General features: G+C 37.2%; 2 protein-coding genes across 2 annotated transcripts; both read left to right on the forward strand.

Annotated features, from left to right (window-relative positions):
• The first annotated feature begins 22,318 nt into the window (after window positions 1-22,318).
• LOC131856345 (multisubstrate pseudouridine synthase 7-like) lies at window positions 22,319-166,949 on the forward strand. Its single transcript, XM_059208040.1, has 21 exons — window positions 22,319-22,456; window positions 22,602-22,736; window positions 40,961-41,039; window positions 41,146-41,382; window positions 41,528-41,823; window positions 55,966-56,038; window positions 56,287-56,343; window positions 58,015-58,094; window positions 58,221-58,283; window positions 58,422-58,509; window positions 58,673-58,775; window positions 58,946-59,049; window positions 66,693-66,766; window positions 114,497-114,561; window positions 125,622-125,800; window positions 161,622-161,689; window positions 161,821-161,881; window positions 164,040-164,077; window positions 164,309-164,377; window positions 165,989-166,328; window positions 166,479-166,949. The coding sequence occupies exons 2-21, from the start codon at window positions 22,660-22,662 to the stop codon at window positions 166,506-166,508; spliced, it is 2,181 nt and encodes a 726-aa protein (XP_059064023.1). The 5' UTR covers window positions 22,319-22,456; window positions 22,602-22,659; the 3' UTR covers window positions 166,509-166,949.
• A 67,036-nt stretch (window positions 166,950-233,985) lies between these two features.
• LOC131078256 (uncharacterized) lies at window positions 233,986-266,323 on the forward strand. Its single transcript, XM_058015919.2, has 9 exons — window positions 233,986-234,485; window positions 236,746-236,810; window positions 239,581-239,629; window positions 240,186-240,280; window positions 249,537-249,622; window positions 249,718-249,777; window positions 250,062-250,143; window positions 265,483-265,596; window positions 265,814-266,323. Exons 1-9 carry the CDS (start codon window positions 234,299-234,301, stop codon window positions 265,985-265,987), a joined length of 912 nt encoding a protein of 303 aa, XP_057871902.2. The 5' UTR covers window positions 233,986-234,298; the 3' UTR covers window positions 265,988-266,323.
• Window positions 266,324-288,358: the final 22,035 nt, after the last annotated feature.

Consider the following 288,358-nt stretch of genomic DNA (forward strand, 5'->3'; position numbering starts at 1 on the left):
TCCAAGGTGATTGAAGAGAAAACCAGTGCATCCAAAACAATTGAATTGAGTCCTAAAACTAGTAAGTTACTTGCAAAACCATATATTTTCATTTTGTAAGTCATGTCTTGTTATTTGGGAGGGTTTTTAGAAGAAAACTTTTGTTAATTTCCCTAGTTATGTGAAGGTCTTGTCTGTTTGAATTGTGTTTTTCTTTCTTCAAAAGCATTAAAATGGCGTCCTCCTTTGAAAGCACTCCCACCTCATTTGCTGCAAGACACAACCTGTAAGGACAAGCTCTTATGTCCTTGAAATCACCCATGCTACCTCGCTCACCAGAGTCCACCCCCTACTAGAGATTGTGAATGCACCTGCTATTAACCCTACCTTGCCTGATATTACCAATTTAGCCCCTGAAACTGAACCTAGTGCTCTGCCCAAGGAAAACCCTCATAAACCAAAAAGAAAGAGGGTAACCAAAATAATTGTGGTTTCTACTGAATAATAGTCATCAGATGAGCCTATCCCTCCTCCAAAAGCTAGGAATCCCACTCAAAAGAGGAGGAGAGTAGCCACAAAACCCTCTACCCAAAAGCCATCTACAAAAGCTTCATCTACTGATAATCCTCCCACTGAAGAGCAAAATCCACAAGGGGAGGCCTCAGAGCCTAAGAAGGGAAAAGCCCTTGCAAAGAAAGCCACACCTCAGGCTCCTAAGAAAACAAAGCAAACTCTTGCAGAAGGGGAGCAAGCTCCCACTCAATCTGAGCAATCTGCATAAGCTTCAGTCCCATTGGCTCCATCAAAGACTGCTAAGGAAATTTCAAAAGAAGTAGAGGAGAAAATTGAATAAATTGAGAAAAGAAAGAAGAGGGAAGGAAGGAGCCTCCGTCAGGACCTCCCTGAATTGTTTCATGGCTCAACCATGTAGGAGGGCATGAAGGCTGCATTTGGTGACCATGAATCTGTATGTAGAGATGCCCATACCAATGACAAGGGATGGGATATATTTTATTATTTTTATGGAAATAGAGATAAGTCTATCCCAATATCAAACCCACAGAGGCTCAATCTGGGGAAATTGGTGGTCCCCAATGTATTTGTGGAGCCAATTCTGATTAGAGAATTGGCTAAAAACTATCATCATCAGAGTATGGTAGTCAAAACAGTCACAGGTCATGTATTAGTTGATATATCAAAAGATGCTATAGTAGAGTGCTTCAATTTGGATAGGAGTGCTCTTAAAAGGATAAATAAGGAGAGGTTAAAGAAGGAATACCATGCCAAGAGGGACTTCTATAGACATAAGATTTTCCTCTATTTTTGAAGAGATTGTACAAAGCAGGAAAGAACTACCTCATGGACTCAGAGAAAGAACCACTTGATTTGACCCTTTTTGAGGATTATTTCACAATAACTTACTATGCTCTTTGCTAGATTTTGGGAGAAGATTGCAAACTGACAGTAATGCCAGTGGATTATATGATGATGGCAATAAAAATCCAACATGCAGATACAAATGAATTATATGATTTTGCGGATAGTATTTAGGAGTAATTGCATGAGGGATTGATCAAGGCAAGGAACCTCAAAGAAGGTTTAAAATTCAAGCACTATTCATTGTTATGCCCCCTAATTCTTTACCAGAATAGGACAAGTTGGGAGGAATCCTTGAAGGTGAATCTTTTTGAGACAAACACACATAGGAGATGGCCAATACAGAGATGGACCCAAGTGTGCGACAAGGGGTCCAAATATTCAGATTACTGCACATTCTTTAATTGCTTTGTCATGAGAATTTTGACGATGATGGGAGTCAAATTAACCAGGCTCCCAAAGGACATAGTACAGGTTTTAAGGGTCAGAAGTGTCAAAGCCGACAATGTAGAATATCTTGAGTGTGCCTTCACCCATAATTTTAGTGATTTCTTCTTTTACTCCAACTGTACATTAATAAGGGGTGTATGGATGAAATCAAGCACCTCATATGTTGCCCATCACAGTCACACCTAGGCTCACATTCATTGAATTCATCTGGAAAATATTGTGGTAAGAAAAGGACCAAATAAGAACATAAAAGAAGGGGCAACACCTTCCCCGAATGGTAAGATACAATGAATTCAATGTAGGGCGTGACACCCTTGATAAGGTACAAGAATTCCTTGTCAATAATTACGGACTCAAAGTGGGTCAAGAAAAACATTATGACCCTGAGGGCTATATAAATGATGTTAGAACAAATAAGTTGAGGGTGAGGGGTTTCAATCACCATTTTGATGAGGGGGGATATTTAATTAGAAATGCATACCCCTTTGAGGCCCTGTAAAGGAGGAAGTGGAACTATTTGAGTAAATTGGAGAGGGAGGGGAAAGAAGAGGACCCTGAACTCTAGGAATTTTTTGCTAACATTCTCAATGAATTTGCTAGGATGTCTTGAAAGGTCAGAAGTTTTGATAAATTGATTGAAGATGAGTTGGCCCGGAGGTAGGCCAAAAAACCTGGTATGGTGGAAGAGGATAGACCTACATTTGAACCTTCAATATAATACAAGGTGAAAGAAGTTTTGATAGGTGAATCCTCTCAAGGTACACCTCAACAAGAAACTCAAGGAGATGGACAACCAGGTCCCAAGATAATAAGGAAGGTGGAGAAAGGAAAAGCAAATATTTATGACTTTGTCGATATCATTGTTGAAGAAATTGACACTAGTGTGCCACCACCTTCCCTCATGATGCATTCAGAGAGGATGAGGTTGTTGAAGTATTGATAGACTTGGACAAGGAAATCATCCCAAGTGTGTTCCCTAAAGATGAAGTTATAGATGAGAGTGTCATTGCCTCTTTTTTTTTTTTTGTCTTATGACAATTTTGTTAATTCGGATGAATTAAAATATTTTTGGTTAAGGGAGAAGCTTAAATATTTATCTAAAGAAGAATTTTTATTTTTTTATAAGAATAGCATTAGGTGCACTCCCAAGGAAGGAAGGGAGCTAGTTAAGAAGAGTGGCATTCTCTTAGTGCCAAGATGGGACCTTGAGAAGATTTTTGTTCTTGAACAAATAATGAGGCAAGAAGACCCCATATATGGATAGGAATTCAGAGAGCATGGGTCTGGAGTCAACCCAAGAATAAAAATCTTTGTTGTGTGGTCTAAGGCTCCCAACATAGACAAGGCTTTGATTTTTAGGGGGATGGAGCATAAAACAAGTGATGTAGTGGTAAGGACTCTTGCTAATACAATTGCATCAAAGGCAACCACTGTGTCTATGCATGTTGCACATTTTGCCAAGATGGTCGTAGAAGAGCAGGAGAAGCAACACGAGAGGCTTAAGGCCTTACATGTGGCTCAGAATGTTGATCATAGAGGACTCTTCATTGAGAATGCAAAGTTGAAAAATGACTTGGCTTAGTGTGACTCAGCGTTTGCAGTGGGTCCCAATCTTAAGGAGCTTGAGAAGATGAAAGAAGAATTGCAAAAGGAAAAGGAAGAGGCTAAAAAGAAACATTTGGACATAAAGGAAATCTACAATATTGTAGATTTCAAATAGGGTCCTAGGCTACTTGGATGAGGTCTATGCCTCTTATTCTTTCGTATCACAATTATGTGATTAGGTCAACAACATTCTTTCATTTTTTCAACCAATTGGGAGTGTTTGGTTTCCTAAGGGTCAACAATTGAAAGAAATTCTTTTAACAATAAAAAATGACCCCAAGGTACCACAAATTATGGGGACCGCATGGAAGAATATCAATTTATTGATTAAAGAACTCCCCTATGTGGAGGAAGAAAATAAGGCTCCGATAGATAAGATTGAATCATTCAAAGGCTTGTAGAAATGGGACATTCCCCTAATTTTGACAGAGGAAGGATAAATGAAAGATCTCCCCAGATGGAGAGAAGATTTATAGTTGTAGGTAATAAGGTTCTAGATGCATTATCTAGGGAACCTAACCAAGAGAATGCCTACCACATGATTATTGATAAAATTATTGATGTAGATTCTCTCTATCATAAATTTTCATTGGAGATTTAAACCATGCCCTCTCCAAGGGTAAAAGAAGAAATGAATAAATTACAGGGTCTGAGATCTTTTTCTTGGCCAACAAATGATGTTGACATCTGGAAAAAATATTTCTCCCTAGAAGAATGCGTGCTTGAGGAAGAGGAGTAGGCGGGATTGTATCTCTTTTGGTATTTTCCTTTTTGTTTCTCCCCTTGCAGGTTGGTATTTTTGGCGAGATGATATAAATGTCCAACCACTTCCTACAAATCAAGGTGGATTAGATTCAACTTTGAGATCTTGATCATTAATGTAGTCAGTGCAAGTGCAAAACTTGTTACCTGATAGATTTCATCAGAGGTGCAGCTCCAGGCTCCACTTGACATCCTTGCAGAAAGCTGAAATAAATGAAGTCTGAAGATCTATATGTAAAAGATTTTGAGCTACTTGATAGCATTTTTTTGTAAATGGAATAGCTAGGATTTTGACAAGTGTCACAATCGACCTGAAGATTGATTTGCTCCCTTAGTGTTATAAAAGGGAATTTGGGGCCATTGTGACGAGGTTCTGATTCAAAGAATTTTATGAAGTAGTATGTAATAGGCCAGAATTAATACAGAGAAGGGTGAACATTTCCTTACTAGAGATGTCCATTTGAAATGTAAACTTGTATTTTGAAAGATTAATGAATGAAGATCATTTTCTGGTTGCCTCATATTTTATGTCCATATGTTGCATGAGCTTTTATATTAATGATATTCAAGTTTGTCTTCCTCAAATAGGAATGTGTAATCTGAATGTGGGTCTCTTTTAATGAAGGAGTTAAAGTCTGTATTTAGATTACTACAACTTGTGTTTAATAGAAAATATTAGTCTAACTGTTATGGTTTTCAAAACAAATTGTGCAAGTCATAATATGTTTGTGTGCTTAATGAGTACGTTTCATTCCAAGTGTTGATATTATTGGACTTTGTTCACCCTAGGCAGACACTGATCAAGCTAAGATCTCATAACCATTCTTATTTCACCTTTCATATCTCTTTTTTTCTTTAACATTCTTATTTCACCTTTTATATTTTTGCAATAGGAGTAGTTTTATCTTAGATAGTCAATCTCAATGCAAGCATGTAATGTATAAATCAAGTTTGTAGCCAAAGATGGAGGTTTATCTTTCTTTCCTTGATATATTTTCATTGAGATATCTAATTTATATAACAATGTCAACCCATGAGTAGGTTTGAAAATCATTAGGCACTATTAAGGTCTACTTGCCTTGGTCTTGCAGAGCCAAAAGTGTAGAAGATTGTGTAGACGTATAAAAATGACCACATTCCTAAGTGAATATTTAATATTCATTTTAACCTCATTCCTCTATTTAATTAAATTCTTTATATTCATCTATTTGATTAAATGAATTATTTAATTTATTTAATTAAGTTCACCTAAGCCTTTCATAGCCTTTAATTAAATAAATCACTTTATTTAATTAATTCCCCTTCCTCTCCTTTTAATTAAATTTACATTTAATTAAATTAATCCTTACAAGTAAATAAATCTTGTATACACCTAAAAATGGTCTAAAGATAATTAATTGAATAAGCAATTATTTAATTAATCCTTCTTCCCAATTTAATTGAATTCGTTAACAATTTGATTAAATTCTCCCACTCATCTACTTATTAATAAATCTAAGGAATTATTTAATAGGTTCATTTCAATAGTTCCCTTTAATTAATTAATTCAAATTAATTAATTCCTCCTCATCAAATTCATTTCTTCTAAATCCCCTAATTAATTAAAACAAATCAATTTATGAGTTGTTGAAAGTTAATTAGCCTTTTCCTATTATTTGAATTTTTAAATTCAAATTCCTCACATGCCTCCTAACTTCTAACCACCTAACCTAACCACTCTTAAACCTAACCCATTCCATCTAACCCCGGGTTTAATTAACCCCTTCTTAGCTTGCACATCCTAACCTCCTTATCCTAACCTCCCATGGTGTGGATACTCTCCCCTTGAGACACATGTCATTCTTGGGCCACATGTCTCCCCTCTTGGACACTTGCCCTCTCATGAGCAAAGCTCCTTGACAATTGTCACCATAGAGATGACAAGTGTCCCCTTTCCTCCAACCTCTTCTCCAACCACCTCCAATTGTCCCCTTTAATCCAACCTCTTCTCCAACCACCTCCAATTTTACCCTTGATATCTTCAGATTCAATCTTGACCGCTGATTCCTGCCACCTCACCCTTGGCCTTGAAAATCCTATAAATATCTCCCATGTTGGAGCACAAATCATCCCATCTCATTTTCATCTTAGGCATTGTTACTATAGGCATATTGATCTTAGCAGTATCATTTAAGCATTGTTATTATAGGCAATTGTATTTTAGATCTAGCTTAATTTGCTTGTTTTCTAGCATAATTGTTGAATCATATAGCTTAATCATCATCATTTATAGCTTAAATGCATCATTATAATCTCAAATCCTCTTTCTAGGTGTAGTCAAGTCACTGGAATTTGCTTATCTAGATCTGAGAGCAAATCTACACTCACATCTCTTAGGAGGCGATAGATCGATTTGTCATGGTTTTATATTTCTTTATTTTAAATTTGTTAACCATGCTTGTAATGATCTATTGAGTGTTTGTGTTGTAGTTGCCGGTATCACACTTCACAGGCATAACATTTTGGCGCCTACCGTGGGGCCGAAATGATCATTTTTGGCCTCTCAAGCTTCATCAAACCTTCCTCTCTGACCGGGTCTGAATCAAAATCTCGTACGAGTTCATTTCCAGCTTTGTACGAGCTCCTTTTCATGCTTGGACGATAATAATTTTTGACTTGTATGACCTTATGAATTTTTGTACGAGCTTGTTCCTGCACTTGCACGAGCTCAGAAGGATTGTCGTACGACCTGGCAAAATCGTGTCGTACGACTTGCTGCTTCTGTGATTTTAAAATAGACTGCATTTTAGGGTTTTCATGCTTAAATTCGATTACTACTAATGCTAGCCTTGGTCTGTTTGTGATCTTTTTGGCAGCCTAACTAGTTTTTGCAAGACATTGTCGAAGATTATGCTTGTCAAAGACTCATTGCATAAAAACACATCATGACTACTAATGAATTTGTTTTGCAGGTTGCTTAGGAAGCCTCAACTAAACTTTTTGTCTTCTTTAAACTTTCTAGGAACACTTGTTTTTGATAAGGAAATGAACAATCATGTATTTTGTGTTGTGATGATAGGCGATTATGCTCTCACCTTTCTTAGGTGATTGGAAAGCAAGACTCATCCTTTGCTTTTATTAGTGCATATCTTTAGCGGGCCTGCCCTCCCGAGGAGCTAATAACTCTTATTCATTAAGGTCGGTGAGAGGAGAACAACCTAAGTGGAAATGACTAATGTCAAGTAATCCAACCCACTATAAAATAAACGTGATTTGATGAAAATCAATTCAACGGCAGTGCTCGGGAATAGCTCTCCTTCGTACCTTTGGGTATATCAAACCTTGGTTTTCAAGGCTAGGATACCTCTTAATTGAGTTTATACCTTGACACACCGAATGAATCCCTTACTAGTTCCAAATTAAAATTAGAAGCTACTCGATTCACCTCTAAAAGGGGGATAATCTTTGTACAAGAGAAATAGTAACTCTCCCAAGACACTTGCCATATCGTGCCCCCATTAGCATTTGGATTCGGATAATACGACGTTGAGAATCCATTGTGTGAGACTCAGCGGCCGTATTCTGATTAGCTATTGGGTGTATACCTAAGTTTGCAAGCAAAGGTTTTCTCTCTCAGCCAACTTCCTTAGGGTTTAGCATGCTTGTGGTCACTTATCATATCACGTGTTTGTTGTGTATTCATCCCTAAATCGAAAAATCGAACATCTAAAATTGGAAAAAACATAAGCAAAACATCAAACTTCATTGATCAAAATTCGACCAAACAAACATATTTGTCTCTAAACTATTCTCGGTCGTACGAGGCATTTATCCTGTCGTATGGCTTAGTAAAGTTTGTCGTACAAGCGGGTTATTTGTCGTATGACATTCATCTTTTGTCTTATGGCTTAATAGGTTTTGGCATACGAGCTTGTGCTTTTTCATATGAATTTCCTAGTTTGTCGTATGGTCTTGTATGTATTGTCATTTGGGGCTGTATAGTCTATCGTACGAATCTCTGTATCTGTCAGTCCAAAACTATCTTTTTGCATGCCCTTTTCAGATTTGTCATTCTTGCTTGATCAATTTACACTGAGCATAAACACATGTTATCTGTTGCTTGTGCTTAGATTGTCTTCTTGGTTCGCTTGGTCAAGTTATCATCTGTCAAATCAGATTCTGGAAATAGACACCTCAAGATTTTCAAGTAATCCCCCTCAACAAGTTCAAGATCTAAACATCTCAAAGTGCATTATCACCCTCTTTGGTAAACTGATCACTCAAACATAGTTTCTCATTAGGATCTATCATCCTCTATCACAAAACTACAACGTTTGGTCGAGATAATCTTATCCCGCATCATAGGATATATCGTTCCTATTGGACTTGGATTTTACCAAAATCATCGTTGCACTCCAAAAACTGAAGATCGAAAAACTTGCAAACTTTTAAACACTTGAATCCTCTTTTCGTGTCATATCACTCTATCATATCTACCTTGACAGTTGATCACTTATGAAAATGACTTTTAGACAATCGAATCCTGGCACAATATCAAATGCACGTGCATGCTCATTTTAACTAGGGCTTAGAGATGAAAAATTGTAGAAACAGAAAGAGAAACATTTGAAATAATTGAAGATCATAGAAACATGGAACACAAAGATGAAATACAAGTTGAAGAGGAAATAACGGAACAACATGTCTAAGACATCAAAAAGGATTCTCAATTTGATAAATTTATGAAGAAAATATTGGAGGAAGAAAAAGAAAGATATTTCCTAATGTTAGCAAAATCTGGTGCTACACTCCCCAAAGATTTTGATGTGAACAAATTGACATAAAAGAAAAGTGACCCCCCCTTAATAATGAACAATATGAGGATATTTTTGGTCTCAAAAATAATGACACGTCAATTCCTAATGACACTAGAACCAATGAGGAAACTTGCACTCCCAAAAGAGATGACATAGAAACTCTAAATAACATTCCATCCAATGAGGACAAAAGAAGGGATAGAGATGATATAGGAAGAGATCAAGACCCTCCTAGAAGGCAAAAACATGGTTATACAAGAACAAATCATGTTGATAATCCTATCACAACTCTCACACAACAAATACAAACACTGCAAACACAAATTCAAGCTATGCAGCGAGGAAATGTTAGAAGATACTGACTTCAAGAAATTTGTCCTTATCCATTCGATAGGAATCTAAACATGATACAATTTCCTATAGGTTTTGAAACTCCTAGATATGAAAAATATGATGGAAGCATTGATCCCCAATATCATATACAAGAATTTTGCACAATGAGTATGGAGTTTGCACATGAGGATACCTACTTGATGAGATTATTTCCAAAAAGCTTAACTAGACTAGCTATGGAATGGTTCTCCAAACTTCCCCGCGGAATCAGATCATTCTCAGAATTGGTGGATAAGTTTGTTTCACAATACTCTTACAACATACAACATGAAATAACAATGTTAGACCTATGTAACGCCAAACAAAAGAGTGGAGAACCATTCATAACATTTTTACAAAGATGGAGACGGTTAGCTTCACTTTATCCTCGTACAGTGCCAAAATATGAAAAAATGGATATATTCATCGACAACTTAAATGATAAAATGAGTTACCATCTGAAAATGAAAGAAAATAAAAGTTTTGGAAAAATGATTGATAATGGAATCAGAATGGAGGAAGCCATGATAAAGAAGGGTGAGTTAAAAATATTCAAAGAAGGAATTCATCCTGCTAACAACACTAACAACAATAACAATGATAAGCCAAAGTTTTGGAATAGAAATCGAAATATCGTCAATGATGGGATAGTAGATAACAACAATATAAAACCAAAACAACCAGTTTTCAATTTATCCACTCACTCAACAACGGCTCAGCAAAACAACAATCACCAAAAATCAACAATCAAAAATTTCTTTCGAAGACAATTTACCAACATTGGTGAACCCCTTGGATCCGCATTAAAAACACTTCTCGCAAACAAATTAATTACATTGCCAGAAGCAAGAAACTAAAAAACTCAAGTGAAACCCGCTTGGTGGAACGACAACCATTATTGCGATTTTCATCAAAACAAAGGACATCACACAAATAATTGTCAACGGTTGAAACATGTCATCCAAGATTTGATTGATAGTGGAATAATAACTGTAGATGGACTTATGACAAATGAATCTCATACAACTTTTAAAACTTCGCTTCCAAACTATGAGAAGGGTGAATCATCAACAACACATAATGGTAAGGGTAAAGCAAAGGTAAACTACACTCATACATATGATAATGTGGTAAATGTGATTGTAGTTAAAGAAAAGCAACATCAAGAACCTGCTCGTGCTATCACAAGAAGCAAAGTTAAAGTTGTTTTGTCAGGCCCTACCCCTAACATGTCATCCACTAAAAAACAATATAGTCTAGTGGATCAATTACAGAAAATGCTCGCGCAAATATCCATCTTAGAACTTTTAAAGCTTTCACTTGCACACAAAGAAATTCTTGAATGAGCATTAGTCGATACGACAGTGTCTAAAGACCTTGATATAGATCAATTCCAAACTATGGTGGGACACCTCACAACCCCTCACTACTTATCCTTCACTAAAGAAGACGACTTGTCCTTGCAACATCCCCATAATGCTCCCTTGCATATCAAAGTACTCATTCATAAGACACGAGTTAAATGTGTCCTAATAGATGGAGGAGTTGGCTTAAACATTTGCTCATTGAGTCTTGTTTATGCTCTAGGTTATTCAAAAATTGTAGTTGATTCCCGAAAAAATATTACCATCAAAGCATATGATGAAGAAGAACGTTCCTATAAAGGAGTGGTGATATTACCCATTAGAGTGGGACCTTTGCAGAAAGATACAACATGCCAAGTTCTATACTTGGACTTATCATACAACATACTCTTGGGAAGACCCTGGATTCATGGCATACAAGTTGTACCATCAATATATCATCAGTGCCTAAAATTTCCCTACAATGGGCAGGAAATCACGATCTCAGCAGTTTCAAATCCATTTTAGTACTGCAGTAACCTCAAACCAGCTCAAGAGGTCATTGTTCCTCATAACAGGGAGGCATCATCTTAAAAAACACAATCCAAAGAAAAATCATTTGCCTCAATTTTGTCAAGTATGGAAAAACAAATGCAGCTAAGAGATCGAGGGAACAAATAATATTCAATATCCCAATTACCACTATCTCCTAAATCCTATGGAAAACCGTCAAAATCTAAACAACAACCAATTGTGAGACATCTGCCAATATTTGATGGAGCATTTGTTAGTGCTAGGACCTTGTCAGAGGAAACAAAAGACAAAGATGTGCTACAGTGGCTATACAAAGATGAAGATGTCCAACAAAAGAGCAACAATGTCAGAATACCTATAATACAATATGGAAAAGGATTTAACATTCTTCAAAAAATGGGATACACTGGAACAGGTTCTATAGGAAAACGAAAAGAAGGTATCTCAGAACCTATTCAACCTCACACTCAACAAGCTACAAAGAAAGTGGGCTTAGGGTATGTACAAGCTATTCTACCAGAAGACACATCTTCTAGCCAACCAAAAAAAGAATATGAAAACAAACAAGAACAACTTGTAATTGAAAGGAAGCAACAAGCACAAACAATGAAATGGCAAAAGAAGTAGGCTTCAAATCAACAAGAGAAACAAACCAATGATATCTCCCAAGCAACATTAATTCTGAATCAAAACAAGACAGGAGCTAATACAAGTCAAGCAAAGCTCATAGCAAGGTTGACATAACTCAATCTTAGTCCAAAAGAAGTTGAATATGAAAGAAGAAAAGGTATAGCAAGAAAAGCAGAAGAAACAAATCACATATTGTATGAACAAATTTGTAGATTACAAGATACAAGTGAGACTGATTCTAATGAATGGGAATGGGATTCCTATCACTCTGAAGAATCAGCTGAAGAAAATTGCTTTGAAGAAGATATAGGAGTCGATGTAGTTCACATTTACGTAGGACAAATGTCAGGAACTAGCCCACTTGAATTAGAATCACATTCGGTTGACTTGGACTTAATCGGGGATGATCAGGAGCTCCTTGCATGAGGTCATTCTGATGAGAGTATTGTACTAGACATTAACATACATATCGAAAACTTTGACACATCTATCATGACCCTTGATATCCTCGAACCATCTCAACCTGATGACCCCTTACCTCTACTCCACCTTGAACTTATTGATTGGAAAAATGAAAAACATACTACCATTGATACCTTTCCTAATGACCAGGCCATATCTGTATATCTTAATGCTATCGAACCAACAACAACTTTCATCAGGAATTTCAACAACGCATCTTCCAGTCATGTGGATGCCAAATCTCCTAGTCACAAAAGTGAAAATAAAGAAAAGAATATCAGGTCTGATGTTGAAATCCATTTATTGGCAACATTACATCAGGAAAAAGTAAAAATAAAGGACGCATCTAACGGTGAAAACCTCCTCGAGGCGCTAAAAGATGGGAGATTTGATACTTTACCTATGCACTATCAAGAAATGTCATCCATTTTGATCGAACCAACAGAAGCGGTTAACATTGGGACAACAGATCAACCAAAGATTGTTCATCCAACGACTTCTTTGTCTATGCAAGAAATGCAACAAGATATGAAATTCTTCAAACAAAGGCAAATCAATTTCGCCTGGTCCTATGCAGACATGCCAGGGTTGGATCTAGTGCTTATTATGCATCACCTAAATGTCAGTCTAGGAGCCAAACCAGTTAAACAAAAGTTAAGGAAGATGCATCCTTATATTGCTTTTCTAGTCAAAGTAGAACTAAAGAAATTACTAGATGTCGGATTCATTAGACCTGTTGCCTATCCTTAATGGGTATCAAACATTGTTCCTGTGTCCAAACCAAACAAAAGTATCAGAGTATGCACAGACTTTAGAGATCTTAATAATGCTTGTCCAAAGGATGATTTTCCTTTGTCTAACATTGACATCATTGTAGATTTAATTGCTGGACACTCCATGTTTTCTCTAATGAATGGTTTCTCCTGATACAATCAGATTAAAATAGCACCCAAAGATTAAGAAAAGACAACTTTCACATGTCCATGGGGTACTTTCTGCTGGAACATCATGCCTTTTGGATTAAATAATGTAGGTGCTACATATCAAAGAGCTATGACAACTATATTTCATGACATGATGCATACATTCATGGAAGACTATGTGGATGTCATATTGGCCAAATCCTACAATAGAGAAGAACATATAGGGATACTGGAAAAGATATTTGACCGGTTAGAACAATACAAGCTACAGCTAAACCCTAAGAAATGTGCCTTTGGTGTTACTTTCGATAAGCTATTGGGATATATTGTTTCAGCTAGAGGTATCAAAGTGGATCCATCTAAGGTCAAAGCAATCATGGAAATGGCATCTCCCCGGAATATCAGTCAACTCAGATCCCTCCAAGGAAAACTACAGCCAATCAGAAGATTTGTTGCTCAACTAGTTGATAAATGCCAACCATTTACTCATCTCTTACATAAAAAAGTTGATTTCAAGTGGGACCATCAATGTGAGGATGCATTCAACAAGATCAAGGCCTATCTCATGCAACCACCCGTCCTAATGTCACCAATTCTAGGAAAGCCATTGTTACTTTATGTATCAACCATCGAAGCATCATTATGAGTTCTTCTTGCACAACATGACAATGAAGGAAAAGAATGAGCCATCTACTACATCAACAAAACATTAGTAGGATACGAGATTACCTATTCACCAACAGAAAAAACATGCTTGGCAGTAGTTTTTGCTTCTCAAAAATTACGACACTATCTACTATCTCACTCCATCAAGTTGATTGCTAAAATCGATCCATTGAAGTATTTGCTCAACAAGGCAACATTAACAGGATGACTAGCAAAATGGATCATGATTCTAAGCGAGTTTGATATTGAGTATGTTGATAGAAAAGCTATAAAAGGGCAAGTCGTTGCAGACCAACTAGCAGAGGCATCGCTTCAAGATGATCATCCTTTACTCATTGAATTTCCCGATGTTGATATCCTAAAGATCACCACAAAAACATGGCAATTATACTTTGATGGTTCATATACACAACATGGGTCAGGAGCAGGCATTTTTTTAATCATACCACAAGGTCATACAATTCTGAAAGCATACAAATTAAGTTTTCCTTGTACCAACAATACAAAAAAATATGAAGCTTTGGTTACAGGGATCAAAATGGCTATGGAATGGAACATTACACAACTTCAAGTCTTTGGAGACTCTTAGCTCGTCATTAATCAAATTAATGGCGATTACCAAACAAAGGATGAAAAATTAATGCCTTATAAGAAGATAGTTGATGATGTCTAGAAATATTTTGTAGAAATAACTTTTCAGCAAATTCCAAGGAATGACAACAAAGCAGCAGATGCCATGGCAACACTTGCTTCTCTACTTCAGACACAAGAAAATCAAGAGCGTTACAAATTCTTGGTGGAAGAGTTGTTTTACCCTGCTTATAATTGTCCCGATTCCCAAACTATTTGTCACCTTGTTGGGCATGATTCCTCCCGCTATGGCCAAACTTACACATACCTGAAAGATAACACCCTACCTCCTGACATATTGAAGAAACAAAAGAGAAACTTTATTCGCCAATCCTCCCATTATACTCTCATTGTGGATACCCTATTTAAACGAGGTCAAGACGGTACTCTTTTAAGATGTCTCGAACAAGAAGAATCTGAGAAGGCCTTACATGAAGTCCATAATGGCATTTGTGGCACTCATTCAAGTGGTCTTACCCTTTCGAAAAAACTCATACACTTGGGCTATTATTGGCTAACTATGGAACGAGATTCTTTTCAAATAGCCAGAACATGCAAATAATATCAGATCCATGGAAACTTGATTCATGCACCAGCACAAGAACTTCATGCTTTAGCAACATCTTGGCCTTTCTGTCAATGAGGTCTTGATCTAGTAGGAAAGATAAATCCTTCTTCATCCAATGGTCACAAATTCATTCTTGTAGCTACAAAATATTTCACAAAATGGATTGAGGTAGTACCTCTCATCAATATCACAGGAAAACAAATTGTTGCATTTATCTTGAACTCTATCATCTGTCGCTATGGAATACCCATGACCATTATCACTGATAATGGGCGACTGTTCAAGAATCAGGATGTACAAGAGCTATGTGAGAAATTCAAGATCCAACATAGATTTTCCACACCCTACCATCCACAAGGAGATGGACAAGTCGAAGCATCAAACAAAACCATTCTGAAAATCCTCAAAAAGACAGTGAATGATGCTGGCAGAGATTGGCATGTTCAATTGAACCCTGCTCTATGGGCCTATCGTACTAGTATCCGCACACCAACAGGTGCCACACCTTTCTCTCTTGTTTATGGACCAGAAGCAATACTGCCAATCGAAGTAGAGATACCTTCTCTCCGAGTATCATTAAAAGGTCTTATCTCAGATGAAGAACAACGAGTATCTAGACTGCAAGAGTTAGAATTGATTCATGAACGAAGACAAAATGCCTTTGATCATTTAAAGGTATATCAACAAAGGATGTGTTGCAGTTACAATCATAAGGTCAAAACAAGAGCATTTCAAGTTGAAGAACTAGTACTCAAAGAAAATCCATGCAACCAAGCAAATCGAGAAAAGAAAGGGAAGTTTGAACCAAATTGGTTAGGACCATTTCTGGTCACAACAGTATTTGGGTCAGGAGCATATCAACTATCTACACAGGATAGGGATCAGCTCAAGGAACTAATCAATAGCATGCATTTGAAGAAGTTTTATGTCTGAAAAATCAGAAAAATCCAAAAACAGTGAAAAATTAGAAAAAACCCAAAACAGTGAATTTAAAAAAAAAAAAAAAAAATATGAGAAAAAGTGCAATAAAAACCGATGGTGAAAACCTGGCAAACAGGCACTATCTGTCCGCTAGCTCTTCCATCTATTAGTTCATGCATCTTTCGGCTTGCATTCATTTTCCATCATAAGCCTTTGTACATACGCGAACATCACAACTGATTTCTCGTCATGGTTTGGATCATTGGGTATATCACAATGACTTTGTTTCTAGGCTTGGGGCAAAATCCTACACCTAGCCAGGGGCAAAATTTACGATCATTTTGAGCTTAATCAAACAGGTAAACCAATAGTTAGACAACACTTGGCAAACGAAAACACTGAGACACATCCAACGTTGAACATGAGATCACATTGTTAACTATCAAGCTATCACATGTCAATCTAAGCAGATCTCACATTTTTTAATGGATGATATCTTTTGGATACTGCTTTCAGCACTTTGGTTCAACTTTACTAACTTGATTTTCGCTATCATGATTTCTGAGTACCTCCATGATGTCTTTGACTAGAGGAACAAGGAAGGAACATGATATTTTTCTTGTTTACTGTTTGTAAATTAATCATTAGTAGGTGCAAATTTGTCTCAGGACATGATCATCAGAGTATCATCAAAGATATTTTTGATTTGCATATACTAATGGTTAATACTGCCTATTTTACGTAAGCAACACTCAGGTCATCTTGGTTTAATTATACCTCGATGCTTGTACTAACTTGCAATATCAAAATCTAGGAAAGAAGTGCTCAAGTCATCATGGTTTGATTATACCATCAATGTTTGCACTCACTTCCCACATTTCCAAAAGCTCAATGATGACAAAAAGAAATACCCAGTGATTGGTCCAATCGTAGCTTTGCATTTCATTAGCATTCGCATTGGCATTTAGCTTGCATTTCATTCTTGCATGGGATCCCAAAGCTTATCTTATCCAAGGTCAAATCTATCGCAAAAATCATCAATGTATCATCATAGGTATATACACCATCAGAATAAAGACTCATCTCTCTCAAATATTGTCAACCCAACGCAAATCTTATGCTACCCCCCTCAAATGCACCAAAATCAGCATATCTAAATCATCCTGCAACCTGATATCAACAAAATGTCAGTTCTTTATCCAATCAACCTTATCCATCCTATCAATTGATCACATCTGATCTATTCTATCATGTCCTATACAGGATGTATCTTTCCTAGAGCCAGACATTCTGATGAAGTCTTATACAGGATATATCGTTCCTGAAACCAGATGCTTTTGATCATCCTTGTCTTATACATGAGGTATCTTTCCTAAAACTAGACTAAATCTAGATCTTATCAAACTAATTGAACCTGTTGAAATTTATCAAACTCCATCAATCATCAAGAACCACATGATCGTGATCAAAGAACACACACTTTCATCAATCAAGGTTGCAGAATCAAATCTTTTCTCATCAGGACATCAATTTCGCAATCATCCAATCACTCCAACAGTCAATTATCTCAATTGATCTCCCGAGGGGGCATCATTGTACCACAATTTATCAATCAATGTCTGGGGCATCCTATCAAACCAATATCAACATCAAAAGAAAAATTATTCTTTGAATCAATGTGTCATCACACCTCGCTTCAAAGAGGAGCAAAATGTATACACCTAAAAATGGTCTGAAGATAATTAATTGAATAAGCAATTATTTAATTAATCTTCCTTTCCAATTTAATTGAATTCATTAACAATTTGATTAAATTCTTCCACTCATCTGCTTATTAATAAATCTAAGGATTTATTTAATAGGTTCATTTCAATAGTCCCCTTTAATTAGTTAATTCAAATTAACTAATTCCCCCTCGTCAAATTCATTTCTTCTAAATCCCCTAATTAATTAAAACAAATCAATTTATGAGTTGTTGAAAGTTAATTAGCCTTTTCTTATTATTTGAATTTTTAAATTCAAATTCCCCATATGCCTCCTAACTTCTAACCACCTAACCTAACAACTCCTAAACCTAACCCATTCCATCTAACCCTGGGTTTAATTAACCCCATCTTAGCTTGCACATCCTAACCTCCTTATCCTAACTTCCTATGGTGTGTATACTCTTCCCTTGAGACACATGGCATTCTTGGGCCACATGTCTCCCCTCTTGGACACTTGCCCTCTCATGAGCAAAGCTCCTTGACACTTGTCACCACATAGATGACAAGTGTCCCCTTTCCTCCAACCTCTTCTCCAACCACCTCCAATTTCACCCTTGATATCTTCAAATTCAATCTTAACCATTGATTCTTGCCACCTCATCTCTGGCCTTGGAAATCCTATAAATATCCCCCATGTTGGAGCACAAATCATCCCATCTCATTTGCATCTTATGCATTGTTACTATAGGCATATTGATCATAGAAGTATCATTTAAGAATTATTATTATAGGCAATTGTATTTTAGATCTAGCTTAATTTGCTTATTTTCTAGCATAATTGTTGAATCATGTAGCTTAATCATCATCATTTCTAGCTTAAATGCATCATTATCATCTCAAATCCTCCATCTAGGTGTAGTCAAGTCACTGGAATTTGCTTATCCAAATCTGAGAGCAAATCCACACTCACATCTCTTAGGAGGCGATAGATCGATTTGTCATGGTTTTATATTTCTTTGTTTTAAATTTTCTTTGTTTTAAATTTTCTAAGCATGCTTGTAATGATCTATTGAGTGTTTGTGTTGCAGTTGTAGGTATCACACTTCACAGAAATGACAAATCTAATTTATTTATTTTAATCTCCCACTTGTATTTATGAAATTTACATCTATTTTTGTTGAAATAAAGTAATTTATTTTAATTAAAATTTCCCTCCATCTAATTGTAAAATCCTACATCTCCCACTTGCTCCTCTAAACCCCCTTCTAGATTCTTCTAATAACTTCTAATTTAGCCTAATCCATCTCCTAAATATTGTCACATCCCTAAGCAAAGGGAAGTCATTTCTCAAACCCTCAAAGTCTTTGAAAATCATTAAAGCTTTATGTCTTCAACAAGTTAACCCTCAAAGTCTTTCTAACCATTAATGATTAACTCAACCTTCTTGCATGATTAGAGACTTTCTCTCTAACTCAACCTTCATCTGACCCAAGGGTCTCATCAAGCATTCATTGCTTTGACCATGGTTATCCCTTTAACCCTTGCACAAGAGTTTATCCTTTGGGTAAAAGCTTTATCTAATGGATAACCCTAACCTAACCTCAACCCTTGCCTCCTAAGGTAACCATCATGTCTTCTCAAGAACTTAATGCTTCTTACATCTCCTCTCAAGCAACCTCTTGTTGACAATTGTCACCATTTCATTGGTGAGAATTGTAAACACGGATTGATAACTTTCAATCCCAGCCCTTGTTAAGATTATCCAATCTTGACCATCCATTGCCCTATTTTTCCTATAAATAGAGCTCCCATTCTTCATTTTCAATATCCAAGTCTTTAGTATCAAACTTATAGAAATTTTGCTAAATATATCCAAGTTTCATGCATATAATCTATAGTCATTTTAGTCAAGCATTTAGCCTCTCTTTGATAGAAATAATCTTAAATAGCATTTTAAGAAGCATTTCCATTATCATAGCACATTCATATTAGACTAATATATCATGCTAGGATAGGTTTTACTAATCCTTTATCTTATCATCATATCCATGCTAGTTTAAATCATATTAGATTTAATATCATGCATAACTAGGAATGCATTCATATTAAGTTGATCAAATATCACTCATTCTCGGAGTTGTCATTCCTAAGTCACTTTGCTCAGTGATCTGAGAGCAAAGGCATTGACTTGAGGGATCCTGTGAGATAGAGAAAAATGGAACATCCCTTGGGGAGTTGAGCTATTCAATATAGCTCCAAAACTTGCACCAAGAGTGCCATTGGTGTGTGGACCTTTTTGAAACCGAATTTCTCGTTTCATTGCACCACTTTTCCCGCACACAGATTGTAGTCATAGTGACTGAATCTTGTTCGTTGGCCAAATCCAACCTTGAACCTATTGATAAGAATGTGGCTAAATCCTTAGGGTTTGGGGATCTGTTGATTTGGGAACCAACAGGTACAACCTATGAGGTCTAATGACTACAAATGCACTGCATAGTTTTAATGTAATCCTCAAAGCGATCCAACCTTATCTTAGAGTTAAATAACTAGATGGATCATAAATTCTATTGTGCAGTTACAACAAAAGATTGATGGAATTGGACCCAAAGCTATTAAACCAAATATTTAAGTTAAATATAATGAGAATGATAGTACTCAAAGCACTTTGATTTTAAAGGAGGAAGAATAGGTCCACCTCAAACTTTGAGGAGCTCTACTCAAGAGGTATCTAGAAAGGTATAACCCACCTAATTTTAGATGGAATTTTTTTTCTTGAATGCTAACATTGATGAGCCTCAAACTATGAATTAGGCAATGAAAATAAGTAATTGTGAGCCTTGGGATTTAGCCATGGATGATGAGATAGTTGCCTTGAAAAATAATGACACTTGAGACTTGGCTCAATTATTGAAGAAGTTGGAAAACAATAGTTTAGATGGCAGTGTTGAGAAGTATAAGACGAGGTTGATTAAAAAGGGATATTCCTAGGTCGAGGGAACTCATTTTGATGATATTTCCTCTCGAGTTTCTACGATGTCATCCATTTAGTTTCTTCTATTTGTTATAATAAATTTTAATCTTGAGATTGAGTAGATGGATGTAAATAAAATGTTCCTATACGATGATCTAGAATAAGAAATCTTCATGACATAGCTTGAGCACAATATGATAAAAGATAAGGAGTCATTAGTTTCATAGTGAAGAAATATCTATATTGTCTAAAAAATTCTCTTAGAATGTGGTATACAAAATTGATTAATACATTTTGATGATGGGATTTTTAATGTCCAAACCAAATCATTCTACATATTAAGATGAGGGTTGAAGTTGGGGTTTAAAGTTGAGATTTTGGTTTTAAAAATACAAAGATTATACTACAAGAAATTCTTCATTGTAATGCACTTATTTTTATTAAATTCTATTACACAACTTCAAATTAATTTGGTTGCACAATATTATTCTAAAACTTTGAAATACTTAACTTTGGAGAGAGATTGGAGGATGCTTTTCAAATAGATACATTTTAAAAATTATGAATCCAAAACTCAACATACACACACATATACACATGCATATCTTCAAAACTAAAAGGCTCGTATGTGAATAGACTCATTCTTTACATATTGATTGAGATTAATAAAAACATAGATAGCCTTGTCTATAGTAATCGATAATGAGAATTGTGTGACGCGTATTATGAGAAAATGTCTAAGTGCCTTTTTGGCCCCCCATTAAGCCAACACAATTTGTCTTCCTCCATTTTGACAAGCCTTAACTAATAAATGTTTAATGATACACATGAAATGAGATTGAAATACCATAGTAACAAGACCAACAATTGTCGTGTTTAATATAAAAGAGAAATACACATAAAAAGGAACCATTTTCCTCTACATAATGACCATGTTGTACTAGTCAAGTCTCTTTATTTCTTCTTTTGCATGCCCTCAAGGTGTTGAAGCACACTTAGGCAAGCTCTCCACATTTCACGTGTCATGGCAGAGGAGAGGGTCCATGTCCTCTAACATGCCCCACCAATTATATAATAATAATTATTGTTCTTACTCTTTAACTTTATTCTTTTTCAGTTGTTGTCAATACTTGTGTTCTATTGCAGTCTCTTCATCAATATTTTCTTTAATGTTACCTATTTTAACTTTACCCTCCATAGACCAAGAGTCACAACAATTGTGGAAGACTAAGAGTCACAACTTTGAATTCCATATTAGATGTCCCTTTGGGATTTGAACTTTGATCTCCATAATAAGAACTCAATGCTTTAAGCAATAGAACACAACCCCTTGAACATTCTATGTGACATTTGATAACAGTAAACAAAACTCAACTCCATATAACCATTTGATGAGAGAAACAACCACCTTTAAAAGTGAATGAAAAAAAATCAAATCCTTTGATAATAAAATAAAAACAATCGCCTATTAATGATTTAATTTCAATTAGATCAACCTATAATTTATTTTTAACTCCTCTAAGCTTCTCCATTCACCCAAAACTACTTCTAGGTTTACAGGCATTCTATATATAAATTAGAATCCGCATACTATTGCACTTGAAGGTATCGTTGCGCTTAATCATGTGATTTTTATGTTTACTACTTTCAATTCGAATCTTCTAATACTGAACGTTGCTTCCGGCCCTTCAACCAGAGTCGACAACTTTCACATCCGTTTTTCAACACTTATTTTCAGTACTTCCGGCCACTTCGGTGGTAAAGTCACCAGTAATCCTCGTTTTTAACATAGGTTTTTGAAAGTATCTGTATTCGTTATCACTAAACCTAAACAAACTACCGTGTTTTGCAATTTTTAAGCTTTCTCAAAATTAAGGCCGTTGTTTGTATTGGTTATTTTAAGGTTGGTGTATTTGCAGCCGAGAAGCAAAAGGAAGGACAGCTGAGCAAACCCAATAACAATGCCAGAGGAAGCTGATGTGGGTATTCTGTACTATACTAGCAACCTTCCTGGATTCCGAGGAGTGCTTAAACAGAGGTCTGTTAAAAATCTGTACCTAATTATATTGAATATAAATGTCTCTATGCATGCTTGTGAATATAAATTTTACATTTAAGTACCAAGGTAGTGTCCAGAAGACTGCATTGTATTCCTTTATACTTCCACGTCATAAAAAAGATATCAGAGATTTGATTCCAGTATAAGATGCTTTGGTCAGAGTGGTGACTACTCTACTTCTTTGAGTGAGATGCATACCAGCAGCCTTTTATAATTTTGAGCTTGATATCGTGGGTTTTAAAAAGGAATGGTATTTTAAAGGTCTACAATACCTTACACATTGTGCAGCTAACTGTGCTTATATTTTTGAGCTTGGGATTGTGGGCTAAAACAGAAAATATACCTTTAAGGTTTAAGATACCTTACACACTTTGTACCTCACTGTGCTTATATGACATGGTAGCTTACAACATACAAGACTATTTAGCTCACCTGATCGTGCTTAGACTATGCATTGCCAATACCCTGCCCCCTCAGGATCTGAATCTCTTCCTCACTCACTCAAGCAAAAGGTCCTATGTGGGTCTTACACTGTGTTGTGCGTTGCACACGCCCCCTGTCGCCGACAGGGTCCCCCTTTCCATGGTTTGAGTTTTTTGATCGTCATCCCGAGAATCGAATCAGAGTTTCTCGTGTCTCCTCGAGCGAGTTCGTGATCAGTCCGTAAGCTGATCAACGTTGGAGTAATGAACCAATGAGCCCTTTTGACTGATCTGGCTTTCGGGCGTAAATACCGAGAGTTTGTTCCAAAATTTCAAAACTTAACGCAATACAAGCATCTTTTCGGACTTCAGGTCCGAACTTGGCGAAAGTCAAGATCAACAAAGTTAAGTTTTAAAACGTTGTGCACTCCCCCCTTTTTGGATGTAAGCATCCGAAGGTGAAAATTCAAAAAAATTTGAAAGCATAAGGTGGCAATCGCATTCCGGACCCTAGGTCCGAAATTTCCAAAAAATTAAAGTTTCAAAACATAACACTACCCAACAACGTTTTCGGACCTTAGGTCCGAATTTTAGTGAAGGTTAAGTTTAAAACACAGTGCAATAGTATACTTCGGACCCCCGTGTCCGAATAACACAAGCTGTTAAGTTCTAAAAAAAACATATCAAACAGCGTCTTCGGACCCTAGGCTCCGAAAAGAGACAAAGTTAAAGTTTTTTTTAGCAACGTCAAAAAACCACGTTTCGGACCCCCGCGTCCGAATATCGACCAAAGGCGAAGTTGAAGTTTTAAAAAGAAAAAAAAAAAAACGCACATCACCGCATTTCGGACCCTAAGCTCCGAAAAAGGCAAAGAGAAGTTTTAAAACATTGTGCGAACACCGCATTTCGGACCTTAAGCTCCGAACTTCAACAAAGTGAAGTTTTAAAAGTTAAAGCATTGTGCGAACATCGCATTTCGGACCTTAAGCTCCGAACTTCAACAAAGTGAAGTTTTAAAAGTTAAAGCATTGTGCGAACATCGCATTTCGGACCCTAAGCTCCGAAAAAGGGAAAGTGAAGTTTTAAAAGTTTTAAAACATTGTGCGAACACCGCATTTCGGACCCTAAGCTCCGAAAAAGGCAAAGAGAAGTTTTAAAACATTGTGCGAACACCGCATTTCGGACCTTAAGCTCCGAACTTCAACAAAGTGAAGTTTTAAAAGTTTTAAAACATTGTGCGAACACCGCATTTCGGACCCTAAGCTCCGAAAAAGGCAAAGAGAAGTTAAAGCATTGTGCGAACATCGCATTTCGGACCCTAAGCTCCGAAAAAGGGAAAGTGAAGTTTTAAAAGTTAAAGCATTGTGCGAACATCGCATTTCGGACCCTAAGCTCCGAAAGGGCAAAGTGAAAGTTTAAAAACGAAACAGGGCGCGATTATCGTTTTCGGACCCTAAGCCTCGAGCGCCGGCGAAAGTCGAGGAAATTAACACTGTGCGATCGCATTTCGGACTTTAGGTCCGAACCAAAACGAGGGCAAAGCCGAGTTTAAAATCCAACGCATCTCCTCTTCGGGCTAAAGATCCGAACTTTGGCACGCGAAGGCACAGTTTGTAACACAAGGCCAGGGCAAGCAGAAAACGCAGAAAACGAAGTCCTAAAAGAAAGCGAAGTTTTAGCGTAGAAGGCACAGTTTTGACAGCGCAAACCACACCCCTTACCCCAGGTCCGAAGTCCGCGAAGGCTAAATCAAGAAGCCTCCAATTTGTCAAAATTCAAAGAATGCGATTCAAAATTTGAAAGAACTCTTAAATCCGAAAACAAGGAGGTAAGACACCGCATCATCCTCCCATCAACCATTTAAAATTCAGGTTGCTAGGCACAGAACCATGTGAAATTGATAAATCCTCTTTCATCCTCCAAACCGCGAAAATTTAAACAGGAAGGATAACCGTTGGGATTCAAATTTTGCAGGATCATCCGCTCGCCCCGCGCAACAAGGTCGGGCAATCACCTATCATTCGCTCCAATCAGGTAAGTACGCCTTATCGCGTACGGTCATTTAAAATGTATGAATCAAATAAGCAAATACGCAAAATTTGAAATGCTTAGAGTCTGCATCTCCGTTATGCGAACATCCAAAATTTAGGACTTATTCCCGGAGTTTGGCCGAAAACTGCATCTCTTTTCAAAATTCTCATGTTTTGCCTTTGTTAAAATTAATCCAAAAAATTCGAGAGTAAGAATGCTTAGTCATAAATCTTCAGGAATATGATGCTGTAGAAGTTAATCAGATTGTTAGCCCAGAGTGATATTTAAACTAATCTCGGTCTGTTGAAACACTTCTGTTATTATCTAACCCGCATCGTCATTCTCGTGTCACCTTGTAATCCGTGTCTGGCTGTGCAGGATAAATGCCTAAATCAGCGGCAGAATCATCAAAAACACCCGTTGCAGCAGAAACCTCACGAGCATCCAAATCAGACATCCCACGGAAAGTTGAAAGAATGAAGTATCAGTATCAGAGGGGAGGGTTAAGAGAGTCAAAGGTCCAGAGTATCTGGGACAACATTGGTGACACCGACCTTGGCCACATTGATATTCAGGATTTCAGGGATCGGGTCTTCTCACCCAATGCATATGGCAGGCCTAGGCAAATGCTGGAAAGTGGCATCGCCCAAGCAGCAGGTTTTCCTCCAGCAATCCAGAACTATGAATTAGTAGTGGAAGCTGCTCGACATTACGAGCCAAAGTCCAGATTAGTGCTTCTGGAAGATATCACTATTGCCGACTTCTCCCCTGAGGCTATCGGCGATGCATTTGATATCCCCTTTCCAAATAATCCCATAGCTACAACAATGGACGAGGCACAGGGGGCGTATGATATGAACCCAGCTCGATGCAGGGCACTAATTAACGAAGAATGGTTCAAAGAAAAAAGGCCTTCAAGCACCAGGATTGTGAAAAAGACCCCCAGAAGTGACTTTCATAATGAACATGGCGATATGGTCACCTTACTTAGCCGAGTCATGGGACTCCCTAAGTCCAACTACTTTGAAGAATGGATGTTCTATTTTACAGAACAGGTCTTTGCCGGAAAGTCTAAGTTTGACTGGGCTCAGATCATAAGTGATAACATCCACGCTCAGCTGATTGAGCTTGAGACAAAGAAGTATTTCACCATGACCTCCTATTTGGTCTATATGTTCGCAAAGAACCAGCCACTGCCAGGATTAATAATGAAAGGTGAGATCGGGAATGGGCCTGGTCAGGTAAAGGTTTATGATTGCTACCCGCAGCTGCACTACCAGGATATAGCTCAAAGGGAAAAGAGCAGCCCGGCTTACGCGGTTGGACAGTACGAACGTGTCAACGACGCCTTCACAATGCGCCTAATCAGGCTAATGCAGGGAGGGTTACACATAAGGCTCTCGGAGCAAGCTACCATTTTAGTGCAGAGGTATGGGGCCTGGTTTATTCAGTTCCCAAGATTCTCCTACATCCGAATTGCTGGCTTCGAAGGTGCCCCCCTTCGACTTCCGCGGTACCCAACCGATAAAGTAGTCCTCATGGAAGTGGCAAGGCAATCACGCCCTGCCGGCATATTATTACGAGAAAGCAAGCAAGCTGGATTCGCATTTCCAATGATCATAGGCAACCATGATGTCCAATTGAGAACTCCCACCCTAGCAGAAGAGTCCCTTGCAGAGCTAGCCTCTTATGGCCTACAGGAACATTTCCCAAGAAAATGTTTTGATCATGACAATTTGGCAAAGAGAGCTTACGGTAGGCGCTACAGAGCAAAGGAGTCAATTGAAGATTACTGGAAAAATTGCTCCGATGACTACGAAGTCAGGCGACGGGAATATTCTAGATTGAGTGTGCAGCAAATGCGACTCTTTGAGTACCGTCGGGTCCCGGATCAGCTCACAGACTCGGGGAATTGTCTCCAAGTCCGGGAATTCGAAGCAGTGAGGCATCTCTTGCCAGGCGTTGATTGGTCTCAAGACCCAATCACGGATTTCGAAGCAGTCATGGCAGCCCCGACAAGATACACAGATCAATGGTTACAACACCAGATCGAGAGGCTAGTCCATGAAGGGGTCCAGTTTACTTACCATCTGATGGGCAATTTCGACTCTCAGTCTTCCGAAGATGAAAGGACATCAGCTGAAAAACCAGAGAAAAGGAAGAAAACTAAGGCTTGCAGAGGGACTCGGACGTCCAAGAGAACAAGGAGGGAGAAGATTCCCATAAGAAGGCCAGAGACCACTTCATCTTCAGACCCCAGTTCGCCCGATGGTGCCATAGATTTGGATTGCATACCTGCTCCGCCTTCCCAGAGCGACATAGAGGCATTCCAAGCCAATGATCCTCCTGCTCCAGATATGCCGGACACCGAGCAAAAGGGCCCCAATCCGACTAAGCCGGGTGACCAGATAGAGGAAGGAGAAATCCCATCCACCCAGGGGATCGAAGTGCATGAACCTACCCAGCAGAGCCGCCATGAATTACTACTCCTCCATGCAGCCAAGGACGACTCAACTGTCGAAGGGGAACAAAGAACAGACGAGATCCATGAGCTCGAGGGAACCAAGGAGCCACCATCACAGGAAGATATCAGACAATTATTCAGTGAGATAGGGGAGAACTCAGATGCAAACAAAGAGCTTCCTCCTTCTTCCACCCCTCCGATGGCGGGACAGCTGTTAATTTGTGATCAGCCAGTTGAAAGTATGGGAGCACAAGGTGCTAACTTAACCCTATCCTCAACCCAGACGGTGCCTCAAGAGTGGCTGATCGCCAGAGCTCAGCGTAGAGCCGCCACCAAGGCGCCCATCGATCTTGAAGACATCTTCTCACGAATGGATCAAACAAAAGCAAAAGGGAAGAAGAAACCGAGAACATACTCTAAGATAACCAAGGATGGGCAAAGGAACCGCACTCTTCATATTGCTACCCCGCCCGTAAACAAGCTAGCAGATCAAATAACCCTGGCAGATTATAGCATTACGACTGTCCCCATCGGACGAGCTACAAAAGAGCAAGAAAAGGAGGAATTTAAGGACTCGGTGCAAAACATACTCAGACAGCTCGAGGAAATCACGGCTGAAAAGGACATGTATCGAGCCCGTGCTGAACAAGCTGAGGGATACATCGATAAGCTCCTACGGCCACTACACAACCCCTCTGAATCCCATATTCCCCCAATGGCATTGGCGCAGAGGACCACAACTGAATTTGAAGGAATCCGGGATACCGCAAAGGCCGTTAAGGAATGGGTGCAAGACATCAAGAAAAAGGGAGAACGGATCCTCAAAGAAGTAAAGGAAATGGCTCTCCATCGAGAGCTCACTCTCGTCAGGTTGTTGGAAGTAAAGAGAGAATCCCTTCACATGCATGAAGTAGCGGCCTCTACCCTTCCCCTCCTAAGAGCTCTTTTCTGGACACATACACAAATTCCCACACTGCCTGACATCTTGAGTCCCCATAGCATCAGTGTTCTCAAGGAATGGTATTGGACCGTCACCATGAAGAACGATGCCCAGGAAATTATTGACAAAGAAAATGACCTGTCCGACAGTGTAATCCGGCCGGATTGGGAGGGAAGATTGGGAGCAGATAAGGCTTCTTATTCCATTGAAGACTTAAGTTTTGCTGGTCAGTTCCATTCAGACATATTATGCTTCGAGCGTAATCGCTCCAGCTGGAAGGACGGTTTAAGGCACGTGGACCAGTATCTCGAAGGCATGCAATACAAAATTCGCCACCCTCCCATGCCCCCTTTTAATCCCCTCTTCCAATTATGCATCGAGTTTCAGGAATATGTCCGCGAGGAACGAGCAGCAGGTCGTGATTTATGGCGAGAATACCTGCATGGCGAAGACCAGTTTCTGCAAAAGGAATGTGAAACCAGAATAGAGAAAGCAGTTTCTCAAAAATGCTTTTTTCCCTCCAAGTCTTAAAAAGTGCACTTTTGTCCCAAAAGGGTGACAGTTGACTTTTGGTCAACATATTGTAAAGTTTTTTGTGCACCTCCCCTTTTTGGATTATTTCAAAGTTGTAATTATCCTTTGGTAGTTATTGCTCCTTTTGAGTAGTTGTAGATATTTATCTCCCTATTTATGAGTGTGGGTCCCTCTTTTTGTAAGGATGAATCTGGGCCACTTGTTTAGATTAGATCTTGGCCATTCATCCATTTTTGGAAACCTATTTAAGGGGACTGGTTTTCCCTCATTTAAGAGGAAGTTCTTGAATTGTTGCGAAAGCTCTGAAGAAATTTTGCAGGAATTAATACAATGGATTGAAATTACCTTCAAATTTCCTTGTGAGTGCATGGTCTCCTTCTTCATTTAAATTAGAAAGCTTTTAATTATGTCTGTTCATTTTACACAGCAGTTCTTACCAAGCATCTGATAGAATCTCCACAGTCCATACCATTAGAGGATAGCTGATTGCTTTTCTTTCCTTTCTGCATGGTTAATCTGGGCTATTTTATGATTCAGTTCGATTATCAAAAGTACACATATCATGAATATAGAAGTTCTAATATTGTATTTGGTAATATGAAAATCTGGTTTCTCCTTTGAAGATTGCACTAAGTTTATGCAAACATTGTGTCTGAATGACTGATGATGCTTAACCTGGTTTCCTGGAGGTGTCTGTCTGCTTGGGTAAATCTGTTGTCCTAGTTAATATTTACTGTTCTCTCTCTCTACCCTTCCTTTCTTTTCCCCCAATTTTATCCCTTTTTTTTAGAAATCCAGTCTTGCTAAATCAGCTTCAAATAAATCAACATCACCTGAAAGAAAACCAAAAGAGGTCCTTGGGAATTCGCATATGAAATTACTAATCAAACGTAAGCCCCCTTGTGTTTCTAGCATAAACACATAAAGCCACTGAGAGATCCCGCAGTCAAGACCTGACAAAAGAAACCTTGAGGTAGTCTCCTTTGATCAAACTTAGAAAACAGCATTAGAGACTTCCTTATCTCAAGAGAGAGTAGGATAATCAGTCGGCTATTCTATTCTGCGTTGGCCGTATGGAGTTTGCAGCAATGCGATTTCAGACACGTCAACACACTGGCATGCCCAAACATTAACCAACTCTTATCATAACGTATTTGTTCAAATCTTGGCCGCAGAGACCTTTTTAGAGTAGTCTATACACACTGGTTACCAGATGCTGACAATCCTGGAAACATGGTGAGTACATCTAATCACAGGAGGAGTCATCTCATGCCCAGGAATAATAAAATCCCACCATTATTATTTCTAATTTTTCCTTTACAGACGCTACTCCATGTTTTTCATACACGGAGTTGGTATGCCCATTTAGGGCTCAGGCTGAGACTCGGTCAATGTTTTTTAAGCAAAACGTGGCAAATTAAATTCATCAAAAGTCAATCAAGATGCTATAAACGTGCTGTTCTTTTGCATTTTTTGCAGAAAAGAAGTTTAGATGTTAATATAGGGGAAAAAATCAGCAGCTTATCGCATATTATGGTTTTAGAAAAAATACCTATTCTTTTAGGTGATCCATAAACTAGGATGGATATGCCATTCTATAGCTTCACAAATTACAGACAAAATAGAATTGAAGTAATGTGACATTTTAAAACGAACAAGTGAGCATGAGGGAATAAGAACTAGCAATAAATGATTGGAAGACACAAGGATTACCTTGGAGAAACTTGATTTCCAGGGAAAAGCTATAGCAAGTGTGAGGTCTAATGGCCTTCTCATCCATTATCTCCAAATGATTGCAATATTAGGCCTCTTGGTTATACAACAAGAAAGAACATGCAGTGTCATGCTCCTAAGATCAGTCGTTAACTCTCACACTTCCCTCTTTGTTTTGCTACAGCCTAGTTATGGTCAGGATTTCTCACTCAAGGACCGATTTCTTCAATTTTTTATCACCTATACATCTCTTGGGATGCTTTGGATAGCTTATTTTCAAAGTTACCCCGAGTTTCCAGGACGGGGACGGCAGGGGACGGCGGGACGCGTTTCCGGGACAGCAAATTTGACGGCAAAGGGGACGGCAAAGGGGACGGCTATATAAAATATAGGAAAAATTTAAAATATATAGGAAAATTTCAAAATTCTAAATGTTCATATGAAAACATGGATAAAGCATGCATACATACATTATATTCATATGAAAACAATAAAACATGGATATAGCATGTGTATGATACTATGAAAAGTTGAAAACATTTTAGAATGTAAATTCTGAACATACAACATTGTTAATACTCAATAAACAATATGCAATTATGCATTCATAAATCAGAATTTCAATTCATTCACATTGTCAATATGCATATCAATAGACTCAGAGGTTAAATTTTTCCTACTTCTATCGATGCAGTTTCCCCCCATATTTTTCAACGGGGGTTTGGGGGCAGCGCCCCCAAGGTGGGGTCAAGGGGCAGCGCCCCTTGTGCGCTCCCTGTCGCGATACAGGGCGGGGTCGAGGGGCAGCGCCCCGTGAGGCCAAAATAACTTATTCTTTAATAAAGGCGTTGGGTGTTATTTTTCTATTGACTCGCCGAGTTTGGAGATTTTCTAATCTCTGTGTCAAAATGCCCAAAGGCTACACTGCTGCCATATAGTTTCATTGTCAAAATTATGAATTAAATTAATGTTATCTTTTAATTTTTTTTTAATTTTTAATAACAATTTGAATTAATAAGGGGCCTCTATTAGAAAATTAAAATTTAAATAAAAAATAAAAAATACAACTTTTTAAATTTTTTTAATATTTTTTAAGGGCCTTAGAATGGGGGACGTCTGGCCGTCCCCGGGACGGATTGGGGACGTCCCAGCCGTCCCCAGCCATCCCCGGGACGTACGGACGTCCCCCAGAGCTAGGGCAGGCGTCCCCCCGTTTCGGGGATGTCCCCTCAAAAAACAGGGCAATTTGGGGACGGGGGGAAATGTCCCCTGGCCGTCCCCAAGTCCCCTCGTGGCTTGAACAAAATTTGGAAACATCCAAAGAAAGGGACAACTGAAGAATTTGGAACACTGGCTTTTTTTTTTGTCATGGGATGAAATCACACTTTCATCAGACTGACAGTTGTGAAACTGCTGTTAAGAAATCACATCAGTGGTTGCGAAATTGCTTCCATGAAACCCCATTATGGTGAAACTACCACTACAAAACCTCTCCTTCAATTCTCTTTTTGTTCCCCATCTTTTGTAAGTTGTAACTTTTGCATATGAATTCAAAATGAAGTGTCTTTTTATGAATGTGCATACCTTTTTGGATAAGAATTTGAATATGTAACAATATTCAACTTTGGGCGCTACTAAAGTTCTTTTTGACATTCTTTATCATAGAGTCAGTGCGAAGATCTCACGTTTCAATCCAGTTATAGATCATTAGGTGTTTTATCATTGGATGGTGGGGTCTCTAATTTTGTATTTTGCATTGTGTGATCATCATTCATGCTCTCCCAGTCATAACAACAAAAGTTTGTCTTTCCAATTGTTCCAACCCTGGCTGTCCTGATATGGTAACATAGCATGCCAAGAAAGTCCCCATACTTTTATTGCAAAGACCACAGATAATCTTATTAGTAATTACAATTTCTGAGCTGTGACGATTCCAATGGCACAGTTCTGAATTGATTTGCTATGCTTAAATGGTGCTATTGTTAGTTTTTCTTCAATTGTATGCTAAACTTTTTCTATTCGTTCTTGTTCCCCATCTATCAATGTGTTTGGGAGAACCAGATATCTTCGCTCAGAAAGTCATCTCTTCATTTGGCCATTAGTGTTGGCCGTATTATGCATTCTAATCATATCTCAGGGACAGTATAGCCTGTTTGCAATTTTCCCACAAAGATCATTTGTTGTATTTGAGATGACATTCCTTTTGGTAATTTTTGGCTTTTGACTCTTTGCTTCCTGTTTTCTTTTTTCTTTTTTCTTCCTCCGACTCTTTGATTGACAGATTTTTTGTTGGAGAATTTTCCTTTTGTAATTTATTTTCCTTCTATTTTGCTGCTGGTGGTTCCAATTTCATCCAGCCAATGTTCTTTAATTCCTTATTTATGGCACCATTCTTTTGTATTGCATCTGTTTCTCCTCAAGCACATCTAGTTCTTCCTTCCTTTCAGTAAACAAATGTTTCTTTCCCCTTTACCCGAACCATATTGGCTGATTTTAGTTCGGGACATCCTTTTGTTTTTGTGCTCTCTAGGATCACACTTTGTGCATAATTTTTAAGTTTGCCTTTGTGGAGAGTCCTACACTTTACATTATGCAATAGGCTGCTCCTTTTGATCTCTTTGTATTGAGGATTGCGCGTTTCAGGTTTCTATTGCTATTATTCTTTTCATTGTTGGAGTGCTGGTTCCTTCAATCCTTATTACCTCCAATTTTTGTTTCTTCTTTAATCTTTCAATGGGTCAAGCATCATTCCACTTTTTAGCTGGTTGAGGGATTTGAGCCATTTGACCTTTAGTTTGAGATCCCGTTTGACTTGATCTTTAGGTTAAATGAACTATCCTATGTGTCATGAGTCTTGACATCACAAATAATGGAAATCTTTACAAGACATTCATGTTTTGTGTCGGTTTGTTCAACATTTTAAAATGATATGTTGCTAGTTTCTTTCTCAGTGTTTTTTCCAATACTTATTGAATATCTTGGCTATCAATTTCTTTTTTAAATAAAGTATTGGGGCTCTATGTACGGGGCTCCAATCCAACCACATACTAATTTTGCCTATAATTTTTAGTTCTAACCCAAGTTATTGGTCTTGGTATTGGTTTAGATTTGAGGGTTTGGTTTGTGGGTTTGGTCAATATTTTTTTTTGGGATTGGGTTCGTCCATACAAAAACATCTAAAAATCAGAAATATATACAAATTTGCAGTAGTAATCAAGTTCAAAATGTTGAAATGTAGCTAGGTCGAATCCCTAGCTTAATTAATTTTAATGTGGCCCTTGGCCTTAAAATTCATTATATTGATGTAATCATTTAATGTATAGGGCTGGGCCCAATTTGGATGCTTATGTAACTTGCATATTGATTAATTACATCATGTAATTGGGCTGGGCCCAAATGGAACTTAATGTAACTTCTGAACATTGAAAGGGTAGGCCCTATTTGGGCGCTCAATTTATGTGACTTGTAATGGTTATGGGGCAAGACCTATCCTTTCTGTAACTTGTAACTCAACAGGTCGGGCCCTATTGAACATGTAACTTGTAACTTGTAAATTAAATAGGTCAAGGCCTATTTGTAATGCATAGGAAATACATTTGAATTATTGTAACTTGGCAGCAAAATACACAAGGCCGACCAAGTATTATGTTATGCTTAATCTCCTATATGTAAGTAGACTTGAGGATCACAAACACAATCTAAGCAAGCGAACTTATGACTGCTGCTACACAAGGTCTGCTATCTAAGCGAACTAGGTCTGCTACATGATCAACATATGCAACATCAGCGAATCTACAAGTGTGATGAATTTATACAAGGGCTGCTGAAGTTGTTCAAGGGCTGAGTGAAGCAATTCATGTGCTGAGCGAAGGCATTTAAGAGCTGCCAAACTATCATATGAGGTTGGCGAACTATCTTCTAGGCTGGGCGAACATCATATAGGCTGAGCATACTTCCATTCAAGGCTGACAAATTCATATGAGGACCAGCGAATTTCACTCAGGGTCTGGGTCTGCACATAATATTCTGAATGATTTGATCATATTCAGATCTGAGACTTTGGTTGCTGGGTTTTTCCTCCAAGAGGGAGGTTTTCCCAGGGTATATTTGTGTTGTGTGCTTTGCATTACCGTGTATTTTGTTTCTGCTACCTATTTGTTAATCTGATCACTAAAAACTAACACAAAACACAACACACATGGCATCTTATATCTAAGTTACCTGTTTGGGTTCGAGGGTTTGAGCAATTTTTTTTTTTTTGGGTTGGGTTCATTTTAAGTTCGTCAATGCAAAAACATATTAAAATCAGAAATAACATACACAACCATACTAATATTCAAATAACATAGCAAAATACACCACCATATTAGTAGTCAAATATTAGTCAAACTCGACTATCATGATATATATTGAAGTTCAAAAATAATAATGTCAAGTGTCAACAATCAGCCATCATTGATCAAACATCATATGAGTCCTCAAAAATGTCATCCTCGTCCTTCATATGAGATGATATATATTGTGGTAAATTAGAAGAACCACAAATGGTGCCACTGGCATTTGCACTAGCATTGGCATTGACACTCTCATGCTCACTAGGTGGCTCATAGTCATCATCAACTTCAAGTGCAGCAAGGTGGGAAGTGGAAGCATCTAACTGAATATGCTCTGGCTCGATATCACACTTCTTTGTCTACCCTTCTTTGTAGGCACTTTCTTTGTGTGTAAGGAGCTGCAAGTTTGAATGCACAAACAGCAAGTCCTCCGCCTTTTTCGAGTGTAGCTAATTGCACTTTATTGAGTGGATGAAGGAGTATGTGCTCCAATTCCTCTTAGATGAAATGATATTTAACAAAGGAGATTCAATCTCCTTAAATAGAGAAATTACAAAGAAAATTTCTAATATAGAAACAAGTGATGAAAAGGAAACTACCTAAACAACTAAAACTAAGATGACCATTTTAGAAAGATTACAATATTATTTTAATATCCTTCTTTAACGGTCATCCTACTAATTACCCTACGAAAGACTTAACATAATCAGTAGGTCATTTGGCCATGAAAGCATAGAAGGCTACCCCCTTGTCTAAATAGAACTCTCTGCGACAGGAGCCTGCTGAGACCCTCTCTGGTTCTGCTGAACTTCTGAATATGACCAAGAACACCAAAATCCTTCCAATCTGATGTTGGGTAACAAAGCTATCCTTCCCGCTATCCAAAGACGCAAAAATCGAGATAAGCTTCTCAAAAAACTTAAGAGTTTTGAAGGAACATGATTTTGCCAAAAATCTCCAAAAGCAGCAACTCCCACAATTTTTTTTTAAAAATGGCAAAAACCTTTTGCAGAAGAACACCATTCGACCTAGAAACTTGAGGTTCGACCCAAAACAAGCTGCAAGAAATCACAATTTTATCCAAAAATCGTCAAAAAGAGCACTATGATTTTGTGGAAAAATTGGCAAAACCTCCACCATGATTGTTTTTGGGAAAAATCAGAAAACCCACCACCAGGATTTTTTTTGGAAAAAATCAGAAAATCCACTAGTAGTGAAAGAACCCATGCTTTTTCAAAAAATGTGCAAAACACTAGAAAACACAAGATCCTTGCATTATGGCCAAAGCCCTTCTAGTGTTTGACAATGAGCACATTCATCCAATCATTCATTGCCGATTGGAGAAGCTCAAACGTCGTTGTACATGGCTGCATTTACATTGAACTCAAAGAGGCATGTGCAAAGGTTGTGCAAAATTACTCCTATATATGATGTTGAGGTGAAGGTAGGGTTCCCGAGTTTACAAAATTTGCCTCCCTTGGGGATATTCAGAAGAGGTGAAGATGGATAAGAGGATCCAATTCTATGGTAGACTGAAATATCCCCTGCAGTAGTTTGACTGAGAATACAAGGAATATTTGCTAACAACTGACTTTCCAATCTGCATGTTATGCGGTTTATATTTTTGCATGTTATGCTGATGTGGTTGTCCCAGAATTTTCAGATTGGTATGGAGGTCATCGATCACATATTTCTCATGGAAGATCAACTATAAATGACGTCTAATTGATAAAACAATTACCAAAGATGCATATGCCACTAAATTATAGAGTTCTATGCCAATTTAGACACAAATATACACCTACAGCTTGCTGTCATTTTATCAAACAGTTGGCATGAAACCTCAGACAAATATGAAATCAGAATGTAACCTTATTCCTCCTTTATTTCAATAGATAATAATCAAACAATTCATACAAATATCGTCACCAATGACTAGACACTTATCATCTCATACTTCAGAATTTTTGAGGACAAAGGACAGCAATAGAATATTACAACTGTTGAAAAGAGTGTGCAGAATGTTGTCAAATGGAACCTGAAATAGATTGCCCAACTTGATTTGTGAAGAAGCAAGCAATATCACGCAATTTGATGCCTTCAAGCTGCCAAATCAACCTTATTCCAAAATCGCCCCTGCTGCAATATAGGTGGTCTGATAATAATTGATGAGCAGCAGCTTGCACACAATCTCTTCACCAAAATTAATTGCCTTATCTCCTTGAGTGTAGCGCTGTTCTTTTGGGTGCAATTTGGTGCCAAAATAGTAGTCAATAAGCAATCTTGTTGGGAGAAGCAGTCTGATATGATTTTGTTTCAGATTTGTCTTGTCGCTGAATTCATCTTCAAAGTTCCTTCAAAATACCTCCAAAGGTATCGCCTTTCTCCTCTAATGCTATCGCTATCTTTCTTTGTGTGATTCGATGCTTGAATGATGAAGAAAGAACAAAATCGAGGGTATGAGGGTGAAACCCTATTTTTGTTTCAGACCTGTAATTTTATCAGCTTTCACCAAATTAGCTCCTCCAATGATCTTAGATGAAGATCGCCTGCCCTCCTAAAAGAAATCGATGGTATTAGGACCTCCAATATGCTATTTTGAAATTACCATGAACTCCCTCCACCATGACAATGAAGCAATACTTCAATAAGCTCAATATGGAAGACTGAATTGTCTCCCACTCTCAATTGCAACCCCTCGGAAGATCTTTCACTTCCTCAGTTATGCTATCGATGGGAGTTTTCGTTCCCAAAGATGATGATCTGCAGAAACCCTTGGCTCCACAAGTCTACACAAGAAGAGATATCCAAAACAACTGATGATGAACAATGAACCAACCTCTTCTATTTATTCTTTTCACAGCCAATCAATTGGTTCCTTTTAGAAGATTCTTCTCTTATCCTGTAGTTACACTTTATTATTTTATTACACATTAATTAATGTAATTGCACTTAAAAATATTAGTACATTATAATTAAAGTGCACACGTTTCGCAATACATGTAATCTCCTTATTTCGCCATAAAATCAAGTAGACACAAAATGTGAAGCCGCAAATCACTGCCAACCGACCCCCTAATCAATCTCCTTGGCCTACGAGGGTCAAGTGATAGGCCAATCCCGTGAATCTCTGTGGACTAATGATGCCATTCATTTGTTTTCCCAAGTTCCTAGTTCATCTATTGTTGGGAGGAATTGGTCTACTTATAGTTTCATCCACTTTGTTAACAGGAACTGAGTTATCTCTTGGAGAGAGGAGAAGCTTGTAGTTGTACATAGCACCTTTCATGTTGTTGATTGCAACACACTTATGTACAAGGAGAGTCTAGCAACCCAATGGGATGTAGAGCTAGAGGAGCTAGTAGAGGTTGATGAAGATGTAGCACAAATAGTGTTGTTGGCATTCCTCTGGAGGATCTTGAGCTTGAAGTGACTAGTAGTTCAAGTGCGGTGGATTTCTGCATGTAATTTGGGGAGAGATGGTTTGAGGCCTTAGGCCATTGGCCAATTGTAGTTTTGAATGTAATCGTCATTTTCAATATAATATAAATATATCACTATGTAGTATTTTCATTGTTCATTCAATATAATATCAAATATATTTTGAGTATTTCAAAGTTTTATATGTTATTCTTTGTTTAACATTTTTTTAGGTACTATATATGTTTGCGTTGTTGTTCCCCTATTGTCCACAAATCTAGGCCCTTGGTCCCCTCATCCTTAAAACATGTCCCTACAATCCCCCATTTTGAGACTTCGTGAATCATAGCCTAAAACTATAAATAATATATGGGTTCAACTCATTGCATAAGGTTGCAACCTTTTGTCCCTATTTTTTGAATCTCTTTACCATCCATGATAAAAATCCGTCGGATATCAAGTTCTCAGCAAAGGAATATTAGAAGTGAGTCGATTGCTTATTATTGCTCATTGGTCAAGCTAAGATGATTTAAATTTTAAATATTAATATATAATTCCTCAAATTAATTAATTAATTTTATATATAATATATGATGTTAATCTATTATATATAATAAATCGATAATATATAAATATAAATAATTTTTTTTATAATAATATAGAAGCTTTGATTTTCTAGAGTCTTTCAATAATTTCTTATATATGTGGAGATATTTCTTTTGTTTCCTTTTTTCTATTGGCATTTGTATTGATAGACTACCTACTTCCATGTATTCATTGGATGCTCCTCCTTGAATTCTTCCTTAGAAGGAGACCATCACCAAAGCTACCAGAAGGATTTTCTACAAACACTACTTCTACTTCTAGGTCAGACCTCCCCTCGTATGCAAGCTTTCTTTATATGCTAAGTATTTTTTGTAGATGGAAGATGGTATAATATGTTGTCGTTGTCTCTAGCATTACTAGTCACATGGCTTGAAATTTTCCCTTGGCTAACTAAGGGCATGATCCCATTAGCTATGGTTTCAGATAGATCATCATATTCCTTGTCCAAATTGGATTTGCCATCTTTGCTCCATCTAAGAGGTAGAGACCAAGGAACATTTCATCTTCAAATGCCTCATTTACTACAAAATCTGGGGGAGATGTTACTGCCTCTATGATCTCTCTACTTTCTGTTGGTATCTAAACCAGTTGTACTTGGCCCTTTATCTTCGGGAGTTTGTCACCCTTCAATATAGATCTTTTCTTGGGATCTCTACGTATTTTAGAGCCCTCAAGTTGATTACCTCCTTCTAGCACGTCCAGGAGATTAACAACTCTAAATGACATTAGAATACCGCTAATTTTCACATGGATGTAGATGGATTGAGAATACAGTGTCTCTGACAACTTATACCCTAGCATGTTCTTGCTCAGTATTGTTGTTCTACTTCTTCTCGATAGCATGGTTTGGCTCCTTCTTGACATCATAGATCTATACCTCTTTGGCCATCCCCGAAGACAAATTGGCAAACACATTTCAACCTTTTTCACTATTATGGGAGTTACTTTGGCCTTGAATATTAGGTGTGATCCTAGGGGGCTTACCATGGTCAATCCTCTCAGACTTCGGCTCTCCCCGATGAGCATTATTAGATCAATAATTAGTCCCTTCATTGTGATCCATGATGATACCGATGATTTCACCATTTCTAAGCCAGATAATGATACTCAATGAGACTTAACTCTCTCCAGTCAGATTTTGCATTTTGGGGTTCTTGTTCCCTCTCTTGGCTATTTGTACAAGTTTCTTGACCATTTCTGTTGGTGGTCCCCTGCTATTTTGTATTTCTTTGTTTTTGTTCTTCCCCCTTGTGGGGCCTCTCTATTTTTCTGTTCTTATAACTTTCTATAGTAATCTGCTGTACTCTTGAATCCCATTGACCCACTTTTGGTCATCCGTGGACATTAATATAATTTTTTCTTTCCTCAGAATTCATACTATATGTAATGCTATTCTTTATGCTGGCTTTCCTCTCTTCTGAACATTCCTAGTTACTGCTGGCTAAGCACCTCTTTAATTAAGCTTTTGCTATCTTTCAAATAGCTTGAGACTGGTTCTGTTTTTGGTACACTCCTTTAAATACAATACTGTTTAACAGAAAATCTTTGTTTCTTTCATTCCCTTTCAGTGAGCTCAGATAGAGCTATTTATGCTTATCGTATTGTGTTCTTAGTATTATGGGACATTCATGTCCATTGTCAATTATCTTTAACCATCTCAGGCATTTAGTCTTGCTAACTGAGTCTTGAGAATTATCTGGGCAGGTAAATAAGGCTATTTGATTTAACATGAATTCCAGGTATACAGATTTTATTGTTAATGAAGTTGATTGCGATGGAAAAGTAATTCATCTGACAAGTTTAGATGCTCCAGTGGAGGTAAAAATCTACTTGTTTTGTTTTTATGGATAGCAATTTAAGTTTTTTTACTCCATTTCTCATTATTAAGAACAATGGGCACATAATATGGTGCTTCTTTTATCAGGAAAAAAAGGCAGTTCTAGACAGCTCGACAGTGACAAATGAAGTGGCTAATAAGGAATGTCAGACAAGCAATGTAAACAATTCAGATTACAGTAAACACATTGAAGCTTTTGAGAGTTTAGCTGGTAAAGTAGATGCAGAAAAATTGAAAGATTTGCTAGCTCACATTTCTGCAGGATCTACTGAGAATCTATCTCCTATTGTACTTTCTGCAGATCCTGACAAAGCACATCGAACGGCAAGTAATTCTTACATCTTATGGATGAAAATCGTCATTGACATTGTCAGTTGCCAGTTATTGTAATTGGAGGCATATAGAAATGATATTTCTTGCACATACCAATTCTATCTGTGTCCTAAATGTAGTAAATGGTTGTTTGCAGGCACTTCATAATTTCTTCAAGACCAATTTAAATTTTTTAGTGACAGATACTATTGAAGGAACTGATTCTAATTCAAAATGTGTCCGTGTGAGGTACTATCCTAACAAAAAAGGTGCACATGGAAGAGACAGGGATTGTCGACGACAAGGTGACAAAAAACGGAAAAATTGGGGAAGCAAGGAAGATAGAAATCCAAAGCGGGGAAAGTATGATGGAGGTTTATCAGGAGATCTTGACCAGGCTTTTGACAGCAGAGGAGCAGATGAATGGCCTGAGGATAGGGGAAAGTTTTTGCGGTGAAGTTTTATCTTTATAATCTCCTAAAGCAGATTGCTACTCATTTTGTTATTTGATTATTTTCCAGCACAACCTGATCAACTCTTTTTTCTTGTTAGGATAATTGTTTTGCATCTTGAAAGAAGTATTCTGCTTATGTCTATAAATAGGCATTGCTGAGGTCCAAGGATACTGATTTTTACTTATCATCTTTGTATGAGCTTTTGTGTGTGCGTGTGTTCTGTCCCACACAAAATGGAATATTTTGCACACATTGCTCTTAGCTACAGATTGAGGAATCTTAATGCCTCTTGCCTTGTCAATTGTTGTTGATTATCTGCAGGCCTTAGCATGGTTTTTTTCTTTCTGATTGTTTTAATTTATTTGTAATTACAGTGACAGAAAATTTCATTACCCAAAATTATTATGAATTGAAAATATTTAATTAATCACGGGAAGTAATGATACTTCCATGTTGCATAACCAAAAGACGTATAGTGCCATGATTACTTGCTTTTGAATATAAATAGAAACAAAATGGACAACTATAATCAATAGCCCATGCAAATGGATTTATTTATTTATTAATATGGATAATAATATAAGGGTTCTATTCAAGGGCCCCAGCCTAACAAGACATAGAGATACAAACACATAAAAAACTGCATCATCGACCCAAGAACAGGTGAAGCCGTTACTATTAGAATATTTAATTATATTTTGTCACCTATATTTAGTTCCTTGTTTAATGGTCATTTAGCTTTTTAGTTAATTAGCTTTTAAGCTTTATTTAGCATTTAGCTTTTTCTTTTTAGTTAATTAGCTTTTAGCTCTTTAATCTTTTACTTTAACGTTATGTTCTAATTATAGAACATCATCTTGTAACCTCTATATATACGTGTGTATATCATTCAATGTAATCATCCGATTATTGAATCATTCATTCAATTTATTTTTCAGTTACAAGTAATGCAAGCCAGCTAAGCATCTATATTGCCCATAGACAGGCTGATACTAAAACCATAGCACTATATTTAAAACTTTATAGAAAACTTCAACAGCCAGGAGACATATAGTGTACAAAAGCCAACCAATAACCAGAGATATTATTGGAGTTTAGACACTTCTCAATGCACCATACCTACACGTTTTGGTGAAGACTTCCACCTTTCAAATCTCCTGCTGTATAGTCCATTCCCAGCCACATTTCCTAGTTCTACTAGAAGTATCTGCAGACCTGCAGCATTCTACAGTACTTGAAGTTTGATGCCTTTCAGCACCTCTCCATGCCATTAAGCATGAATGATTTGTTATCCTTTAGAACAGTCATAGTATGGCTGCTGACCACTTCTAAAAATCCCTTATGATGTGAAACAATCATATATTTCATCACCAAAATGGTGTCATTGCAGAAAGCATGAGGGTGCAAACATTTTCCATTAATATGAAAACACTAGAATTCATCAACTATATATCAATACCCTCTGAGCCAGTAAATATTTTCTAAAGCTGCACCACTGTAGGGTAGGGCTGTTTCAAGTCCTCAAATTCCTTCTCATTGGATAGCTACGAAGCTTTCCCTTGCCTATGCATCTACCACAAAATCTTCACAAAATCATTCAATTTTTGTTGAATGTCTTCCATAATGGTTCCACAAGACCTTAGACTACTGTTATCAAACAGCCCATCAGACACTAAAATTGCCTTCACCACTCTGAGTAAACCCTTAGAAGAGCAGCTGTGTAATGTCCTCTAGTGGGACCTGTTCATGTGTTTTTTACGCACATGCAAACACAAAATAAAATACCCAAGAGTATCTTATCCTCTCTTGAACAAAATCTCTCGGATGCTGAAGATTAGCTTAAGGATCATTTGAGAAGACTCCAAGGTTCATGAATGTAGGGTCACTACGTGTGGATAAGCTCATTGGTTTGATGTGATTATGCTGGAATCACAAAGGGGACTTACATTTGAATGCTTGATTTGCTGGAACTTAGATCATTTGATGTTCAATATGGTGATGCTTTTTGATCCTAAACTAACTTGAATTGAAAAAAAAAAGGCAAAAGGAAAGGGTTGAGAGTCTAGTCTAAGACCTAGAATGTAAGAAGATAGATGAATGACTAGGTGGAATCCTACTGAGGGAGGTCTCCCATCAAACTGAACAATTTGACACAAGCTCAGTGCAATCTTCTAAGAATATTTAAAGATATTCAAATCATTACCATCGAACATTGATCACCATTCAAGTTAATGCATAAACAATGGACATATAATGATTCGAAGCTAAGCTCATATCATTCCAGTTGACCACACAAGGCGCACTTACAAGTAGCAAGAGGCTGGTGGAATGGATTAGGCGGATTCCACATGAGTACATTTAACAAATTCCTCTACTCGATTTAATTACATGAAAGCAAATTGAGAAGTAAAGACCATGCGAGTTGTCGAAACAACAAATCAAATTCACCATAACTTCAATGAAATCAATTGTTCTCTACAACAAGGTTTGACAACAATCTTTGCCTTCTCCTAATCTAACTTCTATTCTAATTGCTATTCTATTCACTATTCTACTCACTATTACCTATTAACCAACTATTAACCTTTACAAATGAAGATTTTGAGCTTTATATAAAGAGCTCATTTTCAATGAACGACCATGATTGATTCTCCATCAATGGCCAAGATTTTACAATGAAACCCTAATTAGGGTTTGTCACAACAAACTCAATTTGGCCAATGAAATGATTACAACGCTTTGGTATGACCAATAGATAACAAGGGTAGGTGCCTCGGAGTTTGTGCCATCACTGGTGAGTCAGGTTCATTGAATCAAAACGAATTGAGGTGACCTTTCTGACTGGAGGAATAGTGACTGGGATGATGACTGGGATGCGACCTCCAACTTGCACTTTGTGGACTTGATTTGATTCATCATCATGAAGGGATGTTGAGAGGTATCTCTTGATACTCAACATTATCCAGTTGCTCAATGTGATGATGATGATGAGAAGCAAACTTTGATTAACTCTTCTGAAACTATTTGCTTCTCGAATGCCTTGATTATGGAAGTGCAAGGTATAAATCTTAGTTTCAAAGTATTGATGAGCTTCTGATGTCACCATTGTCTCTCTCCTTTGGAATTTCAAACTCCTCTTGTGACTCTCTTCATGTCGTGAACGTTACTTGTGTGATCTCCTTATTTCTTTCTTTATTTCCTGCAAAACAAACAAGCGAGTATTAAATATACTTGATATATAGATTTAATTAAAGCATATAAAGAGAATTCGCTCTCATAAAGGGACAATTGAAGTTGCTCTTTGCTCGTGAAGAGGATCTCTTGAAGTCTACTCCTAAGCCCCTACTCATGAAATTCGCCTTGCTTCTCATAAAGTGATCTTTGAATTCTCATCTTTCATCCTTTCAACTTAAAATGATTCTTTCCAATCATCAAATCTTTTTCAATGTAGTGGTTTTGTAGTCAATTTTGCCAATTCACCCTCAATTAGGAACACATGAAGTAGAATTCACTCCGTAACGTTTACACTTGAATTTCACCCTTGAAGCTCGGAACATGAAGTTCGCTCCCCTCTGTCCATTCATGAAGTTCACTTTTATATGTTAGAAGGTAAAGTTCACTCTCCTCCTTGAATTCATGAAGTTTGCTCATGTTGTTGAGTTTGTGATATTTGCTCATTCATGCTAATTCATGAAGTTGACATTTGTTCATGTAGGTTTGAACATGAAGTGAAGATTCACTTATGCATTTTTGAAGATGAAGATTGTTCTAGGTGGCTTCTAAGTCATGAAGTTCATCTTTGTAGAAATTCGCTCCAAATCCTCAACTCCTGAAGTTTGCTCCAAACCTTGGATTCATGAAGTTTACCTTCGTAGGGAATTCACTCCATTTTCCCAAATCATGAAATTTGCCTTCAACCTCTAATTCATGAAGTGCATTTTGTATAAAGTTTGCTCCATTTTATTGATTCATGAAGTTCATTTGAATGGAATTCGCTCCCAATCATCAACTCATGAAGTAGACTTGTATGAACTTCGCTCCAAATGTCCCAAACATGAAATTCGCTCCAAGATGGCAACTCATGAAGTTGCAAAAATCCGCTCCAAAGTGGCAACTCACGAAGTTGCAAAATCCGCTCTAAGGTGGGTGCACATGAAGTCTTATCTCAGTCACCTTGCTTTGCTGAGCTTGCTTGTCATGAAATCCACTCCAAAACTCTCCAACTTGAAGTTTGCTCCAATACTTCAACTCATGAAGTTGTCTCAAACTTGAAGTTCACTCCAATACTTCAAACTCGAAGTTCACTCCAATACTTCAAACTCATGAAGTTGCTTCAAATGTGAAATTCGCTCCAAACCCTTCCAACTTGAAGTTGGCTCCATTACTCCAACTCATGAAGTTGCTTCAAACATGAAATCCACTCCAAAAGTCTCAAACTTGAAGTTCGCTCCATCACTCCAACTCATGAAGTTGTTTCAAACATGAAATCCGCTCCAAACTGTAAGATCATGAAGTAGGGATTTCGCTTGGGTTGCTCAATTCATGAATTATGTTTTTTTTGCTCCACTTGCTAAACTCACGAAGTATAAATTTCGCTCCAACTTGTGAAATCATGAAGTAGGAATTTCGCTCTTGCTGCTCAACTCATGAAGTAAGGATTTCACTCCACTTGCTCAGCTTATGAAGTAATGATTTCGCTCCACTATGCAAAGTCATGAAGTTCGCTTGCAATTTGCAACTCATGAAGTTCATGTTGTCTAATTTGCTTCATTCCTTTTTTTCCCATCTTTACCTATGAAGGCTTGAAGATGTAATTTGCTCCAATCTCTCTATTCATGAATTTCGGTCCTAAAGTCCAACTCATGAAGTTTGCTTCAAAATGGCAACTCATGAAGTTGTGAATTTCGCTTCAAAAGGTGAACTCATGAAGTTCAAGTTCACTCCAAGGGGTGAAATCATGAAGTTCGCTCCAAAACATGAAGTCATGAAGCTTGCTTGGTATCAAATCCATTCAAGGTGATCATCCTTCATTTCTTATTCAACTTCAGTCATGTAGGCTTGCTTGTGTATGCTTATTGATGAAATTCACTCCAAGGAGGCAAGTCATGAAGTTCGCTCCAAGAAGGCAAGTCATGAAGTTGTAAATTTCGCTCCAAAACATGAAGTCATGAAGTTCGCTTGCAACTACTTGAACAAGAAGTGAGTGATTCCAAATTTCCTTCATCTCCTTTCTTCATTTCGCTTGTGAAGCCTTGAAGGTAAAATTCACTCGAATACCCCAACTCATGAAGTTCGCTTGAGATCATCTACTCATGAAGTTAGGAATCCGCTCCAAAAGGTGAAGTCATGAAGTGTGAATTTCGCTCCAAGGAGGCAAGTCATGAAGTAGGAATTTTGATTCAAATGGTGAACTCATGAAGCTTGCTCTTGAGTGCTTGATCACGAAGTAGGCAATTTCCTTCATTCTTCCACTTCAAACATGAAGAAGCTTGCTCCAAATCTCCCAAGCCTGAAGTTCGCTCCAAAGTAGCAACTCATGAAGTTCACTTTGTGTAAAATTTGCTCCAATCCTCTCAAGCATGAAGTTCGCTCCAAAGTGGCAACTCATGAAGTTCGCTTGAGATCATCAAACCTGAAGTTCGCTTCAAACTGTGAAGTCATGAAGTAAAAAAGATTTAGAGATGAGGTAGATTACAAATGATCTTATCAAGACTTCAATTCTTGGAATAATTCATTCAAAAGCTCAAGCTCATACTTACACCAATTCTTAAGCAAAAGACTCAAGGGAAAATTAAAACAATTGGAGCTTACTTGCAACCTTGAACTCTTGGATTGATGCTATTAGCAATTTTATTCAACTCTTTAGCTAGACTATTGATTAACCTGCATGACATGCAAACCCTATAAACTTACTCACTTACTTCACATTTCACACAAGGCTATTCATCTCACTCCTGGCCATTTTAAGCGCCTATGCTTCTCTAATGCAAAGTCTAATAGAAAAAGACTCAAACACAACCTAGGAAGCAAGAAAAAAAGTAGGGGTCCCCATTTGCGATGGGGCGATGTGTGAATACCTCACAATAGGACCCTCTTATATTCTGACCTAGAATCACGATTTTAGTGCATACTAAATACAATAGAGGGACACCATTGTCAACTAAAGTTTAATTGGAATCTGCACAACAAGTTAGTCAACATTTCCATTATGTTACAATAGATTTTTCAACATTCTTTATATATTGCCCAGTTTATATGAAGGATTCAACAACCCTTTCTCTTCCTACACCTGTCCCCATTATGGAGCTCAAGGAGAATCACACAAGGTGCCTTGAGTCTCTCCCTCTCCAACAAGCCCAATGTAATGTCCCCATTTTTCCTTTGATCACTCAGTTGCATAGTTTTGCCTATTAGCCACCTCCGCAGGCAAATTAATTAGTTAGGAGGTGATATTTTCCATCTTTGGGGGCTTGTACTGAGTCATTTATTTGACTTGGATGGATAAATACATGTACTTTATAATATTTTATTATAAAGTAATGATAAAGTTACTTTTTCTTAAATTAGAGATAGGAGCAAATCAATGTGGAAAATTGCCCATTTACAGTGAAGTCTCCTGGGGGTTTCAAGGAAACAACAACAATTTGGTCAATATATGTTAGATTTGTTTTTGGTAATTATTTACTAGAGGAAATAAACTCATTGGAGCAGTTAGGACTCATTGATAGCTCCTGTAGCAGCACTTGGACTCATTTATGCTAATAAAGCAGCCCTCTAGGCAAGGCGTTAGACCCCTGGTAGGCCAATTTTGGCTTATCTTTGGTGAATTCCATTGTTTATTGGCTTTTCATAATTGCTGTTACAAATTCAGTCAATCTGAAATTTAATTTCAGTCATTAGCTTATGTTTATTATTGTCTTTCAATTGCATTACTTAAATTCCCAAGCATACATACTTTGCAAAAACACAAAAAAAGTGAAAAACCACAAAACAAACAAACAAAACCAATTTCCTTCTCGCTGGTCAAAGAATACAAAAATCAGAAAAGTAAGTCAGTTTGCTACATTCCTTAGTCAACATCTTTCATTGGTATCAGAGCATAATCCTGCCAGCTTGTGGGGTGGTAATTGCATTCACTTGGCATCGTGACAGGGTTATGTAAAAATAAACAAGCAGGGAGGGAATTTGATCAAACACTTTCAAAGAGTTCAAGACACTCTAGAGGTACAACTACATCTAAAAGTACAAGGAAGAGGCCCCATGTTAAAGCATTCAATGATACAATCATGAGCAACTATCATAAGTATTACTCCCTTCCAAAAAAGTTACAGGATCCAGATGAAGCTGAAGATGCTATGAATTCATATCAGCTGCAAAGAAAAGGAGAAGAACTGATTGACTCATCCATAAATGAGGTTTGTAAAAATCTCTATGAGGAATTTGATGAACATGTTACAAGGGATGAAGTGGTACCTATGAATGTTGAAAACATGTCACAAAGGTATGGCGACCATTCTGATTTTTATAACAGCAGTCCTTCATATGAACACAATGACGATTCAAAGGTCATGGCACATGAGGAGGAAGTTGTAGGAGGGATTCCTATAGTTGGCACAAAATATATGAGTGTTAAACAAGAAGTATGCAAGGGGAAAACAAGCCATAGCAGCCCTGACTTTTATCACAACAGTCTTTCTATTGAGCATAATCATGATCTAGATGCTTTGGTACATGAGGATGATGGTTGTGAGGGGTTATCTAATGCAAACACTCATTGTTTGGGTGTTACTGATGCTTTTGATATTGAAGATACATGTCATAATGAGTCTGATTTTGCAAATCAGACACTATAAGATGGCAACAAAACAGAAAATGTGCTTAATGGTGATGGTTCCAAGGAGAGTTTGACGGATGTGTGTGAGTCTATCTTGATAGTGGAGGTGTATGTTGAACTTGGCAAATCAGCCACCTCTAGCATGTCATTCGAGCCACCCCACGAGGTTCATAACAACAGTACACTAGAGAGTGTTTACCAAATGGATAGTGATGGTGACTCAGCTTCATACCATAATACATATGACAAACCAAGAAAATTGTATGGGGGTGATGAGTTTCATAATCCTCCTAATTTGGCAAGGCAACTGAAGGTGAATGAAGCCTTGATTGCTTCAGCCTTAGAACACTTTAATGTTGTTCAGCAGTTGGTGGCACATTGTTTGTGGACACCAGGTACATATGAGCACCGTGATGGTGGACTTTCCCTTGCAAAATTTCAGGCATTGAGAGAAGCAGTTGGGGTAATGAAGAGAAGTTATCTACAACTATTATTAGATAGAGATCATCTTCTCATTCTCGCTGGAATCTATCATGATGCTTTAGAGGGAAAGGAAGAGGAGGTTGATGAGCTCACATATGAGCTTGAGGTCGCCATGGACTCCTTGAAGAACACTCAGATAGCCCTTCAAGAGTCCTAGTTTCACATTGAGGAACTTTCCGTGGAGTTGAGGTTGGCACAGTATTCACCATCCATAGGTACAGTTCTGATTCCTATGACATATACTAATGATGAGCATACACCCACTAGTAGCAGTAGTGAGCACATGGAGGATGTGGCTACATTCATTACATCGATTGGAGTAGATGACATATATGGTTGAGTGCTTTAGTGGAGAGTAGCAGAGGGCCATCTGTTGCATCAGGTGATTTTGAGGATAGCCCTATTGTCGTGGTACATGATGATTTTGGCAGTGTCTCCTATTTGAGGATTGGGATCACTCCTTTTGACTCAATGGGTATTGAGGGTCACATGTTGTCAGATGCAGAATATGTAGTGGACTAGCTTCATGATGCTGGTAGTGGTCCTATTGATGTCTCTCTTAGTGGAGCTCTTACCCTAGAGAGGACTTTGCTGAGTAGGTATGACATACGTACTCCATTGGTCAGTTTATCATCCGATTCTCTTGACATAGCAACGATGTTCTTGCTGATTAGTGACTCCATGATCTTCGACACCTTATGGACAGGTAGTTGGCCAAGCCGGAGTCATATACCCTTCCCAGGTTTGGCATTGATTACATCAGTGTTTCAGCATGAGATTATTGAGGGGTATTCCTCTTGGGTATTCTTTGATAGGCATTGGTTGGATGACAAGTTTGCGATCATTCATGTTGCTGGTCAGAGTTATTACAGCGAGATAGGATGGCCATTGGCGTTGGGATTTGAGCATGCAGAATATCACACCCGCATAGTTTTGATGTCTTACATACACAGATGGTTATGTGCTAGTGATGGTGATGGTATGATACTCTTCTTCTACATCACATATACTAGGATATATATATTTATGTCGGACCCGGGTATAGATGTGTTTGGTACATCACTTCTCATGGACTTCCATATGTTGCTTCATGGTTTGAGATGTTTGATCAGTTTTGCCTAGATGGAGCAGATAGTTGTATGGTCGGGAATCACCGAGGCTTACATGCGATGTCTGAGCATGTTTCTTATTCTGTCATACCCGAGTTTATCAGGTTCTAGGATTGTTGCTATGGACTTCTTTGTGATGCTTGGGCAATATGTATTTACTTTAATGTTCAGAGGGGTACATCATATGCATGATGGATCTTTGCCGAGATTATCCTGGAATCCTAGTATTGAAATATATAGTACATTCATCCACTGGGCCTATGATGAGTGGTTACATCGAGGGGATACTGATGTTGATATCAGAGTGGCGTAGCGGTTGGATGGCTTTGCATTTCTCGCATTGTTATGGTATCCAGATGTTGGCTTGTTGGGTACTTTGTTCCTCATGGATCACTGCCTGTTATTGCATAACATTCATGTTAGACTAGAATAGCAAGAGCATTTAGTATTTTATGTACGACTTGTATGGGATGGTGGTGGTACATGGAGGCATTGCTTGTGGACAAACAATCTCCGGGAAGGGAGGACTGTAATGTCCCCATTTTTCCTGTGATCACTCAGTTGCATAGTTTTGCCTATTAGCCACCTCCGCAAGCAAATTAACTAGTTAGGAGGCGATATTTTCCATCTTTGGGGGCTTATACTTAGTCATTTATTTGACTTGGATGGATAAATACATGTACTTTATAATATTTTATTATAAAGTAATGATAAAGTTACTTTTTCTTTAATTAGAAAATTAAACTTATAAAGTAACTTTATAAAAGCACTTTATATTAAGTGTTTGCTTAAGTGAGCACTTGGGCCCACCTTGCAAGGCATATAACATTTTAAAATGTTTTAAGATTTCATAAAGTGCAAAGCCAAGGTTGGCGTGGCTTTTGGAAGAAAAGAAGATTCTTTTGGAATCTTAAAAGATGCCTTGGAAGAGTTCAATTAGGGTTGGAGGCTATTATATATTTGTTTTGGCTCTCATTTTTGGTATTCTTGGTTTATTTTCTTCATCTTTATAGCTGGAGCTTTTCTGCAAATTCAGATCTGCAGGTTTTGGAAAGGATTTGGGAACAAAATCTCCCATATTCTCATAGGTTGGACGTAGCCCCTACCTGATTTGGCACTATTTTCAGTAATTAAGGTCATTGGAGGACCAAATTGAGTGATTTATAGCTGAGGCAGCAAGGAAAGGGTTTGGATGCAAATATTGATCAGATTGGAAGGTTTTACAACAAGTTTTTCTCTCCTAAATGCCAGCCGTACCATTCTAGGGCCAGTCGTACCTTCCCTATTTGCCTGGAATCTATAAAAAATAAATTGAAGGGTTTTACTTGGGATTTTTTGTACAAATCTCATTGTTTCAAGCTTATGATGTCACTGGAGAGAGATAGGAGCAAATCAATGTGGAAAATTGCCCATTTACAGTGAAGTCTCCTGGGGGTTTGAAGGAAACAGCAATAGTTAGGTCAATTTATGTTAGATTTGTTTTTGGTAATTATTATTTACTAGAGGAAATAAACTCATTGGAGCAGTTAGGACTCATTGATAGCTCCTGTAGCAGCACCTAGACTCATTTAAGCTAATAAAACAGCTCTCTAGGTAAGGCATTGGACCCCTAGTAGGCCAATTTTGGCTTATCTTTGGCGAATTTCATTGTTTATTGGCTTTTCATAATTGCTGTTACAAATTCAGTCAATCTGAAATTTAATTTAGTCATTAGCTTATGTTTATTATTATCTTTCAATTGCATTACTTAAATTCCCAAGCATACATACTTTGCAAAAACACAAAAAAAGTGAAAAACCACAAAACAAACAAACAAAACCAATTTCCTTCTCGCTGGTCAAAGAATACAAAAATCAGAAAAGTAAGTCAGTTTGCTACATTCCTTAGTCAGCATGTTTTGTAAAATTCCTTACTGAGTCTGATTGCAAATAGATGTGTTTGTCTAGATTATACAGATATGTAGTAAAATGCCTATGGAATGATTTAACCCATACAATTCCAAATTAACTTTTAAGGTTTAATTGAGAACACAATGTTTATTAATAGTCATTATTCAACATTCAATCGGGTATCACACTGTGCACTTGTAATTTGCAAGGCTGTTGATGCCTATTCTCGTAGCTGAAGACTAACTGGAAGTCTTAATGCATTCTCCGTGAAACGCACAACAGATGGCCCTCCGTTAATGAATGCAATATGATTTTCGCTCCTTGGTATATGTTTACCCGCCTCCCTCACGACACCTGCTACTTGGCTTTGGTTAATCGTGTTTGCAGGAACACGCTTTGGGCACACCCATTGTCGGGTCTTTCTAGTTCACGCGAGCAAGAGGAAAACATCATAACCAGACCAAACCCGATATCGGGTTTCTGTGAATGATAGAAGTGCGTGCCGTTTCTTGAATGCGCGGCCAGGGTTGAAGTTCGCGTGTCATCTGACAAAGACCACACCCGATATCGGGTTTTTGCGGATGAAGGGAGTTGCGTGCCTTTCTGAATACGCAGAAAGGAATGCAGTTTGCACGCTGTTTGTACACCAAAAATGAGTGAAGTCTGCGTTAACCCTCCACCAAGCTCCGATAGGTTTCTCCGTATTACGCACAATATTCACGCCATTGGGTCATTCTGCAGACATTAATCACTTCGCAATTCCAATAGGCCAGTTGAGGCTGTCGAAAGGAATTATTCAACTCGTATTGCTATCACACGGATAGTCAATTTATCTTCTAAGCATTGTATTTAATAAATTTCCATTTATCCCCTCCTTGCCAAATTCTTATTTAAAAGACACAAATTCCCGTATGAAAACCAACTCCCGCAGGGATTAAAAATCAAATAATAGTTTAGGCAATATAATTAAGCAACTAATATTTAATTTTTAATCTTTATTGAAAAAGCCAATATTGAACTCTTATTATAATATATTAGTCATTATTTGAACTAATATAAAATAAGAAAAGTTCATTAATACCACCAAATGGTATTAATTTGATGGGGACATCACATCTTTCACCCAAAAACACCAAGGACCTTGCCAACTTGGCCTCTTGGCCCACACTTGGGGTTGGCATACCTGCTGGAGCCTAGTGCTCTTGCTTCCTTGTATTCTCTCTCCATAAGTGGATGGTGGAATTGAAAGGTATTACAAACTCCATCATATAATTTACTTAATTGTCATATGAACAGTTAGGGATAGAAAGGCATTATTATACTGTCATACATATTGCAGTCTATATTAATATTACTATTAAATTCTGCATAAGAAGATTATCATGCGTCATATGTTAGGCATACAAATTAAGCACATCCCCATGCATACCACCAAGAACAAGGATGTTATTGCCTGTAACTTGATAACAGTTTTGATCTGATCTGATCAATGGTGGTGTCACTAGAGGCTTTTGATTCCTTTCCTTTATATCTCTCAATGTGAGGGAGAGGTCACACCTCTTCATCATGTATGCCCTTTGGTAGGAGACACACCCTTTCACCATTAGCACCCTTTGAAAGAGTGCAATATTTCTGCCCTTTGAAAGGGACACAACCTTTCACAATCAGATCTGCACTTCTGATTCCCAAATTTTCCCTGCTCAATGAGGTTCTCTTCTCCCTTTTATATCTCATGTTTGAGGGAGTCACAACTTTTCATTTTATGTCTTTTGACCATTCATTAACCTAATTAAATTTTAATTATATCTGATTATATTTTTTAATATTTTAATTTTATTATTATTATTATTTGTCATTAAATTCTATTTCAAAGTGGGGACATTGCAAGCTGAATATCTTTTTAAAGGGAAGTCAGATTGGCATACTTCCTGGACAAAGCTAATCCCTACCACTGCCCTTATTTGCCATAAGAGCTTTTCCAAAGCACATAACAAGGACAAGGCACAGCCTGATTGGAATCACTCCAAAGTATTAGATGGCATAAACGCACATTTCAACTGCCATATACAAACCTTACAGTACTTTCCAGTCTCAAGCCACCTTCTGATATAATGAGTAATAAATGGAGCTACAACTTATACATGCAAGAAGGCAAATTACATTTCCAATATGCATTATAGAATTTTAATTTTACTTTATACAAAGATAAGCAAAAATATAGACTTTGTAGATGGATGTGGAATGGTTCCTTTATTTACCATGGAAGCAAATGTAATCACATTGAAACTTTTCAATATTGTTTCTGCTGTTTAAGATTTAACTGTTGACTGTAAACCTTTGTAGTGATCTCTCCTTGCTTCCTGTTCGTATCTTTCGGAGCTGTCTTCCATCTTGATTTTTATTCTGTTTACAAGAATAATCCATACCTGCATTACTAATTCTTGTAATCCTTTTATTACTTCCAATATTCTGCTTTGTGGCAGATCAGATCTATAAGCATGCCAATGTGAAGGTCGCTATAATTACTGTATAATTTAAAAGAGTTTCATCTTTTGGGACACGTGGATGGATACCTGAATCACACCTTCGATAAGAAATTACATCAATATTGGGTTCTGTGTAAGAAGAGACCAAATGCATATTTTACTGATTTTCATGTTTGATATGTGCTGCTGGAATTAGTCTGATATGAATCTTAAAAGTTTCAATAAATTTGTCTGTCAGATTTATCTGCATATGCATGTGTTTTTTGTTGCATTCTTTCACCTTTTGTCTGGATGTAAGAAGGATATGTTGATTAATTTCTATGTAGTTGATTTATTCAGATTTCATCTTTGTAAGGAGGATAAGGACACTCAAGAGGCTTTGATGGTGATTGGGAAGATGCTTGGAGTGCAGGTTTGCATTTTCTGTTAGTGCCTACATTCTTACTGCAATCAATGTTTGTTCTTTGTTAAGGATGTTTACTTGGTGTCTATTTGCATTTATCCTACAACATATGAAAACATCCAGGATTACCAAATTATCTCCAGGCTTTTTTTTTTAACTTGGGGCAAATTAAATATATTTGGAGACAATCTTAGGAAATCAAAGTCTTAATGCTTCTTTCATATTTGTTTGCTAATGTCTCTCTTATTTATTAATAGACCAGGTCATTTGGATTTGCTGGCACAAAAGATAAGCGAGCGGTTACAACACAAAGGGTAGATACGAAATAAATTAATTCTGCTTGTTTTTTATATGTTTGATATCTGGTAATTATTTCTTGTTGATGCTATGGTTTCATTTGATTTGCTTAAGGTATGGGAATAGTTATGCTCTACATTGTTTTTCAGTGATCCCACAATACTGAGTTACACTTTTTGGTACATCCTGATTTTTTCTGAAATCATACATGTTTTTAGAAAATATAATGATTTGAGCTTTAAGAGGTTCCATTTGAAGTAATTAATTGAGGAGAGTTAAATCAAAGATTCTTATATCAAAATTTCTTGGATAGAACCTCTCTACTTTTAAATCATACTTGCTATGGAGTCTTCTTCGCACCTATCAAAATGCTAATAAAAAACCACTTTTACATAAGCTTCTGGGGTCAAATGAATTTATTTGGAAGTTTTGGTTTTTTAAGTATTTAGTCCTTATTATAAGCTTTCCAAATAGTATAATCTTTAATATGTTTAATTTCATTAATATATTTATGTTTTATTTCTTATCAATGTAGTTTATTCATCGAACATTAAGGTTTGTGTTTCACACGTGGAAAAATTGAAAAATAGAGAAAAAATCGTAAAAAATATCTTTTCCCTAGGTATTGATATCCTCATTTCAACACAAAAATAAGTTAATTCAAATGCATACAAAAAAAATTTATGCATTACGGAATACACCTTTGTCCAAATTACAATTACTGTTTTAAAAAATTAACTAAATTAAATATATGTAACAAAAAATTGTGAAAAAATATCTATTCATTAGATATTGGTGTGACAATTTTATATTTCAAAAATTAGAATTTCTTTTTTGCTATAAAAAATGTTATGCATTACCAAATAAATGTCACTTCTGAAAAATGTTTTTTTTTTTTTGATCAGTAATAGGTCGAAGCCAATAAGATGTACATACCCTACCCCCTATGGGATTTGAACTTGTGACCTCTCTTTCAAGAGCACGAGTTCTCCACCACTAGGCCAACTCAAGCTGTACCACTTTTGAAAAATGTTGATTACTGTAAATATTGAGTTATTAAAAGTTACATAACAATATGGACAATTGATTTCTAATTATTTAAAAAAATACATATTTAGAATCTATATGAAAAATCTCACAAATTAGTACTTTACTTCTTCAAATTCCTAATGGTTTAGTTGCTATAGGTTTTACAAAGTAAAGATTTGATGCAAAATGCTGATTTCAGTGTCAAGTTTGGCCAAAAAGTGTAACCCAATATCATGATATATTAAAAAAGGGATCTCTCCCCCATATATAATGCATGTAAACCGGATGCACAAGTTTTGTAGGAGTCCAAATCAAATAATTTTTTTTTTTTTGAGTCAAATCCAGCAGTTAACAATGTTCACTATTAAAATTACTTAAATGATAGTTAACAATATTCAATATTAAAATTACTTGTTTGAACAAAGGTTGATAGCCTAAAGTAGTGCTCATGTCCAGGAAGTCTCAAACTACTGTTTATCGCTGTCCTTACTTTGAACAAGTTTTTAATATCAGTCATGGTGATGACGATCTCAGTGGTGGCACAAGCTCTAGACTACATTTCTGTATGATGATTCCACAGGATTTAGAGTACATAGGTGTGTAGTGAATCCATCAATTTTCATTTTAACTGATTTAGCCTAATGTTGTGATTGGATCAGGTTACCATCTTCAAACAGGAGGCTTCAAGATTAGCTGCATTGAACAAGAGATTATATGGTATCAAAGTAGGAGACTTCTGGTATGTTAAGATTTTGGCTTTTGTTATCCCAGATCCATAAAGATCCAATAATGTGACTGATTCAGCCTTCCGCATATTTTGATCGGTACTACTACTCTCTTTAATCCTAATATGTTACGAATGCAGTTATGTGAAGGATGGACTTGTGCTTGGGCAGCTTTCAGGAAATCGATTCACAATTACTTTACGGTAAACTACAAATACATTAATTGGGAATCATTATGATGGCCATATGAATGTCAACTTCGACTAGCCTTCAAACAGTCTCTCATAGGTTTCTGGCTTCTGTTATCACTACTGTTATTCTTATTGTGATCTGCATTTCAGTGGTGTTGTTGCAGGGAGACATGATATTATTAAGGAGGCAGCAGAAGGATTAGGAAAGAATGGCTTTATCAATTATTTTGGATTGCAGGTTCTGTTGATCTTGTAGAAATTTAGTTTTTCTGCCACTGCTTTCCAGTTTGTTCTATGTTGCTATTAATATGATCATATTGATACGGTCCATCTGATGGTTGTTTTATAGTCATGGTTATTTGTGAGACAGATGCTAAATATTCATATTTAATTTTTGATAGCGATTTGGAAGTGGTTCAGTGCCTACACATTCTATTGGAGCAGCATTGCTACGAGGTGAATGGAAGACTGCAGTAGACTTGATCCTTGATCCTCGAGATGGAGATATCCTAACTTATATTTTGATATTCAGTGACACACTTTGTTGCTTCTCTTTGTATATATTAATGTTTTTGATGTTTTAACATGAATGTTCAATGATCTGGGGCGTTTTAAGCTAAAGCTTATCCAGTATTCTGTTGATTTTATTTGTAACCTTTACATATGATATATACAGCGCAGAGATATAAAAGAAGCTAGAGAATATTATAAGAGCACTATGGATATTAATGGTACATTGAAGCAGATGCCTCGCTATTTGGTAGCTGAAAGGGCAATTGTAAGTGGCTTCCAGTTATGAGCATTACCTATTATTTAAAATATGTAAATGCACATCACTGTTAAAAATATTAAAGATAGTTATAAAGCTGTGCTAACAGATAGCTATCTCGTTTTGAGTATTTACTTCATTTCTTGGCAATGGTTTATAGCTCCAGTCTGCCAGTGCAGGATTTGAACTAGGATCTGGTTTGTTTGAGTGTGGAAGTGTAATGTCCCCATTTGGGATTAACGTGGAACATGCAATTTTTTGATTTTTTTTGATTTGTGAAACAAGAATGAAACAACAGAAGCAAACTGAAATTAAACTAGATGCTGATCACAACTTAAAATGGCTGGAAAATCACGAAAACAGCAGATCTAGCATGTAGATAACAGCTTACAACAAGTAAGCTTGCTGATCTAGGTTTGATTATTCATGAACAACAAGTTTGAAACCCTAGAACAACAATAGATGTCTGAAATTAATGCTGGTTAGCAATGTAGGATATTTGAAATTCTTGTCAAACAATTGTGCAACTCTTTACTGTGAATGTAAAGCTTTACAAGCTGATATATAATTTGGATGACACCTTCAAATGCAAATTAATGAAATATAATTGTGGATCTGAATTTTATATAGCAAAATCACAAGTATGTTAGCTGATCTACCACTGAATTTTCATTTTCATATCTGATTTGTAGTAGTTATATATAAGAATAACAATAAACCCTAGTCCATGTAGTTATGCCCTCAAGGACTATTATATCTTCTAATTAGCTGGCCAAAAATTTATTACCCAAATTACCTAACAAATTTGATTTTTATAAATTATCATCAGAAAATACTAAATTCTTATATATTATGATGATTTCCAAAATGATGTACAGCTGGACGTGCACCATATGGTACTCTTATAGTAGGATTGAAGTTACCAATATTCAACATGACAGCGATGGATATGGAAGATATTTACTCTTGCAGCACTGTAGCAGCTACATATAAACTTGAAACTTGGTTCAAAATGTTGATTTCATTGTAGGTACACTGTATTGATACTATAGCACATGTAAAATTGAAACTTGGCCAACTGATCGAGACATAGAATTGATAAAGACAAACTGGCTGATAATGAATGCAAATTCTGATCAAGAAAAACTGGCTGAAAGCAAGAATAATTGCATCAATGCCAAAATGACAGAATAATTCACTTGGTTCCAATACATGCCTAGATGGTGGAAACTGGAAAGTATTGAAAATAAAAATAGGATCCAACAAATAAACTGTCCAGGACTACAATCATTAATGTGGATATGGTGGTGAACCGTCTAGGAGCTTTCAATAACAATTATTGGCAGTAAACCATCTAGTTTACAATTATTAGAAGATAAGCAATTATTTCACTTAAATATTCACATATAAGATTATGTCAAATATTTATGCATCGCAATGCAAGGAGACATTTTGTCAAACAAATTGTAAGCAAATAGCAAAGATTTAAATTATTTGGGTTGGGCTAATATGCTTTGTAGGATGAATCAGTGTGGAAGCTGGATCCAAAAACCTGATGAACTGTTGATGAATTCAATCCCAAAACTATTGTCGAAATCATCCATTGGATTATAGACATCTATTTATATTCAATCATTCCCAAACTACTGCAAAAGTGAACTTGGATATGATATGGTCAGCAAGATTGAATTAATCCAGTCAACTTGTAGATGCCAAATTCTGAAAACAAACTCTGATAATAAAAAGACTATTTTTATAAGCTACCACTGATACCAACAGCAATATTACTTCCTTACAGCCAGTTATAATTACCCAAAACTGAACTATTTGAAATCCTTACTGAATATGTATTTGAATGTAAAGAATAATAAACGGTAAATGAACTTGCAGCAATACCAACACTTCCTTGTAGGGATTCACCTTGAAACAGGGGTGACAGCATAAAAAATACAGCTCTTTAATATTCAAGGAATCTACCAGATATTTTTTAACAACACCAAGCTGATTTCATTGTCAGAGATTGTCCCCAAAGGCTGTGTTCTCCCTTTGATTAGAATAAGGGTGGTGGGACCCACATGTCAGGGCCGTTGCCTTAAGGCAGCCATTCAAAAGCTACGCTACTGGGTTTGGCATCCGGAGCCTGGATGCAGGTCCAGATTCGTGCTGGGTCTAGGTGTGGGTTTGTTGTGGCACTGGGTTCGCCGCGGCAACAAAGGACTGCACTTCTAATGAAATTGAACAGCATGAAATGAAATTCATTGTGCCTTGACTCCATTTGCTCGTGCCCTGTGATGAAAATTAAGTCCCTTCCTCTAAAAATACTAGAACTTAATTATTTATAAATTAACAAATTAAAATTAAATTTTTGATATATCTTTCTTATAATATTCTCAAATTTAACAACATTGTTTTACTTTTTATACATCTTAATTTAATAAGTTTAAAATATTTATATTAATTCTAAATTTAATATAAAATAATTTTATTTTAATAAATGATACATTTGGCTATTTTATTTTGTACTATAATTTAATTTCATATGTATACATGTATCATGTATGCATGTATGTATCATTTATGTATATATATACATACATACATATATGTATATATATATTTGTATATATATTAATGTATATATACATACATACATATGTGTATATATATTTGTATATATATGTATATATACACACATATGTATACATACATATATATCTATCTATCTATATATATATATATATATATTAACCAACCCTAAATCCATTTTCAGAAATTTTGCTGAAGTGGTCAACCAAGTCCTCAAACTCAAATTTGAACCCAAACTAGCAACTTTGTTCAAAAGGAAAAGGGTATCACAAATCTTAGTAGGAGGCTGTGGTTAGATTATAGTCTCGCCCAAAAATCATAGATTGTAGTCTCGCCCAAAAATCGCTAGAACCCGGCAAACTCAGAAGTCCTAGAGCTCGTAGAGTCCAGTGGCCTTGTACAAGCGAGTCATGGCTTGGTGAGTCTAGACATGGACTCACTGAGTCCTGGGGAGGGACTCGTGCGAGTTTTGGAGTCGTACTCGCAAGTCCCGACGCACGACTCTTGCATGCCATACATACTCAAAATACAATAAAATGATTTCTTTTTAACTTTTTGCTCATTTCTTTGCTCTTGGTTGCCAAAAACAGTTCTGCACATCTAGATAGGGTTGGAAGAAGAGAAGAGGAGCATACGTGATCGAAATAGAGCCAAGTAAGTGATTTTCTTCTCTTTTTTTTTCGTTTTTTGATTGAAAATTTGGATTTTTTTGAAAAATATGTGGAAATGTTGGCAAAATTTTTTCCTTTTTCCTTTTTCCTTTTTCCTTTTTTACCTATTTTTTAATATTTTTAGCTTGTTTTTGAAATCTATTTTTTTCAAATGATTGATTATCATTTTTTTTTTTAACAAAAACCTACTGATTTTTCTTATGTTTAGATGTTCAAGCAGCAATGTCAACATCAAGGCCATATAGAAAAGACGCTGCATGGAAGTATGGGATACCGGGAAATAAGAAGGGTGAGGTCACTTGCACTTAATGCAATAAATGGATGACAGGGGTAATCAATAGATTAATATACCACATTGCCACTATAACTGGACATAATGTGGACATATGCCCTGCATCGACTCTGGAGATGGTTAGAGAGATGAAGGCCCTTCTGGGTAATTATGAATTGAAAAAAAGAGAAAGACAAAAGACTAAGGAAGCACTAGCAGCAACAATGAATTAGAATGTATCCATTTCTATACCATCGGATTCCCTTGGTAGCCCAAGTTCAGGCATCCATCAACCACATTCTTCTTTTGGTGAGTCTTGGGTTCTTTTTCTACTTTTAGTGCTAGCCAGATTCCTCCATTAGGACTGGATTAATTATTTTTTATGCAATGTTCTAGGAGCACAACCTTCACTTGAAGGTATGAGATGGTTTAAAGAAAAACATCATGAAGCTAGGATGAGAGCAGCAAATTTTTGGTACTATAATGATTTACCTTTCAATGTGGTGAACAACCCCATATTGGGAAGGTTTGGTGAATGTGTTGACAGTTACAAGGTGTTTAAGACTCTAACAGCTAGAGATTTGAGTAGGTCATTGCTGGAGGAAGCCGTAAAAATTACATGGCTTGTGGTTGATGACCAAAAAAAATTGTGGTAGAGAAAAGGTTGCAGCATCTTATCAAATGGATGGAATAAGACTGTCCTAAATTTTTTAGTGGCTTTTAATGGTGCATTGTTATTCCTCAAGTCCATATGAAGTCAAAATTGCTGAGACTTTGTGCAACTTATTAGCTGGGATGATCCAGGAGGTTGGTGGTGAGAATGTTGTCCAAGTTATCATGAACAACGCAACTACCTATGTAGTTGTAGGTAGTCTCCTTATTTAGAGGCATCCTACAATTTCATGGATTCCTTGTGTTGCACATTTCTTGGACTTGTTAGAGAACATTGGCAAGATTGGATGGATGTAAAGTGTGGTTGAAGATGCTAAAAATGTTACCAAATTTATCTACAACCGTATTTGGGTGCTTTTTTTGATGAGGAAACACACAAATGACAAGTACCTTGTGGGACCAGGAGTGACAATTTGCTAGCCACTTCCTTACATTGCAAAGCATTCTTGGTGTCACTCTTCATCTCAAACAAATGTTTCTGTCTAATGCTTGGTTGCAGTCTCCATTTTCTAAGAAAGCTAAATGGGAGAAGTTTGGAAGTATAGTTTTTGATGACACATTCAACAAAAAATGGAGGGGAGTTAATCAAGGTAATTAACAAACACAAACATAAAATTTATATAAGATTATCTATTTGCTGTTTTTATTTTTTATTTTGAGAGGTGAATTTTCTAATAATTTAAAACTTGTTTTCATTTTTTTAGTTGATTGAACCTTTGGTTAGGGTTCTTTGTAAGGTGGATGGAGAGGGTATGCCAATGGGTTTAATTTATTTAGGCCATAGATAGGGCCAAAGAGGCAATTTCACATTACTATGGTGGAAACAAAAAAACGAAATCATTTGGTGCATCATTGATTGTAGATGGACAAACCAACTCCACTAGCTAATTCATGCCTTGGCCTACTTCTTGAACCCAATATTTGACTTCTTTGATACATTTAAGGTTGATGAGGAGGTCATGGTAGGTGTTATTGCATGCATTGATAAAATGGCGCCTGATTGTGAGTTGAAAAACAAGGTTTTTGATGAGTTGGAGGTGAGATTTGATGTATCTTATTTATGAATTTGGCTATGTTGACTATTTAGAAACATCCATTTTACATACATAGTAATTAATTTTCTTTATTTGATCTAATTTTAATTTTCATCTATTCAAGGTCCACAAGGGTGGAAAGGAGAGACTCTTTTCTTTAACTCAAGCAATTGATAGGAGAGATAGACAACCAGGTAAAAAATTTAGTTCAATACTACAAGAAAAAATTAGAAATTTGATTCTTATATTTTTTACTTAATTCTTATATTTCTAAATGATTTTTTGTAGATTTATGGTGGGAGAATTATGGTGCTGGCATGCCTAATCTTAAAAAGATAGCCATTTGTATTTTGTCCTAGCCATGTAGTGCATCTGGGTGTGAACGCACTTGGAGTTTTTTTGAGAATATTCACACAAAGAAGAGAAATAGGTTGACCCAACAACACCTCAATGATCTTGTCTTCGTCTTGTACAATCTTCGCCTTCAAACTAGAAAGGTGGAGGGAGTTTCACATGAGTCCATAGACTTGGTTGATATTGATCCATATCGTGAATGGATTGTCAGTGAACAAAATGATGACGATGTCCCCCTTATTGAAGATCTTGTAGAATTGGAGAAAAGAGCAGCAAAAGAAGCAAACACAGTAGAATTGGATGCAATGGAGGAGGACGAAGACAATTTTGATTTTGAAGAACATCAAACACCTCTCGTAGCACCTTCTACTTTGAGGCCTCAAGAATTGGGTTACATTGGGGGAGGAAAGAGGAAGATGTAGATTTTATTTGGTTGTTTCTCTTATTTTGACATATCATTATATCTAAACATTTATAAACTTATGAATCTGTTATAAATTTGAAAGTTTGAAACTATGGGTATGATTATGAATTTATGATTCATGAATGATGAAATTTCAAATATTGAGTATTTGAAGATCATATGACACGTGTAATGTTTGAATTATGGCTCTGATGTTCTCTAAATGCATTAATTTGTTTTTGTTTTTTTGTAAAACTACGATTTTTTCTTTGTCGAGTCCTAGCCAAGTCCTAACCGATGTTTTTGCCAAGTCTCAAGTTTGAGTCCTATTTTGGGTTGCCGAGTTTGCATTGAAACCGAGTTCTAAAACTATGGTTTAAATTATCATTTCTCCTTCAAAATTGACCCCTCCCAACAAAACGAACATAAATTATTTCTTTCTTAGAGCTTGCCATTTTAAGCACCACCAAAAAGGTGTGATGGTAGATATTCCCTTTACACAACAATTAAAAAATGACATATCAACCCAATAAAAATTTTGATTACAATCTTTAGATGATTAGCATGGGTATAAGAAACTAATACAACAACCTTTTCCATTTCTAAAACATGAATTAATAATATAGACTTCTAAAGTGAATTGGCCTAGCAAGGTATGACCGTGAAGATTTTAGACCAGCAATTTAAAAGGGGAAAACCAATATTTTCGAAGTATTGGGCATGACTTAAAAAGATACAACTAGTACTTATAAATTTGCTATAAGAAAATATTACAGAACCTCACCAAAAGTCTCAAAGATCTGTAAATATTCAGGAATCACCAAAGCTAGAGAAATAACAATAATTGGAAAAAAACCACAAACCCATAACTGAAACAATAAACATGAAGCCAACAAAAGAAATAAGAAAAATTTCACAAAACAAAAAATCCTTAACACTAAACTGAAAACATAAAATCTGGAAATATTTATCTATTGGAGCACATTGACAATCCTTGAGTGGATCTACATTGAAAGCTTGAGGTTTATCATCCTTAGAGCTTCACAAATCTATAGGGCTTTTCATACTCGGGAAGATAATAATGCAAGCTTATTCTTGGGAAAATAAAATTGTTTCCAAAAGCATGAAGACCCTCTTTGAAGACATTCCTGCCTTTCATAACTTTTTGAGGAAATAGAATAATAATATCATTATTTTGATAATTATCTTTCCAAAGTTACAAAAAAACAATAAAGTTTTTTTTATATCACCTTTTTGCACCATGGGTCTAGTGACTGCCGACACTATTAAATCACCTAAAAACACCTTTATAAATAATTAATGCAAGTTATCTTTTAATATAAAGTTACATTTTTTGACAAAATATTAGATTATAATTAATCTCATAATTTCAAAAAAGGGACATAATTATGCAATTGATTCCCAACTAGGAGCATCTCTCATTTGAATAATGGAGCTATGCTTATCCAGCAAAATCGAGTGGAGTCTTTAATTCTGACTAGAATCTTGTTGTTTTACATCCTTGTGCGTAATGATGTTTGTATTCCTTATTGGAGTGGTCAATTTTGTGGCATAACAGTTTGTGTTATAAGTACATGTGATGATATCAAAATCAGATTATCAGTGTAATAATGATTATTTGAATGTTTTCTGTAATGCAGCTTACATGCCTGAAGAAGAATCCGAACAATTACCTTCAAGCCATTTGTAGTATTCCAAGAACACTGAGAATGATGTAAGTTATGTCCAATAGCATATGAATTCAATCCATTGCATGTTGCAATTTGTTAAATTACGTTTTCTCTCAAATACTATAATGAGTGTAATCTTTCTGTTTTATATTTCATGCTTAAATGTTAACGCCGATGGATCATTATATTTGGCTATGGTGTAAAAGTGGATATTCTTCAGCCCAATTCTGTATAATTCTTGTTGTGTGTTTGGTAGAAATTTGGCTTGGATGCAAAATATCATTCCCTTAAAAGTTTTGGTTAAAGGGCATTTTGTTAGAAATTACAAATTACGGTGTAATACTGTGTCTAACTTTCTATATTAGACTATTGTGTTAGAAATTTTGCCAACTCTGTCAGAAACCTCGTAAGACCCAAAAACCTCTTAGAAGCTAGTTCCTTTTCTATTGCACTTGCAATGTAATTTCCCCATTTTACGCAACATCGTTTTGTGAGCTATGGGCCAGTTTGTGAGTTTTCCCTTAAGCCTCTAGGTGAATTTGGGAGAATTAACAAACTTCTTGGAGGATATAGGTTCAATATTTTTTCGTTTTTGTGTGTGGCGTTGAGCTCAGTTGGTGTTATGGATCCTTATGACACTTAGACGATTGTTTTCGGACTCTTGGGGTGTTCTCCAAAGTTCTTGGAGAGTACATGTATTTAGTAATTCACTTGGTTGGCTCCGATCATCATACTTCATCTTTAATATCATCCCAATGTGATCAGAGTTTGAATCCGGTTCAGTTTCAATGCTTTTGCAACTTGGGGGAGTCATTGAATAATTGATTTATATTTCACTAATGTTGTCTAATGTTGAGAATAATAAAAAGACAACTTAGTCTAATAGCTCATTGGAAAGGTAATAAAGTGTTAATGTTGAACCCTTAGTGAAGGGGGCCTTTGTAATGCCCCCTCCTTAGCCAGTTTTGCTTACAAGGTTAGTCTATTAATGGTCCTTGTAGACTAACAGGCTGGATAGAGGACCCAGGCTGGTTGCTCTCCATTAAAAATATGTCAGGAGGTTTCTTTCTTGATTGGCTAGAGCATTTAAGCTAATCACTCTAGTTAAGCCTCATTGAATTTCATAATCTCTCCTTGGGTCACTAAAAAACACATTAATAATAGTAAGTTTTCATCTATCCTAAGTGTCTTATTCCTAGAGAGAGAGTGAAAGGGGAAGTGAGATATGAAAGAGTGACTTAAGTGGAAAAGGCATATAACATAAGGTGAGCGCTCGTAAAGGGAAGAATTGAAAAACTGATCATTAGTCTATTCATAAAATCTGATTTGGGGTGATAAGGTTTTAACCCTAACTAGGGTGTAACTCTGGAGAAGTATTAAAAAGGCAAACTTAGGGGCAAAGTTATTATGTTGGATAAAATTTTTTCTTTCTTGCCTCCCTTGAGGAGCTTGTGGTTTTGAGGACTTTGGAGATGGAAACCTCCATTGTTGTTGCACATCTACAGCTGCGAGAGATCAGCCAAGGGTGTGAGGAGGAACTCCAGCCATCAGCCAAGGGTTTGAAGAGGAACTCTAGCCATCAGGGGTTTCCATGGAGCTCAAAGTGAATTAGTTTGGTATACAAATCTGAGCCACCTACTTGCTTATGTGTGTGGCCGAATTGCCTTGATTGTGAAGGCTTTGGATACATTTTGAAGGATCTTTGCACAAGTGATAATTGGCACATAAGGATGATTTGTGTGAAGACTAGACAGCAATTTTGAAGAGTGTTTGGGACTGGTTATAGAGTTTTTGTCTACAGCTGTAGGGAGGTGGCTGCTTGCCAAGCCGACCCTCTTATCCAGCTCTTTGAATATCATTTCGGTGCAGGAGCACCTAGGCCAATTGACAGGAGCACCATGGCAATTGTGTAAATGTGGTTTTTTGTTTTTGTGTTTTGAGTCTTTTGCAATGTAATAAGGTCTTGTATGACAATTTCAAGTGTGTTTGAGTCATTTTATGGTCATATGTCAAATGTGGAAAAATTGTCAAAGGTTGACAAAAAGTTATCATTGCAACTTTCTTATAAAACTGCCATATTGAGCAAAATTGATTAGTTTGGGGTTAGTTAATGTTCAAAAGTCAGTTATGGATGTTTGAGGGTTGATCAAACCTATAAATTTCTTTGTTTCATCGACCATTGGGTTGGTGGTTGGGTGTATTGAAGAAAAATCAATAAAATTTTGAATTTCCCTGCATTTTTACTGTTTTTTCTGACGTTGCAGTCTGATTCCTTTCATTTTTCAGTATGAAATTCATCATGTTTTGATTGGAAACCAATTGGATGTGTTAGATTAGTGAACTACCTTCAATTTGGCTTTTGTGGCATTAAATTTCATTCAGATTTGAAGTAGTTACGATCATTTTATTAACTATAATTTCCAGATTTTTACAATAACAGTCCTGTTGCAGCATTTATTCTGAATTGGTAGGAAAGAATTAAGGCTCAAGACCAGACTCATTTGAAAGAGGGGTGAATTAACTTTCATTTGGCACTGGTTTCATGAATTTTGGTTAAGTTTAGTGCAAGTTATAGCAATTTTTTTGAAAACTGCCCGTGCAAAGCCATTAAAGGAGGGTTTGAAAGTCTAAAATGTAGTTTTTGACCATTTCACCCATTGTATGCCACTGTAACTCGGTGGAATGGTCTGAATGATGTTAATCAGATGTGTGTGAGTTTGGGAAGCAGAGGTGGTCATTTGGGATTCTTTTAATGTGATGCCCTAGTTGAATTTTTGTGCATTTTCAATGCAAATGAAGGTGTAGAAGTTGAGTTTCAGTCAATTGATGTTATGGATGGTCATGTGAAGGTTTTGTGAGCATGTGCAGGTCTAATGGAAAGTGTTCCAAGTGGTTTCAAGGGTGTGTGAGGTGTGGAGATGTCATTTTCATCAAATCCTCCTAATTGCAAGCAAAATGAGGGTTTCTTGTTTTGGGGTCTTAAATTGCATGACTAACCCAAGAGGCTGTTGATTTAGATGTTTTATGACATATTGATCTGCTGTTTTGAGGTTTTGAGTGAAGCTTACATGGTTGAAGGGTAGTTGCTTTGTAAATTCGATCAATTTAGGCCTAGTTCAAGAGGGGCCAGTCATAGAACAGCTATACTTTCTGAAATAGAACAGCTATACTTTTGGAAACAAGTGCTTAAGATCTTCTGATATGTTTGAATGGGTCTTAATGGGTATCCAAAAAGCATTTGGGATCATGGGTATGAGGTGTCTTTGAAAAGTTATGTCTATTTTTCAAGTTTAGAAGGTTGCTTGGCAATGAGGGTGAGTTGATGCTGGATAGGTTGAATAGGGTTTCATGGTCTGATCCATTGTTGATATTTGATCAATTTGAGTTGGTCTAGAGGTGTCACCCTGCTCTGCATCACATTTTTACCCCAAACTACTTTCTAATCAGCTACATGTTATAGTACTATCTTTTCCTACACAGCAAACAAGTTTGGAGAAGATTGCAGCAGTTAAAAGGGTATGAAAATCCATAAAACCAGACTACATCAGGCCGTATTGGTTGAAGATTTTGGAGTCCACAAACAATCCCAACTCAAGGGCGTCTATGCACTACAACACCATCACCTTCAGTAGATTACCTTGTGACAACAATTTGGAGAGGAAAGGATCAGATGTCTGATCTCTGTGAGTCTTTTTCTGAGTGAGCACCTTAGTTGTGTGCTACATCTAGAGTTCAACTTTTCCTCAAACTACTGGGTATGTTAGTAGTGGTTTTAAGGATTCCACTTGTTTGTAATAGAACTGTTATCAGAAGATTGATGTATTCATTTTCAGTAGAATACTGATATAAGTATTGAGCTTAATTGTGATTTCAAATCAGTTTTCAATCTACTTCTTGTTATTAAAAGAAGGCATTTATCTTCTTTCTTTCAAAACTTCAAACAAAATAAGAATTACATCTTCTGCAACTTTTATCTAGCTTTGAAAGATCGCATTCATAGAAAAGACATATAGTATTACTAGCACTTGCACCCTAAGGAGGTGCAAGGGTTACGCTGATAGGAAACAATAACTTATAATCATAGATGCTTATTTTGATATGTGATTTGTGCACAAAATAGTTTATTTTGAAAGATAAATAATCAAAGTATTTATATACAATCTTGTTCCAGACATAAAAAAACTATCTGACTTATATATTTGGATCTTGAAGATGACTTTTTGCCGTGGTTGGTATGAATGAGTTTGAGGTTAGCTTTGTTGTTTTTTCTTTGATTTTGTTTTGCACAGTGAAACAAGTAGTTAGTGTTTTTTTAGGAGGAATGCATGGATGGTTTTATATTGACGGTTTAGAAATATATAAATGTGGAAGTTTGCGAAGCAAAGAAAGGAAGCATTAAGCATTTGATGTAGCAATTTTGGAATAGCAACTAATAGTAAGTTTTTTTTTGCATAGAATATAAAATTGAAATTGCATACCTTTTACTCACTACAATGAGAGTTGTTGTAGTCGAGATTCCTCCTTATTCTTGATAATTGTGTATGGATTATTCTTCATTCTCGAATATCGATCCAAAGAGAGTGGTGGTTCTATACGGAGGTCCTTTATTGATTTAACCCTTGATATAGCTGTAAACGTTAACCCTTGTCTTTCTGTTTTACCTATATCAATTGTAGCTTTTGGTAATGTTAATCCTTGGGATTTATGTATGGTAATCGCCCAGGCCATGGATAGTGGAATTTGTCTATGATTACCTAGGGATATTGGTGTTATAGGTATACTTTTCGGGTCATCTTGATTCCAAGGTGGGCCATTGTAATTATCAAATCAGACAACTACATACAAAGGTAAATCTGGGGGCTTAGAACTAGTTGTGTATACAATATCTAGCACTTCTCCAAGTGATCCATTGACAAGGCCTGCTTGTATCCATAGGTTTGTTGTTAACATTGTTCGTTGGCCTCTACATAGCAGAAGTTTGTGGGGAAGTTGGTTAGCATCATTTTCGACATTTGGTTCTTTGTGCGTTTTGATTGCAACACTAAGTGCAACAGGAAGATTTAGTAGTTTAACCATTTTTTTGTTGTCCATTGTAACTAAATCATTAGTGGAGTATAGGTGCATTTCTTTGTCAATTTTTTTTTGTTCAGCAGTACATAGTAGTTTGTTTGTGTGGTCATTAGTAACTCCCAATCTTGTTCAGTTGGTTGTGCATCATGCATGTGTTGTAATATTCGACAGAAGTCAATTTGATCTTGAGAATCACCTTGTTGATGAAATATTGTTTGAAGTGTCATAATTGTAGTGAATTGGTCCCATAAAAACTTGGCAGTTGAGTGTGATGCATAGATAGGCTTGTCCATAACAGGTGGTAGTTGTGCTAGGTCACCAACAAGAATGATTGATGTCCCACCAAAGCACAAGTTTTGTTGGCGGGGGAAAGCTTCATGCAATCTGTTATCTATTTTCAATAGTAGCTTTGGTCCTATGAAGCTCATCTCATCAATAAGGAGGTATTTTATGTGTCTCATCTCTTCTTGAAATATTAATAGCGATTGGACCCTTAGTGGTTGCATTTCTTTTATTGGAATCTTAAGTGTAGAATGTATAGTTGAGGCATGTATTTTGAATGCGGCAATTCTTGTAGGAGCAACAACAAGGAGCGGGTTATAATGTTTTGATGCTAAACTCGAAAGTGCATGTCTAATGCAATGTATTAGGTAGGATTTGCTTGTCCTTGCTGTTCCTTGTATGATCATGTGCAAGGTTGGTTGAAGGAATTTTCATTATAATGTTCTTTAATAAAGCCAAGTGCAAGTTCTTGTTTGGATGATAGTAGATATGGTGGATCATTTAATTGTAACGTCGTTTCTTCATCTTGTTCGTACATCTTGTGTATGCTTATGAAATGTTCAGCAGTGTCATGTAAATGTGGCAAAATAGAACATTCACTCCATTTGTTCATATTGTCAAAGTCACGTCTACCAAGCATTTCAAGGACATTTTGATTTCCAGCACTACCAAGCCCCATTTGTGATAGCAACTCCCATTCATGTAGATTTATCTCATTGTCTGTGTCCTCATCCTGTTCATGGTTTTCCTCTATATCAACTACGCGATTGACATGCCACACATAATATTTATTTACATTCATTTGCTTCCAATTTGCAACAATGTCATCTTTGGTGAGATCTATTTCCACTGAAATGTTACGAAAATGCTTGTGTAGAAGTAGGTCACTCCAACAAAATGTTTCAAACTATTCAGAATGCTCATTTGTAATGGCATAGAATCAAGGAAAGACATTTGTTGTTGGGTAATTATGTCATATTGTAATTAGAAAGTTACGGGTGTTAAGGGTCGGTGGTTACGTGACGGTTGTCGGCAGTTGGCACCGGACAACCTACACCGACACCTATATATATGTACTTGGTTTCCTATTCCAGAGTGTAGATATTGTCGAAGAAAGTTATGTTCTGAATGTACTGGCATTTGACATTAATGAATACATACATCTGAGTTCTTCTGTTTACTTGCATTGCTGTATACTGTCATATTTCCTACATTCCTGTATTGTTATGCACTGTTGAACACACACACCCCTCGGGGGAAAACATCTGGCGCCATTGCCAAATTGAACTTGGAATGACGGGAACATACTACATGGCACGATGATAATGGGGCAACCAGTGAGCGAGGGGACCAACAACAATCCCGAGGAAGAACCGACGGAGTTGTTTGAAGGAGAGGGAGCACTAACAAGGGATTTCACCTGCATTCTCCAGGCATCCTTTGAAACTTACGTACAGAGGGAGGCCACGACCGAGGACGTCCCTGAGAGCGCAGTGTGGAGTGCCCTTGACGTAAGTCCGACTGTAAATCAGTTGATGAACAACTTGCCAAGCTTGTTGGCACAAGCGTTCCTTGCTCTCCAAACTCGTTGGGAAGAAACCTACCACGAGACTCGTTGACAACAAATTTTGCAGCAATTTGAAGAAAGGAGTCGACGAGAGGAGGAACGTGACGAAAGCCGTCGACGAACCTTCAACCCCACGGAAAGAAGGAATTGATGCCCGTGACGCTAAATAAGGATAGAAACCGTGTGCCGAGGGAGGAAGAAGATGCACACGAGGCAGCAGTGAGGACACTGAGGTTAGAACAACAAGCAGAACGTCGACGATGACTGAAGAAAGTTGCGGAGGAAAGCACAACTGGCAATGATGGCTCGAGTGCTGAGGGCCAAGTTTTTGTACTAATAGAAACCACCAGGAAGCGGTTGAGGGATCTTTCCCTGACATTGGAAGAGATTGGTGACGGGAGTACGGTAGAGCCATACATGCCACACAGAGGTGCCGAGACTAGGAGGGAGGAGACAGAGACGGAGAACAGAGAGGCAGAGGATACCAGAGCGATCGAAGGTGTCGGGAGGACACAAGGTCACGATAGTAGAAGCAATCTGTTCGGTGCAGGCTCATCACACCCTGGTAGTCAGAGCAACTTGGTGGGACCCAACTGACCAAATCTCGACGGAGTACCTTCGGGAGGACTAGTGTCTGGAGGAGGAGTTCCTGGAGGGTCAAGTTCGAGTTCCAGAGGGTAGATTGGGCCGCCACCAAGGAACGTGATGGCGAATCAGCAAAAATTGCCCAAGTTCAACAGAGATGGGAAAGAAGACCCGATACGACATTACTGTACATGTGAAACAGTCTGGTCGACCTATGGCGTGGCCGACAGGGCGAAATGGGTGGTGCAATTCCCCGCCACCCTACGAGGAGTAGCCATCGATTGGTACTCGGATGCTGATAAAACTAAGCTAACAACTTGGGATGAATTGCACAAAGCCATCGAAACAGACTTTTGACTCCTCAGAGATGATAATGAAATTGTGGCAGAAATCTTGAGCATCAAGCAAGGGAAAAGTGAGACCATCTGAGCATATAGCCGACGCTTGAAGGAATTACTGGGAAAAATGGACAACTTGCCCGACGATGGATTGAAGAAAAGGTGGTTTGTGGAGGGTTTAAAGTCGTCACTCAGAAGGAAAATGAAAATTGTACCCCCCACATCCTACGAAGATGCCTATAACCGGGCAATGGACTTGGAAAATGAAGGGAAGACATCCAGGAAGAAGAAAGACAGGTCTTCTGGAGAGGACTCCTCCGACGGAAGTAACAACGACGAAGGGTCGAGTAAAAGGGTGCAAGCCCTTCTGAAGGATATGCATCGCATGATGAAGGAATTCAAAAGCATGAAGGGAAGCACAAGCAAAAATGAGGAAGTGTGGTGCGCAGAATGTAAGGAGGAAGGTCACACAAAAGGCTCTCGTCCTAAAAAGGCCTTTTGCGACATTTGCCAAGTGTTGGGACACTCCACCAAAGAATGTCCCTACAACATGAAGACACGGGGAAATTAGGTGCTCTTCACCTAGGAGCAGTCGTCACCCTTCTCGACAGCAGGCACATCGCAGCCTCAAGCCAACACTACGACATCATCTGGCGGTTACAGAGGTAACCAAAGGGGAGGAAGAGGCGACAATAATAATAGCAATAACCGGAGTCGAATGCAGTATGATGCCAAAGGACGACCGATGATTTAGTGTCGGGCATTCAACCAGTGGGGACACTTTGCATGGGATCGCTAGAAAGAGGAGACACCGCATAACTTGTGCAGATGGTGTGGTCCTGGAGACCACGATGAGACAAATTGCCGCAAGCCAGGGGTTAATCTTCTCAATATCGAGAAGACTGGTGATAAAGAAGTACTGGCAATCACCCGTGCTCAGACCAAAAAGGCCACTTATCCCGACCCTCGTAAGGAGGAGAGATTACGGGAGGCAAAGGCCAACATTGAGCGCGAGATGACGACAGAATGACAGAACAATGCAGAGGTGGTGAGTACATCTCGTACTGAAGCCGAAAAGAACATAATTGGGCAAGTCTTGCAGATGGAGGTGCCGACAAGGGTGAAGGACCTTCTAGACACAATGCCACAACTGAGGACCGCCATTTCCGGTTCCGTACAAAGCACTGCACACACACCCTCAGGTGTGGCCCTGATGGAAGTGCCGGTTAGCCCCTCGGCTGATCCAATGTTGTTGGCCTTAAATAGTGGTCAACATCCTGCGGTAGTGGAAATGGGAATCCTACGGGCTATCCTCAAGGACACCATCGTGGATGGAGGTTCTGGGGTGAATGTGCTGCCAAAGGATACATGGAAGAAGCTCGGGAAGCCAACACTATGGCCACCCACATTCACTTTCGTGGGAGCAGACCAACACGACATCAAGCCACTCGACACCCTGATGGCCCAACCCATGACCATTGGCACACAACCCTTCCTACTGGATTTTGTGGTAATCCCACTTAAGAAGAAGTGGTATGACGCCATCTTAGGGAGAGGGTGGCCGGTTACAGCAAAGGTAAACCACAATTGGAAGAACATCCTTTCCTTGGTGAAAGGGGGGCGGAAGTACATCATTGACCCGAGGACCCAGGTTGTCGGCGAGGAGCTTGCATCATCCGACTCTGATTCAGAGGACTCAAATAGATGGGAGTGGGGTTCCTATGAAGGCAAAGACGAGATGGAACCAAACAATGAAGGAGTGCTTGAACTCGATGGCTGCTCAAAAGATGACATCTGCTCATTGAATGGACTCTTCCAATGGCAAATGGAAGATTATGAAGTGTTTCACCCTGCTTGTCACATGCTGCAAATTGAAGAAGAGCCAGGCGAGAAGGATAAGCCCCACCAGAATACAGGGAATATAAGGAGGGAGATGCCAAAGTTAATGATGTTCCGGCGTACGAATTTTCAAAGGATAGACCAATGAGGTACAAAGATCCCACTGTGAAGGAGACGAACTTAGGAGACACTACCATCCCTTGAAATATCCGGGTAGGAGACAATTGGAGCCCGGTGCTGAAGGCCGCATCATTCAAAATCTTCATGGAATACAAGGACGTGTTCACTTGGTCCTACAAGGATCTGAAGGGGGTCCCGCCAGAATTGTGCGTCCATCGGATCCCATTGGTCCTATGAGCCCAGTGGGTATGGAAGAGGCCTTACTGAATGAATAAGAACTATGCGGCCAAGGTGAACGAAGAGATTGAATGGATGCTCGAGGCCGACATCATATTTCGGGTGGAGACAAGTGAGTGGGTCTCACCGATTGTGATCTCATTGAAGGAGGCCAACCAGATCCGCATCTGCGTGGATTTTTGGTGCCTCAACATAGTCACCATCAAGGATCCGTTCCCTATACCTCTCACAGACAACATCTTGGAGGAGGTGGTTGGCCATGAAATGTACTCATTTTTGGATGGCTTTTCCAGATACAAAAAAATTTCGATAGCTGAGGAGGACAAGTTGAAGACTACCTTTGTGGTGGAGGACAAAGTCTATGCGTACAACCAGATGTCATTCGGGTTGTGCAGTGCTCCGGCAACCTTCCAAAGGATAGTCCTTCACATCTTCGGTAAGATGTCTGTGGGAAATTTAAAAGCCTTTTTGGACGACTGGTCGATTTTCAGTAGCGAAGACACTCACTTGCTGGCGCTGAGAGAGTACATGGAGAGATGTCGAAAGGCCAGGTTGGCCTTGAATCCGCGGAAATGCAGATTTATGGTACCACAAGGAAAGTTGCTGGGCCATATCGTTTGTAAAGTTGGACTGAAAACTGACCCGAATAAGGTACGGGTAATTGTAGAGGTGGAGTCGCCCATTGATGTGACGAGAGTCAAGTTGTTCTTGGGACATATAGGATACTACCTGAAGTTCATCAAGAACTTTGCCCAACTTTCATTCCCACTAGACAAACTGACAAGAAAGGGCGAACCGTACATATGGGGACCAGCACAAGGGGAAGCATTCGAGGAACTCAAGAGGAGACTAGTGGCAGCACCCATTCTGGCCTATCCAAATTGGGACCGAGAATTCCACATACATGTGGATGCCTCAAACTATGCCATTGGGGTACTCTAGCACAAGAAGGGGGACATGGGTTGGATCATCCCATCTATTTTGCTAGTCGGTTGATGTTGAAAGCCGAGAAGAACTACAGTACCACCAAGAGGGAAGCCCTCAGAATGGTCTATGTCGTACAAAAATTTCAGCACTACTTGCTGGCGACACCCTTCACCTTCTATGTGGATCACTAGGCGTTGATGTACCTGGTAAATAAATCCATTATCCAAGGCAGGATAAGTAGGTGGCTATTGCTCCTTCAGGAGTTCACTTTCACAATAATCGTACGGCCAAGCAAGAGCCATGTGATCGCCGATCAGTTGTATCGGATTAGGTCGGGGCGGGGGAGCCGTCGGACGAAGTCAATGACGATTTTCCTGACGCACATCTGTTCCAAATTGTGGTACTACTGCGTGGTATGTGAACATTGGGGAATATTTGTTTACCTCTCGGTTCCCAGGCGAAATGTTTTACCGAGCGAGAGAAGGAAGCTGGTCTTGAGAAGTAGGATATTTCAACTAATTAATGGGCTGCTGTATAAAATGGGCCCTGACCAAGTCCTCAGAAGGTGTGATGGAAGAAGGGATTCTGAGAGTGCTCCGGGACGCACACGAAGGGTCCGCAGGAGGTCACATGGGTCCAGACACCACCGTGCGCAAGGTATTGCTGGTAGGACTATGGTAGCCCACCCTGTATAATGATGCACGAGAATGGGTGGTGGGCTGTGATACGTTCCGGAGGGCAGGGAAACCATTAAAGCGGGAGTTTATGCCCTCAATCCATCCCATGCCTAAGAGTTGTTTGAATGCTGGGGTTTGGATTTCATTGGACCTCTGAAGGTCAGCCAAACGCGGAGATGTCATTACATTGTGGTGGCGACAAAATACCTTACGAAGAGGGTTGAGGCGCGAGCGCTGCAGGACAACTCAACTTTGAGTACAGGCAAGTTCATTTATGAACAGATTATTACAAGGTACAACATACCAATCCAACTAACAAGTGATTGCGGTGGGCACTTTGTGAATCATGTCGTCAAGCTGCTCATGACGAAATTCAAGATTTTTCATTCCTTTTCAAGCCCGTACTACCCGAGGGCCAACGGGCAGGCGGAGGCGACTAACAAAATACTGGTGTCGGTGATCTATAAGTCCTGCGGAGTTGAACAGGAAGACTGGGAGGAGAAGTTGTCGTAGGTACTATGGGCATACAAGACCACCTACAAAGTCACCACATGCCAGACACCCTTTCAACTAATGTACACGCAAGAGGCTATTGTGCCAACAAAATTCATGGTTTCGAGTTTAAAGACCGCGATCGAGAATCGCCTAGGAGATATGGAAAGCCTTCGGGAACGACTGTACGTGTTAGGCAAGTTGGATGAACGCATAATGATGGCTCAATGGGCCACTGAAGTAGCCCAACAAAGACGAAAATTTTGGCATGACAAGCACATCCGACGCATGGAATTTCGGCCAAGACAGTGGGTGTCGAAGTATAATGGGCGGAATGAGATTAAGCCTGGGAAATTTAAAGTCCGATGGCTGGGGCCATTTAAAATCTGCGAAGGAGCTGCAAATGGAGCAATTAAGTTGTCAACATTGGTTGACCAGCCGATAAAGGAGACAGTAAACGGGTCGAAGTTGAAGATTTACCACCACAGGCAATAGCGGAATGATCCAGTTTGTCTGGAGGCGGGGCCTAGCCGGACAAATTGAAGAGGTAATTATTTAATCTTCTGTTTTTTTTTAAATAAAAATGTATGATCGTACGACTGTACAGAAAAAAGAGCATCAATTTGTACAAGAGAGATAATCTGTACATCCACCAGACAATCATTAAAGAATTGGTACGGTTCAAGAAAAGAATAAAAAATCCGCACACCAGTGAGGTTGGAAATTCCGTACAACACGAGGAACAGAAGAATTTTGCACAAGTCACGCAAAATAACGGAATTCAAAAAGGTTTCTTTTAAGTGTTGGCACTGGCAATTAAAACAAATTGATGGAGTTGGGAAAATCAAGACTGGGAAAACTGGACAGGAGAAAATGGTTGCAACAGTTAAACCAATCGTCGAAGTCAAGGAAAATGGCATAAGGAAGCATGGTAGCCAAGGACAAGGGGAAGTGAGTGTTGTAGTCGAGAGTGAAAATTGCAGGGTCAGTGGATACAGGAAAAGCCAAGAAGAAGGCAATGTTGGAGAAAATCACACCTGACACTATTACATTTGAAGGATTGAGCGGAAATGTGTGCAGGCCCTGGTGGCTGGAAACCCCAGATAATTATGCAATTAAAGAATCTTTGAGGAAGGCATGGGTACATTGGGTAATTCAAATGCCCATCTTCACCATTAGAGATTTCGAATCATGTCTGCGGATGATGGTGGCTACAAATGACAGTGCGACCAGGGCATCTACTTTCTCGTACCAGCAGAGCATTGTGACTGTCTCCTTTGCACTCGACGGTTTTGTTTGGGTATTTGGCATCCCAGACGAGGGCAAGAAAATAGACAAGAATGCCACGAAGATGTCGCTAGAAAGGAAAGAACAACTGCTGCGGTTAATTTGCCGAAGTAATCTCTCAGACGGGGAATGGGGTGCGATCAAGGCACCCAAGGGCAGAGGGTTGAAGAAGTCCTAAATTGTTCCAGGAGATTGGCAGTGTCTGCTGGATGTTATGAAAAGCAGACTTACAGGAGCCAACAGGGCATCTGACACGGTGGTACCCATGATTGCACTGAACGGTCTGAGGAACGGGACGGTGTATAACTGGGCAACAGTTTTGTTTGATAGAATCCACGAATTCTTGATGCTGCGACACAAGGATTTCTAGATTCTGTTTCATGCCATAGGGTTGTTCCTCGACGCAGTACGCACACAGGTGTTGCCGAAGAAGCATGTTTGGAAACCTCGAGAGACGAGGGACCCTTCACAGCTATTCATTTTTTATTGGACCCACCTGGATACCATGGCAGGTAGCGGGGAGCCCCTTCTAGCAAGAAGCGACGGAGACCACTGCAGGTAAACACAAAACAGGAGACGGAGACAGTTGACGAGGATGTAGAAGAGGCTATCAGTAGTGCAGAGGAAGGGGACGATTCCGAGGACACTTCTTCTCGGAGCAGCCATAGTCATGACACATTCCGCCTTGCCAGTAGGAAAGAAGTAGAGAAAGCCCCGGGTACGGAGGAGAGTAGTGGCTATGGAGTGTCTTTTGGGCAATTGACGCGAGGAATTCGTGGATTACCGGTGGGTGGAGTGCGACCTGTGGGAGTAGGCCAACTAGTGTATGCACTAGTAGTATTGACTCAGGACGAAGGATTGACACCTCTCTAGACTTTGGGGGTGACTGTAGGAGCGATACCGACCGTACCCATCCCAGGATTTGGGCAGTTGAGACCTCGACCTTCAATGCCTACACCTTGTAGGGTCGCTACAACAGTTCCAGCGAAGGACGTTCCAACACTGTCATTGGTTTCTAGCGGACCTCCTTGCATTGGATCTACCGTACGGAAGGAACCCGTACGTACGGAGGTTTCGATAGTAGAGGGTACGGTGATTGAAGATGATGATGTCACCATGGATGCGTGGTTGGGTCGCTATGAGATGCCTCCCATGACACCACTGGGACCCCCGCCTACCTCACCTCAACCACGTCCTTTTTCGGAGATTGTGGACCTTGATTAGGGTAGTTCTCATCAAGAGGTCGGACAACAAGAGTTGGCGATGGATTTCCTGCAGGACACTGTTGGGTTTGAGGAAGAGATGGCAGAGATGCAACAGCAACAGGCCAGGATGGTAGCAGAGGTTGAGGCCAGCGCACGAAGATTGGCAGTCTCTATTCGGGAGCGGACCGTCGGGCAATCTGCCGTTGAGGGACTCCTCGCCTTTGCCACCGACGGGTGTGCTGAGGAGTTTGGGCGATGTTTTGAGGCCAGGGGCTGTGGAAACTTCTAAGATGTTGGCAGCTTGGAGGCGTGAGGAGACGATTGAGGTTGGTGGAGTACACTTGCTGCTACAACGGGTAGAGCAAGCTTCCAGGGATGGGTAGTACCAGCTCAGACGTACCCAGCATGGTGCCTCAACAAAAGAAACAGAGCGGGTGGCGGCCATCACAACTCGGGAGGAGCTAGCCTCTCACCTGCATACGGTGGAGATGGAGCTGGCACAACAGAGAGCCCGAGCGACCAGCCTAGAGGAGTTGGCTCATGCCAGGGCAGACTTGGCCTAGGAGACGGCGGGGCGTGCACATGAGGTAGCAGAATGGGCAGCCCTTGAGACCCGTCTCACATCTACTTTGGAGGCTTTGGATGGTAAACAGGAGCTGATGGAGGCAGTTTTTATGGTGAAACAATCCAGGGAAAGGCAGTTGGTAGCCGAGTGAGATCTCCAGCATAGGACACAATAGGTTCACTAGCTGAGGGAGCAGTTGGCAGCAACAACACCATCGGCCCCCTCTTCATCAGGGACGCCCTCTGTACCCCCTCAACTTTGATTTTCATGTTTGGTCTTCGTGTCATTTCCCATTTTGTTGTATATCGTCAGGAGACGACCTTCTTTTTTGGGGGGGATGATGTTGTCGAGTAATTATGTCATATTGTAATTAGAAAGTTACGGGTGTTAAGGGTCGGTGGTTACGTGACGGTTGTCGGCAGTTGGCACCAGACAACCTATACCGACACCTATATATATGTACTTGGTTTCCTATTTCAGAGTGTAGTTATTGTCGAAGAAAGTTATGTTCTGAATGTACTGGCATTTGACATTAATGAATACATACATCTGAGTTCTTTTGTTTACTTGCATTGCTGTATACTGTCATATTTCCTACATTCTTGTACTATTTTGCACTGTTGAACACACACACCCCTCGGGAGAAAACAACATTCACAATTGCGTTTTCTTTCCTTTCTTTCCATTTGCACCCTTTGCGAGTGGCATAAAATGAAAATGATCTAGCAGAATCAATCAATGTTGTTGTTTCCATCTCAAGAGGGCATTGCATGTAGGAGTGTAGATAGTTCAATTGTAATGTAATTTCATTTTTGTTTCTTTTGATTCAATGGAATAGTTTTCTTCCAACATTTAGTGTCATAAATGAGTGATTGCAAACAACAAGCGGTAGTTTTTGAAGCATATGGCATGTCTCTTGTGCACTTATATCACAACCTGCAATGATTTCAGCTATAAATTTGTGATATGCTACTATTGCTTGGTCCTCAATTGCTTGTTTTTTACAGATTCGAGTTAACATATCAATACAAGACTCTGATTTTCTTTCTGCATTGGATGCATATTTCCCAATATATTTAAGAACAAGTTATTTCGATGCAACTGGTTGGCAATCCATATTAGCTCTCCATATTGAATTCATTTCTGGGCAATGTATATTCAACCTATCATCATTTCGTGCAGGGGTATATGTTTTTTTTATTGATTCGTCGCATGACAGGGAAGAGCTATCGCATTCGGTCCAAGGAGCTTTGTAACGACACTCTGTAAGGTGACCGTGCTTGCGTAGGCATGTTGCCTCAGTACATTTTGTGTGCCTTTGAACATGGTTGATCAAGTCTTCATAGTCAACAAGTGTATTTCTAGAGAATATCTCACTTTTATTTAGCAAACAAGGATCTTCTTCTGAAGATTGGTGCCTTGTGTTGTTTCTATCTAATGATGCACGAGAATTGGATGCACTAACATATTTGTCAAAGAATGACTTAGCTATTTCTACAACAATAGGGTTGTCCCAGTCGAGTTTGTCCATGTTTGGTGCATTGTCAAGCCAAATGAGTCTATGTATATGTGCAGATCCTTGATGTTGCCATTCATATCTATACCAATAATTTGTTGCACATAGGAGTTTCTCTATTACTTCACGAAAGACTGTGAACCGTTGATTCAAATATAGGGATGTTGTATGAGGGTTATTGATAATGTTGTTTGTGCGATCTTTGTTAGTTTGCAGTTTGGTTGACATGCCATTCACAAATAGTCGTCGTAAATTTGGCCATTTTGTATCTGCAGAACTTAATGTGAAGAAGAGAGTAGGGGATCCTATTTAGCTGATCATATTTGACAGCTCACCATGACGCTTGTTCCAATATGAGCGGGTCCCTCTTAAGGAAGAACCAAAATGCATCAATTCTTCCACTAGCTGAGTATTGGGCATTTGTTGTTTGTGGAGGTGAAGACTATCGATGGTGTTTGGTATGGAATCCTCTACATTTTGTTTGACAAAAATAGAGGAAAGTCCTTGGCTGCGATGTCTCATCATTAGATTGAATACAAAATATCGAAATCTTGGATGGCATCCAAATCTATTATCATGAAACCTCATCAAGTGCAACACATATTCATGCATCTGAACTTCTCTATAGCGCGGTTGCAATTGCAATGCAATACCATTTGGGAAGAGTGTGGGAAAAGCCATGTCTAGAAGGCCCTCAATATTGTATTCATTTATTGGTGAAGTGTCAAGTTGTTAAGGCTATCATGTTCATCTGTAATTTGCAAGGTATCTTTGATGTTTTCTAGTTCAAGGTGAGTATTTGGTAATTTAACCATAAATGATGTTGAGTATGTTATTTTATTTTCATGTTGATCCTCAACAACCATATATTTAGTGTTTGTTGCTTCCATTTGTTCATGTTCAAAATCAATGGTATGAAGCATTTTTGAAATGTCTATATTTGTATCGAGTAGTTGTGCTAGAGAGTCAACATCTATTTGAACATCTTTGTAGTATGGGTCATATTTGATCTTATATTGTAATGCGGCCCATACACAACCTCTACTTACATAGCAATCATAATGGTCCCCTTGTGCATGAAGTCTGCGAACTATAAGGACATCTAAGTTTGTAATTCTATGCGGGAGATATCTTGCTATTGTTTTGATATCTTGTGGGAAACTAATTGTATGACCGCTATATTTGTATTGTCCTCCATGAGCATGACTTACTTAAACTATTGGACTTACCTGTGCTATGAGCATCTCTTCGACTTGGGTTAGATTTTTTAACTCGTCTAGTTGTTTGCTTGGGTCTAAATTATTAGATGAAGAGAATCGATGTCTACCTTTCTCACGGAAACATCCAGTACAAATTGGACCATTGTTGTTGCATTTGTATGTATTCCAGGGTAGGATTCACAACATATTGTGCATGTTTGCAAGTCTGATAATGTGTCTATTCTATTGCGAAATCTTGTAGAGGCTATTATAAAGTCATTGTTTGATTGTGGGTTGGGATGGTTTGTTGTCTTTTTTTCTTTGTGTTTCATATGACTACGAATACTTATTTCTTCTTTATGGCGAGCATAGTACTCTTGACTTCTTTTACGAGTTTGCAAATTTTGTTTTTCAATTTTAGAGGATCTAGTTTGAGAATTTTGAGGGACGCAGTTCATCATTTGTAAATGAAATTGTAATTGTCATTATCAATGGTAAGAAAAGAACTAATATGTACAATTACAAATCATTAATCTAAATGAAAAAAAAGGTGTTAATTATATGCATCATGTAGTAAAACAAAATAATTTGTGAAAAGGTAGTAGACATTATTTTCATCAAAACAATTTAAATTGTAATATAAATAAATATGACATTGTCTTGACACATTATAACAAAAAATATAGAAATTTAATATATATATAGTTTTTGAAATATTCTTGTACATATCATAAGCAATGAAGGTTGATCTAGGTATTATTATTGTGCATATCATTGATTTTGGACAACAAGTAGGTGTTCTCTGCAACAAAATCTATGTTCTCAACTTTGGTGATTGTTGTTTTCATTCGACCTTGAACACCAGTTGAATCATCTGCAAATGAGATAGTGAAGATAAATTGCTTGAATAAAGCTTGCTTAATTATAGCCTTAGCATTGATCTCCGCTTCTCGGTTGAATTGTAGCATATATAAATCCTTTGCAGAAATTCCAAGGAAGTAGGTGGCCGGTTCTTCAAAAGCAATAGCCCATAGTGTTCCTGTATGGTCTGCTAGCTTTAGTTGAAGTATGTATCTGTAAATGCAATTTAGAAATGTAGCCTTACACTTAGAACAATTCCATGTCTTATCATCATTCTGCACAACTCTTTTTTTACATTGTTTACCATCTATCTCAAGTGGGCAAGATGGATAAAAAATTGAATTTGATTTTATGAATTGTATTGTTGCCTTTACAATGTATTGAACTGGTTGTTTTGAATGCATAGTTTGTTCTTCAATATCAACAATTGTCTTCCTTGTAATTTGTAGGGGCACATCTATAGTTTCTGTTGATGATGAAATAACATCACCCCCATTTTGTTCAAACCATGATTTTAGTTGTTTTGTTTCTTCTATGCTTGGGTCTATAAAAAGGTGGGTACTAGCCAAGTGCTTATGACCTTTCCATTATACTCAGTGACTCGTCCACTTTTAATTGCAAGCACAACAACATGATGCGAGTGGTACATTTCTTGCAATTGTGTACCTTCCTTTTGAGTGGTTGGACCCCATAAAGTAACATTAATAGTACATGAAGACATATCCATTAGCTTGATGCTTCTTCTAAGAACTTCTGTGCCATCCCTCCTTATAGTAGAGCTTGGATCTACACAAATGACTATTCCAATAACATCAACAAGACAATTATTGGTCATTTACATAATTTCATGTAGAGGTTTGAAAGAGAACTCATGTTTTGGAATGGTAAGGTCATCGTTCTATAGAGAAACCTTTGAATCATCTTGTAGGCAAATTTCAAGTTGGCTATTAAGTTTGTTATACAACCTATTTGCTGGCTTAACAGTTCCACTTGATATTGTATATATAGCTCCAAGTTGAATATTCATGTAATGAAGGTCTGCAACTTCATTGAAAGAAGTGATACGTATCTCAGTGTTCTCATAGTCTATAATATCAAAAGAAAAGACACGTCCTTGTCCCCGTGGTTTGTTGAAGTGATGCATTTCATTTTTGATTGTAACACGACCCTTTATAAGCCACCTTGTTTGAAATGGATTCAAACTTCTTATAGGAGTAATAGTGGAGGGGAGGGATTTTTCCTGTAAGGATGGTGATATTCCAAACAACAGCCTTTGAGGAGGTAGATTTGGTAGTTTGTCATCCTCAAGAGGCGCTATACATGGAGTGTCTAAGTTTGTTGCATGTAGTTGTAGGTCATTGGCTTTGAAAAGGTAGGTGGGTTGACCAATAATATCATGGTGCAAGCAAGTGATTTCTAGTTCTGAGATGACAATCCACCTATATTAGTATATAAAAAGAACTGTTGGAAAGTGGAATATATTCTAAATGATGGGTTTATGAATGTCAATTTTTTTGTAAGCAAATAAGTTGTTTTTTACTAAGTTAACTAAAGACATTGCTCACCTTGACTTACAAATAGTTGGGCAACTATAGCCTATGAGCAATACTATAGATCCTTCAAGGAACTCTTTTGATGTCATGTATTGATTATATTTTTTTGGAATTGTTGCCTTTTGTTTATGAACTCCATTAGAAAGATCCATTTTGTATTGAGTTGTTGATTTGAGGCTATCCCTAATCTCAACAATGTGTACGACTTGAAGATGTGGTTGTATTTGAGGGTGCCCATCATTGATTTTTTTGATTGCATTTTCAGTCAAAGAATGCATTTTCACCTCTTGTGGTAATTTTCCCTATAAAAGTTACATAAAATTCACAAGTATTATGTTGTGAAAGTAACCTATAATATTGGATCTAAATTGGAAATGTATTTGAAACCACAAATAGATATTGGAAATGAAGTTGAAATGACACAATCGAACTTATTATATATATATACATATAAACATTATACATATGTATATTTATAACAAATATTGAAGGAAGAAATGCAAATATGTGAGAGCTGTGAATATGAAATTTTATTTTGGAAATGTAATAGTATTGGATAACATAAAAAAACTATTTATGAAGAATACTTGTGTTGTGCATTTTGCACACCCATCCCCATCCTTGACAGGGACCCCCCGTTTTTGGTCTAAGTCTGCTCGATAGGAGAGAAGAAGGTCCGTGTTTGGCATTACATTTGCAAAAGCCCCAAAAATCGCCAAACTTCCAATATCTCCCTCATTCAGCCGAAAGCAATGAGAAGTTCGAATTCACCCAAAACCTTTTCATCGGCCAAAATGATGAAGGATGAACAATCTCACAAAAGGTCTATTTAGGCTGAAGTGGAAAAATCTCACAAAATTGTATTTCGGGCTGAAAAGCACTCTAAAAGAAGTAAATCACATCAATTTCTTCCTTCAGGCTGAAATACAAAGTCCAACAACTTAGTTTGCAAACAGCGCCTATTCTCTTCTGTGTTGGTCGAATAGAGTTGCAGTGATGCGACATTAGCCACGTCAACAAAATTGGCACTAGAAGGAGGGCTGGTATGATGAAATGTCTAAACAACTAAACTCAGATCATATCAATCCATATTTGTGAGGAGTAGCCTTATAGCCTTTTTTTACCCTCCTCCGCGCTCAATAGATTTGGCGCTAGGAGGGCCCCTGTCAGGGTCCTTGCAACAAGTTAGTCCATTGAGCCAATTTAAATGCTATATTCGAGATATGAAAGATCCCTGTTAAACCAAAAAAACCAAAAAAATCACAAAATTTGAAAATACCAAAATATTTTCGAGTCAAAATATATGGTCAGTTGCTTCGTGAGGACAGTCCACAGTCCGACATTTTCCAAATTCAGCAAAGGCTGAGTTTGCAGTTGTATCCAAAGTAGTTACTCAAGTTCACATCTACAGGTCACTGCAAAATTCACAGTACAGCTGAGCACAATGAGTCGAGTTGCTTGACGTTTGTGTCAAGAGTCGAGTTGGCCTTGCAGGGGCAAATATTTTCTGGGATATCCCCAAACCGGAGGAGCTAGCACAAACGGATATCCCTAGTCCTCTATCCAACATTGACGAGTTTACAAGATTTAAGGATCGGGTTGAGAAACGGTTTGGTCTCAAGGAGGAGTTGTGCTTGGAGAACGTGTTGTCACCTTGGTGGTGTAGAATTCACCGCACCCCACATTCGAAATTTACTTGCTCGCTATGTGTGGAGGCAGTCAATCAAGTTAAAAGCCCAATATGGACTGCCGAAAGGACCTGAAGAGCCCATCACCAGCAAAGTGTGGAGTGCGTACCTTGCTGTAGACAAGTATAGACAAATGCAAAACCAATGCAGCGCCACACTCCCTGATGATGAAAGGATGGAGTTGCCAATTGCTGAGCAAGATGAACGAGTTAATCAGACTGTGGCAGCGGATGATTTTGATGTCCTTGCACCAAAGGAAGATGTGACAAAAGATGATTGTGCTATCCCTGCACTTGATCAGCCCCAAGTTGAAGAGTAGTTTGCAGCAACCCTGCCAATGGACGATGCAGTCCAAGAGCCAGTTGAAGACATTTTTGAGGACCAAGCTATCAAAGATTCCTTGTTATGTAAAGGCATGCTGACAAAAACGCATAAGGCCGCATTGTTCCTACAGCCCGAAGATGCACCAACGGATGATGCACCCCTCTTTCCTGAGTTCAAGTTCGGTTTTGAGATCGATTTTCAGCCTATACAGCTTGTTGATGAATTTGATGTTGATTTGCATGAACTAGACACAAGCGAGATGCTGCACCACTAGTTGCGACCTCCTGAGGCAGCTGAAGTTCTCCCGCCACTCAACCTCCCGCATGACTCAAGAACGCATCGAGTTGTTTTTTTCCCTCCTGCTGTTAATTCTGAAAATTTTCAATTTGATTTTGAATATGCTGGGAAAACAACCTGTAAATGGATTAACCACGGACCTAATGAACTCCCTCAACTGATAATTTTGCCCGATAATAAACTCCCTCAAGTTGTCATTATAAGGCTGCCTGTTGTGACCTAATTCACACATCGCCCCATCACAAATGGGGACCCCTTTGTTTTCACTTTTTTATTTAGGTTTTGTCCTAGTTCTGCATTTTCATAAATCTTCATTTTAAGACAATTAAGAGTTAGAGTTTTGAGGTCATTTCGGGCCAAATTGAGAATCTATGCTCAGAATTAAATTAAGTGTTGTCAAAATGTTCAGAAGGTTTGAAGGACAAAAATCGTAATTGCTTTGGGTCATTTCTGACAACTTGCTATTTTTAGAATTTTTTTGTTTTTTTTGCTTTTTCTACTTTTTTGAAAGTGACGTCTAGGTTTTGTTCTTTGAGCTATTTTATTACTACCCATTTTTTTGAAATTCGAAAATCTCGCCTCTAGATGTAAAAAGCAGGGCTTCGAAAATTTTGCTTTTTTTTGAGATTAGGGTTCTGTTCTTTAGGTTGTTTTGATCCTAATGGGTCTTTGGATTTGAATTTTTTTTCTTCTAAGTGTAAAAAGCAAAGGTTTGAAAATTTTTGCTTTTCCCAAGATTAGGGTTTCAATCCCCATGCCAAATTATTCCTCTTATGTTCTCAGATTTTGAAAATTATGTCTTTAAGCGTAAAAAGTAGAATGCAAACCCTAATTAGGGTTTTGTTCCAGAAGATCAGCTATAATATCAGTATCCATGTTCTCAGATTTTGGAAATAAGGTCTCCAAGTGCAAAAAGCAAAATGGAAATCTAGACTAGGGTTTTTGTTTAGATGAACCAGCAAGGTATGAACATGGCATGAACACTATTGACCAAGTCTTAGGAAGGCAAGTGAAATGGCACATTGAAAATTTCGCCCAGGGTGAAGAAATAAAAATGGCAGACAAGTTCGACAAGGCTCAAGGCTAAGCAAATGGAATGGCAAATGATCAGTCAAAATCATCCAAGAATGTCAAGCATGGAAGATGTTTAAGCACAATGAATGTTTGCCAAGGCATTGGAGAATTGTCCAAGTAAAATTGTCCGACAAATGTTAAACTCCTACCAAGGGTTAACTAATCCATGGCAAGAGTTATTCAAACTCCTACTTAGGGTTAAGCTTATTCATACACAAAAATGTCTGACAATTTTCAAAGTGCACCTCATGTCCAAGCTCAAATTGTCCGACAAATGGCAAACTCCTACTGAGGGTTAACTAACTCATGGCAAAAGTTAACAAATCCTTGCTCAAGGATAAGCAAACAAGAAACCAAGGCGTAAAAATGGCCAAGTATATGCAATTTTCACCATGTCCAACACTTTCAAAGTCCGCCTTAAAATTATGGCATGAGATAAAGATGGCAAAGATTCATCCAAGGCACAAACAAACATGTTAAGGAATTCTCAAAGTCCGCCTTTTTCATCATACCTTCAAAATACGCCTAGGTATGTTTGACCATGGCACAAGGAATTTGGACAAAATTTGCCAAAGCTTGAGAAAGAATTGCAATGAAAGGCCCACTCAGATGAAGTTGAAGATGACATGCCAGTAAAAGATGACATGGCATTCCAAAAGGATTGAAGATGATGACTTGGCAAATAAAGCAATAAAACATATGATGTGTCTTCCTAAAATTCGAACTTCTAGAAGGAGATTTAAAGCAAACAAAACTTTCTAAAACTTGATGGAAGTCTCCAAGGAGAAGTTTGAACTTCTAGAAGGAAGAATAAAGCGTTAAAACTTTCTGAATTTAATTCCCTGTGTGACAAGCAAGAGGATAATATAAAGCTTCTAGAAGTCTCCAAGAAAACTATAAGACAAGGTTTTATTTCACTTCATTATTTGCCTAGCAAGGAGAAGTTCGAACTTCTAGAGGATAAAATAAAGCTTCTAGAAGCCATCTAAGAAGCTATAAAGGAGGTTTCATCTCATTCATTCTCCTTTCTTCAAAGCAAAGATTGAATTCTTCCTAAAATTCGCCAAAGGGAGCAGCTCCAAAGATTGATTAACTTATCAAATTTGCAGCAGCGTTAGCAAAATTCGAATTTGGATAACAGTTTGAAGCCATAAATTCAAGGGTTTGAAGGAAATAAATTCGATATTCTTCTCAAAATTGCGATTAACAGCAGATTGAAGGTGAAAATTCTACCTTGAACATCTCCAGAAGAAGGAATAAAGCAGATTCAAGAAAGAAGTTGGAATTCTTCTTGAAAATCACTCCAAAGTCTGATTAGATTTTAGGAGGATTGGCCATATAAAGCAAATCTAAGGGTTTGAAGGAGACAGTCAAGAGGTTTAACAAATTCGCCATTTACAGCAGACTGAAGGTTTGCTAATAATATTCTGATTCCATCATTGATCATTCTTGAATCTGCCTTGAAAGAGAGAGAGAATCCAAATCTGTGCATAGTCTTTTTAATAATCATTCAAGCCTGCACTTCACCTTGTCCAAAAGACTATCGAATCTGCCTTTGATAAAGAAGTAAAACAAATTTGGAGAAAGATACTTATCCAAAACTTGCCCAAAATCATCTTTGACAGATGCTCTTCCAAGTAAAAGGCGAACTTTTTGTGTAAACCTGCCCTGCCAAGAAGAAAGTAATTTACATATCCAAGGATTTGTAAGCAAATTAAATTGCCAACTGCTGCAATCATGATCAGACCTCTAAACCTGCCTTAGAAGAGAAAGGTTGTTCAAATTTGATGCACATGAGATGATCTTTCAAATATGAACCTGTCTAAAGCCTACAAAATTTGCCATGGAAATAGAGCAAGGGTTTGAGAATCAAGCAAAATTGGAGGTTCTCTGGACACAAAGGAATACCCATGAGAAAATTGAGAAAAATTAAAAAACGTTTGATTACAAACAAGTTCAAGCTTAAAAATTCAGTATCTTATGACATTATGTTGAGTGAAGTGGGGGCAGCACCCATTGAGGCTATTGCTATGACGAGACTCATAAGTTATTTAAAAGGAATCGAGAGAATGGATGAGGACCGATGGCCTAGGATTGTCTTTAATGATACTCTATGCAAAAGAAAGATGACTTGGATGCAACAAAATAACAAATGGTTAAGTAAATGGAATATCTACTTGAACGCTTGCCCCACCAATAGCAAGGAGACAAAAGCATTTGTTATAGACAAGTTTCACAAGTGCACTTGGGATAAAAACCTTGGGAGAAAGAAAAAATACTATATTGAAGAGTTTAACCTCACTTGTAATTATCAGCAAAAGACGTACATAGGGGCCAATATTCCTTGGAGAGCCAAAATCCTTATTGTTCAATTAAGAACTAATTCTCATTAGCTTCGTAGTGAAACCGGTCGTTGGAAAAGACCTAAAGAAGATTGGGAGGAGAGAGTGCATTTTCTGCTCAACGGGTAAAGTGGAAACGGAAAAACACTTCATTTTAGAATGTGAAGATTTCAAGGACAGGAGGGACAGCTATATCAACATCTTGACAGCTAACTCTTGGGACAATCTTTTCAGTGAGGGAATTGTTGAGAAGCTGGGAGCACTTATCATCATGCTGCATAAGAAGAGAGCTGAAATGCAGAAGGCAATCAATGCTTAATCCAATGCGGTTGGCAGTTTTGTCCCATAGGCTATATTTAGTCTCGTGGACGTTAAAATAATTTCCTTCCTTCCTTCCATATTTGCCATAAAGAAAAGTATGAATAAACTTAAGATTGTGTCCAAGCACAAAACTTGTCCAAGGATGTGGAATGCTTGCCCATGTCCAAGGAAGAAAGTTCGCAAAATTTGCTAACAAAAGTGTTTAAACCTCCTCCAATTCCGTCTTGGCAAGGATTTTGTCCAAAGAAACTAAGCACAAAATCTGTCCAATAAATTGAGAACTTCACCTTGTCAAGAGGAAGACATGCAAGCATGAAAACTTTTCCATAAAAAATTGACATCATCCAGTCCGCCTAGGGTTGCATAAATAGAGCTTCACATGAAGACAAAGTAAATTTTGCCAAAAAGATATGATAGAAAGACAAATTGTATGATCCATCTTGAAATTCACCATGGACAACAAGCACAACAACTTCCAAAATTCACTAAGTATAAGAAAAATAGTTCATGACAAAAGAGGCACATGATTGTCCAAGCTCACCAAGACATGATGGATAAAGATTCACCTAAATATGACTGTCCAAAAGTTCTTCCTAGAATCGATCCAAGACAATCCAAGACATGATTGTCAGGACAAACAAGATCAAAAGACAAGAAGATATGTAATTGTTCGAACTTTCAAACCCTAAGGCATGAGGAAATTGTCCAAACCCTTGCAAGTTTGTCTAACACAAGTTCAAATCCATTCCAATTATCCAGGCATAAATGGAATATGTGAAGATGCCTAATCAGGGACTTGAAATTGAAAATAAAATTGCCATGCCAAGAGGATACAATTCTGATCACAACTCACATGAAATTAGACCAGCAAGTTGGAAAACAATTTTTATTTTTCAATTTTTTTTGGAAATTACAATTTTCAACACTTGGAAAATTTTAAAAATTCAAAATTTCTAGAAAGTTCTAGAAGAGTCCTAGATAAAATCAAATTTTTGAGAGAAGAAATAAAACTTTCCATTTTGGAAAGATTAAAAAAAACAATAAAAACAATAAAACAAATCAAGAACTTCTAAATTGAAGAACCCTAAACTCTATATATTTTTAACCAATTCACTTTCACAATTCATTATTCAGGTTGAAATTTTGGAGAGCATTTGAAACAAGTTTTCTCTCAAATTTTGGATTTTGAAGAAGAATTGTCTAGAGGAACATTCTTCTAAGTGTCAAGGATCTAGAAATTAAGCACTTTTCTCTGATTTTAAGGCAGATTTTCAGAATTGGAGGTAAATTTCAGTCATAAAGAGGATTCAAAAACTCAATTTGACTGAATTTCCCCATCTTTCTGTCTTATTTTTAATTATTTCTGGATCAAATCCTCAAAAGACTTAATCTTTAACAGGCTGAAAGTAAAATTTTCAGAAAAGAATTTTAAATCAGAGTTAGAATCTGAAAATAACATGGACTTTTTATGTGTTTTTACAGGTGACCATGAAGTTCGCCAACAAGGGAGCGCAGTTGAAGTCCAAACTCAAGTCCAAGTGGAAGAATATCACTGACACAGATCTCGGACATGTTGATATGGAGGAATTTGGGAAAAGAATATATGGACGTGATGGAAACATTCCTACACCTATTGGCCGCAAAATGATGCACAATGGAATTGTCTAGGCAGCTAGGTTCCCACCAGCCAAAGAATGTGTTGAGTTGATAATCGAATGTGCTTTGCACTATAAAACACAATTGAGAGAAATCATAGCACCAGATGGGAGAGTCCTGGCAAATCTTTTAGAATTGTCCATCCAGGAGACATTTGGTATACCAAAGCATAGTAAAACCACCTATAAGACTAAGGAGTAGGCCCAAAGGGTTTATGATAGTCAGTCTGAACTTTGTGTTGCGAATGTAAACAAATCTTGGCTTGAGAAGAAAAGACCTCAAGGAAAGGTGCCAAAGTATTTGATGTGTCCATACTTCAAGGAAGAATATGGTGATATCATCCTACTGTTGAATAGAATAATGGGCAGCTCTAAGGGTTAGCTATTTCAGACATGGATGTACTATTTCATGGATGAAATCACCTCAAGAACCAAGATATTCAATTGGTCCCGCATAATCAGTGATAACCTTCATGAGCAGTTGATGAACTTGGAAGGACAAAAACATTTCACATGAGTTCCTACATAATTTATTTGCTAGCAGCCACTTACAAATATTCAGGATTGATTTGCAAAGGCATAGTAGGAGGTGGTGAGAACGAATTCCGATCATATGATTGTTATCCTCAACTGCAGCTTAAGGAGAAAAGTTTCCAAGCCCATGACGCATTCCTGATGTACATAACAAGAACACTGCATGGAGGCACTCATAACCAACTTTCTCATGAATCTAAAAGTTTGATTAGCTGATATGGATCTTGGTTTATCCAGTTTTCGAAGTTCACCTATATCAGAATCGAAGGTTTCACTGGCCGTCCTTACCGATTGCCAATCTACCCAACCAATAGGATGGTCCTATTGAAAGTTCTCAAACAATTGGAGACATATCAGAGTTTCAAAAGAATAAGACAAAAGGCAGTTGTATCTTTTCCATTCTTCATTGGAAACATGGATGAATCTTGTTCAACTGCGCAGGCAGCTGAGGGTGGCAAACTTGAAATGCAGTGGTATCCTTTTACCTTCTACTAATCTAGAACCAATTATGATCCTCACAATAACATCAGACCAGTAAAGGATGAAAGATTCAGGCATAGAGTAGATAAAGAAGATTTCTGGGCAAATGTTGCTGATGAGTACGAAATCAAGAAAAGGTTACATTCCAGGCTATCTATGAATTTCATTAGAGAAACTCAACCTTTTCTGGTACCAGATCAGTTAGAAGATAATGAAGAGCACACTCAACCTAGTTTTGATGAGCATGCACCTCTTCCTCCTATAAAGTGGTCAGAGTTAGATCATGCAGACTTAGCCCCCCCTAATGTGGCTAGTCATGAAATATACCAGATGGTGGATTAATCAACAGTGTCACAGGCTGAAGCAGAAGAAAATAACTTTGACATATACTCTGATGGAAGTAGCAGAAGGATATTCTTCAAATGAAGAAGCAACACAAAATGCCAGACCAAACAAGAATGCTAAAAGGAAGGGGAAGGGAATTGAGAATGAAGAACCTGTTCAGAAAAGGCAAAGGATAGAACCATCTCATTTCGCCATATCAAGGAATGAGAAATACATATTAAATATTGATGAACCATTGGTTGAAATAGAAATTCCTTCTTCAATTCATGATGAAAATGCAGAATTAGTCTATCAGGAAGATGAACAACCACCATCACCCACTAGCACAAAAATCCTAGAATTAGATCATGACACAAATATTGAAGAGGAAGAGTTCCAAGAAGGGATGATTTTTGCTCTTCAGGGGATTGCACCTGACATAGAAACAAAGGATGACCAAGAGGTAGAAGCCATTGAGAAGCCTACTGTTCCTGAATGGTTGAAGGAGAGATTGAAGATGAATACACCAGTAGTAGAAGAACAAGAAGAGGATGACATGGTAGACTTCTTGGCCAGATTAGAGAAAACTGCTATAAAAAAGCTAGCCAAAAGATATTCTACCATTTAAAGAGATGAGACAAGCAACCGCACAATGCAAATAGCTGTGCCTAAGGTGAACAAAGCAAAGGGAGACATTGCCCCTCATGAGTTTGAGATCACCACTTTTGACTTAGGCTCAGTCACAAAAACCCAAGCAAAAGATGACTTAGATAATTCAGTTGCTTCCATAAAGGCAAAATTGGATGAGGAGACAGAAAAGAAGAATGAGCACAAGAGAGAAGTAGATCGCCTGAAAGAGTACATTCGGTAGTTAACTACTAAGCCACTTGATCAAGCCAACCCAGAAGCTCTCTTACTTTTGGACTCACAACAGGTAGTCAAAAGTTCGGAAGAAGATGCGGTGACAACCAGAGAAACCAGGGATTGGATGGAAAGTACAAAATAAGAGGCAGCCAAGTTCATAGAAGAAATATCATCAGCGTATGAGCAAACTTCTTCTTTGCTTTCCAAGATTGAGAACATGGCAGAAATGTGGGCAAACTTTCAAGATGTCTAGGAAAGAATCATTCCGTGCCTTAGAGAACTCAAAGGAATCTCATCCCAAGAGTTGGTTAATCATAATATAATTGAAGCAGGGGCTGCTTATGATTTCCACAGTTGTCTCTGGACATTGGTTGCATGGAATGAAGTCTTGGAAAACGTGCAGATTGATGCTAATAAAATAGAGTAGATAAGGGCCATTCGGGATAAGAATTTTCTTATAGTTGCAGAAATACTTGAGAAAGAAACAGTCCGAGAAAGGGATATGCAGTTGGAGAATCGAAGGATCAAAATACAAAACATTTTCCACAGTTGTCTCTGGACATTGGTTGCATGGAATGAAGTCTTGGAAAACGTGCAGATTGATGCTAATAAAATAGAGTAGATAAGGGCCATTCGGGATAAGAATTTTCTTATAGTTGCAGAAATACTTGAGAAAGAAACAGTCCGAGAAAGGGATATGCAGTTGGAGAATCGAAGGATCAAAATACAAAACATTTTCTTTGCCATCTCAGAACCGGTCTTGAAGAGCCACCTGGCGAAAATATCGGAACTCCTTTCTATTAGGGGTGTCTTTCGAAAGCAACAACTAGACTGAGAATTCACCTTTGCTCTTTGTGCAGATGACTTAGAAGGATTGGAATTCAAGGTCAACCTATTGCCACTTGTCACAATGGAGGAAGTGGACCGAATTGTGTCCAAGTTCAATGAATATCAAAAGAAAGGGATACAATCGTAAAAAATAGCATCTTGCGACACTTTCTTTGTAATTGATCTTTGATATTATTTTGGGAAACTCTATCTAGGGTTGTATTATTTAGATCTCAGCCGTTGATCTTAGATCGATCTTGGCCATTCATTTTTCTTTCAAAACTCTATATAAACCACCATTCTCTCATTTCATTGTGTTGTGGAGAGATTTATGAAATTGTTGCGCAAAGCTATTTGAGTAATAAAATATTCATTATTAGTATTGTTTTGAAATCTTTTTTATTGCTAAATGGTTGTATGGTTACATACTCCCTTCAACAATTAGATTAGATTTTCTTAAGTAATTTGTTTTCAAGTTATTAGATGAATGATATATCTGATAGTATTGATTGGTAAAATCTTGCTCATACTTTTGTTGGATGGATGATTTCCTTTCAATGTGCAAAGTTAGTCTGAGCTGTTTTTAATATGGATGTTTAACTTCTACTTGGAATGATATTTTTCAATTGTTGGTATTCTTCTTAAGTATGAAAATCTTAAGCATAACCTTAGAAGATTGCACCCGCTTTACGTAGTTGTCTGAGTGTGGCGAAACAGAGCATCGTTACTGGTTTCATCCAATCATTGCCGTCTCTTGAGTTCATAGGAATAGCTTAGGAGTAGCATAGGATCCCTAAACCCTTATCCTTTTTTATATTTTTTCTTAGTCCTAAACCAGAAAATCCAAAAACATAGAGCATAAATTGTCAAATCTGCCTAAGTTCAACTCGTGAATGATACCAGTCGATAAGCGTAAGTCCCCCTTGAGATTTTCAACACACTACCCAAGCAGCTATCCCACTAAAGTCGCTCATTCGCACATATAGACCTTGGAGTCGCCTTGTGGTCTTCTCGCAATCTTGGCACAAGTAGTGATTTTGTTCAGGAGAGGATAGGATACCCTTGTGGTATTTTATTCTAAGTGTTCGGTAGATGATAAAACATCCACCAATAGGGCCAAATATTCAATTAATTATTTGTGCCTATCCCAAGGTAGTGAAATAATAAATATTAAAGTGAAACATTTTAATGAACATTTAATATGCTTTTTGAGGAAAATCAACCTCTTCTTAGAGACATAAATACTTCGCTTTGGGAATTGAGCCATTCATTCTATTGTGCATATTTTTCGTGAATTTTCTCTTCGAGAAGAAGCCAAGGGTTTCTGTCTTTAGCCAGCCATTGGAGAGCGAGAATTCTTCAGTGTTGCAGCCATTCTAAGGTGGTGAAATATCCAGTGAAAGTGGCATTCAAGAGAACTTCATACAGAGGTTCAATTTGAGCTAATTTGTGAAAATTCAAAGGGGTTTCAGGCAGATTTGAAGAAGTTTAATATTCTGATTGGAAAGCCAAATTAGAGCTGTGATTTGCAGATTGTTGGCAATCATTATCAGGCTGTGTTCTTCCATGTACCTGGCACCCTAGGGAATTGTGTGATTTTGGTGGAGGAGGAATTAAAAATTCTGAAATTAATTTGGAAGGGGTCGTGGGGTCTCAAGAAGGTTAGGCACAGCATTTGGAAGGCCTGAGGGAAGCGATTCAAGGAGAATCGAATCAGTATTCTTCTGCTACTGAATCATACAAGGTTCTTTGTCTGGCATTGTAGTTGCTTTTTGAGGTGTCAATCAAGTAGAAATTGATATGTTGATTTGGTTGACAAATAAGCATTGTAATTTCTGATATTTACTTGTATTCAAGCTGAATTACTTTATTTCCAGAATTGTAAGCTTTTCATTTGCATTTACTTAATTGCATGCCATAATTCAAAAACCAAATAAAATACAAAATTCTGAAAAAATCAAACAAATTCAGTAGTGTGTCATCAAAGTTCATAGATTATCACAGTTTGGAGGACTTAGGGTCTTTTGATGCAATCCGAAATTTGTGGTTGGTCTTAAATGAATTAAATCAACCAATTCCATGGTTCCACAAGACAATTCTTTCAACATTTCACAAAACCCTCGTTTTAAGTCATTTTAGGCATGCTCAAGGAGGGTTTATTGAAACTCAATGCTCCCGATCCTAACTCACCTTAACAACACTCCAAATACATTACAATATGTTTGCACAACCTCACCAAACAGTCCCCACACCATTCCATCCATGAATGCATCAATTAATATTTCAAAAATCAGACTTTTGACTGATTTTACCAGTCTGAGACATTAAATTCTGACCTAGGGCATCACAAAAACCCATCCAAACTTTAAGATTGAAAACTAAGGCTTTGGAATCTGAGAGTATACCTTAAAAAAAAACCATTTCACTCCATTTGGGCCTTATCCACCGCAGGGAATGAAAGTTATAGAATTTTTATGCTCGCTGTTTACCCTTACATGGGATTTTGACAGTTTTTCGTAAAAACCTCATAAAATGCTCGATACTTGGTGAAATTCTCTGAAACCAATGCCAAATGAAAGGTAACTCTCTCCTCTATCTAACCATATAAGATTTAGTTCATTTTGAGGCCACACGTGCACGTACAGTTCACTGCAACACGACTGTTACCAGAAAATCTGGAAATTACAATCATTAAAATGGTCATAACTTTCATAATACTTAATAAAAATCAAATGAAACAAAAGGCAAATGATAGATAATACAATGCTCTATCGTCTACAATCAAGTGCAGGTCGAAATAGCATCATACAAAGTCATATAATTCGCTGCTACAGTTGCAGGAATCCTCAAAACATAGAACAGTCAGAAATGTATTTAGTCTTTCTTCACAAAACCATACAAAACTGAGCCCCCGTCTTTAGATTCGACCTTACATTGCTTTATAAGCCTCTTACAACCCTCTATGCCAGTTACAACTAAATTTCAAATTCCCATGACCGTTAGACTTCCTCCTTTCACAAAATGACTTCAACTTCTTCTTGTAATTTTGCAACTTTTGCCTTTGTGTAACAAAATGACATTTTTTTGCAAATTGAGTTAATTGACCTTCTAGAAACCTAGTGACTCAATTACATTTGAAATAGTCCAAGCATGACCTTTTTTCATGCACTTCATGACGAAAATTCAAATTTTACAATATTGCCTTTTGGAGGCATAAAATACACAAGGTGCTCCTGCACCATATTTATAGATTTGGTGAAAGTTTTCATTCAGCAATATAATGGATAAAAACATTAAAAATTATTCAGTTAAAGTTTGGTACATCTTAGGTTGGAGCCTCTTACTCAAGAGATTGGAGTCTCTTGTTGAGTTGGTGGTTAGTGGAGGGGATTGGATTCTCCTGTGAGTTGGAGCCTACAAAGTTGTGTTGACGTGTATTTTGTACACAATCATACACAGAATAAAATACCCAAGGGTACCTTATCCTCTCTTGAATAAAGCCTTTGATTGCTGAAGATGTCGCAAAAAAGGATCAATCAGGGTGACTCCAATGTTCTTTTATGTAGGGTCTTTACATGTGGATAAGCACCAGTGGTCGTTGTGATTGCTGTTTCATCAAGGGGCCTTACGTATCCGAATTGCAGGAACAAGATTTCTCTAAACTAACAATGTTCTCAAAAAAAATCAAAAGGGTAAAGTTTGCAAGGGATGAATTCTAATCTAATCCTAAGAATGACTCAATGCGGGCAGGACTTGGTAAGATTCTACCAACTTCAATATTGCCATAAAATAACAACTCAACTGAAATTGATGCGATCTTTTAAGGTAATAAATGATCTTTCAATTCATCAAGGATCATAGACACTACCACAAAGGCACATATCCAAAGTTCAATGACGATTGAAGGTTTAGGTGATTCAAGTTTCTCCAGTTGACCATGCAAGGCGTTCCTACAATCAGCAAGAAGCTAGTGGTTTGGAACGTGAATCTCACCAAAGATCAAGCCCAACACTTAGTCCTTCAAACTTAAATACTACTTCGGTTGAGAATGATTCAAGAAAACAAACAACCATGAAGATAGCCACAAGAATTGCAATGAAACACCATAACGTCAATATTTTATTGATCTCAAGGCCAAAATAGACAACAATTGCTTGAAATTCCTTCTTCAAAGCTCAATCTTGCTACAAATACTTTCTTCTCTCAAAAGCTCTAAACTTCTAACTATTTCTTATTGCTCTCTCTCTATAATTTCTAATATCTAATGACAAAATGAAAAGGAGTGAGGGTATATATAGCATCCTCAATTACAATGAACGGCTCAAATCAAAAAGAAGATCAATGGCCAAGATTATGACACCTAAACCCTAATTAGGGTTTATTACAAATAGTCCCTTTTTTATTGAACAGTATTAAATGCATAGCCAAATATTTAATTTGGCACAAAAATCTAGGAGACATAGACCAATGACAATTAAGGTGCCACATCATCTATAACAACCTTTCTTCTAGAATCTTATTTCCTTTCCAATGCTCCTTCTTAGCATATGCAATGAATCTAGACACGATTCCTTCGATTTCAGCAATTGGAATCTTGAGAAGATTCCTCATTCGTTCCTCCAAGTGGATGACCTAATTGAAAGCCTTGAGAAGAGCAGTGTCCCATCCAGGTTCAAGTTCTTTGATTTTCTCAATCAGGAGCATGGTAGCAAACATCTGATCCCGTTGCTCATCTGTAATAACATTCTTATCTTTGCAAAAGATGACCTTGACTCTTTCTTCTAATTCTTGCAAATCCACATCTGTCTCAACCTCGATCCTTCTGCCAAGAATAGTACACAATAATTCAAACACCTTGTCCTGGATCGGATGGATAATCTCTTCAACTTGATTGCATTTGTTACTGATATCCTCAAAAAGAACTTCCTTCATCTGGAGTAAAGTTGACCATTGGAGTAAACTATGAGGTCCTCCATCCATTATCTTTTCTTGTGCTAGGATCTTCCTTGATGTTTGTCTGATTACTTGCAGAACAGGAATGATAACATCTTTAGTATGAGCAAAGGCGGCCACTATTATCATTAGGTTGTGGATGATCTCAAGAACTTGGATAGCTTTGTGAATGGTCTGCATCATTCTTGTTGCAAATTCAATGGCAACTGTATGAGATTTGTCAATCCAAGAGCTCATGAGCTGGACCAAACTCTTGACCCTCTCTGCCTCACCAACTGATTCGATAGGAAGTGCCTGCACAGGAGATACCGCTGGATTCTGACGTCCTAAAGGCTGATTGAGATGGCTAAAGTAGCCTCTCCATGCACCTCTCTCTCTCTCAAGCTTTCTATTTTTCTCCATTTCTTCCCTAAGCTTGTCTTTTAGCGCTTCAAACGAATCGGTTGCCTCATCCAACGTTTGCTCGGCTGTGAGTGGACCAAGCTCAAATGTCTCTACATCATATTCCTCTGCGAGGATCTCACCTTCATACTTGTCCATTGCTGGTGTAGCTATCTGCAATTTCCTGGATCCTGTTTCGTCTCTGATCATCTTGGACATCTTAGTGGCCTTCCTCTTTTCTGTCACTTCCTGAGAATTTCCAACAAGGCTTTCTAAATCAATCACATTATCTTCGTCCTCAATCACAATCACCCTTGTTAGTCTCTCCTTTAACCAATCCGGAATGGCAGATCTTGTTTCTCTAACCTGTATCTCCTTAGGCAATGTTTCTTCTTCTCTGAGAGGAGATGTCACTTCGTCATCATTCTTGTCTTCATGTAGCTCATTGACTTGGAGAGATCGACTTGATGAACGTTGAGGTGCCTGTCCTTCCTCATGTTTATTGTTCTGTACCATTGATTCCATAGATTCCTCCATTTCAAGTGTCCTCTTCTCTTGTCGAGAAGATGTGCCGGATGAACAATCTCGATTGGCCTCTGGCTTCTTCTTGGAGGATTCTCTTTTCTCAGGTCTCTCTTTCCTCTTCGAGCCTCTAGGATGAGGATTACCCTCACTTACGCTTCGAAGGTTGCCTTCGCTCGTGCTTCTGGGATGAGGATTGCCTTCACTTACACTTGCTCCTCCTTCTCCTGGTCTTTCCTCCAAAGTAAAAGTCATAGATATGCCCTGCTCTCTCAACTTTTGATGTTGCACATCAACCCATCTGCGAGTACAAGACAAAACTGGAGCCATCAAAGCATCTAGATCCAAAATCTTAGGTTCATTCCAATCTATCCTCACTGCTTTGTTTTCTCGGTCATATGATGATTGGAGATGTCTGCCACTGTCCTGAGCTTGGTCGACCACTCTGTAAATCTTGCATTTCCTGATGAAGTCTAAAGGCAATCTGGAATGCATCTTTCTTTTCACTTCAAAATCATCTGAGAGGTTCATCCAAAAGTCTTCCACCTGAGGTTCATGTTTGTATTTCCTACCGACTGTTTCCTCTATATACCCATAAGGATTAAAACTCTCTCTCAAGGCGAAGAATGAAAATGAATATAAGGCCAACTCCTTCTCTGCATCATCCATGGCTGGAACATTAGGACATATCTTAACTGAATTTCCTAGTATGATAGGCACAGGAACTCCATTTCCATGCCTATGTCTGAATGCCTTCGCATAAGCTGCCAACTGTCTAGTTACCTCAAGTAACACAATTCTATCTGTCGGATATCTGGGCAACATGTAGGGAGGTGAAGGACATCCATGAACTCTAATATAAGTAAATTTCTGGAATTGGATGAACCAAGCACCATACCTCTTTACAAGCTCTTGTGCGTCTTGAGATAGCCGATTGTGAATCCCGCCCTACAATGTCCTGGTGATGTTCATCGTGAAGGTATCATTGACTAACTTGTAGTCACTTCCTGGCGGATGATGCAAATGAACATAGGAATCACAAACTTTGACTTCCCCGGGCCCTCTTCTGATCACTCCTCTGTGAGGTAATCCTGCATATTCAAAACTCCTGATCAAGGCATATATGATGTATGAACTCATGTGGAAAGACTTGGTAGCCTTCAATCTTCTTAACTGCATGTCCAAGCAATGGCTAATCATTCTAGCCCAATGAATTGTTCCTTTTCCTTGAACTATTACTGGGATGAAGTAGAACATCCACTTCTCAAAATAGAAGGCTTGAGGAGCTCCTGTGACTCGGTTGAGCAATGTTATCAAATCTCTGTACTCCTCCTGGAAGTCGATCCTATGTGGTGTGTTTGGAATCTTGCTCAGGCGAGGACGACTCTTGAGTAACCAATTCTTGTTGATGATGCTCAAGCAAGTGTCTGGATCATCTTCGTACATGGACCTGGCTCCTTCTAAGCTTTTATAGATCATATCTCTATGCTCCGGAAGATGGAGAGCCTCACTTATAGCCTCCTCTGAAAGGTAAGCCAAAGTGTTTCCTTCTTTGGACACGATCGATATGGATTGTGGGTCATAATGGCGAGCACACTCGATCATCAACTCATGGCACTGGATTGCTGGAGGGAAGCCGGCCGCCTTAATAATGCCACTTTCGATTATTCTTCTTGCGACAGGTGATGGTTTGCCAATGTAAGGGACCTCTCGAAACTTCCTCACACTGAAGTTTCCCAAGTTGGTATCTCCAATGTTGCTCCACTTCGACACGATCTTGGTCTCCAATTCTTCATTCTTTTGATCTTCCTTCATGAGAGCTGGACGACTGGTGGATGCTCCTGCCTTTGGGGTCGCCATCGTAACACCTACACCACATTTCATAATGAGTAATGGATTTTGCAATATAGAAATATAGACTAGATTAAAGATTGAATTTAGGAAACTTCATGATAAATCCTTGAATTATCATTTCCTAAATATAACGATGCAATTTGGAATTCAAGATTCAAAATTCAAAATTCAAGATTGAGGCTAGGACGATTCAAAATTCAAAATTTGGACGTGAGCTTCTTCTAGCAAATGCGCCTCCTTCATCAACTTCACCACCTTGGGTCTTCAACGCCTTGAGGGAAACTCGCTCCACCTCTAACCTCTAACAAAGTTCGCACTCTTCCTTGGATTGAAATTTCGCTCCTCTCCTTGGATCAAAATTCGCACTCCCTTGGATCAAAATTCGCACTCCTTTGCATGAAATTTCGCTCCTTCTATTGCTTCTCCAAATCGCATGTAAACAATGATTGAACGATGGATTAAAATGTTTCAAAGTACCTCCCATATATAGGCGCTTACCTCTTTATTCCCACATAGGCCGACTTTTGGAAATAAGGCCAAAAATAAACAAAATTTAAATAAAAAGGAAGCCGACTTTTATAAAAATATAAAAATATAACCCCAAGCACTCTCCCTTTTTATTTAATTTAATAATTAATTAATTAAATGCCTTTGTAATTAAATTTCGATTTTTAAAAAAGGCTTAATTCAATTATTAAATGCTTTATGCGAACTCATTAAATGCCAATTTTAATTAAAAATATTTCAAAGTTTTATAGAATTTAGCACTTAATGCAATTCAAAAAATGTTGGCGCCTAAACATGGGAGGAATTTGGGACATTGATCAATATCGCTCTGGTCCCTGGGAGAGGGACAGGAGCGCCCATGCATTTTGGTCCTCCATCTTTCATTTTTTACGTCTGAAACTTCATCCTTTACGTCCAAAATGGAGTTCTCGCTTGACATTTTGAGTTTAATCTATTCCATCTTTGGAATGAATGCTTTTTAAACCATTTTCGCCCTGGTCCCTTGGTGAGGGACAGGAGCGATTTTTGCTTTTCTTCCTTGGCCCTTGTCTTTTAAATCGTCAAATCAACTTGCGAGGTAAGGAATGATCATCCTTGTTTGTTCTACGCATATTTAACTCGTCCTTTGTAAAGCAAACCTGATATTCTGGAGATTTTCGCCCTGGTCCCTTGGTGAGGGACAGGAGCGAACTTTACTTCTTGCTTTTGGTCTTCATTTTCCAAATTGCCAAATCGAGTTGTGAGGGCAATTGATGATCTTCCTTGTTTGCTTTATGCATGCCAAACTTGTTTCTTCAATACCAAATGAGTTTTCTAAGGATATTCGCCCTGGTCCTTCAGTGAAAGAGAGGAGCGAATTTTACACTTGAGCTCAAAATTGTCGATTCTTGAGGTTAATTTCTTGTTCTTCGTCCTTCGAAAATCATTTTTGACCTTGTGTAACCTTGCCTTGACGTAGTTTTTGAAGGGAATGATTGATTATATAGAAATCGCCCTGGTCCTCCAGTGAAGGACAGGAGCGATCCTGCATTTATGGCACAAATCCTTAATCATATCAATATCTAATGATCCTCAAGGCGTAAAACATTGTCCCTTATTCCATGTTGAGTCTTGCAAATGAAAGTGGCACTCCAAAACGTTAGGTATTTAAGCAAATTTAAAGATTTCGCTCTGGTCCTTGGGAGAGGGACAGGAGCGCCTTGGGCAATTCCATCAAGTTCTCGGGGTTATTTACAACTTCGTTCTTCTTTGAGACATTCCAAATATCATTACCATCATATGCCTTAGCCTGGATTCAACCAAATTTGGAAGGGAATGCTAGATAATGCATATTTCGCCCTGGTCCCTGGGTAAGGGACAGGAGCGCTTTGGCCAATATAGGCTTCACTTGTGTTTCGCCAACTTTCAAAATCATCTTCGACGGATTGGTTGGGTCTTCTTTCCTTCATCTCAAGCTTGAAATTCGCTTTTCCTTGGCCAAGAACTTGTCCTTTGAGAAAATCGCTTTGGTCCCTGAGTGAGGGACAGGAGCTACCTTTAAAATCGCTCTGGTCCCTTGGAGAGGGACAGGAGCGCCTAGGCAATTTTGGGTTGATTTTCAATTTCGTAGACGGCTTAAGTTATATTCAATGAACAAAGCATTCCTCTCCTGACCTCCTCAAATCGCAAAATCACTTAAATCTTGCAAGGACAATGTAATTTCGAAAATCAAGCTCCGGTCCTTCAGGGAGGGACAGGAGCGATTTTTGTCTTAAAGGTCAAATTTTCAACCCTTCATTGCCAACGACTAAGTCTGGGTGCTCCATCATGTTGATTTCATCTCTTATTGCGTCCTTGATGCTTCGATTTGATCAACTAAAGCCAAAAATGATCTGAGTAAGCCATTTCGCCCTGGTCCCTCAGTGGAGGACAGGAGCGATTTGGCCTTAAACCTTAAAAGCTTGTCATATTTGAGTCTCAAAAATCTTCAAAATCTTCAATTCATGTTCGATTGTATCTCCTGGCGACCCTGCACAAAACAAATAAAACAAGTCAATAAGCAAGATACATAAAATATCAATTTCGCCCTGGTCCCTGGGAGAGGGACAGGAGCGATTTTACCTCTATAGGCCAAAGTATCCAAAATTAAGGCTTTCAGTCACTTCACAAGGCATAATTAGGTTATCTCCAAGGCCAGGGGTCAATTATCAAACCTTCCAAAATTTGGTCAAAATTCGCCCGGACAAAATTGCACAACTCCATCATTAACACTTAGGTAAAATTTGAACTTGCCCTCAAAATCCTGACTGGACCTAGACAGACTCATCTTATTTGAAAATTGCAATCTACGCGAGGATGCTCAATAATCTTTCAAAATTGGACTGGACTTCGGCTTGAAAACATCAAAAAGGAAACCCTAAGGCTTAACCCTAGTCCAGACGACTCACTCACTTACCCAAAATCCTAAAAGCAGAGAGAAGAACAGGCAAAACCGAGCAAAAAGAAGGGGTCCCCATTCTAATGGGGCGATGTGTGAAATGGTCACAACAAGTTGTAAGAAGCAATATTTTGCTGTGGTTTTTTCCCAAGGGTTTCCATATAAAATTGTGTGTGCATCTTGTCTTTTTTTGTTAGATCTTAATTTTGTGAATGCTTTGTTCTTTGCTTTAAGATTGCTAAAATTATAAATTGAAAAAGTTGGTCTTGTTCTGATTCAGTCCCGCTCTAAGTATAAGTGTTCGTTTGTTTTCTTCACATCTTTTACTACAAAAGCTAGAAGCTGATGTGTAATTGTTTTATTATGAACCTTGGTATTTGTTGTGACGTATTCACACATCGCCCCATTGCAAATGGGGACCCCTGCATTTTTTGCCTTCTGGGGTTTGTTTTCCAGGTCTTTTAGGGTTTTGTTTGTTAGTCTTTGCAGAATGAGTGTCACCAAGGGGATCACTGGATAGTAGGCTTTGCTTAAGTCAGGGAGTGGTTGATCAACTTCGGCTAAGATATGGAAGGAATAAATCAAGGATCTAGCCTAGGACAAAGTCAAGCCAGTTTGAGGGTGAATTGAGCCTAGGATGAGAATTTCGCTCCTGACCCTTCCAAAGGGTCCAGAGCGAAATTCATGTAAAACCCTATTTTCTACAAAAACTGGAGCTATATGTCAACCTAAAGGAGAAATTTGCATGGTCATGAGGAAAGGAGGCCTAATGAAAGTTTGTCCAAGGTATGAGGAGGAGAAAATATGTGAGAAATTGGCTCAAAGGGTGAATTTCGCTCCTGACCCTTCCAAAGGGTCCAAAGCGAAATTCATATTTCCTATATTTTGCTTCTTAGTTTGATCAAGTTTGGAGCTCCTAAAGCATGGTTTGGTAGGTTTTGATACATATTTGCCTTGAAGAGGAGTTTTTGGACCTTAAGATGATGAAAGCTAGCCTCAAAAGAGGATTTCGCTCCTGACCCTTTCAAAGGGTCCAGAGCGAAATCCTCCATTTTGCCTTGTTTTGGCCTAAGAAACCTAGTTTGACTTTGCCTGGGGCCAGTTGAGTGATGGGTTGCCTTGATTAGGATGGAAGGAAGTTGGTTTGATCAAGCTTGAGGGAAGATTGGGTGAATAAGGTGCTAAATCAGCCTGGAATCATGATTTTCGCTCCTGACCCTTCCAAAGGGTCCGGAGCGAAAATCCTTATAACACTCATTTTCCTTCCTTGTTTTGGCTAAGCGTTGGCATGATGAAGGAGGAATTAGTATGTTCTTGCCTTGAGAGGGAGTGGGATGATTTGGAAGATCAAGATTTTAGCCCAAAAGAGAATTTCGCTCTTGACCCTTCCAAAGGGTCCAGAGTGAAATTCCTTACAAACCTCATTTGCTACCTTGTTTGGGCTTGAAACCTTGCTCCTTTGATGGAAAACGATCTATATTTGCCTCTAGGAGAAAACTGAAGTTTAAAAAATGAACAATCAAGCCCAAATGGTGATTTTCGCTTGTGACCCTTCCAAAGGGTCCAGAGCGAAAATCCTCCTAAGGCTCATTTCCTCCCTAGTTTGACCAAATTTTGAGTTGCAAGGCATCTTGAGGGGAAGAGTGGACATGTTTGGACTTTGGAAATGTGTGAGAGCTTTGAAAAAATGAAGGATTCTAGCCAAGAAGGTGAATTTTGCTCCTGACCCTTCCAAAGGGTCCATAGCGAAATTCCTTACAAGCCTACCTTTTTGACCTTGCTTGGGCTTAAGACTTTGATCCTTGCATGAGAATGATGTTTAGTTACCTTCTAGAGAAGATTGGAGGTGAAAAGATGAAGGATCAAGTCAAGAATGAGATTTTCACTCCTGACCCTTCCAAAGGGTCCATAGCGAAAATCCTAAATCCACCTATTCCTTTCACATTTGTGCCAAGTCAGGCCTAGACAAGGATGATAGAAGCCCTTGAGATTGCCCTTGAATGGATTTTTGTCTCAAAAAATGATGATTTTGGGCTACAGGAAGAATTTTGCTCCTGACCCTTCCAAAGGGTCCAGGGCGAAATTCATTATATGTCTTGTCCCTAGCCATGATTTCTAGCAAAATTCTCTTTTCTAGTCACTTTGAGGTCAAGCGAAATGTTGCAAGCATGGGAGAGGGATCCAAGGATAAGAGTCCAAGTAAACAAAGTGAAAAGAATGGAATTGAGTGAGGATAAACAAGCAAATCATGAAATTCGCTCCTAACCCTTCCAAAGGGTCCAGGGCGAAATTGTGCAAAACCTATCTTTTCCCTCAAATTTATGCCAAGTCTAGTGTGGGTCAAGATTAGAGGTGTCCTTAGGCATGTCCTTGAATTGTCAAGAATCATCAAATATGAAGAAATGAGCTCAAAATGAGAATTTCGCTCCTAACCCTTCCAAAGGGTCTAGAGTGAATTTTCTCAAAACCACCTTTTTTCCCAATTTTGTGCCAAGCCTAGTGTTGGCTAAGGTGAGTTTTGATGGGAGAGGTCCTTAGAAATAACTTTGACTTATAAATGATTATCAAATGTGAAGGAATTGAGCCTAAAAAGTGATTTTCGCTCCTGACCCTTACAAAGGGTCTAGAGCGAAAATCTTAAAAACCATCTTTTCTTCCAAAATTTGCGCAAAGTCAAACCTAGACAAGGGTGAGAGAAGTCATTTGGATTGCCTTAGAGTGGATTTTAGTCACCAAGAATGCAAATTTTGAAGCCAAAATGAGAATTTCGCTACTGACCCTTCCAAAGGGTCCAGAGCGAAATTCCTAGGATCACCCTTTTTCCTTGCAAATCAAGTCAAGTTTTTGGTTTTTATGGCCTAGATAGGAGTGAGGCGATGTGTCCTTGATCTTGGAGGTGGATTGGAGTTGAAAAGATGAGGAAATAAGCCTAAAATAAGATTTTCGCTCCTGACCCTTCCAAAGGGTCGAGAGCGAAAATCCTAAAAACCATCTTATCCTCCAAATTTTGTGCTAAGTCAGGCCTAGACTAGGGTGAGAAAAGCTATTTGGAATGCCTTGGAAAGACGTTTGACCTTCAAAAGTGTGAATTTTGAGCTAAAAGGTGAATTTCGCTCTTGACCCTTCCAAAGGGTCCAGAGCGAAATTCTTCATCTACCTATTTCCTCCTTGTGTCAAGTCAAGACTAGGAGTCCTAAGGCGTAGTTGAGGTTGAAATGATGTTACTTTGCCCTGCAAGCTGAATTGAAGTGAAGAAAATGAAGAGTTGTGACCTAAAAGGTGAATTTCGCTCTTGATCCTTCCAGAGGGTCCAGAGCGAAATTCCCAATTTCACTCAAATTGCTCATGATAGAGGTCAAGGCGTGGATCCCTGGGCTCTGGAGGAAGGAAAACTAGTGTGTGCTTGCCTTGGAAGGTATTTTGGAGTGGAAACATGATAGATTTTGTCCTAAAAGGTGAATTTCGCTCCTAACCCTTCCAAAGGGTCCAAAGCGAAATTCTTAAAAACATCTCTTTTGCCCCAAATTTGCATCAAGATTGGTGTTGGTTGAGAATAAGGGCATCCTTGGGCATGTATCTAAGCAAGTACGGTTGCAAAGTGAGAACAATTTGAGCTAGGAATGCAAATTTTCGCTCCTGACCCTTCCAGAGGGTCCAGGGCAAAATCCTTATAGGGCCTGTCCCTGGGGAGAATATTGAGCAAGCTTCATTTTAACATCTTCTTGTTGATGACTTAAGGTAGAAAATGCCATGTTGAAATAAATTTATTATGTGTCCTTAATCATCTTTTGGTTTGTCTTGCAGTTAAAAGAAGACCAGGCCAAGACAAGGACGACCTTCTCCAGTCCAACATCAACAAGGACGGCCTTCTCCGGTCCAGCATCATCAGGGACGACCTCTTCCAGTCCAACACTTGAAGGAAAGGTACACCATCCATCCTGCACATCAAAGACAAAGGAGGTTAAAGCAAGGGTTCGTTGAAGAAGCATACAGTTTCAGAAGAGTTAATTAAAGTTAGCTTCTCAGCATCATCAAATTGAGCATCTACCAAGTTACAATTGTCAGACAAGGTGGCATCCCAGTCATCACTCCTCCAGTCAGATTGGTCCACCTCAGCGTGTCCAGATTCAATGTACCTGACTCATTGGAGATGGCACAAACTTTGATGTACCTACCTCAGTTATCCATTGGTCGAATATTCCAGAGAAGACGTGTCCAAATAATGCAATCATTTCATTGGCCAGAATTGAGTTGTTGTAACAAACCCTAATTAGGGTTTTCATTGTAAAATCTTGGCCATTGATCTCAAGTTGTTCTGAGCCATTGAATTGTATTGAGGGCACTATATAGCCCTGGCTCCTAATTTGTAAAGGCTAATAGTTAGTCAATGGTTAGCTAATAGAGAATAGTTAGTAAATAGTTGATAGTCGGTGAATGAGTAGTAGAATAGCAAATAGAATAGCAATTAGAGTAGACTAGGAAGAGAAGACAAGACATTGTTGCCTTAATTGTAAAGACTTCTTTTTCATTGAAGATATGGTGAAATATGTCGTTTCGTTGCAATATGCATGGTCTCTTGTTGAATCTTCGTTTTAGATGATAGATAATTAAATTGAATGAAAGTTGTTGAATGCACCTGTGTGGAATCCGTCTAATCCATACCACTAGCCTCTTACTGATTGTAAGTGCGCCCTACGTGATCAACTGGCATAAAATGAGCGTAATCTCAAGTCGTTACACGTCTATTGTTCATGCATTAACTTGAATGATGATCAGTATCTGATGGTGTCCGATTTGAATATATTTGAAGCATCCCCCAGAAGATCGCACCAATTTGGTGTTGAATTGTTCAACTTGATGGTGAGACCCAGCCCAGTAGGACTCCACCTAGTCGTTCATCCATCTTCTCGCATTCTAGGTAGTAGAGTAGACTTCCTGAACCTTGCATCTTTTGCCATTTGTTTGTCTTCCAGTTAGTTAATAGGACCTGTGATTCCAGCAAATCAAACGTTTAGGTCGTTGAATTGTTCAACTTGATGGTGAGACCCAGGCCAGTAGGACTCCATCTAGTCATTCATCCATCTTCTCGCATTCTAGGTAGTAGAGTAGACTTCCTGAACCCTGCATCTTTTGTCATTTGTTTGTCTTCCAGTTAGTTAATAGGACCTGTGATTCCAGCAAATCAGACGTTTAGGTCGTCAAGTGTAAGTCCCCTTGTGATTCCAGCAAAATCACATCATACCACAAAGAGCTTATCCACGAGTAGAGAACCTACATACAAGAACCTTGGAGTTGCCTCGACTATCCTTCGGCGAGATCTTCAGCAGTCGGGAAACTTTGCTCAAGAGAGGATAAGGTACCTTTAGGTATTTTATTCTGTGTTTGGTCGTGTACAAAAAACACGTCAACAGTATTTAATAAGCAAAGAATCTGATCCACTATAATGCCTTGGCACTTATGTTTAGTAAAAGCTTATTTTGAACTGCTTAATGTAGTGGCTGCTACCCCTATTTACTCAATTTCATGACATCTAGTCAAATGCGTTGGAGGACTGGTGGCCAGTTTTTGAGAGATGTTTTTGTGCCCCTGGGGTTGTCTAACTAGGTTGACTATGTTGTCCAAGTGATTCATTAATGGAGATTATTGAATTATGAACGGGCTATTTTACTGTGGTTGATGGAGATGCCAGTCTTTTTTGTGATATAGATTAGTGCCAAGCCAGGAATACAACATTAAATGAACTGACATGTTTGGTGTTTTTCCTATATCATATATACCCACCATAATTTGTTAGAATGGTTTTTTGTATTGTTGGCTTGTAGCTTCTAATCTTGTCTGTTTTAGTGTTGGAGTTTCTTTTATGTGCTGCATGCTATTTTTACTGTCTATTCTATTTATTCCTATCAACCTACTGTGTTCATTTGTGAGCGTTAAAATAATTTCTTAATTTTTAAAGTCTTTTTGCTAGTTTGTGATTATGAATATAGCTAGAAGACTCCGGTAAGAGTTTTATTTAATTAGCTGACATACGGATTCTTGATTTTTTTCCAGTTATTGGATGTATCTTACATGTGTGTTTTGCCTTCCCAGGTATGTGCATAGCTATCAAAGCTATTTGTGGAATCATGCTGCCAGCGCAAGGGTTAAGAAATATGGTGAGATTTCCATATGATTCTTTTTATGTTCACTGACAAGTAGGAGGTACTTATAGTTCAACATTTGACAGTGGCAGAAAAATGTATGTGCCAGGCTATTGAAACATAGAGAACAGAAAAATCATGTAGAAATTATTTGATACAGTTAACTTGCTCTTAGTTGTTTTGATTTATCTGTAATCATAGTTACTGTTGGCAGAATATAGGGATGTGAGGCACCACAGATGTCATCTGGGTCCCCACATATATCCATTATATACCACTTAAATAGCCTTAAAAGACCTCTATTATGCCTAAATAAGCTATAAAAGTGTAATTATTATAGAATAGAAGGCAAATTTGTGGGAATAAGATAATTAAGAATTATTATGAAAGGATATTATGGAATGCCATTATGAAAAGGCATAAAGAGGCTATATAAAGAAGGAAAAGTGGGAGATAAGAGTGTGGAATAATGTGGAAACATGTGAGGAATAATATGAAGTAAATATATGTGAGAATAGTGAAGTGTAAATATTTATGTGATATATGTATATACTATATATGGATGAAGCATGATGAATGAATTATAAGACGTGTAAGACATTTTTAAAGTATATGAATATATGATGTCATGGATGTATGTATATGAATGTATGTAATTTATTATAATTTTGTTTATACTTTTTGCATATCTAATTTCTTCCTTTTTATTGCATCGTACCAAGGTTTACTACATATAACATAATATTAAACCTTTGGTCAAGGTTTTTCTGTCAACTGTTACCAAATTTGGAAATTTGAATGTGTTGGAGGCGGAAAAAATCCTGCAATTCTAAATTCTGGTAAAGAAAGTCTTTATATACATAGGATACATGATTAATTGCTTCGCATAAGGTGTGGCAATCCAAGCTGGCTAGGATCATCAATTCAAAAACAAAATAGGCATGATTTTCAAGGTACAATTAAAATATGATTTTATCAAAAATCACAATTTAACTGAATAACTTGCTGGTCACCAATAATTTTTCTTTTTTTTTAATATTGAGTCTCATTTTTACATACAAAACTTAATTTTTTGTGGGCAAATTTCAAGGCAGATGAGAGTTTGATGAGCCAACATCTTGTTGGATGGAAATTACAAAAATATGAAGTAGTGTTATTTTAGTTTTTGGAAATAGGGTTAGGTTTTTTTATTTTAAATTTATAATAAGTTAATAACCCTAAACTATTTATTTACCGTATTAAATCTAAACAAAATCCCTGAAGTTAAACCCTAAATCAGAAACTTTTACCCCAAAGTCTTGTTATTGTAACTTTTAGGGACATGGTAAGGGCTTTCTAGAGTTTAACTTAAGGTCAACATTTTGGGCTTATGATTTAGCTTTAGGGTTTTTGTTTTAACCCTAAACTATGAAAAATGGAAACCTAAAGCTAAATGTAAAACTCCAAAGACTAACCCTAAATTATTGTTGTTTTAATTTTAAGGGATGGTTTTAGGTTTTTTATTTTAAATTTATACTAACCCCAATGGTTAAACTATTTTGTACACCACATTAAATGCAAACAAAAACGTTAAACTCTAAATCAAAAACACAAACGCTAAATTATTATTTTTATTTTTAGGGATAGGTTTAAGGTTTTTATTTTAAAGTTATAGCAATGCTAATGGATAACCCTAAACTATTATTCCGGTTTTGTGTTAGCTATTGCAGTTATCTAAATGTGTTGATGCTCTAATGTCAACCCTAACTATAAACTTCGACTTTTTAAAGTTTAGGGTTTTAAAATTTTCTTAGTATCCTATGTACGAACTCTAACCTTAAATACTAATTTTAGTATTTTCTAAGCTTAGCGTTAGTATTAAGGATTTTTAACTTTTTAAGTATGTACTAAAGGATTTTTTATTGTTTTAGTATGCACTAAGGTTAAGACTAGCATTATGGATTTTTTAAATTGCTTTAGTATGTTCTATGTTCTAAGCTTAATTCTTAAATGAAATTGGGTTTGATATGAGATATTCATTCATGTAGACCCCAATAAAGGCAAGAAGAGACCGCAACATGGTCAAGACCAAAGTGACTTTAAGAGGGTTCTAGAGCGAAGGAAACAAAGACGTCTATGAGAGGTCATCAAAGTGACTTTAATACTGTAAATTCAAGTTCGAAATCCATCTTGAAGTAGAAGTTGAAGTCGAAGTGCGAGTCAAAGTCATAGTTGGTAGAGAAGATATCATAACACTCAAAATGCTACAAATAAGCATATGAAGGAAGTGGGTGGAAATAGCATGACACCTTAAAATATTAGATGAAGCGTAGGTTGAACTTGCAAACCGAGTTTGGTACAAGGAATCTAAAAAGCTTCCTCTAGATGAGGGAAATCTTCATTGGGAGATAGACTCCTTCATAGAGGAAGAGTTGTTAAGTGACGAAATTGAGCCAAAAACTGTAGGTCTAAGGGTTAGAGAGCACAAAAGAGAAACTGAGGTGAAACAAGGGTGCAAAATGATGAAGCTATGTGAAGAGTAGAAGATTCTCACGTGGCTAAGAGTGCGAGAGGAGAATTGAAATGTTCAAATCAAAGCTCCTTTGCAAGTAGGTTCCTAACACTATTTTTATATGAAAACAAAACCATGCTGACCCCACCATCAAGCGCTAGTGTAGAAAGATAGAAGTTGCTTAAGTTGACAAGTTTTGGATCCAAGGATCCCGTAAAGAACTGTGAGACCTATGAAATGATTCAGACAACAAATGGTTGGGATCTTAGTCACAAGGTTCGAATTCGAATTTGAATTCGACAGCCATGAAATTCGGATGAAATTCGACAAGGGAAAAATTCGAAAAACAAATTCGGATAAAATTCGCCTTATATGATTTTGTTTATTTTAAATATATGTAATACTTCTAATAAATTATCAAAATAGTTTAACATTGCTGAATAGATGGCACATTTATAAAATATAAACCAGAAGAAACATGTGAAATCACGATTGCGAAGATGTTTTCTTTTCAAAATGGTACGATAAAAAGTCCTCTAAGTCATCAACTTAGCAACCTTGTGAAACATGGAAACAACCCGGAAGTGTGGGACCTTGCGCAAGGGGGTTGAATCTTCGGAGAAGGCCAACTTCCTTCTCATTCCAGGTGTAGGTGTTGAACCAACTCAACACTTAAAAACTTATTACTAAGCCTATCCTAACAACTTGTAGAGGCAAAAGGAAGAGGGAATTGCTTGAAATAAAAGGAGGTGGTGCACCAAGAAGAGATTGTTTCTCTCCCTACCGAAATGACACAAGTAATTAACTGAAACACCCTAAAGGTCCACAACTTTTCAGTTGTATGAGTGACCCCAGTGCATATACGATGGTTAGAATTCACTGAATGCCAAGAGGGGAGAAGGATTTCCACAAGTCACACTCAGAAAAACCAGTTAACACATCAAATATGAAGAGAAAAAACCACAAGACATACACCTATGATGGAGTTAAGAAAGCGTACACAACATACATAAGTTGAAAAGAGGCAAGAATCGTGATTTTCAATTAATCGTAAGGCCAAAAGCCAATCTTATAGTTGTAGAAATGCAAAAATTTACAAGTCTTCAAGAGAAGAGAAGAGCACAAGAAAGCTCAAGGCAGCAGGAAGAGAACCCTTTACAATGAGGCTTAACAACCTTATATAGAAAAATGGGTTACAATGGTGATCATGACCCCTGCATGTCAGTCTGGAAGTGCATGCACTTGGCTTGTACATACAAGCAACCTAGCCATACCTCCAAAGGCAATCTTGAGGAAGGTGGGTTAACAAACCTTCCAAAGTCAGACATGACATAAGTCACCCAGCATGGTCCCCGTACCTCCTTGATGGACACCCTGCCAAAACATTTAATGCACCCTTGTGGCTCCACAAAAAAAGTGCATAAGTCACCAAAACTGTCGGAGCATTTAAAGCCTTGAGTGTTGATCATGCCATCCGGAAGTGTCGCTAGTCGGAAGGAAGCCCGAAGACTTCGGAAGTTCAGACTCCCGAAGTGAGGAAGACAAGGGAAGGAGCAAGGAACTTCAGAACCTCGGGGTTCCAAAGGAACTAGGGAGAGAAGGCAAAACGGAAAGGAACTTCAGAACCTTGGAGTTCCAAAGTTCCAGGGAATTGTTGAAAGGAACTTCGGAACCTCGGGGTTCCGGAGTTCCGGGATAGAGAGGGAAAGGGTTAAAGAGAGAAGGGGAACTTCATGGACCGGGGTCACCGTAGTTGGGGAACTCTGGAGACCGGAGTCACCGTAGTTGGACAAGGAACTTGGGAACCTGGGGGTTCTGGAGTTCCGGGGGGTAGAAGGACAAGGAACTTGGGAACCTAGGGGTTTCGAAGTTCCGGGGTTGAAGGTTAAGGAACTTGGGAACCTAGGGGTTCCGGAGTTCTGGGGTAACTTCGGAGACCGGAGTCACCGTAGTTGAGAAGACTTAGGAACTTGCTTCTGACAAGACAACACTTCACACTTCATAATTCCATTGCTTTTCTCTTTGATCAACTGGGCAGCGCTGGTCCATGGAACATATCTCTAATCGGTTCTCACTGATGGACTAAGGGTGTCATAAAGATGACAACAGTTACAAACCATCATACTCGCACGCGTGTCTGACCCTCTACAAACAATGCCACAATTGAAGATGGCTCCTACAAACATAGTCGGTGACAACATTGCCAACTAGGAACACCGTTAGATGGCAGCAAAACCATCTGGCACAGACCCCATGTCGGCAACGAAATTACTTGGCACGTCTGCTACAGACCCCATGCTGCTCACTGTAAGCATTGGTCGGGACACTCATGGCACAAAATGATGTTGTCAGTACCCAACACTTTTTCCTTGACTGCGTGGTCATATTGTCGGAGAAGAAGGCCTAGGACGCCCTTCTAGGAAGGGGTTGGCTGATTATGGCAAAGGCGAACCACGACTGGAAGAAAAACACACTCTCCATCGAGATTGAAGCCCGGAAGTACGTGATCGACTTGAGGAATCAAGCCGTAAATGAGGAATCGGTGTCGTCTGATTCGGACTCAGACGACTCGCACAATTGGGAATGGGGCTCACAGAATGATAGGAAAAGGATGGAACTTGATGACGAGGGGGTTTTGGAACTGGAGGGATACTCAAAGGATGAAACAAGTTCTCTCGCTGGGCTCTTCCATTGGCAGATGGAAGACTATGAAGTATTTCACCCCGATTGCCACATGTTGCAGATCGGGGAATCAAGTGCAAGTACGGAAGATGCAACTTTTCCCCCAGAGTATGGGGAGTACCGTGAGGGGGTAGCACAAGTGGATGATACACCTGTGCACCGGTTTGAATGGGACAAAGTCATCAAGTACGAGGAGTGCAACGTGAAGAAAGTAAATTTGGGGAATGATGCCAATCCAAAGGTAATCTTGGTCGGGGACGATTGGAACCCCGTGCTGAAAGCGGTGGCATTTAAAATTTTCTTGGAGTATAAGGATGTGTTTGCATAGACGTACAAGGACCTGAAAGGGATACCCCTGGACCTGTGCGTACATAGAATACCTCTCATACTAGGTGCCCAACCTGTACGAAGGAGGCCGTACAAAATGAATAAGAACTATGCAGCAAAGGTAAATGAAGAAATTGAGAAGATGCTGGAGGCTGGAATCATCTTTAAGGTAGAAACCAGCGACTGGGTATCACCAATTGTCATCTCCCTAGAGAAGGAAGCAAATCAGAACAGGATATGTGTGGACTTCCGATGGTTGAATGTCGTGACTATCAAGGACCTGTTCCCGACTCCATTCACTGACAACATTTTGGAGGTAGCAGGCCACAAGATTTACACGTTCCTGGGCGGATTTTCTAGATACAACCAAATCAGCATTGTCGAAGAAGATAAACTGAAAACAACATTTATAGTGGAGGATGGAGTATATGCATACAATTGCATGTTGTTCGGACTGTGTAATGCCCTGACCACCTTCCAATGGATTATATTGCACATCTTTGATGGGATGTTGGTTGGAAGCTTCAAGGCATTCTTGCATGATTGGTCTATCTACAGCAAGCAGAAAACCCATTTGAACGCACTCGGAGAATGCATGGAGAGGTGTAGGCAGGCCCAACTAGCCCTCAACCCTAAGAAGTGCCAATTCATGGTACCGCAGGGTAAGCTGTTGGGGCATATTGTGTATAAGGAAGGGTTGAAGACAAACCCCGACAAGGTAGGGGTAATTGTAAACATGGAGAGTCCCATGGATGTCATGGGGGTAAAATCCCTCCTGGGACATGTCGGCTATTATAGGAGATTTATCAAAAGTTTTGCACAGGTGTCATGCCCTCTGGATAAGTTGATGAGAAAAGGTGAACCATTCACGTGGGGAGCAGAACAGGAGGAAGCATTCAAGGAATTGAAATCCCAATTGGTGAGTGCACCAATCTTGGCGTACCCTGATTGGGATAAGGAGTTCCATGTCCAAGTGAATGCCTCCAACTTTGCCATCGGCGCCACTTTGGCACAATTAGGCGTGCAGGGGTTGGACCACCCTATTTTTTTCACTAGCCGTCTGCTCTCCAAGGCCGAATGAAACTACAGTACGACAAAGAGGGAGACACTTGGGATGGTGTACTCAGTGTAGAAGTTCCGCTACTACCTCTTGGCGACACCATTCACCTTTTACGTAGACCATCAAGCCCTGATGTACCTGGTGAACAAACCAATAATCCAAGGACAAGTAAGTCAATGGTTGCTATTGCTCCAAGAATTCACCTTTACAATCATTGTACGCCCTGGGAAGAGTCATGTCATAGCAGACCAACTATCAAGAATCAAATCTAGAGAACCTGGGGAAGGAGTAAATGAGGATTTTCCCGATGCTTACCTCAATTAAATGTTACCTCTAGCTGCAATCATGGAGACATATTTGTTTCCAGAGTTTGATACTCACTTGCCCCTCTTTTTTATGAATATAAGTCACTTTTTTTTATGTCTCAAACATGAGCCAAAATTGAATTGAGGATGGTGAAGTAATCTGAGTTGTAGACTAGGGTTCGTTCCAAATGACCATGGAGGAGCAAAAAGGGAATTATTCGAAGGGGAAGCTATTGGTGGGGGACATTCTTAACTTGAAAACTATTACAGACTTAAAGAGCCAAGACGTGATTGTCTACAACTGCATGGTAGTGCCGACTCTTGGAATATGTTGCAACTCCCAGGCATATTAAGCATTTCTTTTTTATGTGCACAAACTCCTTAATCCATGTTGCCTCTATAGAAGATGCCTCTTGGCGAAATTAGAAGCACAAGGTTGAGACAAATTTTTTGAAGATTTGGATTATTTCCACCGCTATTTTCTCACCAATAATCTTTAAAAAAAGATATTCAAGAGTTTCTATATAAACAATATTTTATTATTGATTGTAATATGCAACTTGCAAGATACAAGATTACACTTTTTGTCACCTAGTGTTTGGGTGGATCTTCGTTAGATAGTTAGTGGTGAAGAAAGGAGCCTCCCTCGAGCTTTCTTATAATTTTGCAACTATGAAATGATGAGGTCTCCCACTAGAAGATGCATGTTGAGAGGCCCTCCATAATCTGCCCATTAGCATTTGTGAAGCTATCAAAAAAGAAAAACTTTGGGTTGAGGAAGTACCCCACTACATGAATGGGTTCATGGAATTTATTGATTTACCTCCAATCAATGATCTCTCAAATGGGGGTAAACCTATTTGTATTCCCTTGGTAATAGTTTTGGATGGCCTTTTTTGCTCTATCCATGGCTTCATACTTGTATCCCTTTTGGTTTTATTCCCCATCCACTAAGGTCAAAACCCTCATTGATAACTACAAGACCTACAAAGTACAAACAATTAAAGTTACAATGAAACTAAATACTTTTAAAGTTGAGAAATAAAGGATTTAATTTGAAGTTTGAAGTTATCTTGACAATATCTATAGCTCTGTTGGCAAAGACGTTATCAAAAATTATCTTTGCGGTCCTCTCTCTATCAAACTTCTTTGAACATGTTGAGTCTAGCTATGCTCTCACAAACATTCGCTTCAAGGATGTCATTAAACTAGAAATATTTTTCAATGTTAGAAAATTGGTTGCAACATTGTGACACTCAATTGGACAAGCCCTTTTCCCTTTGGTGTGATATCTCATCAACTTAAGAACTGAAGAGTGATTGTAAATATATTTTGTTATGTTGCTTACATTTACAACTGACCTCACCTAATCAGTTTTGCCTACGTCTTCCAAAAGAAGGTCAAGACAATGGGCTGCACATGGGATCTAGAAGGGTGTTAGATGCCTATGTTGGAGTAATCTTCCATTTGCCACATATGTTGTTGCATTAGTAGTGACAACTTGCACAAAATTATATATGCTCGCCCACCTCTAAATCAACCTCCTTCAACATCAAGCTCAAAGTTTTTGTGTTTTTATTATATTAGAGGCATGAATCACCTTAAAAAAATAAACTCATCATATTAAGCCACTAAAAATTGATGAGGGTGCATTCCTTTCATTCATCCATCCATCTGAAAGAATTGTACATCCAAACTTTTGATATTGCCTCTTTTGATCTTCCACAATTATTTTTGCATCTGCAATAGCATGTTGGAGCAACCTACTGCTTAACTCCTTTAGAAAGGGCACATTCACTTTTGTGTAAGCTATGAATATCATCACCAAATACTCCCAATATGAACATTTTGCTACATTGAAGGGAAGGTTGTTATTACACCAGAATATTGCTCATGCCTTAGTTGTTTCTTTGTGCACCTCCTTGTTACACCTTGTACCTTCAAATGAAGGTTGTGCTCCATGTATGTTTCTAGACGCAAGAATTCTTGTGATTGAGCTCTACTTGTATGAGGTGGATGTTCTATGTATGTGTGGACTGTGACTAGAGCCCACAATGCCCATTGTATCCTCATTGGTTTTGTTGGCAAATTAAGAGCAATTATTTATTGTTCCATGGTCTTCTCCAATTTCTTTTCATCTAGTAATGCAAGAAGTGTTATTATCTCTTGTTTCACCTCTTCTAAGACCTTGTGGACAACTTCGAATTGGAACAAGGAATGTCTGCAAGATAGAATTTGAGGCAGTTGATACATCTGCTAAGCTTCTTTGTCCACGAGTTACAAATCACACTTCTCACTATTGGTCCCATTATAACAGCATGTTTTCTAGTGGGGTCATGACTTCAATGGGTTTTATTCCCAACAGGATGATTTCCACTTGCTGAGTTTGAACCTAATGCAGAATTGGATGCCATTGTCTATTAACTTACATAACATAAATTAAAAAAATGTTTGAAAACATACAACAATTTGAACATGAATTTTAGAAAAATCATATAAAATTTAAATGCCTTTGAAAAATTGATACTTAGTATGGTAAGGTTGGTAATTGAAATAATGAGTGAGACAAAAATAACATTTTGAATCCTTAAAGTTTAAATGTAAACTCTATATTCAAAAAATTAATTTGAAAATAAAAGGATTCAAATAGATTTGTGTAATTGTATATTATTTAAATTTTACTCAACAAACAATTTTACATAAATTGAATCAATTCAATACAATAAAATTTGTAAATTTAACATGCATGGAAAAGTATAAAATTATTTACAATTTTATATTCTTGAAAAAAATTTAAAAAATGAATGAATTTGGTACAAATTTGTAATTTTAGAATATTGTTCTTGAAATCCCCTAAAAAATCCTTACAATCTGCATTAGAACACTCTAGTGCTACTACATAGCCAAATAGGGCTTATAAAGGAAAAAATCCATGTTTTTATGTGTATTTGCTGCTTTTCTCCAATTTTTAAGGTGCAGTGTGAGTTAAACCTTCAGACTTGTCAATTACTTGCCAAAAAACTCAACTATTATTGTCAACAACTTGGTGGAAAAATTTGCAAGTCAAACTTGCAAAAACTTGGATTTGCAAAATTTTGGAGAGTTTTCAGCAGCTTGTTTAGTTTGTGAGTTATGTTTGTCAATGGTTACTTTGTGTTTATTGGCAAACTAAGTGTAAGTATTGCAAGTGTGATAGGTCCCTTTGAGATTCCCATTTGTAATATTGATCAAAGTAATCACTTTCGTCACAATAAGCTATTGTTCTGTGTCACAATAAGTTATTGTTTAGTGAAATCTTTGGGATTTGGATTGGACCTATGTTGTGTATCATTGATAGATGATTAGCCTATAATACTCAAGTGTTATTGGTATAGGTGACATGTAGATAATTAGGGTTGGTGAATATCTACAATATATTCTTGGGATGCATACATCATTCATCGCTTGGTTTCAATTGATTGTCTTCTTTATAGCAAGTAGTTGAGGTACATTTGTTACCTCATATCTTGGTGTTGATTGTATTCTTTTTACTTCAATGCTTTATTGGAGCTTTGTTTCTGTTGTACGATCGTAAATTGTGTTCTAAAAATACATGTTTATTTACTCTATGTTTGTTGCACCTACTATTAATTTATACATCTATGTTTTTTTAATTTTAATTATTCATACTTAATCGTGATTTTTTTTGAGTTGTGTTCCCTGATGTTATTTCTATTTCAAATTTTATCCTTGCCATGTATGTACACGGATTTAAACCTTTGTATATAGAGAATTATTATGGAAATCTGAAAGATAGAGCAAGAGGTGAGCCGCTATCTCTGTCAGAGGCATTATTTTGGATGTTTTGTAATGCTTTTAAATTTTTCCTTTTGCTGCATGCTCTGGAGGAGTTGCAGTGCATGGTTTATGGTTCAGATAATTCATAGGTTGATCTGGTTTTCTCTTGCATGCTAAGCTAATCTAGAATGAATGTTTATAGTTGCTTTAATTTCCAGGTTTAAACTAATTCTCATGGAACCTCTAACATCCTTACTTTTGGTGATATAGACTATAGTTTACAAATATTCCTGGTTTTGTATGTCTATAACTATAAGTGTATGTAGTTATTATAATTCATTCTTTGTGCCTAACTTGCAGCAAATACAAACTCTTACCATTTTGTTATCATATAATACCAATATTTTGATTTTACCACTTGTCTGATTTGCAGGAGTTGAGAAAGTTATTGAAGGAGATCTTGTGTATTGTAAGGAAATTGAAGTAGATAAACAAAATCCAAATAACAAGGATGAAAAGGAAGATGTTGATGAAGTTGCTGGATATGACTTTGATGTTATAGATGAGACTACCGAGAGTGATTTATCTCAAGAAAGTGTCAGTGTAGCAAAGGTAAGATGGTTATGTGTATAAATTCTGTACTTAATATTCAAAGCTACACAAACACATCAATCACATCATTTCTGGTTGTTTTTTATGTATCATTGGGTTTTAGAATCAATAAGATTGGTGATATCAAGGTTTTCTCTCAATTTTTTGTTTCAGTAATGCACAGCTGAGTCATGGTCATAAATTTCTTTTTTTCTGATAAAAGAGAAATGTACAGCTCTTGGTGTTTTGTGTTGCATTGATACTACATGATGAACAAGGGACGAACTATAAAAATAGGGCACCTCTCTCTCTTTCTCTCTGTTTAAAGTTATTCTGTTGGTGATCACATGATTCACATCCATATTACTTGTGAGTTGTGACTGATAAAAATACGTGACATCTAGATGTTTAAGTTTGTTAATTTGATTCCTATGTGTTATTTCACTTACAGAATCTGATTTTCATCACAATAACAGTAAAATAGACAATTTCAGATCTAAACTAAGTAAAATAAGCACTAGAGTTGAGATTGAGCTAGAAACTAGTATGGAAAATAGGGGAGAGGTTAGAGAAAGCATGTTTGGAATGATTTTAGAAGTTCCGAATTAGCTTTAGAAGATTGGAAAGCTGGCTGGAGAAGCTTCTGGATTTATATAGGACTCTCAGAAAACTATGTAGGGAATACTGATCAGAGGACACGATGGTGACCCTCTCTAAGTGGTGGGGCCTGACAGGCACACTTATGTCCTGCATGGGGTGCTAGTATCTGACTTCATAGTGGCAACCTCCTTCAAATAGTAGTACCCTATGACTGTGATGCTCCAAATCTTTCTGAAGTTGCTAGCCAAGTTTAATACTCCTTTGTGGTGGTTGTAGAAATGTTGTATGAAGTCACATAAGCGAGTATAAGCCTGCAAAAAACTGGGGGAAGGGGGGAATGGGGTGTTTAAGTTAAGAAGCTTTGCTCAGTGATGCCCCTATTTTTCATGTTCCATCATAAGTAATTTGGATATTTTTACGCGTGTGAATTCTAGAATGCAAGAGTTCTATCTATATTGGGTTATGTGATATTCCTTATTTTCACTTAACGAGTTAGTATTCTATTGGATCTAATTCTTGTTCCCTTTGTATGACTAAGTCGGGGGTACAAACTACAACACTCAGAAAGTACTTGGGGTTCAGAACTTTGGTCCATGTTCCCCAATCTTGTTAACAGTGATGGTGAGTGTGATGACGGAAAATTTGGGGGAACAGCCTAAGAGAGATCCTACGAGCAACCAGTAACTCAAGATCAATCACTAATCAACTCTAATCATAAGCATGATAAAGGAAGCATTCAAAATTCAACAAAGCAATAACAAAATAAACATAAATCAATTAAGCAAACCATATGATGAACACAATGGTTGTGCCTCCATTTCTCTTCTCCTTCTTGTGGCATATGATGGCAGTGGCTCTTAGAGTAGTACAATAACTGCGGAGGTATAACAATAATTCAAAGACTTTGGTTGTTTATGATTGAGAATGAGGTTGAATTTATAGATTTTGGGAATTCGAATTGACGACCAAGATTGATTTGACAGCAGAATGATCAATGGTAAAGGATTGTTGAGACAAGGTAGTTGGGAGATGTTTGAGTGACTGAATTGATTGGCAAGTTAACTGATTTGATTGACTAAATTTGTGGATAGATGAGTTAGTAAAAAAAAGTGAATTCGAAAAAGGTGGACTGATTGACTAGTTAGAAAAAGTGATTGACGAGTCAGAGGTAGTGTTGGTGTTTGTTTTATCATCTACCAAACATTAGAATAAGATACCCGAAGGTATTCTATCCTCCTGAAAAATCACTACTGATTCCAAGGTCTATATGTGCGAACAAGCGACTTTAGTGGGATAGCTACTTGGGTAGTGTATGCTGAAAATCTCAAGGGGGACTCACGTTTACAAGTGTCTTTTCAATCTTCTGGACTTAGATAGATTTATCAATTTTAGGCTCTTTCTTTTTTTTAGATTTTCCAGGTTTTAGACTTTCAAAAAGGGAAAAAGGGACAGGGTTTCATAAAGCTGATCTAATCCTACGAATTCCGGAGACGGTATTAACTGGGTGCTCTTGGGGAACCACACTTTGCTTCGCCACACTGAGGACAACTACACAAAGCAGGTGCAATCTTCAATGGGTTGTGCTTATGATCGGAATGTTGGCATGCACAGAGGATAGGCTCAAACTAACTTTGCACAGAGAGATGGAAATCATCCATTCACCAAAAGTATGAGCAGAGATACACCATCAATTAACACTTATCAAATCCTTCATTCAATTCTAACAACATGAAAGTAAATCTAAATTAACTTTAACTAAAGTGTTGAGGAAATTGAAACCATGCTAATCACTCAAATAACAGAGATTACAAAGCCTTAAGAGAAAGTGCACATGCAATATATTATTTGAAAATATGACCACGCAACAATATATCAAAAACCTCACACTCTCCAAATGAGAGGAGGTAGCCTTATATAGTTTTCAGAAAATAAATGAACGACCGAGATCAAACAGTGATCAAGGGCCCAGATTGAAAGTTACAAACCCTAATTAGGGTTTCCTTGAACTCTATTAGTTTCAATGAATGAGAACATGACAAGTGGCACAATTGCCATTCTCACTAAAGTATGTGTCTAGTTTCCTTTTCGGATAAATTAGGTTCATTGAATTTGGGCATGTTGACTTGGAGCAATCTGATTGGTCGAAAGATGACGAGGAGCCACCGCAGCGTGAGTCACTCCTAATCTTGTTGAGGCGATGCAGGAGCAGGTACGGGAGCTAGATCAACTCCTTGGGGCGGCAATGGATGTTGCTCTCTTCCTTGAATCTGTGCGTTAATGCGGTCAGCAATCTCTTCCTCCTCTTCAAGGATAAAGCACATTCGACACCAATCAGGATAATTTCTTTTTACACTCCAGGTTAAGTTGCATAACTCTGTGATGATGTTTTCTTGTTCGTCGCTGAAATCCAAGTCTGGCTGAAGTATTGGACAAGGTTCTCTACCTGATTCAGGAGGAATGATTGGCAGGCCCATGAAGTTTGAAAGGAAAATTGTTGAATTTCTTAGAATAATTTCTTGTAGACGACTCTATGCTTGCTTCTTCGTGGCTCCAATTTATGTTGTGCGAGAGGAGGGTGAAAGCTCTAGATAACCCCTTGCAAATATGAAATGATAGAATCAAGCTGTTCGGACATTCGCTGTGATCATGCCCTCCTTCTTGATACCCTGAAATTTGGAGAAGAATTTCTCCATGCCTTCATCATAATTGAGGAAATTGGATTTTTCTTTGTGAATTATTTCCCATACTTAACCAAATTTTGGCTATCTTCACGCTCAAATGAACCTTGCTCGTGAACTTGTCCTCAATCCTCCGTTTGGCTTGAAACTCCAGCTGCGAACTCTATGATGATCTCACTTCTATTTCCTTCTGCGACTTGTAAAACCAAAGGAAAATAAGTTAGAAATCTATCTTTTAGTGCAAAGTTTTGAAGGTTAGATGGCAGAATGCTTTGGTCTTCCGATTTTTCGATACTTTTAGCTTTGAAACAAGCTGCGAACACTTAGAAGGTCATGCTTGAAAGAAAGATTGTTCAATTCAAAATGATCCTCTTATCAAAATTTTGGATAAACCCGATAAAGACACCCCCAATACACTCAGAAAAAATGAGAAAATTGATAAGTCTGCCCACCAATCAACTTCACCTTTGATAGAAATGAGAATATAGAAGGAACAAAACTCAGAAAACTTGAAAGTTCTGCCTTCTACTAGTTGATTGGACTCCAAAATCTGCAGATACTTGATAAGAATGAGGTTGAAAAATTAAAACTCCATCAAAAGTTCGCTCAATCTGCAAGAGATCACCTTGCAATACCTCCAATCTGCAATAAAACCCTCAGACCTGCAAGAAGCTTGCTTGAAAATGCTCTCACTCTTCATAAAATTCGAACTCTTGTTGTGCAATAATGAGAGGAGAGATTGTTTATTTGTATTCAAACTTAAATTCAAAGTTAGAAACACGCAAATGCACTTCCATTCTTGACTTCAATTCAATCTTGGTCATGGAGGAAGTTTCTAATTTTAAAATGAATTTGTACCATCATCTCCTTCAGTTCGAACCTCTTTACTCTTGCAAGTTTCTAAATTAATTTTGAGTTTAAATTCAATCCAAATCTGCAGATCTTAACCTTGACAAACTTTCTAATTACGGTTCAAGTTCGAACTCCTTCATGGATATGAGTTTCTAATTTGATTATGGGCTTAAATTCGAACTATACTTGCAATACTTTTTGTTTTGAAAACTTTCTAATTTCATTGTTAGTTCGAACTCTTCTCAAAATCCAAGTTTCCAATTCAATTTTTAGTTCTGATTCGAACTTGATCTTTAAATATCCCTTTTCAAAACTCTCTAATTTGGAAATTAGTTCAAATTTCATGAAGATTTGGATGACATCACCAATGAATATTCCTTTGACTTCATCTTTGACTTAGGCAAACTTCATGAAGTTTGTTTCTCATTGTGTTGCAAGGCAAAGTCGAACCTTTTTCAGAGTGGGAACTTTCCTTATGTTTATGTGCACTTCATGTTTTACCCTAACCACATCTTTCTCAAGGCGGACCTTGTTGGTCATATTTATAACTTGTTGCAAGGTTGGGCTAACTTTCTAGACATAGGCATCATCTTTCAACTTCTAAGTAGAGGGGACTTTCTTTACTTTGAAATCATCTTTCATGCCTTCCAAGGCAGACTTTTGCTTGCCTTAGACTTACCTCTTGCTACCCTTAACATCTTCAAGGTAGAGTTCTTCTTACACTTGAAATTTGCCTTCACCCCACAAAGCGGACATCTTGAAACATGTGTACCTTGCCTTTTAACCAGATCTCCCTCAAGGCGGACTTTGGAGGGGTTAGATTTTGTGCACTCAAAACCTTGCAATCAATACAAGGGCGGACTTTTAGTAATAGGTGGATCAAAACTTGGAACAATCTTCAAGAAGGCAGACTTCAAACCACTTCTTAAATTGCATATGTTCATCCTAAGGCAGACTTTGAACTGCATGACACAAGGCAAGGAACTATTCTATTCATCCTAAGGCGGACTTTGGAGAGCTCAAGGCAAAACACTTATCATCTTGGGCGGACTTTAACCTCTCTCCACAGGGCGGACTTTGGAGACTTCACCAAGGCGGGCGGACTTTTCTTCTACCTCCAAGGCGGACTTTGGAGACTTGGCATCATGGGCGGACTTTCATAGACATCCACTCAGCAGCACCTTGGGCGGAGTTTTGGGAGACATGCTTTAAGGGCGGACTTCCTAGTGACCTTGGGTGGAGTTTGGAGGCTTCACCAAGAGGGCGGACTTTGAAGGCTTCATCTTATCAACACCTTGGGCGGAGTTTGGAGGCTTCAGCAAGAGGGCGGACTTTTCTTCTACCTCCAAGGCGGACTTTTCATGACTCTTGCATAGGGTGGAGTTTTGGCAGACCTTAAGAGCGTGGACTTTTGAGAGATCACCAAGTAGGGTGGAGTTTTAAGAGATCACCATCATGGCGGACTTTCATAGACATCCATTCATCATTACCTTGAGCGGAGTTTGGAGTGTGCACTCTGAGGATGGAACAAGTCTGTTTTGTCTGTATATGAAATATAACATTCAAGTTATATTTCCTATATATTGTCAGGATGTTTGAGAGTGGTTTCAGATCTCTAGGACTTATAATGCAAATTCTAGTTTTTAGGAGATCTTTCAAATTTTCAGACAGTCAAATTTCAGGCCAAATCAGGATGACATATGCGAATTTCCAGACTTAGATGATTTTTCGAGCTGATTATCCTTTGAATGTGCCATGACCTCCTAAAATATAGGAACTTAGCTTTTTGGGTCAAAACTTGAAAATTTTCGATAGCTTTCGATGCATGCTAGTGCCACCAATGCAAACCCTAGGTCCCCATTCCAAAAAAGCAAAAAGTAGAAATCCCTAAAAAATGGGGAAAATTTTCTAAAAATAGCCATACCAAGGATTGGGCTAAAAATGCCAAAAATGAAACTTCCTAAAAAAATAGGAAAAAGCAAGAAAGCAAACTTTCTAAAAATAGAAAGTTGTCCAAATTCGTTCAAATCAACTGCGATCTTCGTCCTTTGGCCTTTCTAGGTACTTTGACGATGTCCGAACTTTGTTATCACTTGGCTTGCATAAACTGACTTTCAATCTCTAGGACTCCAACCATTCAAAACTTGACAGTTCCGAGCAGAACTGAAGCGGAAGGCCACCGGGCACTAACAAAAACCCTAGAAAGCAGGAAAAAGGGGGGTCCCCATTTGCAATGGGGCGATGTGTGAAAAAGGTCACAACAGGTAGTTACCCATTTTTGACATGTGATGTAGGAAAATGAATGAAATTAACATTTCATAGAATTTGGAGAAATTTGGTTTTTGAAATGTGATAGAAATTAAATTAAATGAAATGTGTAAGAAATTAAATTAAATTTAAATGTGAGAAATTAATTTAAACAAATTAGAAAATTTATTTAATTGAGAGGACCTTATTAGCTAATTAAATTATTTGGGGTAATTATTTAATTGTGGGAGGACAATGGAAATTGATTTAATTAAATAATACAGATTATTGAATTAAAGTACATAAAGAGGATTAATTAAATAATAAGATTATTTAATTAATATTAGATGAACATTAGCTGATTAAATAATTAAAAATTACTTAATTTGGAGGGAAATTTGAATTTTATATTTTGAAATGGAAGAATAATGTTAGTTTAGTTAGTTTAGAAGAATGAAGTCAAATTAATTAAAGAATTGAAATTATTTAATTAATAAAGAGAATTAATTAGTAAAATTAGTATTTGTAGGCATGGGACAATTTTAGGTGTCTATAATGAGAAGTACATAGTTGTATGTAAACGGATTCTACGAGTAACTTGAAAACTAAGTTACTGATTCGCCCCCTTGGACTAGCCGGTTTAGGTACAATTTGGCTTGGATCTAGATTTGGATTTGGTTCTTTATGGGTTGTGGCAGGTGTTTGAGAAATAGTTTATAGGTTCATGTGGAATAGTCCCAAGAGAATTTTGGAGGATTTTCTAAGTCTTTTCCTATTGCTGTGACGACCCTGCATTTTCTATAAATCGTTGTAGTTATATTTTGTGCCCTAGTATTTCAACTACTCCTATGCTTATTGTTTTAGGAAGAAAGGGGTCGGATATTGTTTGGGCCTATCACCACTAAGTTGCAACATTCCTGAGAGTTGAGATGAATCTGTCTTCTCTCAGGTGGAGTGAAGATGGATAATAGGATAAATAATAAAAAATTAATAGTTTTATATGATAATTAATTTTTAAAATTAATTATGTATTAATCTTTATTATTTATCAGTGTTCCACGGGCGTTGGGGACAGGGGGACGCGTTTCCGGGATGGGGGGACCAAGGGCCTAAGTTTGGGGACGACGAGGGGATGGCGGCGGGGGGGTGGCGGGGTGGTGGTGCTGATATAGTTATACATATACATATAGTACTTGAAAAACTAGTTTTGAAAAGATGTATGACAGTATTACAGTGTAAGAATTACATTTCAAATGAGACTATAGGAAATTTGAAATACTAAATCTAAATACCAAGATTTCTAAGTTGTGTTGTTATATGGAGCCTAATCAGACTCGGAGGTTAGATTTTCCCTACTTCTATCGGCGCGGTTTCCCCCTATATTTTTCAACGGGGGTTTGGGGGCAGCGGCCCCAAGTTGGAGTCAAGGGGCAGCGCCCCTTGCGCGTTCCTTGTCGCGATACAGGGCGGGGTCGAGGGGCAGCGCCCCGTGAGGCCAAAAATACTTTTATTATTTTCTAAAGGCGTCGAGTGTTATTTTTCTATCGGCCCACGTCCAATTAGAGTTACCCCTTAACCCTCAAAAAACTTAAAAAGTCACTTAATTTTTAAATTTTAATTTTAAACATTGCATATACGAGGGGCGACAGGAGACGTCTGGGCATCTCCCCGTCCTTGGAGAGATGTCTGCATGTTTCTCAAAGGATGGGGAGACGCCCAAACGTCTCCCAAGGAGACGTGGAGGCGTCTCCATGTCTCTCTGGGAGGCGCCCAGACGTCTCCCAAGGAGACCTCTCCACATCTCCACGTCTCCCTGGGAGACGCGGGGATGTCTCCGCGTCCCGGTGGCGCTTGGGTGGCGGTAGCGGGACGGTGGGGGACGTCACGTCCCCGTCCCCCCATCCCCGAGACGTTTCTGACGGGGGGAGGCGCCCAAAAAGGGGGGGGATGCGTCCCCGTGGAACGCTGTTATTTATTAATTTTTTTTTTAATAATTTAAAATTATATTGCTATATTATAATATTTATTTTAATTTTATTAAATATTATATTATATATTAGCTTTATTTATTACTATCAACTTTCTTTTATAGTTTTATTATGATATTGTACTATTATATATATTAATACTTATTGTTGATTTGTCATCCTACTAAGAAGCTGACATGGAGTATTTTGTCCTCACAAGGAAGTAGGCGTCCCACTTATAGAATCTTGGACTTTTTGTGGAGGTAGGTGACTTGTGTCATGTAATGACAAATTATGACACACCTACCTTTGACAACTTATGAAATTTTTTATGGCACAACAACCTATGATAGTTTATGACAAATTCTAATGGACAAGTGTTAGGGGACACCTTTGCATGGAGAAGATGGGCACCCAAGTTGGGTAATCATAAGTTGGAAGAGGATCTTCTATTGGTAGTCAACCATGATTGATCCTCTTACAGTTATAAGTGTTGTTAGTAATAAATATTTTATTGCAACTATAGGAGGTGTAAGAGCATCTGTCATACCTAAAGATAGTAAATTTTTGGTGCCTAACCTAGAAGGTTTGAATGGGGAATCATTTCGCGATATACATTTGTCATTTGCATGCTTACAAGTTATTGAAAAAGTGTACCAAGTGTTTTGCATGACCCCCTCTTCTATCTTTATCTTGGAGAGCATTATATATTTTATGTTTTGCAGGTGAAATGTTATGTTACTGGAATTTATCCAAATTGTGGGTTATGAGTTGTAGGCTCCTATTGAAGAAGCAGTGTACTTCTATTGTACAATGCTTTTGGAATGTGGGGTTTTTCTCCCAAAAGGGTTTTCCTCACATAGATCTTATGTTTATTGTTCATCTTTATGCATGTTCATTATCTTCTTCTTAATCTGTTTCTATTTCTATAATAGTTAAAGATTGTAAAGAAAATTTGTGCTATCTACCCCACTAGATTTATGTTAGGAAGCGTTTTCTACACCTTAGCTTCCTTTTGGTTGGTAGAAGACCTGTTGTGAGGTATTCACACATCGCCCCATTGCAAATGGGGACCCCCACTTTTTCGCTTTCTGGGTTGGCCATCTTAGCTTAGTTGGTAGTTGTGTTTTTGCTATTAGCCTTTGCATTCGAAGGGTGTAAGTCGTCAAGAATGGCTAAGGAGTTAGGTAGATAGTCTTGCATGAGTGTGAAGTAAGTAAGTTTGTAAGGTCTAGATGTCAAAAGTACAACAATGAGTAAGGAAGAATTGCCAATTTGCAGGTCACTTCAAGTGCTACTCTTGATGAGTGAACTTCACTTCATGAACACTCCTTGTGTAGTGAATTTCTTACACTTCTCCCACAGAGTGAAGACTCACTCTAAGATCTCATGTGGAGCAAGTTACAGGGTGGTATTGAAGTTGAGAGCGTAAGCAAAAATGAACAAAAGGGAGTTTGGTCTTGGTTTGAAATCCACCTCATGAACTTAACCTTAGAAGCGAACTTCATCTTCAAAGCCTCAGGAGTGAATTTCACCTTCAAAACTTCATGAACTTGGGGTTTGGAGCGAACTTCATGCTTGAGAGGATTGGAGCAAATTTTACATAAAACAAACTTCATGACTTGCTGACTTGAAGCGAACTTCATGAGTGAGACTTTTGGAGAGAACTTCATGCTTGGGAGATTTGGAGCGAGCTTCTTCATGTTGGAAGTAGAGAAATGAAGGAAATTGCCTACTTCATGATCAAACACTCAAGAGCAAGCTTCATGAGTTCACCATTTGAATCAAAATTCCTACTTCACGACTTGAGCAAGTGGAGCGAAATTCATACTTCATGACTTCATGTAGAGGAGCAAAATTCATACTTCATGACTTGAGCAAGTGGAGCGAAATTCACACTTCATGACTCCACCTTTTGGAGCGAATTCTTAACTTCATGAGTAGATGATCTCAAGCGAACTTCATGACCATGTTTTAGAGTGAAATTCTTGAATAAGGAGGCTGGAGCGAATTGCATCTTCAAGCTTTCATAGGTGGAGTTGGGAATAAATTTATTAGAGAACATGAACTTCATGAATTGCTAAGTTAGAGTGAAAATCCTTACTTCATGAGTTGCAAAAGTGGAGCGAAATCCTTACTTCATGAGTTGCAAAAGTGGAGCGAAATCCTTACTTCGTGAGTTGAGCAGCAAGATCAAAATTCCTACTTCATGACTTCACAAGTTGGAGCAAAATTTATATTTCATGAGTTGGGTTTTGCAAGCGAATTTCATGATCTCACAAGTCGGAGTGAATTTTACAACAACATGAACTTCATGAGTTGGAGTGTTGGAGCGAACTTCAGCTTTGGGACTTTTGGAGCGGATTTCATGTTTGGGAAAGACGAGCAAACCTAGCAAACAAGGCAATTGAAATAGGACCTCAAGTGCACACCATTTAGAACGAGTTTCTAACACGAACTTCATGAATCCAACCTTTGGAGCGAATTTTGCAACTTCATGAGTTGCCACTTTGGAGTGTATTTTGCAACTTCATGAGTTGCCACTTTTGGAGCAGATTTTGCAACTTCATGAGTTGCCATCTTGGAGCGAATTTCATGTTTGGGACATTTGGAGCGAAGTTCATACAAGTCTACTTCATTAGTTGATGGTTAGGAGCGAATTCCATTCAAATGAACTTCATGAATCAATAAAATGAAGCGAACTTTATACAAAATGCACTTCGTGAGTTTGAGAGTTTTGGAGCGAATTTCAGGTTTGAGAGTTTTGGAGCAGATTTCATGTTTGAAGCAACTTCATGAGTTTGAGTATTGGAGCGAATTTCAGGTTTGAGAGTTTTGGAGCGGATTTCATGTTTGGAAGAAACAAGCAAGCAAGCAATGTGATTGAAATAATACATCATGTGCACACCCCTTGGGATGAATTTTGCAACTTCATGAGTTGTCATTTTGGAGCGAATTTTGCAACTTCATGAGTTGCCACTTTGGAGCGAATTCCATTCAAATGAACTTCATGAATCAATAAAAAGGAGCGAATTCCATCAAAATGAACTTCATGAATCAATAAAATGGAGCGAATTTTATACAAAATGCACTTCATGAGTTAGAGGTTGAGGGCGAATTTCATGATTTGAGAAAATGGAGTGAATTCCCTATGAAGGTAAACTTGATGTTTGAAGGATCAAGAGTGAACTTCATGAATGGATAGAGGGAAGCGAACTTCATGTTTTGAGCTGCAAAAGTGAATTTCAAGAATGAAAGTAAATTCAAAGGCATGACGAGGGAAACTTAATGAACATCAAGGATGAAATAAACTTCAAGAACTCCTCACCACAAGCGAAAAGCAACTTCAAGGTGCTCCTCCATGAAGGCAAATTCCCTCTATATGCTCTTATTAAACCTATATATCGTGTAATTGATACTTGCTTGTTTGTTTTGCAGGAAACAAAGCAAGATACAAGGAGAACCTCTTCAAGAAGCTTCATCAACAAACACAAGAGCATCAAAGAAGGCTAACCTACATGATGGAAGGATGTTTTACACTTTTGAATTCCCTTCGGGAATCCAAGAATCAAAGTCAGTACGTTGAAGAGCTACATTCAACCAGTTGCATCATTCATCAAGGATGTCGAAAACGAAGGAGGATCAACCAAAGTCATCACAAGACCTACATCGAGCACGATTTGAGAAGCAGATAGTTTTAGAAGAGTTAATCAAAGTTTGCTTCTCATCATCATCATCACATTGAGCAACTGAATAATGATGAGTATCAAGAGATATCTCTCAACATCCCTTCATGATGATGAATCAAATCAAGTCAATAAAGTGCAAGATAAAGGTGGAATCCTAGTCATCGTCCCAATCACTATTCCTCCAGTCAGAAAGATCCACCTCAGCATGTCTTGATTCAATGAACCTGACCCACCAGTGATGGCACAAATTCCGAGGCACCTACCCCTGATATCTATTGGTCCACATTGAATGTAATTTTCTCATTGGCCAAATTGAGTTGGTTGTAACAAACCCTAATTAGGGTTTTCATTGTTAAATCTCGGCCATTGATCTCGAATTGATTTGAGCTATTGAATTATATTGAGAGCATTATAAAAGCTCAAACTCTTCATTTGTAAAGGATAATAGCCAAAGTTAGCGAATAGTTAGCAGAGGAAATAGTGATTAGAATAGAAGTTAGATTAGGAGAAGGCAAAGATTGTTGCCAAACCTTGTTGTAAAGAACAATTGATTTCATTGAAGTTATGGTGAATTTGATTTGTTACTTCAACAACCCGCATGGTCTTTGCTTCTCAATTTGTTTTCATGTTGATTAAATTGAGTGGAGGAATTTATTGAATATATTTATACGGAATCCGTTTAGTCCATACGTACTAGCCTCTTGCTGATTGTAAGGATGCCTTGCATGGTCAATTGGAATGATGTGAGCTTAACTTCGAATCGTTCTACACTCATTGCTTATGCATTAACTTGAATGGTGATCAATGTTTAATGGTATTGATTCGAACATCTTAGAAACATCCTTAAAAGATTGCACTAAGCTTGTGTCAAATTGTTCATTTTGATGGTGAGACCTTGTTCAATAGGATTCCATCTAATCATTCACTCATCTTCCTGCATTCTTAGGATTAGAATAGACTCTCTTAACCCTTCATCTTTTGCCATTTTTTAAAAACTCGAGCTAGTTTAGGATCAAAAGCATCACCATATTGTAACATCATATGATCTAAGTTCCACCGAATCAAGCATTTAGGCATTCGAATATAAGTCTCCTTGTGATTCCAGCATAATCACATCAAACCAATGAGCTTATCCACACGTAGTGATCCTACATTCATGAACCTTGGAGTCTTCTCAAGTGATCCTTAAGCTAATCTTCAACATTTGAGAGATTTTGTTCAAGAGATGATAAGATACTTTTTGGTATTTTATTTTGTGTTCGCATGTGCATAAAAAATACATCAACAAGACCCTAGCCAGTTTTGGTACCGTTGTTGGGTAGTTGGAATTTTATACTAATCTCAGTTTGAATGGGAGCCCTTGCTAAGTATTTTCAAAATCTTGTTGCAAGAAAAAGATGGCAAGCATCTCCGGAAAAGTTGATATGGATAAGTTTAATGGCAACAACTACGAACTTTGGAAGTTGAAAACAGAGGACATGCTTGCTAATTGAGATCTATAGGATGCAATGTTTGGGATACAATGAATTGAGAAGCTAAGGGCCTCATAGGGCTCTATTTAGTGGACTTTGTTTTGTTAAATGCCCATGAAGAGAAGATTGTGAAAGATCTTTGAAAGAAGCTTGGGGATCTTTATTAGGCTGAATCTCTGGTAAATGTCCATTTTGAGAAGACTGCAAAAGATGGAAGATGGAGGATTTTGTTGTTGATCACCTCAATGCATTCAACATGATAGTTGCTCGATTGCGTTTTGTTGGTGATAAGATCAGGAAGGAAGATTGTTGTATTCTTTTGTTGTGTCCTTTGCATGACTAATGGGACCACCTTGTTATGGCTATTGGGAGTACAACCGCCAAGTTCAAGATGGATGAGGTGGTAGCATTGTTAAGTTCTAAAGAGATGTGGAGGAAGACTTTTGTGTAATCTAAGGAGGCTCTTGTAGTTTGTGGTAGACCAAAAGAGAAAGGCAAGAAGAAGGATAAGAAAGATGAAAGAGGTAGATCCAAGTCGTGTGGGAGGTCTAAGTCTCCCAGAAAGACCAAGGAAAAGTGTTTGAAATGTGGTGAAACTTAGTCACTTCCGGTAAGAATGTAAGGAGGAGAAAAAGAAAAAGAGACCCTCCAATTTAGATTCAGACAACTCCTCTAAAGATGATGGTGAAGCATTTGTCACAGTCTTGGCAACGCATGCATCGAAAGATGTGTGGTTGATAGATTCGGGTACATGTTTTCACATGATCTCATGTCGAGGTTGGTTTTCAAAGTATGAAGAATATGATGGTGGGAAGATGTGTCTCGGTGATTTGAAGGTTGTTGGTTGTGAAAGAGTCAAGATGAGATTCCCTAATGGTAGAGTGACAGGGATCGATGGTGTTATACACATCTTGAGTTTGGCATGAAATCTACTTTCTGTAAGTAAATTGAGTGATGTGGGTGTGCAAGTTGTTTTCTTGCAAGAACAATGCAAGATGACTAGAAGGTCTATGGTGCTTGCTAAGGGTCTTCGGATTGGTACATTGTATAAGTTGGATGCATGCATGGTTCAATGAAATAGTACTTCTGTGGAATCCAAGAAGAGGGCTTTGGATTCTTCATCCTCACCTTTAGTTCGAGTTGTGAAAAGGACTATTGCTTCTACATATAATGGTCGTGGATTTTTGGGTAACTAAGGATGCCAATGCTTACTCCCAGTGGAGAAATCGATGTTATGGAACCAAAGACTTGGTCATATTGGTGAGAAGGGTTTCAAAACCCTGAATAAGAGTGTTCCCAAGAGGTTTTGGGCTGAGGTAGTATATTGCACTTTGTTTGCTAAACAGGTCTTCCACAAGATGGTGAAACATAAGACACTAGAGTAAGTATTGTTCGGGAGGAAATCAAGAGTTATTGATCTTAAGGTCTTTGGTTATATTGCATATGCCTAGATTCTAGATAAAAAGTGAACCAAATTAGATCTTAAGAGTAAAAAATTGACGCTTAGAGGGTACAATGATAGTCATAAGGCATGCGGTTTGATTGATGTCAACATTGACTATGTGAATTCCAATAGAGATGTTGTGATTGATGAGAAAGCAAGGCCTTTTAAAACATCTTTAGTGTTCTAGATTATTGAGCACTAGTGTATTGTGGCTAAGGATTCACGTGTTCGGCTTCAAGAAGTTCTACTTGAAGGGGGTGATTTAGAGTACGAGGATTTAGAGCTATTTTTCATTAATAATAACTTGGATCAGCATCCATGTGACACAAATACATGATCCCAAGTCATGATGGCAATTCTGATTTGGATATAGGGACTTCCAAGAGGAGACCAAAGTGGTGGGAAAGCACCACTAGAGATGTTCAGGTAAGTGAAATGATCAATGGTAGATCATTGAGAGGCAAGAGGATAACAAGAATGGGAAAATGGCATGGCTACCAAACATGAAATTCATGAAAAATAAAGACTTGGGATCTCTCAAATCTTACATTTAGGAAGAAACCCATTGACTAAAAAATCTACATTAGACAAATACAAAGCTTGGTTGGTTGTTAGAAGGTTCTCACAGAATGTGGAAATTAACTATGAGAGCTTTTCTCTTATAATTGAGATGAGTACCATTTGATTAGTTCTAGCCACAATAGCGTAGGTCATTCATAACTTCATAGATCTACTTTAGGCATCTATGTCGAGGATTGAATTTATGATAAGTTAAGGCCATTAATCACTTATAATATTTTTAGTAGTAGATTCTACAATATCTCTAACTTACTATAATATGCTATATAATATTCCTTTAGGGTTTCTATGAGTTACAAGCTTACAATAGTTCTAGCAAAAAAATGCAATAATGTATTATGCATAATGGTAGAACAAATTAAACAAAAATAAATAAAAAGATTATAAATTTTTCTTGGTTTACAATGAATGTGGTTGATTGGATTTTAACCATCACACCGATGCCTACTCCTTTAGGAGTAGTGTCAAATCCGAATAAAACTCTAATATCCAAGTAAAAACTAACATTCAAATAAGCCTAATGTTCATAGCTCTTTCCATAGAGCTTAGACTCTTGAATTCCCTTCTACTCTGAAGATGCAACTCTACTTAATAAAATATTATTTACTTAAATATTTCACGTATCAATGGAGAAAGATTTCTCACCATGACATAAACTACAAAAAGTAAAACTATTTTATTGTACCTCTTGAATGCAAACTCGCTAGCAATTGATATATAGAACAAGTGAGCTAAGGATCTCCTTGATTTTCATAAAATAGTTTAACAACAATACAGCTAATATATAAATTGCATAGAATATATTTTATATTGATTTACTAAATGAATCTTACAGTCATTAAAACTTTAAATAAAAATTAATGTTACATTCATGGGATATTGGTATATAATTGGGTTACAACGTGACTAGAAAGAGTCACAATGCTTTACTACCTTAACCAAAATGAATCGAGACCCATTTTATATGAAAGGAAAATAGAGACATATAGAGATTTGTAGCTAGGACAAATGAAGATATGACCAACAAAGAATGTGAGCGATAACCATGCCATTATTATCATAAACTGCAATCTTCAAACTTGAAAATGTGATCTATCATTTGAAGAATATAACATCAATCACCAAAATCCTACTATGAAGATATACCATTAAGTTTCTAATAAATTTTATTGTATTCTGTACATCAAATGATCAAATAATCCATTGAATCCATGGAAAATTAAAAAAATCAAGATGATGTGACATCATACTGCCTACAATATTTGTTCCATTTAAATAATGTTTACAGGGTCATTGTGTCATTAATGTTGAATCTATGAGACTTAGGTGAAATAGGTGGAGGACTTTTTGAGGAAATGTAATGTCCCCGCTTTGAAATAGAATTTAATAATAAATAATAATAATAAAATTAAATTAAATATAAAAGAATACAATTAAAATTTGATTAAGTTAATGAATGGTCAAAAGACATGAAATGGAAAGTTGTGAGTCCCTCAAACATGAGATTTAAAAGGGAGAAGATAATCTCATTTGAGAGAGGATAATTTGGGATTCAGAAGTGCAGATCTGATTGTGAAAGGTTGTGCCCCTTTCAAAGGGCAGAAATAATGAAGAGTTGCACTCTTTCAAAGGGTGCTAATGGTGAAAGGGTGTTTCTCTTGCCAAAGGGCATACATGATGAAGAGGTGTAACCTCTCCTTCACACTGAGAGATATAAAGGAAAGGAATCAAAAGCATCCAGTGACATCACCATCGATCAGATCAGATCAGAACTGTTATTAAGTTACAGGCAGTAACATCGTTGTTCTTGGTGGTATGCATGGAGTTGTGCTTAATGTGTATGCATAATATATGAAGTCTGATAATGTTCTTTTGCAGAATTTAATAGTAATATTAATATAGATTCAATATGTATGGCCGTCATACTTAATTTCAAATGCATTCATGGTACAATGAGATATCAATATATTCACAGTCTAAGTACTTAATCAATTCTAATTCTTCCCCCCATTAGGAGAGGTGTGGTGTTATAGGGAGAGGCAGAGTAAATCCATCCCAAAAATAGATGAGCCCCATGCGTGAATGGACTGATGATCTTGAAATCTGGGCTGCATTATGAGCCCCAAGGGTGAATGGACTGATGTTCCTGAAATCTGGGTTGCATTATGGAGCTGGTGTTATCGCGCTCTAGACAAGTAAATCCCTATCCAGGGTTGAGAATCAGAAGGGATTAAGATTAGAGCTTGAATAAGGACAATATTAGTTGTACTATGAGCAACCATAGTTATTTAATATGTAATTAATGTAGTATTTTAAGTAGTAATGTATGTTGCTCTTTAGGAATTGGCAGCCTCTTAATAGGGGACATTATAGGAAATAAATGAAAACCTTGACCACTTTTAGTAAAATACTATGTAAATTACATATACCACTTGCCAAAAATATGCTTAACCCTCCTTGTATAGTAAAAAATTCATCCTTGTCAACATTTAGTACCTTTTGGCATGTGGGGTCCTTTTCCAATGACCATGTTGCTTTTTGGGGTGTTCTAGTGAGTTGGTGGGAATTCAACAAAAATAGGTATGTACTTTTGAATTTTGAGGATCACGCCAAATCCATATCTCATTGCATTGTTCAAGATATCAAAGATTGATTGCATTGGGAAGTCATGCTAAAAGAGAGAATTCCCAATGAACAACCTAGGGGAAGTAACAAAAAGTGAGGCTTATGAGAATTAGAGTTTGGAGATTACTCATGAAAAGAGTACTAAGGTGGAAGGAATGAAGAAATTTTGTCTTTGAAAAAGTATGAAAGAATTGGTAGGGCCCAAGAGTTAGGCATAGCTTGGAATAAGTATCAAGATGAAGGGAAGTCTAATAAATCTAATATATATATAAAAGCCTAGAGAATCAAGGAAAGGACGAAATAATGACCAAGCCCAAAAGTTCAAAATGTAGGCTTAGGAAAATTTTGGAGGTTGATGCTTAGGAATTCCTAGACTTCAAATCTTGTATAGTATCCTCATGATTCTTATTAGAACTCATAACATTTCTATCTTTCATATCATTTAGATAGATAACATTTCTATCTTTCATATCATTTAGATAGATATTCTTTATTATTAGGAGAGAATCATAAAAAATAACATGAAATTATACCCCTATATATTTTTGCCAAAGTCATGTCCCAAGAAATAACTGCTTTGGTTTTATTCATCTTGAGCCTCAAATAAAGAATTACATTCTACATTTTAGGTGTTAGTTTTATATCTCAAAGACACACTAGTCAAAATTCACATTGATTTGAATTTGATATGTAACCCTTAGTCTTGCCATTTAGATTTCAAAGCACATTTCTTATTTCTATCTTAGTTGACTCACTTTTCATTATTTATTTGAGTTTATACAAAATTATAGTCAATGTTTTTCTTTTTGTTGTGATAGATTAACAAATATGCATAATAGCACATGTATTATGGTCCATTCACATTTCTTAATTTTTTAAAATTTAAAAATAATAATACTTTTGGCCACTATTTCTTACCTATGTTGTTTCACTCAACTAGTATTTGGATTTTTTGTATGTGCAATTAGAGTTAGTATATATAATCAAGTAATGAATATATTATTGAGGATGAAAATATTTAAAGTTCGCTATGGTATGCCATTGAAATGTGTCATAGATATGTCAGGATTAGATTGTATAGTTGATGCATGGCTATAGAGGATTAAGAATTAGTACATAAGAGAAGGGAAGAAATGTGTAATTTAGCAATAGTTGGAAATGAGTAACGTGAAACATAATGTCTATCAGTCTATGTGTATGTAATTTCATTCTCCCTTCATTGGCCGTCGATTATAAATTTATAATTGATCCGAAAAATCATAATGGATTTATCCTACTCAAAATGCCCCTAGTGGTTATGGTTTACCTTCCCTAAGCTTTAGTGAAAACCAATTTCAAGATATCCTGAAATGGGCAATTTGGAGCCTATTTTTCATGTTGGTCCAAACGACACTTCAGGTCTTGTAGGGATCCTTCAACCTAGTCCCATGGTCCAAGGTCATTCCCTTCTCCAAATCCCCACTTTTCCTCTATCTCAAGTTCCTGCTGATTTCTTGGTCCCTACCTGCTTCCTAGGCTCCTATTTCTTGGGTTCGTGCTACATCTTGAGTTTCATTGCTTCATGGGTCCATGTCGCAGCTTGAGTCTTGTCCCTTGGCCCAGGTAGAACTTTGGGTCCCACAAGAATGGTTTAACCAAGTACCATGGTCTGAGGTCCTTCCCTTCTCTCAATCCTTGCTTTTCCTCCATCTCGGGTTCCTACTGCATCCTAGGTTCTTGCTACTTCTTGGGTTCTTTTTTGCTTGATCCCAACGGAACTCCGAGTCTTAACAAGAATCCTTAGGCCAAGTCTCGTGGTCCAAGGCACTTTCCTTCTCTCGATCTGTGCTTTTCTTCCATTCCAGGTTCCTACTACATCTCAGGTTCTTGTTGCCTTGGTCCTTGTGGGGTTTCGGGTCCGACAAGGATTTTTGGATTTTTTTTGACAAACTTTTGCATTTCAAACCAAAATTTGCCATTAATGCTGAAACGACTCTTGCAACCACCAAATATTGATACGTGGACCTACAAAAAGGGTTTTTATTGCTTTTTCACATGGATTCGCGCAAGTATATGAAGCTCATGCTCATTTATTATATGGTAGACTCCTTTTTTGTTAGACGACCATTCTTATTGTATTTTTTCGCAACTCATTTTGTGGGGGTTTTTGCACTTCTTCTGTGGACTCGTCATTGTTGGGGCATGGCTATGGTGTCAGGAATGTTCTCCTTGTTGGAAACTTGAGTAGTTGTGTTATGTTGTCATTGATGTCACCATGTGTTGCAAATGAGTTGTGTTATGTTGTCATTGATTTCAACCTATCTTGTGTTGTCATTAATGTCAGTGTTGCAAATGGACTGAAAAAGTATTGTTAATGTTGTTCGGTGGTCAGGTAATGACATTGAGTAAGTATGATGTGTTTCCGGAAGGTTGGTGTAGCAAAAGGTTTAATATGCAGGAAACAATATTTATGTAGGAAAGAGTTTTTGATGTCTCAGTGGAAGAATGCTTTGCATTCCTCCGGTATATGAATATTATGGAGTGAGGTTTTGGATATAATGTTTATGATCTATGTATATTGTACTATCAAGTTTATAGGTCCTCTATTGTTTAGATGGTTGAGCTAGTTGTTGTTGATTTTGATAGTGGAATGTTTGTCAAAATTGGTTCGGAGAATGCTTGGCGGTTCTCTAATATGTGGTTTTCAATGCTGCGACTTGGAGGACATGTTATTTGATTTGTGCAGTGTTCCAATTCAATCCTCTAGTGATGGCTCGACCCAAAAGTAAAGTCTAAGTTCAATGTTGTCAGTTAGTCTAGGTTTCGTTTGATTGAGGTGATGTGTTCTATTTGGATCATGCCTTTTTTGATCCGTGTTGTGACGTTTTCACACATCGCCCCATTGCAAATGGGGACCCCCTTCTTTTTAGGCCCTCCTGGTTTTTTGGCTTGCGTTTTTGTGGTCTTTTCGCAGCAGTCTTGTCAATCTCTCTGCTTTGCAAGTGTTTGGGGGTCATATTGATTAAATCTGCTTTTTTGTTTGAGTGAATTCGGTTAAGTCTAAGGCTTGTTTTGTCCTTTTTTTAGGGTTTTTTGCCTTCTGTCTTAGATTTTAGGGGTTTCTGTTAGGGTTTCGGAAAAACTAAACATACAACTGGAATTAGGACCCTTCAAGGAACCTCCCAGTAAAATTTGAGCCAAAACGGAGTAACTTTCTACTTTTAGAAAGTTCCTATTTTTTAGGCATTTTACTGAGTCCCGGATTGGTCTAATTTTGCCAAAAATTAAACTTACTATTTTTAGTAAGTTCTATTTTTAGTAAGTGCTTTTCTGACCTATTTTGCCCAAACCTTGACATTTTGAAACACTTACTATTTGGGAAAATCTATTTTTGGCAGGATCTTCACAAGAAAACACTGAAAGTTGAATATCTCTAAAGACGCTGAAGACTGAACGTTCTTGAAGACCATTTCTAAATCCGGAAGAGTCAGAAGGCAGACAATTTGGGTCAAAAAATGGTTAGGTTTGGAACTCCTATTCCAGAAGAGGAAAGCATGCAAAATCATCCAAGTCCAGAAATTCACATCAATCCCATCAATGTCATCCTGATCCGAAAATGGCCTGAAATTTGACTAAGTCTGGAAATTTGGAAGATCTTCCAAAATCCAGAATTGGCATTATGATTCCTATGGACCTGAAACCACTCTCAAACATCCTGACAATATATATGAAATACAACTTAAAGTATAAGTAAAGACCACTTATACTTAAATGTTATATTTCATATCTATATCTTGACGAAGAGCCTGGAACTTGTGAAAAAAATCCATGTATCCATGGACAAAGCCAAAATGCGCCCAAGGCTGGACTGGGGCGCCAAAACCAAGAAGGCATTCACAAGTGGAAAAATTCGTCAGTCCATGGACAAAGCCAAAATGCGTCCAAGGCTGGACTGGGGCACCAAAACCAAGAAGGCATTCATAGGTGGAAAAATCCGTCAGTCCATGGACAAAGTGAAAATGCGCCCAAGGCTAGGCTGGGGTGCCAAAACCAAGAAGGCATTCACAAGTGGGAAAATCCGCAAGTCCATGGACAAAGTGAAAATGCGCCCAAGGCTGGACTGGGGCGCCAAAACCAAGATGCCATTCACAAGTGGAAAAATTCGCCAGTCCATGGACAAAGCCAAAATGTGCCCAAGGTTGGACTGGGGCGCCAAAACCAAGAAGGCATTCACAGGTGGAAAAATCCATCAATCCATGGACAAAGTGAAAATGCGCCCAAGGCTGGGCTGGGGCGCCAAAACCAAGAAGGCATTCACAAGTGGGAAAATTCGCCTGTCCATGGACAGAGTGAAAATGCACCCAAGGTTGGATTGGGGCGCCAAAACCAAGATGCCATTCACAAGTGGAAAAATCCGTCAGTCCATGGACAAAGCCAAAATGCGCCCAAGGCCGGGCTGGGGTGATGAATTCAAGAAGGCATTCACAAGTGGAAAAATCCATGAATCCATGGACATGATGAAAATTCCGCCCAAGCTAAAAAATTGAAATTTTGCCTAAGGCATGGAATCCAAGTAGTCAAGGAGGAATAAAAAAACAAAATTCCCCTCGGGCAAATTTTTGAATTTGCTATTTTTAGACACTGGATCTCGACAGAGTGTGGAAAATTTTATAGGTTCGGAATCATGGCAGAATTCTCCATCCAATGAACTGAAAAATAGGGATGTTGAAAAGGATTCACAAAGTAATGGAAATTCCTTCCTTTAGGACATAATTCCAGGAAAGATGAAAATTTGGCTAAGTATTGGAAATTCCTTCCTTCAAGACAAAATTCCAAGCAAGGAAGAAATACACCCAAGGATAAATTGAACATAAAATTTCTAAGGCAAGGAAGGAATCAAGGATGAACTGAACAAGAAATTTCCCCTCCAGGGAAAAATTTGAAAAATCCATTCTCGGGCATCAAATCACATCCAAATTTCAAAAGTTTTACAGATTTGGATTCGTAGGAGAATTTTCTCTCTCCTGGACTGCAGAACCCTAATTTGGAAATTTTCCTAAAAAATAGGAAATGTGCAGAATTGATGAAAAACCTTCTTCAAGCAAGGAAAGTGGAGGAGACTTCAAGAAAATTCTTCTTGAATCGAATTTTCCCTCTCCAACAATTCCAGATGTGCAAGAGCGGATATACGACAGCAGAGTCCATTTGCATGGCGAGGATCTATTGAACACATGGCAGTATGGTGGCACATTCATTGCCGAAATATTTGACCAAATGGCAACCTGGTCATTGCATGTTGAATTTATGGCAGATTCCTTTTGCATGCAGCTGCCGCATGTGGAAATGATGGAGCATTTATGACATAATGGGTGATTTTTGCATGGATGAATCTTCAACGCATGTTGGGCGAATTTGAAGGAGGTGGTGCATTTAATGCGCAATGGTTGCTATTTTGGGTACTTCTGAATTAATTGTATATGGGCATGATGGGTTATTAATTGGAGATTCCCACCTTGTTGCATCTTGAGTGGAGAATCTTTTAGGGAAAACCCTAATTAGGGTTTGCATGTAATCATGGCCTGAGGCCAATATAAAGGGATGACCCCCCCTCATTTGTAAGGGGGAGGGAGCCTTGTATGAAATTGTTGCGATAAGTTTTGAGATAATAACAGTGAAACATTGTTCTCTGATGGTGTCCACTTAAGTTATTTTTTCAAAGCTTGCATGGTTTCACCTTCCTCACTTAGATTAGAAATAGTAAAGTGCTTTGATTTCAATAGAGAATGTAATGGTGTCTGATAAATTTCCATGGTTGTTACTTTTTGCATCTTGCTGATTGTAAGTTGCAGTGTAAAGTTAGTCTGAGCCCCCTAAATTTGTGCTGAGTTCGATTGTGGATAGTCGTTTGGATTGGGCCGTTTTTGGGTATTCAAATGTACTTTCTCGATTTGAAAATCCTCTACCATCCCCAGAAGATTGCACTGGTTCTTGCAAAGTTGTAGTTGATCTTGGCGAAGCAGAGCTTGGTTTATTTGGAATTTGTCCACCAGAGCACTATTCATTGTTATCACTACCCTTAGGAGTAGATTTAGATCCTTCTGAACCCTTTCCCTTTTCTTTCAGTTCATTTTAGTCCATTTGAAGCAATAGCATCGCAGAATTGCCATATCCTATGATGGAGTTCCAGCCACAGCAAAGAAGTGAAAGAATGATGCACACGTTAGGCCCCTTGGATTACCAACAATCACATCAGCCAACTGAGTCACGTCCACGCATTGAAGGAACCTTGGAGTCGATTGTTTGAACTTCTTGCAATCTTAGCATGCAATTGTACTTTGATCAAGAGAGAGTGAAGTGATCATTAGGCAACTTTATTCTGTGTTAGACGTGGTCATAAAAAACACGTCAACAATCCGGACATATTTTGGTGGTTGAGTTTTGTTGTTGATATGGGTCTCACCATGGTGTGTGTAGATCCGCATTAAGTTGTGTGCATTGGAGAATGTTTTTGGGCCGATTGGTTGGCATGCTACATTGTTTATATACACGTTTCACTTGGTGTTGACCCTAGAGGATGTGTTAGCGTGTGCAGTTCATTGGAATCGGTTGGAAAGGTTGTGTTGTGATGTGTTTGGGTCCTCTCTATCTCCTGGAGTGGACCACATTTGATGTTATAGCTTCGAGTGGCCCTATTTGTGCATATTGTTTATTAATGTATGTGGCTGACCTAGTTTAGGGTTTTAGTGGATTATCATGTTTATATACAAGTGTGTATGTATGAGTTGAGCATGGGATGGATGTGAATTGATATGAAGTGTATTTGATTGATGTGCAAGCAGATTTGATATTGCAAAAGTGCGAAAGACAGTTGAGATAGTGTTTGCGGTCAAATGTGTTTGCCATGATATTGGTTGCTTGACACGGTAGTTCAAGGACAATTTCATGATCAGGAGAACTTATTCATTTCAATTCATTGATCCTCTGCACCTACCGGAAGAAGGTGTGTTCCTTTTGGTAGTTTATGCAACCCTTTGTATCTTGCTCAAGATTGTGCACCTTAGTCTTGCGAGTCCTTTCAGGGGTAGTGAGCTCCTTGGCCTTGAGCCTAAACATTGAGTATAATTCTCATTGTGGTTTTTCCTTGTTTAGGGTTTTCCACATAAATTTGGTGTTCCTGTGTTCACCGTGTTTTGTGCTTTCATGTTTCATAATTGCAGTGAGAAGCTAATCGTGGTTTAAAGTTTAAAAGATCAAAAGTGAAGTGTTTTGAGGTCCGGACTGATTCACCCCTCAACACTCCTTTGTCTCTAAATTAGGATTTGAAGTACACATGTTTGTATTTGATTGCTTTCACAGTAAATTGGGTTTTCATGCCCATTCTTGTACCATGTCTTCTCTAGCACCCAACATATGAATAAAAGGCACTTTTGTGCTCATGCATATTTGCATATCTATTATTGTAACTTGGTCTATGCCTTTCTATTAATGGAAAAGTTTTCATTTTACCTCTTCTCTCCTTTGGATGTGTAGAGTAAATATTTCTTGCCTTTATTTCTAAATGCATTTTCTCTATTTTTTAAGTCTATCTGTTTTGTTAACTATGTTTGTAGGTGCTGGTTGTGAAAATTTCCTTTCCTTCCAACATTCTATCAAATGCTAACCTTCATTTGTGCCTTTAGAAAAAATTGAATATAAAAAAGTGTGTAAGTTCTTCTAGTTATTTCCATTGATGTATTGTGCTATTCTAGGCAGGAAAAAACGTGTTGTAATCTTGGGGCAACGCCACCCCTTTGATTTTATACACACTCCCTCCCTTTTCCCTTTCAAGTTCATAGAATAGGACTAGCTTAGGCTTGTCAAGTGTTGAGTTGGATCTACACTTATGCATCTAGATTAGAAAGGAAGCTGGCCTTCTCTCAAGACTCAACCTTATTTGCAAAAGTGCCACACCTTGAGATTGTTTCCATTGTGTCATTGGAATGCTGGACCTAGTATCCAGCAGTGGTGCAAGAGCACCTAATGCAAAATTGGGTCAATAATGCAAATAGGGGTCTAATAGTATGTTTTTAGTTTATTTCATATAATAAGGTCATATTATGACCATTTTTGGTGAGTTTGTGTCATGTAGAGTCATTTTTAATCAACTATGTAAAATTTGTTAAAATGTTGTACAAGTAAGCAACTTTACAACTTTTGGAAGTTGAAGAGTCATGAGTTGTAAATAGGTAGTTGAGCGGTTGGAAGGTGGAAAAACAGTTGGGAAAACATTGTAAATGGTTTATATAGGCCTTGTGTGGTCGAAAGAGGGTTAGAGCAGTATGTGGTGGTGAAGAATGAAAAGTAAAAACTCAATTTTTATTGTATTTCTTGTCATTCCTTGTTGTTTCTCAGTATTGTATGGTCTGGTACAGCCATAAAAATTAAATGTTATTGATTGAATGTGAAATTAGTTTGAATCTAATTTCTTACAAAGTTGGTTTCACGTGATTTGGTTAAGTTTTGTGCAAGATATTGCAATTTTGGGAAAAACACCATAACTCCCTTTTAAACCGTTGGATCTTCATAAAAATTTCAGAGAAAGTTTGTAACTATATTCTCTACAACCTCACCAGAGCGATTTTGTTTATTATTTTTTTCGCAAAAGTTATGGATGATGACTGTTTGCCTGTCTCAGATTGAAAAAACAAACCTAGTTAGACCTAATGGTAGAAGTACAGTCATGATTTGAGAGGTTTGGTCCAAAACAAGCCTACCTAATTCTTGGATATGTTTTAAAATGGGTACTCAAATACGTTTTTACAGTCAAGATATCAGGTCTTAGTTGAAAGTTATCATTGTCTGTCCTAAATTGAAGGGCTACTAGATTCTAGGCCTATGTTTATTGCTATGACTGGTAAATTAAATACAGGAAATAATAATGTAAATGACAATGCATACCAGACACGACAGTAAAATATATCTTTATTTGCACATTCAATTATTATAGAGAAGAGACCAAAGATGGTCGGCCAAGGATTACAATAGATCCGACAATACCATGCCACTTCCTTGATAGTACATGACATGTTTAAAGGACCCGATGGTTGCCGAGAGGTACACAACCATCAACCAACCGACACATAACTACCCAAGACTGACAACCCACTCAATACAATTAATTAATACCTTGTCGGATAACAAATATTATCGAACATAACCATAGGTAGTTTATGCTGACAACATCATCCCCCCCAAAAGAAAAAGTCGTCTTCTAGACGACAAGCAAACATCAATTAATATTCGGGAAGACTAACTACAGACAGCAACTTTGACTGGACAACCCCAACTTGTAGTGTACCTGCCAAATCAAATGGGGGTTTGGGGGCAACGCCCCCAACAGGGTCAAGGGGTAGTGCCCCTCCCAGGGTCCATGGCGCACATGATTTTTGTGATTTTTTAAGACGCCAAAAACAATGTTGATGAAGCCAAAAAAGAGCTTTAACCAACGTCTGCAACATGTCGTGAAGAAACCACTTTGTTGTACGAAACGATGGCATTGAGAGGATTGTACCATATATGACATGATGAGAACTCCACACGTAGGCTGAGGTTGATGACTTACGCCTGATTGGTGTTCTCGTACAGGATGCAACCACTGTCGTACGATGCAAAAGAAATGCTCTGGCCATACGATGTCGACAATAGGCTTTGTCCGTATGAGATGAAGTATCCTATGTACGGTGTGGGCAATATGATATGTTTGTAGATGACGGAATTGACATATGGCAATAACTTCTTGGAACTTCGAAATGTGTGTTGGCAATAGGGAACGATGCACTAGGTGCCATACGAAAGGAATGCACTTGTGATACCGTACAAGATGAATGAACTTGCCATGTTGTACGGAATGAGCTGAAAGCCGTACAATACAAAGCAATGACTGTCGTGAAGTTCGTACAATTATTCCACAATTATGTCGTACAATTGGACGTACGGTTCTGAGGTGATGTACGTGGCAAGGAGAAGGTGGTCGTACGGTGGTGATTCCCTCATGGCAATTTGATGTCTGTACGGTGGTGATTTCCTCATGGCGGTTTGATGTCCGTACGGTGATTCCCTCCTGGCAGTTTGATGTCTGTACAGTGGTGATTCCCTCATGGCGGTTTGATGTCCGTATGGAGATTCCCTCCTGGCAGTTTGATGTTCGTACGGTGGTAATTTCCTCTTGGCAGTTTGATGTGATATTGTCTTGGTTTTTACTTGCCTTCGCGTCTTCTTCCGTACAAACTCCTTCGTACGGGTTGAGCCTTATTCTCTTTGTCCAACCCCGAACCCTACCAATGTACGGTTTGTCTGTGTGGCTTTTTTGAATTTACCTCTGTACGGATTTGTGGTACGGAACTCTTCTTGGGTGGTATTCCACAATGCGTATAGATCCTTTTGAGGTAAATGGTGTGCTTCCAAATTCCGTACGGATTTGTTGTACGGATGATGTGCTTTCAACTTGTACAGCCTTCTCTCATACAACCCCCCTATAGCATACAAATGATGTGCTTCATTATTCCTCCAACTTTTTTTCTCCTTCTCATACGACCTAACCCCATACAATTCCTTCGAGCCTGTTGGCCTTTGCACTTCCTCAATTTCACCAATCTGTAGCATGTTACAATCGGGGTGGAAGACTTTATAATCCTCCATCTGCCAATGAAATAATCCATTAAGAGAACATGTCTCATCCTCAAAGCAATCTTCCAGTTCGAGCACCGCTTCATCGTTGGGTTTCATGCTTTTCCTCCCTCCGTCCATACCTAACTCTCCACCCTCAGACTCAAAGTCCGAGGGTGCCAGTTCTTCACTCACCGTGTGGTTCCTCAAGTCAATGATGTGCTTCCTCCCGTCACTCTCGATCGAGAGTGTGTTTCGCTTCCAGTTATGATTTGCCTTGGCAATAATCAACCATCCCCTCCCGAGGAGTGCATCGTACGCCTTCTTCTATAACTGGATGACTACAAAGTCCAAGAAAAATTGTTGTGTCCCAATCATTACATTTTGTGCCATCAATGTTCCCAATGGCTGGATGTCGTGCTAGTCGGCACCTACCAAGTGGAAGGTTGGCGGCCAAAGCTTCGGCTTCCCCAAACATTTCCATGTGTCTTCTGGCAATACATTTACTCATGAGCCTCCATCGACAATGGTGTTTGTCAACTTCTTCCCCATTATTTCCATCTCGACGACCGTCGGCTTCCTCCCAATGCTCACCGTCAACAACATTGGATCATTGGACTCATTCCCTTTGGCTGATGGTTTTTCTGTCAGTTCCTCCTCGTGTGACTTACATTGTTTTTGGATGACTGTGTCATCACTAACTCTATTGGCAATTGCCATTCTCACTTGCGGCATAGTTTGAAGAAGGTTTGCCACCTTGATGGGTGCGGTTGTTTGTAGCACCTACCGGACTGTGTTCTTCTCTGACTACCGCAATGACATACTTGCAGTTCCATTGGAAGTTACTTGTTCCTTCATCAATACTTGTTCTACTTCGTCTTGTTCCTTTTCCGTACCAGAGTTTGAATACATCGCCTTCTTTGTTTGTGCTCTTGTGATTGCCAAAACTACGTTCTCTTGTTCCTCCACGTCCAGCATATTAATACCCTTCTGATTCGGGCAGTTGGTGTCTTCATGGTCACCTAGTCCACACCATTTGCACAAAAATTGTATGTTGTCTTTCTTGTTATGGCAATCTCTCGCAAAGTGTCCCCATTCACTACATTGTCGGCATTGTATGATAGGACGTCCTCTGGAGTCGTACTGTATTTGGTTTCGCCCTCGTTGATTTCCATAACTACTTGGCGATACATTTTGTGATTTCGATGGGTTGGACTCTCCCTATGTGAAGAGTACTTGTGTACTTCTCATCTTCAAATTGTATGGGCACTCCTTGATTGAATGCCCCCAACACTTGGCAAATTTCACAAAACACATTTCTAGGACAATTACCTTTCGTGTGCCCCTCCCTTTTGCACTCAATACACCATAGTTCATTAACTTCATTGTTGGTTCCTTTCTCAGCCTTCAATTCTTTCATCATTCTCAACATATCCCGTCAAAGGGCTCGTACGGTTTTGGATTCTTCGTCACTGCTACCTTCGGTGCTCTCATCATCATCGGTCTTCCTCTTCTCTCGGGAGGAGGTTTTATTTTCACTCTCGATGTCCATCGCTCGATTGTACGCATTGGTATATGAGGACGGAGGCACTACTTTCATCTTCTTGTGCAATGAGGGTATCAATCCCTCCGTGAACCACCTCTTCTTCATCCCATCGGCTGGCTGGTTTTCCATCTTGTTCAACAGTTCTTTGAGCCTACAGTTGTAATCGTGTACACTCTCATTTTTCCCTTGCCTAGTATTATAGATTTCGGCCATGATCTCATTATCATCCCTCAAGAGTTTGAATTCCTCCTGGAACGCCCTCTTTAGATCACTCCATCTTGTCTTGTGTTGGGTGTTGAGGTCTGTGTACTAGTCAATGGCGATCCCCCGAAGGGTGGTGGGAAATGCTTTCAGCCAGTAGTCCCTGTCATCTTGGCCATTTGCCTCCCAAATGGTTATGCATGTTTTGTAATGCCATATCGGGTCCTCTGACCCGTCTCCCGTGAACTTCGGCAGTTTCTGCTTCTCCTTGGTGTTCAACATTGTTTTCACTCTGAAGGTACGTGTGTATTTGCCTTGTGTGTCGGACTTGGGTAGACTATTTCGACCGCTATGTTCCGGTGCTTTCCTTGCACTCTCGGCCATGCAGACGTCCTCTACACGTCCACCTTCAGCGTCCCCAACACTTCGAGTACTTCCAGGTGTGTCGGACCTGAGTGAACTGTTCCAACCGCTACGTTTTGGTGCTTTCCTTGCACTCTCAGACATGCGCGCGTCCTCTACACGTCCACCTCCAGTGTCCCAACACTTCGAGTACTTCCAGGCTTCGACTCATCTTTGTGCTCCCTCCGGCCGAGGGTTGCTATCTCACCTAATCGCTTGGTCTGGACCACCCTGTGGCCTCTTCTCACCTATGATGGGATCTACGGACATGAATCACTCAAGGCTGACCCGATTTATTTTAAGGCGACGACGCCAAAATGTTTACCGCTATGACTAGTAAATTAAATACAAGAAATAATAATGTACATGACAATGCATACCGGACACGGCAGTAAAATATATCTTTATTTGCACATTCAATTATTACAGAGAAGAGACCAAAGATGGTCGGCCAAGGATTACAATAGATCCGACAATACCATGCCACTTCCTTGACAGTACACGACATATTTAAAGGAGCCGACGGTTGCTGAGAGCTACACAACCGTCAACCAACCGACACATAACTACCCAAGACTAACAACCCACTCAATACAATTAATTAATACCTTGTCAGATAACAAATATTATCAAACATAACAATAGGCAATTTATGCTGACAACAGCCTAGTTGTGTGGACAAGATACATGTTGAGATAACCTGAAGCTTTGGAGGGTGTTGATGGTTAATTTATGTTATATTTGGCTGATTTAGAATTTTTCCAATGTGAAGTCCAACGTTGTGAAGTCCTGAACGAAAATTGGTGTTTGTAGTCATTGAAGCATTGTGCCATTGTGAAGGAACCTTAACTTGTAGAGGATAAGAATGGAATGTTGGTTGTGAACTTGAACCCCACCTCTGCATCAAGCAGGTTGTAATTTCATGTGACAACATTAACTTCCACAAAATCTGCTTTAAATCTTTTCAAAGATCTGCCATAAATCTACTCAAAATATCTCTCTAATAAATCTGCAATATTTTTGCTCATATAATTGCCATAATCTTGCCTTGAGATTTTCTACAAACATGGACTAAGTCTGCCCCAAAATTCTGAATTTTACTTTAGATCTGCTCTGAAAATTGGAAGGATATTCAATGAATTGCTTACTGTCTAAACTCTTAACCAACTTCTATTTATACATGCTGAAACACCCCTTCAACCGAGAGTTGCAACTCTCCAAGTTTGGCCCAAATAGCAAAATATATTTTATTTTATTTAAATTTCTTCTTAAGAAATGGGTGCCAAAACTAAGAGAGGTCGACCCCTCTTAAAAAATTAATTTATTATTTTTAATCCACCAGGAGAGGTGCCAACATGAGGAGGGTCGGCACAACCAACAATTTAAGTTATTTTTTATTTTTTATTTTAATCCCTTTGTAGTATTGTACCATAGGTGGGCAAACATATGATAAACTTCAATATGCAATAAATAAACTCTCCAGCATAGCCGGCCTTTCACATCAATGACAACATTTTCAACAAGGTTGAACACATACTTAGAGGTTGAGTTTGTCATTACACATATGGGAAAGGATATTTTCCCTAAATGAGTAGTCATAAAGCTAAATATTAAGAATATTGGTTCATTTCATATTATGAGTATATTTTCTGAGAACACATGAGATCAAGCAATTAGATGGTTTCTTTCTATGTCCTCAACATTTAATATATCTAACTTGTAATCATTGTAAGCATATCACCTTTGTAAGGATCTATCCATGCAACAAATTATAGAGGTACGTTGGAGAAGTCAAAAACTGTATGTAAATGAATTATGTAGATCTTAGACATGCACTTTGCTAAAAATAATTGATAAAATGACTGAATAGTATCTAATTCACTAGAAGGAAGAATGATCAAAATAGGGCTCATCAATGTGTGAGTTAGAAGTAGGTTGATTTAAAAGATGAACTACTCATCCATGTAGTCATAATTTTAAGCCTCATCATCACAACCTTATTACCTGGGGCGTATCCTTAGGATGGCACAATAGTGCATTGTCTAAACTATCCTTTTTTATGGTATTTTTTCATGAGAAAGATTATCTTATGCACATGCATTGCTTTCTATGGTAGTGTTCAATGTGTACTATGATTTTATATGTGCATTTATTTCTATTTTTGGGGGGTTATTTATTTGTGTAGCATAATGCTTGCTTTATATGCACCATTTTTAGGCACTTTTGGTGCACTAACTGATGCAAGACCAATTTTAACACTATATTATGCCTTATTACTCAATATAGGAAATCCTTCATAGTTTTCTTATAAGATTCTCTATCCTATAAATGTTTGTACTTATGATTTTATAAAACAAGAAAATGACATTGTTTTCTATCTCCATTTTTAAATTTCTTGAAAATTATTTGTACATTCATGACAAATAATCCCAAACATGACTCTTACCCATTAGCATGGATTTTTTTTTTTTTTGAATTGTGTCTCTATGGAATATATATAAATGAATTATTTGTAAAATATTTTAATGATGAAACGCATAGAGAGTATTCCATCAAAGAAATATATTTAAATATTCGTTGCTCAAATTTTATACATTGACTTATCTATCTTCATCATATTCCAACTACACTATCCTTTACTCTTACTATGGACTGAATCTCAAGTATTGACAAAGAAATGATGAAATACTGAAATTCTACCAATATATAGGAAGCCTCATGATACTTCTTAGCAGCACCAAGAAAATATATTCTTTAGGTGTTGAAGATCCATTTAGAGAATCACAAAAAAAATTAATATTTGCTAAAATTAAGATAACATTGTGTCCCTATATATTTGCTACCTACCATAATCATCGCCCAAATTCCAAATCAAATGGGCAATATGAAATCTAATTGTTAGCAGCAGTTAATGTCAAAAAATTACATTTATGAGATTAAAACGAGTCATCAACTTGACATTCCGCGAAACAGCAATTAATGATAATTTAGTAATTAAATCCAAAGCAAGTCATGGAGAGATAACAACAAATTAGGACAAGAAGTAGTGGTAAATCAATATATAATCAATCAACTTACAGGTGGCCATTCAACTCATACAATATGTCAAAATGTTGCCAAGTTTTTGTACAAAAGTGCAAGATTAGATTCAGGTCTGGAAATAGCCAAAAGGCAACAAAATATAGCTTTGACAATGCTTGAGAAAAGTTGGAAAGAGCTTCAAAACCCTAGGTGTAGTAGTACAATGTAATGTCCCTTTTCGGTCCATTCCAATTTTCTTGGGAAGTTCCAAGATTCTTGGAGAACGCCAACTTTATCAAAAAGGAATTTGGATAATAGCAAATCAGGATTTGTCAATAAGAGCAACTATTTTCTACCCACATAATACACCACAAGCTCTAATAGATTCATACTTTTGGAAACTAGAAAGCTGTGCAAGAGTAACTTCACTTTTCTTCTCTTCTTGAAACTCTACAATGACTCTTGTTCCCCTTTTTCTTCCAAATCAGATTGCTGTTCTGATTTTTCTGATGCACAGTCATTGGCTAATTACTCTTCTAGATGATGATCTTTCCCTTTTCGAAGAATTTATCACCTCGGGCCCATGGTTCCTTACACATGAAATACATTTTCTTGCTCAGCTCATTTCAAAGGTCATCATCCATTTTAGAGGGAAACTTCTTGGATTGATTTGTTTCATTATGAAAATGTCTTTTGTCCTTATTATGTTTGAAAGTCCTTAGTTGAAATTTGCTCCTATGAGCAGCAAGCTCCAGGCTCTTTGCCTTTCTCATAGCTTCTTGAAAAGTTGGTGGGTCAAAGCCTTTTGCACACGCATGAAAACAGAGAGTCTAGAGGAGAGTTGTATGACAAGCTAGGAAACCCACTGGATACTCCAAGAAAATTGTAAATTACTATGTTAATCACACCAAAAACTTGAAAATCTATACATGACAAAAATCTTCATTATTAAAGAAACTAGAAGAATACTTAACTTGTAGGTGCAGATATGGCCTGTGTCCAATCAACTAGGGAGGTTTTTGTCTTTGAAACTAGTAAGTCCAAAAGGGTTTTTCGTTCTCAAAAAGCCTTGGAATAACAAAGGTTCATTCCAACAGAATAACAATATCATTCACAAGTTTAACTCTTCAAATGACCCCACAGCTTCCTTATAAAGCTTTTTGGAGGGAAATATTCAATTTAAAATTATAGTAATTCCTTTTTCACCCAAAATGACCTAATTGAAAGATAATAACCATTGTGCAAAAAGGCCCCCCATGACCCAGGCATCTACTTTTGAGCTCACTTTATATCTTTTTATTAAAATATTACACTCAAGCTGTCGCTTAAATAATATAACATTGGAAACATAAGTGAATATTTAAATTATTTTACTCAAGTTGCAGAAAGCATTGAAATGGCTTCAAAATCAAACTCTGATCATACCAACATGATACAAAAGGTTTGGGATGATGATTGGAGCCACCCGGTTGACCAATTAAAAATAAACTGCCAGTCCAAGAAGTTTGGAGAGCCCACCAAAAGTCAGAAATCACTTCTGAAAGTTTCATGTTGATCGGGATCCACACTGACAACTAAACTCATTGCCAAAAATAGCAACCTTGAAATAATAAACCTGTGCTCTCCAAGAATTTTGGAGTCTCCTTTTCCGCATCAATTAGCCTATGGGAACTCAGAAAATAGGCTAATTGTCTAACAACTGACTAAGCTTGAGAAGTGTACATTACAAAACGGGACATCACATGCACACACATATTGCAATGCTTATTTTTCAAAACTAACATCTTAAAATAATTCATCACTTTTTTATTTACAATTTAGTGATTACTAGATTGTCACAAGTTATTGTCATTATATCATTTTGATTTTGGATCCCATTCATTTACTTGTCTACAGATTGTAGACGCTGATGATATAGCTTTGGGAAAGTACACAATTGATGATGTTTTACTTCCTCTTCCTGGGTAAGCATTGCCTCTTAATGGAAAGTGAATTACACAATTGCAAAAGTTAATCTGGATAAAAGTTAATGTTCCTGGTTTATACCTGTTCTGTGATATTCTGTTTTTGAGCTGGAATGAAATTCTTGTTGCAGGTCAAGAATAATTTACCCTGCAAATGATATTGCTGAAACATTTCATAATCTAGCTGGAAAGGTTTGTTACACATGCTTTACTGAGAAGAAAAGAGAAATAAGGCATGGCATGCCTTCAGAAATTTCAAGTGATTATTTTTTGTTTTGCTTCTCGATTGTGTGCACATGCAATACTTCACATGCAGTGACTATATAAAAGCTCCATGTTTAAGTTCTTTTGTAGAAAAAAAAGAACAATAAGCACAGTTCTGAGACCTGGAGTTTACAAGTTTAATACATTAGTTTTTAAAATTCTTTACAGAGCTGGAAATGCTCGTCTTATTGCCCTTTTTTGTGAAGAAAAAATGGAACTGTCATATTGTTCTTTTGTGATATACTCTGAGATTATTAGTTTTTATGTTTATGGAAGCTAATCATTTTGATCGGAAGCTACCTATTTCAGTACCTTTGCATATAGTTGTTAGATATCATAGCTTTTGCCAAGGAGCTTTGTGAAATGTACATGATTACAACTAGGGAAGCTAAATTTCTATTGCAGATATAATGGCAATTCTACTTCCAATGTGGCATCCCTCCCATGAATGTTGTTCCTTATTGAACTCATAATGTCTTGCAAAATCTTTTCTTCTGGCTTAGGGTTGTTGGTTTAAACTTTATTTCTTCTCCTATCTGATATTGACTCCAAACAATATTTTGTGGTGCTTGGCTGGAAATGGCCAGCACTCTAGTTTTTAGGTGTCACATTCACTTCTTGTTGGTATACTTCCTAATAGGAAAGATTGCATTGCTTTATCTAATTTATCTTAAGTATTCCTCTTTTGTCAGCTTGTCTCTATTAAAGCATAATTATATTGTAATGTTCAATTAGTGTTTAGACTTAGAGTTTAATAAAGTCGTTTCGACTTTAGATTAGTCTTAAATTAGACTTTATGCTTTATATAGTTCTTTTGCTATCTTTAGCTCATTGTAAGTCTATAAGAAAGTGTTTGTTTCGTATTTTATCAATCGAATATCTTGGTTATCTTTTTGTGTTCTGTTTTTTTAATATCGTATCAAAGACTAAGTTGAGCTTCGGGATCTGAGAAAGAAAATTGTCCTAGGGATTGCTGTTGATAGTGATGGATTGTGGGATCGCTTGCAAAGCACAGTGAAGATCGAGAAGAGTTCATATAGAATTGTATGAACTCATCTAGGGCAGAAAAATTGGAACATTTTTGTACAAATTGTGGCACCAAAATTTTGAAAATTTCTGCAGCATTTTTTTGTAGAAATCGCAGATTTTTAAACAGCTAAAAATTGCAACCTAGGGTTTCATAATTTTTTCCCACAATATTTTTAAACAAAATCATGGGTGTTCCTTTAGCAGCTAAGGTTGATGATATAGTTTTTGATGATTTCTTTTACAAAGTCATGGGTGTTTGATTGCTGACCAGGGTTTGACCCACTCTTTTTAGGAATTTTCCTTTTTTTTAATTAGCAGCAAATTCAATATTTGTAAATCTAGGGTTTTACAGAATTCTTTAGGGTTCCTACAGCAACATCTCCCATCCCTTGTCCTGGTCACGTTGAAAGTGTATCTGTACATTTCCTATATGAAGTGGTCCTACGTATTGGAATAAATCTTCACTTTAAAGTTTAATGCATTTCAAATTTAAGGGGCTTATATGGTATCTATCTTTATCAATGTAGTGGCATGAGTTAATGTGATTGTATCTTAATGTTATGCTTTTGATAGTTTTTGTAATTCTCCTGTTGCTGTAGATATTTAATATTTATTTTTGGTTTATAGAGTTTGGGTCTAGGTTGTGTTTAGAACTTTAGACATTACCTGATAGAGGAAATTTGGTATTCCAAATGATTGTCCACCCCACAATTGGTATTATTTGAAGTTGGACCATCCTCATATATGTTTCTCATAGAAGTAGCAATCACTTGTCATTCCTTTGTCAGTTAAAGAGTTGTAGGGTTGCAATGGCATTGGATGTTTTTTTTTATTTGCTTATATGTATGCGCATAAATCAATGTCTTCTAGTGGCATTCAATTGATAGATCAAGGGGTAAGTGATGGTAAATTGCTTGTGTGTGCGCGTGTCTGTGCGCGTGCATTTGTACAATGATCTTTTGTAATTCTAATGGTTGCTTTACCTGTGCTGTACATTTTGTCCTCGTAGCCTGAAAAGAAGATACACAATTTTGGTGATCATGTGTTTCTTTTGCAGGATTCAGTTAATTTGCAAGACAGCTTACATAATGTGAAGTAAGTTCCTGGATGTGAATTCATATGTGAAGATTTCTCTTTTATTGTCGCTAGAATTTAGGATATCTGAAAGACATTTGTAAGACTTAAGTTCTGCAATGCTTGTGGTCTGATTAGAAACATGGGAGATAGGAAATTTAGCAGAAAAGCTGTCAGTATTGTCTTGTTTCATGTTGTTTATCCATGATTATAGTTTATTTCTTGTTTTGAAGTTCATTCTCATCATTTCAGGGAATATTCAATAATGAGCCTGGCGGGAGGATATAGGAAATTAATCCAGAAACCTAGTGATTATATATGGTATGTGAAGAATAATTTTTTATGGTTTTGTTTCTATGTCATGTTTTCATCGAGGGGAGCATTTTGAATTGATGGTTGAATGAAAGATCCCTGACTAGAATTCTATCCAAACTGCTGATTGTTTACAAGTTCAAATTCTTTGACCAGCAAAAAGTGTTTTTGGAAGTTTATTGGAGTTTTTTGGATTTTTGACAATACATGGAAAATAATAGATGCAATACAATAAATATAGAATAGTTTCCATATTTCTGATTATTAATTGCAGCAAGTACAAATAAATAATAAAGAGGAATCTTGATAGAATTAAGCCATTCAAGGCCTACCAGGAGTCCAATGTTGGGGTTTGAGGGTGGAATTTGAGCCTGGAATGAAGCAGTGACTGAACCAAGCACCTCCAGCTGCTACTAATGGCTGCAAATGACTTTATTTAACTTTAGGATAATTACCAAAAACTAATATTGAAGAATTATTCAGACCCAGTTGGAATTCCAAATTCTTGCCAAGCAAGATCCCCAAATTATGTCTCTTTTCCTCAATGATTTGCTGCTGCTGCCCAAATCTGGCATTTCCTTCACACCAAACCAACTATGATCACTTATTTATACCCCAACAATGAATTCATACGCAAATGGAGGAGTCAAAACCCCTCAATTTATTTAATGGAAGCTAGAGACTTCCTTAGGTGGTACGGCCAGCTACCTGGAGAGGTACGGCTGCCATAAATGTAATTATTCTGCTGTAATAACCCCTTAAGTGGATCAGATCTGTTATTAATGCCAATATACCCCTGTCACAAGCAATAAACCCCTGAATTATGACCCTGAATGGCCAATTATGAGGCTCCAAATGATGTCGCCCAGCTAGAGATGTATGGGTTTCCGTCCAAACACTTGCAAATTGGAGATTGCCGCCCCCAATCTAATCTTAGACCTCTGCAAACCGTGCAGACCTGCTGAAGATGGATAAATTCACAAAATAAAATAAAACATAACGAATCTCCAAACATCTCCCAACACCTATATTCATCCTCAACCCTAATTCGACCTCTTTTGGCATCTTTCAAAGATTCCTTTAGAATCTCCATTCCTCTAATAAGTTCGATCAGCCATGAGGGTTGTTAAGTCATTAAAGTGGGGCCACTTTTGGTTAATAAACAACTTTGGAAAATGTGCCATGGTGAAAACATAAAGTTGTTTAATAACTTCTTATAACTTATTTACTTTTTCTAATTTTAGAATAAAGTAACTTTTATAACTTTAAATTATAAAGTTATTTTATTAACTTACCAAAGTCATAAAAAATGACTAAGTATAGAACTTCCTTTGGTAAGCAACTCATCTCCAGCCACTAAATTCACCTATGGAGATGAATGATAGGTGAATCTCCATCCTGGTAGATCACTCAGGAAGTGAGGACATTTCATTGAACCTGTAAATGACTACCATATAGGTTTGGCTTTGATCCTTCCATATGCTGGATGGTTACTCGCTTTTTAGTTTTATAAGTTTAGCTTTTGCATATAGGTCTACTGTCCTTTAAAATTAAATGGGCTGTTTAGCTTCTGACATAATGATTTTCTTTCTCATTTCTATTAATGGTAATCTTTTGCAGGAATATTATTAAGTATGAGGACCCTACACAACAATTGGTCAAAACAGATCTTGATGCACTAGCTAAATGTAACGATGGAGATAATAACGTGCCACAGCAAACATCAAATGAAAATTCAACTGAGCTTGAAAAGTTGTCAACTTTTGAGGGAGAGCAGAACCCACAGAATAATGTAGTTGGAGGTTATGCTGAACAGGAATTGAAAACAAATGTGAAGGAAGTTAATCTTGACGGTGGCTCTGAACCTTCATCACATACTGCTCTTCAGATAAGCTTCACTCTACCCACTTCATGCTACGCAACAATGGCTATCCGTGAGCTATTGAAAACATCAACCTCGGTATGTATTAGTAAAGTTACTGTCCAGTGATATGTTATTGCTTTATTTTGGGAGATTTTTCTGCATAATGTTGATTCGGACATCATTGGCTTCTAGAATTGACCAGTTATGATGCTTTAGTATACATTAATATGGGATTTTTGGTGGCAGATGGCTTTCCACAAGACCTTGAATGACTGAATAGTTGATCAAGATTTCAAACTAATACAGTTTTCTGTGGATATCAAGAGATGAGGATTTGCACGGTATTCTGTCAGTGCATATGTATACACAACATTATTTATATAAACAACATTTGGTAACATGATTCGTTATGTCAAGCATGGACCAGGATTGTTAGCTGCCACTCATGATTAGCATCTATGAAGAGGCAATAGTTACTGGCAATTCTCATTGGGAGGTGCTCCTCAGCATAGAGCTGGTTCTATACTCTGGTTTTACTTGTGCCTATCAGAATTAAAATTGTGTTGCAAAGGAAAATATTTTCCAAACTTTAGCTCTTGGGCATCTTGTTTACTTGACAATCTACAGTGCAATTTGGGCATTATATCAGGATTCCCAGAACTAATTTTGACGAAGATTAATAATTTAAATTAAAATCTTGTGCTCATTATTTGTTAATATGTAGCCCACATTTGTGTTAAATTCAGTTGCAGCATTTTGATTGATTACTTTTTAGCTGATTAAACTTTTTATTTTGCAATCACCAATATGAACAACCTACTTGGCACAAAGGTCATGCTCTCTATCCACACATCAATTATGTCCATCATGCCTTTTTCTTGAAGCAAGCAACATATGTCAATTACAACTTTGTGGTACCCTCATGTTTGTTTGGTATAGACCTAGAGAAAAACATGAAACAACTTAGCAAGTATGTCATGCATTGCTCTAGGAGCCCATCATGTAGAATAATAGAAATGGATTGCAATAATCGGCTTGGTTGTACAAATCTAGAATTCAATAGCCAAAGAAAAAGGCATATAATCCAAAAAGAAATTTTCTTTTCAAATGGCAAAAGAACACATTGCCAAAGAGTGGAGGGGTTCAAGGCTAGATTGTCAATCTTGGTACAAGGATGAGTATGGCTTCAAGGTTCAATTGTGTTGGTATGACATCTTTTTTCCTTGCATGTAGACACGGGTGTGTGTGTGTTTGTAAAGTACCTCATAATTTGCATGCAAGAACGAAATTACTCATTAATTCACAATATGATGATTCAGTGATTTGTTAAATGTCAATACAAAATCAAAATCACAATCAATATTTATTAATTTTTATATTGCTCTCGAGAGCATCAAAGTTAGTATTTGGTTCAATTTCATTTGAATCACAATTGGTTGCATTGCTACTTCCATTAGCCATGTCATACATAGAAACTACCTCATCTATAGAGATTTCAACATGTGCAATTGTAATGTCTAAATTGGCACATTTAGAAGTTAGAGCCCATTTTTTATTGTTTCTTCATTGCAATCAAGTTCCTTATGTGATAAAAGATGCAAATTGGAGTATAGCGTGACAAAATCCTTAAACTTCTTTTGCACCCAATTGGGTGCACTTAATGAGTGGATAAAGAAGTATGTACAACGCTTTTCCTCAATTGAAGTACTAAATATGTAGTGGTGAAAGAAGAATAAAAATGTTAAAAAGAAGAATAAGAAAGTTCAAATTTTAAAAGATGCATACTTGAGAGAATTTGTATTACAAGAAGTTGCAAGTAAATAGAGCCTTGGCCATGATGCATCGCCATTTATTATATATTTTTTCATGTCTTAAAAACTGCAAATATCATGAGTCTTTGAAGATATGAAATGACACAACTTACTCAAAACAACACCTTGTAAATCCACATTTCAGAATATTCTTATAAATGCAGTCTTGTAGCCAACAATAACCTCTTAATCTTTATATGGTGCTACCCTTTTTAATTAAAAAGAAAATAGAGTTTCAAGCTAAAATATTTCGAAAACAAAGAAAATAGTAAGAGATGCAAGGGCATAATCATCTTCCAATGGTCGACAATGATCATTATACCCTTCTGAAAAGAACTTGTTTGATTATGCTCCTTGACTATTATTATGGTCATTTCTTTTTCTATTGTGGAATTCATACCATCATAATTTCATCTAAACATAGATAGTTTGTATTGACATACCTAATCATGTTGATAATGAGTCATGAAACTCAATACATATTCCACACAAGCCTATCATCATCTAAAGGCAATGATATGACTATCTTAATGTATTGTGTGAGGGTATTGGCAATAGAAGTTGTATCCTTCACTTACCATTCACAATCTACTATCTTCACAAAATTGCCCGTTTATAGGACACTACAATGACATGTATAAATAGTTTATTTATGTCATCTTTCCATCCATTAGAAATGGATACACTTGTTTAATGTCATATATCTTTGATTGCTCTTAATGGTGTTTCTACCAAAGCTTTCTCCTTCACCGATAAGGTGATGTGTGCATTTTCATAGCTAAAACTAAAGTAATTTGTAGGTGCATTAATAATCATTATTACCATATACTGCCAATATGGTAATCTCACACTATCATCGTGAACCTTTGTTACCTCATTCTTTAAGTTCTTTTCCAATGGTGCTTCTACCAAAAAGAAAGTTCTTTTATCAAAATGATGGTGGTATGAAAGGATGTGGTTCAGCTAGTTGTATTAAGGTAGTAGGAGGTGTGTGCAACCCTTTTTTGGAAAAATGATGCACTCTTTCCTTTGATTTATTACTTACCATGTTGATATTCTCTTGTTCTTTAATTTGTCCCATCATTTGTTATTTTAGCAAGCCTTTTTATTTGGCCCTAAGTTTCTTTAATGCCACTAATAGTACACAAGTTCAAGCATTCATTCAATAATTTACAAGTTATACTTATTTTCACATTGACTACAATGATAATCCCTACCATAAAAAAGTTGTCCAATCATGGTTGTATGTCCTCAAAGAGTATTCTAGAGCCTCTAAACAGAAAAAATGTTACAAGTTTACATCTACACAACTTCATTTAAAAAACTAAAAAATTGACATTACAACCTTTCTATTATGTATAAAAGGTTAATAAAATAATTCAAGATTTTTTTTTAAAATTTAAAAAAATTTAAATTTTTTTTAATAAAGAAGAATATTTGCTCACTTGATATATAAATATTCTTTGTGCCATTCTTTTTCTCCTATTGACGTAGTCTTTCTCTCCCATAGCTTTCAACTTTGGAAATTATTACAGTGCCTCACAAAAAATTATTGTTTTAACATGTGTTATTGAAATGAGGCAAAAGAGGCTCAAGTGCTTGCACTTTAAGCAAAATTAGGCATGTAGGGATTTCTTGTTTTAATTTTTTTTCACTATTTTGTTCGAATAGCTTGTAGGTTTGCCTAGAGTCAAACTCAAGATGTTTGGGGTAGATCTTAGGTGAACCCATAGTTGTCTCAGCTTACACCTGACTTAGAACTAGACTTGTACGAGTACAAGGGACTTTTAATAAACCTTGGCATCATAGTTTCAAGGAAAAGGAATGCCAAGAAACTTAAAAACCTCCCTTTAGATAATTCATTTTCATGAAAAGTTTTTTCAACTTGTTTGGTTGTGAAAAGGGGTTCTATCGCCATCTTTCACTCTTGTTCCATTAAAACGTTGACCTCTAGATCTTGTAAAATTTATCAAGATAATTCATGACTTCTCAAACAAAGCTTAGCTTTTTACAAAAGTTATGTATGAATCATTAGTAAAGTGGACATTAATGAGTTCTTGAGATGAATGAAAAACAAAAATGCCCTTCTTAAACACTTCCAAAGCTTTATAAACAAGAAGATAGCCAAAGGCTTCCAAAGCCAATACATAGAGTAGTTTTACTCATGAAATTTTTGTTGTGTGAAGTTTCAAACCAAGTAAATGCTTACCCATCTAAGTAATAATCATGCTTTGGGGTTTACTCGTGATCATTTATAGCATACTTGAACAAATCTATTATGGCAAATTGTTAAGTTCAATTCATAAAGATTTAGGTGAGATTTACATAAACATACTTCAATGCAGGACAATGGGTGTCAAATTATGATAGAATTAAAATTTGTTTCACAAAAACAACACCAATGTTATGTAGCACAACCTTGAACAAGAGAGTTATGATTGGCATGCACCAATAGAGAAGAAAATTAATTATCTTTGAAATGTGGAAAATCCAACTATCAATGGTGCTCTTGTGCAAGGGAGACTAACTTCCAGAATCAAATTCATCAATTCACCTTACTGATTGCACAATTAGAAGTTATAAATGGTGTTTGAATTTTCAAACCAAAATCTCAATGTTAGACACAAATTTGGTGAAGATTAAATGAAGAAATAAAATCAAAAATTAAAAACAGTTCATATAGGTGTTGGTGTTGGAAATAAGCCATACCCAGACCGACGATGGACTGGTCCAAGAGGGGCCAATAGCTTAGTGGTAGAACACTCCAACAGCGTATGGAAGGTCCTAGGTTCGAGTCCTAACTGGTCCATGTCTCAACATGGTATTAGAGTGAGGTCCAAGCTAGGAGCCCCAAGCACACAAGAGGTGTGGCTTAAGGGGGGGTGTTGGTGTTGGAAATAAGCCACACCCGGATCGACGATGGACTAGTCCAAGAGGGGCTAGTAGCTCAGTGGTAGAGCACTCCAGCAGCGTATGGAAGGTCCTAGGTTCGAGTCCTAACTGGTCCATGTCTCAACAATAGGCATGTGACCTTTAAGGCATAAGTTTAGTTCCAATTTTGAAAATTCAATTCACATGCATAGATTTGTTCCTATGTAAAGGGAGAAGAAACCAACAAATTTTAAGATGAAGTTTACATTTTCGAGCATGTGGTACTCTCAACAAATCAATCTTTGCAATCTCAAATGCATAAAACATTTATATGGGTGTGTGCCTATTTATGAGGGTCAACCATAATCATGTAGCAAGATGCAAATAAAGAAAATCACCATTATTAGCCTACTTCGATTTGTACTCGAAAAATGATGCATATATTTATACAACTTGGACTTTAAAAACTCAATGAACCTCTGATATATACGTATGTACTTATATGAAATTGTGCTTAAGGGAAATCCTTCCTAAAAGTGTTTGTATCGAATTGTGCCTAAGGAGAATCCTACAACTCTTGATATCAATATTGGATTCTAATCATTACTACAATTAAATCTTGGTGATGACATCAATTTTTTGGTGCATGGAGCTACAAAGGTGCAGTTGCTATTAGCAAGTCTTAGAGTTTTTATGTAATGGACACCCCCTGTTCGGCACTAAATTTATGTCCTTTTTACTTAGTGTAATTTTGTAAATTGGATAAATTGATATTTATTGTAAAGCTTTCAAAGTTTATTCAATATAAAAAAAACAACCAGACATATCAAATACCAAAAACAAGTAGATTAATGCTGATGGTATTTATTTAATTCCAACCCCAAGCATACAAATCAGATCTGAAGAATATTACAGACCATATGATAATAAACAAATTCAAACCTGAACTCCACAAGTATAGAACCTGCTGAAAACACTATTCACACACTGTAGCTGAACTATTCACGTCACTGTTCACATTACCGTTCACATTACTGTTCACGACGCTGTTCACGTTATTGTTCGCGACACTATTCACGCAACTGTTCACGCACTGTTCACGCACTGTTCACGGCACTGTTCACGCACTGCTCACAGCAACTCATATATCTTCACTATCACCTTCAAACTGCTCCAAAATCTTCTTAAATCTGCCCTGTGAAAATCTAATGAACCCAGTGTGTTTCCTAAATGAAAACACCATAAATTCTCCTGACTGTATCTCACAACAGCGGGAAGAATGTTGACCAAGAGGGATTTTGTCCTCCAAGCCCAACGAATCAGATTTCTCAAGAAATCCAACAACAAGATATTAAATCTTCTCCAAGCATACCCCAAAAGAGAGCTCTCAACCTCAATTTATATCTTCTTCCTGGATGCAAACACTTCATTTCTCAAATGTGGGATAATACATTTTAGAATAAAATATTATTTCCCACAATGTACACATTAAAGGGAACTTTTAATATTTTAAACATTACTTTATATTCCCAACCTTATAATATAATGATAAAGTTAAATATTTAATTTAACTTTACACTTTATCGTTAAATATTAAAACATTGTTGATAATCCCTTTAAATCATTGTCGCCTTCAAATATTTTTCACTGATAATTATGCCAACCAGGGAAACACTAAAAATTTCAAGTCACTGCTTGGAGACTAACTTACTATAAATAGTAAGTGTCTAGAAACCCTGTCAGAGCAGCATCGATTGGCCTGAAACTGAAAACACCTAGGCCAAAACACCTCAGGATCCCACCAATGTCCTTGTTAGCCTTCAGGACCATGTCAGAATAGGCTAACGACACCCCATATCATGTTATGCTAAAAAGGGGACATTACATTTTATCACCTTGAATAGAGCTACAATTTTCATCATTGTTGTGAGGTTTTGATGATAAAAAATAATAAACATCATGTCATACAAATAAGGGTCCATTTTAGCAAGTTTTCATCTTAAACAAGAATAGAAAAATGGTTATAAATGATTTTTGTATTGAAAATCTTTTCAATGTTACAAATTTCAAATAATATCAGCTGGGTCAATATATTCATAATGTTCATATATATACTCATAGATTATTAGACACAGTGGTATCATTTTAGTTATTTGTGCCTAGGGTTGTGAAATATTCGTCATCAAGTCTATTGTTAATGATCTTTTTCTAAGATGCTAGAGTTATTAGAGTATCCAAGTTTTATATTTCGACTAGGGTTTGGTGTACAATAAACAGAGGGGGTAATGAGTCTAACTAAAGATTCTCTAAGTTAGATTTTTATTATTGAGTTAAATTTTGTATATAAAAAAAATTGATTGGTGAAAACACTAGGATTTTTAGCCTGTCTCTAGCTCCAAGTGAGGCCACAAACATGGGGCATCATCCTTGGCATTAACACTCGGTCGTCCTTCTCTTTGGCATTAACCCCTAGGCATCCATTACTCCTCTTGTTTCTTCTCCACCACGAACACATCCTCCAACATGTCTTTCTCCTCCTGCGAGCCCACCTTATATCTCCTACCACCAGCAACACATCCACAATGATAGCCCATAACAGGCATGAATACCGTGTGAGCTAAGCAGGGATTTCAACCTTGGTTGCACCATTAACAATGTAGCCACTTAACCATTACACTCCAAGATGAACCCCAAATTTTGTATAAAAATTGCATTACATGCAATTAACCTATTGTTAAAGTAGAAGTCATAGTTGGTTATTTATTACTTTAAAAAAATAGATATGATCTCTATTGATGTACCTCAATTAATAAGGATTGTTCAAAAACAATCCAAGCAAATGAAAGAAATTTCTTCCTTAGTGAGAGAGTTTTGTGATATAATGTTTCAAGATGATGCAAAACAATCATCTTCAGATCAGTCTGACATTGAAAAAACAAGTAGGAAAATTCATCCTAAAAAAGAGCGTTCCTTGTTATTGGCTAATAATGGTAACTACATTAGGATTAATTTATGCTTTCTAGGATTTAAAAAGATTCCATTGGATGCATTTGCAGATAAAATATTTTCAATCTCATTTGCAAGAACAAATGCAATTCCTTTTGACTTCTAGAAACTTTGTCCAAAGATTCCTCATGGATATACTATTAATGGAGAAAAGATAAACATGGGTCGATATGCTCAAGATAATGGGTATATTTTCTTCACAAAATATGATTCATTGCATTTTTGAAAGCATAAATATCACTAAGGCATAAGGATGGAGAGATTGATGTATCGGCCTTAAAAATTGCTAGTGACAAATTTGTGTTAAGATAAGGTGACATCAACCTTTCAATCCTAAGCCATTCATATGTTTGCATGTTCTTTGGAAAGCATTCTCTAGGACATGTGAGGAAAATATTAAATATTTGTACTTTATGATTATTTGTAATTGCATTTTCAAGAAGTGAACATGAAGAGGTGATAAACATAGATCAAAATGGATAAATACACTCCTTCCCCCATAATGAGACATGAAGGGTCATGCATAAGGAGATCAAGTTTGAGAGGAGAAAAGGTGTTCATTTGGAGTTTTGAAGAGTCACCGCAAGCTTCGAAGCACTCGGAATGTGTAAAGACTAAGTGGCTTTGGGTTTGGTGCCCATGAGGAGTCACTTAAAGAGTTATTTAATATTTTATTATGTCTATTGGCTATTCATTCTCCAAGGCATGGGTTTTCGCAAGTGGTTTTGGCCCCTTGTTTTGGGAAAACAACAGTGGTTTTTCCTCTCCCATTTAGCTATAAATTGGAGCGAAGGCATGGTTGTTTAATCATCAGTTGGTCATTGTTTCTAAGTAGTTCTAAGATCATTTGGAGAAGTGTATTATTGTGGTGTTCTCTCTTTTGAAGAATAATAATATACTTGCCCTCATTCCCTGGTAGAGTTTTTCTTGAAAGGGTTTCTCTAGTTGAATCTAGTGTCTCTTTTGGTATTGTTGTTTTTTATATTTATGTTGAATGGAGTAATCATATGTTCATTTCAGATTTAGTTGCAGATTTGGTAATCTTTTCATATTTGTAATCACATAAGAAATTTAATATTGGAAGCTTTCTTCACCTTTTTTTTTAACATTTGGTATCAGAGCTATAAATTATGCTGAGAGGGGGACGCCTTTCTCATTAAGTGTTGAATGTTTTTTGTTGTAGTAGGAACTTTTGTTCTGTAGTTTTACATATTTGAGGAGAGGATTGAAAGCCATGAAAGATGGAAGATCTTTTGAAAGAAAGAGATCAATGGTTGCGAGTTTCACATGAAAAGAAACTAGAAGACCCTACTTTGGATGATGATGCTTGGAATAAATTGGACAAAAAGGAACGAGTAACCATTCAGTTGGTTCTTACCGATTTCATCTTCTTGAATATCTTTGTAGAAGACATCACATACAAGTTGTGGAAGAGGATTGGTGACATTTATCAATCTAAAAGTTTGTCAAGTAAGTTATATCTCAAAAGAAGGTTATATTCTCTGAAAATGAAAGAGGGTGCATCTATTACAACTCATTTGAATGTTTTTAATCTGATTATAAGTCAACTTGCATTGAAGATGAAAATAAACATATCTTATTTCTTTTCTCTTTGCCTAACTTTTTAGAAAATCTAATTGTTGCTATTAGCAATGGTAGTACAAAGCCAAAGATGGACAAATTGATTGTCATACTTCTTTCAAAAGAAGCGAGAGCTTTCCAAATATCCTAACAGATAGTAAGTATGGAGAAGGCTCATCTTTTCCTTTATAGAAGACCACCAGATGTTCTCTTTGATTGTTTGGATTATTGTTATTTTCATTCTCCACCTCATGTCTTTCTTTTGTATGGTTTTCATTTTTTGAAACCATCTAAATATCATTAGACACAATCTATTCTTTTGGTGTTTCTGCAATTTTGGAACTTTTTCCTATCTTCATTACAACTTCACTTCAGTGGGGCTCCTCACATGGTGTTGTACTTTGTTCCTTTAGAGCATCGGACGAACCTTGGACCACACCTACAAAATTGGGTGGTTGTTGAGGAGCATCAAATGTGCTGAAAAAAATTGGTAACTCACTTTGGGAAACATTCGTGCTCGCAACAACATGAGGTTGGGAAGCATTGTATGTGTTTCTAGGAACATTTGACATGCTTTGTGGAGTTCCTTTTGTGGTGATAGTACTAGTCAAACCACTCATCAATGTTTCACAAACTTCAAGAATTTTCATCAATTCAATCAAAGGCAGACTAACCTTTATCTTCTTAAATTATTCCAACATGTATGAGCTCAATCTCTTCAATTCATCTTTTGGATGATCATTCTTCTGACTCTATTCCATTAGTGGGGCAATTGGTTGCCTTCTTTCATTTTGTTGAACACCTTTTTGCCTATATTTTGGTGAATCTTTCGGTAAGTTGGAACATTGTTTGCATTTGGATGTGGAGGAGTTTGGAAATTATTTGGTGGGATCGATGTAGTCAATGGATCATTGTTTTGAAAATTCTTCTCATACACTTTTGGTGATTTCCTAATGACTGTTGGAGTGCTTGTACTTCTCTTGTAACGTCCACCAAGGCACTATTGTAAAGAGGGAGAAAACTATAGTCGTTGCTTGTCAGTGGTTCATTCGATGACACTTTAGGTTCTAACATAGTTTGATACTGTGGCATTTCCACTAGGCCATTGACAGATGCAGGTGCAAATCTCTAATTTGGTTTTTGTGGTATATATTATTGAGATTCAAATAAAAATATGAAGTCTTCCAGGACCAATGCTTGATCATATCTTTTCGTAGGAACTATTTTGTATCTTGTCATTGAAGGTGTTGGTTCCCAAATCAACAGATTATAAAACGTTAGGAAAGTTCTATGATCGGGTTCAATAACTGACTTGGCCAAAGAATAAGATTATCTTATTAAGAGATATCTTCTGCTCTTCAAGCTCTGCAGGACCTAGGCGGGTGTACCTTAAGATTTAGCAGATTTATAGCTTCTCTTATTTCTCTGTTTAGATTCACTTTGTACAACACAATTACTTTAAGTGAATATCTTATGTTCTCCTACTCCTACTTATATCTTACTTCTTCAAAAGAAAAATGAATAAACATTAATTACAACTTTAGACAAAATTATTTATGTGTTTATGATTAGTGCCTCATTCAAGGTTATAGAGTCATTTGATTCTATTTTTGATTTCATTCAAGTTATTAGGCATTAATAGTGTTTATACCTTGTATAAACATGCAAAAATGTAATATTGTATGATTCTTCTTGTTAATCCGCTTACTCCCTTCCAACTGTTGTAATTTAATCGAATGGATTTTTAATATTGCCTTATAGAACCCAATCGACTAAATCACACAAAACACTGAGAGTTGCTTTGATAAATCAGAATTATCCTTAATAATCAGTTTAAACACGTAAGAAGGAAAAGCAACTGGAGATAATCACACAATGTTTCATTTATGATAACCAACAAATAAATAAGCTAGAAATTTCAGGAACCTTGTATTATATTGCCACTGTAATGAGATACATAATTTTTTGCAGTATTTACCTATTCTTAGTAGTATTTTTCTATATGTTTTTCTTGGTCTTGGTTTCTCCCTTATATACAAAATGGGGAGAAACAACAAGATTCAGATCGTTACAATATTTTCTTTCATAACTGCTTTGTTTATCAAAGCTAATCAAAAGTATTAAATTTTTAAAACAACATAAAGAAGTAAAACACAACACAAGAAAAGTCGGTGAGTGCTAACAAGTCCATTTTCAAGACTAAGCAAGTAGCAACCTGTGAACCTTGGGTTTGGCAAGGTTCTACTTTTCGTTGGATAGTCCACACCTTCATCGGCTGACTCCAGGTCTTCTCAATTTTTAGCATCCTTTAGTTATTTCACCTCCCACTAATAAACTTCATAGTCACTTGGCCATTTGAAACTTTGAACAACAGGCATGTCAATGAGGTGATCCTTCCATTTTTTATCTCCTATAGACCTCACCTATGTGATAAACTTCGAATACCCAGAATCCAGTGCTATAATTCTATCTTGAAAAATGTTGAAACTTTTCACCTTCATATCCCTTTCTTCTTTCATGTGGCCCATGATTTTCAGGATCATCTGACTGAAATCATTTTCCAATCATCAAAGCTCCTCATGTGATTGTCCTTGTCAGTGATCGATGGTATTTTCCAATGGGTAATAATATGGAAAGAATAAATTTTTGCATTTATCTTTTGTTCTTCTCTTGTGACATATTTGAGCCTCTCAATAATTGTGTGCATTGTTCTCTCAGTTTCCTTTATCAAGGAAGGAACATCGGGATCTCTTTGAGTTACTTACACAGAGTGACCAAAGTGATATGATCTAGTTGCCATCTCTTTGACAATGCATCCAATTTGGGCTTATCCTCTACAAGTATTTTTGTCATTTTTAAAAGAGTTTCATAACTCTTGTACACTTCATCCAATTTTACAATTAAAAGTCCAACCCTATGGGCTAAAATCTTCTCAAAAGTGTTATACATCTATTCAGATATCCTCTACAAGGTTGCTTCATTGATTGATTTTAAGTCCTAAATCTCCTTTTCATATCTCTTCTTTTCCTCCTCCCATAATTGGTTATCTTGATTTCTGTCAATTGGTTTTGATGGAGCATGCTTATACAGAACAATAGCCCTACTTTGATTGTGACACTGTTCTTCTGTTTTTTTCTTCCACGTAGCCTTTTCAATACACAATGTATTGATTGCATCATTCATTGCTACCTGATCCTTTTCAAGTTAAATTAATTGTTGTTGCATATGCTTCACAGTGTCTCTTGTAAACATGGCTGAGTGTATAGTCAAGGTGGTTGCCTATAATGGAGAAGTATCTTTAATATTTTTTAGAATGGCTTTTCCTTTTGCCTCTTGCACCAAATCCACAAGTTTTGGCTTATTAGTTTTCTTGGAACTTACCCATGCAGCTAACATTTTAATTTTGGGGTTATATCCCATCCCACTTACCCCTTCTTCTAAGTCAATAGTCATTGGTTCTTCATGTTGCCTCACTTGGCCTAGCAAGAACATTTGTTTTACAGCTAGTCTTGGTACAATTAACATGTTACTTTTCAATACCATCTCACTGGATTTATCGGGATTAAAAAGCTCCTCATCAATCTTCATTTCGTTAAAAGTCTAAGCTATAATTTCTTCATGCTTGGATTTATCCACACCCGTGAGGTTCATCTACTTTCATTCCTCAAACCCCTTCATTTTCATTTTCAACCCAAAAAATTTAAATTCTAAAGTATTTATTAATTCATCATCATCCAGGAATCTCATGGACATGGTTGTCCTTTCATCAACAGTATTCACAACTTCATCTATTACCTAGGCTTCATAACCACGCGTTTCCTCATGATACCTAGGAGAATTAGCCTGTGACTTCTCTATCGCATCTCCTCTCAAGGCCCTTAAAGCACTAGCAACTTCATTTGTATCACCTTCTCCTTCAAATAAATTGTAAGCTATCAGGGGATCGGGATCATTCACTTATTTTTTATTTGTGTAAGGATAAGGAGGAGAAGTTCCCTTCGTAGATTCATCATCTGACACCATGAATTACAACCCCTGGGGGTTTCTTTGGTGGAACAACAACCTGTTTTGGTGGAGCCCCACCACTAGCCAATTTACCATATATCTTCTCAAGGTTATTCAAGCATAATTCAATTCTTTTCAATTCATTAGTTTCTTCTAATAAAGCCCAAGAAAGGTTGGATCTTTCTTCTTCTTTTCTTCTTATATCCTTCTTATAATATACCACTTTTTTCTTCTTTGCACAATCTCTCCATATGAGGTTAGATTTCCAATTAGGTCTTCTTCTATCAAGATTTCATGTGAAACTGATTTGATAATAGAACCAATATGATTCTCATCATCGCACATCCTTTTCTTGCCAGATTTCAATAAGTAATTGGTTTTCATATAGTTCTGCAATTTTTCTAACATATTAGATCCAATAGAAAATTCTGCAAATGAAACACAATGAGGCAGAAATTCCTTGTCCAACCAGAGCATATGCCACATAAACTCCAAGAAAGCCAGTCTATCTGGTGCAAACATGGCAGTAGATGTGGGGTTTGAGGGCAATTGTACACCCTAATAATGGTGTTCTCTCCCATGTAGAAACAATCAACAAAGTTATGAGTATGACCCTTTTCAGGGTCATAGGCTAATGGCCTCAATACCCTCCTTATATTAGGCGATAATCTCTCCACCAAATGATTAAAAGCACCAAAAATAGTAACAACAAAGGAATCATGGAAAACCTTATAGTGAACCTCTTTACACCTCTTATCCCACATATAGCACCATAGTTGTACTGGTAGCCTATTTCCCTTGTCATCCACTACTCCTAACTTTAGCTTTTGAGTGAAGGCTTGCTTATGTTTAGAACAATATCAAGTGACATAACAAGGAGTAATGGCAAAAATCATTACTCTTATTCTCCTTCCATGCTACCAATTGCTGATGTAGCTTCTTCTCAATCACAGACACAAACTCAAACTCAAGGTTCACCTCAGGGTTCTATATTCTCATTGCCACATTTACATCATAGAAATGGGCATTCTAGCTTTGGCATCCTCTCCTAATACTTTGACACAAAGCAAAATATGTTCTGTAGAAATACCAAAGGCATTCATCTATAGGGAAAGGTTCAACGGTTGTTATTACTAGGGGCTGGTTGTTTATGCCCCTTCTCCTGTAAGATGGGAGTTCATCCTTCCTAAATGTCATGTACAACCTATTATAGTCTATTGCAAATTGTTCAAGGTCAACCTTGGTGAGGGCGTTCTTGTTCAACATAAAACAATCGATAATATGTGATTTTGAAATGACTAGCAAAGGGTTTTTGCTTGGCATTCTAATAGTTTTGGTAATTGAGTGATAATGCTCTACCAATAGTCGAATCAACTCAACATCCACAAAGACATTTGGCATGACTAACTTTCCAATGTTATAAGTCCAAGGATTTGACACGGGAACCTTCTCATTTATGTTTTTGTAGAAGTATCAGAACAAATCTCTCCCTGCAATGGGAATTACAACGTCCCTACAACTCTCCATTTTGTCTTTGAAAACATTATTGGCCCTAGTGTCGAACAAGCTAGGTAATGCACCTAGTAGTGACTTTTGCATAGGTCTCTTAGTTGGGTTTACAACCCTAGGATTTTTCTTTGTACCCTCATCCCTCCTAGAGCCTTCCCCCTCCTTAATTTCTTGTTTTCTCTTAGGGATTTTGTTTCTTATAGAAAGCTTAAACGCTTCTGCAATTGTGGGGACTTGGGAAGTAATTCAGTACTTACTTGTAGTTTGCAGCACTTGATTTTGGCTCATCATTTCCCGCCATAGAGCTCAACCCTCACAATTCTCTAGCTTGAATGAAAATTATGAGTTAAAATTCGACTTTTAATGGCGACCTTCATGGTCTTTTCTACATTTAATTCTTTCGTGCGATTTAGCACTTCGCCACCTTTTATTTAAATCATGATGATGTCACTGCCAACTTGCTTCAGCCTATGGTTTTCATCATTTCATGAATAAGTGTTGCCACATTTATTTTATTTATGCGAAATAGCCACAACACTTATTGCTATGTTTCTATACCTTCTTTCCTCTTATTTTGGTCCCCCGCAAAATGGTGAAATTGCTTTGTGTTGCTATCACTATAGCGCAATACACCTTTTCGTTATTCATATCTTCTTCATGATATGGTTGTAGCAAAGCTTAGAGGTTGATGCCAGGTTTGCAACATGGTGGTTCTAAAGTTGTGCATGATAGTGTGATGATTGGGGAAATGAGGTGTCCTTTGGTTGGTGAGTTGAAGGATGGAGAAGGCTCTCTAGTGGCTAGAAGAGAGTGCAGTCACTTGAGTTTCAAGAAACCGATTGATATGGGTGGAGGACAGTCAAGATATGACTGTGAAGGATAGAGATCTAATTCTACAATGTTTAAGACTAATGTCATACAAAGATTTGATGCAGGTTGTAGATGGAAGAAGGGTGCCAAGACTCGTGAGGAGTTGTTATTGCAATAGATGCCCCATGACAGTGGTAAAGGTGTTTCTTATCATGGACAAGGTTGCAGGAGACCGTCAAGGAGGGTGTATTGAGCCCAAGGAAGCCCCCTATTTAGTACATTCTCTTGTGACAAGAGAATTTTTATAGGGAGGGGGGGGGGGGGGTAGTATGGTGTGTTACTACTTATCAAGTTGCCATTAGTTTTTATATTCAAAGTTATACTATATATTCTAGTCGATTAACACTACCGAATCATGCAGTTGGTATACACAGAGAAGTCGGTATGCACAGTCTAGTCGGTTACAAAAGAAAGCAGTCACATAATGCAATATACACCGAGCTATCTACCGAGTATCTTTTTATGTCTACCGAGTAGTAAAGATGACACACCGAGTTGATATACACCGAGTGAAATGTGTTACCAGATCCATTGAACCTGGACATGCATATGAAAACACGTTACAAGATCGAGGCACATCTAACTGTTATCACATTGGAAATTGCACTAGAAGATTATGTATGATTTCGAGGTCATTTAACCAATGAAATATTTTGTATAGTTAGTCATTCAATAAAATCGTGTTTGTAAGATCGAAGCAATGAATTGGATCATCGTCTTAAGAGATCTATTTAGACAGCATGAGTTATGAGTTAAGAGTGTGTGCATGAGTGTAAGAAGACTGTTACAGAGACACATAGGTCATCGAGAAGGTTTTCAGAGAACAGTCGAAGAACAGAGTAAACAAAAGGGTTTACCGAGTTACTATATGGGTTACCAAGGTATGCTATAAGCAAGGTAATCTATTCTAAGCACATAGAATCTGCTATAACATTTCAGATGCAAAGTTGCAGATATTTGTAATGATTTTATTGTAATATTGTGAAGTTGAAAGAGAAACCTTTAACAAGGTAAAAGACTCTAATCAAGTCTATAAATTGTAAAACCTCTAACCAGGTGCATCATTTAGAATAAGTGTTGTAAAATCCTTTAGCAAGGTAGATCTAATAGATCTTGTTACTCCTAATAGGGTAAGCTATCAGAAATAGCTAATATGTAGCTCAAACCGAGCACTCTTTATTATTGCAGTAGTGAAGTTGTGGGTGCCATCCCCACCACAGTTTTTCTCTCTAACCAAGAGTTTCTGTGTAACCAAAATGTATGTGTTATGGAGTGAATCATGTATGATTGTTATCTATTTGTTTTAACTTTATTTTATGTTAGTGCACTATTTTGTTTATGCATAACAATAAAGTTATTATTCAAGAAAAGTTTTGGAGTATTGATTCACCCCTCCCCTCTCAGTACATTAGCTTTCCATATTGGGCCTAACAATTGGTATCAGAGCTTGAATCTTGGAAAAGGGTTTAACTACCTAAAGAGAAAGATCTTATCAATGGAAGGCTACAAACAATTTTAGAGGATTGTGTATCTGCAAGAAGAGTTGGATCATGCTAATCAAGTGATTGCAGACATGCAAAGGCAAATGCAAAAATCTCTAAAAGTAAGAAGAAGATTATTTGATGATTTGCAGGACTCTCAAGAGTTAGTGGAACAAATTGAGACATAATCTGAGAACAGTATATCTGAAGAAACTGAAGAAATGATTGGAGTATTGAAAGAAAAGAACAAAGCACTGGCTGATCAACTAAAAGCAATGAAAAGAGAACATGAACATTTCAGCACACAAATGACTAAAAATCTAGATGCACTAAGGACAGCTAAGGATAAAGCAAGAGATCTAGAAAGAGAGAGACAACAAATTGAAGTCTTAGTATCTGATAAAAATGATGAAATCATAAGGTTGACTAGGATTCAACAAAATATGATAGATCAACTAGGTTATGCACATCATGAAGCAATTCTGAAGAATGATGAAAATCAAGCATTGAAACTTGAAGTATCAAGGTTGATCGGTGAACTTGAAACAGAGAAGAAATCCAAGGAAACATTGAAGAAGAGTTATGAAGCATCAAAGATGTTGGATGAGCAACTGAATACAAGAAGACCCAACAAAGATGCAGGACTCGGTTACAAAGGAAAAGACTCTACCGAGAAAGGAATTCATACTACCGAGAAAGGAATTCATACTACCGAGAGAGGGGAATCATCAAAGCAAGCTAGAAACAGGAATAACATCAAAAGAAAGAAGCCTATTTGCTACTACTGTGGAAATCAAGGTCATATTGCCAACATATGCCAAATCAGAAAAGGCAAGCAACCGAATATCACTAAGTCTAATGGTTATTGTTACAATTGCAATAAATATGGTCACACATCTAATCAATGTAGGACAAAGTTTGTTGACAACTATCAGAAGGCAAAATACAAAGGGTTTTGTAGAAACTACAATAGATATGGACATAGTACTGAGAAGTGTTGGTTTAAGCAAAAGAACTACATGTGGACTGCACACCGAGCAAACACTAGAGGTTACCGAACTTACACAGATCCTTACCGACAATATGCAGCAGTACCATGGGATTACAATACAAGGATATGGTGTGAATGTTGTGGAAGATATGGACATATTAGTGCTAACTATTTTATAAGGTTTGGAATGAACAACCGAAGATCATGGAGAAATCCTGGTATGGCATGTTTTCATTGTCACAAAGTTGGACACTTGGCTAGAGATTGCAGAGATCAACCTAGAAAAGACACTGAAGAAATAAAAGAAAAATTAAAGATGATTTGGAAAATGAAGTAAATTGTGTCAAATGAAGAAAACCTTACCTACCGAGTTAGGTGCACCTATTCCAAATTAATCAGTAAAGGTATGAAGGGACTGCATTCTCTGAAGGATAAAATCATAACAGTTCCTATTCTATTATGTACTAAATTCAAAATCTGCATAATTAAGATGCATTAGTAAGTTTGAAATTCTATCAAATTCTTTGAAGCACTTTACAGGAAACTTGTCAAGTCGGTGAATACAGGAAGCCTGTCAAGTCGGTAAATGAAGGAAATTTAGTTACTCAGTTAAAACAAAAAAGGAGAGTAAATCGGTTAAAAAGGAACCGAGTGCATTTAATGTTTTTGACCTAACCCGCACGGAGCCTAATAAGGTATTTTGTGTACTTAAAAGTATTTTCACGGTCATTTTCATTCACTGAGTTTATGAAAGAGCAGAGCAGAGCGAATCAAGGCGATCAAACCTCCTACCAAGTGAATTCAAGGTATTTACATCAAATCTCATCACACTGTTAAGCTAGCTTACCGATCTTATCAAATTGTTATTATCTGCTGAGTGTGAAGTGTCTGTCATTTGGAATTTTGAAACCCTAAGGACTCTTTACTAGTTTTTACTTGAAATCTTAAATGGCACCCAAGATCCAAGATCCCATAGTTGTTAAGAATGTAGAGAAGCCCTCACTGAAATACTCTTTGACTCCTAAAGTCGCCTCTGACTGGATGACAAAACGGCCTTTTCACTCATCCCAGATCGAGTCTTGTTAGTCGAAGATGTGAGATTCTTCACCAAATGTCGTGTTGAAGAACTCGGTAATGTTGAAATAAGAGACATCTATGATGAACTATGTACCGATGGTGTATTAAACAGCAAGTATGAGCACATCAGAATCAAAGGATTGACTGAAGCCCTAACCTATCCTTGTGTGTTCAATCCCTAATGGGTCAAGTTTGTTCTGAGCAGAGTTCATGATGATTTCATGTGGCTAGAAGAGCAACCATTTAAAATCACCAAGGAAATCATTCATGTGATCACCGGTTATCCTATCTATGATCATGCACGAGCTCAGAAGATGATATCACAGAAGGAATTGATCAGTTTAATCAGAGTGGAATCTGATTACAGAGGACTAAAATTGAACAATGTCACTGATACAGAACTTAAGTTTGCCATTAGAGTAATTGGTTACTGTTTCTTTCAATCAACAAGGGAAAACAGTGTACCTTGTGCAGCAGTTGACATAGCTTATAAAATTGTGAAAAAGGGAATGAAAATTGACTTATGTGAAGTGTTATTAAAGAACCTGTAGATGTATAAAAATGACCATATTCCTAAATGAATATTTTATGTTCATTTCTCTATTTGATTAAATTCAATTTAATTAAATTACCCATATTCCTCTATTTAATCAATTAAATTCACTATACCCATTTAATGAATAAATCATTTTATTCAATTAAATCCCCCCTATCCACTTTTAATAAATTCAAATTTAATTAAATAGTTATCCTAAATTGAATAAATCTAATTTATTTAATTTCCCCAAATTGAAACCAAATTGAATTAAATTAACTTTATTTCAATTAAATCCTATTATCCCTCCATCCACTTGCATTTTCCTACATCTCCCACTTGCTTCCTAAACCCCTTCCTAATTTCTTCTAGACCCTTCTAATCAATTCTAAATTAACCTAACCCATCTTCTAAGTTTTGTCACATCCCTAAACAAAGGGAAGTCACTTCTCAAATCCTTAAAGTCTTTGATAACCATTAAAGGCTTCAAGTCTTCAACCACTTAATTTTCCAAAGTCTCCCAAACCATTAATGGTTAATTCAACCCTCTTACATGGTTAGAGACTTTTTGCCTAACTTAACTTTCATCCAACCCAAGGGTCTCATCAAGCCTTTAATGCTTTGACCATGATTATTTCTTAATCATTTGCACAAGAGTTTATCCTTGGATTAACTCTTAATCCAATGGGTAATCCTAACTTAGGCTTGACTCTTACCCTCTAGATAACCATGAGGTCTTCTCAGGCATTTAATGTCTCCAACCCCTTTTCTCAACTAGTCTTATGTTGACAATTGTCACCATTTCATTGGTGCCAATTGCAAACATGGATTCCCAACTTTCAAACTCAACCCTTGATTAACTCTTTCAATCCTGACCATCCATTGCCCTATTTTTGCTATAAATAGAGCTCTCATCCCTCCATTTTGAGGATCCAAGTTTGTAGTATCATACTTATGCTCAAATACATTCAAGCTTTCATACCATTTTTATGCTCATCATTTTAGCCTCTCTTTTAACTAGGAATTAGTCTAAATATGCATGTTTAGAATACTTTCTATTATCATTAGCTTAAATCATTGAACTAATATAGTATGCTAGGATAGTTTGTTTACTAACCTTGTCATCTTATAGTTAGTTTATTGCATTTTTAGAATCATGCATAGCTTAGGATGCATCTCATATTAAAACCAACAAAAGCATCCCTCGTTCTTGCATTTGCCATCCTTAAACCATTTTGCTCAGTGATCTGAGAGCAAAAACATTGGTTTGAGGGATTGTGTAAGATAGAGAACCATGGGACCAACCTTGGGAAGCTGAGTGATACTTCATTACTCCATAGCTTGCACCAAGAAGTCCTGTGAGTGTGTGAGCAAGGCTCCATAGAGCTCCATTTTTCACATATTGAGTTCTATCGACCCGCTTTTACCGCAGACATTTCTGGCGCCCACCGTGGGGCTCGAACCCATATATCAAATCGGTTTTTGAAATTAACCACTTTTACAAGTTCGCGGGAAACAGGAATCAGCGCGTGGGAAACATTCCCCAGCACATCCGGTTAACAGTTTAGCGCATCCCGCTTACTATTTAGCGCGTGGGGTCTATACTCTAGCGCATGAAGTCCTTTCTTTAGCGCATGACTTCCACTAATCTTTTCCTATAGGTCTCGGCATGGAAGAAAAACAGAGCAGCGCTTTCGACGCATAGAGTAGCGCATCCCGAAAACAGTGTAGCGCGTTGAAACCTTCTTTTAGCGCATCGCTATTATATTGTAGCGTGTACAGTTTGTTCTATAGCGCATCACAGACAGAAAAGAAAAAAAAACTAATTTGTAACAGAAACTAAAATTTAGACTTGTTGAAGTCCACGGAATTCGCCTTTTTGCTAACAAATTGACTAGTTTTCTACAGGTTAATGACAATTGACTGCAGGTTTTGAATCCATTTTATTTAAGCTAGAGTTAAAGTAGTTTAAATTTTTACTAACTTTTCTAAGTTAGGCAAAAGTTCAAATTTCTTTCTTTTCTTGTTTAAATAAAATTGAACTCACTTTTATTTTGAGCAAATAAAACGAACAACAAATCAAAATCTTTTCTTGTTTTCTTAGGAGAAAATTTCTCAATTTAGGCTCTAAAAAGAACAACACAAAATTTTCTTTTTCTCAAAAATAGAGCTTAAAAAGAACCTCACCATCTTTTGGTGCATAAAAGGATCCACTTTTATTTTGAAAAGGAAAAAACCTCACCTCAAAAGTTTTGTTACAATTAAAGAGGGAAGTGATTCGCCTTTTGTTTATCGATGTTTATTTGTTGACCAAAATGAATCTTTTGCTTTATTGACTCGGTTACTTCTTTAGATTAAATAATCATTGCTTTGAAGAAGTAAAATTAACACCATGCTTTTTCTTGGAGCAACATCTCCCAGTAGAGATTAAAAAATCAATGAATTGAAGGTTTAAAAAGAATTTATGATTGCCTTGAATCGAAAGAGGAAGGTATATGCTCTCCCCTTAACTGGGTGATCCAAAAAATCAGACCTCTCTTAAAAAGTTTTCTTTCCTTCAAAAGCATTTTACATCCTTTAGCAGGCTTGCCTTCCCGAGGAGTTGAAATCAACTCTTAAAGTCGTTTATGGTCGGTGTGAAGGGAACGACCTAAGTGGGAAACGACTTTGACGTCAAGTATTCCAACCCATTATAATCAAAAGTGAAAAGTGACGAAAGTCCTTTTCAACGGTTATGCGCAGTGATTAGCCTTCCCCCAGTATCCTTGAGATACGTAAAGTCTTTGTTCTAAAGGTTGGGAAGCCTCCTAAGGGAGTTTATCACTGACGGTCGAACGGGAAGCCTGATTACGAACCATAGAAATAGAAGCTTTGAACTGAGTCAGTAACCAGACATTTATAACATCATAGTGCAAGGGTGGGGAAGAATCCGCCCCCAAGATTACTCACCATATATCTCCCAAGATAACTACTCAACTGTGAAGTGATTCACTTTGAGTTAATTTCTAGCAAAAGACAAAAAAATGGGCGCCTTCTAGGGGGTGACAGGGCTGTTTGAGCTGACGGAGTATCAAGACTAGTGGGCTATGATGTTATTTATGACCTTTGAATAAAAAGTCTTTCTGAAGTGTATTATTCGTATCCAAACCTGTTAAAACATTGGGGATTTGAACACATCCTCGCAGAACATAAACTTTTTGTTAGATTAGGCAAAATGGTTGTACTTTTTGTGTCATGCTTGCATTTACTACTTCAGAAAATCATCCATCAAACCTGAAAAATTCACAACAAAAATCCAAAATTTACAAAAAACCAACCAAAGAAAAAATCAGGGTAGTTTAGCGCGTAAGAACAACTTATTAGCGCATGAGATACTTTTGTTAGCGCATCCAACCATCAAGTTAGTGTGTCTACTCCAAACAGTGTTGAAACATTTAGCGCACCAGAGAAACAATCTAGCGCGTGGAACCATTAGCTTAGCGCGTGGAAACCAAACATTAGCGCATCAGGTTCAAAAGTTAGCACATTACAGGCCTAGGGTAGCGCATGATTTTTTAAACATATAGAAAACAATTTTTTTTTGAATAGTCAAAACTTTAGCATGTGTCTGGGGGTAGCATAGCGCGTGTGGTCATTATTTTAGTGCGTGGAGTAATTTCGGTAGCGCATTTCATCCCTATTTTAGCACGTGGCCAAAAACATATAGACAGAGGACAAAACAGTGAAGAATTTTAAAAAAATTTGAAAACATTTTCAAAAGCCTCTCATTATGAACAACATTTTTTTTTAATCAAAGCGGAGTAGCGAAAACAAATCATTAAAACTATTTCTTGAGCTAAATTTGTGTCAAAGAAAACATTGTAAAAATCTTAAACTGATCGCACAATAAAACATATCTATCTTATCATAATCCGAAAACCTCATCATCAGTATCAACAAAATCCTTTACCATCTTACGGATTTCATTTCAAAAACACTTGTTTAAAAATTTTAAGTTGTCAAATCCAGTCTCCATATCGGGAGGCTTTTATCCATATCATTTGACACGCTTTGTCATGAAGGGGCATCTAAACCTTCACTTTGAGAGAGTAAGATTTGAAATTTTCCAAACAAGATCAACTGAATCCAAACAAATCAAAGGAAACCATTGATCACTCATGCATGACTAATCCCCATATTCTGAGAAGAAAGAACCTCTATCGTAACATCATGTTGAAGAAACAACAACCTAGTTTTTTCAAATTTATCAAAAAAAACAAGTTTTTATACATCAATCGTCAACTCTTCAAATCTCATCGGGTATTCCTTCATCACGTCAAACGTTATATCCAAAACAAATCCAATGAATTTGACAAAGAGCCCTTAAAAATAAGAGCCTACTGTCAAAAACTTGCTTTTAATCAAATCATAGACCACGGAGGAAAAATCAATCTGACATTCTTGCCCGACGAGTGTATCACTTACAACACACCCCGATTTGAACCACCCACCCCCGAGGAACACATCGAAGAGGATTTTGTCCCCTTTGTCACGGAAAGTTTTTACTAAAATGCCTGTTACTCGCTCTCAAAGAAACCAACAAAGCGAGACACATGCAGAGTCTAGTATGAATCGAAGGTTGTCAAATCCTTTTGAAGTTCCACACTTAGAAGAAACTGAAATTTCTGAAGCATTTCTTCAGGAATGTCAGGAAAACCCTTCATTCCAAAAGTTTGTAGAAAGGCTTATGGAAAATGACAAAGAAAAGTATCTGCTCATGCTCACAAGTAAAGGCGTTAAACTTCCCGCAGATTTAGACACAAACATCTTTAGAACCGGATCTCGACAATATGCATATCAAGAACAACAAAGAGAAGAAGAAACTCATAACCTTGAACAACACATACCTAAGCAACACATTCTAGAACAACGCATACCAGAAATGCGTATACCCGAGCTAAAAACTCCAAAGCAAAATATACCATTCAACACACCTTTTCAGCTGAGAACTAATACAAGGGAAGAACTCTTCCCTCGACAACACAATATACCTTTGGCTTCCCTTACTCAACAAATGCAAATGTTACAAAGGCAAATATAGAACATGCAACAAGGGACAACAATACGGTACTCTTTAAACGAAATCTGTCCTTATCCTTTCGACAAGAGAGTGCACATGATCCCTTTTCCTCCAAACTCAGATGTGCCTAAATTTGACAAGTATGATGGAAAAAGTGATCCCCGTGATCATGTTAGAGAATTCTGTACCATGAGTCTTGAGTTTGCTCATGATGACACCTATCTGATGAGGTTATTCCCAAGAAGCCTGGGAGGGCAAACAATGGAATGGTTATCCAAAATTACGCCACCTGTTAGATCATTTGATGAATTGGTTAATAAATTCATAACACAATACTCCTATAACATTCAACATGCCATAACCATGCTAGATGTTTGCAACACCAAACAAAAGAACAACGAAACATTCATGATATTCCTTCAACACTGGTGACGTATGGTATCACGATATCCTCGAGATATTTCTGAAAAGGAGAAAATGGAAATCTTCATTGGCAACTTGAATGGTGAAATGAGTTACAGACTAAAACTCCAATGCATACCGTCTTTCGCTAAATTGATTGAAAACGACATTCAAGTAGAGGAAGCGTGTGTCAAAAAAGGAACACTCAAATTCTACAAGGAAGGAACAAACTCATCAAATTACAATAACCAGAACAACAACAGCTTAGACAAATCTCGATTTTGGACTCGAAACAAAAATGAAGGCAACAATGAATCACATGATCCCAAATCTAAGCAACCAATGCTTGCATTATCTGGGAATCCTCAAAATACGAAAAATCTTAAAAATGCTAATCCAAATGCTAACACATATGCACCAAATACCGATCAAGGACAACTCAACACAAACAACACCAATGATACTCAAAGCAAAAACATGAATCCGGGACCTAACAACAACACAAACAATTTCCAAAAGCGTATCTTCACACCACTGGGGCAATCACTAGAATCAGCATTCAGAGAACTTTTGGCAAACAAGATTCTTTCTTTGCCTCCAATCAGCAACTATGAACCCCAAATCAAACCACCTTGGTGGAATGATTCACACTATTATGATTACCATCGTAACAAGGGTCATCGGATGAACGATTGCATGAGATTGAAACACATGGTGCAAGATATGATTGATCGAGGTGACTTAATGGTAGGTGGTCTCAAAACAAATGGTGATCATGGAGCCTTTAAAGATCCTCTTCCAAATTATAACAAAGAAGGAGCTTCAACCTCGAACGATACACGCGGAGCTCGTATCAACCATATCTACAACAACACCATAAATCACATATCAGCTGAAGATCATCAGGTAAACGTCATCACCATCCGAGATCAGCATGATCATGAATCTGTCAATGTGACCACCCGAACTCAGAAATATGTCTTGAAAGGACATACTGCACCTACAACTACTACACCAAAAATTCAATATGACTTGGTTAGCCAACTACGCAAAACTCCAGCTCAGATATCTATACTAGAATTACTGAAACTATCACTGAAGCACAAAGACATATTGGAACAAGCGCTATTGGAAACCAATGTACCTCAAAATCTGGATACAGATAGATTTCAAGCCATGGTCGCCCATATGACAGGACCTCATAACCTCACCTTCTCAGAGCATGACAATGCTTCCTTAATCCATCTGCATAACACTCCTCTCCATATCGAAGTCATTGTTTGCAAACACCGAGTAAAAAGAGTCTTAATAGATGGAGGAGCCAGACTTAATATATGTACTTTAAAGCTTATCTCTGCATTAGGCTTCTTAGAAGAGTCTATTAATCCCTGCAAGAAGATTACCATAAAGGCATATGATGATGAGGAAAGGTCATCTAAAGGAACTGCGATGTTACCCATTCAAGTGGGACTAGTACAAAAGGATACTATGTGTCAGGTCTTAGACATAGATCTCACCTACAATATTTTGTTAGGGCGACCCTAGATACATGAAATGCAAGCAGTGCCTTCTACGTATCACTAGTGTGTCAAATTTCCTTATGACGGAAAAGAAATCTCCATATCTGCTGATCACAATCCATTTCAACATTGCAACGCAATGGGGGCAACCCAAGACAGTTTGGCTCCTCATAATAGAGAAAAACAGTGATCTTTAACATCAGATCTACAAACAGCAAAGCCCAACTCCTTATTTGGAGATTTCAAGTAGAAAATGCAAATTAAAGACCAAGGCATGGGAGAATACTCTTTGGAGCCCTTATGTTTGGCCAAATTGCCAACATCACCTAGATCTCATGGAATGCTTACTACATCAATGCATTTGGTAACTCAGCCCATCACCAAATTTGATGGTACCTTGATCCAATTGGGCACTCTAGCACATGAATCAGAAGACAAGGATATTCTTAGTTGGTTATACAAAGATGAGAAAGAAGGTAATAGAGCAGCTGCTCTAGACATTGTTCTACCAACACACCTATATGGAAAAGGATACTTGATCATGCAGCAAATGGGATATGACGGTAAAGGACCTATTGGGAAACGCAAAGAAGGAGTCACTGAACCCATAGATCTTCCTTCACAGCCCAGTAGAGACAAAACAAGATTGGGTTGTGAGCTCACTTTCCTATTAAGAAAGCCACCCCGCCTAACTGCAAAACCTTAATGGAAAGTAAAAAAGAAGTACAAAGAAGAATCTTGGCAAGAAGCACTCTTTGAATTAGCAGAAACAATCTGCAAGGCACAGGAACGTCAAGACCAGAAGTTACATTAGGAAAAACTTCTAAGACACAAGAAGGCCATATCTGCAGCAGTAGCTCATGTTTAGAATCCACTATTTCAAGAACCAATAAAATCATCTCCGGATACCTTTGTTTCTCCCCAAGGAGGCACAGTCTGTGAACAAATACAGAAAGTAGAAGCCGGATCTGACACATAATCAACAAAAACTATCAAAATGGTATCCATCATCAAAGATTTGTTTTCACCATACAACATACCAATTTACAACACTGATAGAATCTGGGATGAGGCCTCTGAGACTGATTCCAATGAATATGAATGGGGTACCTACTCCAATGCTACTACAGATATCCCTAATGATACTAATTCCATATCCCTTTCTCAAGAAGAACCTAACGCAGAAGATAGACTCTTGAATTTGAACCACAGAATATCTATGACACCAAGGAAAGCGAACATAAACATTATGAACAAGTCTATACGGAAGATAATACCATCAAAGACCTCGACGAAATCCTAGACTTCTTTAAAACCAAGAACAAACACGATGAAAACTCTGTCCTAAACCTTACAGTAGCAGAACTTGATCCACCTAACGATTCTTTACCACTTGTCTTTCCTGACCTCATTGACTGGGATGAACCTGAAATCCATAATATACCAATTTTCCCAGATGATGAATCTATTATCCATAACCTATGTATCGTAAATCTAGAAACAGGCTCTACCAGTGAACAAAGTAACGATGTCTGCCAATCAGGGAGTGCCAAGTCTCTCAGTCGCAAAAAATAAATCAAATGAAAGATCTAATGCTGAAAACCAAACAATGGCAGCTCTAGATCACAAAAAAGTAAAAATAAAGGATGCATCTGAGGGTGAAAACCTTTTTAAGGCACCTAACGATGGGAGACTTGACACTCTTCCTGAGCATTTTCATGAGCGATCACCCATATTGATTGAGCCCACTCAATCAATCAACATTGGTACCACAGAAGCAGTAAAAAACATACACCTTGCAGAATCTCTGACAGAGGAGGAATGATCAACATTCATCATTTTCTTTAAAGAACAACAAATTAACTTTGCTTGGTCATATGTCGATATGCTCGGAGTTAATCCACACTTGATCATGCATCATTTGTCCATCTCTTCAGGAGTTAAACCAATCAAGCAAAAGCTATGAAAGATGAATCCATAGGTAGCACTCATGGTCAAAACTGAACTAAAGAAACTATTAGATGTCGGATTCATCCGACCCATTGACTATGCAGAATGGATTTCCAACATTGTTCCAGTATCAAAACCAGATGGTAGTATCAGAATATGTACTGACTTCAGAGATGTCAACAAAGCTTGTCCAAAAGATGACTTTCCTTTGCCCAGTATCGACATAATTGTAGATCTCACAGTAGGCCATGCAATGCTCTCACTAATGGATGGTTTCTCAGGCTATAATCAAATCAAAATAGCCCCAGAAGATCAAGATAAAACTGCGTTCACCTGTCCTTGGGGAACGTACTGTTGGAATGTTATGCCTTTTGGCTTAAAGAATGCAGGGGCCACTTATCAAAGAGCAATGACAACAATCTTTCATGACATGATGCATACCTTCATGGAAGACTATGTGGATGATTTACTAGCTAAATCCTTCACCAGAGCAGAACATCTCAGCATCCTAACAAAGATCTTTGATCGATTGGAGAAATTCCAAGTCAGGCTCAACCCTAAGAAGTGTGTCTTCGGGGTTACATCAGGCAAGTTACTAGGCTACATAGTCTCAGCTAAAGGTATCGAAGTAGATCCAGCAAAGGTGCAAGCCATTATGGACATGCCACCACCAAAGAATATCAGTCAACTCAGATCTCTACAAGGACGACTTCAATCAATCAGGCGATTCATCTCTCAGCTAGTAGATAAAAGTCTACCATTTAACCATTTACTACACAAAAATGTACCATTCAGATGGGAGACCAAATGTGCAGAATCTTTTTACCAAATCAAACAGTACCTAATGAATCCACCAGTTCTAGTACCACCAGTTGCAGGAAAGCCACTTATCCTATATATCTCAACAACAGATATATCACTGGGGGCATTATTGGCACAAGAAGATCAACAAGGAAAAGAACAAGCCATATACTATATCAGTAGGACATTGAATGGCTATGAACTCAACTATACATTCATTGAAAAGGCTTGCCTAACAGTGGTCTTCGCATCTCAGAAGTTCCGACATTATATGCTAGCCCACACAATTAAGCTAGTGGCAAAAATTGATCCTCTCAAATATCTACTCAGCAAGGCAGCTCTTACAGGCAGATTGGCTAAATGGGTCATGATTCTTAGTGAATTTGATATCTAATACACAGAAAGACATGCCATCAAAGGACAAGCAATTGCAGATCGGCTAGCTGAAGCACCGCTACCAGGAAAACAAACTATGGAGATTGAATTTCCAGACAAGGACGTTCTTTCTATTTCTACCAAACAATGGACCCTATACTTTGACGGATCCTAGACACAACATGGTTCAGGTGCTGGCATTCTATTCATCACTCCTAAAGGACACACTATACCAAGATCATATAGGCTTATGTTCCCATGCACAAATAATGTGGCTGAATATGAGGCATTGGTTATAGGCATCAAAGTGGTCATAGAATGAAAAATCATAGAGTTAAAGGTCTATGGAGACTCACAACTAGTCATCCATCAAATCAACAACGACTATCAGACAAAAGGTGACAAGCTACTACACTACAAGCGAATGGTGGATGACTTCAAACAGTATTTTGTGCACATCACCTTCGAGCAAATACCAAGGTTGAACAACAAAGCAGTCGATGCAATGGCTACAATCACTTCATTACTACAAATTCCAGAGCAACAAAGTCGTTATGAGTTTCTGGTAGAGCAACTGTTCTCCCCTGCCTATGACCACTCTGAATCCCATGTTATCTATGCCTTGATTGGTTCAGATTCTCTGTTATATGGACCGATATATGATTATCTTAAGAACAATATCCTACCAATTGACCAATCCCGTAACCAAAAACGTAACTTTATCCAGCAAGCTACCCGTTATACCCTTACCGCTGATACTTTGTATCGTCGAGGTCTAGATGGTACTCTTCTTCGTTGCCTTGATCGTAATGATTCTGATTTTTCTTTACACGAGCTTCACGAAGGTATTTGTGGCACACATTCAAGTGGTACTACTCTTGCTAAAAAACTTCTAAGGATGGGATACTACTGGCCTACAATGGAGAAAGACTCATATCACTTCGCCAAGAAATGTCCTAAATGTCAGATCCATGGCAATCTGATACATGCACCAACACAGGAATTGCAACCATTTACAACATCCTGGCCCTTTTGTCAGTGGGGTCTAGACTTAGTTGGCAAAATTCATCCTTCATCTTCAAATGGACACAAGTTTATTATAACAGCAACAAAATACTTTACCAAATGGATAGAAGCAGTTCCCATGACCACAGTGATTGGGAAACAAATTGCCTCTTTTATCCTAAATTATCTGATCTGCAGATATGGTATTCCAAGTTCAATCATCACAGATAATGGACGACCTTTTAAAAACCAAGATGTACAAGAACTATGTGAAAAATTCAAAATCCAACATCGGTTCTCTACACCATACTACCCACAGGGAAATGGTCAAGCAGAAGCATCTAACAAGACAATACTGAAAATCCTAAAAAAATAGTGAATGATGCTGGCAAAGATTGGCACGTCCAACTCAATCCAGCACTTTGGGCATATAGAACCAGCATCCGCTCACCTACAGGAGCAACACCATACTCATTGGTATATGGATCAGAAGCCATTTTACCCCTGGAAGTAGAAATCCCATCTCTCAGAGTCTCTTTGAAAGGTTTAATCCTAGATGAAGAGTATTGAGTTAACCGACTGCAAGAACTTGAACTATTAGATGAAAGACATCAGCATGCTTACACTCATCTCAAAGCATATCAGCAACGCATGTGCAGGAGCTACAATCACAAGGTCATCCCTCGCCACTTCAAAGTAGGTGACATAGTCCTCAAAGAAAATCCAAGAAATCAGCAAGATCGAGAAAAGAAAGGGAAATTTGAACCTAACTGGTTGGGTCCCTATGTCATCATATCAGTCTATGGATCAGGTGCCTATCAGCTAACAACTTCAGAAGGAGATGTGCTCAACGAACCAACTAATAGCATCCATCTAAAGAAGTACTACACTTAAGTAGCCTAGTGCACGGAAAAAGCCAAAACAAGCAAAAAAAATAAAACAAAATCCAGAAAAAGCAAAAAAAAAAACAAAGTACAATAAAAACAAATGGTGAAAACCTAGTAAACAAGTGCTCTTGTGAAAGAACAGCTCCTCTATCTATCTCTATACCATTTTATCCTTAAAAACACTATTGGCCATCGCCTGACACTTCGCACATATCCATTCAGGACATACTTAGCGTAATCACTATCCTGGTTTATCCACATATGTCCTCTTACCACATTCTACCATGGCTTGGAAATCACTGTACATATTCACATCAAGAGGCACACTCAGCTAGGGGCAATAAATCATCAAAAAACTTGCAAACATTCAAGACATCAAAACTATTTACAAAACTCAGAAGCATGACATCCAACAACCAAAACTACGCTTCATCACAAAACAAAACAAAACAATCCTCACAGAAATACCAAGGATGGATGATTTTCTGAAGTACTAAATGTTGCATTATCGCATAAAAATCTTGACTATTTTTGCATTTTGAACTTTTTAATTATTGGATTCTCTTCCTTTTCTCACTAAATGCTTCAAAGCTAGAGATCATGGGGAACTTCCAATATTTTCTTAGTCTTTTGTCTAGGAGGCGATCACTTGTACTTTGTGAATACTTGCCTCAAGACGTGATACATCGAATATCACTGAAGGTCTGATTCCACTTCACGCATACAAATGATTTAATCTTGTCTGTTTACGCAATCCGCACTCAAGTCGTCCTGGTTCAATTATACCTTGACGCTTGTGCTATCTTGCAAAATCAAAACATCATGTAAATTTTTCTCAGGTCATCATGGTTTAATTATACCATTATGCTTGTATAAATTTTTAACATATCCTCAACAAATCAATGCTCAATGATGATACCTACAAAGAAAGCAAACAACATGTGGTTGTATCGGGATGACAAATGCAGAATGAGGATGCTCCAAAAACATAGTTGCATATCATTTTACAATTAGTTGCATATCATTTTACACTTAATTACATATCATTATCATACATCTCAAAAGATACATTTCATAGCATATCAAATCATACATCTCATTTTCAAGATACATCTCACAAACATATTAAAAAGCATACATCCTGCATCATACATTATATCATACATTTAAGCATTGCCTCATCTTCACATAAAGAAAAGAACACATAAGCACATCCATCCATATAAACACACCACATGATCAAAGATAATGATGTCGTATATATATATATATATATATATATATCAAAAAATGATCAAAATGTACAAAATCTATCATCTCGGTGTCCAGTACAAAGAATACAATGATCAAAAGTACAACAGAGACCACGTCTCTCAGGTATGGCTATCCCCTGACATAGATGGTCTGGCTCCAGATGTCCCCACCCCTGGATCTCCAGGGGGATCCTGTCTCGATGGCCCTGTCACACCTCGGCTCTCGGACCGCGACCGAGTATCTCGAGATCGACTGGATCTCGATTGTGTGAAGCTCTGTACTCAACGATCCCTGGGTACCGCAGCCTCATAATGCCATCGGTAGTACTCCGCCTCCTGAGCTCTCAAAGATAGCTCTCTCAGGGTGTCTCTCATCGGACCACCCGTCGCTGCAAGCTCCTCCACTCGCCCCCTCCGCTCTATCTCTGTGTCCCGCTCAGTGGTCAATTGTGCAATTTGCCACTGATATGTCAAAACCTGTGCCTGCAGCTGCTGTACAGTCACCTGCAGGGTTCGAATCTGTGCATCCTCAACATGAGTAGGGACCCGAACCCGTAGCGGTACCTATGTCGAGGCATCCCCTCTAACTCTACCTGTCCTCAATGCTGGAGGTGGGAGCGCATCCGTCCTCCTCCTCTGCGCTAGTCGAATCACCTCATTAGTACCCCCCACTGCAGCTAGAACCTCCACTACCCTCCCCCCTCCACCGACTCCAATAGCCAATCCACCTCTCCCCCTGTCTATCACCGCCTGTTTGACTGCTCTCTCCACACCTCTATCTCCTCTCCTCCCTCTATCTCCCCTCCTCCCTCTAACTCCTCTCCCTCGTCATCCTCCTCCACCATCTCCATCATCCTCATCATCTCCCTCTCCCTCCTCATCATCATCATCAAATGTCGGTCGCATCTCCTTAGGATCCGATATCCTGGCCACTGCCCGCGCGGCAAACAATCTCGCGAACTCATCGATCATGCCCGCATCCAAAATCTCTAGGGCATAATCCCATATATGGCCCGCCAAACTAACAAACTCCTCCACCATCACCGCGCTATCAATGGTCGGGCCCCAATCGGATATGTCCTGCCTCCGCCGTGCATATAAACAGGCCCCCTGAGGTATACCCTGTTGTCGACCAAACTGTCGCAAAACTCTAGTCACCACAAACCTCTCAATAACAAATGGGGTCCTCCCAATCAGGTATCTCGTCATAAACACATAGGGAATCTCTAGGCCATCCTCCGCCCACACCTCACACCCTGTATACGGTCGCCATGTGACCGTATCGATGTCATCCAGCACTCTCCTCCAATGCTCTAGTTTGCCCAGTTTCCGCTGGACAACTAGACCCCTATATCCATAAGCATAGGCACGTCCAATGGGCCTATCTCTGTCTGCTAATGACCTCGTGGCCGGAATGTGCTCCCAGCACCATACCTGTAAGAGCGTCACGCCAGCTAACAAACTGTCGTAACCTAGGTATACCACCTCGTGCAGGTCCCTGTACAGATGGGCTAGCATAGTCGATCCCCATGCGAATCTATGGCCCTGTGTAACCATGTCATCTAACACCAGCCCCCATCCCATTGAGAATCCCTTTGACCTACGATCAGGACAAAGGAATCCACCGATAAACCTTGTTAGTACTAATGGAAGCGGTGCATAATCCAGGTCTAAGAACTCCTGCCATGGGATCTCATATCCGCAGACTGTCTCATCATGAAAAATGCGGTGAAGTGCCTCTGTGCCACCCTCCTCTGACTGCTCATATGGTAGTAGTGCACCTACTACTGGTATGCGCAGAATCCTATAACAGTCCTCTGGTGTGACTATCATCTCACCCGTCACAAAGTGAAAGGTGTTTGTGTCGCTGTGCCACCTCTCTGCGAGCGCTATAAGTAGCCCCCGGTTCACAGTGAACTGAGGCATATCCAATAGGGATGTCAATCTGCATCTCTCAATGATATCTAGGTTGGCCTGTGTCAACCATGGTATCAATGTCCAAGGCCTCAGAAATCGCTCCCGCGACTGAACCACGTCTAATCGCTTCTGTCAACCAACAAAACAAGTCTAATATCAGTTTCCACATCCAAACAAAGATATCAAAATCAACCTCACATCAACAACATGAAACAATTTGCTCATCTACATCAAGTTCAAAATCCTATCATTTCATATCAGCTTGTAAAACAACTCAAGTTATCAAAAACCATATCAAAACTTGTAACACAACTCAACTCTCCAAATCACATAAACTTGTAAAACAACTCAAGTTTCCCACCCATATCAGCTTGTAAAACAACTCAAGTTTCCAACCCATATCAACTTGTAACACAAATCAAGCTTCACACATTGAACTTGAAACAAAGTGCAAAAACAAATCGTGCTTTGATCAACCCAACACATTAATATCTATGCATAACTTGAAATATCGCAAATCAAAACAAGTTATCTCAACAATCATATTGGACAAATCCATAAAAATCATGACAACAAGAAACAACAATTTCACACTTTCCTCCATCACATAAATTTTTTCCTGATGCGCTAAAACAGATTCTCGTTGCGCTAAATCTACCCATGCGCTAGGCTGTTTTTCCCACGCGCTACTCTATTTACCCTATGTGCTAGATTTCCTCTACACGCTAATCTTTTGCCCCCATGCACCATCCAACCTGCCCTATGTGCTAAAACCTATCTATGCACTAACCTATACCTCACTAACGTTACCTGTTTGACCCTATGCACTAGGTCTACCCTACACGCTAAAACCCCTTACCCATGCAAACCCCTGCGACCCCCATGCGCTAGGTCTACCTTATGCGCTACCCTGTTGACCTAAAGCGCTACCCTACGTTTGGCATGCACTATTTTCACTCTATGTGCTAACCTAGACTTTCTATGCGCTACGCTATTTTATTTCGAATGCAGCCCTAAAATTCAGCTTCATGCGCTACCTAAATTTTCGTATTCGCTAAATTGCGACTTTGACGTGCTAAAACGCTAAAACCGAATTTCAAAAATAAAAAAATGACCAAAAACAACAAAATCAAAAATCAAAAAGCAAAAAGGGGTCAAAAGTGTTGACTTACTGGTGGTCCATATGCGGCAGGTCTCCGGTACCTCCGAATGCGCTCAAAACGATGCCTGGAATACGGAATAGGCATTTTGACTTCTCTCCAAATTTTCCTTCTCCAAAGTCAACAATGCACAAATGAATCAAATCAAAGTACCTTTCCCCTTTTATAGGAGGAAAATGAAATTAGGGTTAGGGATCCGGGCATGTCATTTGCTCGTGGTCTCCCTTATACCCTAAAATCTGTAAATTATCGGGAGATGAATCAATTTCAACATTTCACATAGACAAAATCATACACATTAAACACAAATCACCAAATAAAATAAAAAATTTCAAAATATTGATTCATCTCCCGAGGGGGCATCACGCATCAAATCAAATCTGGGGCATGACTTGCAAATCATGAGAGCGATACAAAAATTTCATTTGATCATAAATCACGATAACGCATCATTTTCTTTGAAATAACATGTGCACACACGTCACTTCAAAGAGGGGCAAAATGTAGATGTATAAAAATGACCATATTCCTAAATGAATATTTTATGTTCATTTCTCTATTTGATTAAATTCAATTTAATTAAATTACCCGTATTCCTCTATTTAATCAATTAAATTCACTATACCCATTTAATGAATAAATCATTTTATTCAATTAAATCCCCCCTATCCACTTTTAATTAAATTCAAATTTAATTAAATAGTTATCCTAAATTGAATAAATCTAATTTATTTAATTTCCCCAAATTGAAACCAAATTGAATTAAATTAACTTTATTTCAATTAAATCCTATTATCCCTCCATCCACTTGCATTTTCCTACATCTCCCACTTGCTTCCTAAACCCCTTCCTAATTTCTTCTAGACCCTTCTAATCAATTCTAAATTAACCTAACCCATCTTCTAAACTTTGTCACATCCCTAAACAAAGGGAAGTCACTTCTCAAATCCTTAAAGTCTTTGATAACCATTAAAGGCTTCAAGTCTTCAACCACTTAATTTTCCAAAGTCTTCCAAACCATTAATGGTTAATTCAACCCTCTTACATGGTTAGAGACTTTTTGCCTAACTTAACCTTCATCCAACCCAAGGGTCTCATCAAGCCTTTAATGCTTTGACCATGATTATTTCTTAATCATTTGCACAAGAGTTTATCCTTGGATTAACTCTTAATCCAATGGGTAATCCTAACTTAGGCTTGACTCTTACCCTCTAGATAACCATGAGGTCTTCTCAGGCATTTAATGTCTCCCACCCCTTTTCTCAACCAATCTTATGTTGACAATTGTCACCATTTCATTGGTGCCAATTGCAAACATGGATTCCCAACTTTCAAACTCAACCCTTGATTAACTCTTTCAATCCTGACCATCCATTGCCCTATTTTTGCTATAAATAGAGCTCTCATCCCTCCATTTTGAGGATCCAAGTTTGTAGTATCATACTTATGCTCAAATACATTCAAGCTTTCATACCATTTTTATGCTCATCATTTTAGCCTCTCTTTTAACTAGGAATTAGTCTAAATATGCATGTTTAGAATACTTTCTATTATCATTAGCTTAAATCATTGAACTAATATAGTATGCTAGGATAGTTTGTTTACTAACCTTGTCATCTTATAGTTAGTTTATTGCATTTTTAGAATCATGCATAGCTTAGGATGCATCTCATATTAAAACCAACAAAAGCATACCTCGTTCTTGCATTTGCCATCCCTAAACCATTTTGCTCACTGATCTGAGAGCAAAAACATTGGTTTGAGGGACCGTGTAAGATAGAGAACCATGGGACCAACCTTGGGAAGCTGAGTGATACTTCATTACTCCATAGCTTGCACCAAGAAGTCCTGTGAGTGTGTGAGCAAGGCTCCATAGAGCTCCATTTTTCACATATTGAGTTCTATCAACCCGCTTTTCCCGCATACAGAACCTGTTTGAGAATTTGAACACAATAAGGAAGCCGAAGAAGAACAACTCGGCAAATACACTAAAGTTTGGTTCACTTCTTGTATGCATGTTTTTCTACTTTGAAAAATTCTTTCCATCAGTCGGTAAAGTAGTTTGGAAGCTACACCGACCAATCACCCATCAGATTAATGACTTTATCAAGAAGCTAGGAGATAATTTCAATGATATCATGGATGATTATTTCAGTAAATTTCAAGAAAAGATGCACAACAGGTACCGAATTTCACCCCGGCTAGTGGAGAAATATAAAGATGATATATGCTTTGAGGTAGACACTAATTACTGTTATGTGAATGTCATGGAACCAAGAACTCAATCTTTGCCACCTATGGGTTACGAGATTGACTTTGACATCACACAACAACAAATTGATGCATTTCTTACATTACCAAGGCATGCTACTGAGTTGAGGTATGGAACCTATGAATAAGTGAAGGGAAAAGTAAAAATGAGCATTGTAGTACCCAAAGCTACAAGGAAAGCAACAAAGATGATAAAGGTTTTAACAGAGAGATTCGGAGAAGATTCTTCCTCCACACCTATCAAAGGCACTCTTGCCATCATAGAAGAGGAATCAGAAGCTCAAGAGGCAGCTATAACACTGAGCACCGAACTGCCTAAGGGTAAAGTGTTAAAAAGAAAGAAACAGGACACTTCAAAGGCCCTACCGACTCCTCCAACAAAGAGACCTAACACTAGAGCATCAGCTGCATCACTGAGTAAGAAACAAAAGAGTGTTATTGCTCCCAAGGTAACCAAGACCTACAAGAAATCTACTTGGAGACTCATTTTGGCAAAAGAGTCTAGTGATACAGAATCTGAAGATGCAAACAAATTCCAGATTGTCAAGAGCAAGAAGGTAAATATACATAGTGTTGAAAACTTATGTGCTAATCTGAAAGAATATGGCGGATTTGGTTCATTTAGATATGTCAAGTATGAAACTAGAAATAATGATGAGAAGAGACAAATTGAAGAAATTGTCATCTGCACACTTCGAAAGTTCTGGTTAGCTCCATTGGAACTAGTAAAGTCACTTCCAAATGAACTTTACTTGCATATTGATAATAGGTGGAAGTATGCAATGGACTCAGAGAAACAAATTAGAGAAAGAAGTCCAGTCCATCTATTTCCTGATATGTCAGTAGCAGAAATAAAGGAACATTTGACAACCTACAATTCAAAATTTCTTGTCAAATAGAGAGCCTTAAAACTGATGAATGGGCTATATATTGACGTAGAAAATGAGACAAAAGCAAAATGGCAGGAAATCTTCAAAATTAAGGATGTCGGTGAACAATCTACAGTTGAAATCGTTGATGTCACCGAGCACGATCCTGATGTCACCGAGCAAGGTCCTGATGCTACCGAACAAGACCCAACTGACACTATTCAAATAGATGAAGATGGCATGGATATATAGGAACTAGAGCAGGAAATGATAGAAGGCACTACATATGCAAAACTTGTATCTAGTGAATCCATATTAAAACAAGTTCAGCCCTATCCACCGATCACTCAACCTGTCTCTACCGAAGCTCCTCAGGATACAGCACAAGGCACCGAAGGTCACAAGTCTACAGCAGGAGAAGATACTACTCTAGAATAGACCTCTCAAGCACCTTCGAGCACTGAAAATGTTGCAGCTGAGACACCTAGTACCGAGACACCAAAAGACACCACAGCGGCTACAGGAACCGACCAAAGTGTTGCCTCTACCGAGCAACCTACTGAGGGTCAGCAAGCCTCTCAAGCTATTGTCTTGGTCCAACCGACCAAAGGTAAAGAGAAGAAGGTGAAAAAGCATAGTTTCAAAGTTGATTTATCTAAACCAATAGTGTTGCCCAATGTGGATATATCAAAATTAAAGGGGCAAGCACTCATCTATTTTGGTGAACTATGCAAAGCAAAGGCCGAACAAGAAAAATAGATGGCCATACAAAAGAAGAATAAAGTACTTCAAAAGGTGAAGACACTGCTATCAGACATGCTACCTACAGCTATAGTGTCAACTGATGCAGCCATCCATATTCAACTGGATGAACTCCTTAATCAAATAGAAACATCTGGAGTTGATGCATCTGAGTATTTGAGCAAGCTAAAAGACAAGGAGCTTACTGCAAAAATGATAGAAGAAGTACAGAAAGCTCTAGCTATTGGCAAAGTCAAACTTGTCAAATTCATTGCTGAGTTGTCCCCTCAACTCAAGCACATTCTTTATTTATTTCAGAAACTCTGTACATTTTCTATATTCATTAAATACATTAAAAATAAAACTGATGCAATTGAGAAAGAGATCACTGATCTCTCAAATAAGTTGACCCCAAAGCCCAATTCAGTTCAGAATTTTTATACCAAGCTTCAACAGCTCATGGCTCAACAATTGGAACTAAGAAATGAAGAACATAAGATCAGGATGGATATCATGACACTCCTAACATTATTCCTTCCTCATCTTTCATTAGTTCAAGAACAGATTAACCAAGCCACATGCCTATCTACTACACTAGAGGGAAGAACTCTTGATGGCTTAATATCACTCTTGGCTGATATTCAAGCACAAAATTCTTTAATGGAAAGTGTAAAAGATGCACTCTCTGTTGCTCTCACCGACACCCGGAAAAAGTACAAATCCATTTTTGACCAGTTACCAACCCCAGATGGAAATTAAAGTTTTTGATGTTTGTCAAAAAGGGGGAGTGATACAATATATTTGGAGAGTGATACTATATATTTGGGGAGTGATACAGTTTTGGTGATATAGTTTTGATATAGTATTCAGAGTATTGTATACAGGGGGAGTATACCAAGCAGAGTATGCAGAGTATCCAAGGATAGTAAGCAAAGCACACAAGCACAAAATCGAGCGTGCAAAATCAGAGTTATGTACAGTATAATGATAAGGGAAGTATATTTGAATATACTATTTCATTGACTATTATATATACTGTCAAGTATAGTCATTTTACAAAGTATATAGATTTTTGAGTTATAACTTTGAAAGTAGTTTTTGTCAAACATCTCAACTAATGCCAAAAGGGGAGATTGTTACTACTTATCAAGTTGCCATTAGTTTTTATATTCAAAGTTATACTATATATTCTAGTCGATAAACACTACCGAATCATGCAGTCGGTATACACAGAGAAGTCGGTATGCACAGTCTAGTCGGTTACAAAAGAAAGTAGTCACATAATGTAGTATACACCGAGCTGTCTACCGGGTATCTTTTTATGTCTACCGAGCAGCAAAGATGACACACCGAGTTGATATACACCAAGTGAAACGTGTTACCAGATTCATTGAACCTGGACATGCATATGAAAATGTGTTACAAGATCGAGGCACATCTAACCGTTATCACATTGGAAATTGCAGTAGAAGATTGTGTATGATTTCGAGGTCATTTAACCAATGAAATATTTTGTATAGTTATTCATTCAATAAAATCGTGTTTGTAAGATTGAAGCAATGAATTGGATCACCGTCTTAAGAGATCTATTTATATAGCATGAGTTATGAGTTAAGAGTGTGTGCATGAGTGTAAGAAGATTGTTACAGAGACACAGAGGTCACCGAGAAGGTTTTCAGAGAACAATCGAAGAACAGAGTAAACAGAAGGGTTTACCAAGTTACTATATGGGTTACCGAGGTATGCTATAAGCAAGGTAATCTATTCTAAGCACATAGAATCTGCTATAATATTTCAGATGTAAAGTTGCAGATATTTGTAATGATTTTATTGTAATATTGTGAAGTTGAAAGAGAAACCTTTAACAGGGTAAAAGACTCTAATCAAGTCTATAAATTATAAAGCCTCTAACCAGGTGCAGCATTTAGAATAAGTGTTGTAAAATCCTTTAGCAAGGTAGATCTAACATATCTTGTTACTCCTAACAGGGCAAGCTATCAGAAATAGCTAATATGTAGCTCTAACCGAGCACTTTTTATTATTGCAGTAGTGAAGTTGTGGGTGCCATCCCCACCGCAGTTTTTCTCTCTAACCAAGAGTTTCTGCGTAACCAAAATATATGTGTTATGGAGTGAATCATGTATGATTGTTATCTATTTGTTTTAACTTTATTTTATGTTACTGCACTATTCTGTTTATGCATAACACTAAAGTTATTATTCAAGAAAAGTTTTGGAGTACTGATTCACCCCTCCCCTCTCAGTACATTAGATTTCCATATTGGGCCTAACATGGTGCAAGAGCACCTAAGGGTCCAAAGAGATCTCAAAGACAAATGTGGAATGGTTAAGTTCATTTGAGTGTAAGAAGGTAATTCTTGACCTAAAAAAATGTAATAAGGCCCTTGAAGGTCAATTGATGTAATGGTTGAGTTATTGAGTCAAGTTGACTAGTTAAGACATTAATGGTCAAATGGTGCCATATGGGCAAATATATTTAATAATTGCCAAGACGACATATTAGATGTCAATTTGGGGTTCATAAATTGTTTTAAATGTGTTCAAGGCATTATATTAAGTTTCTTGACATCATAAGGTCAAAATGTCAAAATTTGTCAAGTTTAACAAATTCAAATTTGAACTCCAATGACTAGTTGGTTCAAAAGTTAGTTAGGAAGGTTGCAGCCAGTTTTGGGAGTCTAAATGAGCTTAAACCCTCATTCCCACATGTGGCTAAGGTTGGTTTTTTAAGATAGGAAGGTGATCCATGTAAAGACAAGCTTTTGACAAAAAAATACACACGAATTCCCTGCACTTTGAGACCAAAATCCGAACTTTCACACGTGGAATACCTTGTTTCTTTTCATTTTGTAAATGGTTACTATGTTTTGATGATTTGAGAACAATATTTTCACTCATTTGAAGTGGATTTAAAGGTTTAACAATCCATTTGTGCATATTTGTTTGTCTATTTTGTGTAACTGTTGTTATGACAGGTTTTACATAGTTTTGAAAGTCACTATGTGGAAATAGACTCATTCCACTTTATGTTCTTGTTATTTCTTGTGGAATAAGTCTAGGAAGGTGTAATATAGCCTCCCATGTTGATTTGAATGCAGGGGAGAGTGAATTGGAGAGATGGTGATCACCAATTGTTGAAAAGTTGTTATTTGAAGAGTGCATACCCGATGCCATGTATAGGTTTGAGATTTTTCATCGAACAAGGGTATAATTTTATGATGGATTGTGTGTATCCATTATTAGTATATGGTATTTGACCTTTTGGTTGGTTCTAGAAGTGTTTGGTTGTGTGAGATTTGGGAAGCCCTAGGTTTTGGGTCCTATAAGTGAGGTTTTGGTGTTTGGATGTGTAGATGAGCATGGCACCACTTGAAACCTTGAAAAACTATTGATTTGCATCCTAAATAAATACTCTTTTGGGTTTTTGGATTGAGGAGAGAAGTTTGTGATAAGGTTGCTTTGTAAAAGTGGTCTAATTAGGCTTAATCCTAGTAGGACAGGGTACTAGTTCATAAACTTGGTCCAAAACAATAGTATCTAGTATTGAGATATGTTATATAAGGTTGAAATGGGTATATGAAAAGGTAAATATTTTTTTGTGTTTTGGGAGAGTTTTGAGTAACTTGAGGATTACCCGTTTTGGAGGGCTAGTAGGAATAAGCCTGTTAAATGCAGTTTTGTGTATTGGGAATTGAACCAATCAACTTGGGTAGGTGGAATCCTGTGTCAGTGTGTCATAGGTGTGTTGATCCCCTGAGTTATGTTGGGTTAAGTTATTAAAGTCGAAAACCCCATTTGAGTGAATTGGTGAAGGTTTGTGGGTGCAAGGCGTGAAGGGTTGAGGAACCTATTATTGGATGGTTGAAGTTTGTTTGTTTGTTTTAAGTCATTTGAGAGAGATAAAGAAATTGAAACAAGGCTTTGCATCAATTGTCCAAAAATGAAGGCACATTTCCATTATTCAACCCAGTGTTCCATGTTCTTTCTAGAAGCCTTGATTATTGTTGTGGAAGCCTTGGTTATTTCCTTTGTAAGCCTGATTGTGCCCTTTATTACCTCCTTGATGTCTAGAAAGACCACTTTGATTACCTTGATAATTTCCTTGATGTGCCTAATAATTCCTTTGCATCTGATTGTTCTTATTCCTTAAATAAGTAATTTTAGTTGATAACTTTTTGACTTGGTCAATCAACTCTTTCATCTCATCCTTCTCTTCCTAAGTTTGAATTGAATTTGTTGTACTTTGGAGGTATATGAGCTATGATGGTGGCACGTGAGATAACGTTCTTCTTGGGTGAAGCATTAACTGATTAGAGGGTGTTGTTGTCTGCTACATTAGTTGAGGAATCACATTGATAACCATTGTTTGGTGAGATAAAGCTTGATTGAGGTCGTAGATATGATTGTTAGTCGTGACTGGTCCCATGTGAAGCAAAGGTCTAGAAACACTTTGTCCCAGCTTTTTGCTTATTTCCTTTGCCTTGGCATATGCTTCATTCAAATTCATTGGAGGAGGATGAGATTGTTGTACAAACATAGAAGTGAGGTTGTCCAATGTAGAATAGTTTATTTCTCTTGCATCAGCAACAAGATAGGGATCCTGCAATCTAGTGTAAGCCTTTTGGAATCTATTGTTGAATGTATTGATGGGTTCATGTTTCTATCTCTTGACTTCTATGAATTGCCTATACAACTTCGAAGGAGTAATAGGAATGCAAAACTTTCTTATGAATCCATCTTTTGATATTTTCCATGATGTTATGGAGCCCATGGGCAAATGAATGAACCAATAGAATGCCTCATCTCCCAAAGAATATGGGAAAATTTTGCATGCCACATCTGTGTACTAGATTTGTCTATTACACAAAGAATCATTAAAGATTTTGATATGCTCCTTCGTTTTTCGATTTGGATCATTAAGATGGAACTTTGAATAGAAGTTCTCGAGACTCTTAGGCAAATCATGATAATTTGCGAATTCAATTGGCGATGGATTGGTAACTAACCATGTAGCTCCATTTGGAGTAGGCTGATTTTGAAACTATTTTTATTCCATTGTAGGAATTGCTTGAAGGCCTAGTTGAAGACTTGGTGATATTGAACTCAATTGATTGTTTGGTTGTGCAACTATTGGGGTCACACTTGGTTGATTGTTAGCCCAAGTTTCCCTTTGAGCTTGATATTGGTGTGGTGGAGTCTAGAAAAAATTTGAAATATCTTCACCACCTGGTGAATCTTGACTTGTTGTAGCTCCTTTCTTGCCATGTCTTGCCTTTGGAGCAAAGTCTAGTGCTTGCAACTCTTTAGGTCCAGGAGTGGATCTTAGAATTCTTTGAAGTCTTTTTTGGTGACAATGAGCTGATTCAATCTAGTGTGTAGCCAATGAGTCCAACCTTTCAAATCTATTGAGGATTTGTGGGAAGGAGTGGAGGTCTTTGATCAAGGGGTGCTCTTTCGTTTGTAGCTTGGATTTCTAAGGCTTTCTCTTCTTCTTCCTCCAACACAAAGCTCACTCGTATGTACTCGATTGCACTCCTCTTCAATTTCCTAGAAAGATTGTTCAATCCTGAGATAATATCCTCCTGATCATTTTTAAATCCTTAATTCGACTATAAGATTAGAAATATGTCTCCATGCAGCAACACCATTATGATTCATGTCAAATTGCTTTCCTTGACTAGTGATTTCTCCTCAAGTGAAATTTTCCCTCGAATTATGTATCCAAGCCCTCCTTCTAGCATCGATTGTGTTGATAGGTGTTTTATGACCACACCAACGCAAAATAAAAATGCCAAAGACATTTTATCCTTTCTTGAGAAAAATTGCCTTTTATGCTAAGATTGCAAAAGTTCATAAAAGTGATTCCAAGGTTCCTATGCAAACTTGCGACTTTATGATGGATATAGCTCGTTTAGTATGATGTGTGTTGGTAATCCAAGGGGGACTTATGCTTTTGTTGTTCTTTGATTAAGGTGAAGATTTGGGATGATATACTCTCATGGAATGTATAAAATGAAAGATATAGAAGATTCTCTTTTTGAATTTTGAAATTCAAAAAAAATGAAATTAAGGATCGGGTTGGGAATTCTATTCTACTCCTAAGAATTTAAGAGATGGTGAATGATTGGGTGAAATCAAACCACACTTAGGTTTTCCAATGAAAACAACTAGTCAAAGTGGGTGCAATCTTCAAAGGTTGTGCTTATGATTTTCATACCTTGAATAATTACCGTCAGAATGAACAATATTTATCTAAGGATAGAAGTTAAATATCCACAAAAAAAGGTCTCAAACTAACCTTACACAATGAAAAGGAATCATCTATTCATCAAAGGTATGAGAAAAATATTTCACCACTAATCAATGATATCAGATCTTTCATTCACTAAATAACTTCGAAAGAAACAAATTCTATTTTTTATTTTGAAGGATAGGAAACCATGCAAGTTCAAGACAACACAAATATCTTGGCAATATTTCAACAACAATTTTATAATATCTCTCCTTATTAAAAATGAAGGGGGTAAATCCCTTTATATAGGCATTCAAAAGGCAATGAGAGCAAACTCTAATTAGGGTTTCAAAGTAGATGACCACCTTTTATGCAAAAAAGAACTAGATTAAAGAACCAATAACTAGATGTCAACTAAGCATCAAACACCTCGTCATTTAGAAGTAAACACCTCTTATCTCTCTCTTTGTTGCCAAATTTAATGAACTTAGACACCACTATCTCGAGTTCATCTACAGAGACACTTGGAGTAGTCTCATACTTGTACTCCATGATTGTTGCATCCTTTATGTGTATTGATTGAAAGTCTTCTCCCATGTTGGCTTGAGTTCCTGAATCTTGTTCATGAAATTGATGAATATGCAAATGTCATCCAAGCGACTCCCTAGGAAATAACTCATGTCCTTGAAAAGGTGCTCCTTGACCTTGCTCTTCAAATTATATGTGGTCATCTCCTTATCTCCCATTTTTTGCACAAATAATGCCTACGTTGAGGAGAGGATTTCCATCTCAATTTCTTTGAGTATCCTTCTTAGCCCCCGACTAATTCTTCATTTGATTTCTCAAAGGATTCCTTTCCTAATATCATTGTGCAGTACCACCTAGAGAAGTCATATGCTTCATTTTCCCTAATTACCCCTCCTTCTATCAATGCGTCTCGAGGAATCTTCATCAATGCTCCTAGGATGGGATAGTCTTGTCTTGGTAGATATGAGTGTCTTCTCGAGCATGATCAATATCTTGGATTAAATTGAGGATGGCCAAAATCCTGTTATACATCTGCACTAGTCTTAAATGAATGTATTCACCTCTTTGTGAACTTTTTTGAACCAATTTTAGTTCCCTAGGAAATTATTTTCATTTCTTCAAGGCCTTCAACTGATTCCCTTGGAAGGGTAGTGGGAGGAATGAATGTCTCATCTTCATGTCTAACTAGCTTCATTAGGCAATAAACATATCCACCTAAGGCTTTATGGTCAAGCTTCAAATTCTTATATTTTCCTTCAAATGCCCTGATTTAATCTTTCAATGCTTGAGTGGAGTCATCAAAATCCTCAATGGCTTCTACTCTTGAAGTAGGTCTTAAATCAATCTCTATTACATCATACTCCTCTGGAGTGATTTCATCCTTTGTCTTGTCTACTCTAGGAACTGTAATATGTAGAATCTTTGATCCTAATCCTCCTATTGTGGTTTGGGAGAACTTCTTAGCTCTCTTACTTTCTTCTGAAATGTTTATCTAGCTAAGGAGCTCTTCTGATTCTACCACTAGATCACCATCCTCTTCTGTATCTTTTCTCATTCGATCTTTTAGCCACATTGGCAGTTTTAACAACTGACTATGTGCTTCCATCTGTTCTTGTTGTCCTAGCAAAGTTTCATCCTCAAGGAAATTTCCTTTGGAAAAGGGGAAATTGGGATTCCCCAAGCCTCCCACTTCTCTTGTTGTATCATGTTGGTCAAAGAAGTCCATGATATTTAGATCTTCATCCTGATGGGGTTCCTATTGAACATTTCCTTAGTGAAGAGAATCCATCGAAGCATTTACACTCTACTTGCTAGGTACACTAGACTCAATCTCCATTTAGCTTTCATTTTTGGGTCTAGATATCTTTTCTCCTATAAATAGGTGCACTTCTTCTATGCTTGGAAAACTTTTTGGTGATGATTGAGATGTCATTGTCTTTTGCTTCTTCGAGTTTGGTCTTGTACTTGGTGTATTTTTCTTCATTGCCTTCCTTGAACTTATACTTTTGGCAATCTCCTTATCATTCCTTTGACTATTATTTTCCCGTTGACCATTTTCATCCTTAGCAAATCATCCTGTGTTTCCTCAATAATCCCATCCTGAGTGTATCGCTATTCAGGATAACCCATCAAATCATATATCAATTGAGTACCTTGTTCTTGAAATATGCTAACTTTCCTTTCAATCCATATCTTGGTTCTTTTAGTCATTGGTCTTGTCAAGGCGTCAAGATCAAATATCTCTAGATCGGTCCAATTTGGTGGAAAAATAGGCTTATTCTTTTCCTTCCCAAAGTTTGTGTGCACTCTATTTTTATCTTCACCTAATTGATTAGGCATAAAAAAGAGTTCACATGTTCACACTAGCTTCAACAACAGTTTGGAAAACATTCTTCTTCTAATCTCAAAATCATCTGTGAAATTTGCTCAATAATCTTCCATGTGTGCTCTATGTCGGCATCTCCAGCCATCTGTAAACCTAATCTTATTACAAGGATCAAAGTTTTCCCTTGCTATGTATGTGGTGATTTTGTAGAACTAAAACTCCTCAACTAACTTCTTGACTACTGAAAGTGATGGACAAACTTGATATGTAGATCTTCCATGATGAAGGTAAATTGTAGTCCTTTCTTTTCTTTGTCTTATAAGTTTTGTCATATATCATCAATTGTCTTGTTACCTTCAGTAGGATCATCTTATCAGTTGTTTTTCTTGGTAACCGAAGAGAATTGCCATCAAACCCTTGGACTCTAATGCACATGAGCCTGGGAAATTGGATGAACCATACAACATACTTTTCCACTAATTTTCTAGCCTCTGAGAATAACCTCCTTGTAGACTTCAAACAATATGCATTGAAAATGCATCGTTCGCTCTCCTATAATAAATAGTGTTGTTCAATTGTAACTGAGGAATGCATTCATATACTTTGAACTTTCCTTCACCTACTCCAATCGATCTATGGCATATGAATCTATCATATTTCTAAATTATTACAATCAAATAGACTAAGTATGAACTCATGTAGAAAGAACGAGTTTGTTTTAAGTTCCTTCGCTACTCATCCAAGTTATCACTTATCAATCTGCACCTGTCTATAACTTTAATCCTCTTTATCACTTCTAGAATGTAGAAGAGCATCCATGGTTCATAGGAATAGGCATGTTGACTTCCCATGAGCATGTTCATCAGGACCACCAAATCATTGTATTCCTACCTAAAGTCCATTCTAATGAGTTGTTTTGACAATTTAGAATGATGAGGCTAAGGCTTCTCCATCCACTTGTGATTTATAGTAGCTACACATTCATCTTCTCCTACATGGTAGAACTTCAATGCTCTCTATTTATTCTTATACTCCATAGAGTGGTATGTGGTGATTCCAAATGCGTTTGAGATTACTCCTGGAGTGAGGTTAGCTAGCAAGTTTCCATCAAGAGTTGAGATCATTCTTCTCTTCGGATTCTAATATTTTACAAATTCAATGATCAATTATGGACACTGGATGGAAGGAGGATATCCAACTATATGGATGATTCCACTCTCGACTATTGTTTGTGGTACTGCTAAAGGAACTATGCCCTCATGCCCGAACATCCTTTGCATAAAATCTTCTAAGTTGAATGTCTCAAAGTTGATGTCGCAAACATTTTCCCACTTCATTTGGATTTTGGATTTGAGAAGAAATCCTTTCATTTCCTTCTTGATCAGCATTTGCCTAGACTCAGTTGTGACCTTGACTTCTGCCATTCAATTTATTGGAATTCCAATGATAAATAATGTTAAAATCATTTCTTTTTAAACTTGAAAATTTTATTAATCCACCCTATGGTATAATATTTCATCACAAGGATTAATAAAATATAAATTCAAAATTCTTGAGTGCAAGGAAAAATGAACATGTCCATAGCGTGATTTTGGCTGGAATGACTGCAAACCTAAAATTCTAAAGTTGGAAAATAAATAAATAAATAACCTTGCTAGGAAGGAATCCCAAACTTAAAATAATGAAGAAGAAAAATTAATTTGGTCGAATTCACTCCAAACTATCCTTCTCTCCAAAGTCACACCTACTCTTTTGGCTATAAATTTCCAAGTTGTGAGGTTAAATGAATTACCAATTTACTTTTATAGGCAATTTTGCCTTTTGAATTTGCACTTGTTTGTCTTATTGGTCGATTAAAAGGGAAAACAACCAGTTTGATTTAGGGTTAATCAATTTTATTTAAAATTAATTAATTTTTTCTCCATGTGGTGGACTCCACACCCCCAAAATTATTAAAAAATACATTAAAATTTCAATTATTTCTTGTTCCATGTTCCATATCTTCCTTGGGTGCACTTTAGCTAGGAAGAAGGATTTTTTCTTATGGAAATTCCTTTTCAGAGTCGATTTTCCACTCTTGGGCACACTTTTGGGCTAGATGAGGATTTTTCCTTTTTGCCAAATTCCTCCTTCAATGAGAATTTCCACTCTTGGGTGCACTTTTAGCCTCGAGGAGGATTTTTCCTTTTCGCCAAATTCCTCTTTCAATGAGAATTTTCACTCTTGGGTGCACTTTTAGCCTCGAGGAGGATTTTTCCTTTTCACCAAATTCCTCCTTCAATGACAATTTCCACTCTTGGGTGCACTTTTGGCCTAGAGGAGGAGTTTTCCTTTTCGCCAAATTTCTCCTTCGATGAGAATTTCCACTCTTGGGAGCACTTTTGTCCTAGAGGAGGATTTTTCCTTTGTGCCAAATTCCTCCTTCGATGACAATTTTCACCCTTGGGCACACCATTGACCTGGAGGAGAATTTTTCCTTTTTACCAAATTCCTTTTTCGATGAGAATTTCTACTCTTGGGTGCACTTTTTACTTGGAGGAGGATTTTTACTTTTCGCCAAATTCCTCCTTCAATGATAATTTCCACCCTTGGGCGGACTTTTGGCCTAGAGAAGGATTTTTCTTTTCGCCAAATTCTTTCTTCGATGAGAATTCACACTCTTGGGCGCACTTTTGGCCTGGAGGAAGATTTTTTATTCTATACTCACTTCTTTTATGCTTTGCATTTCATCTTTGTTAAACTGGACTTGAATTTGGATATCTACTCTATTTATAGTCAACGTTCTAATGTTTCCAAAAATAGAAACAGCTAAAATAGAAATTTTTGTCCAAATGCAAAATTAGGTCAATCAGGGCCACAATGAAACTTTCTAAAAATAGGAATTGCTAAAAATAGAAAGTTCTAAGAAAAACTCAAACTTTACTGGTAGGCCCTTTGAAGTGGAAAGCTTTGTCCAAATGTGAAATTAGGCCAATCGGAGTCACAATGAAACTTTCTAAAAAGAGACTTTGCTAAAAATAGAAATTTCTCAGAAAATGCTCACATTTCATTAGTAAACCCTTTCATAGATTCAGTTTTCAATGCAAGCCTTTTTGTTTAGAACTAACAAGACATAAACCCTAGATGCTCTAAACTTGGAGATGTTTAGTTTTTTTTGCATCACCCTTCAACACTTGAAATTGGGAAAGTCACAACGACACTACCAAGAGACTTAAAGAAAACATTTAGGTGAGTGAAATGAGGGGGTCCCCATTTGCAATAGGGTGATGTGTGAAAAGGTCACAACACTACCAATGTAACTAGCAATGAAAATACATGTATGATGTGGCAGTAGATATTGGGTCACATCGGTGAGAAATTTCTTAGGACCATTCTAAATAAAAATTTGGTTGTTGATCTTTTTGATTATTCTATTGGAAAAAATGATGTTTGTGAGCATTATGTCTTTGGTAAATAGAATAGATTTTCATTACCTAAAGGAATATATAAGGCAAAGAGATCAATAACTATTACTCATTCGGATGTGTGTGGTCTAGTGGATGATGTTTCTTTGGGTAAATCTAGGTATTATGTTTCCTTCATTGATGATTTCTTGACACACATGTAGAGGAGAGAATTTGTTACTTCTAAGATGACAAATTTCAGAGAACAAATTATCGGCTTCTACCTCACTTAAACTGGCACTAAAGGTGAGCCAAGGGATGAATATCAATAAAATGAATACTTAAACTAAACTATAATATTGCAGAATATAAAAGTATAAACAACATATTAATGATATTCCAATTGTTAAAAAAGTACAAAAGAGAAAATGTAAATTATACCAAAGAGCTTGTTCAGTCTCGAATTATGGATGCCAATGTGCCATGGGGATGTCTGCACGTCGCACTATTGTTTGTATGAACAAAGACTTGAAAACATGCCTAAACTGCACCAGAATTCACCCTTAACCAAGCAGAACTTGTTCGCCAACTACGCACACAGAGACGGGGGAAAATGTTGGGGTTGTATAGGGGTTTGCCTCAGTCAAACTCCCACTTTGGTGTTTCTACTGACATGGACAACCAGATAAATAGATTGGATAAAAGATAAACATAATAGAAACTATCCCCACTTAATGGAGGAAAACCCCTACTACATGAGATACAAGATAAATGATGAATGCAATAGAAACAAAACCTCGCTTGATGGAGGCAAACCCCTTTTGCAATAGATATGAGATAAAATGACAAGCTAAATGCACCTAGACAATAGATACATTTAGAAATGTGATAATGTAAGATATGCAATGCTGCAAGATAAGAGATAAGAGAGAAGACAAAGTGTTCCAGCCAAACCCCTTTCTTGAGATAAGAACGTGACAAAACTCAAATGGTGTTGTTGTCGTAAGATAATTGCCAAGTATCCACAATGAGAGCCAAGATATATAGAGCTAAGAGAATGAGTGGGTGATTTTTTCTAGGAGTGTTTCAAGAAAGTAGAGAGAAAGTCTCAAGAGTGGTAGAGTCTAGAGAGACAAATGAACAAGGAAATAAGTTTTTAATGCAATGAACAGACACATGGAGCTATTACAAAGAATTGAAGTCAATGGGCACACGTCCAAAAAAATCTAATGCAGGATATGCGATTTTGATTCGGGAATCTAACGGGACATTATCGTGACGTGCAGATGTCTGTGTGACGCACTGTTGTCCTCACCAAATGGTCCCAAATGGGGCTTTGGGGTGATTAGAAGAACTTTGTCATTTGACCTCATGATTTTAAAGTAATGAGATCTTGATCATGAGACTTGTCATAAATGCACTGAGCACAATGCGTAAATGTCATAAATGCACTGGGCATAACTTAGGACACTATGTTTTGCCCCCACTTTAGTGAACTGATTGATTCAAGTACACTAAAGTAGTCTAGAAAGATGAATTCATTAAGCCCACGGAGTGCAATAAATGCAGTAAATACCTAACCAAAAAGGATATTGTAGAGGTGGTAGAAGTCGAGAAGGAAGCCATGAACAATACCCAAAGGTCTTCGTGAAGACCACAATGTTTCGTCGTAAAAATTCGAGTACTACAAAGACCAAAATTTTGTTAGCATGAAAAACAAATGAAGCTACTACAATGGGAAGAATGCTTAAGAGGTGTTAGCACAGACAAAAAGTGATAAATTTGATCAAAGTGAGTATATGCCCCCTCATGTTTTTCCCCCAACGAGGTGGGGAAAACAAGAAGAAGAACGAGCCAAACGAGCCTCAAAAAGGAGTCGGGACAATTTGGCTATATACTCTAGGGGTGGGTCCCTAGAAGGGTCATTAGCACTATTCATCTTGAGAATTTTGTTTGAGATTTGTATGGAACCTCAGCAAAAATTCCATGCAGACAAGAGAATTGAGCAAACAGGATCGAGGAGTTGTGCACCATAGTGGAGCAGGGCAAGCCGCCAGAGCAAGGGAGTCTCGAATGATGCCCTTCTAGTTCATTTGATGCATTTATTAGTGATTTTAATTTTTGGTGTAGTGTGGGTGTCCAGAGAACGACTAGGGTCTTATACTGGCATGTGTGTCTCAGACCCGCGTTGTTGTCCAGTGGATGTGTTGGCGTTTGTAGGACACGCAAGTGTCTAGAGAATAAATGAATTGAGAAAATCAATAGGAGCTATGTTTTCATGCAGACCCTAACGAAGGTCTGGGAGCATACTCTGGAAATCTACTCAACGTACTACGGGAGAGAGCAGAGGAGCTGCAAGTAGAAGATAGACAATGATTGTGGAGGGTGGGACTCTGGTGGGTATATCACATGCGAGAGTTTTGCTTCCATGCATTGATGTGGCGAGTGCCTATGGAGAGATGAGATGCAGACACCATGTCATTTCACCTACCCATAGGGGAGATGGCGGTGACTTTGATAAATGTCTATCACATCTTGACATTACCCATCTATGGCCGATGAGTGACATCGACCATCTCATCAACACATGAGTTACATGCACAATAGGAGAGGGGCCTAGGTCAGCGATAGATATAACCAACCACATCTACCTTCGAGCACTCAGCCAGGGACAAAGGCTGATACCATTGATTGGGCCCATCCTGATCACCAGCGTTATCATACTTGTGTGAATATTTTCATTGTTGTCATTGATGTCAAATCTGGTTATCTGGCTTGGACCGGATGGTGTATGTTGTTGAAGTTGTAGTTTTGGTTTTGTTGGAAGATAGGTATGTATGAGATATGAGCAGTAATGCATCGATGATCTACTAGAGTTACTTCTAGAGATGAGAATCCTGAGTTGTACTTATTTTGGTTCACAATTTGTCCTGGTATCCATTGTGTGAGTTCTGATATCAGTGACATCAGTTATTTTAATCATTTATGTTTCGACATCTATGGTATGTGTGACATCTATAATTTGGAGTTTGGAGTTGCTATGCTTAGAGTTTTGTGCTTATGGGTCCGTATCTATGGATTCAGTTAACCCCTGTCCTGTTCTAGTAATTAAGGTATATGCATCGATGGATGAATTGTGTAAAGGAGGCATGTAGAGATCTTGCAGAGGCCGACTTGGTTATCATGTTTTTGATTAAGTCTTTATTGGGTAACGTGTTGATTCGAGTACCATATTACTTGTGCTTGGCCAACATATTATCCAAGTGGGTAAGCTTTTTGGTATATATATATGTGCATTTAGCAGATATATGGAAGTATGGATAATAAGTGAGTGAGAAGTGGTAGATAAAAGTGCAGTGTGTGAAGTGCATGTTGTGGATGGTGAAGCAGGTTGCATGGAGTCAAAGTGCAAATAGCATTGCAGTAATCCCTTATCGGATTTGTTGTAGGTGTTTGTGGATAGTGGTACAAACATCTTTTACCAGATTTTCTATAAGTTTTGTGATTTATGATCTAAGCTTAATCTAAAACTAATTTCATGCATGTGAAGATGCAACTTTGCTCAGTTCATTTATATCTATTGCAATGAGCATTCTGGTAGTGATTTGCTTTTGTAATTTGGCAGTGAGCCATCCGACACTAAGCCACCCATTTTGTAAACACCATATAACTAGTTATATTATCTTGAGAGTTAACACTCTCTATGGTTTTTCCCATTTGGGTTTTCCACATATAAAATTTGGTGTTCCATTTGTGGCTGTGTTTTTCTTGTTTATTCTGCATTTTCTATTTCATTTTGTTGTGCTTAATTGAAGAATTTGGTATATCAGTAAAAGGTTTAGAAATTGTGAGAAAAGTTTAGAATCTATGGGAATACTAATCCCCCCCTCTGAGTATTCTGGTCCTTTTAACCAATCCAACAATTGGTATTAGAGCTTTGGTCCCTTGCTTGAAAGCTTAATTGCTTGAGGGAGATCCTTGTTGGTTGAATCATCGCACCGATGAGTATGATCGAAGAATTTTAGTTGGATGACGAATCACAAACAACTCTTGAAGATCTAGAAAGTGTTGAATCTGAGAATGAGGAATTGAAAGAGAATGCGAAAGTAGCAAATGAATGTGTGCAAAAGATGAGAGAGAAAATCTACAAATTCCAATTGAGCCATAAGAAAGTTAATAATTAGTTAAAACAAGCGAATGAGAGTATTAAAGAGTTGATGCAAAAAGTTGAGAAAAACAAAGTAGAGGAAACCCTGAAAGAAACAATCAAGTTGAAGACTAAAGAATTTGAGAAGCTAGAAGAAGAAGTGAAGAAGTTGAAGGCATAAAGTAAGGTTCTTGATAGCAGTAAGATCTTGAAAGAATTGATCAACATGTAGAAAGCTCATTTGGACAAGACTAAACTTGGATTTCAGCCCGACGAATGTTTAAATCAGAATGACAAAGACAAAAGCAAAGAGGTTAAGGTAGAAGCTCAGAAGAAATTAGAAGATGCAAGCAAGACCCAGAATCAAAGTACTAGTGCAAGGAGACTATCGGTTTGTCAACCTAATGCACAAAGGTACCCATCATTTAATGGTTATTATTTTCAATGCAAAAAAATGGTCATAGGGCTGCAAACTGTAGAAGCATTCAGTGTTGCAATTGCAAGAGGTTTGGTCATAAAGCAAATTACTATCAAAATCACAATCTGGTTGGAGCAAATAAAGTGAATAATAACTTATGCAATGCAAGAGGGGCACAAGGCACAACACACAAGTTCAAACATTAATAGATTAGTTCCAACCAAAACTAAACACAAATGAACTCAAAAACCTTAAGATGCATACGAAGAGAGATATAAAGAAAACAATGAAAAGCATACACAAACGAAAGAGAGAAAGAAGACTCCCCAAGATGCTCCCAAAGATGCTCATAGATGTTCCTCCCTTGCTCTTCTCCTCTCCAAGATCCAAATGGGTGATTGTAAGTAGCTCTCAGCCTTTAGCACAAAACCATGGATGACATGAAGAGTTGAAAGTGGTTGAAAGATGATCTAAAATATATTGCTATGCAAATGTTTAGACTAAGATTGCTATGAGAAAGCTATATGAACATACAAGTATAATAACAATGCAAAAATGCTTCCTCCTTTTCTTGAGAAATGAGGTCCTTTATAGGGAAAAATGTTGATTGAATGGCCAAAGATTGAGTGAGCTTGTGAAGGGCTAGGATTGATGGGTTTGTGATCCATGTGATGGCTTTCAACCCAATCCCATGATGACAAGTGTCAACATAAGATGGCTTGAGAGGAGAGGGAAGAAGCATTTACTGTCCGAGGAGACATGAGGGTTACCCTAGGATGGTTTGGTTAGGCTCGAGTTAGTGGATAAATCTTTTATCCAAGGGTCATGTTTTTATCCAATGTATAAACTCTTGTGCAAGAGTTAATGGAGATAACCATGGTCAAAGCAATGAATGCTTGAAGAGACCCATGAGTTAAATGAGGGTTGAGTTAGAGGGAAAGTCTCTGACCATGTGGGTAAGTTGAGTTAACCATTAATGGTTATGTAAGAGCCACAAAGGCTTTGAAAGACTTTGGGGGTTAACTTGTTGAAGAATAAAAGCCTTTAATGCATTTCAAAGACTTTGAGGCATTTTTGAGAAGTGACATTTGTTTGGGAATGTGCAAATGATTAGAGAGGGGGATTAGGCTAATTAGAGGGGGGTTAGAAAAATCTAGAAGGAAGTTAGTGGGCAAGTGGGTTTGGTGGGTGAGAGAAAATAGGATTTTATTTTGAAATAATTTTTTTTTATTTGTGCAACTTGTATTTGTAGGAAAATGCAAGTGGGGTGGGATTTTTAAATAAATTTTGATTTATTTGAAAGGGGAATTTGATTTTTGTTTTTTTAAATAAATGTTGATTTATTTAAATGAGAGGAATGAGGGAAATTAAATAAATTAGATTTATTTACTAATTGGGTTATAGAAATGAATTTTAATTTAAATAAATTTATGTAATTTATTTAATTAAAATAGCAGAATGGGGGTTGAATGAATTAATTAAATGTGAATTTAATTAATAGAGGAATATTAATGTATTAAATAAATATTAAATATTAATTTAATCTAGTGCTCAGATTTATGTGTCTACATTTACCCCTCTTTGAGACGGTGTGGTTTATCGCATCATTTCAAAGAAAGAAAGATAGGTATGAGAAATATGCCCCATAAATGTTAATTTAGTGGGTGGTATGCCCCCTTGAGAGATGGGCCAGAAATTTCAAAAAATCGGATGATCTCTCGAAAAAGAGAAACAAGTTGGGGGGAGGTAGAATAAAAGAAATTAGAAATATGGCGAAAGAATGGGAGAAGACGAAGTAAAGACAGAGAAATGAGAGGCTTCCGAAGTTCGCAGGGACCACGACGGTGAGCGAGACGAAGTAGGGTTAGAGTTGGGGGGTATAATTGGAGGGGAAGGTGTAAACTTGTCTCATTTGCACCTATCTCCCTGGCAGTTTGGAGCTCTGATAGTGACCTTGGGAGAAGGAGTGAGCAACAGTCATCATGGTCGTGCCGATAGCAGATCACCAGCTAGAGTGAATCTGCTGATACCAGCGGCCAAAGGACTACGGACTGCTAGTATGCAAATGTTTAATTTTGCTTTTGATTGATGTTTTACAATTGATCAAAATTGGTTGGACAATTGGTGCAATCGGTTGAATTGCCCTGGTTGAGTCAAAGCGTGACAGTTGATGTCAGTTGTTCACTTGGACAGGATAAAGTTTGAGTAAGTGAGTCAAATTGACCTGATGAGACTTAGGCAATTGATGTAATTGCCCGATGAAGTCAAGGTATCGGAAGTAAAATATTCGTTGAGACTTAGACGATTGATGTAATTGTTTGTTTTGATTGTGTTTGATTGGTTGATCAATTGATAGTGTTTGCATTTTAGGTTGTTTGTGGCGTTTGTTGGACTTAGCGTACCTATTGAGACCAGGCAATTGATGTAAATTTCTGTTGTAGTCTAGGTGTGCGTGAGTCGATGTACCTATGTAGACATAGTAAATTGCCTTGCTTATAAGATGACCTAGGTAACATAGGTTACACAACCCCTCCTTTTAGAGATGGGTGGTGATGAACATGGATTGATTGGTTTGATGGGACACGATGTAGGGTATGTGATGTTGATGATTGAGATGTGGAGCATGGTGGGGGAGCAACATATGGCCAGAGAGCCATTTGAGGTGCTTCTGTGCATTGTTACATTGTTATTAGAGTGATACTTCGATGGCTCTTAGTAGCCGATATTTTGGACATCATTGTATTCTGATACACGTGTTCTTTTTTAAGCGATATATGATGAGATCTTAGTTTTGTGGTGATGATATGATATGTATCCATGTGATGATATGTTTGCTTTATGCAGGATGATGATATGATTTATGTCTAGATACATGATATGGAGATGTTTTCTTTCTAGATGTACATGTTGATGATATGATTTCTATATGTATGACATGGATGATTTGCTAACATGTGGATGCAGGTTAATAGATGTATGATGTTTTTTGTAATGATGTTAGTGTGATGAAATGATGATTTTTTTTGCTAAATGATGAGATTAGATAATGAATGATGTTATTTGATAGATAATACTGTATATGTTGAAATGATGAGATAATGATATGAGTAAACTATGCATTTTTAAGATGAATCTAAATGAATGAAATGATTATAAAAATGTCGTGTATGTTTTTAAATGAATGCACTAAATGGAGAAATGAATACACTTGATGATGAATAAACAAATGCACTTAAATGAATAAAATGAATGCACTTAAATGAGTAAATGAATGCACTTAATGAGTAAATGAATGAAATGATTTGAAATGCATCTAAATCAAGGAATGAATAGACTTAATGATTCAAACTGAATGAAATGATTTGAAATGCATCTAAATGAAGGAATGCAATTATGAATACACTTAATGAATCTAAATGAATGAAATGATTTGAAATGCATCTAAATGAAGGAATGAATACACTTAATGAATCTAAATGAATGAAATGATTTGAAATGCAACTAGAGGATAATGAATGCACTTAATGAGTAAATGAATTCACTAAATTGAGTAAATGAATGCACTTAATGAATAAAATGAAACTAAATGAAGGAATGTCATTCCTACATGATATATGAATGTCAAGTTGGTTAGAAAATGAAGCTTATGGAATGGAGATGTGAGATGATGTATTAGAGAACTCCGTCATGATTGTACCCAAGACAAAGTTTACAGGCTTAGCTTTCTCATAGAAACCTGAATTAATTGCATGCGAACGACAAATATGAACAATGAATGAACAAATGAATGGGTGATATGCAACGAAATGCAATATAAAAAGATGAGATGAAATGGCAATCCATGGCTTATTCACGGTGCTTAATTTTCATCATTGAGCATGGTAGCATCGATCTTGGTTGAGGTATCAGAAACCAAGGTTGAGCGTTTCACCTATAAACAAACATTGTAGATAAGGAAAGTTCCCCTCCATTCGGGTTCATGTACAAATGGTCGAGGTATACGTTGTAGTCAGTAAGCCATAGTGATCCATGACTATAGTTTTGTATAGGATCGCATAGCTTAGTGAACTTCCAACGTAGACACCATTAGTATATGCCCCAAAACTTCATTGGAACAATCCGCAAACAACAAACAAAGAAAAAGATACCAGGAACCATCCTGACTACTCTAATCACTTGTGGATATCTTGGAGTAGCATAGCAGAATGGGGGTTGAATGAATTAATTAAATGTGAATTTAATTAATAGAGGAATATTAGTGTATTAAATAAATATTAAATATTTATTTAATCTAGTGGATAGATTTATGTGTCTACTTTAACTTTCATGGATATTTTCATACATGTAATGGTTATGGTCATAAAGCTAATCAGTGCAGATATAGAACACTTCTGGTAAATTAAATGCAAAAGAACATCAGTTGTTACAAGTGCAAGGAATTTAGACATTATGCTAATTAGTGTATAAATGAAAATATGGCGAAATCTGCTCAGAAGAGTGTAATGAAGAATAATGGATCAAAGAAAAAGGAAATTTTGGTTTAAAGAAAGAAGGAAGTGAACAATGGAAACAAGCTTGGTGTACCGAAATTCAGTGCAGGCACCTCTTCCTTTAGAAACTAAGCATATTGCTTCAACTCAAGGGGAGTTCTTGAAGGAAAATTTTTGATCCCCCCTTTCTGAGTGGATCATGTTGATGATACGACATGACTGTGTTAGAGAGGCTATCTGGTATTTAGAGGTTTGTACTAACATCATCCTCAAGACACTTTTTGGTGGCAAAACCCTAAAGGAGATTTTTGGTAAGGTAAGTATCGATGTTTGGAGTCATTTTTCTTTATCATGCTAATAGTGCTTGAAGGTGTTGTGAATAGTTGAAGAGCGGAGCAAATAATCATGGAAGGCAAGATGGTCATCAAAGAATCGAGCATCGAAGACTTTCAAATTGTGAAAAAGGTATTTCTGGATGAATTTGACCCTGGAAAAATTAGAAAAGTGGAAAAGAGTCTGAGTGATGCAGATTTGCAAAGGGTCAAGGGGTTAGAGCATAAAGGACTGAATCTATGGACTGCATTTCCTTGGTTTGATGATGAGGAGGTGATCAGAGTAATTCTTAGTCATGTGCAGAATGACTACATCATGTTGGAAAAACCCTATCCAATCACGAAGGAGATTATCTAAGTTATTATTGGTTTGTGTGATAGTGGATTCATTTCAGTCAAGAAATCAATAAATAATAAAGAGGTTGAAACCCTAATTGGTGTAATAGGCAATCAACAAGCATTGATTATCAATAAAATCATCAATCTCGTTGTGAGGTATGCTTCATATAGTATTTCCTACAAGATCTATTTCAGAAATAGGGAAGGTTCCACTTGGACTAAATTGCAGTATACATGTCACATATGCTTGTTATCGAAGATAGAGTGTTCGACTTGCGTGAATTGTTGAGGGATTTGTTGTTAGAAAATATTAAGATGTCAAAAGAGAAGAATTACCCATTCCAGTTTCGATCACTGCTTGTTTGTTTAACTATGTATTGTTTAGGATCCCTTTCAGTTAAATAAAATGTGATATGGGAATCTTGTGTTCCAGTTGCAAAGAAAATATTTAGATATTTGAATGGATTATATAAGAGAGGGGATGAATGCAATGCTTATTTCAATTCCTTCCTAGATATGTGGAGTGTCAGTCTAGTATCCCTGACTATCGGTTCTGCTAAAGGAGGTTCTTCCTTCGGTAAGAGGAAAATGAGAGAGTTTGTGCCTATTAGTCTCCCAAAATCTAAGAAGAGCAAGAAGGATAAGAAGGAGAAAGACATTGTTATAATTGAAGATCCAAAATCTCCTATGGCTAAGGGAGAGATGGTTGTTGCAGAGTAGGAAATAAAAGAATCCGATGATAAATCTAATTTGCTTAAAATTATTGGCAGTGCAGATGAAATAAAAAAGATTCGAAAGATGTGGCTAACTTCTATTGAGTTAGATATGATTGAAAATGTTATGTTAAATCATTTGGTCTATAACAATATCAGAATTGGAGACACATATGCTAACATCACATGTTTTTGTAGTGATGTGATATATGATTCAACGACTCAACCATATCTTGTGTTATCATGGATGAATGTATTTTCATTGTATGCTCATTATGTATGTTCATGTGATAGATTATTAGATTAGATATGTATCATGATTTGACTTACATATGGTGCATACATGTGTAGTTAAATTCTATGATGATCTCATTGTTGATGTTTTTGTGGCAAGAAAACACAAGAAATAAGAAGACACAATGTCTGAAGGTGTTGTTTGTTGGATATTGGGGAGATTTTTGGACATTGCTACTGCTATGATATGTTGTTGTCATTTATGTCAACATATTCATGTGATTTTCTCTGGTGATTGCAAATTGGAAAGATCTTGTGATCCGGTTTTGCCGTTTTGTTTTATTGATCACTGTTTTGCAGAGTTTGGTGTTTCCTCCGATATATTTCGGTGTGATTAGATCTTGACCTAAGTATTTGGGATATTTCTTAGGATGGTCTTGATTATCTTCATTCCAGGTGGTTCATGATTTGGTGCTCCGCAAGTTATCTTTCTTCGTGATTGTTGCTGATTGGTCGTGTTCTTGAGTTTTCAGATGTTGATCGATGAAGATTTGATAAGTAGTGTTGGTGCAGTTGTTGCTAATGTTTCTAACGTACTTGCTGGTGTTTCCTAATCATGTCCTATTTTTTTTGGTGATCCACATTGATCGTTGTGCGAGTTATTGGTGATTCTCATGAACCGGTGATGATTTTTGTGTTATGTAGTATTTATGGTGGCATAGCATGTTGCAATTGATCTTGGCATGATTTTCGATGGAGTTGAGCGTGTGAGAATTTGAATTAGGTCCATGTTATGTCATGTAAATCATTATATTGGTTTGGTGGTTGATCTCTGTATCGTGTGATGTAATTTTGTATTTGTGAAATGAGGGTTTAGCTGACCTTGTTGTCAAGGCTGATGAATTGTATATATAGGTGATATAACTTCATGTAATTTAGTTATCAAGGTTGTGTCTGCATTATTAGAGAGTAGTGTATGTGCAAAAAAGTGATTCATCCTTCGACATTATGATTGAGGAGAGTTTGGTGTAGCAGAGCGGGCAATTATGCTTAATCAGAACTATAATCAGACATTTGGAGATGCTATTCTTTCAGTTCATTTCTTCCAGATTGTAGTTTGAATCTTGTTGTATGTCAGTGAGACTTCCTTGAGGGTTGTAGCCTTCTAGGTCATTATATTTTGAGCAGTGAGCTCTAGGAAGTGTGCATGAATGCATGTGCATTCCCCATTGTAATATTTACACATACTACTGCAGAGTATCATCTTAATGTGGGTAGGTTCCCACCATGGTTTTTCCCTTAACCAAGTTTTCCACATCAAAATATTGGTGTTGTGCTTTCAATTTGCTTATCTTTGTTATTGCTGCAGTTTATCAGATCTGTTTTTGTGGTTAAGTTAGTAGATCCGATGAAAACTGATTCACCCCCCCTCTCAGTTTTCCTCATTGTCCAAATATGAGCACAATGTGTATGTTTAATAGGCCAAAACAACTCAATTTCCATGGGTCTTAACACAATAAAAAACACTTTAGACACTCCTTAGCCAAGGTCAAGGTCTCATGGCAATAACTCTATCCCACATCTTAGAATCTTCGTCGACTCAAATTTAGGGACACCTTAAGGGGTGTATACACTATTTTATCTTTGCATGAGAGGATAGGTAGTGGCCCCCAGGACTGGAAGGATGACCTAGTCACCCTCTCCCTAGAAAGCTACAAGTAGCTTATGCTAAGCCAAAGATTTTTATCTCATCTCAAGGGAGCCTTATGGTGAATATCTTATGGGGAAAACCAACTATCCCCTTGCATTGAAGCTATAATGATGTTCAAACAAAAATAGGGTGGCCTACTACTTAAAGTTTTTAGTCACAACCTGGGGTATACTGGTGTCTATACATGTGGGGGTTCTCTCAATAAAGAGGCTTCCCAGCCCTTTGAAACAAAGGGGTTCTATGCATGACAAGGATACTAGGGGAAACATCCATTGGTATAGAATAGTGGCACTAGTTGGTTGTGACTTTCATCACACTCACAATTATTTATATAGTGGACCGAAGGAAAGTACCACTTGGCTCATTCCCTCTCACTTGCACGAATGTTTTGGGAGGCTGACCCTCTAAAGAAAAGAGATGCTAAATGATCTCTCTTACAGCCAAGTTCCGTGAAGGCGCAACGATAGGATACTTTCATTAAACACCTTAGGGTTCTACAATAGATTGGGCAAGTGCCCCAACCACTTCAAACAATTGTTGTGCACCAATGGAAGTGTTTTCTAATCTACCAAAAAAAAGCACACTCCTAAATTAGCTCTGCAAGCACAAATGTAGTTTCAAAATTACCCCAACTTGCAACCACAAAGATTAGATCACAATATGGAATTAAAAGGGGCCTTCTACAAATGATTTTGAAATTTTTAATCTTCAACCAACCTGCAGGACAAAAACATGACAAAACAGACCAAAAACACATTAAGAGTTAGCAAAAATGCAATAAAAATCTAAACCCTAGACATGGCAGGATAGGCCACATACACAACAAAAACTAAAAAAACACAAAAGACCCTACAAAACAAAAAATTGTCAGATCAAAAAACGCGATAAGATAGATCATAGACACAATAATAAGAACCAAAAATGCAGTAAGATGAACCATAGACACACCAAAATCAAGTAATTCAGAAAGGATCAAAAACCAAAAACATGATAGGATAAAACAAAAATGTGATAAGAATATCCAGAAACACAATAAGATTGACCACAAACGCGCCAAGATCCAAACCTGCAAAAACCCAAAAGCCTACAATAACATTAACCAAAAATATAGTAAGATCCGACATAAACAGAGTAATAATGACCAAAAATGTAATAAGAACATAAACACATTAGAATTGACCGTATACGTGCCAAGACTAACCAAAAATATGTTAGGAACCTACAAAAATACATTAGAAAATGAAAGACTCTGACAAAAAATGTAGACACCATAGAAAAGATCGTAGACGTGCCAGAAATTAAAATTGTTGCAAATTTTAGATTTGCAAATCTGAAAACACTAAACAACACTTAAATGTTAGAAAACTAGGGACTAGGTCCCACCAGGCGTGCCAAAATGTATATAGTGAAATTGGGAAACTAAACTATTGTAAAACTCATAAAGATCCAACCACATAAAACCCTAATTCTACAATGAAATCCACCATACACCAATGAAGAACCTAAAAACATGCAAAACAACAAATATAAAATATTATACCATCCACATGCTCATTAGGGTTTGATTTCCATTGTTTCCTATCTCCATAGATCTTGCTTGACATTGTTGCTCCTAGATTTTATGTGTGCACAAGAGCTCAAGAAAGAACAAATTATGGTTGTGTAGTTGCTTGAATGATTGATCGCTATGAAGGTTTGCATGAGCATTAGAGATTGATAAGGATGAAATGATCCTCTTTTATACAAAGTACCCTAGAACTGGAGGGATAGGATTAAGAGGTGGAAGAATAAATGGCTAGCTAGGATAAGAGGGTAGCGATAGAAAATAGGAAAAAATTAGAGAGGTGGTTAAAGGTTAATTAAGAGATGAATGGCAAGTGTCATGGAGGGAAAAAAATAATAAATTAATTAAATAAATAAAGATTTATTTGATTAATAGAAGAAGTGGAACCAGTTAAATAAATAAAATATTTATTTAATTTAGGGAAAAGATAATTTAAATAAATGGGCAAAGACTAGAATAGGATTAGTAAATTAATTAAATAAATAAAAATCTATATAATTAATAAAAGGCTTAGGATAAAATATTAAATAAATAAAAATATTTATTTATTTAGACTAGGACAATTTTAGGTGTCTACATTATGTATTGTAGAAGATTTGAACTCAACACCATCTAGGTGCCTACAACATTGACTTCACCATTAAACCAAGTACACTTTAGCATCATATTATTTGTTATGGCTCCTTCCAAGTACCAAGTAGCTAATTGGAAACTTGAATGATCAACATAGGAGTTACAACACCTATTAAGAAAAATGACACAACTTAAAAGTTGTAGTGCATGACTTGCACAAGGAGGTTGATCTTGCTTAAAAATTATCTAAAACATATGCAACAATATTTTAATATCACATTTTCAATCCAAAATTAGAATCTTCAGACTAAAATCAACATTAAAAATTGAAAATCTTAATTAGCTACATCACAATGACAATCCTTATGTAGAAATGCTCTTAATGATTGTGAGAGTTTTCATCCTCAAAACCATCTTACTAAACACTTTATATTGTTAGGCGAAGAAAGAATAACTCATATCCATGCTTTGGAATTAAAATTAAAAGAATGAGCAAGAAGACCTTTTTTTAAAAATAATCCTCTTATAACTTTTTTTTGAAGGAAAATAATATAATATTTTAATCAATTATTTTATTTATCCCTCAAAGTTATAAAATATTGAAGTGTAATTTTTAACACTCACTTTAGAACCTTGTGCCTAGTGACACTTTATAATTCACTTATAACAACCTTCCAAAATAATTAAATATGAGTTATATCTTTGAAAAGTAACATAAAGTTACTTTGACAACTTAAATTTAATTGTTTAATTATTTCTTTTTTTACTTAATTATTTAATTAAATGATATGCAAGAGTAGGAAACATAACATAAGTTTAGGTTCAAAAATAGTTAACATATAATTTGGAATCACATTGTCAAGTGTCCTAGATGATTGAAGTGTCAACAAAGATTTCATCCCACTACAATACGAAGATGAGACATAAGTTACAAATATGATCCATGTGCAAAATACTTTATCAAGATTTCATTTACAATCCTTCCACTAGACTTAAAAAGTCCTATCCTATTTACAACTCTATTTAAAAAACAAACAAACAAACTAATCCTATCTTTTATAATAACAAATTCTTTTTTTTTTCTTTTTAAAACACAAACTATTTAGTAATACGAAACATTAAATAATTAAGCTTTTCTTTAAAAAACACAAGCTCATTTCTTAGACAATAATGAACTACTCATGAATTCACGAGTCCCGTTTGAACCCTTTTTTTCCACATTAAACGAATCATATTCGTACAACGAAGCCTACTAATATTTGATCAATAAAATTAAAATATATACACATAGTTAAGGAAAAAACAATTACACTGCTCTTTGTATCAGAAAAAGCCGATCGATATTTTCTAGGTTCGATCCAAGGCCAAATTGCCTTAAATCCACTCTAGATGCGGTATATATATATAGAATTTTCCGCAAAGTTCGTGTTTTGACCTTCGTATATCGATTATGCATCCGTAGGCAATCAAAACGGGCTGAGGATTGTTCGATTTGGTGCAGAATTCTGCACTATTTTGCATTTTTGGTTAAAATACCTTGAAAATTGACATTCTATTCTGGATTGAAGTATTCCTCTATAAGTTAGCTTAGCCGGGAAAAATAGAAAATAATGGTGGGAGTTGCAGAGGAGGCCGAGTTGAATCGGTTAGAGTCGCAGGTAGAAAATGGAGGAGGAAATGTTTGGGAATATTTGTGCCTTATCAAGAAACTTAAAATTAGGCGTTCGGAGAATGTTTTACGGCACGGATTGGTGCTGCTTAATGATTCCAAGAGCAGATCTAAACTTGGCGGAGATGGTCAGTTGAATTTTTATTCCTCTGATATTTTTTTAGTAGTATATCCAGACGTTTTAAAGTTGCAATCTTTTTAGCCTTACTCGTTTTTTTAAATTATTTCCAGAAATTTCACTAAATTTCATCTGTCCCGAGGAATAGATTTTTTAAGGGTTTATGGCCATCAGAGAGTAGTTTTTATTGGGAGATTCTCTTTACAGTGTAATATGTCTTAGATACCGTGATCTAGCTGTAGCTCGGAGGAGACTGTTATTGACTTTTTTTTGCCAAAGTTCTTTTGTTTTTATTTCAAGAAAATTCGCTTACGTCTAAGTTTGCTGCTTTTCGAGGGATAAATTTGTTAAGGGTAGATTCTTTAAACAGTGTAGCCTTTGGCTTAGATGACACGAATAGAATCATCTCCTATGTCTTAAGTCACCCGAGACTTGGAGCATTATGTTTAAACCAATTTGATTTTTTAACACGTTTCATTCGGATTTGATAAAGGCCCTGTTACACAATCCTCAATTATTTTCTACTTAAGTGTATGCAATTTGATTTCTTGCCATTTGAGTGTTACGGTTTGGGGATTAGTTGAAAATCTCATACCAATTGAGGTTTTAGTTTGAGTTCATTTATTTGGATTTTCTACTAGTGAAATTTATGATTTAAATCGTTAACTCTTTGTTTGATTGGAAAGAGAAATGCAAAACCTATTTTGTGCCTTCCTGCTGTAGCATCTCACTGAAAGAATGATCCGCTACTGCACGTATGCGCTTATCTCAAAACAGAGTTGAGAGATTTAAGAAGATCCACTTGTCTGCCAGAAACAGGCTATAACCTATGAGAAGTTGTAGGACTTTGTGAAAGCGACATCACTGTGCTTCATCAATAGGCAGTGGTTCAACCAGGCACTGACTTGCATTTTTATATATAGAACCTCATAATTTGACCAGGTTAGGTTTTTGCTACTTAGCTACCAATTTAGGTCAGTTCACTATCTACTCAACAGCAGTGTTGTCGAATGGGTCCATCTTACTAACCAACAACCAACTTGGATCTACTTGTCCGCAGTGTGCCCTTATTAGTCTACAACCAGCTTCTTCACCAAGCCAGGGATTTTTTTGCCTTGGATTTTAGTAGTACTTCTTTGTCTCTTTTATTATCAGCTAGAATCTAGGGGATGCCACTAGGAATTACGCGTTGGACTCAATCAGTCTGGTCATTCTGTATAAGGCATTCTTATTCTTTGGCACACTCATGGTCGTAACTTCACTGTTTCGACTTACATGGACCAGAACAACTAATTACATCCTTTGCATAGACTTACTAATCTTTCTCCTCCTCTTAATGAATCTATGATTTTATATCTATTATCATTGATATCGAATTATCATGATTTTTGCCTTTTGCTTACCTCTACATCATAGTGCAACATATAATCTGAATTTACTTTTCAATGCCACAGTCTATCATCATCGTATATTTTAAAATTAATGTTGGAGAATGCAATTTTTCTAATTTAATTTTTATTCCACCTAGGGAGGAGTAGTGAGAGTTCTGTTTCTTTTTAAACCTTTGAAATACTCAGGCCAAACTCCCAAATTCATCACTCCCACACACTTGTGCTCTATGTCAAATGGAGTTTGAGCATGGGTCTTTCACACAGTGACTCCCTGGCTCAACCACTAGATCAGAGATCCATCCACAAGGTATCATTGTCTAATACCCTTTGTGAAAGGTAAAGGTATTTTTTTAGGGTACTGCCAAGTGAGACACCTATTTGGTGTATTGAGAACCCCCTTACATAAGCATTGATAAAGTGAATTCTTTTTTTATTTACTTTACATGTTGTTCAGTGAATTAGACGATGTTGCCCCTCTATAGATTTGAACATTCAACCTCCAATAATGAGTACTTATAGCCTCAGCAGTATCAGGCAAATTTGTTTAATTTCTCTTTCACCATTCACATATTGCTGTTGTTTGAAAATGTATTTTATTTTATCAAATGCTCTTTTAACTTTTCAAATTGTTGTATTTTTTTTTTAGTGAGGGGCTTCTCCCTTTTTTTGGGTTCTCCCACTGGCCATTAGTCGTAGCTATTACTTATTATTCCTTTTTATGCCCTCAGTCCTGTTGTTACATTTTGGTTATTTGTCAACATTGTTAAAATTTGAATTCTGGTTCAATTTCTTATTATGTGACTGTAATGTCCTTTCAACTGCATTTGGACTTCTTGGGCTGTAATTTAGACCAATAACTTCTTTTTTCTTATGTTGCAGAGTGGACTCTGTATGAGCAGGTAGCCATTGCAGCTCTGGATTGTCGGAATCTTGCCATTGCAAAGGTAATCTGATTTATTTGTTTCAATCTCTTTTTCTCCACATGATTGTTTTTCTTCTTTTTTTATACCATGGAGTTATTATATTTTGTTAGGTCAGTTGGTCTCCTGGTTCCCATGTCAATATTCTGTAGCTTATCCTAGAAAACGTTTCCTTAAGAAGAGGATAGAAATTTTAGGCCTAAGTAGTCAGTACAAATATATGGTTAAAAACTTAAATGAGAACTTGAGACAGGTTGTCAAGTTTATTATTATAAAAAAATTTGATTAAGCCTAATCTCCATGAGACTCCAGAATCTAGTTACTCAATTCGGATTGTTTGAACCAAATGTAGCCGGGTCTAGTTTTGGACTGGTCGTATTTAACTAATATGGTTCAGGCTTTTCAATTTGTGTATAAATTTTACTGATATTTTTGTTTGAAAAATCCAGATTTGCAAATTATTTTGACCTCATGAAGGAATTAATATTTTTTGAACCTGGTAACTATGCTCCAGAATAGTTTTTATTTTTATTTTTTATCAAACTGCTACCTAAGGGGTAGCTCCTTTTTATATTAAAAGCAAATATGCTCCAGAATAGTTGTATGCATGTTTTCTGGTGAATATATCCATATATAGCTGCATCCTTATTTGTTTACCCACATGAACTAATTCGAAATGGCATCCACAACCCCGTAGACATATCCTCACATCTCTAGGTGAATATATGATCTAGTGATTCATGCAAAATGAAAATATAAGTTGATGCTAGAATCTACATGAAGTTTTGTTTGGATTTAAATTTCCATTTTTTATTCATCACTTAAAAAACTGGAACTGTTCTGATTTTGTTTCTAAGGCGTATTTCGTGATTAGTTGTCTTCTTCATAACAATTATTGAAGCTTTCTCTCATTGATCTTCTAATTATGATTTATATTTATTTAGATTTTGAGATTGTAAGTATTGACATTTTGGTGGGCCATTCTTTTTTAAATTTTTATCATCATTGCCAAAAGGATCTTAATGTTTTAGTTTATCTTAAAAGCTTAGGGATGGAGTTTGTGGATCTCGTCAACATTTTTCCAATTTATTATTAGGTGTTATGGGTTGCAAAGAAAGAGCTTAAAAAGTAACAGAAAGAAGAATATAAAGAAATTAATAATTACTTTCAGCATGTTTAGTGTTTTGAATTACAACTCAATTTAGAGAAAAATGTGGGAAGGGTATAAGACTTAGTTTTGGTATTAATTAAAACATTGAGGTAGAATAGAAAGAGTATACAATAAATAAGGAATAGAAGATGAGAAATATGCTTTTTGGTATTATAGAAGCAAGAAACAAGATGCATAATGGCGTATCTACATTGTGTTGTTACAGATGACGATGATCAATTATCGGTAGTCTGTCTGACTAGAACTGAAACCTATGTTTTAGTTGAGTTCTGCACACTACTATTCTTAATATGTCAGTTTTCACTCTTCATTCTGTCATCTTTATGTACACTTAAAATAACTCCCTTGCAACACAACAAAGTGCTCAAAAGTCATACGATGTTAAATTTTTAGTTGACATTGTTATTGTGTCACAGTGTAGGTCCTTGGTCTATGCTGTGGTCTGCAGTTGCAGATATCACAAGAAAATTATGATAAATTGTGATTTCTTGCTACATGCCCCGTGTGTGAGTTTTTGACTAATTTTATTGCTGAAAATCACCTCTGCCAAAATTACTTGACAATTTTGTCTGAATTTATGCTGATTTGACTCTTCTGTGAATTTTTCCTTTTTTCCCTAAATATCCTTAACACTAAACCTAATTTTTTCCTGTTTTTTCAAACACCCCAATCCTGACCTGATTTTTCTTGATTAAATCATATGATTTATTGAAAAATCTTTGTCTTTTGGTTAGCTAATTTAGTTTGGAGAATGATTGCTATGCTTTGGTTAATGTTTCCTCATTTATTTTTTGGTCAGTCAAGTTGCATGAGAATTTAAAAGCAGTAATAATGTGAGCAATTTATGATTAGGTGTTTTTGCTTGGTAAAATCATTGAGTGCAAGCCATAAGTACTTGTTATTAAATTAATATTGTTCTTGAACATCAAGGTAAAAAATAAGCATTACAAGCATTGATAGAACAGTAAATAAGTATAGATCAAATGACATTTGACCTTTTATAAATTTATATGGTTCTTGACATTAGATTTTCTACACGACCTTTGACCCATGGAATGTTCCTTTTCATGTTTGTTAATGTCAAATCACAATATCTGCCACTTTGCAACAATGCCATTGGTACATATGATTAATAATGCCAATTCTGTACCTAATTAATCATGTTTGAGAAGTGAATGGTTGCTCTAATCTCCTGCTTTGGGAAGTGAGTGCATGAAGGATGAGTGAATGATCTTGGAATGGCCTAAGGGTGTTAAGATGTGGCCCAGGAATGTGTTGTAAAATATATTATAAGATTGGAGTGAAGAATTGTGGTGTGTTTATATATTTCTGCCCAAGTTTTCCATGAATGAAGTATACTTGAAAAGAATGAAAAACTATATCTTTATATTCTTCATGTTATTGCTTGGTTGGATATGGATTTCACTTATCTCTTAGGGAATCACATGTTTCCAGGGAATCTTGAGAAGGATGTTTTATCACTGTTTCTTATATTGAATTTGGTTGGTAATTTTAACATACAGATATTAGCATTTGTTTTTGCAAATACACATATGGTTTGGTGAAAATCGCATTTTGAAAATCAGGAAATTTATTGGTGTGTTCTTTTGTTGCTTTTTTTAGGATTGTATTCAAACTCTCATGAAGAAATTTCCTGACAGCATCAGAGTTGGTAAGAAATGTTATACCTTTCTCCATTAGGATTTGAAGATTAATGATAAATAAATCAGATACTTTTTTATTATACTTCATCTATGGCCAAAATTTGTTTCACATGTGCATTTTTTAAGGTTATATTGTTTTTATGCTAGCAAAAATATCTTAAATATGTTGATCTAAAAGATGCCTAGAGAAATCAATTTCGAGGCATCTATATTGGATTTGTGACATATGTTAGATAGGCACCTTGAGATTGATATCTCTCGGTGTCTTTTAGGTAGATACATTTAAGCTATCTATGTTATTAGTTTATTAGGTTTTTAATTTTCCAAGCTTGTTAAATCTCTCTCTCTCTCTTCCTCTCTCTCTCTCTATCACCACACACAATTGGGCTATATATATCACCATGCATGACTGGTTGTAATGAAGGTTTGGTGTGTAAATGGCCATCAAGTTTAGTTTAAGGAGTTTTTGTTATCCACTCTGTACTTACAACCTCCCCTTGCTGCCATTGTAGTTACGCCTCTTGATGTAATGAATATAGTGTAACATATTGCCATTGATATCAGGAAGGTTGGAAGGAATGTGGTTTGAAGCAAAAGGATCCTGGGAGCAAGCAACTAAAGTATACTCAGGCCTGTTGGAAGAGCACCCATTAGATCAAGTAGGTTCTGTTCTTAAATCTGATTATCATAAATTTATTATTTTTTTCCAAGGACAAACATCACATTGGACATTTCTTAATGTTTTAACCTAAATCATTTATTTCTTGGCAAAAATGGAAATTGGTAGCTTATGATTTTATAACAGCACCAATGTGCTAGATATTCTAAATCCAATGATGTAAATACATCACAAATTTAGTTTATCTCTAAACAACAGATTTTTTTTGAATAAACCTTTAGAATTTAATATTACTTAATAAATAATATGTGCATGCTATAAGTTTTAAAATATATGTATTATACAATTTATGCATAAAATCTAATAACTTACAGTGACCATATTTTTTGAAATAGATTTATGAATACAGAGATATATGTCAATATTAATATTTTGTGGGGACCACATTTGCTTCTGGAATAAATGCTTCTCATATACCCAGCCATACATCTGAAATTGAAGGCAAGATTCACATTTGGGTTCGAATAGGGCAGAAATTAAAGTTTTTAGCTGTGGGTATTCTTTTGGAGGTTTTCTTAGAGGTAGGCAACTGAGTTAGAACTTTCTTTTGGAGATTTTAAGGCTCTTTTGGAATTATTGGAAGAGGACATAGAGTTTGGAGGTCATATTTCCTTCCTGTGCAAGGTGTTAGAATTGTGGAGCTGGTTGCTTCAGTGTTTGGTCAAGTTTTGTTCCATTTTGGAGACGTCTAGGTCCCTGGAATAATCTGCAATCAATTTGAATCGTTTTGGATGTCATTCCAATATTTGGTGATTATTCTATAGAGTTGCCCTGGTTCTTGGGCACTTGAAATTTATTGCTGAAGCACTCAGACCTGCAAATTTTCTCTCTTAGGCAGCTGGAGTGACTTCTCCTTGCTGGACAGATATATTTCTTGAAGCTGTGAATGGTTGAATGGTAGTTTACTGTGTGGGAAAGCTTTCTTGCTTGGACACCATAGAGTTGCAATTCTCAGAATTGATCATGCATCCTTGCTCGAATTTTCAGACCTGCTGGAGATTTATTCGTAGCTAAGAAACCGTTGGGAGTGTTTGTAAGTGGGAAGTTGAGGCTTGGTCAAAGTTTATGTATCTGTAGAGTCAACTGAACCTTGTAGCAGATCTGTCCACTTCTGCTGTTCAATCAGAACCTTCATATTGTCATTTCCAGCCTCCTTATTGAGGTATTTGCTTAAAAAATCTCTGCACGAGTATGTTATTAAAAAAGCTATGACATCAGAGTGATTCCTTATGCTTCTGTAAAAAAAATGAAACATGTTTCTTGATAAACTTCAAACAAACAAATGCAATTTTTTTTTTTTTGGTGTTAGACACTACAATCCATTTGAATTCCATGTGCATCAATGAAAAATCCAAGATAGGAGATGGATGTTTGACCAAAAGAACACTTAGAAAAGTTGGCATACAAATTGTTCAGTTTAAGTGTGCAAAGAACATGTTCTAAATGTTGAAGGTGCACTTTCCAAATGTGAGAAAAGACAACAAGATCAACTAGGAAGACAATAACAAATTTGTCAAAACAATCTCTAAAGGTCTCATTTATCAATCACATGAAAGTGGTGGTAGCATTTGTTTGGCCAAATGGTATCATAAGCCAATTGAAAAGACTTATTTTGGTCTAGAATGATGTCTACCATGCATCTTCTATGTGTACTTGACTTGATAATACTCACTTTTTAGATAAATCTTGGAGAAAAAATTGGTATCTTGGAGTTGATCCAAAAGGACATCAATGAAAGGGAGTGGATATCTATTTTTTATGGTGATCTTGTTCAATGTCTGGAAATCAACACAAAGTTGCCAAGTTCCATCCTTCTTGAGCACAAGTAAAATCGGTGACTCACAAGGGGATTTACTTGGTTTGATGAAACTTTTGGACAACAAATCTTGAATTTGCCTTTTGATTTCATCACTTTGGGGAATTGATTGTCAATACAATGGGGCACTAGGAAAAAGTGTAGCAAGAAGAATGTCAATAGTGTGATTGATTGCTCACTTTAGGGGAAGCGTCTTTGGCTTCTATGTAATAAGCAATCTTAGATTTTGAAACAAATTCTTTTTGCAATTTCCCATCGTTCACAAAACGGGCATTTTGTCAAACAATTTGCATACAACTCATAGAGAAATCTTGAATTCATTGGTTTAAAACAGGCTGTAACAATACATTCAAATATCCTTCATGTAGACATCATAATAGTCAATGTTAAATAACAAAGGCAACAAAGACAACAAAGACCACACAATTCTAGGAAGAGGCAGCTAGGCAACAAAGACCTCACAATTCTTCCAATTCAGTCTCCTCATTCCTTATGCCTCTCTTTTCTGACCTGGACAATAGTTTTTAAGAGTCCAAACTGTGGTAGGATTCTCCTTTTTATGGCTTAGTAGGATTCCTTAAACTTGGTGATTCAAGTTTGATGTTTTTTATATGCCCTGTGAGTTGGTGATAGGGACAAGGAGCAGACCCAAATTCATTTGAACGCTTTCATATTTTACCCTTTTAATATGCGTTGAGGATGGGATGTGCTATGGCTCACCATATTAAATTACCACGCCCCCTTCTTAATCTCCTGGCTATTTATCTTTAACAATTGTTGACTTGCTGAAGTGGTAGGTAGGAAAATTGAGCTTCCACGACTTTTCAAGGTGGGCAACATCCCTTTTTTCAATACCCCAAAAGACTAGTTGATTATCCACAAAGTCCAATTAACCTTGAACTCCTCTCAAGGCTGCGCTTAGTTTCAAAAAACCTTCCCACATCTATCCGAAAGGCCACAACCTCATCAAGATAAAATATAATATCAATGGTGAATTGTTTTTCAAGCAATGTTAGATGGAAATGTTTATAGAGACCCACCGACAGCAAATACCTAGAACCATTGTTGTACTACTCGTGACTCGGTTCGACTCGCCAAGCCCCTGAGAAAAAAACTCGGGAAAAACTCGGCAACGTAAAAACACACTTAATTTTAATAAAAAATGCATCTTTTTTGCAAAATTTAATGAGAAGATGCATCCAATGGGTCAATAAATGATAACACAAAAGAAACAAGCTGATTCTAGATATATTTAAATGCAAAGTGTCTACAAAATCGCATCCTCATGAGGAATGCTGATGGCTGGAAGCAAAATAGTAAATAGTTTTTGTAAAACCAAAAGTAAATAAATCATTACAAATTACAATTACAACTTCCTCTTCCCAGTTCTAGCTAAAACTAGGGGGGAGGTAAAAATAGAGGGTCTAGTCCTAGAAGTCTGTAGTGGGCGTGACTATGCCTCCTCGCTCGGTATGGCTGGCTCATCATCCATCCTGGATGAAGCTATGTCTCCACCTGCTTGTGGCACTGGCAATGACTCCTCATCCTCATCATCTTCCTCCTCAATGTCATCTAGCGTGAAACCAAATCCCCCCCCCCCCTCCTCCATAGCTTGCCTCTCCAAATCAGTGTTGCCATCCTCAGAAAACAATGGAGGCTGCTCTTGTGATGTCCAATCACTGTAAGGATCTATATCATCCAAGTCAAGTGGACCACCTGCTACTTCCTCTACCTTCCTTATGCGCAATCGAAGATTATATTGCACAAAGACAAGGTCATTGAGGTGTTTTTGAGCTAGCTTGCTCCTCTTCTTTGTGTAGATGGCTTCAAACAAGCTCTAATTGTGCTCACAACTGGATGAACTACAAGGTTGACATAAGATTTTGATGGCAAATTTTTTGAGATTTGGGGTATTTCCACCCCAACTTTGCCACCAAGCATCTGCAAATTAAAATTAGGTTGAAAGTAGCACCCCTCGTTGGGGTTTGAGGGTGAGAAAAAGAGGGGTAGAGAGATAGGTCTAGATCTTGGTAGAGATCTACAAACGCGCAATATTTGAAATTTCATCATTCATACTCATAGTTTCAAACTTTCAACTCTAAAATGTATAATACCATGATTTCTTCAATGCTAATTATGTTGTTATATGGAGCCTAATTAGACTTTGAGGTTAAATTTTCCCTACTTCCATCAGCGCAGTTTCCCCTCTATATTTTTCAACGGGGGTTTGGGGGCAGTGCCCCCAAGTTGGGGTCAAGGGGCAGCGCCCCTTGCGCGCTCCCCCTTGACTGGAAAAAATACTTTTATTATTTTATAAAGGTGTCGGGTGTTATAAAGTATAAGAAAGGAAAAAGACATATTGAAATGCCACTTATACTTAAATGTTATATTTCATGTGTATATTCTGATGAAGAGAATGAAACTGACCTGAAAAAACAAAAATTGATAATTTTTTCACATGTTTGGGCCTCTTTTTTTAGTCTAGCCGAGTTTTTAAAAGAAACTCGCCGAGTTTTTGCGATCACTCGGCGAGTTTTTGCTGTGAGTTAAAGTCGTAAAAACTCGCAGAGCTCAAAAACTCGGCAAGTTTTTGAAACTCGCCGAGTACCATGCGAGTGTTCCATCTATGCCCAAAACTATAAAAATAATTAAATCTTCAACACCAAACTGTTACCTCCAAATCTCAGTACATTTGTGAATTTTGAGTGCTTCCATCTGCAATTGGTTAGGGGAGATTTCTCACTATCGAAACCAAATTTCCCTTAGGGTTTTTGTCCCAAGGATTAAAAAACTGAACACAATGCAAACTTGCAAAAGGGTTCTGTTGAATGAACAACCAAAATGCCGAAATGAGTCTCTAAAGCCTCTTTTATAACCTTCTAGGGGGTCGTTCTAGAAATTGTATTTGTAAATCACCTTTTAAACCTTTTTTTGCTCTATAAAATGATGTAGTTTATCTTTACTTTTTCGGCACTTTAGTCACTTGAAATTCACCCTAATAAATAATTAATATAAGTTTTCCTTTTAATTTAGCTTTTGACAGTTTAACTTTTAATTATTTAATATTTTAATTAATTTCCACTCATCTGCCCAAGGTTACAAAAAATACAAAATTAGCTCGGAGGTGAATTCAGAATGCGCCAATATACTCCAAAGCTTGCTGCTTATCCAATGCAATGAAAATTGATACTTTTTAAAAATGGAATATTCCTCCAAGAAGTATGGAATGCACCTAGACTGACGAGTTTGGCCTGGAAAGCATCAATAGACTCATCTTGATCTCCTGAATTCAATGCTACTAATTGAACTTCATATCGAAAAGGTTGGCACTCTCTAAGAAAGTTGGAGCTTACATAGATGTTTGAATGACCGAAAAATGGGGACATTTCATTCTAAAACACATGTGAATAGGATTGCTACAATTTGTAAAGAGCAACATGTGGTTTGGACATAGTGACTTATGCTTTAGAATCATAAGATTGTGGACTTATAAAAGTTAATGCAAGCTCTTGTGCTTGATTAATAGCCTTACATGCTTGTTGGGGGTTGAGTACCAGATTTGTGATGCTCTTAGTAGTTAGTACATTTGATTACGAATGTCTTATTATACTATTGTAGAGTATATGTGTTATTCAAGGCATCCTAATGAGCTTTCCTATCATACTAATAGGGTTTACCGACCAACAAACCACAACAATTAGTAGTGGTCACATCACAAGTGACCTCAACAACAAATTTTGGATGATGTGCAAAAAACCTAATGCACGTGTGTGTGATATATGCGGATGAACCACCGACATCTTATGTGAATATGGATGAGGATATAGATCCATCAATAGATGCAATTTGTCAACAATGGACCTTGCGGTCAATTCTCTCTGCAAACCATTATTGATGATACAATCCACAAAGATATCGTGTGTTAAGTGGCACAAGTAACAAACAAATTGTCAAGTCCCTTTGAAGTAAAATGATGGTTCATCAATCTGACCTTTTTGAGTCTACCTTTCAACTCTTAATATGCATTGTCATCACCAAAACTCTTGATGGCAGCATTCTTCTTTTTCACTTTAGGAGACTATACAATTGAACTCTTCTTCAAACTAAAACATTTGAACTTTTCATGAGCCCTATTTACAATAAGTACAAAACTCAGCAAACTTCTAGTATAAAAAAGAAGAATGTATACAATGAGAAGAGGAAGGAGAAGAAAAATAATCTCTTTCAAAGAATTATGGTGTGATTGAGAATTTGAGGCTTTGAAAGGACTTGTAGAAAAGGAATGCTGAGATGATCAAGATTGGCAACAAGTTTTTCTTTTGTCAATTGTGCTTGGTAGAATGCAACATCTAGTGTTCCAAGGATAGTGTATTTCATCTCTAGGATAGGTGTTCTTGTAATCTGCTCATGAACTTGAGAATTAGAGTAGAAGTTGGATTTGACACAATGTAATATCCTCAATCATTTGAGCTGTTAGATGCTGTCTTGCACAAACATTTGATGAACTTGTTGCAATTGGATCTTGGTCATTGTTGGAAGATAAAATGCAACCTTAATAGTGTGACAAGTTGATGCTCTGTGTTGATAGGATTTAGAGCATTTGGGTGTTTAGTGACCAAGACCTTATGACACTAGAGATTTAATTTCACAAAGGGTACCTTATTGGCTTTAGGAACTTGGTTATACTCAAACCAAGTCTCCATGTGAAGGACCCAATTGTACAGGTAATCGAGATCTCAAGATCTATTAGAGATCTTGACCTTGCTATTGGTTGTTGAATGGTACCCCCTAAGGGCAAGAAGTGCTTGAACAATAGAAATGCCATTGATTTTATTAGTCAATGCGGGTACCACTCAAGTGAGCTCATCAACTCTCTCAACTAGATTAGTGGCCATGCTATTATGAGTTGAGTCAATAATAGATAGTTTGAGATTATTTTTTGAAATGACATAATTTTGATGCTATATTTGATTTCTCCTCAAACAATTAGGTCCTTTCAAAAGAGTTGCATTAAAAAGTGGTATTGTATGAGTGCAAAAATGTGTTCAGAATGCTCTAGAAATGGGTACTATATATGGAGTCTAAGAGCAAATTGGAAATATCTTGAGTTGGAAGTACAAATTATACAAAATGTATTTTACGACTACATCAATTCGAAAAAATAGGCAAGAGCAAAGATCAATAGGGCAAGAGCAACACTGATAATAATATTAATTTTCATAAATTTTCTAGAATTTTGTGCACATATCATAACAATGACCAAAATATCAAGTTGAAACTTCAACTCTTCATAACTAGGCCCTTGTGAGTTGTATTTCAATAGAACAAAAGACAATCTTGACTTCCTCAACAACTTTGGATGCTATGGTGCTAACCAATATTTGTTTTGATGCTTCTACAAAAAGTTTGTTGATGAGAGCATCAAAACTCAAATCAAATGGATTGGAAAATAAACCCAAACTCACGGATTGGAAAATGATCCAATACTAATTGATATGGAATCAAGTAGAGCAACGGTTGGCGATCAAATTCAACACAAAAGAAACAATAATCTTTACAAAAATAAAGTGCAAAGTTGATTCCAAACTTGATTAATTTGATAAGAAAACATCCACAATTATATAGGCACACGTATGCCAAAATTATAGGATTTGAGAATATATTCTAATTCTGAACATGAAGTGCAAAACAAAAAAATTTAACAAATAGTTAACTAAAGCTAACCTTCTACGAACTAGGAAACTAACTTTCGACTTTTAGCTTTTACATAGGATTAAATAAACTAATAGAATAATAAAATAAGCTGATTGCTAAGGTCTATATTATGGTCTATGAATCCTCATCAATATATGCTATGTACCTAGGGATATGATATTATAATGTATACGGGTGGATGGAGATGCAACATGTGGCACACATCCCTTAGGATAGTTGTATGGGTACTAGGTAATTATGAGGTCTGCATGGGTTTAGTGCTTTACCCCTACTTTATGTTGCTAGTAGATATTTGAGTAGTATGATATTGTATTTGAGATCTCTTTGAGAAATAGCATGGAGTGGCTTCTTCCATAATGAGTATTGTATGGTGTTACCCTACCTTATGGGTTTATTCTATTTCTACATATAGACACACGCATGCACCCTTACTAATAATAATTAATAATTATTATTTATTAATATTCTATTCACTGACAACTTTTTGAATATTTTTTTCCTTTCTTTCCTTCTTTAGTTTCTCATTTAAAGGGCTTTATGTCTTTTTTTATTTATTCTCACAAATATGAATATAAATATTACAAACACATCAATTAATTTCTTAATGACTTATTATTATTCTACATTATTTATTCGGTTATTTTAAACTGTTTTTTTTGTGTTTATTCTTCAGCTTTTAATAGTCTTCCTTTTTTTATTTCCTTGTTTTCTGATCTGTACCATGTTCCCCTTGTCTATTTAATGAGCACTGGTTTGCAATTCTTTCATTTATATCTTCATCTTAATGATGGATCACAGAGTGTGATCCAAAATGTTTCTGTAATTTCTTTTAGACTGTTAACATCCAGAAGCATTCTTGATCACTTTTACATAGAATTAGTTAAATGATAAGCTTTCCTACTTAAAGTGATGGATCTTCATTTTAAATGTAGCCATTTTAATGATAAAAAACACGCACAGGTTAATAAAATTGAAATATGTAAGCCTGCTGCATATGCTGCACCATACAATTTATAATTAGATTGTGTTATTATGCCTTAAGAGCATTTTTTGTTGGAAGAAAGAAATATTGCAATGCAAGAAATATTAGAAGAAAGTGGTTTGGTTCCTTGGATGATCCAGACAAATTTGCAATTTTACAGAGGTTGTTTTCTTGAAGATTTATCTTAATATGGTAAAACTATTTATAACTATTGCATTGTTGAATTAATTTACCTGAATGTAAATTGGAAAATGAGGAATTTTAGTAGAAGCAGCAACCACAAGCTCTGTATATAGGTGCTGATTAATTTTGAAAATTCATTTCAGTAATTCAAGAAGTTCACTCTTCAAATCATCCTTTATCTATTTGGGATGTCTATTTTGTCTTTCTTTAAATTTCATATTCTATATATCAACAGTTCCCCTGCCAAACAATAGGTAATTGAATAGTAGATAATTACTTGTTGCATTAACAGTTCTCACATCAAATTATTAGACCAGGTGGTCCAGCTATAATTTATATGTTCTTAACGTTTCATTTTAGGTGGAAGTTAAAAGCTTTGTTGGGTCTGTAAGATTTGGGTGGTAGTGAATTCTAGTTGTGTTACATTGGTTCTTCCATGCCTACTATGTTTGCTTAGTCCGTTTATTACAATGTTTTGGTGATGTATGCAAACTATCATATTGGGGCTAAGTGGAGTGACTGTGTTATCTGTAATTGCAGCAAATTCATAAGAGGAAAGTTGCCATTGCTAAGGCGCAAGGCAATTTGTTAGAAGCTGTGGAATGTCTCAATAAATACCTTGAGATGTAAGTGAGTCAATGCATTTTCTCTTAAAGCAGAGTTATAAGCAATGGTGGAAAATGATGTCAATATAAGTTGGTTTAAAAAATCCTCATTGCAGATTCATGGCAGATCATGATGCTTGGAGAGAGCTTGCGGACATATATATTTCTCTTCAAATGTGAGTTATTTGTCTTTGACGTCTCTTTTGGAAGTTCTAAATATTAGCTGTGTTTAGTAAGCGTTTTGCTTCAGTCTCAGAAGCAAATTTGAGTATAGTACTTGGGCAATTAATTGATTTTAGCTTCTTGATAGAAGAATCAGTCCCTATTCCCAGCCACTGTTAAATTCTAGTGAAGGTTGGATTACAAGCATAAAAAATATTCTGAAAAGCAAAGTAGACCCTCACTGATATACAATGACATGGTAGAAACTTACACTTGATTTTTGGTTTCTGTTTTGTAGGTATAAACAAGCAGCCTTTTGCTTTGAAGAGCTAATACTTGCCCAACCATCAAATGCTTTGTTTCACCTATCATATGCAGAGGTGTGTGGCTTATCTGTCACTCCCTGTTTTGAAGGATAGTAAATAATTGTTCTACATGTGGATATGAAGTATTGGTAAATGTGAAGCTTAAACATAGTGCACAATGATGCTGTTTCACAAGTATAGTTGCTTACATTAACGTTCTTCTTATTCAAGTATAATTCCTTCTTTTCGTTATCTGCTACTGCTGTTTGGTGTGGGAGGAGCTATCTTGGTCTAAAGTGTTACAGAGCCACAGAAATCCGAATAAGTTGAGATATGGGTTTTTTGCCCAACAATATAGCAATAGCTAACTGTAATTGTTAAAATGCCAACTGGATTATATATTCAGTGAGCCATTTTTCTTGTTTAAGGGGACAGTTGCTAAATAAGACCAGCCAGTTTTTTTAAGTTTGATAAAACTTAAGCTAAAATTTCAGATCATAAGTCAGCAAGAAGATAAAGTGGTGTTTTGTGTTATGTTGAGCAGCTGCTTCCAAATTATCTTTATCTATTTGCGTCTCCTATAATCCCAAATTTGATTCTACTTCGCTTTGAGTCACTTCATATGAGATTCCAGTTATACATTTTTGCATGGCGGTAGCATATCTTGAAGGGTGGAGAGGAGAATGCCATGAATGAATTCATGACAACACCATTCCTTATGTGCCAGGGGCGCAGTATTCCTTGTTTCTGTAAAGTCACGATTTCCATTCTAGCACTTGGCAATTGTGTTTCTGGATAGTCTCATTGCATCTGATTGTTCTTATTCACAACTTTTGTTTTTCAATCATATGCATCCCATAGTGATGGCCAGCATGTGGATACTTGTCCTGTGCATAACTGAGAAAATTCGCAGTGGTTACTGCAAATATGGAAGTTGTTAATTTTCCCAGGTTTTATTGGATGTATTTTAATGTATATATCTGATTCAATCTGATACTTGCATTCTTGGAATTCTATATGTTCTCAAATTGAATAACATCATACTATATATATTCCTTTGGAGAGGCATGTCCTTGAACGGACATGTCTCTTCTTTAATTATAATAATTTAATCAATATTATAATGTTTCATCAATCAATTATTAATTTAGAATAATATAATAGATTAATATTGAATATTAAATTTTATATGATTAATAATAATATAATAATATATTATTATTAATCAACATATATTATATGTATTCTAAATGATCATTCGACTCAAGCTACAAACATTAACAGAAGTGATATTACAATGGTAAAAGAAAAGCGATATGGAGAGCTGACTAATAAGCTGGGAATTGTCTAGTATTTTAGTAGAAGCTTCTCTCTAAAGTATATCAGTTATGGGAGTATTGGGGTACCCAAGGTGATTCGATGGTGTGGCAAAGTTGCTTAAAGTTCCATTATCAATTAGAGAATTTGTGCATCTGAGATATAAAATACCTATATGAATTGTCTTCATTGGCCTTGCCTAATGAAGGCTTTCTTTGTGGCCATCTGTCACTACTAGTTCTTCCTGTTCACAGCTTCCATGAGCTCTTTCCCTTACAGCTGAACAATATTGGAGAACCCAAAATGATCATTTGGAGGCTGAACTGGAGGAAGTTGGGTCAGCTGAGCTATATTAATCTTTGTCTTGTGTCCAACTGTATGATGATTTTTTGGTCATTATTTGTGAAACCATAATATGCTTTCTGTGAGTGCCACCTGTTTGAAGTTCCTATTGAGCTATCTTTTGCAATTAGAAAAGAAGGAAAGAAAGATATTTTATTGTAATGGGCACCCTAGAATGCCCAAAAACTAACCCAATTGCTGATAGGAATTTAGTCAAACAGTTTGCATCCAACTCCTTATTTCTCTGTTTAATGTTTAAATCCCCTTATAGCTTCGGAAATGAAATGTTTGTTTGTTTTTAAGTCTTTGCATAGATTTGAAATCACATAATATGAACTAGAAAGAAATTACAATAATATGCAACATGAAGATTGAACTACTGCTGATATGATATTATTTCCAGAATTATTAAAATCAAATACATAGCAGATTTTTCAATTCACTAAATACTCCAGCATTTTTGACATAATATTCCAGCAATGACTTCCCATCTTGCTGCTACAGTAACATGAATAGTGCCGTGCTACAGTAATGTGAATAGTGCCAGGCTACAGTAGCGTGAATAGTGCCGTGCTACAGTAACGTGAATAGTGCTGCGCTACAGTATTAATTAGTCTTCAATCAGTCCAATATCTTCATAAAATCATCCCTTCAGAATGGCATAAGTGTTGGTCAAGAAGTGGAGAAGGTATGAGCAAAACACCAAATCTGCCTGTAGCTGGAGATGCACCCAATTTGCCTGTTAATGAAGCTGATAGCAATGGATTCCAAAGGCCAATCCCCAAGGGAATGACGTCTAGAATGTCACAAGAAAGGATAGACGTCCTCTAATGCCAAGAATGGATCTGCAACTCACACATCAATTTCTTCTCATATTCCACATGTTGAATGAAGCCACAAAAGCTTCCTTTTATTCTTTCTCCAAGGGTCGACCCAACTCACTTGAGCAATGTGGGAAAAAAGATTTGCAATATAAAACATATTAAAATATTCACGTATGTCTCCCTTGGGTGCCCCTTTGATTTGCACACATCCCCATAAAATAAATATTAAAGTAACACTTTAATATTTTACAATTAAATTAAATGTTACTTTAATAACACTTCAGGCATTCAAATATATTAGCAATCGGACTTCGAATAGCGCGAGTGATAGCTCGTCGGAAAGCTCTCGCCGAGGAGTATCGAATCCAATCACCAAAACTAGCCTTCGTTGTGTCTTGTTGACTTACTAAAAATAGTAAGTATGCCTGAAACTAAGTAAATCAACTCCGTTTTGGCCCAAACTGGGAATGACTAGGCCAAGACACTCCAGGATCCCCTTAAACCCTTCGTTAGCCCTCGGGACCATGTAGAGATAGGCTAACGCACATACACTTGGTCAACTCCTAAAGTGGGGACATTACATTTATTAATATCCATAGATGACCAAAAGTAGGTCAATGGGACTAGAGGTTACAACAGTTGACAATCGAAGTTTCTGGGAAGAGAGTATTAGAGTAATAGAGATAGATATAAATCATAAGACTACCCTGATAGGATGGTATATTGAGATGGTCTTTAAGCGATTCATGTTCTTTGGATCAACAGTCTTGATGGGCATTGTTTTTTTCTTATATTCCTGAAGTGATGGAATCTAGTTAGGTGGATCAATGGCCATAAGAGGCATTTGATGCTGCAACAATCACTTGTTCATGCACAACTTTGTATGAGTTGGGACACAAAGTGGAGCATATTAATATTATATTTTCCTAAGTTAATTATTAATGCTCAATCATGTAATATATTGTAATTTTAGTTTCTTAGAAACTTTCTATTTTGTAAATCCTTGTAATTTATTTATTAAGTGTTGCTGCTCATTGTTAATCATCAACTATTTTTTACCAATTATGTTTCCCTAATATGGTATTAGAGTAGCCATTTTAAAAATTCTTCTTGGGCGATTTGTTCCACTTCAAAATTTTTAAGATTTCTAGAAAAACAATTGTATCAGAACAGGCTAATTTTGTCTTCTCCACGCGTGTGACCTACAATCTTTTAAAAGTTTTTTTTGTGCCGCGTTTTTGCCCTCGACTCGTGCCTGGTTGGCTCCATGACCTCCCGTCTCTTCGCGCGTCTACATCACACGATCTTTTGCATCTCTCTTTGTACGATTTTTTGTGTGCCTCCCTTTTCTGTGTTCTTTTTTTATTCTCTTGCGATTTATTTTGTGCGATGTGATTTATCACGCCTTGGTTATTTTTTGCCAAAACCCGTGTTTGGAGCAACGCGATCTTCATTTTTGCGAGTTGCATTTCATGATTTTCACCAAAGTCGTGTTGGCTTGAGACGGTTTTTGTGGATTTCGGTATTTTTTTTGCAGTTTCGGTGACAAGATTTCTTCATTGTCTCTTTCTTGACGGCTAGGGTTCTTTGCATTCCGAGTCTTCTTCTTGCAATTTTCGACTAGGGTTTTGACCCTTCAGTTCAAGTTGAAATTTTATTTTGATTGCAAATTTTTGGCAGGTATTTCGAGATCTCAACTGGGTCGTTAGATTTTTTTGGGTGCATCGTTTTCCGTGCCTTGATTTTTGAGCCATCAGATCTGCATTTTGATTTCAGATTCCTTGTGGGTTTTTTGAAAACTAATCCGGGTTGTCTTCATATTTTTTTGGGTCAGCGGGATTTTTTTTTCTTGAAATCTATGCTAGCCGTACTTCGTCTTTTTCAAAGTCTATACCTGATTTTGCTTCTGTTTTAGATTCATGCCTTTTTCAGATTTTCTCGTTTTTTGTGCATTGGGAAACATGCAAGATGGCATCATTGACCAACTTGATGTTGGAAGGCAGTCAACGATTCAACAACAAAAATCATAACACCTAGAAGTAGCGCATGTTGACTATTTTCGAATATCACCGCCTTGATGATTTGGTTTTGGGAAAAGAATCTCGTCTTTTTGTAGCCGGATTTGATCAAGACTAATTTGATGATCGCAATCGAGAAGCTGTCATGCTTCTTAAGCTCTTTGTCATAGATGACCAGTTACCTCAAATTCCTTCTGGCAAATCAGCCTCAGAAATTTGGAAGCATCTGAAGGAGTTGCATGAGACATCCAACAAAAGTCGAGCGTTCCTCTTGAACAACCAGTTGTTCTCCATCATGATGGATGAACACATGTCCTTACAGAGCATCTCACGAAGATTAAGGACATTCGAGATCAATCCGAAGCTATTGGTCGAAAGATGGAGGAAGAGGATATGGTAGTGTTGACGTGTATTTTGTACACTATCAAACACAAAATAAAATACCCAAGGGTACCTTATCCTCTCTTGAGTAAAGCCTCTGATTATCGCGAAAAAGGATCAATCAGGATGACTCCAAGGTTCTTTGTTGTAGGATCTCTATATGTGGATAAGTTCTCTGTGGTATGATGTGATTTGCTAGAATCACAAGGGGACTTACATTTGATGACTGAACGTCTGATCTGCTTTGAATATTGCTGGAACACAAGATTTTACTAGCTTTGATTTGAAAAAAAGGAAAAAAGGCGAGGGCGAGGAAAGGATCTAATTCTAATACTAAGAATGTAGGAGCAATGAATGATCTTTGATGAAATTCTAACTAAGTCTTGTTTTGACATCCCAGGACCATCTCCACAAGGTTAGTGCGATCTTCGAAGGAAAGCTTTATGATGTTCAAATCATCATTGCAGGCATAGACACCATCAGGTTGATGCATATCAATGAAGAAGCAACAATTGAAGTTAAGCTTAAGCTAAATGATTCCAGTTGACTACGCAAGGCAAGTCCGCAATCAACAAACTGCTAGTAGTATGGATATACGAATTTCACCATCAATCAAGCACATTTCTTCCACTCATCTAATAACACGAAATCAAATATGAGAAGTATAGAGACCATGCAAATTGTCGAATCGACCCATAAATTTCACCATTTCTTCAATGAAATTACAAGTCTTTTACAACAACATCTTGGCAACAATCTTTGCCTTCTCTCTCTACTCTACTCTAATTGCTATTCTATCAACTAGCTAATCACCTTCTAACTATTCTCTAACTGCTTCCAACTGCTATTCTATTCTATTGCCTTTACAAATGAAGAGCCGGGGCTTATATAGTGCCCACAATACAATTCGATGGCTAAGATCAATTTGAGATCAACGGCCAAGATTTTACAATGAAAACCCTAATTAGGGTTTGTTACAACCATTACATAACATTTAATGCTTGACCAATGATAAAATTGTATTGCTTGGACACATGTCCTCTCTGGAAAATTCCACCAATGAATAGCTGGGGTAGGTACATAGAAGTTTGTGCCACCTTCCATGAGTTAGGTACATTGAATCTGGACATGCTGAGGTGGACCACACTGACTAGAGAAGTGATGACTAGGATGCCACCTCGTCTGACACTTGTAACTTGGTAGATATTCAAGTTGAGAAGCTATCTTTAATTAACTCTTCTGAAATTATTTGCTTCTTCAATGAACCCTTGTTCTAACTTCTTGTGTCCTTGATGTGCAGGATGATTGATGTACCTCGCCTTGTAATGCTGGATTGGAGAAGTTGCCCTTGATGACGTTAGTCCGAAGAAGGCCGTCCTTGTCGATGCTAGACTGGAGGAGGTCGCCCTTGTCCTTGTTTGATCTTCTTGGAGGAGACCGTCCTTGATCTGGCTTGATTTTACAACTCCGGGATCTCCATTTGATACCTACACAAAGTATTAAAGTTAGTCTTTTGAGCATCAAACCTCAAAGCATGAAATTTAAGACCTTTCAAAGGTAAAACGTAAGATATTAATTTGAAAAAAAGTCATGATAAATCAAGAATTACACATTTTCAAATTAATAATGAATGGAATTTGGGTCTTCAAGTCTTAGATTTTACAAAATTGCAATGGGATCACAATAAGTCTTGAATAAGAACTTCAAAAATGATTCTTCATACCTCCTCTTTGATTGTTTAACTTACAAAACCTTGAAAAATGAAGGAAGAAAACCGGATTTTGATGGACAAGCTTAGATTATAGTCCTCCCTTGGATGAATTACGCCTCCTCTAGCTTGGAAAAGAACTCCACCTTCCACTAGCTTCTTCAAGATCTGGAAATTCGCCTTCAAATGTCTTCAAAAATCTGGAAATTATCCTCCAATCTAGCAAGAAATTCGCCTCTCCAATAGCCTTCAATATGAATTTCGCCCTCCTTAGTCTCCACACTTAGTAGAAATTTGCTCCACTCCAGCTAGATTTCGCACCTCCTTCCTTGCTCCTCAAATCGCACTTGAAGTAATGAATGAATGATGATTAAAATTGCTCAAAACACCCTTATTATATAGGGCGCTCACCACTTCACCTCCCCATAGGCCGACTTGGCAAAATTGGCCAAAAAAATAAATAAATTTGCAAAAACAAGAAGGCCGACCTAATAAAATAGATAAAAATAATACCTCAAGCGCTCCTTTTTCTATTTTAATTTAATAAATATTAATTTTAAATGCCTTAATAATAAGAAAATCGATTTTTTGAGGCTAAAAATTAATTTATTAAATGCTATGCGCCTTTATTAAATGCCAATTTAATTTAATTTTTTCCAAATATTTTGAAGCTGATGATTTTGGCATTTCATACGATTTGGAGGATATCAACGTTGGGATATGGCAAAAATAAAGAATGCTAATGACTTCGCTCTGGTCCCTTGGAGAGGGACAGGAGCACCTTTTGGAAAATCGCTTTGGTCCCTTGGAGAGGGACAGGAGCACTTTTTCGTTTTTAGGCTAGGATTCTCAATTTTTTGAAGTCAAACCTTTGTTCACCATGCTTTAGAAGATCCTTACCATCTCATACAACTTTGCCTTAGCATAATCTCGGAGGGAATTAGTTGTTTTCATAAAAAGCGCTCTGGTCCTTCAGTGAGGGACGGGAGCACTTTTGAGTCCATTGCATGAATTCTTGATCACATTAATCTTCAATTTACCCTCAAGGCGTCGAATATCACATTTCACTCCATCTTGAGCCCTGGTAATAAAAATATCATTTCAAAATGCAAGGTAAATGGTCATACTTGGAAATTGCGCCCTGGTCCCTTGGTGAGGGACGAGAGCACTTTTGCCAGTTGTCGTCAAAATTTGCAATTCTTGCATCTCAATTCCACTTCAAGGCATTTTAAACACTTTTTCAAACTTGCACCTTGGCCTCAATTTGTCCAAAATTGGTGAGAAAGGCAAGATAACATGTTAAGCGCTCTGGTCCCTTGGTGAGGGACAGGAGCACTTTTTCAATTTCAAGCCTATCCGTCCTTTGCTAGCTTTCCAAATTATCTTCAATGGGCTAATCATGTCCTCTTCCATTCATTTCGACCACAAACTTGCCTTAGCCTTGCAGGAAATTTACACTTTTTTGGAAAATCGCTCTGGTCCCTTGGTGAGGGACAAGAGCACTTTTGGAAAATCACTCTGGTCCCTTGGAGAGGGACAGGAGCACTTTTTACATTTTGGCGTACTTCTTTGTTCTTTTAAACCTCTTAATTGCGTCTAAGGCATGAAACATCATTCGTCCTTCCCATCCAAGTCAAGTTTTGCCATAAAATATCAAACAAATAGGAGAAACTTGAAAAAGTGCCATGGTCCTTCAATGAGGGACAGGAGCACTTTTTGTCATTTGGGTTGATTTACTCTTTTGTGATCCGCTTAAATTATATTCAATGGACAAAACATGCTTCCCTTAACCTCTTCAAACCATAAAATCACTTTAATCTTGTAAAGGCAGTGCAAATTTGAAATTCAAGCTCTGGTCCTTCAGTGAGGGACGGGAGCACTTTTTGCCCTCTAAGCCAAATTGTCTCACTTTCCACCTTGAAATTCCTTTGCTAGGGAAGATTTCATCTTACTTCATGCTATGAATAGAAGTTAATGTCTAATAAAGGTCTAAAATTGTGCATATAAAGAAAAGTGCTCTGGTCCTTCAGTGAGGGATGGGAGCACTTTTGACCTTCTAGGCAAAAACTTCATCATTTCATTGTTTTCAATCAAGTCTGGATGCTCTATCACGTTCATTTCGTCCTTCACCATGTCTTTGATGTCTCAATTTAACCAAACAAGGCCAGGAATGGCTCAAATAAGTCTTTTCGCCCTGGTCCCTCAGTGAGGGACGGGAGCACTTTTGCCTTGGACCCTTGGTGAGGGACGGGAGCACTTTTTCCTTTAACCTTCAAAATTCACCATTTTGTGCCTTCAAAATCTTCAAAAGTATCAAGTCATGTCCAATTATCATTCCAGAAGACCCTGCACAAAACAAAAATAGAAAAGTCAGTGACAAATATGCATAAAATAACATTTGTGCTCTGGTCCCTTGGTGAGGGACAGGAGCGCTTTTGGAAAATCTGGCTAAAATATTCAAAATTTAGGTCTCCAATCATTTCACAAGGCAGAGTTAGGTCATCTTCAAGGCCAGGAATCAGTTAGCAAGCCCTCGCAAAACAAGAAATTGCACTTAGAATGAAATTCGCCCTGGGCCTCCAGTGAAGGACAGGAGCGCCTTTTGACTTTTTGAACTCTCTATTAGGATAATTTTTATGGAATATAACATTTAAGTATAAGAATTCTTATACTTTAAGTTATATTCCATATATACTTTCAGGATGTTTGAGAGTGGTTTCAGACCTCCAGGAGTTATATTGCAAAATCTAGTTTTTGGAGGTTTTTCAGTTTTCAGACTTAGTCAAATTCAGGATCAGGACATTCCAGACTTAGCCAAATTTTAGGATCAGGACTTTCAGACTTCATCACTCAAGCAGCACCTGCCATCCAGGTGATCTCCTTGGCGACACTCAAAATGCAAAGGCTAATTGACAAAACCCTAAAAAAAACCTAAAGAACAAACCCTAGAAAGCAAAAAGGTAGGGGTCCCCATTTGCAATGGGGCGATGTGTGAAAACGTCACAACAGGTAGTCATAACCTTGAAGAGTCTACCAAAATCCTAAGAGAACTACATAGAGACTCAACATTATGTCTACGAATGTTGATTTGAAATTTCCAGAGTTGTGCACCAAACTTGTGCAGCAGGATTGCTGGAAACAACAGTTTGGTAGTGGTGCCACTTCATCCTCCTCAGAACAAGCTTTTGCAGCCAAATCTTTTCACAAAGATAAAGGCAAATCTCAGTCCTCTTAGTAGAAGGGCTCTAGTTAGTCACAGGAAGGTTCGAAGAAGAAGGTTCAATGCAATTATTGTCACAAATATGGTCATATGATTAAGGATTGTCACAATCGCATAGCTTTCGAATAGCGGAAGCAGGGAGGGTCTCAACCTAAAGCCAATGTTGTTGAGCACACAGAGCAGAAAGAGTGCCTTCATGGCTAAAAGACTTGCAAACCACGTGAGCAGGGAGGGTCTCAACCTAAAGCCAATGTTGTTGAGCACACAGAGCAGAAAGAGTGCCTTTTATGCCTTCATGGCTAAAAGACTTGCAAACCACGTGAAATCTTCTGCTTGGTATATTGATTCTGGTGCTTCTTGACATTTCACTCACAGGCATGATTGGTTTACAAAATTCTCTCCCTATACTGATTCAGTCATATTTGGAGGAGGTGAAGAGTATACCGTTGTCGGCAAGGGCAACTTTCAGATACAATTTGGTGGGAGGAATCTCATATTCCTCAATGTATACTACGCTCTTGGCGTGGAACTAAACCTTCTCTCTGTGAGTTAGATTATGCGGCATTCTCCTCAGCTTGATGTCATCTTTAGTGCCCATAAGTGTTCAATTTTTGATCGTGCGACAAGCACTTCTGTTGCTGTTGGTATTGAGGATCATGGTCTTTATAGACTTGTGGATATAGGTGATTCTCTTGAGCATGCCTTCGCAACAAAATCCTCCTCTATCACTCGTCTATGGCATCGACAATATGGTCACCTGAACATTCATTACCTTGCTCAGCTTGTTCGGGAAGATTTAGTACATGGCCTACCTGATATTCAAACTCAGAACCATAGAGTTTGTGAAGTTTGTCAGGCTAGGAAGCAACACAGGACACCATTCAAGGATGGTGCCTTTCACATAACGAGCATCTAAGGTACTACAGAAGGTCCACGTCGATGTATGTGATCCAATGAATACTCCTTCTGTTACTGGGTGCAAGTATTTCTTACTTTTTGTTGATGATTACAGTCATAAAATGTGGCTGTACTTTCTTAGATAGAAAACATATGTGTTTCTTGTATTTCAGAAATTCAAGGCCTTGGTAGAAAAAGAGTCTAGTTCTATTATTACTCTTAGGTTTGATAATGGGGGGGGGAGCTTTGTTCTATTGCTTTCTCCACTTTCTGTGATACAGATGGCATAAAACGTCAGTTAACCACACCATACACCCCTCAACAAAACGACGTTGTAGAACATCACAACCACACCATTACCAAAATGACTAGGTCTATGCTGGAACACATAAATGTTCCTAAGAAGTATTGGGCTGAAGCAATGTTTACTATAGTCTATCTCCTTAATAGGTCTCCCACTCATGCTGTTAAGGGGAAGACTCCTGAGGAAGCATGGACTGGTTGCAAACCCAGGATCAACCATCTGAAAGTTTTTGGCTCTCTTTAATTTGTTTGGATTCCAGATGCCAAGCGCTCTAAGTTGGATTCCAAGAGTCAGAAGCTTATGTTTACAGGATATAGTGACAACCATAAGGCCTACGGACTAATTGATGTAGACACTAATTGTCTTATCTTTAGTCGTGATGTTGTCTTTGATGAAGATCGAGGACTATTTCAGCTTTCCTCGTCTGAGCAAAATTCTGAGGATCAGCCTTTGAAGGCTTTTAATTTAGGCGTTCGTCTTCCATTTGGTTCACCTGATGGGAGGGATGATGTAGATTCTGTATTTGATGATGCACTACCTGAATTTCCTCCGGATGATTTTCTTCTTTTATTTTCCTTTGTTGCCCAAAACACAAGTTTCTACACGCTAGAGCTATCCATGCTACATCTAATGATGCTTTTAAAGGCTTTTTTGTTGCATCGGACTATTAGAAAGTGAGGAGGTGAAAGAGGAGATTGGAGACCACGAGTATGGATACATTTTCCCATTTTGAGTCATCATGTCACTCAAAGATTGGAACCACATGAAAGGCTCCAGATCTTCATACTTTTCTTGTTTTAGATCAAGGTGGAGTCTTTTGTACTTGTGGATAGTGTGTTTCTCCCTATTCATGGGTAGGGTTGTGTGCTTGTGGATAGTTTGTTTGTCTTTATATACAGGTTGAGTTGTGTGTTTCTGAATAATGTGTTTGTCCCTATCTATAGAATGCTGTTGGATACTGTGTCTGTCCCCATCCTTATTTGTTGTTGTGTTCATTGTTGTTTTCAGCATGTGTGTCCTTTTTGAAACAACTTTTTATGATGGGTGGCATTTGCGTACTTGTTGAAACAACTTTTGATGATGGATGGCATGTGTGTCCTTGTTGAAACAAATTTTGATGATGGATGGCATATGTGTCCTTGTTGAAGCAACTTTGATTACTTGGTGATCTGTCCATAATGGTTGTTTGTGTGTATCCCAGTTTAACAACCTTGATTACTTGATGGTGTGTTTGTGGATTCATGTGTGCCCATGAACTTTGAACTACTTGGTGAACTTTGTGTATGCCTTCGGTTTGTTGGGTGTTATTTGGTTTGTTGTACTCGTCCCAGTCCAGTTCTATTGCTCCAACTTTTGTTTGGAGTAATGTGATAATGGGGGAATTTTGGAAATATTACATCTGTAGTTTGAATTACTAGATTAGTAAATAAATATATGCTGGTATAGTAGAGTGTTATTGAAATAAATATGTTCATACTATATGAGAAGCACGCAGGAAACACTAAGAGAGTGGGGGTGGGGGCGCTGAGGGAGAGTGAATCAGTGTTTCAGATTTTTCAAAATATCTGTAAACTCATAAACCATTGAACACAGGGATATGAAAATAAAAGCATAACACAAAGCAAGAACACATAATATTTCTCATAGAATACCCTTTGGGGTAAAAAACCATGGCACAAGAGAAATCTATTCACTTCAAAGAAAAACACAGGGCTGCAACCCATGTTACAAAGATGAGCAACAACTCACTTAAAATCTTCCCCTTCTAAGAGCACCAACTCTACATAACAGAGGCACCCACCTCCGTAAGAGCTTCAACTCTATTCAAGAGAGGTACCAACCTCCAAGTGAGCTCGAACTCACTAACATCAGAAACTAATATACTTTCCAGATCAAATGCCACACTCAGCAAAGGTACACAGTATCTCAGAATCTGTCTGTCTTTTATAAGATAGGTATGTAAACAGCGTTCAATATGAAGAATAGAGACTCCAATTCTATCTCAAGATGCACAGCACCACATATCAATTTTAACACCTTAGAGTTAAAAAAATACCCACTGAAATCTTCACAGAAGCTGCTCTACACACTCACGTATATGCAAGTGTTATATTCAACTAATCGCACTGGCCGCTTTTTTTTCACAAAACACACCATGCATCGCAGGACTTAGATTTGTATATTTGTCCGCCACAAAACATGGCATAAAAAAAACGACTTCAAATCAATACGAATTCTGCAATCAATTTCTGAGACACGACTTAGCCGTCTAATCCAGTCAGAGACATATTCTCCTGAGTTCCCAAATTAAAAAAAATAAAAATCGCAGCCATCATATTTACTGTCGTGTTCTTCACCAAAAATTAACACACCATTTTCGACATATTAACGAAGGCCTGATAATTTTTTGACAAGTTCAATTCACAAAAAAAACGACTCAGCCATGCCTTTTTTTGGATAAAAACCTATATTCAAGGCATCATGAATTCCCACTCAAAAAAAATTCTAAGTTCGAAACTTCTGGATAATATAGCCACACAAACTACCATTGACTTATCAATAATGTCTATGCTTTTTCGGTTAATATTTGCTTCTTCCATTTGAACATGCCCACACCGCAGAGTTTTAATGCCTGAAGCCATTTTTAGTCACCACAAATTCCTTTTTAATTCGAACACTCTTTGAAAAAGAGTGCACGATGTAAAACGCGTCAGGCATGTAAATTTCCACCACGGCATCTACAATTGCTTAGAAAACCGACGCAGCTACCTCTGGCGCAATAGAAAGAACAACCACGCAAAAGAAAACTTATTTCCACGATTCACTGTAACGGCAAGGAAGAAATGATGCATTGAAATAATAATTTTTTTTTTCAAGCACACAAAGATTTAAAATTGAAACATCCTTCACACAGATTTTTTAGAACTCCCTTATGTGTCATTCTGTCGATTCAGAAATGTAATTAAAGCATTCAGATCCTTATTCAAAAGAACTTCGACCATATTCAGATAAATAAATAATATCCGACACATTTTGACTTTTCAACCATGACATGGGATATGATTTGGCAAGTAAGCTGACAAAGTTGATGACATGAAACAAATAAGCATACAAGCAAGCTGCTGAAGTAGGCACACAGCCAGCTGATGCAGACACACACACAGCTTAATGACACACCCAAACACCTCAAGCTAGCAGGCTGCTAGCTCAACCAGGCAGGCAACCACCTCAAGCAGCTAGGCAGGCACCTCAAGCAGCTCAAGCTGCTCAAACAAGTAGACAAGAAGGCTGCTCAACTGAAAATCATAAACAGATATAATTCATCCTCAGACATCAATGACAAATAATCCAATACTATGTTGGTTAGATTGCGAGTTGTTGGGTAGATTAGTTCATGGCGAAGTTTTATTAGTTACTTGGGGGGTTAAAAAGTGAAAGGCTTATATAAGCCTATAATAGTATTGCACTCAATCTATCTGGTGAAATACTATGCTATTGTTCATTATTTAGACAATCCATGGTCTAGATTATTTTAGCAAATATCAATATAGATTATTTGTAGAGCAAGATATTAACTACTTAGCACCCAAACCATTTAGTAGTTTGCCCTCAGTTTCAAGGAAGAATTGTCTGGTAGTGCTAAAAAAATCCTTCATTAGCCCCTTCAAACAATGTGTGGACATCTGGATGCCTGGGATTGAGTACAATAACTTATCTCAAGCAGGTAGTAAAAACAATCAAAAGAAAGAATCCTCTGTTAAGCTTAAAGGTATAGCGTGCTGGGCAGTGTGTATATATATATATGTATACATCATTATTACTTATTACCCATTAATTTTGTTGCCCCCAAAATTCAGTCCACCATTTCTTGTCATCCTAGTACTTAAAACTCCAGTAACATAGCTTTTAAAATTCATTGCAATATTATAAATATTGCTCAGAATTGATGAGATGAAGAGCTGGTTGTAAATTCAAGGTTAAATATTATCTAGCTCATTATATTATGACGATTCTTCAGATCTGTTATATCTTTTATATTTTAGCTTTTTGTTCAGTTTATCTTGTGTTCAATAGTTTTAGACCAACATTTTAGCTAGAGGGAAGCCTATCCTTGGCTGGATGTTAAATATAAGAAGGCCTGCCCATAGGGGAGGCAAACGGCTGTACTGTGTTTTCTTTGCTTTGATTGTGCTGTTATATTCAGTTCAGGTATTTATTAAATTTATAATATTCAAGACTCTGTGTGATCTTCTTTTGCCACTCACCACTCATTGCGGCAGTATTTTTACTATGTCGACTATTAAATACCTATATAAATTGTTTGTTGTTCATGTTGTAAAATTTAAGTTCATTTTGCAAGCCTGCACAATCTAAAAATAATATTCTACTTGAATGCCGAACAGGTGCTTTATACACTTGGTGGACTTGAAAATTTGAAGCTTGCTAAGAAGTATTATGCTGCAGCGATTGACTTCACTGGGGGAAGGAATACACGAGCTCTATATGGTGTTTGCTTGGTAAGATGTGAAAGCTTGACATCATGCCTTGGCATATTTGTTATTTACAACATTGGTAGAGCTACCCCAAGCATTCCTTTACTGTTATGAAATATACATTTAGTTTGTTCAGTCCAGTACCCTGACAATTGCCTGGGATACAAAATAAACCTTCTTTGGACTGAAAAGTACATTCTATATTCGGTTGTCTAACATGACACATTGTATAAACATGCAGTGTGGAGCAGCTATCAATCAATTAGCTAAGGGCCGTAGCAGGGAAGAAAAAGAAAGCTCAGAGTTGCCGTCCCTTGCAGCAGCTGCTTTAGTCAAAGATTACAAGCAAAGATCACCTGAAAAGGCTCCTTTGGTTATGTCTGTTCTTGAGCAGATGAAAGCCATTTCATTATAGTTATGGAAATCTTGCACATGCTATTTTTATGACATTGAGTTCGAACCTTTTTTCTTTGTAGAAGAATACAATGTTGTACTCTAGGCAAAAAGCATGCCAGTGATAATGATCAAGCATTTTTTTTAATTCTTGTATGGCCATCTTCAAAGCAACTGTTGGAAAACAATTACAGGCTCTGGGGAAATTTAAATGAAGGGCACTGCAAGATTTTGCCATTGTTAACAGTGCCATTTGAGTATGATTTTATATGTTTCACAGGCTTCTGATGTTAGAAGAACCTACATATTCTGACATGACGTGGGAATGATTCATTAAAGAGATCTGCAATTGAGTCTTGGTGCTAGAGCAATGCATTATATTATAACATTTTGATTCTTGATTCAACCAATTAGTCACCGGAAATAATAGCTGGCTGTCTATGATGATATTTGTTTTGCTGAAGTTGGTCGTTGGAATTGTCCACGTTGAAGCAACTTTGAACTCAATTTATTATGAAAGAGTCTACAGACTTTGACAGCGAGGTATAGGATGCACTGAATTGCAAAAGCTGACTTATTCTCTTTGTGGAAAGTGGATAGGCAAATGAGCGTTCAAAATTTAAAATGAGATATTTTAGATTGCTGTTGAAATATGCTAAATAGCCATTGACATACTCAAAATTGAAAATTCCAAAGTCAATTATCAGGGATTCGCCTAGCTGCATGAGGTAGGGTGAACCTGCTGTATTCCTCAAATGGTAGTTTTGAAATTTGCTGGGCAGCCTCAATTTTCATGTGAGGATCTTCATAAACCCCATTTTTTCAAGATTAAAAATGCCAAATTTGGCATTGCCATTAACAAAAACAAGGATAAACTGACGACTTCACAATTTTTAATTCTATTAACTATGAAATATAGTTTAAGGTTGCCTTATTATGTACCATCAAATAGAGTATTCCATGTAGGCATTCAAGGGTAGCATAAGGTTAATTATTATTTTTTCATTTGTACCTTTCTTTCTTTTCAGTGTATTGTGCATTAAGATTTAGAATATCAACATCATGGCAGTGAATGCTGAAAGGATTCAATTTTTTTGAGAAGTTCGGCTCCTATAGTTAAAAATATACAAGTTACATGGTGCAAATATAATCGTGCATGCCTAGTAGATAGAGAAGTTGCAAAATTTAGCAGAACGACATGATAATTTTTATTCAAAGCTTAATGAACAAGTGAAGCAGAGTAGCACCCCCATCTCTTTAGAGATGGGAATAAACATGCATACCCACAACACTATCTTTCCAAAATAGGGCGAACTTGGAAAAAAATCAAATAAACCAAAAAACCTCCAAAAAATCAGTTGCTCTCTAGTTGCCTAGATCATAGGCATAGTTTGAAACCATAAATTTAAACTCTTTCCACCTTTTTCCTAATGCTAAATGGTCTTGCAACTAGGACATCGCCTTAAACTCTCAGTTGTATGGCCAACATTAAGAGCACTTGAAAAAACCAGAAAAAAAACACCGCAAAATCTTTTCTAATATCCAAAGAAAACCCCACAAATCTGCAATCAAAACATCTTGTATATTTTCATTTTCTTAAAACCTCGATTTTGGAAAATTTGTGAAAACCAATATGTTTCTTGTGTGAAAACACCAAACAAACTAGACAGGATCTTTCACCACCGAAACTAGTTATTTGATGAGCGTTTTTGTTTTCAATCAATCTAGGAATAATTTCGTTGTTCATGTGTGCAACATCCTATTATGTGTGCAACATCTAAATCAATGAAAGGATAGCCAAAACTCCAATTTATAGAGTTTGGAGGGATATAGGGCATTTTAAATTTCAAATATTTTATTTTCCCTAGAGAAGTTCCTCTTAGCATTTTAAAATCATCTTAAGTCCTTCATAACACTCAGGCATTTCCATTTCCAACTTTGGGGACAGAACATAACACTTTTAACATTTAAACAATTTAGCAAATAATTAAACATTACTTTATTTCTTTAGTGCAAATTTTAAATAATATCATTTACTTTGCGAAATTTTTTGCAAAGACATCGAAAAAAGAAACCAACCATGCCAGAACACAACTGATGACGAAGGATGGCAATTGGAGTCAAAACAAGTATTAACTTTAAATAGCAATGTTCTCCAAGGATTGAGAACAAATTGAAAAATATCAATCTCGAAACAAGCACTTACTATAAATAGAAAATATTCTTGAAGGATTGTAGAGAGCAAACCCCAAAAAATCAGTGTTGAAATGAGCACTTACTATAAATAGCAGTGTTCTTCAAGGATTGAGGAGAACAAACCTAGAAAAAATCAATAATGCTAAAAAGAGCATTGTCACCAATTAGAGCACCAATTGAGTTTGAAACCATAATTGAATACCACAAAATCCCCAAAACTAAGCCAACTCTAATAGAACAAGGAAGTGTAAAAATGGGGGCATTATAGTGCTTCCCAAAGATTTCTTGTCCTCAAGCAATACTGATTCAATCTCAAATTCACCTGATTGATTTGGCAAGAAACCAATTATGATTCTAGAGTCCCAAGTCAATCTAGGATGTCTATATGATCTTTTGTTTGAAGTACAATGTTGCAACATACTTTGCTTATAGCACCTCCTTATCTCTCCTAGATAGAACATAATCTAGAAAATTTGTTGAAATATTCATTGTTTCAAAACAAGTGTCTTTGAATAAAGGTTGAAAACAAATAGAAATTTGCTTTTCCGAATAAGCTTCAAATATGTTCTATTACAATTTCCAATCCAATCCTTTGCAACATACCCTTCATTAATAAAGTTGAAGGGTTCTTTCTCCAAAAAAGAACAAGCAACAATTTATCATAGTCCAAATTCACTTGATTACTTCCCAAAAATAATATTTGTATGCGGGGAATAAGGGCGACAAAAACGTAAAAGTCGGATTCAAAAAACCCACACACCAATGACACTCTTGGTGCAAGTTATAGGAACTATTTGAAATAGTTCAACTTCCCAAGGGGTGTCCCATTGTTCTGTATGTCACAGGAGTTTCTAAAGTAAATATTTTGCTCTCAGATCGCTGAGCAAAGTGACTTAGGAATGAAAACTCCAAGAACGAGTGATGTTTGATTTATAAGCATGAATGCATTCCTAAAACATGCATGATATTGAAACTGTGATGATTAAGCTAGTATGAAGATGATACTATGATAAAGGATTAGTAAATTTATCCTAACATGATATACTAATCTAGCATGGATACTCTATGATATTAAAAATGCTTCTAAATGTTATTATGATGATTTAACAAAGCGAGGTTAAAATGCTTAGTAAAATGACTATAAGTTTGATGCTAAAGACTTGGATCTTGAGAATGAAGAATGAGAGCTCTATTTATAGGAAAAATAGGGCAATGGATGGTTAAGATTGAATAATCTTAACAAGGGCTAGGATTGAAAGTTATTCAATCCATGTTCACAATTCTCACCAATGAAATGGTGACAATTGTCAACAAAAGGTTGCTTGAGAGGAGATGTAAAAAACATTTAATGCTTGAGAAGACATGAAGGTTACCTTAGGAGGTAAGGGTTAAGGTTAGGTTATGGTCATCCATTTGATAAAGCTTTTACCCAAGGGGTAAACTCTTGTGCAATGGTTAAAGGGATAACCAAGGTTAAAACCATGAATGCTTGATGAGACCCTTGGGTTAGGTGAGGGTTGAGTTAGAGAGAAAGTCTCTAATCATGCAAGAAGGTTGAGTTAACCATTAATGGTTATGTAAGAGCCTTAAATGGTTTGGAAGACTATGAGGGTTAACTTGTTGAGGACATAAAACCTTTAATGGTTATTGAAGACTTTGGAGGCTTTGAAAAGTGACCTCTTTTTGCTTAGGAATGTGACAATAATTATGAGATGAATTAGGCTAAATTGGAATAGATTAGAAGAATCTAGAAGAGGTTTAGGAGGCAAGTGGGAGATGTAGGAAAATGCAAGTGGAGGAAAAAAGATTTTAATTAAAATAAAATTACTTTATTTCAACCAAAATAGATGCAACTTGCATAAATACAAGTGGGAGATTTAAATAAATAAATAAGATTTATTTATTTGCAAGGATCAATTTAATTAAATGTAAATTTAATTAAAAAGGGAGAAAGGGGAATTAATTTAATAAAGTGATTTATTTAATTAAAGGCTAGAAAAGTCTAGGTGAACTTAATTAAATAAACCGAGTAATTCATTTAATCAAATAGATGAATACGAAGAAATTAATTAAATAGAATTTAATTAATAGGAGGAATGGGTTTAAAATAAATATTAAATATTTATTTAGGAAAGTGGTCAGATTTATACGTCTACATTTTCCCCCTCTTTGAAGTGGTGTGTGCACATGTTGATTCAAAGAAAATTTGTTGGATATGTTGTCAAAATTGTCGATATGATGTTAAGTGTCAAAATGTCGATATGATGCCCCAGATTTGATGAAGGATATTGATGATGCCCCCTGAGGAGATGAATCAAGGCTTTAGTGAAAAAATGTCAAGTTGATGAGCGTTTTTGGATTAATTGCAATTTGAGAATATTGACTACGTTGAATGTATTTGTATTGATTCATCTCCCGAAAATGATGTTGATAAGGTTAAAAAATGAAAAAGTGAGAAAAATACATGCCACTTGTTAACCTTTTTGATTTAACACTATAAAAAGGTAAAAAGTGATTTTGAAAAATCATTTGCACACTTGTCTCCTTGTGATTGTGACATTTGGAGCTCTGACGACGATGTCAATTCCATACTTGCACCGATTTGAGTGCACTAGGCGACATCAGAGACCCACCGCCTATGGCCCACCAGTAAGTGGTCAAAATCCCTCTGCGTTTTTGATTGATTTTATTTATTTTGATCACGTTTTGCAAATTTGGGTCGGATTTTGCCGGGTTAGCGCGTAGGTTAATTTTATTAGTACATACGATAGGAGTGTTAGCGCATAGAGTAACCCTAGGTGTTTTAGTGTCTGGGGAGCATATGGTAGCATGGGCGGGGAATAGGCTAGCACATAGGATTTTCTAGCGCATAGGGTCTGCATAAAAGTGCAATGAGTAGGTTGGGTAGCGCATAGGGTTAACAGGGTAGTGCTATGGAAGTTCCAGTTAGCACATGGGATAGGTTTAACGCGTAGGGTTTGATTGCTAGCGCATTGATGAAAAAGGCTAGCACATAGGTGGCAATGTAGCGCTTAGGAGCCCTAGTTTAGCGCGTAGGGTCTAAAGTTGATGAAAAAAAGATTGTGAAGAATGCATCGTGAGTCGAATAGATTAGATAGATGGTGTAGATGTCGATACGCGTCTGCTGATTGTTCTGTTATGGTTCCTAAGCCAATGTGAGTCCTGCTTTGTGATGATGTCCGATTCTAATATGCTGGTGTAGGATCATTTGAGTCTGTTGCTGTCAATATGCATTGCTTTCGATATGGAGTGCCAAGTTGATTGTTTTTTTTTTTGATGTGGATCCTGATTTTGAGTTTGATATGGATCTTGATGTTATTTTTCGATATGAGTTTGATTTGATATCCGATATGAGTCCTGATGTGATATCGGATATGAGTCTTGATTTGAAGCTTGCGATATGGATCTTTGATTTTGCTTTCGATATGATTTTTGATTTGATGTTTGCGATATGGATCTTTGATTCTGCTTTTGTTATGGGTATTTGATTCTCAATATGGGTCCTGATTCGATGCTTGCGATATGGGTCTTTGATTCTCGATATGGGTCTTGATTCGATGCTTGGGATATGGATCTTTGATTCTCGATATGGGTCTTTGATTCTCGATATGGGTTTTGATTTGATGCTTGCAATACGGGTCTTGATTCTCGATATGGGTCTTTGATTGATTCACGGATTGATGTGAATATGTTTATGATGTGTTCTTGAGATGCTTCACTGTTTCAAGTTGATTGTGCTTTGATTTGATATATCAGATGGATTTGGGAACTAATGATGGATACTTGTTGTTTTGCAGGCAGAGCTTGGCGTGCTCCAGTCTCGAGAGTGATTTTTGAGGGCATGGACACTGATTCCATGTTTGTCACAGGATGACAAAGATGTGATCGAGAGATGTGGGTTGTCCTTTTTATTAGACATGCCTTAGTATATCATTAACTGAGGTTTATTAACATCGTTGGCAGAGAGGTGGCACAACGATATAAACACCTTTCACTTGGCTACGGGTGAGATGTCAATCACACCAAAGGATTGTTATCGGATTATGCTGATTCCTATAGTTGGGGTGCTATTACCTTATGAGTAGACTGAGGAGGGTGGGACAGAGGCTCTCTGCCACATCTTCCAGGATCATCAGATTAGTGGGTATGAGATTCTGTGGCAAGAGTGTTTGGATTTGGGTTACGCTCCGCTGCCATCGGTATTAGCAAGTTTCATTGGTGGGTTTTTGTGTCCCGATCGTAGGTCGAAGGGACTAGCCGTGGGATGGGGATTGGTGCTGGAGGACATGGTGATGCAGGGATGCAGGTTTGCATAGGGGTCCTGTATGTTGGCCCATTTATATAGAGAGCTTCACCAGGTGGTATATCTGGGATATACTAGTTTATCAGCTGGGTTGACATTGTTACAGGTGTGGGCCTGGGAGCATATTCCAGTGTCGAGACCGTTTGTAGATAGGGATAGGTCAGTTGGCCGGGCTTATGCTTATGGGTATACAGGTGTAGTTGTCCAGCATAAGGCGTAAGCTGGACAAACTAGAGCATTGATGGAGGACACTGGATGATATTGATACGGTCATTTGGAGACCGTATATGGATTGCGAGGTGTGGCAAAGGATGGGCTAGAGAGTCCCTATGTATATATGTTGAGGTACTTGATTGGGAGGCCACCCTTTATTATTGAGCTATTCTTGCAGAGCCGTGTTCAACAACAGTATGGTAGACAATAGTGGACTCCATAGGGAGCTTGTTTATATGCTCGTCGGTGACAAGATGTGCCGGAGTGGGGACCCACTTTGGATAGCGTAGCAATGCTTGAGGAGTATGTGACGCTAGTAGGACAGATCCGAGATTATGGGGTTGGGGTTGTGGGTGCTAGGATGACAGAGGAGTTTTCAGCTTACTTCGTGGCACATGCAGTGGCACGTATATCTGATCCAACAAAGATGCCGCCTTCTTTTGATGATGATGAGGATGAGGAGCCATAGAGGCGAGGGGGAGTCAGATGGAGAGATGATGAGGGAGAGGAGGTAGGAGAGGAAGGTGGAGATAAAGGAGGTGGTGGAGGAGGATTTGATAGGGGGAGAGAAGGAGATAAAGGAGGTGGTGGATTAGATAGAGGGAGAAGAGATAAAGGAGGTGAGTTAATTCTTGGTGCTGGTGGGGTTGGTAGGGTAGGCACGGTGCTAGCTGTGGTGGGTGGTATAGAGGATGATAGGCGACCTGTCTAGAGGAGGAGATCTGATGTTCTACTTCCACCGACGCCTCAGACAGGGACAGGTGTGGGTGGGACCTTTGACACAAGTACCCGTTCAGATTAGGGTACCCACCCATCGACAAGATTCACATATCAGAGTGCTACAGGTCATCGTGTAGGAGCTGCAGGCATAGGTGCCAGCGCAACAACACTCGATTATGAAGGTTATTGCAAAGCGAGATACAAAGAGAGAGCATCAGGGTCGGGTAGAGGATCTTGCTAAGAGGTTGGAGATTGGTGCCCCAATTCGGGACATACTGAGAGAGATACAGTACTCGGCCAAGGAGGTTGAGTATTACAGGTGTCTATACGAGGAGGTGGTCCCTCGAGATCACAGAGCTCCTAGCTCTGCTATAGTGGCATCTAGTCGATCCGACCGCAGTCATACGAGGACAAAGAGCAGAGGTGTTATGGGGCATGCCCGACGTGATCCATCTAGTGGAGATCCAGGAGCTGGGACATCTACTGCCAGACCGTCAGCCTCAGGAGATAGTCATACCTGAGAGACTTGTCTCTTTTATTTTTGATCACTTTGTTGTATTTTGAAAGACATGATATTCCTTGTACATTTCAACCATTTTTGTGATATATATATATATATATGGCACTGATTTTCTCTGATCCACATATGATGTGTTATTGATGATGATTGATGATATGCATTATGTTTTTGATATAAGATTGATACTTAGATAATAATGCTCTTGATTTTGATGATAATGTGAATGTATGATTCATGATGAGATGAGTGAGAATGTGATGATGCATTGGATTGATTACTTTTATGTATGAGATGTATCTTGAAAATGAGATGTATGATATGATAATGATGTGAGATGTATCTTGAAAATGAGATGTATGATAATGATGTGATACTAATGCAAGATTAAGATATGCAACTAAATGCAAGTTTTAAGAATGATATGCAACTAAATGATCACTTTACTTCTATCGTTGTCATTCCAGTTTAGTCTCTTGTTTGTGCTTTGTTTTGTTTGTCATCATTGAGCTTTTGATATGTTGTAAGTTAATACAAGCATCATGGTATAATTGAACCATAACAACCTGAGTATGACTTACTTGGATTTTGATATTGCAAGATGGCACAAGTATCAAAGTATAATTGAACCAAGACGACTTGAGTGTTGCTTGCGTAAAACAAACAAGTACAGACACCTAAAAATGTCTCATTGATAATGTACTAATTATTCCTCTAATTGATTAAACAATTCTTTAATTATTTAATTAAGTTAATTAATCTTATTCTTCCATTTCATATTTCTTGATCATCTTACTAATTAATTCTATTTCCAATTCTGTCATCAATTCATCATTAACCATTTTCTAATATTAATTAAATATTTATTATTTAATTAATTCTGATTAATCTCTTAATTTAAATAATCTTCATTATTTAAATAAATTCTTTTTCAATTTCTATCTCTAATCAATTAAACATTAACCCTCTTCTAAATATTAATTAAATCTTATTATTTAATTAATTATGATTTAATTCCTTTAATTCAAATAATCTTTTATTATTTAATTAAAGTTCATTTCTAATAATTAAATAGTTTCTTTAAATTATTTAATTAACTAACTAATTCATATTTCTTCTAACTTCTTCTAATTTCAAATACATATGCATGATTTCAAAAATCAAATTGAAAATCAAAGTCAAGTTCTAAATATATTCAAATAACAAATTGAATTTAAAATAAATTCAATATTTGAATTAATCTCATGCAAAGATTAAATTAAAAATCAAAGTCAAAGTGCAAGCACATGCTAAATTAATTAATTCAATCAATTAATTATCTTTTCAATCTCTATTTCTATCTTACACTTTGTTTTTTTCTAAAAAGCTTTCAATCACTTAACTATTCCATCTAAATTAATTAATTCAATTAATTAATTAATTCATTCATTTATCTTTTCAATTTCTATTTCCATCTTTTAGTTAGCTTTTTCTAAATAAAGCTTTCTTTGTCATCTTCTCAATTATCCTCCAATCAACTTTTTCTCAATTAGTTAACTCAATTAATCTATTCAATCTATTGAGTTCCACCTCCAAATCAACAGTTCAACTATCAATCAACATGTGAGCTCACCTGAGTTCCACCTCTTCATCAATCTGTTCAACCAAGCTCAATCAATCATCTCCAGTTATCTATAAATTGAGCATTCAAATTCCATTTTCAATCCTCTCACAATTACTCTGAATCACGAAATTCGAATCTTTGTGTCATTTGCAGGTTGTGAGCGCAATATCTGAGAGCCACCATACCACAAAGAAGAGAAGAACAATGGAAACAATATGCGATCATGGAATAGAGAGTTTTAATTGAACAATTTTGCATTTCTATTTGATTGATTGTATCATTTCATTGGTTTATTTAGAATTCTTTGATTAGATAGGGATTTGTGATTTCCTTTATCTAATTGATAATTAATGATGAATTTTACATACAACATTTTGGTGAACCCAACGTGAACAACAACTAATTAACCTTCTCTGTTTTCTGTGTGATTTTTGCAGGTCGTACGATTTTTTTTCATTTTTTGCAGATTTTGTACAGATTCCAAAGCGGATTTCATCATCACGCAATCGCGTTTGCATCATCACGCAATCACATAGACAAAATTACACAATCAAGCAGACAGGGTCACACATTCGTGTAGAACCCATCATGCAAAAGCCCTTACAGGATCATGCAATCGCTCTGTTAGGATCACACATTCATTAGGAATATTGTTGTTCTATTTATTTTGTGCTTTTGTATTTTGTGCTCTCTGTTCTGTCAAGTTCTGTATGAAATTAGGTAAATCTGAATACAGTTTATTTTTATTGCATGCTTAATTATGACATTTTATGGCACGTAAGGTACAATTCAAAATTTCAGGTGCCATGAGGACGAAGGAGCAAAGATGACAAGCCAGATGCTATCAACGAATCCTCAAAATAGAAAAGAAGATACAAGATCTAGAGGACCAACCAGCCATCGACAGATACAATAGCCTAGTTCTCTCATATAGGGTGAAATATGATTTGATTAAATATAGAATGGATGATGAGAGATCTTGCTAGAGCATCACAATCTGTTTTGCAAGTTCTAGATCAGAATTAGCTTTTTAAATTTTTTTTTTTGTTTGGTCTGTCTGTGGATCACACAATCACTATATTATGATCACACAATCGCTCTGTTAGGATTACGCAATCGTTCTGACAGGATCATGCAATCGATCAAACAAAATTAAGCAATTGGCCATTTAGGATCACACAATCGCTTAGGTATCATCACACATTCGTATTTGTCATAGTTTATTTCTCTATTTTTTGTGGATTGTATTGGGTTACTAATTATCTGTTTGCAACCTATGGCAAATTTACAGAGGATCAGATTATTATTGAATCATAAACATTCATGCTCTCACACTTCATTTTTGGGCTTAAAATTAACAATGGTTAAAATGGACATGCATGTATCACACTTCAGTTTGGGGCTTAAAATAAACAATGGTTAAAATGGACATGCATGTATCACACTTCAGTTTTGGGCTTAAAATAAGCAATGGTTAAAATTGACATGCATGCATTCACATTTCAATTTGGTGTTTTAAAATTGACACGCACATGCATATCTAACACCTAAATTTGGGTTATCAAAATGAACATGAATCAGGCTACTCAATAGATTAAGTCACATTTCATTTTTTTTGGGGGAAATAGTCTTTTATCGTGTTTGGGGTGGACCTACTATTGCATTAACTACCTTTCCACCCGCCTTTGGGGTCTTGGGAGAAAGGGAGAAGGTGACAACGCCCAATTTTATTTTATTTCAAGTAGTGAGGGGTATCTTTGACTGGGGATTTCATCACCCGACAAAGGTAATTCAAATTAGGATGCGTTGGGGATATCATTTATGCTAGCGTACTCTCGAGCGGGTTTTTCAAGCTGCTATATAAATATATGGGTCAAGCGGCTAGAGTGTTGAGTGAATTCGACGTATGTGGGGGCCTTCCCTGCACCAATAAGTTCAACTAAAGTCTTAAGTGGCTTTCTCTAAGAATCCGTCGTTGGATCAAGAACCCTCAAAATTTTACAATAAGAACCAACTTAGTAGCCCAAATCCTACATTTAGTGATTCCGGGAGTGCGGATCATACCCCATAGACTCCTTTCATGTACCTTGCATTATGAGACAAAAATCCCTCGGTGATAATATCTTCGGATCTTTGGGGTAAGAGAGATAGGCATGCCTGAGAAGTGTGTGCCATGGAGTGGAGCCAGTGCTGCCAGACTCTCTATCCGTTTGCCTTGTTTCGTATTTCGTAAGGGCCTCATTTGAATGGTTTTCAATTTCCAGCCTAAGATTGTCTTTTGTTCTTTTATATGTATCGTTGTGTCAGACCAGTATTGAGTCAGTATTGGGCTATTTCAGGCCCTACCCTGCGTATCTCTTAATTCATAGAGTTTGTTTGAAAACAAGTTTAGTCAGCTATACCTACCTTTAAACAACTGTTCTCAGACTTGGAAAACAACAAACTTGGCCTACACACAAAATTACCAGAAACAAAGTCCATTTCGAAACGTCAGACAGTTCTGCAAACTCAAAGTTTTAGATACTTGTGACCATAGGTAGTCCTTGCCTAGTCCTCATTTATGTCCTTATTATCGTCCTTAGTCCTTGCATAGTCCTCATTTACATCCTTATTCCTTGCATAGTCCTTGCATAGTCCTCATTTACGTCCTTATTATCATCCTTATTCCTTGCATAGTCCTCATTTACGTCCTTATTATTGTCCTTAGTCCTTGCATAGTCCTCATTTACATCCTTATTATCGTCCTTATTCCTTGCATAGTCCCCATTTATGTCCTTATTATAGTCCTTATTCCTTGCATAGTCCTCATTTACATCCTTATTATCGTCCTTAGTCCTTGTATTGTCTTCATTTACGTCCTTAGTCCTTGCATAGTCTTCATTTATGTCCTTAATATCATCCTTAGAAGTTGCATAATCTCTATTTATGTCCTCATTATCATCCTCATATACGTCCTTATCTAGATCTCATATACGTCTGTCTTAGTCCATCATAAATTGCATCCTGGAAAGTCATAGCATGCGTCTTAATGGGTCTCCCAGGTGATGGTTTGATCCCCTTCAAGCAGCCTAATTTAATGCCAAACGACAGTCAACGTGAAATCCTTGATGGTCTAGGTAACTTGGCTTGGCAATTAAAGAGAAACACACCTCAATATATAGGAGTCAAGTACGAACTAAATATAGAGTATAAAATTACCCGTAGAATTGATAGAGAAATTGAGGCAGAATGTCTAAGAGAAGAGCTTGAAAAAATTGCATTACAAAAATCTCGAAATACTCAACAAGTCTCACATCAAAATCCTCAATAGAGAGTCTGGTCTAGTGTTGCATATTCCATATTTAGGTCTAGAGTCTTGCATTAGTATCGTATTGCATTAGGTTCTACACCATCCTCATATAGAAGTCTTAAATGCCTGTCACAAGGTCATAAAAGGAAAAAGTATGATGGACTCAAACATCGACCTGTTAGTAAATCCAACTTGGAACATGGACATATCAACTAGTCAACAATCAAATTCTCAGGCAATGCCCACAATACATAAACTACAACAAAGTTTAACACACAAAGAGATTGAATCAGCTCAACAGGAACTACATGTCCTTATGATCTTAGATGCTCATACATAATGGTAGAGACAAGTATCTCTCGTTGTTATTACAAAATGGGGCCAAATTACCTGAAGATTTTGATATCACAACAATCGTACCACTAGGAAATACTCTAGGTCAAAATAGCAATCAAATACCACATATGACACAAACGCAAGCAATGACCTCAAGTTTTCCTCAAAATAAATCAACATCATATATACAAACAAATGACATTTTAAATGTGAATTCTCAATAAAGTGCATCACCCTCAACAATAAATGTTAGCGCACCAACATAGGCTATACCAACGATGCCAAGTGTCTCAGCACCTATTCAAACACAAGTGCCTCATACAACAAGTGCAACCCAACCTCTAGTTTCCTATTCTATAGGATCTACATACAGTCATTAGAATGCAAATCTAGGTTCCGCTAATACAATAAGTACAACTGAGTCAAACATGGGTTCACATATCGCTTATTTCACAGTACCTAGTGGAACTCATAACATGCAAAATTATAATCATGTTACCTTTCAACAACCTCCTAGTTATACTACCACGAATCCATTTGTGGGAAATATACATGCACAAAGTGTACCTCTAACTCAAATGGATATTCTGTCCCAGCAAGTACAAAATCTGCAACAACAAATGACAACTATGCAAATAGATAATGATAAAAAGAGCTACACAATGCAAGACTTGCATCCTTATCCTTTTGATCACACATTATACATGCCGCCTTTCCCACCACATTTTGAAACACCAAAATTTGACAGATATCGAGGGAAAGGTGATCCTAGAGATCACATCAGAGAGTTTTTTATGGCATGTATAGAGGTTGCAACTGAAGACACTTATTTAATGAGACTGTTTCCTAAAAGTCTGGGAGGTTCAACCTTGGACTGGATTTCACATTTACCACCAACTATCACATCATAGGGTGAATTAGCTGAACACTTCATTGCTAACTTTTCGCATAACATTGAAACCCCAGTCACTTTGATGGACTTATGTGCCGCGAAACAATATAAGAATGAAACATTCACATCCTTCATAAAATGATGGATAGCTCTCTATAAGAGATGTACAACTATTATTCCAGAAATAGAGCAAGTTGACATGTTCACAGAAAACTTAATCCCTAAGATCAAGTACCCTATACAAATGCAACGATTGGCCACATTTAAACAAATCACCGAAAAAGCCCTAAAGTGTGAGAAAGTACTAGTAGAACAAGGTCTCATAAAATATGGCAATAACAACAACAATGATAAATCCAAATTTTGGTCGAAAATAAAAAATGTGACCAACGATGGTGTTGTAGATGCCCGTACAGTGAACAAAACTCAACCGATTTTATCTTTACAAGGTCCAAGTCAATCATTTAGTCCACACACAGAGAATAACACTGTCTCGACAAATGTAAACGCTGTGCAAAATATGAACACAAAATTTCCAAGGGTAAATGCTTCAAGAAGGAATTATACACCTTTAGGGGAACCTATTGAATCAACGTTAAAAAAGTTGATACAGACAAACATAATTACTTTGCTAGAAGTAAGAGTATATGAAATAGGTCCTTTCAAACCTACATGGTGGAATGATAGTGATTTCTGTGATTATCATCGTACTAAAGGTCACAAAACTGTGAGTTGCTATAAATTGAAAAACTTAGTCCAAGACATGATCGATCAAGGTGACATCACGATTGATACCAACAAAACATCAGTAAACATGAATCAAACCAACTTTAAGGACCCATTTGTCCAAAATGATAGAGGGAAGGCATCAACAACAAGAACACAAGATAATACAACTAACTACACAAAAGTATCATATGACTACACTATTCATGCCATTAGCTCAGGAGATGTAATAAACAATGATTCACAAGAAGCACTTGATAATAATGAGCAATATCAAGAGACTCACAACAATGATAACAAAATTTGCATGCTATCAGAAGCACCGAAATATGATGTAGACAAGGATATTTGTCTTATGGATTGGGGGCATGAAGAACCATTTCATTCGGGATGGTTTGAAGATGAACTTATAACACATATCATGGATGTCAGACTCACACATAATGACTATAGGGAGGGATATGATATAAACCTTGATAACACAACATATGTTAGCTCCCTTAGAAGAGATGATATAGTGGCTACAATCATGATAACTCCCAGAGACAAAGACTGTGCAGTAGTTACTCGCAGATCTAAAGTAACTTTACAAGGAGTACCATCAAACCCACCACCACTAGTAGGGACTTATAATGTTGTTGAGAAACTCAAGAAAACCCCGACACAAATATCATTCTTTGAACTATTACGTATATCCTCAACTCATAAAGCTATTCTGGACAAAGCACTTCAAGAATCGGTAGTGGACAAAAATATTGGTGAAAATGCCTTCCAATCCATGGTGGGGAATTTGACATAGGGTACCCGCATTGCATTCACAAAACATGATATTCCTAGTGATAGACTTCTCCATAATGACCTGCTACATCTAGAAGCTTACATAAATAAGAGAAGAATCAAAAGAGTACTTATAGATGGAGGAGCCGATCTCAACATTTGTACATTACAGCTAGTTAAGGCATTGGGATATTCTGACCTTCATATTGATTCTTCAAAGAGAATAAACATCAAAGCATATGATGATGAAGAGCATCCCTAAAAAGGTATAGTTACACTACCGGTGCAAATAGGACCTATAACGACAGAGGTTACTTTCCAAGTGTTGGACAGAGAACTAGGGTACAACATGTTATTGTGATGCCCATGGATTCATACCATGCAAGTTGTACCATCAAAATTTCATCAATGTGTCAAATTACCGTACAATGACATTGAAATCACCATAAAAGGTGATCCAAATCCATTCCAACACTGTAATCACTTAAAGGCAAGCATGGATAACCAGGTACCAATTAATCAAGCAACACCCCTCACTACACAAATGGAGTCATTAGCAATCACAGAAATACATAAGAATGTACCTACAACATCTTCTCTACAGATAAAAGATATTAGTTGTGGAGAATACTATATTTTGAGTACTTCAAATGGAAAACAATTATCTTTGTCTCCTAGGTCTTTTGGGAAACCTCAAAATGCAGTAATGAAACAAGACAAAATAAAAGACATAGGCAAATACTCAGATTCATGCTCCTTCATTAGGTGGGGAGATTTACAAGAAGAATCTCTAAATTAAGATCTCAATCATCAGATATACAAAGAAGAAGATGACATGACAATACCCAGGTTACCTTTAGATCAGTATGGCAATGGATTCAAGATGATACAAACACATGGGTATGATGGTACCACAGGTTTGAGATTATAAAAGCAAGGAAGATTAGAACCCGTTGTACCAAGATACAATCCAAAGAATCAAGGGTTAGGGTATAAACATGTACCAAATATAATGGAAGCAATACAACACACATTGGATATATTGAACAGACCAAGGCTACCGTTAGAGCACATATATCAATGTCAATTGTCAACATGAGTGTTTCCCTCTTCATCTCAAACAAGAAAGAAAGTACCAACATCACCTAGTGTGGAATCAGATGGTGAAGATATGAGACAAATTCTACAAGAACATAACATTGAGTCACCCAACAATATAGTACCTGGCACATCTATGCAAGCAAATATGGTAACAAACATAGGCTTAGCACCAGTAAATGAGCCTAATCCTTGGTTGTTGTCAATACATTTGCCAAGGGAAACAACTCAAGATCTACCCAATGAATTAGACGAAGAAAGAATACAATGAATTATACCAGGTTTAAGAAGGGCAACTTGCATACAAAGGAGACCTGCGAATATACAACAAAAGCAGATACAAGAACAAGAGGAGATAAGTGATACAACCTCAGAAGATGAAACATGCATAGAAAGTGAGACAAACTCTCACGAATATGAATTCCTATTTGATCATGATTCTAGCCCATGAACAATTGACATGATAAAGTATCACAAATTGCCTATAGATGATGAAAACACACCAGGCTCCTCAAAAAACTAGGTATGCATGTTATCAGAATCTGTTACGATAGAAGGGAGTAATGAGTTACCCCTTGTACACTCAAATCTGATTGATTGGGGAGGAGAAGGAAAACCAACTCTAGATTGGTTTGAAAATGATGAAGCTATTGCAAAATTCCTTGGTGTCAGAGAAGGATTTCCACAAGGTGATCACGAGGCAGGATTTGCTGTAGACCTAGATAGAACAACATACTTTGGAGAGGCAAGCGCCTCTGTAACAGAAGATATGTATCAAAGTAATCACAATGGAAAGAGTGAGTTAGACAATCTCCCTATTGAAAACATCATCATGGAAGATTATGTGGACGATCTAGCGACTAAATCACAGACAAGAGAAGGTCATCTTGAAGTCTTGGCAAAGATATTTGATCGATTAGAGTAGTACAATTTCAGGCTAAACCCCCAAAAGTGTGTGTTTGGTGTAACGACAAGTAAATTGTTAGGGTTTATTGTGTCTAACAAAGGAATTGAAGTAGACCCTACAAAGGTCAAAGCAATCATGGATATACAACCTCCATCAACACTAAAGCAATTAAGAGGGTTACAAGGAATACTACAGTCCATAAGGAGATTCATAGCACAACTAGTAGACAAATGTCATCCATTCCAATATTTACTCAGAAAATGAGTTAACATTAAATGGACTAGCAGTGCCAAGAAGCTTTCCAAGATTTAAAAGACTATCTTCTGAATACTCTAGTGTTAGTTCCACCTACTCCAGGAAAACCCCTATTACTATATATATCAACAACAAACTCATCTTTAAGAACCTTGTTGGCACACCATGATGATCAAGGAAAAGAAAGAGAAATCTACTATATAAGTAGAACCTTAATTGGCTATGAGCTTAATTACACTCCTATAGAAAGAGCATGTTTAGCTGTGATTTTCGCATCTCAAAAACTTAGGCATTATATGCCGAGTCACAAAGTACAACTCATTGCACACTTTGATCCACTCAAATATTTGTTAAGCAGAGCAACATTGATTGGAAGATTGGATAAGTGGGTCATGATTTTAAGTGAGTTTGATATAGAGTATGTGGACATAGTAGATTAGTTAGCAGATGCTCCCTTGCAAGACAACCACCTGCTACTAATAGACTTTCATGATGAATCTGTATTTACATTACCAACATCCACAATGTGGAAATTATACCTTGATGGGTCCTATACAAATCATGGAGCTAGAGTTGGGATTCTTTTGATCACCCCTCAAGGTGATTCTATCCCTAAGTCATTCATAATACATTTTCCCTGTACGAACAATATAGCTGAATATGAAGCTCTCATCATAGGACTTCGTACTGCTGTGCAGTGGAGGATAAAAGAATTATAGGTCTACGGTGACTAACAACTGATTGTAAATCAAGTCAATGATGAATATAACACAAAAGATGATAAACTGTTGCCTTATAAACAAATGGTAGAAGATTACATAGAACATTTCAGTAACATCACTTTTGAATAGATTCCAAGGATAGAGAACAAGGCAGCCAACGCAATGGCTATAATAGGGTCTCTACTAAATATGCCTAATAATGAAACCCAGTTTGAGTTTATTGTAGAACAATTGATGATACCGACATATGAGATTCCCTCATCAAAATATGTATGTACAATTGTGGGTCTAGAGTCCCCATGGTATAATTAGATATACACATACTTACATACTCAATATATGTCTCCTGATTTGTTTAGAAATCAAAAGAAAACTCATTCGTCAGGCATCCAGACACACTATTATTGCTGACACATTGTATAGAAAGGGCTTTGATGGAACCCTTCTCCAATGTCTTGATGAAAATGAAGCACAACTTACCCTAAAGGAGGTACACGATGGAATTTGTGGGGTGCATCAAAGTGGACCGCCATTATCAAAGAAATTGTTAAGAACAAGATACTATTGGCCAACTATGGAAAAGGATGCCAATAAATATGTACAAAAATGTAAACAATGTCAAATGCATGGAGACGTCATTCATGCACCAACACGGGATCTTCAACCTATTACATCACCATGTCCATTTTCACAATGGGGGTTAGATCCAGTTGGTAAAGTCAATCCTACTTCTTCCAACATGCACAAATTCATCTTAATAGCTACTATGTATTTTACTAAATGGGCTGAGGCAATTCCCCTTACATACACCACTGGAAAGCAAATAGAAAAATTCATGCTTAATTACATTATCTGCTGCTACAGGATTCCAATGTGCATAGTGACAGACAATGGACATCCATTCAAAAATCAAGAAATGAGAGAATTGTGTGAAAAAACTCATACAATAGAGATTTGCAACACCATATTATCCGCAAAGTAATGGACAAGAAGAGGCAACGAACAAGACAATATTGAAGATCCTTAAGAAAGTTGTCACTCACGCAGAATGAGACTAGCATCTCCAGTTAAATCCCACTCTTTGGGCTTACAAAATAGGAGTACACACCCCGACAGGAGCAACACCACATTCCTTGGTCTATAGTACAAAAGAAATACTACCTATTGAAATAGAACTATCATCTTTAAGAGTCTCTTTAAAAAAAATCATATCAGAGGAAGACTATCGGGTTGGAAGATTACAAGAGCTGGACAAATTGGGAAGGAGTTACAATAAACAAGTATGCCCAAGAAATTTTGAAGTGGGAGATCTAGTTCTCAAGGAAAACAAAAGGAACCTAGCGGAATGAGAAAAGCTAGGGAAGTTTGAACCTAATTGGCTAGGTCCTTTTATCATAACAAGGGTTATACACAATGGAGCATACAATTTGGCTACCATGGACGGAGATCCACTCTCTAAGCCTATGAACATCATGAAACTTAAACGATATTATATCTAAGGGTTGGGTAAGTTTAGGTTTTACTTTTCGCAATGCATATTATTTTATTCAAAACACTGCATCACATATAGTTTCCTTCTTGAAATGTATCGTATTCATAAAATTTTTGCATTAGCATAGATCAGCATCAATAAAACAAGGCAACTATCCAAGTTTATCATTTGTTTGCATTCAAGAGAAACAAGGGTCATCTCCTTTCTTAGATATTCAGACATGAAGTCTTTGAGGTACTAAGGTCATTCATTTTCAACATTACCCTGTGATGATGCTTTACTTATGGTTGGGTAGTGATTTCACTATTTGAGACTTGTTAACCCAAAATGTATCAATTGCTATATCTCAAACAGATTAAAAAAATCTCCTATTCAATCTAGAGACCTAGTTTATCATATGACTAGTGAAAAATCTAAAATTCTACTTCAATGCCACTGTAATTGTCACACCCAAGTAGGTTTCATTACTTACAAGTCAAAGCAAGAAAATAAAAAAGAAAAAGTGCTATGCCAAATATTCATCTCAAGGCAAAAGAGAAATGATAAATAAATGAAATATCACGCACACAAAGTGCGATAAAAAGATTGACTATGGAAACATGCAAGTCACTCCATTAGGGCTATGAACGCTTGTTGGCAATGGAGCAATATTTGAGAAATTACAGTCTATAACCTCATTGGAGCTCTAAAAGCTTGGTGGTAGCGAGGTTCTATTCGGGATGCTTTTGAAGTTAGGATAATCCATGTAGCTAGTCATATAGGATGCTAAGGATCTTTAGTGAACACAAGAGCAGGAATTAACTCATTTGCACACACATGGGCAAAAGAAGATCAAAGTTTCAATAACCAATGGGGAAGTTTTCTGCGTCTCCATTTGTAAATCCTAGTCACTAAGTGTGTTAATTTGGATGTTCCAAGGGACCTTAAGGATCGATTGACTGATTATCTACTAAATGTTTTGTACCTCCAATTCAATTGGTGTATCACAAAATGCTAAACAAACATAGGCATCCTTGTTCGAATAGGAAATGCATCTTCATCATGCATATTACATTAACATAGGTCATATCAAAAATTCATTGTCTCCGTATGGATTCTACAGATCATTATGTCATACAGGTCTGCACACTGGGAGCATAACTGAGAAAACCCTAAAAATCAAATACGATCCTGAAAAAATCACAAACATTCAAATGTGAGAAAACATAAAATCCAAAAACATTGGAAAATCCTTCAAAAATCCAAAAAAATTCGGAAAGAGTTGTGAAAAACTCAAAACATTCAAATAATGTCCTAAGAAAATTAATAAAAAACATCCAAAAAATGTCCCAAAAAAATCAATAAAAAATATTCAAATATCGATCCACATAATCCAAAAACATTGAAAAAGCTCTTGGAAAAGAACTAAAAATCGAAAATCAATCAATAAAAAAACTTGCAATAAAATGTCTTGCAAGAATCAAATACCTTAGCAGATATCCAACAAATGATTCGCACAAAGTTAACAAAGGATATGACTATCCAGTCAAACATTTGCAATCAATTGATAAAAGTGTTTTATCAATCATATCATATCCATATCAAGTGATCATTATCTTGTCTTAAACATAAGAAGATACACTTGAAATCAAACAGGCTAGTCTTAAATGGGGTCCACAACTTTATGAGATCAAACATTATCAACCATCACGTCAAGCAACTGAGAACGAAGGCACAAGGTCAATATAGTTTCTGAATTTTGTCCGGGTCAGTCTTTATCTTTTATTATTTGGCGATAGATCATGTTCCTATGCTACTCAAGGATGTCCTCAAGTGACTAGAGGAGCCATAATGAGCATTATCTTTTTCTTTGTTTGTTGTTTATGGTGTGAACCGATGAAGTTCTAGGGAAATTTCTCTAGTGGGTGTCTGTGATAGGAGCATTCGACTATTGAATGCCACACATACCTCAACCCCTAGTGTATTTCCTAGAATGGAGGGGTTCACTCCTTATCTGCTATGTGTTTGTTTCTTCAATGAGATATCTTTACATCTTGGTTCCTTATACCCTGATGTGCTAAGCTTCATTGTTCAATAATAAGGCTCAGTGATGAATATATATTGCGCAATAAATAATGACACAGGTTCGTGATTCAATCATTCTCAATCTCATCTCATTTGTTTATTGATACTTTTCTGATTTCTAATCTTCTTTCTAAATCATATTCTTTTCTAACATTATTCTTTCATCAATCTCTTCTTTCTCTCATATTACTAACATTTCTTCAATGTATATCTGAGTTAAAAGAATATTTTGGCATTATCATACAAAAATGAAAGTGCATCC

Source organism: Cryptomeria japonica, chromosome 7 (genome assembly GCF_030272615.1).
Source record: "Cryptomeria japonica chromosome 7, Sugi_1.0, whole genome shotgun sequence".
In the NCBI taxonomy this organism is placed as follows: Eukaryota; Viridiplantae; Streptophyta; class Pinopsida; order Cupressales; family Cupressaceae; genus Cryptomeria; species Cryptomeria japonica.

Bases quoted from the DNA above. Each gene is read 5' to 3' on its own strand.
- LOC131856345 (XM_059208040.1), top strand. From the start codon at position 22,660: ATGCCAGAGGAAGCTGATGTGGGTATTCTGTACTATACTAGCAACCTT. The intron at 59,050-66,692 runs GTAAGTGGCTTC...TCTGTAATGCAG, and splicing joins TGGTAGCTGAAAGGGCAATT to CTTACATGCCTGAAGAAGAA. The intron at 164,378-165,988 runs GTATGTGAAGAA...AATCTTTTGCAG, and splicing joins AAACCTAGTGATTATATATG to GAATATTATTAAGTATGAGG.
- LOC131078256 (XM_058015919.2), top strand. From the start codon at position 234,299: ATGGTGGGAGTTGCAGAGGAGGCCGAGTTGAATCGGTTAGAGTCGCAG. The intron at 236,811-239,580 runs GTAATCTGATTT...TGCTTTTTTTAG, and splicing joins GGAATCTTGCCATTGCAAAG to GATTGTATTCAAACTCTCAT. The intron at 239,630-240,185 runs GTAAGAAATGTT...CATTGATATCAG, and splicing joins TCCTGACAGCATCAGAGTTG to GAAGGTTGGAAGGAATGTGG.